The sequence below is a fragment of the Ochotona curzoniae genome, unplaced genomic scaffold, assembly GCF_017591425.1.
Source record: "Ochotona curzoniae isolate NIBS_2020 unplaced genomic scaffold, NIBS_Ocur_1.0 contig_2294, whole genome shotgun sequence".
In the NCBI taxonomy this organism is placed as follows: domain Eukaryota; kingdom Metazoa; phylum Chordata; class Mammalia; order Lagomorpha; family Ochotonidae; genus Ochotona; species Ochotona curzoniae.
In genome coordinates this window covers 4,963,404-5,239,272 of record NW_024465405.1, presented here as the reverse complement: position 1 = coordinate 5,239,272, position 275,869 = coordinate 4,963,404, and the positions used below count along the sequence as shown (strand labels likewise).

The 275,869-nt window shown below is 59.1% G+C and overlaps 10 protein-coding genes and 1 long non-coding RNA gene across 20 annotated transcripts in view; 3 read left to right on the top strand and 8 right to left on the bottom strand.

The window, feature by feature from the left end:
• Positions 1 to 10,041, bottom strand: part of ASB1 (ankyrin repeat and SOCS box containing 1) — an 11,421-nt gene extending 1,380 nt beyond the window's left edge. Inside the window, exons 1-4 of one of the 3 annotated variants that reach the window (XM_040972370.1) lie at positions 9,870 to 10,041; positions 8,341 to 8,487; positions 6,774 to 7,076; positions 154 to 539 (exon numbers count right to left, since the gene is read on the bottom strand). In XM_040972370.1, coding sequence (XP_040828304.1) covers positions 154 to 539; positions 6,774 to 7,076; positions 8,341 to 8,487; positions 9,870 to 9,910 — 877 coding nt within the window. In that variant the 5' untranslated portion in view covers positions 9,911 to 10,041. The remainder of the gene's footprint in view (positions 1 to 153; positions 540 to 6,773; positions 7,077 to 8,340; positions 8,488 to 9,869) is intronic. The other 2 variants (XM_040972369.1, XM_040972371.1) reach the window with 2 other exon arrangements.
• A 6,933-nt stretch (positions 10,042 to 16,974) lies between these two features.
• Positions 16,975 to 55,310, bottom strand: TRAF3IP1 (TRAF3 interacting protein 1). 2 transcript variants are annotated; one of them, XM_040972367.1, is made up of 17 exons: positions 55,183 to 55,310; positions 53,356 to 53,424; positions 52,877 to 53,038; positions 48,984 to 49,127; positions 48,606 to 48,902; positions 45,975 to 46,046; positions 45,033 to 45,108; positions 42,576 to 42,671; positions 37,265 to 37,366; positions 34,235 to 34,255; positions 33,792 to 33,876; positions 33,454 to 33,537; positions 32,014 to 32,137; positions 31,866 to 31,902; positions 30,391 to 30,467; positions 18,493 to 18,716; positions 16,975 to 17,436 (listed from the first exon to the last, which is right to left on the bottom strand). In XM_040972367.1, exons 1-17 carry the CDS (start codon positions 55,303 to 55,305, stop codon positions 17,262 to 17,264), a joined length of 1,968 nt encoding a protein of 655 aa, XP_040828301.1. In that variant the 5' UTR covers positions 55,306 to 55,310; the 3' UTR covers positions 16,975 to 17,261. The 2 variants fall into 2 exon arrangements, with proteins under 2 accessions (XP_040828301.1, XP_040828302.1); XM_040972368.1 differs by lacking the exons at positions 37,265 to 37,366; positions 42,576 to 42,671.
• A 15,428-nt stretch (positions 55,311 to 70,738) lies between these two features.
• On the top strand, positions 70,739 to 108,699 carry PER2 (period circadian regulator 2). The gene is made up of 26 exons (XM_040972437.1): positions 70,739 to 70,817; positions 77,743 to 77,976; positions 78,196 to 78,258; positions 79,424 to 79,578; positions 81,689 to 81,810; positions 82,339 to 82,540; positions 87,674 to 87,725; positions 88,197 to 88,339; positions 89,756 to 89,834; positions 91,384 to 91,490; positions 91,854 to 92,007; positions 92,168 to 92,276; positions 92,766 to 92,891; positions 93,195 to 93,248; positions 95,529 to 95,728; positions 95,839 to 95,945; positions 96,443 to 96,607; positions 97,308 to 97,490; positions 98,228 to 98,245; positions 98,786 to 99,519; positions 100,330 to 100,505; positions 101,228 to 101,392; positions 102,076 to 102,226; positions 104,040 to 104,163; positions 104,751 to 104,821; positions 108,472 to 108,699. Exons 2-26 carry the CDS (start codon positions 77,762 to 77,764, stop codon positions 108,697 to 108,699), a joined length of 3,903 nt encoding a protein of 1,300 aa, XP_040828371.1. The 5' UTR covers positions 70,739 to 70,817; positions 77,743 to 77,761.
• A 49-nt stretch (positions 108,700 to 108,748) lies between these two features.
• HES6 (hes family bHLH transcription factor 6) lies at positions 108,749 to 110,057 on the top strand. 3 transcript variants are annotated; one of them, XM_040972365.1, is made up of 4 exons: positions 108,749 to 108,848; positions 108,929 to 109,015; positions 109,104 to 109,179; positions 109,255 to 110,057. In XM_040972365.1, exons 1-4 carry the CDS (start codon positions 108,765 to 108,767, stop codon positions 109,662 to 109,664), a joined length of 657 nt encoding a protein of 218 aa, XP_040828299.1. In that variant the 5' UTR covers positions 108,749 to 108,764; the 3' UTR covers positions 109,665 to 110,057. The 3 variants fall into 3 exon arrangements, with proteins under 3 accessions (XP_040828299.1, XP_040828298.1, XP_040828300.1); XM_040972364.1 differs by having other exon boundaries at positions 109,098 to 109,179; XM_040972366.1 differs by having other exon boundaries at positions 109,098 to 109,139; positions 109,255 to 109,470.
• Positions 110,058 to 120,538: 10,481 nt separating this feature from the next.
• On the top strand, positions 120,539 to 147,945 carry LOC121151135 (ILK associated serine/threonine phosphatase). Its single transcript, XM_040972362.1, has 12 exons — positions 120,539 to 120,622; positions 130,984 to 131,046; positions 131,451 to 131,507; positions 134,098 to 134,229; positions 135,364 to 135,490; positions 139,750 to 139,856; positions 140,162 to 140,255; positions 140,429 to 140,516; positions 141,370 to 141,491; positions 146,453 to 146,572; positions 147,447 to 147,528; positions 147,726 to 147,945. The coding sequence occupies exons 1-12, from the start codon at positions 120,568 to 120,570 to the stop codon at positions 147,864 to 147,866; spliced, it is 1,188 nt and encodes a 395-aa protein (XP_040828296.1). The 5' UTR covers positions 120,539 to 120,567; the 3' UTR covers positions 147,867 to 147,945.
• A 2,021-nt stretch (positions 147,946 to 149,966) lies between these two features.
• Positions 149,967 to 155,018, bottom strand: ERFE (erythroferrone). Its single transcript, XM_040972436.1, has 8 exons — positions 154,845 to 155,018; positions 153,227 to 153,331; positions 152,370 to 152,490; positions 151,583 to 151,770; positions 151,376 to 151,484; positions 151,206 to 151,290; positions 150,971 to 151,049; positions 149,967 to 150,065 (listed from the first exon to the last, which is right to left on the bottom strand). Exons 1-8 carry the CDS (start codon positions 155,016 to 155,018, stop codon positions 149,967 to 149,969), a joined length of 960 nt encoding a protein of 319 aa, XP_040828370.1.
• Positions 155,019 to 160,072: 5,054 nt separating this feature from the next.
• KLHL30 (kelch like family member 30) lies at positions 160,073 to 165,203 on the bottom strand. The gene is made up of 7 exons (XM_040972361.1): positions 164,430 to 165,203; positions 163,419 to 163,554; positions 162,620 to 162,706; positions 161,857 to 162,012; positions 161,322 to 161,510; positions 161,058 to 161,203; positions 160,073 to 160,324 (listed from the first exon to the last, which is right to left on the bottom strand). Exons 1-7 carry the CDS (start codon positions 165,201 to 165,203, stop codon positions 160,073 to 160,075), a joined length of 1,740 nt encoding a protein of 579 aa, XP_040828295.1.
• Positions 165,204 to 170,922: 5,719 nt separating this feature from the next.
• Positions 170,923 to 192,583, bottom strand: ESPNL (espin like). The gene is made up of 9 exons (XM_040972360.1): positions 192,290 to 192,583; positions 191,150 to 191,340; positions 189,021 to 189,207; positions 188,608 to 188,790; positions 179,513 to 179,644; positions 174,361 to 174,475; positions 174,019 to 174,122; positions 173,286 to 173,480; positions 170,923 to 172,539 (listed from the first exon to the last, which is right to left on the bottom strand). The coding sequence occupies exons 1-9, from the start codon at positions 192,581 to 192,583 to the stop codon at positions 170,923 to 170,925; spliced, it is 3,018 nt and encodes a 1,005-aa protein (XP_040828294.1).
• An 813-nt stretch (positions 192,584 to 193,396) lies between these two features.
• Positions 193,397 to 220,868, bottom strand: SCLY (selenocysteine lyase). Its single transcript, XM_040972435.1, has 15 exons — positions 220,814 to 220,868; positions 219,758 to 219,818; positions 219,649 to 219,661; positions 218,608 to 218,876; positions 217,916 to 218,028; positions 213,857 to 213,957; positions 210,940 to 211,120; positions 205,184 to 205,311; positions 204,168 to 204,332; positions 202,475 to 202,581; positions 198,158 to 198,194; positions 197,293 to 197,376; positions 196,875 to 196,977; positions 195,818 to 195,893; positions 193,397 to 194,283 (listed from the first exon to the last, which is right to left on the bottom strand). The coding sequence occupies exons 1-15, from the start codon at positions 220,866 to 220,868 to the stop codon at positions 194,130 to 194,132; spliced, it is 1,647 nt and encodes a 548-aa protein (XP_040828369.1). The 3' UTR covers positions 193,397 to 194,129.
• LOC121151137 lies at positions 198,945 to 200,262 on the bottom strand. The gene is made up of 2 exons (XR_005883127.1): positions 200,202 to 200,262; positions 198,945 to 200,160 (listed from the first exon to the last, which is right to left on the bottom strand). It is a non-coding gene; the product is annotated as an uncharacterized LOC121151137 (long non-coding RNA).
• A 12,836-nt stretch (positions 220,869 to 233,704) lies between the features above and the next one.
• Positions 233,705 to 271,601, bottom strand: UBE2F (ubiquitin conjugating enzyme E2 F (putative)). Of its 5 annotated transcripts, XR_005883124.1 has the most exons (11): positions 271,315 to 271,446; positions 268,739 to 268,872; positions 261,468 to 261,497; positions 256,656 to 256,721; positions 248,242 to 248,309; positions 243,054 to 243,124; positions 240,101 to 240,158; positions 239,073 to 239,105; positions 236,208 to 236,270; positions 234,022 to 234,249; positions 233,705 to 233,806 (listed from the first exon to the last, which is right to left on the bottom strand). XR_005883124.1 is itself a non-coding variant. In XM_040972356.1 (10 exons), the coding sequence occupies exons 2-10, from the start codon at positions 268,854 to 268,856 to the stop codon at positions 234,199 to 234,201; spliced, it is 558 nt and encodes a 185-aa protein (XP_040828290.1). In that variant the 5' UTR covers positions 268,857 to 268,872; positions 271,315 to 271,446; the 3' UTR covers positions 233,705 to 234,198. The 5 variants fall into 5 exon arrangements, 4 of the variants coding, with proteins under 4 accessions (XP_040828290.1, XP_040828292.1, XP_040828293.1 ...); XM_040972356.1 differs by having other exon boundaries at positions 233,705 to 234,249; XM_040972358.1 differs by lacking the exon at positions 239,073 to 239,105 and having other exon boundaries at positions 233,705 to 234,249; positions 271,315 to 271,601.
• Between the last annotated feature and the right edge of the window lie 4,268 nt (positions 271,602 to 275,869).

The window sequence follows — 275,869 nt, the reverse complement described above, 5'->3', positions numbered from 1 at the left end:
TGCTTGGTACCCGGAAAGAGAGTACCCCAATGACCATCTGGAAACCCGCTACTCCTTCCGCAGATTCTGGCCCAGTGCTGGCCTTACCAATCAGTGAGTGCAGCCCGCGAGCTGGAGGGTTGAAGGAGGAAGGGAGGGGCTCAGGGCACTCACTTCTGGCCTCTCTGAAGACCTGCAAGGCCTCGGGGTCCACCTTCCTCCTGCTTCTCGCCTCTGGGCCCAAGGGCTCCCACTTCACCAGGTTCAGGTTGGCCCCGAACTCCACTAGCAGGCTCACGAAGGCCGCCTCACAGCCGTGGCGCAGGACGGCGTCCATGACACACCCGGGGGAGCCCCTGTAGAATTCCTGGGTGTTGACGGGCCCATTGCAGTTGAAGTCGGGGTTGGCCCCAGCCTGCAGGAGCAGCTTGAAACACTGGAGGTTGTGGTAGGCTGCGCTGATGTAGAGGGGACAGACCACGAGGGAGGTGAGGCGCCGGGAGAAGGAGGGCCGCGTGTCAGCGGTCAGGTGGTGGTTGATGTCCACGTCGGCCCCGTACCTGCGGGGAAAGAGGGAGTCACAGGACTGAGCTCTGTGCACAGACCCACAGCTCCCCTGCAGGGATGGGGGAGCCCCTGGGGCCTCTGGAGCACAGGGAGAGCGGGCAGCAGGGATCCGCCAGCCACGGGGTGAAACGACGCAGGGACAAACCCAGCGCACTGAGAACAACGCTCTGCATTCTGCCACGTTCCCATCCACTGCAGTGTGCCATGCAGGTACGTAAACCAGAACCCCAGACAGAGCTGTGTGACCACAACATTCATCTGAAGGTTAACCACAGCAGAAAGCAGAGCAGCAGGAGACAGTGAAAGAAGGCAGGAGGACTCCATGTGACAGTGCGGGAGCAGGGGAGACGGGACCGGCTGAGCACCCAATGCCCGCAACACGGGAACGCCACCCGGCTGTGAAGGAAGGCTGACAAGGAGGGAGGTGAAGGCAGACAGTGTCCCACAGGGGTCCAGGAAGAGGCACAGCAGTGAGAGAGAGAGAGAAAATGTGAGAGAGAGTGTGTGAGTGTGTGTGAGAGAGAGAGTGTGAGTGTGTGTGAGAGAGAGAGTGTGAGTGTGTGAGAGAGAGAGTGTGTGTGTGTGTGAGAGAGAGAGTGTGAGTGTGTGTGAGAGAGTGTGTGAGAGAGAGTGTGAGTGTGTGAGAGAGAGAGTGTGTGTGGAGAGAGGTGTGAGTGTGTGAGAGAGAGAGTGTGTGTGTGTGTGAGAGAGAGTGTGAGTGTGTGTGAGAGAGAGAGTGTGTGTGAGAGAGAGAGTGTGAGTGTGTGAGAGAGAGAGTGTGTGAGTGTGTGTGAGAGAGAGAGTGTGAGTGTGTGTGAGAGAGAGAGTGTGAGTGTGTGAGAGAGAGAGTGTGTGAGTGTGTGTGAGAGAGAGAGTGTGAGTGTGTGTGAGAGAGAGAGTGTGTGTGAGAGAGAGAGTGTGAGTGTGTGAGAGAGAGAGTGTGTGAGTGTGTGTGAGAGAGAGTGTGTGAGTGTGTGTGAGAGAGAGAGTGTGAGTGTGTGTGAGAGAGAGAGTGTGTGTGAGAGAGAGAGTGTGAGTGTGTGTGAGAGAGAGAGTGTACAGTCATAGATTCACTTTTTTTAAAAAAGATTTTTAAATTTTTATTGGAAAGTCAGACATACAGAGAGGAAGATCTTCCATCCGATGACTCACTCCCCAAGTGGCCATAATGGCTGGAGCTCAACCAATCCGAACCAGGAGCCAGGAGGTTCTTCCGGTCTCCCATGTGGGTGCAGGGTCCCAAGGCTTTGCGCCGTCCTTGACTGCTTTCCCAGGCCACAGCAGGGAGCTGGATGGGAAGCAGGGCCTCCAAGATTAAAATGGACACCCATACGGGATGCCGGCAAGGACTTTAACCATTAGGCTACCATGCCGGGCCCAGATTTGCTCATCTTTAACAATGGAGAGAGATAGAATAGAACGAGGGAGATGGGGTAGAACCTAGACCTTTTTTTCATGATCTTGCCTATTAGATTATATATATAACATTATTATATATATAATATGTTTTACATTTCCACAATGTAAAACATAATTAAGTCAAAAAGCAGTTCCTAAAAACTGAAAGCAAAAAAACAACCAGTGAGCACAGGTGCAGCCAGCTAGCATCGCCACATCCGGTCAGCCCCCGGAAGCTCCTCGTCCCAGCAGGTTCACCCAGAGGGGCCTGGCACAGGAGGCAACTGCCAGCAGGGTCATCACACAGCCCTGCCAGGGGGTCAGGTCCTCCCAGGGACAGCCAGGGTGGGAGTCCAGAAGTCTCGACGGGGCAAAGGCAAGAGCCAGCTGACCGGGAAATGTCCCTCCCCACAGCCAATGCATGGGCAGAGCTTGTCCCTGCCTGTCACTGCCTTCAGAGACCCGCAACCAGACAGGCCCACGGCAAACTCCCAACCATCATTACCTGCCACAGGGGCACCCCAAGGCCGGCTGCCGGGCGGGGAGTCGCGAGGTGGGTCACAGCCCAGCAGGGGACAGGCTCTGGGGGCTTGGCAACAGCCAGGGGCTGGAATCACCCATGAACCTATTCTAAGGACAGAGCTCCAGGCTTCGCTCACTGCAAAGGAGTAAGAGAAAGACACACCCAGGAGCCTACACAAACGTGTGACAAGTGTGAAATGAAGAGGCCAGGCCTGTGGCACAGCGGGCTAACCTGGTATTTGGGACGCTGCTTCAGATCCCGGCTGCTCCACTTCCAACCCACTCCCTCGAATGCACCTGGGAAAGCAATGGAGGGCAACTCAAGTGTGAGGGTCCCTGCACCCACAGGGGGACCCAGAGTAAGTGCCCGGCTCCAGCTAAGCCTGTCCTGGCTGTGGCCATCTGGTGAGTTGAACCAGTGGATGGAAGACATCTCTCCCCCGAATCTCTAACCCTGCCTACCTTCTGAATAAATAAATCAAGCTTCTTTTAAAAGGTGCCAAGAACAGGATCCACTCATGCCTGCAGAGTCCCTTTCCACAGCAGGCTCCCTAGCCATAGGAGAGCAGACACCTCACGGAGCACACACCTTGCACTTGGCCGAGAGGTCAGCAGGCAACCTGAGCCGAGGCACCTAGAAGGCCGCCTGGCCCTAGCCAATGTCACACAGCCAGCACCTGATTTCTGCAGTGCCCACAAGCCCCCAAAGAGGCCCGTGCCACCCTCTAAGTGCCAACAGCAAGCAGCTCCCTGCGCAGCGCTGACGACGGGCCCTACGGGCAGTGACAGGGCACCTCCACCTGCTTCCACCACAGCCTCCTGTCCCCAATCCTCATCCTTGGGGTGCAGCCCTGCCGCCTCCAGGCTGGGCCGCCAGAGGCACACTGCCAGCAGCGCACTGCCAGCAAGGCGTCCCCACCTCCCAGCCTCCTTGGGTGACAGGGACAACATGCAAGAACACGAGAAGCCACTCGGCAACTGACCTTCCCCCACACAACTGATCATCATGAGATCACAGGCCCGCACGTGGCCTTCCTCCTCCTCACGCACAGGCAGTCCGTCCCCTGGGCAAAGGGACAGTCCAGCAGCAGCAGGGCAGGGGGCCTTCACACACTCACGCAAACACGCCGCGTGCGGCCCAGTTCATTTCAACCCTGAGCGCTCTCCAAACTCCCCTGCTGCTGTTAACAGTGCTGCAAGGAACTCTGGGACAGTTCAAAACTTCATCTTGGGCCCGGCGGCGTGGTCTAGTCCTAAAGTCCTCACCTTGAACGTGCCAGGATCCCATATGGGCGCTGGTTCTAATCCCGGCAGGGTCCAAGGCTTTGGGACCCTGCACCCGCGTGGGAGACCCAGAGGAAGTTCCCGGCTTCGGATCGGCGCAAGCACCAGCCGTTGCGCTCACTTGGGGAGTGAATCATCGGACAGAAGATCTTCCTTTCTATTTCTCCTCCTCTCTGTATATCTGACTTTGTAATAAAAATAAATAAATCTTTAAAAAAGAAATTCATCTAACTTCTGCAGACACAAACTCCACCACTTACTCCGCTCTCAGCCTCGGAAATACCCACCAAGGAAACTGACAACAAAACTGAGCAGCAAAAACTGTGGGGAGGGGGCAGGGGCGGGGAGGTGGGAGGAGCCGGCGGAGGTGGGAGGAGCTGGCCAGAGGTGGGAGGAGCCGGCCAGAGGTGGGAGGAGCCGGCCGGAGGTGGGAGGAGCCGGTGACAGCCTAGTAGACAGTACTCTATGTTCATAACAACCTCGTCGGCCACTCTGCCTCCCCGGAGTTGAGCACAGTAACCACAGCCACAGAGCGATGGAGAGACAGCACCTGTCGCCATGGCAACGTGCGGTGCTCTTAGCAATGTCAGGCCTGCAGGCCCACAGAGCAGCAGTGCCTGCGAGCTGGCCCCAAGGCCCATGGGGACTCGGGCAGCCCAGAGGGGGGCTCTAGGACCAATCCTGCTCAAGCAACCCTGAGTCCATGACATACTCTCTGCAGAACACAGAAGTGTCTCAGTGGCCAGGCTGCACAGCCTCAGCACCTGCCAGGCCTAGCTTCCCAGCGCTGCGGCTCCCTCAGCGGATGCAGGCGCCACTCCCTGCAGGATCCTCTGCTGGGGGCTGTGTGTTCCAGGGACCCCCCGAGCAGGCGAAGGCAGCACCCTCCGAGCAGCCCTGGAGCAGCACCCGCCACATCCTGCTCGCCACAAGTCCCTGCACTGTGAACGGCTCCTCAGCTACACCACCCGACGGCGTGGCTTCCAGAGTCAGGGACAAGAGAAGGCACACCAAACAGCAAAGGGGGACACATCTGGCTCAAACAAAATACGGAAATAAATGTAACACTGGCATGATTCAAATAAGGCTCATGAGCTCACTAAAATAATAGAAGGGGAAAGAAAACAGATCATGGACCAAGATACCAAATATGCCTACAGCAAATAACTAAGAAATACAAAGATAGCGGAAATAGTATCTGCTGGCAGTAACTGTAATTGCAAGAAAAAAAAGGAATCCAGGCAGACAGCACACAGAACTCTAACAGCCCAAAGGTGCAAACTACTGAACGGCACTGTAACAATGAGCCTGCATGACACAGAGCCCCGCTCTGCCAACGGGCACAGCCGTGCGTGAGCCCCGCTCTGCCAATGGGCACGGCCATGCGTGAGCCCCGCTCTGCCAACGGGCACAGCCATGCGTGAGCCTCGCTCTGCCAACGGGCACGGCCGCGTGTGTGTGCCTTGCTCTGCCAACGGGCAAAGCCGTGCGTGAGCCCCGCTCTGCCAACGGGCACAGCCATGTGCGAGCCCCTCTCTGCCAACGGGCACAGCCGCGTGTGTGTGCCTTGCTCTGCCAACGGGCACAGCCGTGCATGAGCCCCGCTCTGCCAACGGGCACAGCCATGCGTGAGCCCCTCTCTGCCAACGGGCACAGCCGCGTGTGTGAGCCCCGCTCTGCCAACGGGCACAGCCGTGCGTGAGCCTCGCTCTGCCGATGGGCACAGCCGCGTGTGTGAGCCTCGCTTTGCCAACGGGCACAGCCGTGCATGAGCCTCGCTCTGCCAACGGGCACAGCCATGCGTGAGCCCCTCTCTGCCGACAGACACAGCCGCGTGCCTGAGCTCTGCTTCAAGGCCTTCAAAGCAACAATTATGCAAAATATGTTGCTGAAGACAGACAAGTGAGACAGAGGGCGCTGCAGAGGCAACACCAGACACACCATCACAGACCCCACCCCTGGAGGTGACAACAGCACGGTGTGGCTGCCCCCTTCCCCTCCTCTTCCTCACCATTAACCAACAAAGCCCCAAAATGAATAAATAATAAAACTAGCACTTCATAAATGCCTTTAAAACTTTCTGCTGGGACTGACGCCATGGCCTGTAGGTTAAGCCTCTCTTTGCCTGGGTGCCAACAACCCATCTGGAGCTCCACTTCTGATCCAGCTCCCCGCTAACGTACCTGGGAAGGCAGTGGGAGACAGCCCAAGTCCTGGGCCCCTGCACCCACATGGGAGACCCAAGAAAAGCTCCAGGCTCCCGTGCTCAGAGCGCACAGCTCAGCACTGCAGCCATCTGGGGAACGCACCAATGAGTGCAAGATCTCCGTCTGCCCCTCTCTCTGCAAATGCGCCTTTCAAATAAAAACACACCGTTTTAAAAGTCTTTCTCCTCCATAACTCTAACAAAGAAGAAGAGATGAACCTCAATCATGCTTACTAAGGAAAAAGCTAAGAGGATATGAAATCTTAAATGTTCACATCATTAATCTAAAAAAAAAATGTTCTGGACCCAATGCAATAGCTCAGTGGCTAAATCTGCACCTTGTACATGCCAGGATCCCGACAGAGTTCCGACTGTGTCCCGGCTGCTCGGTTCCCATCCAGCTCCCTGCCTGTGGCCTGGGAAAGCAGTCGAGGACGGCCCAAAGTCCGGGACCCTGCACCCGCGTGGGAGACCGGGAAGAAGCTCCTGGCTCAGCTCCAGCCATGACGGCCACCTGGGGAGTGAATCAGCAGACGGAAGATCTTCCTCTCTGCATCTCCTTCTCTCTGTAAATTTGACTTTCCAATAAAAATAAATCTTTAAAAAAATTTTAATGAGAACAGAATAAGGACAACAACAGATTAAATTCTTAAAGGTGAAAAGAAATAAGTAATTCTTTAAAAACACTAGCAAAGCAGACAGCCCTGTAAGCCTTGCAGTGCTAGAGGAGAAAGCAAACAGCACACAGGAACGCGGGAGCCTGCAGGCCCAGGGTGTGCCCAGCGGTGTCCAGCCCAGGCGGGGGGCAGGCACTGACCTGATGAGGGCCTGCAGAATGTCGGCCCGCCCCACTCGGGAAGCATGGTAGACGGGTGTGCTGCGATGGTGTCGGCTTCCGTTGGGGTCAGCGCCCGCTTCCAGGAGGATCTGGGCACTTTCCAGGTGCCCGTTCACCACAGCCACATACAGGGCCGTCTGTCCCTTCACGTCCACCAGGTCCACCTCGGCGCCCTTGCGGATGAGGAAGTCCACACAGTTCCCATGGCCCGCGGTGGCGGCGATCCGCAGCGGCGTGCAGGGCAGCCAGCCACAGCACCAGACGGACTTCTCATTGATACGACTGCAGGAAACACAGCCGTAGGCAGCTGGTGAGCGGGTGCTCTGGGCCTCGCTCAACACCACACCCACAGGCCCGGGAGCAGGCATCTGCACCCAGGGGCGGCCCTCAGGTCTGAGGCACCCCACCTCATCTGCCTTCAGACAAGCCCACTCGTGAAATGTGGGTATCCCAGCTCACCCAGGCACCTCACTGCAGGGCATGGGCGTCCCAGCTCACCCAACACCACACTGCAGGGCACGGGCGTCCCAGCTCACCCAGGCACCTCACTGCAGGGCACGGGCATCCCAGCTCACCCCGCACCTCACTGCAGGGCACGGGCGTCCCAGCTCACCCAACACCACACTGCAGGGCACGGGCGTCCCAGCTCACCCAGGCACCTCACTGCAGGGCACGGGCATCCCAGCTCACCCAACACCACACTGCAGGGCACGGGCGTCCCAGCTCACCCAGGCACCTCACTGCAGGGCACGGCGTCCAGCTCACCCAGGCACCTCACTGCAGGGCACGGGCGTCCCAGCTCACCCAGGCACCTCACTGCAGGGCACGGGCGTCCCAGCTCACCCAGGCACCTCACTGCAGGGGACGGGCATCCCAGCTAAGCCTAAACATGTGCACTGCAAAACCCTCTGAGCAGGTTTTGTTGGACACCAGTACCTGCTCTGACACGCGCTGAGGCACTTGAAGGAGAAGCAGAGAGAAGCCCCACTACACTTATTAGGGGCCTTCTGGGGACAATCCACAACACACGGGCACAGCAGCCCTCTGCCCGGACATGGAGGCACTTCCTCATGAGGTACTGCCACCCCCAACCTAAAGGGAAAGCACCCACAGACAAGAGCAGGGAGCTTGTGGGGACCAGCCTCAGGCCCACAGGACCCCAACACCACCAGAGAAGCAGCCCAGAGCTCCCCAGGGGCCTGCGGGGAGTGTGCCAGGGGCAGGACTGGCAGGATCAGACCAGGAGACTGTGGCCAACAAGAGGAGCACCACCGATCCCAGGGCCACAGGACAGCTGGCCTGCACCAGACCCAAGCAACGGTGGGAGACAGAGGTGGGTGGACAGAACCATGTGGGACAAGGCCAAAGGAGATGGCAAAGGGCAGACCAGAGCAGAGGCTGTCAGTGCACACTCCAGAGATGAGGAGTCGTAAGTCGCCAGGCCACAGAGGTCAACCACAGAGGCCTGCCCACAGTCCCTGCCCGCCCACAGCCCCTGCTGCCCACCAGGAGCCCCTGGCATTCCCTCAGCCCCCTGCCTGCTCACCTGCGGTAGCTCTCCTCCTGCAGCAGGCTCCTGAGGGTCGGCAGGTCACCCACGTAGGCCGCGTCGTGGAGCCGCGTGTCCTCACAGTGCTCCAGCGGATGGTCACAGAACTGTTCCCGGAGCCACTCCTTCAGATTAGGACCTGCACTGGAGAGGCGCCACTGTCGGCTGGGGGACACGAGCCCGGGAGCCCCCCTCACTCGGCGCCTGGACACCCAACTCCACAAGAAGGGCAGAAAGCTGCCCACATGAAACCACACATTCTTGCCCCACACCCAAGAACACTAAAGGCCGGCGTGGATGGGGTTCAGGGAGCCAGGACTGCGGAGAGGCGCACCAGGGCGTCCCGGATTAAACGCCCGCAAACTGAACAAACGCGCAGGGTCACTCTCCTCCAGGGACCGGGAAGACAGGGGAAGACGGGGGAAGACGAGGGAAGACGGGGGAAGACGGGGGAAGACGGGGGCAGACGGGGAAGACGGGGGCAGACGGGGGCAGACGGGGGCAGACGGGGGCAGACGGGGGCAGACGGGGGCATGCTCAGCCCACCCACCGCAGCCCTGCGGGGTCACTCCCACGCCGCTGCAGGGCCGGCCACATCCACGGCACGGAGGGCACCCAGCACAGGAAAGGCCAACGTACCCGGACTGACAGACACCCGGTGCCGGCCTGCAAATAATGAGGCCCCGAAGCAGTGGCCAGACGACCACACAGCTGGGGGAGGAGACCCAAGCCCAGGACGGCCAGAGCCTCACCAAGCTCTCGGAGCTCTGCTGGGAGGTGTGGACACCAAAGCCTACTTGGAAACATCAGTAAGGGAGAGCTGTACTTTCCGCACAAGTAATGGGAGAAGCGGCCTTGGGCGCTGGGCGCTGGGCGCTGGGCGCTGGGCGCTGGGGCAGTGAAGCAGGCGGTGCAAGGTCTGTCTGTGAATCAGCGTGGGTGGACAGCATACTGGGCAAGCGGCACCTCCCCGGACACGGAGGCCCCGTCCATCCAACACCCGCACCGCAGGACACACCCCGCAGGCCTAGCACTCAGACACAGGGGCCCCAGGCTGGCAGGCTGGCATGGCGAGGAGGGCTCCCGGGGAGGCACCCCTTCCCAGCAGCCCTCGGGGGTTACCCCAGCTGTAATTACTGTCGTGGAAAAGCTTCAGCTCCAGGACCCCACACTGCTCTCTCTGAGCCACAACACGAGCACCCTATGTGTACCTGGGGACCTGCGGGCACCCTGAGGTGTACCTGGGCACCTGCCGTCCAGCGCTCAGGGCCCGGGCAGCACGTGGCCGGCAAAGACCCTGGCGAGGCGCTGCCCGCCCTTCTCCCCGGGCCCCCTCAGTCCCTCCCGCTGTCCCTCTTGCTCAGCAGCAGGGATCAGCGCCCTGGGAGAGGCGGCGTCCCAAGACGCTCGGAGCAGCAGGTGCACCACCCCCGCACCCCGGGCCTGCTGGAGGCCCGGCAGCTCCCCGGGACGACCCCCGCCCCGCTGCCCAGCTGGGGTCCCCGCGGGCTGAGGGGGCGGCGCACACGTTACCTGCAGGCCCGGGGCGGCTGCCGCCCTCAGCCATGGCGGCTTCGCCCCGACCCTCGAGCCGGACCCTTGCAGCCGGCGCACACTTCCGGCGCCGCGGGAAGACGGACAGCCCCGGGGCACGGCTTCCGGCGCCGCTCGACCCCGCAACGACCCGGCGGCGGCGTCTCCACGGAGGCAGCAGAGCGGTCTGGGAAAACAGGGGCGGGGGCAGGGCCTACAGGGCGCCCGAGGAACTCTGATTGGCCGGGCCCGACCCCGCCTCCGAGGGGCGTGTCCTCCTGGCGGGGGTGTGGGCGGCTCCCGACGCAGGTTCGAATCCAAGGAGAGGGGTGACTCTGTGTGGGGCGTCTGTTGCCGAATGCTGCTTCCGGAGCGAGGCCCCTCCAAGCCCAGCTGTAGGATGTGCGCAGCACCCAGGGAGGGCGGCTTTGAAGATGCGGGGAAAGGGCACCGCGGGGCTAAGCATGGATGAACGGGCATCCGACGGCAGCCCCGTGCGTGCCACAGGTGCATTCGTGGGCAGATAACAGAGGACGCCTTCCCACTTTCCCCCGTTCTTGAGCACGGGTTCCCTGGGCCTGCGTGGGAAGACTGTGTGTCTTCAGAGGACAGCACCCCTGCCTGAGGCAGCAGGGTGAACCCAGGGCCAGGCTGCACGGCTGCATAGGGCCGAGTGTCCATGGACAGCTGAGCAGAAGGCCACATGGAGGACATGGGGTCTCAGCCACACTGGATGAGACAGGCCAGTCCTGAGGGCAGGTGCCAGGACTGCCCGGAAGACCCCTGTGGCCGAGTCAGGTGCCTGAAGCCCGGCTAGGAAAGGGGAGCGGGGTGGAAGAGTTTGCCAGCAGTGGTAAAGCTTCGTGCCACGCGCATCTTACCAAAATGTTCCAACATTGCTTAAAAAGAGATTAAGTGCACTTGGTCTGGGGCGGGCCGGGTGCCCCTCAGGTGGCTCTGATGGGTCTTGGGGCCTCAGACTCACCACCCCCATCAACACTCACTCCCACACCTCACCTGCCCCTGAGGTGGCCCTGGGCAGAGCTGAGCCACCCTGGGGGCCCTGGCTGCAAGCTGGCCCTGCACCCACCCACCCACACCCACTTCCAGCTGCACACTCCACCCCAGCACATGGCGGGGCCAGGGAAGGAGTCAGCCTTGCTGCTGCCAGCGCCAAGGCTGCCAGCTGTCCGCAAGTGGAGGTCAGGCACCCCTGGGCACAGCAGCGTCCAGGATCACACAGCTCCCACACAGCCAGGCCCCTCCCTCCATGTCCAGGTCCCACTGCAGCCAAGTGCTTTGAGCCCAAAACTCACCAACAAAGGGTCACTCAGTGAATGCCCAATCTTCCTGGTGGGGGAGGGGAAGGGCAGTCTACATAGGATGTTATTGGGGTTCAGACACATTTATTCTAAGGAAATAGATGATCGCACACAGACTGATTCCATTTATTGAAAGGCAGAGTGACAAGGCAAGGAGGGGGAAGCCTGCTGCTGGCTGACTCTCCACCTGGCTGCAGCCTGGTACGACTGGAGCCAGGAGCCCAGGGTGTCCTCCAGGCCTCCAACGTGGGTGCGGGGCCCAAGCTCTCGGTCCGTCCTCTGCGGCTTCCCCAAGCCATTAGCAGGGAGCTGAATCAGAGGCACAGCAGCCGGGATGCCAACCAACTCTCTAATATGGGATGCTGGCATCCCAGGCAGTTGGCTCAACGTGCTAACGTGCTATGCCACAGCACTGAGCCCCAGACACATTAAAAAAAAGAGAGAGAGAGATATCCAGCAATGGGTTTTCTAGCTCAGGAGGCCTGGGAAGGGGTCAGAACTCCCACAATGAAGGAGCCCCTTGTCCCTGCCCTGCAGCCAGAAGCAGGGCCCCACAGAGTCTGGAAGGCCAGGTGGTGAGGTCCAGCTACTGGCTGAGCTGGGCTGGCCTCTGGAGGCCCGGCCACTCCAAGGCCCAGGCAGGGACACCTCCTGGTCCAGCTCTCTCTCCTCTCAGTCCAGGTCTCCTGACCTCCAGGGGACTCTTCCAGTCACCAGGTGAAGCTAGAGCTGTTGCAGTCTGCTCAGGGCAGGGTCCAGCTACTACACTGCCACTCCCTTCCTCCAGGCCAGCTCGCGTGCCACTTCTGCAGAGCACAGCGTCCCGACAGCCCCAGCCCAGGGCAGGGAGGAAGCGAAGGACTACGAGGGTCCTTGGACTCTTTCCTGCCAACGGGGAGACTGGCACCTGGGAGAGGCTCTCTTGAGCAGCAGAGGGGTGGCCAGGGCAGCGTCCCCACCGGGGTGGCCAGGGCAGCGTCCCCACCGGGGTGGCCAGGACAGTGTCCCTACCGGGGGTGGCCAGGGCAGCGTCCCCACCGGGGTGGCCAGGGCAGCGTCCCCACCAGGGGTGGCCAGGACAGTGTCCCCACCGGGGTGGCCAGGGCAGCGTCCCCACCGGGGTGGCCAGGGCAGCGTCCCCAGCAGGGTATTTTTTCTGGTTTCTGTGGCGATCCCCCAGAGGTCTCGGTGGCTGCTCCTGGGCTGAGGTCCCACACAAGAGGCACTCCCAGCTCAGGCTGGACCCTGCAGCGATACCCAGCCCTTCCCTGGACACACCCTGTGCCACAGACACCTCCTCCCCCAGCTCCCCAAGGCACCTGTAACCTCACCCCGCCCTCAGGCCTGCCTCTCAAGCAGCAGCATTTATCTCAGCACAGCCGCCAAAAGCCAGCCTATCTCTCCCAGCAGACACAAGTTCCTGGAAAGTGGTCTTGGCTGACCACCTGGTCCGTTGGCTGCCTATCAGCCCTGTGCTGAGAGCTTGCCTGGGCCACAGGACTCAACTGACGACACAAACTGCCACATCAGGTACTGGGGACCTGGCTAGACAGACAGACCAGAACCTGAGGCAGGTGTCCCTAGAGCTGAGCAAGTCACAGCCGGGGTCTGGCTGGATATGGCTGGTGTGAGTCCCCAGGGGCTCGTGCGCCGAGGTGGGGTCTGTGGCATAGTAAAGTTGGGAGGAAGTGAACTTCTCAGAGTGGGACTGGTGGGGGCAGGCAGGTCTGTACGACGGATTCCTGCTGCCAGGCAATGCTCTGTATTGCTCAGAACCGCTGGCAAGAACGGCCTCCCCAGTGGCCAGACCACCGGTGTCCGCCAGACCCTGAGCTGCCACGGGGATTGCTCTGTGGTGACACACACAGGAGCTCCTGGAGCCACCACCCAGCCAGGGGATAGGCAGCAGAGCCTGTCGCCCACCTGCCTGGGCAAACACCAGGACACGGTTCATACTCTGACAGGGCTAAACTCGGGGGCACTGGGAAGGGATCCTGAATGGCTTGGATCCTGAATGGCTTGCCTGGTCACAGACCCACCCTGGGCCACACTGAAACCCATAGCCGAGATCTTCCAGAGAACTGAGAGAGTTGGGGCTGGAGGGCGGGGAGGACACTGGCCAAGAGGCTAGAAACTCATGCACAAGCAGATGGGCCATCCTGAAGCCTGGCCAGGCTCAGTCTCGCTTACAAGTCCTTCAAACGGGAGACCCAGGCCTTTCTCTAGGGGTCCTTGAGAGACCTGCAGAGACCACTGCTGGGAGCCCAGCCTGGGGGCTATCCTGCGAGCTTCTATTTTTTTTTTTTTTAAGATTTATTTAATTTTGGGCCTGGCGCGATGCCACAGTGGTTAAGGTCCTCGCCTTGCACACTTGGGATCCCATATGGGCGGCGGTTCTAATCCCGGCAGCTCCACTTCCCATCCAGCTCCCTGCCTGTGGCCTGGGAAAGCAGTAGAGGACAGCCCAAAGCTTTGGGACACTGCACCCACTTGGGAGACCCGGAAGAGGCTCCTGGCTTCGGATCGGCATAGCATCGGCTGTTGCGCTCACTTGGGGAGTGAGTCATCGGATGGAAGATCTTCCTCTCTGTCTCTCCTCTCTGTATATCTGCCTTTCCAATAAAAATAAAAAATAAATCTTTAAAAAAAAAGAGATTTATTTAATTTTAATGCAAAGCCAGATGTACAGAGAGGAGGAGAGACAGAGAGGAATATCTTCTGTCTGATGGTTCACTCCTCAAGTGGCTGCAATGGCCACAGCTGAGCTGATCCGAAGCCAGGAGCCAGGAGCTTCTTCCAGGTTTCTCGTATGGGTGCAGGGTCCCAAGGCTCGGGGCCATCCTTGACTGCTCTCCCAGGCCATCAGCAGTGAGCTGGATGGGAAGTGGGGCCACCAGGATTAGAACCGCCGCCCATATGGGATCCCATCACATACAAGGCGAGGACCTTAGCCACTAGGCCACTGCGCCGGGTCCTTTCCTGGGGGATTCTAAGGAGAAGTCCCTGTGGAGAGCCTAAAGAGGCATGGAAACACGACACTGAGGTGACAGGGCCACAGATGAGACCACCAGCAGAAGCATGCACATTTCCTGCTGGAGTGCTGCTGCACGTCAGGGCTGCTGCACGTCAGGGCTGCCGCACGTCAGGGCTGCTCGCCTGCCGACACTCCTGCAGGCAGCACACGATGGCTCAAGTATCTGGGCTTCCTGCCACCACCCATGTAGGAAGCCTGGAGAACGCTCCTGGCTCCTGGCCTCACCCTGACCCAACCACGTAGGGAGTGAACAATGTGTCTCAACCCTAACTCTTCCTTTCAAACAAACCAGGAGATCCTGGCTCCTGGCTCCAGCCTGGCCCAGCCCTGGCTGCTGCAGCTGCCGAGGGAGAGAACCAGGGAGGGCTGGTCTCTGCCCATCCTCCAGCTCTACCTTTCAAATAAATCAACACAGCTTCCTTAGAAATGGCCAATGAAGACGAGGGACCTGTATGTCCCTGCCACGGTGCTCCCATCCCCACTCTACAGGTAAATCCCCTGGAGCCTCAGGGACAGCACTCCACGCACCCATGGAGCAGCTCATCAGAAGACACTGGTGCTGGCGAGGCTGTGGAGGCAGCGCAGCCCACGTGCTGTCGATGGGAACATACAGGATGCAGCCACAGCGGAAGGCGTGACCTGCCCTCAAACGCGTGGATGCTGCGTCAGCCCAAGATGCAGCAGCTTGCACACTCGCATCGGAGTGTGTGTGCCAAAGGACTGCCCAGCACACTTTGTGACGCTCAGTGTTGTGAGCGGACCACCAGGTGGGCTTCCAGGTAACCCGCCAGTTGCTCCAGGCAGACCAACCGGGAGCCGTCGGGCAGAGGGGGTGGGATACCAGCGGACAGGCACTGCGCGATTCCACTCAGCCACGGCACCTCCAGGGCCCCAATTCCGAGCGCGAGCCGAGCAGGGCGTCCGAGCGTGGATGGGCGGGAGCCGGGGTGCGGGATTCAGCGGGCCGGCGTGCTGGGCTGTAGCTGAGCACACCCACAAGGTCACGATGCACTGGCTTCTCCTACCCGCATTTTAACACAAGTCCATTCCTTTGTTATTTGAAAGGGAGAGACTGAAAAACGCTCCACCCACTGACTCGCTCCCCAAGCGGCGGCCATGGCTGAGCTAGGGCCAGGCCGACGCCCTGAGCTTCAGCACCCCCACGTGGATTCAGAGGCCAGCGCGCTTGGGCTATCTGCTGCTGCCTTCCAGGCACGTGAGAAGGGAGCTGGGTGGAAGTGGAGCGATGCCCTTACAGGACACTGGCACTGCAGCTGGCACGCCAACCTGTTTCTTTGAAAGGAAGAGCAAGGTTGAGACAGACTGCTCACTCCCTACGTGGCTGGGTCAGGACCACTCTCCAGGCTTCCTGCACAGGTGCTGGGCCCGAGGCTCTGGGCCGTCCTCAACTGCTTGCCCAGGACACAGCAGAGAGCTGGATGGGAAGCAGGGCCACCAGGACTAGAACCGGTGGCCATACGGGACATAAGGAGAGGACTTTAGCCACTAGTCCATCACAGCAGGCCCAGAAGATCTTTCTCTCTGTCTCTCCCATTCTGTTACTCTGCCTTTCAAACAAATCTATCTTTAAACAAACACATTGAGTAGGAATCTCAATGTAGAAAGCTTGAATTATTTTTCCCGAAAGTTTACAGAGTTCCTTGAAACAGAAATTAGCATTCGCTCAATGTTTAAGTTCAAGTCCCTGACATCACAGCTCACACCCTCCTTGAGAAACCGGAGCCCAAAACAAGCACCCATTTCAGACCGAGCCTCGGTTTCCTCTGACACCCACAGAAGGGAGGGAGCACGGGCCGAGCCCCCCGGAAGCGGGCAATGACCCTGAGACTGTGTCTTACACAGCTTCAGTTCACCGCCACGGCGTGTCACCAAAACCACCTGTACAGAAACGCCCTCAAGGGAACACCACGCTCGCGTGCTGGGAAATGACAAGTCCAAATGCTGAAGTTTTTCCATACTTATGGGAAAAAATACGATTATTTTTAATGATTTGGGTATAAAAAGAAAATACACCTTATGATACAATTTGACAGGATACATACAAAATTTTATTCACAATGTATGTTTGGTTTTTTTCCACAACACATAAACGCGGTCATACGCACACACTCAAGGAGGAAGGACGGGCCAGCGCGGGGTCGTGAATCGGCCATCTGGTCCAGCAGAGGGGAGCTGTGCCCAGATAAGGACGAGGCAGCCACTCCGGTCCCCATATCAGTGCGCCCAGCACCTGCTCCTGCTGTGCCTGGCACAGGAAGTCACGTGACCCTAGTGAGGGTTTACTGCCAAACGGCACCACTGGAGCTATCCTTGAAGAATTCACACTGTGACACGGAGGGGCTGCGCCAACTCCTCTGGGACCCAGAGCTCACACACTGAGCTCACACACAGAGCTCACACACACGGAGCTCACACACACACACGGAGCTCACACACACACACAGCTCACACACACACACACACGGAGCTCACACACACACACAGCTCACACACACACACACAAACAGAGCTCACACACACACACGGAGCTCACACACACACGGAGCTCACACACACACACACACACGGAGCTCACACACACACACACACGGAGCTCACACACACACACACACACAGAGCTCACACACACGGAGCTCACACACACACACACAGCTCACACACACACACGGAGCTCACACACACAGCTCACACACACACACACAGCTCACACACACACACACAAACAGAGCTCACACACACACATGCAGCATGCTGACACATACCTTCTGAGGACACAGGCTGAAATTCAATTTGAAAAGGAAGACGAACTGAAAGGTCATTTATTCCTCAAGCCACACCATTTGCATCCGCTGCTCAGGCGTGGCAGGCCACTCCCTTGGAGAAGCTGGCCAAGGCAGAGGGCCTTGCCGACCCCTTGCACGGCGTCTGAGGAGCTGTGTGCCGTGGCAGGGGGCGGAACGCAGGAAGGACACGAGCCGACAGGGTCCCCCCGGCCGCCGGCCGCTGTGCTAGGTGTCCACCTTCTGGGCCGTGAGGTTGATGCTGTGGATCATTTTCTGGATTTTCTCCTCGTTTCTAAGGACGCTGGCCTTCACGGCGCAGATCTTGTCTTGCTGGTCCTTGATCAGCTGCTCCAGCTCGGCCAGCTCGGCCTTCAGGGGCTCCACGGCCGCGTCGGTGACGCTGCCAGGGACAACACGTCGGCAGTGACGAGCGCCACAGGAGCGCCCTGGGCACCGCCGCCCGCCCTCCCAGCTCCCGCTGCTGTCGGGGCCACCGGGTCAGCTCTGCTGCCTCACTACCCCGAAGAACCAGGACCGTGACAAGCAGGATCCACAGCCACCTCTCACGGCCGCCACAACCCAAAGTGAGGTGCCACGCGAGATTCTCCACCCTGGGCTGGCAGCCCTGGCAACAGACACTCAGACGGGAGGCGGGTGCCCGAGCCCACGGCCCAGCGGGGCCCTCAGCAGGCACGGCTGCTCTGCTCAACACCCTGACAGGATCGCAGCTGTTGCGCTAGGCTCTGGGGAAAGTCTAGGTCAAACTGAACCACCCTAAATAACAAAATAAAACCTCCACCCTGTATAGACAGACTGGCTTTGATGAGGAAGAAAGGTCTGCAGACTGGCTAACTCCCTTCATCAAAGGGGAGATGCAGGGGCCGGGCAGGCCACCCACAAGCTCGGCGACTTGCTAATTTCCTTGATGCTGTCGTGTAAAATGTTAGGGCACACGTAGGCAGCAGCCAACTAAAGACAAAGAGGACAACTTGACTACAGCCTCCACGCCAAGCGCATGCGCCGAGCACTGCCCAGCAGCTCCTGCAGGCACTGGACGCAGACGCACCGTCCACGGGGGTGCAGCAAACACTTCCCGGGGGGCCTCACTTCAGTCGTTACACTTCTTCTTATTACTATTTACAGACTTGGGCCGGGGTGACAGCCTAGTGGCTAAATCTTTGCCTTGCACACACTGGGATCCCATATGGGCACCAGTTCTAATCCCGGCAGCCCCGCTTCCCTTCCAGCTCCCCGCTTGTGGCCTGGGAAAGCAGTCGAGGACGACCCACAGCCCTGGGACCCTGGGCCTGGGGCTGGGGGGACACACAGAAGGAGGGATGAGAGGTGGCCACTTGAGGACCATGTCTGCCTGGGCTCCTGGCGGATCCAGCAGGCCCCCAGATGGCTGTCCCCTTGGCCACCTCCTCCCCCGCCATTCCCACCCCTCTCCCCTCACCTCTGCTCCTCCTGCAGGGCCTGTGCGTGCTGCCTGTTCTCCCCGTGCCACAGCTGCAGTTCATTCTGCATGGCGTCCACGTCCTCCTGGATGTAGTCCATGATCTTGCCCAGCGGCAGCGCGCTCTTGCACAGGGTCTGGATGGACACACGAAGCCTCTCCATCTCCTTGGAGACAACGTCCTTCTCTTTCTTCCACGCCGACTCAAAGACGAGTGACTTCTCCTGCGGTCAGGCACAAGGAGAGGAGCAGGCTCAGTCCCCAGCCACGACGGCTGTGAGGGCACGCGCTGCAGTGCGGGCAGTGGGGTGGGTGGGCGGCGGCGTGGGAGACACAGGCCGCGGCAGCCAGGCCTTCCTTGCCGAGGGCACAGGGCTCTCTGCTCGGACATCCGCCTGAGCCTACACCCCGTCTGCATGCTTCAATCTCACCCTGCAGGTGAGCAGAAAGCGTCAGCCGTCCCAGAGCACAGCCAGAAGGACGGCCTCCACTGCGCAGCGAAGAGGGCCGGACCCTGGAGCCAAGTGGGAGCAGGAGGATGCACAAGAAACGGGATGTGGACGGGAAGGATGGAGTCAGTGGAAGGCAAGGCCGTTAGCCCCGTGAGGACAAGGCTCAGGCCGCACGGGCTGGATGGCTGGCCTGGGGGTGACGGAGGCTACAAGGCTGGTCTGGGAGGTGGGGATGGGTGGGCTGCACAGCTGGCCCGGGAGGTGACCGAGGGAGCAGGCAGGGGAAGGACGGAGGACACAGAGGCCAGTGGAGAGCTGCACGGTGTGTGGGCCAGGAGGCCTGGAACTCGGCGACAAGCCCCGCTCAGCGTCCTGTCACGCGTGACTCTGAATCTGAGGGAAGCTGGGACAGTCTCCTCGGGGCGCCCTCCGTGGCCCGTCCAGCCTAACCACTGGAGAGCTCGTGCCTCACCCATGTCCAGCTTGAGTGCACACGCCAGTTAACTTCCTGACAGAGCCACGCGAGGCCAGTATTACTTCTGCCTTGGGCTTGACCGTGTGCTGTGTCTGGATCAGCTGTGAGTCTGTGGATTCACCTCCCGGGGTCCCAGTCCACCACTCATGGCAACACACACAGAGATCCGTGAGATACACACACACACACACACACACACACACACACACAGATCCATCACACACACACACACAATCTGTCACACACACACACACACAGATCCACGGAACACGCACAGATCTGTGATACACACACACAGATCCATCACACACACACACACACACAGATCCATCACACACACAGATCCGTGGCACACACACGGATCCATCACACACACACACAGATCCATCACACACACACACAGATCCGTAACACACACACACACACACACAGATCCGCGGAACACACACAGGTCTGTGATACACACACACAGATCCATCACACACACACACACACACACACACACACACACACAGATCCGTGGCACACACACGGATCCATCACACACACACACAGATCCATCACACACACACACAGATCCGTAACACACACACACACACACACACACACACACAGATCCATCACACACACACACACAGATCCATCACACACACACAGATCCGTGGCACAAACCAGAAATGCCAAACTGGCTCCCTGCAACTACATCCAACCAAGGCTCCCGCCCTCCACTCCCGGAGTGCATCCACAGGCAGAAACAAAGCAAAGAGCTTTCCAGACCCGCCAATGCTAAGCAGTGCTAAGATGCCCACTGCCACATCAGAGACCCTGGGAGACACGGTGACGGCTCAGGACTCGGGGACCCTGCCCATGTTCCGGTTCCTGGCCCTGGCCAGCCCCCGCTGCTGTGGTGTGTAGGGAGGGCTGGATCAGAGGTCTCGCTTTCTCTAACACAGTGTGGATTTAACCGCAGGCCACATCTTTTTAGGAGCACAAACACACGAGGACAAAGTCTTCAGGATCCAAGCACTAGTCGCAAACGAGGCACCGAAAGCAGGAGCCACAGGCGACCTGGACAAGACCCTGCTGGGAGGCCAGCAAGCAGCCGCCAGCTGCAGTCTAATCCCAGAGCAGGTCAGGGCCCTGAGCAGCCATCTGGGGACAAGGAACCAAGGACAGACGGCTGCATCACCGGAGGGAAGAGGGGACAGCCATCCACAGCGGCCGGCTTGGCAGGAAAAGCCAACCAAAGCTCGGCGAGCTTCAGCCACACACCGCCAGAATAGTTCAAGCCAGATGCTGGGCAGGGCGGCTCGCCCCACACAGTGCCCGAGGAAACGGCGTGGCAGCTTCTGGAACACACGTGTGGCAGCCACAAGCAGGCAGCTGCTCTCCTGGACATGTACCCAGTGACGGACATGACTTCACACACCTGTACGCCGCGCTGCGGCAGCCACAGCCCCCAGTGGGCGCCCTCCCCACGAGCCCACCAGCAGGCAAGGGGGACACACCACGACGCGGGGTACCCCTCAGAAAACCACCGAGTGAGAGGACAGAGTTCCACAGAGTGGCCTCACGTCATGTCCTCGGGGAGACGACAGGAGGATGTAGTGACAGCTCCCCACACGTGAGTTCTAGCTCCTGGCCACAGGTGTCGGCGTCCGTCTGGGATGGTGTGTGACAGCACCACAGCTACTGCGGCGTCCGTCTGGATGGCGTGTGATGGCACCACGGCTACTGCAGAGAGCGGCCAGGGGCACGGGGCTTCTCTCCAGCGTCTCTCACAACACACGAATTTACAATGGCTTCCGAGTTCAGCGCTTATGTGAGGGAAGGTGATGGCTGTGCCAATGATGCCCAGCCGGGAGCTCAGGGCCTGAGCACAGTGCCGGACCCGTTACGAGAACAAAGCCTGCCTCCAGCGGACAGAACCATCGCGTGGCTGTCGTGGCTGAGAAGCGTGGACTCGCCCAGGACCAGGTCACCTTCTCCCCCATGTGCTGGCCTCACACCTACGCTCACACCAGCACCCTCCAAGATGCAGAACTGTAACATGCAGGAGCCCAGAAGGATGCTGTGGTCACCTGACCCCACAGCCTCCTGAAGCAGCCACCCGCCACGCCCCTGCCCAGCCACCCGCCACGCCCCTGCCCAGCCACCCCGCCACGCTCCCGCCCGGCTCCGTGGCTCAGACCCAGCCACCCCGCCACGCTCCCGCCCGGCTCCGTGGCTCAGACCCAGCCACCCCGCCACGCTCCCGCCCGGCTCCGTGGCTCCCGCCCAGCCACCCCGCCACGCTCCCGCCCGGCTCCGTGGCTCAGACCCAGCCACCCCACCACGCTCCCGCCCAGCTCCATGGCTCCCGCCCAGCCACGCCGCCACGCTCCCGCCCGGCTCCGTGGCTCCCGCCCAGCCACCCCGCCATGCTCCCGCCCAGCTCCGCGGCTCAGACCCAGCCACCTCGACACACTCCTGTGCAGGTCTGTAGCTCAGCCAGAATGTGGGACTGTCAGCTTCACATTTATAGTTTTGTTTTTATAAGGGGAGGATTTATTTTTAAGGTTTATTTATTTTTACCTGAAGAGAAGGGGAGAAGGAGCATGCACCCACTTGCCCCCCCGATGAGCACAGACACCAGAGCAGAGCTGTGCCAACGCGGGGCAGCAGCGTCTTCCGGGTCTCACATGGGGCTGCTCTCGCAGGCCACAGCAGGGAGCTGGATGGGGGGCAGCCGGGACACATGCGGCAGTGTCCACGTGGGACGCCAGAGCCGCTCCTTCTGCCTGTCCTGACACGGCAGCCTGCTGGAGCTTGCCACTGACTCAGTGTTCCCCACCCCGCACCCCTGGGCCAGCCCCTCTTCTCCCCAGCATCCCCCTTGGCTCCCCTGCTTCCTGGGGCATTCTCTCTAATCCTGGCACACTGTGAACACACTCACCAGGCATCCCATCCCGCAGCCAGCTCCCTTCCAACGCGCATATGTAGTGCAGCCCGCATCAGCTCTGCTGACACAGGGCATGAGGGGTGCCCGCACATGCGGCAGGCTGAGGCTGCGGTGCAGGAGGTGGCCCTCGCCCACAGGGCAGCACCTGAGGCAGGGGGCCCCTGTGCCCTGTCCCCAGCCTGGCGTAGGCTCCTCAGGACCCACCGGGGACAAGCTTTCCACGAGCAGGCCGTCCCCAGTGCAGCCAGCCCTGATCTCCCAGAGCCCACAGGCTTCTCCCAGCCCGCCCTGCGCGCACACTCAGCCCCTTCCCAGGCGTCACAGGCTTAGGACCCATCATTTTTAAGGGAAGGGGGACAGGCAGGGAGCTGAGCGGGAAGATGGCGCGTTGGAGCCCAAGCTGCCTGGGACCCGAGAGTGCTGGGGGAACAGAATGTGAAACCGCAGTAACGTCCACCCAGCTGTGACCACACAGGAAGAGCGGCGTCCTGGGACACCGGGCAGGCACGCAGGGCTCTGTGAAGGCCAGCGCTGAGCCCTCTCAGAACCCAGGGCCAGACACGAGTGGCTCAGAGGGAGCCCATCCTGTGTTCACGCTGTCCGCAACAGGGAGCACCCTGACCCGGTGTCACACACGGCACCCTGACCCGATGTCACACACGGCACCCTGACCCGGTGTCACACACAGCACCCTGACCCGGTGTCACACACGGCACCCTGACCCGGTGTCACACACGGCACCCTGACCCGGTGTCGCACACAGCACCCTGACCCGGGTGTCACAGGGAGCACCCTGACCCGGGTGTCACAGGGAGCACCCTGACCCGGTGTCACACACAGCACCCTGACCCCGGGTGTCGCACACAGCACCCTGACCCGGTGTCACAGGGAGCACCCTGACCCGGTGTCACACACAGCACCCTGACCCGGTGTCACACACAGCACCCTGACCCGGTGTCACACACAGCACCCTGACCCGGTGTCACAGGGAGCACCCTGACCCGGTGTCACACACAGCACCCTGACCCGGTGTCACACACAGCACCCTGACCCGGTGTCACAGGGAGCACCCTGACCCGGGTGTCACACACAGCACCCTGACCCGGGTGTCACACACGGCACCCTGACCCGGTGTCACACACAGCACCCTGACCCGGGTGTCACACACAGCACCCTGACCCGGGTGTCACACACGGCACCCTGACCCGGTGTCACAGGGAGCACCCTGACCCGGTGTCACACACAGCACCCTGACCCGGTGTCACACACAGCACCCTGACCCGGTGTCGCACACAGCACCCTGACTCGGGTGTCACAGGGAGCACCCTGACCCGGTGTCGCACACAGCACCCTGACCCGGTGTCGCACACAGCACCCTGACCCGGTGTCACACACGGCACCCTGACCCGGTGTCACACGCACCTGACCGGGTCACACACAGCACCCTGACCCGGTGTCACACACAGCACCCTGACCCGGTGTCACACACAGCACCCTGACCCGATGTCACACACGGCACCCTGACCCTGGGTGTCACACACGGCACCCTGACCCGGTGTCACACACAGCCGAACTCCCTCACGAGCCTGCATCTCACGTCTTCTTGCAGTTTCATGTCCCATCATGGGCTGTTCCCACCGTCTGGACAGCTCTCCGGACCACGGCAAGCTGCTGCCACGGGGGTCCCTGACACAGCCTCATTTCCCATGCGAGACATTCCAATAAAAATAAATAAATATGTATTATTTATTATGTAAATATTTTATTTTATTTATATTACTTAATTACTTATTTATATCCCTTATTAATATGCGTATTTATTTTCATTGGAAAGGCAGATTTACAGAGAGAAGGATAAAGATCTTGCATTCACTGATTCCCTCCCCAAGTGACCGCAACGGCCGGTGCTGAGTCAATCCGGAGCCGGAAGCCAGGAGCTTCTTCCAGGTCTCCCACGTGGGTGCAGGGCCCGTGCTATGGGCCGTCCTCTACTGCCTTCCCAGGCCACAGCAGGGAGCTGGGTGGGAAGTGGAGCAGCCAGGACACGAACCGGCGCCCTGACGGGATGCTGGCGCTGGCACAGTGAGGACTTAGCCCTGAGCCACAGCACCCGCCCTTTCGCAGACATTTGTGACACCATCAGTGGTTGATTTTCATAAGATCTTGTGGTTTCAATTTAGTTTTCATTCAAAGCTTAAGTGCCCGAGCCTGCCTAGAGAACGCCACGCGCAGGGGCCCACGAGGCGGCAGCAGGCCGCTTCTCCACCGGCGGCACCGGCGTCCCACACGGCTGCTGGTTCACGGCCCAGATGCTTCCCACCAGGCTCGCTGCTCAGGACCCAGGACAGCACTGGAGGACGGCCCACTCCAGGAAGGAGGCGGAGAAGGAGCTCCCGGCCTAAACTCAGCTCAGCCCTGGCCACTACAGCAATCTAAATCAAAACTAATAATCGTTTCTCGGCCTCTTGGCTAAGATCAAGTATCAATAAAAACAAAAACGGCATCACACGCAGGGATCTGGCTTGGGAGTGTGAAGTTACTGGTGCTGTGGAGCAGCTGGTTAAGTCGCCAGCAGGAAGGCTCACACCCACACGGGAGGGCCAGCCGGGCCTCCGCTCCCCTACTCTGACCCAGCGTCCTGCTGACACGCCCAGACGACGGACCCCACCCGCAGGGGCAGGCCCCCGGCTGCAGCGCATCCGGTCCTGGCTGCTGCGAGCCCGGGCTGGAGGAGGGGCGGGCATCACCCCTCTGTTCCAATCATAAGCATTTAAAATAACAAAATCAATTTCAGGAAGGCCAAATCTACCTACAAATGTATTCCCGATAAAGAATTCCTATATCCCATGTTCCTTTCATAAGAATTTCAATGTAAACGGTATTGCTAACAAAAGGAACGCCCATAACGCAGGGAACACAAACAAGAGACAAAGAACGTCACTCTGGCGCTGTTACCACGTTTATAGTTTATGAGGAAACGTCGCCACCTCGTGGCCGCAGCGAGAACTTCTGGATGACTCACTGAAATCCCAGACCCTCACTGCAGCTTTTAGCAAGTTACTTAAAATAAAATGTCACATGCCTGCTACATTTGTCATTTCATCCAGGGGGAACCATTCCAAGGCATTCCAGCTTCTTGTACCCCCACTCATCCACCGCTCCGTGAGTCCGGCAGTAAATCAGATGTGTGTCCAGTGATCCCGGGACCCCCTCGTGAGACCCAGTGGAGGAGAAAGCGCACAGGGACCAGAGCTGCGGCGTGGCCTTCCAGGTGCAGGGTCCCGGGGGGCCGTCAGAGAGGCACCCCAGAAGGGACGGTGCACAAGGACCAAACCGGCCCGCAAGGTGGGTGACCTCGATAAGGCAGGACAAGGACCCGGACAGAGCGAGCCGGACACCCACACGTACAGGAAACACAGCAGAAGGAACAGACGCGAACAAAACAGATGTGGCTATCTACAAAACTGGAAGCTGGTTTTTCCTAGAAAGTGTCCATTTCTTTAAAAAGATTTATTTTATTTTTATTGGAAAGGCAGATATACAGAGAGGAGAGACAGAGAGGAAGACCTTCCGTCCGATGATTCACTCCCCAGGCGTCTGCAACGGCCGATACTATGCTGATCCGAAGCCAGGAGCCTCTTCCGGGTCTCCCAGGTGGGTGCAGGGTCCCAAAGCTTTGGGCCGTCCTCGACTGCTTTCCCAGGCCACAGGCAGGGAGCTGGATGGGAAGCGGGGCTGCCAGAATAGAACCGGCGCCCATATGGGATCCCGGGTGTGCAAGGTGAGGACCTTAGCCACTGTGCCACCGAGCCGGGCCCGAAAGTGTCCATTTTAACAGCTTTTCCTCAAAGACCCACTGGGAGAATTATAAGACAAAATTTTTAGAGAAAAGGGGAAAGTAACTTCCGCTGGCGTGTTCATTAAATCTTACAAAGGTCCTTGGGACGCCTGCAGGACACCGGGCAGAAAGCAGGTGGAACGGCCAGATGGGCAGCTGGTCAGCCCCCCAGCCAGGCTTCCTGCTGCCACGGGCATCCCACGGGCAGGCCACGGTCACGCCACCTCCAGTGGAGCCTGTGAGAAGTCACCGGGCCAAGGCGGAAGCTCCAAGGAAGGCTGCCTCCTGGACTCGGCTGCGTCTCCAGCGGTCTCGGCGTTCCTGCCTGTCCTCTCTTTGTTCTTGTCTTTATGGCTGGAATGATACTGTTCACGTGCGGCCAAGGCCCGAGGTTCCTTTACAGTTCTATGAAGCCTCTGACCGGAGACTGGACAAGGACAGCAAGCAGTCTGAGATAAAAACTATCAAGTCACTAGCTTTAACAAACCCACCTGGAACTATTTTTGAGAATTCCTAAAAAGAAGATTATAGTAGAAATCTATAGCTTAAAAAGCCATACAGGAAGAAAAACTAAGAAATATAGACAAGTTAATATTAAAACCCATGTAAGGCACAAAACACAATGAGAGCTAAGTGCTTAATGATTAAAACTGCAGCTGCTGCCACACCACGTCCACAAGAAATAGCAACTGCAGTCTGTCACCAGGCTGTTCGAGAACAATCTTTTCTCAGCAGCCCCGCTTACCTCCCTGGAATAATTGTTTGTAGAAATGTAACCACATGAATAAACAAAGAGAATGTCCCTTTGCAATCATCTATTGTATATTATCTTATGCCTTGCTTTCAGAAAATGCACTCAGAGACAAGTGGCTTCAGTTGTCGTGTCTGTCACTCGCTGAATCCTTGCCCACCGTCCCGGGGTCCTGTCCCCCTCGCACTGACTGCTCCCGGCCAGCCCGGCCAGCCCTGCACTCGCCCCGGGCGGCTCTAACCGGCCCAGCACTGAGAGCACATGGCAAGACCTCTGAGCAGCGGCCTGACTCGGGCTCCCTCCCTGGTCTCTCCTGACAAAGTTCTGGCTGACAGGAGGCCAGGGCAGCACTCGGCACCGTTCCTAGCAGCCCGAGAGGGGGCGGCCTTGTCCCAAGGCCCACGACTGGCCATGCAGAACTGGGTGACTGCCACCTCGGCGGTCACCTGCAGACTGCCAGGGTCAAACACTGTGAGCACCAAAGCCCAGCCAGCATGAGGTTTACCACCAACACGGACCCGAAGCAGAGAAACGCAACCGCCCAAATGCACACTACTTCACGGCCTAAGAGCAGAGCCTAACGACGCCAGACTCCAGTGTGGACCAACGGACAGCAGAGGAAGCCAGCACGAGGCTAGCGGGAGGCAGCGGGAGGCCAGGGTGAGGCAACGGGAGGCCAGGGTGAGGCTAGGGTGAGGCCAGCATGAGGGCAGTGGGAGGCCAGGGTGAGGCAACGGGAGGCCAGCAGGAGGGCAGTGGGAGGCCAGGGTGAAGCCAACGGGGAAACCAGCAGGGAAGCAGCAGGAGGGCAGTGGGAGGCCAGGGTGAAGCCAGCATGCGGCCAGCGGGGAGGCCAGGGTGAGGCCAGCATGAGGTCAGCGGGGAGGCCAGCAGGAGGCTAGCGGGGAGGCCAGCAAGAGGCGAGGGTAAGGCCAGGGTAAGGCCAGCGGGGAGGCCAGGGTGAGGCCAGCGGGGAGGCCAGGGTGAGGCCAGTGGGAGGCCAGAGTGAGGCCAGCAGGAGGTCAGCGGGGAGGCCAGCAGGAGGCTAGCGGGGAGGCCAGCAAGAGGCGAGGGTAAGGCCAGCGAGGAGGCCAGGGTGAAGCCAGGGTAAGGCCAGCAGGAGGCCAGGATGAGGCCAGCAGGGTGGAGGGGTACCTTGGGGCATGAACTGGAGTCACCCCGAGCCAGGGAACTACAGCCACCTGCAGTGGGGTGAGGGCTGGGAGTGGAAGGCACCTGCTCACAGGGCTACATTCACCAGGGGAGGTCTGGGGAAGGAACTGCCTCCTCTGTGGAGGGGGCTTACAAAGTCAAGGAGAGGCAGCTTGCAGGCCAGGCGTTAGGGGAGCTTTGTGCCAACGGGACAGCACAGACACAGGTCCTCGGTTCAAGGCCAGGGAAGATGACAGCCGAGTCGGTCTCAGTAGGACTCCTCAAGGAGCCGTGCCATCTGACTCCAATTCACATGAAATCCAACGTACACTGCCAGCCGAGGCATCCTGGGCGGCTGTGGGGCACAGGGACCTTGCCCAGCTCTCGGGGCAGCCCGACCAGGCTGGCCAATAGACTCCTTGTGGCCTGAGGCTCCACTGACCCAACGGACAGAGGGAGGGAAGGCACCAGCCAGACGGCCTGCGTGACCCACAGGGACAGACCAAAGCACATACAGAAACCCTACATCTAAACACCGAAGCTGGTAAATCAAAAGCTGTAATGTCACACAGCAGCCTGGGAGGCATCGGGCCTGTGAGAAGCAGGGCCCAGAATCCTCCATCCCGTGACACCCACGTTCACCTCAGGAACCACACACGGGCCTAACCGTGACAGAGCCACATTCACCCCATTTCCACACGGGCCTAACCGTGACAGAGCCACATTCACCCCATTTCCACATGGGCCTAACCACGACAGAGCCACGTTCACCTCATGAACCACACACACACACACACACACACACACACACACACACACACACACGAGCAGCATGCCGGAAACAGTGAACAAGCTACACGGACAACGGCAGCCACGGGGCGAGAGCCCGACAAAGCAGGGATCCATCGCTCACACACGAACTTGGCACCCAAGGGCCCGAGGCTGTCACCAGCGTTCTGCCCAGCTGGGGTGTTGTGGGCAGCACTGTGCAGCCCTTTCTGACCCCCAGGGAAGGCCAGCCCAGCCCCCTCCATCTGGAGGTGCCAGCTCGGAGGGCTGCGACCTGCCTGCTCCCCGGCAGTGAGGGAGGCACAGCCCTGCTGCCACGCAGAGCCACACGCTGGCTCCCCTCAGGACGCTGGCTCCCCTCAGACGCTCCCCAAGTGTCGCACTGCTAGGCTCACACCTGGGGCTACTTTGTTGCAGCACGTGGGGTTCAGCCGGTGTTCCTTTACTCTGAAACCAGGGGACCTGGTGCTCTGGCACGCCGCGGCGAGCTGTCGAACCTGACGGGTGTGCGGATTCAGGCGACCTGATGGACACCCACACCCCACTCTTCCATGTTCTTACATTATCAGGAGCAACGGGACATGGACAGCTGCTTGAGGATGGTCACCCACACCGCCCCCAACCCCCCAGCCGTCACTTGCCCACCCTGACTCCCGCCAGCATCACTCATGCCTCCCGACTCCTAAGCACGTGCCAGCTGCTCTGCCCCAAAGCACTGATGTACATCAGGCCAGGAGACCCTCCCGAGCAGCTGAGCTGAGGCTGACTCGCCCTGGGACCCTCGGGCAGCCCCAGGTCAGCCGTCCTGAAGAGCTCCCACTGAGATACCAGGAGGGACCCACCCAGGTCCGCACTGGGGTCCTGCACCTCGCTGGGGCCACCAGGACAGGTACACACACACACACGAATGGGCTAAGATGGTCATGGCTCCACAGACCCGGAAATGCCAACTGTGTGCCCGCAACAGTCTGTGGATGACGGGCAGGGCGCCCTCTAGTGTTCATCTCGACTCGGCCGCCCTCGCCCACTTGGCCCTGTTTCAGACGCATCTTCTCAAGGAGACACCCTGATGCGCCTGGGCACCAGCGCAGGGCAACACGCACACCCGGATGAGACTTCTCATACACAAAGCTCTTTGCAATTACTCACTGACACTGCAAACCATCAAAACCAGGTTCGAGAGCTGCCCTCACCTCTCACCGCAGGCAGCCAGGGCCAGAAGCCCAGTGCTCCGCCCAGCAGGCTGCGAAAGGCTGCCCAAGCCAGCCCTGCCCTGGGACGGGGCCAGGTGCCAGGCCAGTGGGCCCCACATCTCCACTTTAGGGAGGCTGCAAGTGGCCACGAGGCCACAACTGAGCGTCACGGCCCCAATGGTCATGTTCAGCCGGCTGCGACCAATCCGTCGTCACAACCCAAGTGTGCAGCCGGCTGCGACCAGTCAGGACCCCAGTGGCCGTGTGCAGCCGGCTGCGACCAACGGCCCGGAAGCCCGCGTCCCACCTTCTCTCCCGGCCGGGACGGCTGCTGCCCCTTCTCGTAGTCCTTCTTGGTCTCCAGGATTTTCTTCACGAGTCCACCTGCCAGAAAGCGGGCATGTTACACCTCGCTCAGCAAGAAGCTGTCAGTGCGGTCAGGGAGAAACACTCAACTCTCACTTTTGCTCTATGCTGAAAGAGTTTCAAAAAATCTTTTTATTTGACAGGAAGCCTAAGGCAGAGCAGCAGAACATGCAACGCTGGGGGTGGGAAGCAACTCAGAGCTTCAAGACGCTTCAAGGAGAAAAGCTTTTTGTAAATGTTCCCCAAAAGCAGGAATACAGATGAGCACCCACAAACAGGACAGGAACACCGCCTCTATGTGGGGGCAAGCAACAGAGCCAAAATCATTTTGCTCAAAATACTGCTTCACCCAAACACGCCCCGACACGGGACCATGTGACCAAGGTCAGGCCACGCACAGGGACCGCACGGCCAGGGAGACAGCCCTGCCACACTGCGGAGGAAAGACACACACACCATTTCATGAGTGTCTCTAAGGAATGGGAGGGAGGCCGTGCCACGGGCCACGTGGGCACGCTCCTTGTGGTGCTCCTAAGACCACAAAACTGTGTGAACATGTCACTCGCACATCCAGCAAAAGCCACAGCGGCCAGAAACCGGAAGCAGAGTAAGCTTAAGCATCACACTGGCTGGCTCGCAGTAAGACCGTTCCTTCCTGAGTTTAAAGCGGGGAGACACCTGTTGTCACACTGGAGGGGAGGACAATGAGGAGGGAACTGGGGAGGGAGCGTCATGAAACAAAGCAAAAAAGAGGGACACGTACATCCCCAGGACAGATGCACCATAACAACAAAAGCACAAGTCCCCCAGGGCCGCTGGAAGCTGGCGGCCACAGCGCGGGCGGGGAGGCCTGCGCACCCACAGGCCAGCACAAGATCAGGAAGGCCAGGCCACTCCCACGTGCACCCAACCATGGCACTTAACCGTGCACACTTGTCTGCACCATTTCTTTTCAATAAAAATGTAACTTTGTTGTACTAAAGAAAAATATCAGGAAGTAAAACCCTGCCCCTCCAGGCTGGACAAGCTCAGGGGCGTCTCCGTGCGTGTTTAACCCCAGCCTTGTGCAGCCAAAGCATCTACAAGTGACGACCAACCAGGAGGACGCAGGACAGGGCAGCCGACACGGGAGGGAGCCCGAGCAGGCAGGACGCTACCCAGAGGTGGCACCGGCGGGCTCCCCACCAGGCAGTTACAACACGAAGACGGAAGGCAACATGTGAGACACAAACACCCAACAGAACAAGGCAGCAGCCAAAAGGCCCAGGAGCCGCCGTGAGGGGCCACGAGGCAGGCACAGGAGAGGGTGATGAAGGAGTGACAGCCCGCATTCAGCAACAGCCACATGCACGTGTGCACACATGTGTACACACTACACACGTGTGCGCACACGCTTGCACACGCACCAGAACTCACCGTGCTTCTCGTCCTCCTCCAGCTCTGCTGCTGGGACCTGAGCACAAAAACAGGGCAGAGGCGATGAGCGTGAGGTCTGCCGAGGTGCCAGGCGGGCACAGCCAACGGCAGGCCAGAGGGCAGCCCTGTCTGGGGCTGCAGCACTGACCGTCTCCAGCGGGGACATCTCCAAGAGCTGAGGCGCGGCGTCCACCACGAACTGGTCGTCCTCCCCGCTGTCGCCGTTCTGTGAGTCGATGATCACGGAGGACACTGCTTTCCCACTCCCTGCCCTGCGCGAGGACGAGACCACGTGAGACGCTGTCTGTCGCCACCTTGGCCTGCACCTGCGCCAGGGCTCTCCCCGAGGGCCGGCAGGAGCAGAGGTGGTGACAGTGTCCCCACAGAGTCCCCAGGCTGGTGGCAGTGTCCCGCTTTCAGCTCCCCCCACACGGCCCGCGGTCCAGCTCGTCCTCGCAGCCTCCTCTGCCCGGCATGGCCGTGGCCCTCCACCTGCGGTGGGCTGCTCTCCCACATCTCAACAGTCGTGGCAAGGGTCACCCCGGGGGCCGGGGTCTCCCCCATATCTATCCCCCTCAAACAGCAACTCCTCGGGACCCTCACACAGCTTCCAGGAGCTGGTGCTGCCCAACACTCCACTCAGGCACTTACTGTCCACCCTGGTTGCTGTCACATCCAGCAAATGAACTCCTGCAGCCTGGCCCAGGGGCACTTCCCTTCTGTGCCCCCAGGAGCACCCACTGCCCGCTATAGCTCACTGCCAGCCTCCCTGGGCACCCAACCCTCTGCACCAGCACCCACTGCCCGCTATAGCTCACTGCCAGCCTCCCTGGGCGCCCGACCCTCTGCACCAGCACCCACTGCCCGCTATAGCTCACTGCCAGCCTCCCTGGGCGCCCGACCCTCTGCACCAGCACCCACTGCCCGCTATAGCTCACTGCCAGCCTCCCTGGGCACCCAACCCTCTGCACCAGCACCCACTATGGCTCACTGCCAGCCTCCCTGGGCACCCAACCCTCTGCACCAGCACCCACTACAGCTCACTGCCAGCCTCCCTGGGCGCCCGACCCTCTGCACCAGCACCCACTATAGCTCACTGCCAGCCTCCCTGGGTGCCCGACCCTCTGCACCAGCACCCACTGAGGCACACTGCCAGCATGCCTGGGTGCCCGATCCTCTGCACCAGCACCCACTATAGCTCACTGCCAGCCTCCCTGGGTGCCCGACCCCCTGTATCTGGCCAGCAGCTCGCGAGCCCCACATGCTGCAGGCTGCTGGTCAGCTCCTGCCTCACCCACCCTCGATGTATGCATGAGCATCTACTCCTGCAAGGGCTGGCCTCTGCTGCTGTCATCCCACTGGAAGCAGCCTGGTGACCCTGCGACCTCTGGTTTGTGCGTGTGACCTCACCCCAGGGCCGGGACTCGGGCCGGGGCTCCTGACCCAGGCTGGTACATTCTCCCTGTCTCGTTAGGGCCTGCCGTCATCAAGCCACTTCTCCCAGCATCCTCTGCTGCCTCCTGGACCCCACCTCCCAGCACAGGCCTGAGGCTCAGCGCCCGAGCCCTGGCTTAGCTGAAAGGCTCACCTGTCGGTAGCTAACACCTCCACACTTTCTTGCCGCCTGACCCGGGGAGGCGCTGGCCTTGCACTCCCAGGGCGAGGAATTCTTCTAAACCCGAAGAAAAAGAACAAGTGAGAAGCACGTTGGCACCTCAAGGAGGGGCGAAGCGAACAGAGGCTGACAGGAGTGGGCAGCGCCGCCGTGCAGGCGAGCACCCCCTGCAGCGGGGGCGTCCCTCGAGCCCACCCTCCCAAGGAGTGGTCCCTTCCAGGCGCCACAAAGCCAAGAGTTCTCACTCGCCCAGGCCCCACACACTCGGGGCCGCACGGCAGTGTCCTCCGAGGGCCGCCAGCCCCACACACCTGACGCTGGACGCAGGCTCGTTAGGGACTTCCGAGCTCTCCGACACCTCAGACTTCTCTCGGCCGGCAGGTCCAGCTTCTCCCTCTAAGAAAGAAACAGAGGCCGTGAATGCCTGTCTGAGTCAATATCACTTCAAATACTCAACTCCAATATCAACACTGGGGCATCAGTTATGCATGTTTGATCTGCATATAAACAGTAGTTATTTATCTGCTTAATTCAAATACTTGAAAAAACAGCAAACAATTACAGATATGAGATAATTTGCAACCACCCTTCAGATTTTTTAAATTGGACAGACAGACACGGACAGACAGACAGGGAGACCCAGGACCAGCACACAGGGTGCACAGACACCCCGACATCACATTGGCACAGCTGGGACACACTTCCTAGTGGCTGGGTCGCACACAGGGTTCCCCAAACACACGTGCAGGCTTACCTGCATCGCTGGCAGAGTCACCTGAGAGAAACAGACACACACATCAGAAAGGCGGCTGTGCTTCCCGGACACCGCCCGCCTCGTGAGTCACCCGGGACACTATTCCACGCTCCACTGCACTCGGGCAGCACGCACACGCGACCAAGCTTCTCTCCGGGGTCAGTTAAACATGGCAGACAGAGACCCCGCCCAGCGTGAGGGGACGGCCGAAGGCTCCCAACCCCACGGGAGCAGGCCTGGCCCGTGTGACCCGCCCAGCAGCTCCTCCACACGGGCCACACAGCTCCGCCCACCCACCTGCACACTGTCCTTTCCCTCCAGGTGCTGAGCTCAGAGCACAAAGGTGACCCAAGCAGCCACAGCACAGCAGGCCTAAGGGCATGGAGCCCTTACCATGTGTGACTGCAAGTGCAGGGCAGCCAGCTGATAGCAGGGACACCACAGAGGAGTAATGCAACACCCCATTCCAGACGGTCCCTCCAGCCGGGGTCCCACATGCCCCCTGAAGTCACCTGCACTCCACACAGACACCCCGAGTGCGTCCATACAGGACTTGGCACCAACACCACAGGCACAACTCCCAGAATAGCCTGCTGAGAGGGCAAATCCAGGTTCTGGACGGGCACTGGCTCCCATGGGCCCATGGAAACTAGGGGGCTCTCTGGGACCCTATGGGGAATGCCCAGCAGGCTCAGAGGTCACAGGCCACAAAGGGACTGCACAGGACTGTCTGGCCCTGACCAGTGCTGGAGGACTTGTGGGGCAGTAGTCGGGTTACAGCTGGCAGCTCCAGACAGAAGGCTGGGTGCAGAGTGACCAGTGGCCACTGCAGCCCAGATCCCCAGGACGGGGGCCAGCTCAGCCCTGGGCAGCCACACAGAGGGACAGGGCACCAGACTCTGGCTTCTCTCCTCTGCACCATGCACACCCAGCAACAGCGGCAGACAGGGGGCCAGGCACTGGGCTGATTGTGGAAGCACCGGCTGACGCTGGAACCCTGACTCACTCCTGCCTCCAGCGTCCTGCCAAGAGGCACTGGGAGGCACCCGGTGATGGCACCAAGTCCCCAGTTCTCTGGCTTCGGCCCCGTCTCCCTCAGCCATCGCAGACAGGAACTGCCTCTTCAATGAATGCAGAACAAAACAGAACTGAGACCCCAGGCCACACAGCAGGCATTCAGAAGGGTCCCTAACCCGATGGGTCCCTCCAGTCCCTAAACCCGATCCCTAAGTATCCCCCATGTAGCCACCAGGAGACCCAGGGGCCACTGCCCACCTGCTCCCACCACACCTGGGATGGCAGGCCTGGCAGCCCTCCTCCCAGAGTCAGGCCCAGCCACCAGGAGGCCAAGAGGACCCAGAGGCCTCCGTCCCCAGAGCCTGGGCTGCTCCGGCTGCGCGTGGGCCGCCTAGGTGGACAGAGACTCCATGTGCATTCCACACCGTCCTGCCACTCGGGAGCAGCACTGGCCTCCGCTGCCCTGACCATGAGGCCGGACCAGGAGCGCGTACAGTCCTCAAATGAACACCTGTCCCTCAGAGCTACGTGCGTGCAACTCCTCCTGCCTCACATGTCCTTCCAGGAACCCTGTGCCCGAGCCACCCAGGCCCCCAATCCACATCCAGGTCACCCAGGCCCTCCCACCCTGCACCCACATCATCCAGGCCCTCCCACTCTGCACCCACGTCGCCCAGGCCCTCCCACCCTGCACCCACGTCGCCCAGGCCCTCCCACCCTGCACCCACGTCGCCCAGGCCCTCCCACCCTGCACCCAGGTCACCCGGGCCCTCCCACCCTGCACCCACGTCGCCCAGGCCCTCCCACCCTGCACCCACGTCGCCCAGGCCCTCCCACCCTGCACCCACGTCGCCCAGGCCCTCCCACCCTGCACCCACGTCGCCCAGGCCCTCCCACCCTGCACCCACGTCGCCCAGACCCTCCCACCCTGCACCCACGTCATCCAGGCCCTCCCACCCTGCACCCACGTCGCCCAGGCCCTCCCACCCTGCACCCACGTCGCCCACCCTCCCACCCTGCACCCACGTCGCCCAGGCCCTCCCACCCTGCACCCACGTCGCCCACCCTCCCACGCTGCACCCACATCGCCCACCCTCCCACCCTGCACCCACGTCGCCCAGGCCCTCCCACCCTGCACCCACGTCGCCCAGGCCCTCCCACGCTGCACCCACGTCGCCCAGGCCCTCGCTGCCACATTCCCTGAGGCCCCTCTGCCTACATAGTTCCACGTGATCTCTGCAGCTTCAGCTCATTTGCCAAGCTCAGGAGACCAGTGGGACTCCGCTCAGGGGATGCCAGGCCTGACCCAGCCCCTGCCCAGCCAACACTGTGACCCTATCCACAGTTCCGAGGGAAATCAAACGACACGTCTACTTCACTGCGTTTCTAAATGCTGGCAAGATCACGTGACAATCTCAGGAGGGACAACTGAAGGCCTGGCGATCATTACAGACTGCAGCTTAGGGCCAGCGCAGCACTGTAGCTTCCACAGAAGGTCCTGACCCCGAAGCACACAGGGTGGTGGGAATGTGGTCTGGCAGCTAGACTGTCTGAGCCCCATCCGAAAGTTCCTGGGAGGTAGTGGGGATGCCTACGGAGCCAAGTCCATGCCACGCACGGAGTTCCAGCTCCAGCCCCGGAGCAGCCCGCCATGGCCACTGCTGCACGTGGACAGAATCTCGGACCTGCAGCAAGCCATTGCCTGCACATTCCTCTTCCCAAGCTCTCTGGCTCTCAAGTACGTTCTTTAAAAATTTGGAAGTAAAAAACAAAACACCACATGGGTATCAGAGGTAGACCCTGTGAGGAGCAAGCCTGCTCGGCCCCAGCTCACGCCAACAGACAGCTGGGAGCACTGGCAATGCCCACTCGGCCCCGGCTCACACCAACGGGCAGCCGGGGGCACTGGCTCATGCCAACGGGCAGCCGGGAGCACTGGCGATGCCACCCTGGGGCCCGCGGGGCGTGCACCTGCCCCCTGCAGGGGCCTAGGGCAGGCCTGCCCTTGCTTACCTCGCTGCCTCGCGGCTGGCTCTGGCTCAGCAGTCTCCCGCCACAGACGAGGCGAGTTACCATCTGAAACACTAGCTGAGTTAGTGCTGGCTCCTTCTGTTCCTGACATGAAACAGTTCAAAATTGGTCGTTAAAGACTGTCTGCTGAGGGCTGGAGACCAGCACAGCATCTCACATGTTTCCCACTCCATGTTGATGCAGGGCTAGCCAAAGACAGCTTCTGACAGCACACATCTAGAATATTCTTTCAGTGGGGCTCAGGTGGGAGGACAGGGACATCACTGAGAAGCACCAGGATCCACCAGCCCGGGGAGAAGCGAGGGTCTCCCCGGCAGAGGCCGACGGGCCCACCTCGCACTCCCCGGCAGAGGCCGGCGGGGCCCACCTCGCACTCCCTGGCAGAGGCCGACAGGGCCCACCTCGCACTCCCCACAGAGGCCAACAGGCCCACCTCGCACTCCCCACAGAGGCCGACGGGGCCCACCTCGCACTCCCCGGCAGAGGCCAGCGGGGCCCACCTCGCACTCCCCGGCAGAGGCCGACGGGGCCCACCTCGCACTCCCTGGCAGAGGCCGGCGGGCCCACCTCGCAGTCCTACAGCTAGCCCAGGGCCCCAGGGCCAGGCAGGAGCTAAGAGGAAAGCAGGAGGCAGACAGAATGCCCAGGACACGGAGCATGAGCCTCAGCATTGGAGACCTGCACCCTGCCTGTCCGCTGACTACTGGCTGGTGTCTCAAGGCTGATGAAAATAGAAAAAAAAATCAAACACCTGGGAAAAGAACCATTTTCCCATCAAATATAGGAGAAATAAAATTTTCCTTATCAAACAACTGAGAAAAAGTGGTTTTCCCTGGTGAAAATAAGAAGGGCTGGAAGGCACTGGAGGAGGGGGAGCGTGGTGGCACGCAGGGCTGGTGGGCCCTGGAGGAGGGGGAGCGTGGGGGCACGCGGGGCTGGCGGGCACTGGAGGAGGGGAGCGTGGTGGGACGCAGGGCTGGTGGGCACTGGAGGAGGGGGATCGTAGGGCACGCAGGGCTGGTGGGCCCTGGAGGAGGGGGAGCGTGGGGGCACGCAGGGCTGGCAGGCACTGGAGGAAGGGGATTGTGGTGGGATGCATGGCTGGCAGCCCAAGGCCCCAGCAGGTGCAATACGGCAGTGCTCCCCTCTTGGAAACAGCCTTGCAATTACTAGAAACTATTCAAAAATACTTAGAATCAACCTGTCATTAACTATCAAATAACTGTTTACTTAGGTAACAGAACTATACAAAACAGACCATATATAATTTTTAAGGAAGCTTTTTATAACCATAAAAACAATGCTAACATAAATATTCTGATACTAACAGTTAGCTATTGGTATTTTGCAGAGGGGAACCAAACAATAAAGATGAAATAACCTAACAGTGAATATAATCTTAGCATTTATTAGTCTTTCAATTATCAATCTTAGATTATCAATTTGAAAGATTATCAACTGAAACACCTTAACAATTTGACACTGTCAGAAGCTCCGGCAGTGTTGACTGTTGCCCAGCATGCCATACGCACACTGCAAAAGCATCACCCCCACGCCCGGGGCCTCTGCACACCGCCCTCTGCACACCGCTCTCTGCGCACCGCTCTCTGCACACCGCCCTCTGCACACCGCTCTCTGCGCACCGCTCTCTGCACAGCGCTCTCTGCGCACCGCTCTCTGCGCACCGCTCTCTGCACAGCGCTCTCTGCGCACCGCTCTCTGCACAGCGCCCTCTGCACAGCGCTCTCTGCGCACCGCCCTCTGCACACCGCTCTCTGCACAGCGCCCTCTGCACACCGCCCTCTGCGCACCGCTCTCTGCGCACCGCTCTCTGCGCACCGCCCTCTGCGCACCGCTCTCTGCGCAGCGCCCTCTGCGCACCGCTCTCTGCGCACCGCTCTCTGCACACCGCCCTCTGCGCAGCGCTCTCTGCGCACCGCTCTCTGCGCACCGCTCTCTGCACAGCGCCCTCTGCACAGCGCCCTCTGCACACCGCCCTCTGCACAGCGCCCTCTGCGCACCGCTCTCTGCGCACCGCTCTCTGCGCACCGCTCTCTGCGCAGCGCTCTCTGCGCAGCGCTCTCTGCACACCGCTCTCTGCGCACCGCCCTCTGTGCACCGCTCTCTGCACACCGCTCTCTGCACACCGCTCTCTGCACAGCGCTCTCTGCACAGCGCTCTCTGCGCAGCGCTCTCTGCGCACCGCTCTCTGCGCACCGCTCTCTGCAAAGCGCTGGGTGATATTCTAGGTCAGCTCTCCTGAACTCCAAGTTCACACAGAGAGGAAGGAAGCCACACAATTCTCTCACGAACGTCACCACCATCGACTCACAATCACAGCAGGCAGATGAACCAGCTCATCAAATAACCGCTTTTAAAAAATAAATAATGCATCTATTTAAAAACAAAAATTATGAATTAACAGCAAAACAAAGGCAACCGCTCCTGTCATCAGCTGTCTGGCCCTCGTGCCACCACGAACCCCGCAGGTGGCCAGTGCTCCATGCTGGCTCCTCCCACATGCCTCACGCGGCCCTCACTCTAGCGTATGAAGCCCAGGGCCCGAGCCTGGGCCTCTCCTCCACCCACCAGGGACCCCTCCTCCACCCACCAGGGACCCCTCCTCCGCCCGCCAGGGACCCCTCCTCCGCCCGCCAGGGACCCCTCCTCCGCCCACCAGGGACCCCTTCTCCACCCACCTCCTGTGGACGCTAACACACGGTGCCCTGAAAGCAGGTAGCTGCTGCCAGGGAACCCACCCCAGTTCAAATGGCATCAAGTACCCAGTGATTTTAAACAACAAACAACAGCACAGAACTCGTGGGACGATGGGGACACAGCCCGGGGCTCAAGGGCTCTCAGGAAGTTTTGCTTAGGGCCAGCATCACGGCATAGCAGGCTAAACCTCCACCTCCAAGCACTGGCATTCCACACAGGCACCGCTTCCTGCTCCAGCTGCCTCACTGCTGATCCCACTCTGCCTGTGGCTTGAAAAAGCAGTGAAGGAAGTCTCACCCTCTTGGGACCCTGCTCCCACGTGGGAGACTCAGAAGAGGCTCCTGACTTCAGACTGGCTCAGCTCCAGCTGTTGCAACTGTTTGGGGAGTGAACCAGCAGACGGAAGATCTTTCCCTCTCTGCCTTTCCTCTCTAAATCTGCCTTTCAAATAAAAATAAGTTGAAAACACACAACCCTCTGCTCAGTGGGCCAGAACCACGTGGCCTGTGTGCTGCCACATGCCAGAGACAGGATGTCAGATGTGTCCAAGCTCGGGGGAGGCCCACAGCCGGACGCCAGACCTCCTCCGCCCGGGGTGGGCAGACGGGGGTCAGTCCACTGGCCTCGACCTTCCCATGCTGTGCAGCGCGGTTAATAATGCAAGAATTTAAATGGTAAAACAAACATGGAATGAAACTAAGCCCAGCTAAGATACGGACGAATGTTCCAGACACAGTGGGAACTGTCAAACAACTGCAGCAAGAAGAGGGGGACCCCCTGGCCCCTCACCCCAAAACACAGGGTGAGGGAGGACCCCCTGGCCCCTCACCCCAAAAACAGCAAAAACGATGACAGCAAAGCTCACGCTTTCTCTCACATCGGCCTTGACACACAGCCCGGGCAGTGGACATGGAGCCAGCACGACAGAGGCCACGAGCCTGGAGAACAGGGCCAGCACGACAGAGGCCACGAGCCTGGAGAACAGGGCCAGCACGACAGAGGCCACGAGCCTGGAGAACAAGGCCAGCACGACAGAGGCCACGAGCCTGGAGAACGGGGCCAGCACGACAGAGGCCACGAGCCTGGAGAACGGGGCCAGCACGACAGAGGGGCCAGCACGACAGAGGCCGCGAGCTTGGAGAACGGGACTTTGACCTGCAGCGCCAAGAACCCAAAGTGACTCTAAGGGAGGGCTCCTGACCAGCCCTATGGCAGCAGACCGGAAGTCACACGCATGTCAGACATCCACTCAGGGACCACCACCCACACTGGCACCCTGGGTCCCAAAGTGCAGGCTGGCGTTGTGACTGCAAGCCCCTGCTCCTGGGCACGGCCAGGTCCCAACGAGAGCCACAGGCGGGCAGGTCCTGTGCACCCCGCCTGCTGATGTCGGGTGTCATTCCCATCTCTGCCAAAGGGACAAGCATTTAGCCCAGTGGTTAAAGAAAAAGAAAAACACCCTAGTTTGTTTTAAATGCACATACCACTGGCCATGAGCCTGTCCCTCCAGTTTTGGGCTGCCAGAGAGCCCACAGGCTGCCTGGGCCAAGCAGCCAGTCCGTCACAGGCAGCATCTTAACCCATGTCCCGTACGTGGTGTTAGCCACTGAGGACGCAGAGGCTGAGGCTTACGCCGGGTCCCAGCTCCAAGCCAGGCTGCCCATCAGCACCTGAGTGGAAGGCTCCCCTCGGGCTGGCATCACCACACACCCTGTCCGTGCCCCTGCTCCGGGAGCTACAGCCCACCAGACGTCTCCGTGGTAGGCAGGGGAGAGGTCCGACGGAGACAAGCCCCGCTGGCCTGCACCCTGCTCCAAGCTGGCAGTCCTGGAAGGCAGGGGAGAGGTCCGACGGAGGCAAGCCCCGCTGGCCTGCACCCTGCTCCAGGCTGGCAGCCCTGGAAGGCAGGGGAGAGGTCCGACGGAGGCAAGCCCCGCTGGCCTGCACCCTGCTCCAGGCTGGCAGCCCTGGAAGGCAGGGGAGAGGTCCGACGGAGACAAGCCCCAGCTGGCCTGCACCCTGCTCCAGGCTGGCAGCCTCTCCCTCTGGCCTCCCACGCTCACTAAGATCCAGCACAACCACAGAGTTGTCTCACCTGGAATAAAACACGCCACACTCGCCTCAGCAGTGTGCGCCGCACGGGCCGGGCGGGACACGGCCGGAAAGCCTGTGCTTTGTCCAGCTACGGCCACAGCCGTGGAGCTCGCTGAGCCGAGACAAAGGTTAACCTCCCTCAGACCAAAACGCACGCTCCAGATACTAACACTCCTGAGACAGACTGCGACACGGGACCCAGGAGTCCCACGTCACTCCATCACTGCCAACAGCAAGATTAAGAAAGCATTCTGATTTAAAGCTTATCAATTCTGCAGGAAAAAAAGTATGTACAGATTAATTTAAAGCCGAGTTCATGAAGCTATCAAGTAACTTAGCAAAACCAAGCAAATAAATCATCAAAGAACTCTCTCTGGTGCGGGAACAACCTGGCGTTACAGCGACACGAAGTAGCAAGATAACCTGAAGGTGACACCACATACCTGAGCCGAGGGAGGGGCCGGCAGCGCAGTCTGCTTACCTAGCTCTGCAGCGGCAGCTTCCCGCTTTGGTTCACTGTTTAATCCAGACACTATGGGGTCTAAAGCTTTAGCTGAGACATTATCTTCCTTCCTTCCTAACATAAAATAGTAGTGAGAGATTAGAACAGTGCAAGGCCTTGCGGGGTTAGGACAAGCTAACTCTCAGCCTCCGCGTGAGCCCTGTCGGGGGTCCCATGGGATGCCCGTCACCTCCCCGGTGCTCCCCAGCCCCTCCAGCTCGCTGGCCTGTGGTTCTCCTGTCCTCTCCAGCCGACTGCACAGCAGGCCAGCCCCCCATCCTCCTGGGCCCGCAGGTCCACGGCCGCCAGCGCCAGCTGCACACTGGGAACCGTAGGGCTGCTGCTTCTCCAACTCTCCCTGCTGTCAGCACGCCCACCTCCCCTCAACCAGACTTCACACCCGCACACCAGCCAGCCTCTCCCAGCCCTCACAATCCAGTGCCCTGCACCACGCGGTGCCCCTACCCCCTCACGGTGCCCCTCACCCTCTCACGGTGCCCCTTACCTCCTCACGGTGCCCCTACCCCCTCACAGTGCCCCTCACCACCTCACGGTGCCCCTCATCCCCTCATGGTGCCCTGCACCATGCAGTGCCCCTACCCCTTCATGGTGCCCTGCACCACGCGATACCCCTCACCCTCTCATGGTGAGCCCAGCTTGGGCTCCACACCTGTCCTGAAATAGATCCTGAACCCCAAGAACTGCGCTCACACTTCCCAGAAGACACGGCCCCGCGAAGCACCATGATTCTGCCACAATTCCGCCACACACACAACGAAGCTGCCGAGCTCAGGGTCTCTGCACGCCGCCAGGTCCTCCTCCACGTCAGTCGGCCCTCCGTCCAGACACGCCCCTCAGCAGGAGCCCCCTCAGCAGACCCCTTAGCCCTGCAGCTCCTGACCCCCCGGAGCCTTAACGCTCCTGGGCTCTGCTGTTATGAACATCTGGACCACAGCAAGGCAGGTGCACCGCGCTCAGCGCAGGCCGCACTGGGGCAGCCCTGAGCCTCTGTCTGTCCGGAGGGGCCACGTGTCCTGTCCCTGCTCAGCTCTGGCCAGGCGACAGCACTCCAGAGCTCAAGGGGGCCCACACCTGGCAGGCCACACTGTGGGTTCCACCAGGACGCACAGAAGCAGAGACCAGGAGAGAAGACACAACGCGTGCCAGCCTGCCTCACCAGGCAGTCCCATGCCAGCTGCACCGAGCGGAGAGCTCGTCTTTTCAAGAAGTCTTAGCATCCTTTCTTCCCGACACCGAATCGCACAACAAAAACACCTTAACAATCTGCAACACTAAAATGCACCATGAGGGGCGGCTGCTGCGCCCTCCCACGTCATGTTCTGGCTGCCAACTTCCCTTCCAGCACCCTGCTCGAGTCCTGCGAAAGCAGTAGGGGACGGCTCAGAACCTGGGGACCCTGCACCCGCAGGGGGAGACCCAGAGGGAGCTCCTGGCTCTGGGCTTCAGACCAGCCCAGCTCCAGTTGTTGCAGCCATTTGGGGAGTAGGCCAGCAGAAGGGGGCTCTCTCTCTCTCTCTAACTCTGCCTTTCAAATAAAAATAAGTATATCTTAAAACACATACACAACTATACATGTCCCAAATTCCTGGACGAATCACCACAGGAACAGCAGCTTTGAGTACATAAAGTTAAACATGCAGACAATGCACAGACCAACCCGCATCAGCTGAGATGAGCCTCGCGTGAACACAGCCGCAGCGTGCGGGGGTGTGCACGTGAAGGACAGCCACCAAAACCAGGAGCACACACGCCAGCAGCGTCACTGTGCACCTGTCCCTTATCACCCGCTGCCAGTCACTGCAGGAGGCGCGAGGAAGCAGGGGTACAGCCCGCGGCTGCAGGCGCACAGGACCCTGCCCTGGGCCCCGGCAGGCACTGCTCCCCAGCCTGTCAGGGGAGGGCCAAAGCACGGCCAGCCAAGGGGGAACTCGCTGCACGGAAACCATACTGACCGGCTACGCGCACACAAGACGGGTGGGGGCTTCCCAGGACCACCACCTCTCACTCCAGGCCAGCGCCCACTGCATCAGAAGTCAGGGACCACCCCAGTGGCTACACGGTCGACACACTCAGGCTGAGCCCTCACGAGACCCCAGTCGTGACCTCCTGTCAGCCTGCACGGGGGACTGCAGACCACCACTGTGGAAGACAGGCGCCCAGGAACCTGCCGACTGCTCGGCGTTTGCTCAGACTGACAACCGAATCACACGTCTCCATCCCAAACCACGTCTCCGCTGCACTGCCTACTGTTGTGAGTGGGCACACACGTGCCACGTGTGCGACGATCCCACTCGCAGACACACCAGACATGCTGCCCAGCCATGGGGCGTCTTCCCAGCCAGATTCAGTGATGCAGGCCTAGACGCCGAGACCCGCGTGTTAGCTCCGTGCTGGAGAGGACAAGTTGTGCAGTACCTTCCACAGAATTTTTGGATCGCCGTTTCGATGATTTTGATGTCACTGACTTGGGTGCTCCCCTGGAAATCTCAGTCTTCAAGAGAAAACAAGGGAGGAAAATTAGCCGGCACAGTGAGCCCGGAAGCTGCTCCCCGAGCCTGCTGACCCATGTACGAGCCAGCAGCGTCACACAGCAGCCGCCTGCCCCGACGGGACACAGGCCCACGGCCCAGCCACGCTTCACGCACGGCGCAAGACTCCATTCCTCTGTGCAGTGCTGCATGGACTGGCGCCCTGCTGCCCCGCCTCGAGAAACGCAGTCACCCTGCGCCCATCAGAGCCACTCTGAGACCAGCATCACCAGGGTGTCATGACGAGAACCACGGCTATGATACCACCGGAGACAGCCTTGCAGGAGGACCACTGCGGGGTGGGCAAAGTGTGCCCAGTCTTAGAAGGGCTTACACAGCATGTCTACACATGGCACTGCAGTGGGTCACCCCAGGGCTCCCTCCGGTGGCCCAGCTCTTCTCTAGGGTCACCTCCACGCGCCCCAAGAAAAGTCACCGTGGTTTAACAACCCGCCAGCCTCCCTTCTCCACCATCCTGCTATCAGGGCCTGAGCTACACAGTCCGGGGGTGGCTCGGTGGAAGTGGTGGGCCATGATGGAGACACCTAGGGGCTCATCCCCCTTCCCCCAGGGACCCCCACCCCTGGGGCCCTGTACATCATGCTTGAAAAAGAAACACACTAGAACACCAGGAGTGTCAGGCGTCCACCAGCCACCCCTGTGCTTCTGCAGGTGCACCTGCCATCACCTTCACAATGACATCCAAGTCACCTGTGAGTGCAGGTGCAAGCCACGCTCTCCAGGCCTCCACGGCCAAGCCAGAGCTCGGCCTCTGCTACCCCAGCACAGCGGCACCTTCTCGCCTCTGGCCACCACCTTGAACACTTACCTCCATGTCCGCTCTGGAGTCCTTAAAAGACCCTTCGGACAACTTTTTAGGTATCTCCCCCAAACTCGTTGACTGCAAAAAAAAAAAAAAAAAAGTCAGATTTTAGAGTTGTCTCGCCGTAACACATGAGACATTGTCCCATGTGACACACCTCAGGACAAGTTACACACGGCTCACAGCAGGAGGTCCTCCCGTGATCCCGCCTCCCAGCTCTAACTCCACCGCCCCAGCCGGGGGCTGACACACCAACGGCAAGTCTCACCCCACGCAGGCAGGACAGCCAGGCAGGGACACCAGACACCCCCGTCTCTCAGGAAACCACCTGGAACCCCAAACCCAACACTAGGCCAGACGGCTCAGGACAACATCCCAGGAGACCGTGAGGGACAGAGGTGAGGCACAGAGTGATGGCAATGGCACAGCCAACACTGCGGTGGTCACTGGGCCACGGGGGACGGACTGTCCCCGCGCCCTGGGGTCACTGGGCCACGGGGGACGGACTGTGCCCCCGCCCTGTGGTCACTGGGCCACGGGGGACAGACTGTGCCCCCGCCCTGGGGTCACTGGGCCACGGGGGACGGACTGTGCCCCCCGCCCTGGGGTCACTGGGCCACGGGGGACGGACTGTGCCCCCCGCCCTGGGGTCACTGGGCCACGGGGGACGGACTGTGCCCCCCGCCCTGGGGTCACTGGGCCACGGGGGACGGACTGTGCCCCCACCCTGTGGTCACTGGGCCACGGGGGACGGACTGTGCCCCCACCCTGTGGTCACTGGGCCACGCTGAGGCCATGTCTTAGGACTGGCTGATTGTTTTTAAGCAAACACGCAGGTGCTCAGTCAGGAAAGGACTCACACCATGAGGCCTGGGACACCATCTCACACCGTAAACCACGTGGGTCACCATCTCACACTGCAAACCACGTGGATCACCATCTCACACCGTAAACCACGTGGGTCACCATCTCACACCATAAACCACGTGGATTACCATCTCACACCACAAACCACGTGGATCACCATCTCACACCACAAACCACGTGGATCACCATCTCACACCACAAACCACGTGGATCACCATCTCACACCACAAACCACGTGGATCACCATCTCACACCGTAAACCACGTGGGTCACCATCTCACACCATAAACCACGTGGATCACCATCTCACACCACAAACCACGTGGATCACCATCTCACACCGTAAACCACGTGGATCACCATCTCACACCACAAACCACGTGGGTCCTGACTGTACAATACAGAACAGCACCCGCACCTCCCCCCTCAAAGACTGGAAAGCAAAAACTGCCTGTTCAGTGCCTCGACAAGCCAGCGTCCTGAGCACTGACAAGGGACCAGCTGAGTGTGCGGGAATTACTGACTACAGGCCGGCACCGCGTCCCTGTCACCCTCAGGCTGCCTCTGCTGCTGGCCACTGTACCTGACACCTGCAGCTCGGCTCTGGGTGCACGGCCACACGCACATCACACAAGCCCACACGGCCACCAGAGGGCAGAAGAAGACGGGGACCAAGCAAGGGTCATGACAATGGCTGGCAAGTCATGGGTCGGCTGTCCTTCCAGGAGCTGACCCTCCCAGCTGCTGGGACGGGGGGCTCCGAGAGCGGCTTACAGCAGCTCACAACTGCACAGCGCTCACTCCCCGCTGGGAGGGTTGCTGCCCCAGGGGCACACGGATGGGCAGGGGCCACTTCCTCCAGTCCCACCTGCTCTAACACACAGCCACGAGTGACGTATTGCCACCAGCCAGCCTCCTGGGGAGTTGCCACCAGCCTCAGCAGCTGCAGCGAAGGTGGCACAGACCCCATCAGGGGATGGAGGAGACAGATCCTGAGCCCTCCCTCATCTCCGCGACAAATAGCACTGGGGCCATTTGCGACACCTCACAATACCACGTCCCTGCAAGAGCAGGTACCTGAGAGCCAACACACAAGTTACCGCTAAACATTCATGGAAATGGGCTTAAAAATACATTTCTGGGCCCAGCGCAGTGGCCTAGCAGCTAAAGTCCTCGCCTTGAATACACCGGAATCCCATATGGGTGCCGGTTCTAATCCCAGCAGCTCCACTTCCCTGCTTGTGGCCTGGGAAAGCAGTTGAGGACAGGCCAAGGCCTTGGGACCCTGCACCCACATGGGAGACCTGGAAGAAGTTCCTGGCTCCTGGCTTCAGATTGGCTCAGCTCCAGCCGTTGCAGCCACTTGGGGAGTGAATCATCGGACGGAAGACCTTCCTCTCTGTCTCTCCTTCTCTCTGTATATCTGACTTCGCAACAAAAATAAATAAATCTTAAAAACACACTTCCTTGGGGATACAAACTTCTGAAATTATCTTTTAACTGCATTTTTCCACGTCCCATATTGTCAAGTAGCTTCCATTGCCACAGGATTCCTCGTGTGTATGAAGCGAAGTGCAAGGTCGACTGACAGACGCCGCCAGCAAGGGTGGTAAGACGCGAGCAGCTGCGCCTGTCCAGGGGCAGCCTGGCACCGGCAGCCTGGCGCTGGTGAGTCGGGCAGCCTGGCACCGGCAGCCTGGCGCTGGTGAGTCGGGCAGCCTGGCACCGGCAGCCTGGCGCTGGCGAGTCCCCAGAGCGCTCGGAAAGCACAGCCTCGTTCCCACGACTCACCTTCCTGTCTGCCTTCTCACGGTCGGGGTCCCTGGCGTGCTCCCCATTCCTCACCCTCCGCCGGTCCTTCCCTTTGTCTCGCAGCTTGTCCTTGTCTCTGCCCGCCTCGCCCCTCCGCTCCTCTCTGTCCCTCTCCCTGTCCGCCCTGGCCCTGGGCTTGGCCCGCTCCGAGTCCCGGGGGCCGTCTCTGTCCTCCTCCTTGTCCCGCGGCTTGCTCTCTTCTCTCTGCTTCCCGTCTCTGCTTCTTCTGTCTTTTATCTCAGAGCTTCTTTTGTCCTAAAAAAGAACATGTGCTGTCACCACGAGAGCCTGATCTGAGCGACAAGATGGCTTCATTTTCAAGCCTAGGGAACTCACCTCTTTCTCCTTCCGACTCTGGGGTTCCTCTTCTCTCACGTTCTTGTTGTCCGGCTCCTGAGACCCGGAGGCCAGCGAGGCCCGGCCCTTCACGTCCCCCTTCTCGCCAGCCAGGACTCTCTTCACGGCTTCCTCGCTGGAGAGCTGCTCATCGACGGGCCGGAGGACAGAGGGGACAGCGCACGCACATCAGAGAGCCCACTGAGCATGCTCGGCCCCGACCACACGGCCACAAAACAGACTTCCGCGGGCAGCACAGCGCCTCGCAGTCCGACGGCACAGCCCGCCCCAGGTTTAACTCCAGGAAGGGAAAGCCGACCGAGTCCAGAGCGGCCTCACCCGCTACTGCAGCAGAGCCCGAGACAGACAAAACAGAGCGGCTAGGGTGCACAGGAGCCGGGAAGTCAGACCCGGGGCAGCTCTCCGCGTTCTGCCACTCCTCCTCAGGCCTCCAGCCAAAACAAGGGAAATGGTCTCAGAGAAGCAGAAGTGCATGCACGTCAGAACATACAGTGCGTCATCACAGGAACTAAACATGGAAGCCATCATGTGTCCAAGAGAGGGCGCTGTGAGGTCGGTGCCGGGGGGCCCCAACCCTGCAGGCCCTGCATCGCGACCAGCTGCTCGCCTCTGACCCACCAGAACGCATAAGCACCGGGGAACGACAGAGAGCACGCGCACCTGCACGCAGCAAGCTGCTGCCTCCCAATTCAGACCAGACAGCTCAGGCTGAGCCAGGGATGGAGGGACCCAGCCCCTCCGTAAACCTGCCTCTGGGACAAAATCAAATAAATCCTTAAAAAGTTCAAATAAACAGATAAAAAAATATAGTACATACATGCAAATGCCACACTGGAATACACACACCTTGTACACACAGCAGTGTGCACACACACCGTGTACACATCAGCAATGTGCACACACCGTGTACACACATCAGCAGTGCACGCACACACACCGTGTACACACATCAGCAGTGCGCACATACCATGTACACACATCAGCAGTGCGCACACACACCGTGTACACACATCAGCAGTGCACACACACCGTGTACACACATCAGCAGTGCGCACACACACCGTGTACACACATCAGCAGTGCGCACACCAACCATGTACACACATCAGCAGCGCACACACACCGTGTACACACATCAGCAGTGCACACACACCGTGTACACACATCAGCAGTGCACACACACACCGTGTACACACATCAGCAGTGCGCACACACACCGTGTACACACATCAGCAGTGCGCACACACACCGTGTACACACATCAGCAGTGCACACACACCGTGTACACACATCAGCAGTGCGCACACACACCGTGTACACACATCAGCAGTGCACACACACACACCGTGTACACACATCAGCAGTGTGCACACACACACCGTGTACACACATCAGCAGTGCGCACACACACCGTGTACACACATCAGCAGTGCGCACACACACCGTGTACACACATCAGCAGTGCACACACCAACCATGTACACACATCAGCAGTGCGCACACACCGTGTACACACATCAGCAGTGCACACACACACCGTGTACACACATCAGCAGTGCGCACACACGGTGTACACACATCAGCAGACAGTGCACACACACCGTGTACACACACTGACACATCAGCAGAGTGTGCACACACACACACCGTGTACACACACAGTATGCACAAACATTCCAGGACACACAGTATACACACACACCAGCACACATTGTGCCCGCACACACACCAGCACACACTGTGCCCACACACCACTGCCATACCACTTCAAAGCTGAGAATGCCACATTCTGAAAATGAATGCACCTGCCCCTTGCGGTAACGGCACACACTCAAGGACATTATGCTACGACAGTCAAGTCCATGTTAGAGGACAAAATCTACGATCCCAGAGTCCCAGGATTAGTCACATTCACAGACAGAAACAGGAGGTGGGTGCCCGGCGCTGGTGGGGCTGGGGGTCCAGCTCGGCCGTCGGGGAGCCTGGGGGATGCTGCAGCTGGCAGCAGGCACGTCTACGTCCCAAGTACTGCACTCCCCACTTCACGGTATCTGAATTCAACACAGCTGGGGGTCTCACTCTGAACACAGCCTCATCCAAATGGCTGGACTCAATCCCATCTCTGCCCCAGACTGAGCCCCCTGTTTGGGTGCACCAGGGAGGCAGCGGCTCACGCCCCCGGGCTGCGGCCACTCCCGTGGGAGACCTGGACTGGCCCAGCCTGCAGCCACCCGGGGGTATGAATGTTCTTTGTCTCTGTAATTCTTTCTAAATAAGAGACACAGATCTGCTTTTCAGAAGAGGAGCAACACGGAATCCACCAGGGAACGGGGAGCACAGCCAGTGTTTGAGCAGTATCCGCGATCGAGTCCTCAAGCCTGACGGTGGACCTGGGCCAGAGCCAGGTTTGCCTGAGGTTCCAAAGCAATGGCCTCCCTCCCCACGGCTGCCACACAGGAAAAGGAGCACAGTCCTGAGGTGACCTCCTGCAATGCCAAGGCTACAGGGCCCGGGCTGACCCGCCCAGAGGCCCGAGGCCTGGCACCCAGCGCTCCAGCCCAGTGAGTCCTACAGCGCCCAGGCTGACCCACCCAGAGGCCCAAGGCCTGGCACCCAGCGCTCCAGCCCAGTGAGTCCTACAGCGCCCAGGCTGATCCGCAGGAGAACCAAGGCCTGACACTCAGCGCTCCAGCCCAGTGAGTCCTACAGGGCCCGGGCTGACCCACCCAGAGGCCCGAGGCCTGGCACTCAGCGCTCCAGCCCAGTGAGTCCTACAGCGCCCGGGCTGACCCGCCCAGAGGCCCGAGGCCTGGCACCTGGTGAGTGCTGCACAACCATGCGGGAACCCTCTGAGGTGACTACGAGGGGAAGGGGAGCAGAAACTGGGGGTTACAAACAGGAAAGGACAGGCCTCCCACGCGCCCTGAGGAAAAGCAGATGCAGGCGTGCAGCCCAGCCACAGCCCAAAGGCAGAGGGCCTGGGGGTGACCAGCAACACCGAGGGCTGCAGACCTGTGCTGACAATCCCTGCTTGTTCTGTCACAAGACAGGTGAGGACAGGTTCAAAGCCCAGCATCAACAGCTGCCACTACACACCTTCCCACCAGGTGCCACCATCCCGGAACCTTGCCCTGCACTTCCTCCACCTAGGAAACCGAGGCCTGCCCTGCACTGGCTCCGCCTGGGACACACCTGAGCCCTGCCCTGCAATGGCTCCGCCTGGGACACACCTGAGCCCTGCCCTGCAATGGCTCCGCCTGGGACACACCTGAGCCCTGCCCTGCACTGGCTCCACCTGGGACACACCTGAGCCCTGCCCTGCACTGGCTCCACCTGGGACACACCTGAGCCCTGCCCTGCAATGGCTCCGCCTGGGACACACCTGAGCCCTGCCCTGCACTGGCTCCACCTGGAACACACCTGAGCCCTGCCCTGCACTTCCTCCACCTGGAACACACCTGAGCCCTGCCCTGCACTTCCTCCACCTGGAACACACCTGAGGCCTGCCCTGCACTTCCTCCACCTGGGACACACCTGAGGCCTGCCCTGCACTTCCTCCACCTGGAACACACCTGAGGCCTGCCCTGCACTTCCTCCACCTGGAACACACCTGAGCCCTGCCCTGTACTTCCTGTACAAACGACACACCTGAGCCCTGCCTTTCCTGCACCTGGGACACACCTGAGCCCTGCACCTCCTGTACCTGGGACACACCTGAGGCCTGCCCTGCACTTCCTCCACCTGGGACACACCTGAGCCCTGCCCTGCACCTGGGGCACCTGGGACACACCTGAGCCCTGCCCTGCACTTCCTCCACCTGGGACACACCTGAGCCCTGCCCTGCACCACCTGAGTCTAGGAAGTCACCTTACCTTGCTGAGGCAGCACTTCCCGATGGCCTGAAGCAGCTCGTTGGTTCTCTCAGGCTCATGCCCGGCCACGATCCGGGCTGGCTTCACCAACAACGGTTCTCCAGAAACCATCACAACCACATCTATGGCTTTCTGCAGGAAGCTAATTTTGGCATCTTTATCCTGCAATGTTATGTTTAAAACACGGACATGAAAACACTTCCAAGAGTCTGCATAATGCCAGTTCATTCAATGTATGTGAGGCAGTCCCTCTGTCCCCAAGAAGCTGTTTTGAGGTCACAAATTTAGAGAAACTAACATCTCAAAACAAAACTGTTCATCAATTTATTTAGGGGGCTTACATCAACCTTTGAAATAATAAACTCCATCCTTCAGTGGGTGAAACCAGCATGACTCACAACTGTCACAAACAAGAAAACGCAGCAGGGCGCGCTGCGGCTGGCGGGGTGCATGCAGGAGGCGCCCGCTCCCAGACCCACCTTAACATTGTCAGACTTCAACTCGGCGTCCGTGTAGAGGCCCTTCATAAAACCAGTCACTCTGATCACCTTCAAGAGACAAAGAGCCATCAGAAGCTGTCCTGGGACAGCCCACCCCTGGGCACCACACTGAGACCTGCTCCACCTCGCAGGCCAACCTCTGCTGGCCCTCAGGGGACAGACCACAGGCAACACACAGCACAGGCACCCAGTCCCCAGGGAAGGCTGAACTGAGACCAGGGCAGCTGGAGGACAGGCCAGGGGACACTGGCTTGACCCTGAGGCAGAACACTTAAAAATCAATCCAACGAATAGCTACTACAAGCTTTTGTTTTTAGTGAAACCAGAGAAGACCAGGTGGCACGGGGGCCGAGCAGCACAACGTATGTGTCCACCGTGCGTGTCCCAGGCCCGCAATGACACCAGTGCCAGCCTCCTTCTCAGCACCAGGCTGCAACAACTTGAGTTGCATCATTAGCTATCAACAAAGCTAGCTTCAGGCACACCAAGGTACCTCAGAGCTGGGCGGCCTGTTGCAGTGCAGGCAGAGCGACTGTGCTCACCTCTGGCTCCCTGCCCTGCACGGCGTCCCTGCTGAGGCTCTTCAGCGCCCACACTCGGTCCCACTATGGTGGCAGCACCCACACCCGGACCGGGGTCAGCACTCCGGGCCCAGAGGGAGCCAGGGCACACTCTGGCCTTTGGGCATGCTCACCGCCTTCACCACGTGGCCAGCCACCCATCCTCATAGCGGCAGAGAGAAACTCCAGAAATACATCAGAACAAGTTTGTGGGAGAGAAGGAGCCCCTAACATGCCCACAGACCCTGTTTCCTTGGGTGCAGGTGGTGTAGCCCACCGATCCACACCCATGGCACACACACACACACACAGCTGGTCCCTTCTCCAAATGCGGTCTCAGCTGGGCGTAAGTGCCCACTAGCTGAGGGGCTGCCAGACATTGCTTTGTGGTGGAGGAGAACTCAGGAGTTTCCCAGCAGGGTTTGAAACACACGGAAACGTGGCACAAGCTGAGGGCAGGAGGGATCAAAAAGTTTGTGCAGGGACAAGAGGACTGGCCCGAGGAGCAGGGCCTGGGCAGCTGGTGCGCCTCAGGGGCCGTCTGTACACGCAACCTGCGCCCTAATCCCACACAGCATGGCAGCTCCCAGGAGTCGGCAGGTGCCCAGGGAAACGGCCGGCCACACCCGGCGGCTGCCAGGAGTCCCTCCCTACCGCAGGTCTGAGCCAGCTGCGTCCTCGGGCGGGGGGCGGCCACACAGACAGTGCACATTCAGCTCCCCAGCAGTCACCCACCAAACAACCACACAGTGTCCAAGGGGCAAGGACGGGGACCGCACATCAACACCCCCCCCCATGCCCAGGACCAAGAGGGCGCCTTCCATGTGCCCAGCGAGGCAGGGGAGCCCAGCGGAGGCCAGGAGAGCCCAGGGAGGCCAGCGGAGGCCAGGGGAGCCCAGGGGAGCCCAGGGAGGCCAGGGGAAGCCAGGGGAGGCCAGGGGAGCCCAGCGGAGCCCAGAGGGGCCAGGGGAGTGCAGGGGAAGCCAGGGGAAGCCAGGGAAGGCCAGGGGAGCCCAATGGAGCCCAGGGGGGCCAGGGGGGCCAGGGGAGCCCAATGGAGCCCAGGGGGGCCGCCATCCCGCGGGCAGCTGCGCTCTCCAGACAGCCGGGTGTCCAGGCAGGCGCGGGGCTCGCTCGGGGGCCGGGCGGGCAGCCGGGAGCGCAGAGGGCGCAGAGGGCGAGTGCTCGGGGCCGGACCCAGGCCGCCGGTCCCTCCCCGCGGCCAGCCCGGCCGCTCGGCGCCCACCTCGGTGACGATGTCGTGCAGGTAGCGGAACGGGGGCTTGGTGAGCAGCTTCTCCGTCAGCGGCGGTCTGCGGATCACCTTCCCCAGCGCCTCCTGCGTCCGCCGCACCACCGCGGCGTTCATGGCGGCGCCCGGCCGCCCGCGCCCCTCAGGCGGCCCGGCAGAGCCTCAGCCCGGGTCCCCGACCCCGCCGGCCCCGCCGCCCCGTCCCGCCGCGACGCCCCGCTCCGGCTCCCATCCCACAGTGCACCGGAGCCCCACACGGCGCCTGCGCGGCGGCCGCGAGACGGCCGGTCGCTAGGGCGGCGCGGCCTTGGCAACGAGCGCGCCCCGCCCACCGCCGCCGCCCTCCGCACGGCGCCTGCGCGGGGGCTGAAGGACGGCCGGTCGCTAGGGCGGCGCGGCCTTGGCAACGAGCGCGCCCCGCCCACCGCCGCTGCCCTCCGCACGGCGCCTGCGCAGTGGCTGAGGGACGGCCGGTCGCTAGGGCGGCGCAGCCTTGGCAACGAGCGCGCCCCGCCCACCGCCGCCGCCCTCCGCACGGCGCCTGCGCGGCGACCCCGAGAGGAGATCTTGTATTTGTTAGGTTACCGACCACCCCTGAAACACGTACTAACAGGCTTTATTAAGCAGACGAGTCCGTACGTGGGCCTTTCCCCTCGCAGCAGAGGAATGAACAGGAGAGGAGGGAACCACAAGTTGGAAGGACAAGCTGGGTAGTGGAGACAAAAGTTGTATACCCTCTCTGACGAGGGTGCTGGCATTGGCCCTGCTCGGGCCTGATGGGGCAAGGAGTGCCGGCCTATGTCCATTATTGGCCCACTCGTGGCCTTGGCTGCCTTCGGAACGGGCCAGGTATCTGGCTGAGGTCTCTGTGGTGTGCACCCACTTCCTGTACCCGCGGTTACCATCACCACTCACTGGTTCACGACGGCTGGAGCTGGGTCATCTAGAACCAGGAGCCTCCTCCAGGCCTCCCATGGGGGTGCAGAGGCCCAGGCAGGCACTTGGGGTCATCCTCTGCCATTAGCAGGGAGCTAGATTAAAAATAAAGCAACCAGGACATTGTTAGAGTCCGGGAACTCAAGTCCTCAAAGGTCCGTGCTACCAGAGCCAGGAGCCAGCCCCAGCTGCCCCGCGAGGGTCATGGGCATCACGGCCAGTAGGCTGAAGATCCACTCCCTATCTGTTTCCAAAGTGACCACGCCTGACCTCAGTGTGTGAAATGTCCAGTTGCAGGGCCAGCACTGAGGCCTAGCTGCAAAGTCACCTGCCATACTGCCATCTGTCTGTGTCCCGCTGCTCTGCCTCCGCTGCAGCTCCCTGCACCCTTGGGGGAGACGGGGGGCTCTCTGCCTGCCCCCGGTCTTTGACCTGGTTCAGTGCTGGCCATGGCAGCTGTCCGGGGAATGAAAGAATCCATGCAAGAGTGCTCTCTCTCCCTCTGTACCTTTCTCCTCTCTCTATAACCCTTTTAAAATAAATCCTAAGGTCAAAATGTCCAGTTGTTGAATCCCTGCTAACATCCGATTGGTCTGCTTTAGATGGTACAGTGAGTGTGTAGTGGATTCTTATGACTTAGTTGGTGACCAGTGGTGTTTTGGTCATAGTTGAAAAGCTACTGGTGTTGTGAGTCTCACACAGACACTTCCGTTGACACATGTTCTTGACATGCATACCAAAAACAGAAGAAGCCTTGAGCTGTTGGTGTTGATCTCATCCCAGTGCATCGCCAGCTTTGGATTTAGCGTGACTCTTCCTTCAGCACTGTCAAGTGCCAGTGTATCAAACATGAATAAACTTACATAAACCCTGCCAGTTAAAATGTAAAATTACAAGCATGGCACACTCAGATTCTCAGCTTTCCGCAACACATTGAGAAAACATCCTGCAGTGCGCACGGCTCTGGGAAAAGGAGGGACAATGAAAAACCTGGGAGAAGCGACTGGAAATGTGCAAGGCATTCCACGCACGGCTGTGAGCCCAGCCCTATGAAGACCACCCTGCCCGTGTGTGAAGGTTGAAGCTGACACTCAAGACAGTCAAAGCCCCCTGTCCCACAGCTTTAAAGTTATTCCGAAAACAGACAGGAAATTATTCACACTTCACAAACGGTCTGAAGTGGGATCTCTCATTCTTAAAAATGTTTCTACTCAGACAGCCCCCCTGGCTCCCCTGGAAGGAAGTGGGGGACCGCACCAAGGTGGCCGGGGGAGAAGCTGGGGTGCATGTTTGAGCATCCACAGCCTGTGGTCACGTTTCTGCAGTATTACCTCGACGGGGATGGAGGACGCCGCTGTACACTCAAGACGTTTAACCCTGCGGGATAGCAGACCTGCTCAGCCCATCCTGCTCGCTTCTCCCCAGATGGCAAGTACTCACGCCACTGCGTCAAGACATCAGGAGGCACAGGAGGTGCTCTGACCCAGCAGCCCATCCTGTGAAGAGCTCCCCAAGGCCGTGTGTCCTCCTCCTCCCGGCCTCCGCACAAAATAAATCAAATGAAACCAATGCCCCCATGAAAATGTTTCTACAGCTACCAAAAACTTGGGTTTACAAAGTGGTTAAAAAGGGAGGGGGGAGCAGGGCCCGGCGCGGTGGCGCAAGTGGTTGAGGTCCTTACCTTGCACGCCCGGGATCCCATATGGGCGCCAGTTCTAACCCAGCTCCCTGCCTGTGGCCCGGGAAAGCAGTCGAGGACGGCCCAAAGCTTTGGGAACCTGCACCCGCGTGGGAGACCTGGAAGAGGCTCCTGGCTTCGGATCAGCATAGCACCGGCCCTTGCGCTCACTTGGGGAGTGAATCATCGGACGGAAGATCTTCCTCTCTGTCTCTCCTCTTTGTATATCCGGCTTTCCAATAAAAAAATAATAAAAATAAATCTTTTTAAAAAGGGGGGGACAGCGTTGTGGCATGGCAAATAAAGTCGCCATGTGCAGTCCCAGCATCCCACATGGGCGCTGGTTCATGCCCCGGCTGCTCAGCTTCTAACCCAGCTCCCTGCTAACAGCCTAACAAAAGCAGCAGAGGATGGTCCAGGCTTTTCCTGGCTTGAGCCTGGCCCAGTCCTGACCTTTGCGGCCCCATGTGGGAGATGGACCAACAGACGACTTACACGTAAACAAACAGATCTTTGGGCTTCCCCACTTCCCCACTGGTGGAACTCACCCTCCTCTTGGGCTTCCTGGCAGCAGGGAGGGCACACAGCGGGTGAACGCAGGCCGTGGCTGTGCCCCTCAAGCTGCTGGGGTGCTCAGCGACCTGGAACATCTTGTCCGTACCTCCTGGATCGTGCCAGTGTCACACGCGCTTTGGCCAGATCCCAGTACTTGTGGGTGCTGGGGATTGAATGGGGAGCCGCGCACCTCTGAGAAGGCAGCTCCTCGTGCTGCCTGCCCACAACCGGGACCCTGTGAGCTTTGCCTGCTGAGGTGGAGGGCAGGTGAGCTAGGGCCAGGGCTCGTCTCCCTGAGGCCCTTCAGCAGCCCTTCTCTCTGTACTTTCCGAGGCAGGGGCCCTGGGGAGTGACTCTTGACTGAGAAACCTAAAGGCAGGCATTCCTGGAGAGGGGAAGTCACCCACAGTCCATGGAGGAGCTGCACGTCTGAGGGCCTGGCCTGGCCGACTCCAGCACTCACCTGCCCCACACTCACTCACCCTGGGGCGCTGCAGTCTTTGAACCCCGCTTAGCCCTCTGGGAACTGCAGTCCCCTCCCCTCATGCCCCAGGGTTGGGGGTCTTCATGGGACAGGCCATCAGTACCATCCAGGGTGACAGGGGACCCCAAGAGCCAGGCTTCACTCACCCATGTTCTGCCTCCCAAGAAGGAAGACCAGGGTTCCAGCAGTCCGTCAGCCCCCAGAAGGGAGAACAACACAGCTTCCCGAGTGTCCCCTCCTGCCCAGACTCCCCCCGCACCCCATGAAGTTATGCCTCATTCAGCGTGGAGGACAGTGCTAGCCCCACAGTTCCATCCCCGTGGACAGGGAGAGGTCTGGGGATGAAGCACCGACAGGAGACCAGTGATGGTGGAAGTCTGCGAAGTCTCGCTTCATTGCTCCTTCACCTCTCCTTGTATATTCTTCCCCCACGTCCTAACTTAGCAGGATACTGGGTAAAGATGAGTCCAATTGGTCTAGGTGTTTTTAGCCACAAGCCCAGTTCCTGTTCCTGCCCAGGCTAACAAGCACTAATCAACTCCTTAGCCCACAACAGGAAGAGGCATAATGAGGCAGTGGACTTCTGCAGTGGTCACAGTCCTCAGCGCCTGTTCAAAGCCCAGGATGAGGACCCTGAGCCCCCCAGCCTGCCGGGTGCCAGAGGGCACTCCACTGGCAGACAGGCCTCAGAGCCGCTGCAGCAAAGCAGGAGACGCCGTGCACTCCGGAGCTGCGGGGTCTGCAAGCGGAGGACACTGGCCGGACATCTGTGACCTGTCTGTCATGGCCCATACTTCGGTGTGAGCCCATCCAGCTGTGAGCCCTGCGGCCAGCCCTGCCTGGGGCCAGCCCACATGGGGTTAGGGGAACTCAGTTCCCCCTTGTCCTATCTTTTAAGCCCCCCCAACCCTGTCCCCACCACCTGCCGCAGATCGCTCTCGCTGGGCAGGCCTGTGGGAGAGCTGTGGCTACTCAGAGCATGGGGAGGTGGGCAGGGACTTCAGAGCTCCCTGGGTCCAGTGACTGCACCAAGGCCCCTACAGCCTGGGAGCCCCAGGGAGGCCGTCCAGCCAGCGTGGGAGCCCATCCGGCCAGCGTGGGAGCCCCAGGGAGGCCGTCCAGCCAGCGTGGGAGCCCCTCCGGCCAGCGTGGGAGCCCCTCCGGCCAGCGTGGGAGCACCAGGGAGGCCCTCCAGCCAGCGTGGGAGCCCCTCCGGCCAGCGTGGGAGCCCCAGGGAGGCCGTCCAGCCAGCGTGGGAGGCCCTTCAGCCAGCATGGGAGCCCCAGGGAGGCCCCCCGGCCAGCGTGGGAGCCCCTCCGGCCAGCGTGGGAGCACCAGGGAGGCCCCCCGGCCAGCGTGGGAGCCCCTCCGGCCAGCGTGGGAGCACCAGGGAGGCCCCCCGGCCAGCGTGGGAGCCCCTCCGGCCAGCGTGGGAGCCCCAGGGAGGCCGTCCAGCCAGCGTGGGAGCCCCTCCAGCCAGCATGGGAGCCCCAGGGAGGCCCTCCAGCCAGCATGGGAGCCCCAGGGAGGCCCTTCAGCCAGCGTGGGAGCCCCAGGGAGGCCCCCCAGCCAGCGTGGGAGCCCCTCCGGCCAGCGTGGGAGCCCCAGGGAGGCCCCCCGGCCAGCGTGGGAGCCCCTCCGGCCAGCGTGGGAGCCCCAGGGAGGCCCTTCAGCCAGCGTGGGAGCCCCAGGGAGGCCGTCCAGCCAGCGTGGGAGGCCCCCCGGCCAGCGTGGGAGCCCCTCCGGCCAGCGTAGGAGCCCCAGGGAGGCCGTCCAGCCAGCGTGGGAGCCCCAGGGAGGCCCTCCAGCCAGCGTGGGCACTGGGATTTCTGAGAAGATGAGGCCAAGGGTTCCAGCCAAGGCAGAAACCTGGAACCAGGACCTCTCAGAGGTGCGAGTGTGTGAATGGTATGCACGGCCGTGTTACCTGTGTGAGTAAGTGCGTGTGTGGATCTGCATACAGAGTGTGTTATGTGCGTGTTGTGGGCACGTGTGTGTAACGTGTGTGTTATGTGACGTGTGTGTATTTGTGTGTACTTTGCGTATACACATGCACAGAGGAGTCCGGAGCCTGCGGACTCCAGGGCCAGGTGTGGGCAGTGGTCAGAGCCAACAGCACCCTGCAGGCCTCAGAATCCTGCAAACCTTGGAGGGAAAGGCAGAGAACACGCCCAGGGTCATTCCCCCGCAAGAGGGGGCTGCATGAGGCAGCTGGAGAGGCTTTTGAAACGAGCAGCCAAGGCCCTGAGTCACCGCAGGATAGCGACAACACAAGTGCCACACTGCTCTCTCCCCGTCAACATTTCCCGAGACAAAGGCCTGGTCTGCGGGAGCCGGGATGTGGGTCAGGCTTTGCGGGGTGCAGGGGGAGTGCCCAGGGCCCAGGAGGATGGGGGAGGGGGGCAAGGCACAGACACCCACCTCCAGCCCAACCCCAGGGTTGAGATGAACATTCATTTTAGTATAAATGCATTCCAAGCAGTACTTGGGCACACTTGCACTGATTTTTAATTTTTTTTTTCTTTAGTTTAGGATTAAGTGTAGCTCAATGTGCTGCATTTTCAGTCTCAGACTGGCAAGGCGTGGCAGAACACGCCAGGCAGCCTGCCGGGAGCATCATTGTCCCCCGTGGGCTGTTTGCCTCAGCTGCTCCCTGAGAGTGATGCAAAATCAGCCCCCTCAGCATCTCCCCATCACCGAATCTCCATTTCTGTCCTGTGCTCACTGTGGGGGCGGGAGGAGAGGCACGGATGGTACCACTCCTTGGGGCTCTGCCCTGGCTGCAGCCCCGGGGCCTTCACTACCCCACACCAGGCCCCTAACTCAGGTTCCCCTGACATGCTGAAATCTGCATCCCACCACGCCGGAGGCTCCCCCAAGGCCTAACCTCTGCCTGTACCCGCTTGCCCCATCAGGGCATCAGGCTCTGCAGGGGGCGCCCTACGGTGGCTATAACAGGACTGGGGACCTGCACACGCAGGCCCACCCCATCACACTTCTCACCCACATCATATCTCAGTGCTTGTTCTGCTACTTTCCGGAATTTGAGGAGGGTTTTTTTTTTCCATGTGACTTGCTTTTCACTATGCTTCTTCAGGCATAATTAATCAAACTTGTATGTGTGTGTGTGTGTGTGTGTGTATATAGTGTACCCATAATGTCTTGATACATTCATGTATTGTGGAATGAGTACAGCCAACACCTCCCACATTTGCCCTTCTTATGTTTGATCAGAATGTTTAAGATCTATTCTTTTATATTTCTTATATTTTTTAAGGATTGATTGATTAACTTGAAAGGTAGAGTTATGCCGGGGAGGGTCCATCTGCTGGTTCACTCCCCCAAATGGCCACAGCAAGCAGGAGCCGAGAGCTTCTTCTTCCACATGGTGCAGGGGCCCGGGCATTTGGGCCGCGTGCCACTGCTCTGGCAGGCATGTTAGCAAGGGGCTGGGTGGGAATTGGCCTAGACGATGGCAGTGCTAGCGTATCACAGTGTCCCGGATGCCTCTAGCGAGGTCCTCTGTGGAGCACAGGTTGAGCACAGCTGTTGCCAGTGCAATCTTTTTGTTTCTTACTGTATTTTTAAAAATTAAAATATTGTCTCCATAGTTGAGAGGAGTCCGAGCAGTGTGGAGGTCAAGGCGTGAGGAAGCTCAGACGGACGGTTCAGTTCTCCGCAGGGAAAAGAGGGGACTGCTCCCTGCAGTCAAAGCACATCAGCACTTGGGGATGGGGAGGCCATCGGAGGTCATCGGATGACGCCTTAGAGACCCTGACATGGGGAGGAATGTTCCAAAGATGCAACTTGGTGCTTTTGATAGTTCTGAGACATTTGCTGGCTTTGTTGCTCCAGGGCTAAGAAAATCCCTCACGGTCTCTTGGTTGACCAGGTCAAGTCTAGTGCATCCGCAGACCCAGGGACACGCTGCAAAGCTTGGCCAGGAGAACGGTCCATCCTGCTCTGCCTTCTATCCTCTGACAGGCAGTCCATGTCGCCCTAGGTGATCAGCTGTCATGTCCCCGTGTCATATGGGCATGCTGTCCACTGCACGGGCAGCAGCAACTGAGGATGCCCAGCCCTGACACACACTCCAACACCATGTATTTTGTGATTTCCCTGTGGCCAGGGTTTAATCCAGTCCTCCAAGAAACCTCGTCGGCGTGACCTCCTGGCTCGGTACGACAGCTAGTGCCGAGTCAAGCTCAGTCTGTCAGCTGCACCAGCCGAACAGCCTTTATCTTCACACAGCCCTGCGGCTTGCGGCCGTTCTGCCCCTCTGCGTCCTGGCATCTTCCCCAGCAAGTGAGGGGTTGGTGCCATGGCGGTTCCGGGGTTTCTTCTGCTCACCACAGTAAGAGCAAGTGCTCAGTGTGGCAGCCCCTGCCCCTTCCACCTACAGCCTGGAGATAGATGCTCCAGGACCTGGGGACCCAAGGGAGGCCCTGGGCCGTCGGCTAGAGGCAGGGACCACGCCTGCACGGTGGGGTGGGCTTGTTCCCAAGAAGCAGGAAGCATGAGCTGCTCAAGTCCAAAGCCATAGTCCTCTGCTCTCTCCAGTAACAAACAGGGACAAGGCCCCCAAGGTCAGCAGGGTCAGGGACCCCAGATGCTTTCTGGTCCCAGTGCCACGGTGTAGGGCACCGACAGGGGGCACCACCTCTACCACGGGCAGAGAGGCAGAGCTCTCATCTGCTGCTTGCCTCCCATAGGTCCCCAAGAGCTGGGCTAAGCCAAGGCCAAAGCTGGGGCAGAGAGCTGCTTCCAGGTGTGCCAGGCAGGCGCTGAGAACCCAGCTACCTGCACCATCACCATCACCTGCTCGCATCAGCCTTTACCGACAGAAGCACAGGCCAGAGCTGCCAGGGGACACGGCGATCTCAATGCACAAGTTAACCTCTGCTCCAAGCCCCTGCCACTACCTCCGGCTGTGGAATCTGATGCCAGCCCTGGGGTGGGGGGTGGAGGGCCCCACCTAGGGGAACGCTTGCTGAGTTGCACCCAAAATGTAAGACCAGCTGGCAGAGCTCCAGAGAAGCTTCGGTTCTCAACCCCAGGAAGCCAACGAGGCCCAGGGCAGGTGCCCCGCTGGGGAGGAAACGGGTCATGAGATTGGGACCAGCAGGGCTGTCTGGACAGGTTCCCAGATTGCCTGGAATCTTCTGGGCTCTTCCTGCTAGAGGTTAGGCCCACGCCTTTCTGGCCTATAACCCAGCGGCCTCTTTCAGGACCCAGCCCCATCCCCACCTCCAGACATGACCCCACGGGGGCCCACTGGGCCTTCTCAGCTCTCCCCGAGCAGCAAGGCCCAGGACCAGCCAGACAAGCGTCCGGGGCACCAGGTCCAGGGCAGCAGGTGAACCACACGAGTCCACACTGAGGGCTGCCCACACAGAATCCGTGGACTAGCAGGGACCCAAGTGGTGGGCAGAGTCCCCCCAGGGTCAGCTGTCTGTCACCAGCTACAACTCACGGCAGGGTTTGGTCTTGCTTTCCCAGAAAGGGGCTTGGTTTGCCTAGCCGGTAGCCACCGAGGGAGTGGGCAGAGTCCCTCCTCTCCTCTGCCACCCGTGTCTCTGAGGTGCTTATTTCTAGAGGCCAAACCAGGTGACAGGAGGAGGGGAAGAGGGAGGCAAGGAACGGCTGAGGGCACCTTGGCGGCCTGGGCGGGGCTCCCGGGCGTGCTGTCTGCATTCTGATTGAGCAAAGCCGCGGTCTGAAAGTGTCAAAGGAGAGCAGAAGAGTCCTGCTGGCCACGGCTGAGCTCCCTCCGCCCGCTAAGACTCTGTGAACACAAACCTCGTCTCCAGGGATGCATTGTAGGTCTCCCATACAAACCGAACAAAAGCCTTAACGGCCCCAAAACCGTGGTCATTGGAAATGGGTCAGCCTTTGATTCAAGTGAAGATGGATGCTGGTCCCTAGTGCTAGGCACATGGGCACACTTATACACTCACATACACACATCAACAATGCACACACACTCTCACATACCCACACATGTGTTCTGTCCTGCTGCTGGAATCCCAGAGCCACCAGGGACTGCATAGCCCTCTGGGCATCAGGTGGCCCTGGCTCCAGCCCCCTCCCGGCCCTGGAGGGACAGTAGCAGAGATGGCTGGTGCTGAGTTTGTGCCTGGCGGTGTCCTGAGGGACGGTGCAGCTCTGCAGCCATGCCTTGGGATGACCCGGGACCCCCAGACCGAAGCGGGAGCCAAGCACACAGAGAAGAGGATGTGCAAAGCAGCCTGTGTGGGTGGGCGGAGGTTAGAGGGGAAGGTCGGGAGCTGCTCCTTGCTGTGGGGGGGGGGGATTCTGCTGCCTGTCTGCCACGAGGTGACTCCGTTGGAGGGCATGAGCCTTGCGAGGGGCAGGTGTGAGCTGCAGAGTGCCCATGGCTAGCTCTGGACCCAGAAGTTTATGGGTGCCTATGTGGAAGAGCCCAGCCCAAACCTCTGCTCCCAGCACACATGGTATGGGAACAGGCTCCTGAGAAGGTGTGCAGAATCAGACCTCGGGCCCAGCCTGTGGTGCCGTGAGTGAAGTTTCCATCTGCAGTGCCAGCATCCCACAGTGTACACCGGGCTACTCACGTCCCGTCCAGCTCCCTGCTAATGGCAGTGGAATGTGACCCAAGTCCTTGGTGCGCCCTGCACCCACATGGGAGACCTAACAGAGGCTCCTGGCTCCAGCCTGGCCCACCCTGCCCATTGCTGAGGAGTGAATCGTCAGATGGAGAATCTCTCAATCTTTGTAACCCTGCCTTTGATATAAATAAAGTAAGCTGTTAAAAAAAAAAAAAGAGGAGGGTCCAGCGAGGTAACCTGGTGGCTAAATCCTCTTCTTGCACGTGCCCGGATCCTGTAAGGGTGTCGCTTTGTGTCCTGGCTGCTCCACTTCCCTTTCAGCTCCCTGTTTGTGGCCTGGGAATGCAGTCGAGGATGGCCCAAAGCTTTGGGAGCCTACACCCATGTGGGAGGCCTGGAAGAAGCTCCTGGTTGCTGGCTTCAGATCGGCTCAGTTCAAGCCATTGTGGCTGAGCTGCTTGGGGAGTAAAGCAGCCGATGGAAGATCTTTCTCTCTGTCCCTCCTTCTCTCCATAATTTTGACTTTCCAATAAAAAAAAAAAAAACACTCAAACTCAAGGGAGACAGAAAGCACCAGAATTAGTACCCATGGGCCTAGGCTGTCTCAGGGTTCCTCTGGCCCAAAAGGGCGGGTTGCTGAACCCTGCTCACAGTGTTGCAATTCCACAGTACTTGGTCCAGCCCGCTACTCTGTGGCTCCCAGGAGGACGGCATACACAGCTTGCATATGCTGGACAAGTGAGTGAGACACACACAGATGCGTGGCTTTCCTCCTGCTGCTCAGAATGACAGGCAATTTCTTCTTTAAAAAAAAGGGGGGGGGGGCGGCAGAATTACAGAGAGAAAAGAAGACAGAGACAGAGAATCTGCCGTCTGCTGCTTCACCCCAAGATGGCCACCATGGCTGGAGCTGCGCTCAACCTAAGCCAGGAGTTTCCTGTCCCACGTGGGTGCAGGGGCCCCCGCCCTCGGACCAGCCTCGCTGCTTTCCCAGGCGCATGAGCAAGGGTCTGGGTCAGAAGCCGAGCAGCCGGGACTTTAACAGGTACCCCATGGGATGTTGGTGGTTTCACCTGCTGGGGTATGGTGCCAGCCCCAGAGTGGCAGCAATTTAGAACTGAATGTTTCTGGAGTTTTGCTTTGAATATTTTCAGGCCACCTCTGAGTGAAGCTGAAGACACACACACACAGCCAAACACGAAAAACAGTGCAGATAACCAAGAAGATTCCTGGAGAAGCCTAGAAAACTATTCCCCGACAGAAGCACCCACTTTTAGATGCCTCCAACATCTATGCTGGCACACGGTGGCTCTGCTAGCGCATGGCGGCAGCTCTGCTGGCACACGTGTTTGACCGGGTTGTACAGATCTGCCGTGTACCGGCAGGCACACAGAACCTGCCTCCTAGCTCGCGACCTTGCTGCCTCCTCTCCTCCCCCAGATAAGGCAGCTCCCGCCACTTAAGGGTTTTTTGGCAGCATTCCTGTTTGAGGGTTCTCGCTCGGGAGAGGTGCAGCTAAGGAGTGGCTCCTTGGTATTCACACGAGGTTTTCCCAGCCACCAGCAACAGGAGTCACTTCGCATCCCATGCCAGTCGAGGGCACAGGAGGAACCACCCCAAATCCCAAACTGTTGCTTCTGTGCCCACCTGCAGCACAGTCTGGCCCTCGTGTGACAGCTCAGGAAAGCAGGAGCCCTGGAGAGGGACCACGTGGCCATTGCCACCCCGAGTAGAGTTTTCTAAACCAGGCTTGGGAAGACAACCTTGTGGCTGTGTGCTGGGGGAGGCAGCTTTGCCTTGTAACTGGAACACACCTACACCGTTTCCAAGGAACAGCAGAGGCCGTGTGGGCTGGCCTGAGCCCGGGAGAGGAGGGGTGGACAGGGGCCTCTGCACTTCACGTACATGGCCTTGGCTGGCAATGCCACTCTCCTAAGCAGGGCAGGGGGCATGTTGGCAGCTTGAAGCTGGCCCATCTTGGTGGCATTTACACCACAGAAATCGGCACATGAGGCAGAAACATCCTCCCTCCCTTTCTCATGTTTTTTTTTTTTTTTTCCCAGTCGGTTCTAAACTTCTCTCCTACTGCCCTCATCCCAGTCCTCAAAGGGGACTTGCCTTCCTCCTGCAGCCCGCCAGCACTTGCCAGCCAGCTCTGCAAGGCCTCTCACCAGCACAGGTCAGGTCCTCGGCTCCAGGAGCTCCTGGAGAGTGCTCCCCATCTCCACCCTCCCTTCAGGCCTGGGACCAAGGGGAGTGCTGAGGGCAGGGCTGGAGGGCAAGCAGAGCTTGCAGGGACCTGGCCCAGGTGAGGGGGCAGGCAAGGGCAGCGTGCAGCGTATTCTCCAGTCAGGGGGTGGTGACGGGAACGGGGTACCTGGGACCCCAGTTTAGCCACCGGTTATCCACTGCGCGGGGCTTGGGGTGCCTCCCCGCTGGCTCTGCAGCCCTCACCTTCACTTTCTGCCTTGGTTGGCCACACTCCGCTGGAGAGCCGCTGTGTCTCCTGCACACCTAGCAGGCCCTCGGGCTTTCACAACTTCTTGTAGCTGGGCAAGCAATTTTCTGAAGCCTCTCATTTCCTCCCCTCCAGGTCTCCAGGTCCTACACAAGGAACCGCCCTCCCCCTGGCCGGAGAGTCCCCAGGGATCGCCTCAAACAGCCTCGCTGAATCCCTGGAGCATTCGCCCCAAGTCGGTGACGGGTTGTGTGCTTGTCCAAGCCCATCAGTGCATGCTGCTGACCATGGCAGAACCCGGGGACAGACAGGCCCCCAGCACCCGCCTGCACCTCACTTGGCAGTCTAGCTGTCATCCTTCACTGGCACAGCGTCCCCAGGGCAGCGGCTGACAGTGTAAAATCCATGTGTGTCTTGTATGTGTTGTATGTGTCACGTATGTTTCCCCTTTAAAGCACAGCAGTGCCATAGGACAAGGCTACAGTGACAGAGACAGAACAAAGCCCTTTCACGTAACCTGCCACCGTGAGCTGCTACACTCAGGACAGCCCATTTTGTAGGAGAACCTACTGTGCGCATTCAGAGTGAAGCAGAGGGTGGCACTCTCTCTCCGTGTGTTTCTGCCTTTCAGATAACATGAAAAAAAAAAAATCCATCGGCTAATTGTGAATCTGAAAGCGGGATTAGATTCACCTAACAGAAATATTTTTAAAGCAATAATTTCCAAAGATTAAAATTCCACTGCACTCATGTACAATAAAAACAAATGTCTTAGTAAGTGATGACAGACTGGGAGGTTGAGTGCTGAGCTGCCTGCCTGGCTGAGTATACGAGTGACAATGAGAGCAGGTGACACACGAGAGCTGTGCAGGGGTGCTGGCCAGGGAAGGGGGGGCTCCCTGTGGCCAGCCCCAGTGCTGGAAGCCGGGTGGGGGGGGGCGGCCCCTCCTACCAGGCCAGCCTGCCTTCTGTTCCAGCAGGATTGGGCGCTCTGTCTTTCCGTAGGATTTGCTGGTAGGGAGGGAACAGGGACGCCATGCTTCAGGCTGAGCGTGGAGCTGGCCGGGCCAGGGCTGGGCAGGAAGGAGGCTCCCCTGGAGGGAGGTGTACTCCTGCTGGCAGAACCACGTGGCCACCTGAAGGGCCTTGGGGTGTGTGCAGGGAGCAGCACTCTGGCACCCAATTGGCAAAGTCAGAGGTCAGTGGGGCCGGAGGAGGGGTCGTCCTGCCAGCTAGTCCCCCGGCCTTGCTGTGTGGGAAAAACTGCTCCATGGAACCCAGGCCCTGAGCTGGCTTGGCCCTGACACTGCACGTGTACCTTGTTATTAAAAAAAATTCTTTTAAATTAGAAAGGCAGATATACAGAGAAAAGGAGAGAGAGAGAAGAAGATCTTCTGTCCACTGGTTCACTCCCCAAGTGGCCACAACGGCCAGAGCTGAGCCAATATGAAGCCAGGAGCCGCCTCCAGGTCTCCTACATGGGTCCCAAGACTTTGGACCATCCCCACTGTTTTCCCAGGGCACAAGCAGGAAGCTGGATGGGAGGTGGAGCAGCCAGGAGATGAACCAGCAGATGGGATTCAGGCAGATGCAAGGCAAGGATTTTAACCACTAGGCTACCATGCTGGGTTCTGCACAAGCACCATGTAAAGCAGAGGCAAAGAATAGGTCTGACCCAGGGATCCCTAGATGCGGCAGGGGCGGAGGGATTCCAAGACACAGGCTGCCAGCTCACCACTTCTCATTCCCAAGTACCCCCAGTCCAGGAGGGACCAGCAGAAAGGGGGACTGCAGGGGAGAGGCTCCCCGCCCCTCAGTGCTTCTGAGGCCTGGGAGCCTGCAAGAGAAGCACCAGGCTTCTGCACCACACTAGGCCGGCCTCTCCAGCTGGGCTGGTAGGGCTGCTGCTCCCCGGGGACACTTGGATGGAAGTGGGCGGCTTGTCAGGCTCCAGTCAGCAGGGCTGCTTCCCCAGAGCCCGGCCCTGGCTTCCGTTTCTCTGTGACTGTCCCTCGGGCAGCCCCTCCTGCTACAAAGCCTGTCCCATCACGCCCACACTCCAGGGAACCTCGGATCGGTTCTGGCCTTGGCTGATTTGTAATCCCCATCAACCAGTTCGTGTTCCACGAAGATGCCCCTTTTCCTTGGTGGCGTGTTTAGGGACAGGGACGTCGTCACCTTATTTTGAAATGGTCCATAGTAGCACAGACTGTTTTCTGAAGCAAAAGAGGGACATTTGATTTACTAAATAAATAAATAAGCATCACTTGGAAGCTGACTGTGCTGACCAATCGAGAACCAGTAGCGGCCACGGGCACCTATGCGTAGCTTGGCTCAGTCCCCTGGGCATAGCGATGAATGAAGGAACGAACGGATAGCTGAATGCAGATGAATGAGTGAACGCGGACGCCGACAGGAAGCGGAGCTTGTCCCGGCCGCTGCGGGAGCGCCTCGGGCCAGGGGCCTGCGGTGGCAGCCGGGCTGCGGCCGGCAGCAGGTGCGCAGCAGCGGGGCCCGCGCCCGCCACCCCCGCCCCGCAGTGGTACGCGCCACTCCGCGCGCCGGGAGCCGCTCGACGCGAGCTGTCTTGAATGGAAGGCGCCGGGGCCGGAAGTGGAAGGGACCACTCGGCACAGTGAGGAGGGGAAACGCGAGCGCGCCGCCTCTTCATTGAGGAGCACAAGCGGTGAACATGGAGTTCCATGTGCGTCTTATGTAAAAAGAGTGACGGGTGCTTCCACCAATGGATGCGTGGCACACGCTGGTCCGGCCCCTTCAATATGCAGATGAGGTGGAGCCGCGACCAATGGGGCGCCGCGAGGGCGGGCACAGCGCGTTTGGTCACGTTTTCCACTATGTGAGAGCGACTAAGGCAGCCGGTGACCGGCTGACGGACCGCGGCTGAGGTGACTGAGGCGGCTGAGGGCTGAGGTGACTGAGGGCTGAGGGCCGCGGGCTGAGAGGGCTGAGGGCTGAGAGGGCTGAGAGGGCCGAGGGCTGAGAGGGCTGAGGTGACTGAGGGCTGAGAGGGCTGAGGGCTGAGGGTCGAGGGCTGAGAGGGCTGAGGGCTGAGAGGGCTGAGGTGACTGAGGGCCGAGGGCTGAGAGGGCCGCGGGCTGAGAGGGCTGAGAGGGCTGAGAGGGCTGAGGGCTGAGAGGGCTGAGGGCTGAGGCGGCCGGTCATGGACTTGGCAGTGAGTGGCACGGTGCCCGGGCGGCGGGGACGCGGGCGCTGTCGGCAGCCGCTGGCCTCTTACGTAACGGACTTGGGGGACCCCGACCGGCCTCGGCTTCGCGTCTGGGAGGGAGAGTCTGTGAGGTGGGCGGCGGTGTGCCCACTTGGCGGATTGGCAAACTGAGGTCCTCCCAAGAGGCTCGACCACCCCGGGTTGGGAGCTTGGCGGAGCCTCTTGGGGGCTTCGTCCTGACACCCCAGCCGTTCCTCCCCGAGCCCCCCGCCCCAGGTGGCCAGCCGATCACCTTGTGTGTATCCCCTGTGCCCACGTGGGGTGGGCACGGTCACTGCACGGCCGGCCGCCTCCTCCAGGGAGGCCAGGCTTTGCGTCAGTTACACAAAAGGAACCTGCGTGGCCATCTCACTGACACGCAGAGGCATGGGCACCCTGGGGCACGGAGCCCGCTGCTGGCGGGCACACCAGGGCAGGGCCTGGGCAGAGGCCCCTGAGGGCCTGCAGTTGGACGGGCACAGGGAAGAGGGCGGATCCCTGCCACCTGCGGGTCCCGCCCTGTGCTCAGAGGGCACCTGGGCTGGGTCCTGGCCCCGGGCAAGGACGGGTCTGCACGCGTGGTCAGAGGGGAATGCACGCATGCTCAGAGGGGTCTGCACGTGTGATCAGAGGGGTCTGCACGCGTGCTCAGAGGGGTCTGCACGCGTGGTCAGGGTCACCTGGGCTGGGTCCTGGCCCCGGGCGAGGACGGGTCTCCATGCGTGCTCAGAGGGGTCTGCACGTGTGGTCAGAGGGGTCTGCACGTGTGGTCAGAGGGTTCTCCACGCGTGCTCAGAGGGGTCTGCACGTGTGGTCAGAGGGGTCTGCACGCGTGATCAGAGGGGTCTGCACGCGTGGTCAGGGTCACCTGGGCTGGGTCCTGGCCCCGGGCGAGGACGGGTCTGCACGCGAAGGCTCTCCCCGAGCAGCGGGCGCAGTGCTGTGTGAGTCATCTCCCCACTTGGTGTAACTATCAGGAAGAAAGGGCCCCCCTGCTTCCAGAGAGAGCTGAGTGCTGGGCCGGCGGGGATGTGTCACTGTCGTCTCCGTGTGATTCAGCACAGCCCTGGCTGGTGCCAGCCGGCAGTGGGCACAGCACAGCCAGGCTCCTGGTGCTCTGCTTGGGGCCCCTGTGGCTTGCAGAGGAGTTCCCCCCTCGACGGGAGGCAGGGACGGGTGAGCGTCCCCTGGGGAGGCCCAGCTGCACACATGGACGTGTCCTGGAGGCCGCCCCTGTTTTGGTGCTTCCGTCACCGTCGCAGGCTCCGCTGGGCAGGGATGGCTGCCCGGGCCTCTTGGCGCTTAGTCACAAGGAAGCGTCAGGCCTGATGCTGATAACTGACCTGCGTGCCCAACCCTGGGGTCCTGTGGAAAGGTGCCCACCTGCCCACTCAGGGCAGCACCGGGGCAGGGGCCTCTGCTGGCCTTGCCTCCACGCCTGAGGGCTTTCCTTGGGACATGGCCTCATTTCAGGTGCGTGTTCATTGTGTGCGTGTTTAGCGCCAGCCGTGGCAGGGGCCTCTGGCGCAGTGGGAACGAGGTGCCCGGGGCTGCCATCCATACCTGAGCCGCTGACATCAAGGCCTGGCTCCACACCCGACCCCGCCGGCTGCCCGTGCTCGGCTGCCTGGCTCCAGCCCTGCCTGGCCCTGGCTGTGTCGGGCGCTGGGAGAGTGGAATAGCAGGTGGACACCTCTGCCTCTGCTCTCTCTCTCTACCTTTCAGAAAATTAAGACCTGAGTTAGAAATTTGCTGCCGTGGTTCTGAGTGCAGAGCAGAAGGGGCACAGGGAGGGAGTGCATGCTGGGGCCAGGGCCGCGCGTGGCAGTCTGCAATTCCCCAGCAGAGGGGGTTGCCGTGTGCCCTTGAAGGGCTCTGTCCTCCTGAGAGGGACCGAGCTCTGAGTGCCCGAGGGAGCAGTGCTCGGTGCAGGAGAAGCCGCTTCCTGCAGAGCCGCCCCAGCACCCAGACCTGGCGCAGCCGAGCCCCCTGCAGCTGGACAAGGACTGGCCTCGCGGCCCGCTGCTGCTCCGCGCTGGGGGCCCTGCTCACATTTTCCTGCGGTCCAGCCGTCGCCATGGAGAGCACGGCTGTTTATTCAGCAGGACAAACATTTTCTCCAGATTACAGCAGGCTGGCCTCCAGGAGTTGGCTCCTACCAGGAAGCAGGAAACGTGGTTAACATTTGGGTTGTAAAACACCGCCCTGCCAGCTGTGATCCCTGTTACGTAAAGTTACAAAACAGGGAGGATAGGCCAGGCTGGGGGACTTGGAGGGTGTGCAGTGTCCTGCTGTTCATGTGGGTGCGGGTCCCATGAGCCGACAGCAGGCCTGGACCTTCCAGGGAGAGCTTCCTGGGCCCTTCTAGGCCTTTCCCTTTGGCTGCCTTTTGGTCAGTTTTCCACAGGAGACACGCTGCTCTGTGGGGCAAGGCCGTTGGGTCCCACAGTGCCATGAAGCTGTGCTTTCCGTGCCCTGGTTGTGTTCTGAGTGTCTGTGGATAGGGAGAAGGTGCTGGAATGCCCCTCCCCGCCAGCCATTTCCTCCCTGTGGGCCCAGGCTCCAGGAGGTCGTGTTTTCTGAATGTCCTTGTGTCTGCCAGCCACGTAGCAGGGGGGTGTCCAAGAGCCCACTCGGGGATTTGAGCATAACCCCTGTTTAAGTCCAGCTGTTCTCACAGGCAGAGCCCAAGGACGCAGGTGCACGGGGAGGGCGGGGCTGCAGGGGCGGCCCCAGCTTCCCACAGCCCCTCACAGCCAGGCTGCCCTGGCCCCTGTGGGCTTGTGCTAAGTGCTTCTCCCTCTAAATACAAGCGAGGATTCCCTGTCTCTCTGTGAGACTTGTGCTGCCCCATCTGCCCCTGCGGTGACACATGGTGGGCAGTCCGTGCTTGCCACCTCACTGTGCCACCTCAGCCAGCGGGAGACAGGCACTGTCATGGGTTAGGTGCTCCCTAAGATGGGTGAGGTGCTTCCCACTGTGAGTGAGATGCGTGCCGTGGGTGAGGTACTCCCTGTCTTGGAGGATGCTCCTTGCTGTGGGTGAGGCGCTCCCCACCATGGGTGAGGTGCTCCCTATCTTGGAGGAGCTCCCCGCGTGAGTGAGACCCTTCCTGTCATGAGGGCAGGGAGAGTGAGTTGCAGAGAGACTGAGGAGTCTGGCTGAGGTCACACAGCTGGACAAGCCTGGACCCAGGCGAGATGCCCGCCCCCAGCGCTCTGCTGCTGCCTCCAGTGGGCATGCTGACCCGCTCAGAGCAGGAAGGCCTGGCTGCTTGTCGGGGGTGGGAAGGTGGGGCCCCCAGGGCGGGAGGGGAGGCAGACGAGGGAGGCCCTTGGCTCCCGAGAGGGCTCCCTGTCCCTGGCCACCCTGCCCAGATGTTGGGCCTAGTGTGTGTCAGGGCCACACGCGCACACACACAAGCTGCCAGTGGCTCCCTTCACTTGGGGCAAAGCCAGCCGTGCCTCTGCCCTGCCAGGCACTTGGTGATCCGGCCGGCTCTGCTGCAGCCTCGTGCACGCAGGCCTACTCCCAGTAGGACCCTGGTTCCCACTGTCCCCTCCCTGCCTCGGGTCTGTCTGGGTTTGAGTTCTCACCACAGCAGTGTGAAGCAAGGTGTGAATGCCGGTGTCATCCTGGCGTAGCAGAAGGGAGGAGCGGAAGGGAGGCAGCAAGCCCCAGACGCGCACACACCGGAGGGCCTCACTGGCCATGCTGGAGGACCCGCTGGCCGTCTGCCTCTTGGGGTCCTGTCAGGAAGGGAGGGAGTGCCCCCACACAGCCGGTACCCAGAGCACTGGGAGCGGAGTGACTCCCAGCTTCCCCCATCTCCTGGGGTCAGAGTTCACCCCGGAGAGCAGGCTCTTCCCGTCACGGGGGAAGCGAGGGCCCATGCGCTGACAGTGCTGCTGCCTCTGGTGTGCAGCCAGGGGCAAGCGTGAGGAAGGAGCAGCTGGCCGCCGGCATGGGGGACTGAAGTCCACGGGCTTTGTCCAGCACCTGCGGTACCTGAGCCTTCCCTGGGCACCCGCTTCCCCATAGCGCCTACGTGATTTCCCTGCTCTGTCTGCTCTTGCATCGCACGCGCCTTGTGTCTTCCCCTTAAGGCAGGAATGTGTTTGTCCTACCGTCTGCAGGAGGCAGTGAGCAGGTGAGCGGAGACCGGATGTTGGGGAGCAGCACCAGCCGTGTGAAGGGCCCTCTTACTGCTCTGGCACCTAGTCCATGGTTGTCCTATAGTCCCTGAGCAGGGTACTCGGTGCCCTGCAGCGTGATGGCCTCAGTGGCCTTGACTCACTCCTCCCTCAGGAGTGGAGTAGACCATGCCAGTGCTGAGGGGAGGCAGGGAGGTGACATCTTATCAGGGTGCCTGCAGTGAGGGTGCCGGACACGAAGGGCACCGAGTGCAAGGTCTCTGGAGGCCACAAGGCCAGGGCAGGTACAGGACACTGCCGGCCGGTGGGACCCAGGCTGTGTGTGCCAGGGCCGTGCTCCGGGCATCGGCCTAGTGAGGATGGCTTTACCTTGCCAGACCCCCTCACTGCTCTGCTGAGCACAGCCAGGCCAGGTGGAGGCAGAGGCCCCAGGTGGGGCTGAGGCTGCGCCTCCCCAGGTGGTGGTCACACTGTGACCAGCCTCCTGCCAGAGGGCTTTCCAGGGCTCTGCCATTGCACGCCCACTTGTTGGGTACACGTTTCTCTGCCTTCAAGTCAATATAGCGAGACTATATTTATTTATTTTTAAAGATTCATTTTATTTATTTGAGAGAGTTACAGAGAAAGGGAGAGACAGAGAGCTCAGATGGTCGCAAGGTCCTGGGCTGGGCCAGGCTGAAGCCACGAGGTAGGAGCTTCCTCCATGGCTCCCACATGGATGCAGGGACCCAAACACTTGGGCCATATTCTCCTTTCTCAGGCACTAGGAGCTGGGTTGGAAATGGAGTAGCAGGGACTTGAACCGGTACCCGTATGAGATGTTGGCACTGCAGCCAGTAGCTTAACTGACTAAACCACAGCAGTCTGGGAGACTGTTATTACACCGGCCTGCAGCAGAGGCCTCTGTTCTCGACCAGCAGTCAGTCCTGTGACACTTGGTAGCCTGCAGAAATAACCTTGTCCTTCGCTCTTGGCTGATACCAGGGTTGGTCCTTCCACGTGTCCCTTTGCCCTGCTTTGTCCTTGGCTCCAGCTGTGTCCCTCTGTCGCAAGGGTGGCAGGGGTCTGCCACATTGGCTGGCATCCTCGGGAGCAGTTAGGTGCTGGCGCCGCCCTCAGCTTCCCTTACATACACATTACAGCCACAGGCAGTGCTGTATGCTGCCAGGCACTATGGGGACCCTTCGGGCTTTCCGCAGCTGTGGACATGTGGCATGACCGCTCCCCTGTCAGTACTCCAGTCTCCAGCCATTTCATGGGGACTGGAGGAAGAAGAGGCGAGAAATGTGTCTCCCCGCATTCTGCCTTGGGGGTGGGGAGGGAGACCGAGCTACCCCCACATAAGAGGAACAGTGCCACGCCAGCCTGTCAGTGCACGGCATGAACGGGGCGTGGAATCGGGGTCCTTCCTGTGAGGGCTGGGCTGGAGACCAGCACACCTGCTGGCACAAGTTGTACAAGGCTGTGCTGCCTGTGGCCTGTGCAGTGGTCATGCACTGGTGCCAGCCAGGTCTGGCTGCACCCTCCCAGCCATCCCAGCCCCACCTCTGCCAGCCCCAGTCTGTTCAAGGAGCGTGTAGAAGCCACAGAGCCCCTTCTGTGTTCTGGGGACCTAGCCAGAGACAGCAGGCCGTGGCCTCCCAGGGGGTGGGCAGACTGCAGGGCAGGAGGATAAGCAGAGGCTATATTCTGGGGCCTTGGGTCCCTCCATCACTCACCCCTTTGCCAGCCACTGCAGTCCCCACAGCCACACCTGCTGGAACCTTGCTGGGGACATTGCCCAGGTCCTCCTTATTTGACCTAGTGGCATGTAACAATCCCTGGGTCTCTTGATGGGCCCATGTCCCATGCCCAACCCAGCTTTCCCACTGTGCCTTCCAGGGTCAACTGTGGAGACCTTTCCTTTGTCAGCCTGTCCCCAAAGCACTAACATTCAAGCTCCCAGCTAATTTGTACAAGGGCAATGTTGGGGACCTGGTCCCCAGGGTACCTCAATGGTTGCCAGCCATTTTCTGGGCACGCTAACGCTGCCTTGCCACTGTGCTATTCCATTGTGCACACCTTCTAATGCATGAGCCCCCAGCGCTGGACCATGCCTCATGGAACCTCATTGTCCAGGCTCCCTGTGGCTGTCGCTGTGCTGCAGTACCCAAGACCTCCCTCCCTGGGGGGGCCATAGATGTACCCTACGTCCTGCCACTTTTCTGGGGGACTCAGTATTCCTCCCAAAGCTCCCTGTGCTTGGGGAGTACCATTCATACTCTGGGGTGCCCTCTTTCAGGCTGAGGCCACCTTGTCCTCCGGTGTCCTGTTATGCTGTCACAGGCAGCTGGGTCAGCAGGGACAGGCCCGTGTCCTCTGCGTGACCAGTCCCAGCGGCCCTGCTCTGTTGGGTAACTGCACTGCTCTTCCTGGTGGCTCTGGGGGCCTGTGCATGCTTGTTTCAGTGCTGGACAACTTTGCTCCCATTTTCCAGGTTGATTCGGGAGCCCAACATGAATGGCTACATGGAATTCCGTCCCAGCCCTGGTCACCCCCACCTGGAGCCCCTGGAGCCCCAGCCTGCCCAGGCTCCTCTCCAGGAAGACATGGACATGAGCAGCGGCTGCAGTGGAAACGCAGCCCATGAGAACTGCTCCACGGGGCAAGGCTTGCGTGGCAGCAGCAAGGAACTGGGCATGGTGCTGCAACAGCCGGACGCCTGTCACGGGTAGGTTCAGCTCTGGTCACCCCAAGGGTGGCTGTAGGCCTCCTGTGTGTCATTTCCATGGGGGAGATGGACTCTCCTGTGTTGCGGGTCTGCATTTCCCAATACTTGGCTCTCAGGAAACTAAGGGTTTTGTGTGTTCCTGTGCTCCCTGCCTGGCCCAGGCAGTGCAGGATGGACCTCTAGTCGCCTGAGCTGTGCTTTCTCTGCTTGTTGTCACAGTCCCGCTGCCTTCAGCCTCATGATGGCAGAGTCTGAGCACAACCCCTACAGCAGCGGCTGCAGGTAAGCCCCACCTCCCTGAGCCTTCCACGTGTGGGGAGACCTGCAGTTGTGGGTTTGCTTTCTCAGAGTGATATGACTTTTGAATCTCTGTGCAAGCCCATTAGCCTGCACACTTTATCCACGGGTGTCCATCCAAGTGTCCCTATAGCCTGTGCACTGTGTCTGTTGGTGACCAGCTGAGTGTCCCTGTAGCCTACACTCTGTCCGTGGGCATCCAGTTGAGTGTCCCTGTAGCCTGCACACTGTGTCCCTGGTGTCCAGCTGAGTGTCCCTGTAGGTGACTCCTGGGGCTCCTGCCAGCTTGACACCTTGCCTGAGTCTTGGACATATTTGTCTGGAACATTTTTTGCCCATCTTAGTAGTTAGTGACCACTATACCATTTCCATGTCACCTCTGAGGCAGATCCAGCTCATAGTCCTGAGTCCTCTCTGCTACCTGCACCCATCAGCAAGTGCCAGCTGCCCTGTCTTCCCCCCAGACATGTCCTTATGCTTGAAGACCCTTCTCAGAAAGCCCCTAGCTCTCCCCTGAGCTCATGGTCCACCTGTGTGTCCCAGGGAGTTGCTATCCTGGGGTTACCTATGCCTCCAATCCTTTTCTTGATGATGCAGTTTTTCGACCAGGGTGTGTAGACCAGAATCTCTTCATGGGTGTAGTTTTAAAAACAAAAAAACACTATTTATTTGGATAATACTTATTAATTTGAAAGGTATAGTTACAGAGAAAGAGGGGGAGAGATTGTGCATCTGCTAGTTCACCCCAGATGTCCACTGCAGCTGGACTAGACTGAGAACGCCAGGAGCCTACAACTCCATTCAGGTCTCCCCCAAAGGTGACAGGGCCACCTTCCCCTGCTGTCCCAGGTGCATTTGCAGGGAGCTGGATCAGAAGCAGAGCAGCTGGGACTTAAACTGTTGCCTGCGTGGGATGCTGACACTGCAGGTGGTGGCTTAACCCTCTGTGTTGCACAGTGACTGCAAAGTCGCCTGGCAGTGCCTGCAGCCTGTGTTGACTGCTGTAGCTGGTGAGGGAGCTCCTGCCTGCAAAGGCTGAGACTGATATAGACCTGCTGAGAGCCCCCCAGACACACTGCCCGGCACGTCTCCTCAGGAGGGGAAAGCAGGGAGCAGCGTTTCATGTCTCTCTCTGTCTTGCATTCCACAGTAGTGAGCAGTCTGCCAAAGCAGACACACACCAGGAGCTGATCAGAACACTGAAGGAGCTCAAGGTCCACTTGCCAGCGGACAAGAAGGCCAAGGGCAGGGCCAGCACCCTGGCCACCCTGAAGTACGCCCTTCGGAGTGTGAAGCAGGTGAAAGGTGCGGTCCCCGCGCAGCTGTGCAGACCCCCGCAGCACACTCTACCCCGCGCCCCCAAACTGCAGCTCACTCATTCCTCAGTCAGTAGGAGGAGGTGCCACAGTCTGACAAGGCCACGGGGGCTGAAAGTCTCTCAAGGTAGACAACGAGGGGCACAAGGTGTCTACAGCACAGACCTGCCATAAAGCTGGTGGGCTCTGGCCAGAGCCTGTTCAGGAGTTCTGGGCTCGGGCAGGAGTTGGGCAAAAACAGAGCACTGTGCTAGCCCTGTCAGCATGCAGGCACAGTGAGGGGGGCATGCCCCAGCCCACACCTCCAGGCACTGAGCCCCCATGGAGCCTCACACGGCCCTGCTCACACTGTCCTGACCCGTGGTCGCTTCAGCCAGGCGGGAATTGCCACCCCCTCACATGCACAGCTGGGAGCTTAGACACTGCATCCCATTGGCTGTGTGCTTGGTGGCAGGGTAGGAAGGAGCTGTTGGTGCTGGTCAGTGGTGAGCTGGACCAGTACTTCATGTGAGGGGCACGTGCAGAAGCCCTGGACCATATACAGCAGTTGGTAGGCATGCACTGCTGGCCCCACGTGCCACCACACCACCCAGCTCAGCTGCTGCCCTAGCCCACAGAGCACAAGTCCTGTTAAATCCCTCCTGAGCCTGGGTCACCCTCCTGCTGCTGCTCTTCCTCCAGGCAGAGCCCATGCCTGCGGATCTCGGGTCCATGACAGGTGGAGCCTGCTGCCCTCCTGAGTTCCTCACAGTGCCATGTGCATCCTCTCTACAGCTTATGACCCCCCCAGGCACCTGCTCCGTCCTCCCTACAGCCCACGGCCCCCATGCTCCTGCCACGTCCTTCCTATGGCTCATGGCCCCCATGCTCCTGCCCCGTCCTTCCTATGGCTCACGGCCCCCAAACATCAACTCCTCAGTGGAGTTGATCCTTGGGCATCTTGTTGGAACAAGAAGGGGTGCCTGGTAGCAGAGTCAGTGCCCCCCCCCCAACTGTTGGCAGCTGTGTGAGCACTCCCTCTTTGGACTAGTGCCCTTGTTCCTGCGTTCCTCACACTCATGTGCTGGGGCCTGCTTGATCCTGCACATAAAATCGGAATGAAAGTAGATAAAAGGCTGAGATGAAGGCAGGTGCATGAGAGGGGCTGTGCAGACACTGGATCAAAACATCTCCATATTGTTCGATGTTGGAAAGACTTGTTTTGCAGGAAGCAGTGCTCCGTCCCTGGCCCTGCGTACCCTCGGATGTAGTGGGAGGGTAGCCTTACTGTGCCCCCAGTGGGTGTCCTTTGCAGCTCATTTCTCTGCATGTTTCTCCCTGAGCCACTTGTCCATCGGTGGCAGTTAGGACTGGTGGAGCAGTCCTACGTGGCAGGAAGCCACAGAGGAACACAGGGCCCCTACATAGAAGGCCAGCTTGGGGCTGCATGCCTGTGTGGCTGGAAGGAGTCGCCAGGCCACTCTGCTCTCTGATGCCTGGCTGTGGCATCTGGAAGCTGCCAACTTGAGGCAACACAGCAGTTGTGTCTTGATGGGGGGTTGGGGGTGGCAGACAGGAAGCGGGAAGGTGCAGCTGTGGCCTGAGGGCCTCCCTGGCATGGCCTGGCACGTCTTATGTCTCTGAGGGCCTGCCTCCTGGTGCTCAGAGCCCAGTGTGGGTAGCCCAGAGCCCCAGAGGCTGAACCAGGGATGAATGGGCAGGTAGCTAGCATGGCTTGCCCTTTGGCTCTCTGCCTTGTGCTTTCTGGGTGCACTCTCTCCTGATAGAGAGAGCAGGTGGGAGGGCACAAGGCTCAGGTGTGGAGCCAGCCACTGTGGTCCCATGCAGAGCTGTCTGGGGGGCACTCCAAGGCCAGGCCCTGTGCACAGAGGGCTCTGGAGAGCTGTGGGCTGTTGGAGGAGCACGTCTGTCATCTGAGGACACTTTGCCATCAGAGGCTTTCTGTCAGGAGAGAGGGTGGCTCCCGTCTGTGGGCTTTGCCCTCACCTGCTGAGCATCTGGATCCCAGAAAGACTCTCCATGACTGTTGGAGAATTGAGCCCCGGCCTGTGAGGTCCCCCTGGGCTGTTCCTGCTGAGTGCAAGCCCCTTTCTCCACAGCCAGCGAGGAGTACTACCAGCTACTGATGTCCAGTGAGAACCAGCCGTGCGGGCTGGACCTGGCTTCCTACAGCGTGGCCGAGGTGGAGAGCGTCACTTCTGAGTTCATCGGGAAGAACGGGGTGAGTTGCTTGGAGGAGACGCATTCTCCATGTGGGCAAAGCACAAGGCTGCAAGGATGAAGTGTCAGAGAAGGGGCGTCAGGGTCCAACGTGTGCGGCTGTGGCCCACTTCTGCCTCCACTGGGAGTGTGGGGTTATCGCCCAGCTGACTGCAAACCCAGCTGAGACTGAGCAGGGGTTGGGCTTGGGGCAGAGACACACTTGGCCATGACTGTGAGGAAGGGGCTGGGATCAGATTCAGAGACTGTGTTTGAGTATCTCCCGACATGCCAGAGTGCTGACCATGTCGCAGAAGGAGCCCCAGCGTTCCCCTGCTGACTCCTGCAGCTCTGCCCAGGGAGGCCCTGACCCAAGCCTGAAGGGGGCGAGCCTGTGTTGGGCCGGGGGCGCTAGGCAGAGGCAGCCTGATGTTACTGAGGAGCCCTGCAGGTTGTCTGATGCTATGTTTAATGGAGCAGGGAGAGTGGCTTCGTGCTGGGCGTGGCCCAGGTGTCGCCTTCCTCCATTGGGCACGCTCTTTTTCCCTAGGACATGTTCACTGTGGCTGTGTCCCTGGTCACTGGGAAGGTCCTGTACATCTCCAGCCAGGTGGCATCCCTGTTCCACTGTAAGAGGGACACCTTTCACGATGCCAAGTTTGTGGAGTTCCTGGCCCCGCATGATGTCAGCGTGTTCCACAGCTCCACCACCCCTTACAAGCTGCCGGCTTGGAGTACATGCAGCCTTGGAGGTGAGGTCCCTGCAGTCAGGCCTACTCCACAGAAGGGGGTTGCAGGTGCTTCTGCTGGGTGAACCTGGGCTGTGGGGCGTGGGAGGGAAACTGCCAGCCCTTCCCATGTCAAAGGTACTAGGGAAAGAGGTGTCAGTCTCCTCAGAGAGAATGCAGAGAAGGGAAGACTGTTAGTTTCAAAGTGGGAAAGATTTCCGGAAACATTGGGTGCCTGAAATACAGTTGCTGTCAGGTTGGTGTCTTGGTGGGGGATGGGCAAGAGTGGGAGTGAGGTGCACAGGTGCCACAGGTGAGCAGCTCTTCAGCCCGCAGCCACAGTGAGCAGAGACAGCCCTTGCCAGGCTGGTGTCCCCAGAACCCTGGGCCTTAGCCAGAAGTAGCAGAGTGAGGTTCTCTGGGCTTACATCACTCACTACCCAGGCTGCCCTACCCCGTGTCCTGCAGTCCAGCCCCTCTGCTAGGCCAGCGCACTACAGTCCCGGGAGCCAGTGTATGGCGTGGCTGCCCCAAACCTCTACCTGCGCCCACTGCCCACTAGCTCTGCAACTCCCCCTTCCCTCAGCTTGGAATTTGCTGTTGGGGGGGGGGGGGTTGGGAGGCCGGCCTTCGGGCGGGGGAAGTGAGTGCTGAGCGAGATGAATGACTTTGCTGGAAAGATGAGGTCTCCCCTCATGAGGCTGGGTGAGTGCCCGGAGAGCAGGTGCCCTCTTCAGCTGCCTCATTCACGCACATGCATGCCCCACTGCTTGCTGCTGTGTGCTGGGGCAGCCAGAGGAGCCCGGCACAGCCCCCTGGCATGTGTCAGGCTGCCCAGCCCTGGAATCTTGTTTTTCTAAGTCACCCAGCCACGGGAACCTCGTTACAGGATGGGACGGGACCAAAGAGGGCACCAATAAATGGGCATATGCCTGGAACTTTGGGGGCAGCTTTGGCATTGGACAAGGGGCAGCGGCCAGAGCAGCTGTGAAGTGAAGGAGGGGAGAGACCTGAGCATGAAGGGCAATTCTAGGGGGCTCAGAACGTGCCCCTAGGGTGAAGCTGCTTCGTGGGTACCAGCCCCTTCTATCCGAGAGCAGTGACGTGAGTCCCAGCTGCTCCCCTTCTGGTCCAGCTCCCACTCATGCACCTGGAGGTGAAGAGCCAGATGGCGTTCCCAGCCTGGCCCATTCCCACGCCTGGCTGTTGCTGATGTTAAGGGAGTGAACCAGCGCTTGGAAGATCTCTTTATTCCTTTGTCTCTGTCACTCTCCCTTTCAAATACATAAATAAATATGTTTTTAAATAAGAGAATACAAGGAAACGGGTCAGTGATGATGGGGGCTTCTCCAAGACCATGTGTGTAGTCATGCCTAGAATGCTGGTCAGATGGGGCCAGAGGGACACGCCAGTGGCGCGTCAGGAGGAACTGTGGGGCGCCTGATTTGGAGCTGGGACGAGGGCTGGTGGGTCCCTGTGCAAGCCCTGGGGTTTAGGGGTGAGTGACCCGTGAGATTCCTGCAGGGAAGGGTGCCTGGACGCCCTGTGGCCCACGGTAGTTTGATGCACAGCGAGGTGAGGACAGAACGTGTTGTGTTGACTTCAAGCTTCCAGCTAAGAGGGGGAGCTTGAGCAGGAACGTTGGGAGGTTTGTGGCTGTGAGAGCTGGGAGGATTACAGCTGGCAGAGAGCAGGGGCCTGTTCACCAGGCTGGGGAGGCATTTCTGAAACCTCCTGCTGTCCCTGCCAGCGCAGTGCCCACATGAGAGCCCAGGGACAAGAAGGACTGCTGCCCACAGTGCCCTGAGCTGCTGCCCACGGTACAGCTCTGCTGCCCACAGTGCCCCAAGCTGCTGCTCACAGTGCCCTGAGCCGCTGCCCACAGTATAGCTCTGCTGCCCACAGTGCCCAAGCTGCTGCTCACAGTGCCCTGAGCTGCTGCCCACGGTACAGCTCTGCTGCCCACAGTGCCCGAAGCTGCTCCTCACAGTGCCCTGAGCTGCTGCCCACAGTACAGCTCTGCTGCCCACAGTGCCCCAAGCTGCTGCCCACGGTACAGCTCTGCTGCCCATGGTGCCCTGACCTGCTGCCCACAGTGTCCCAGGTACTGTCCCCCTCCGTGTGAGGTCACAGCCTTGGCAGGGGCTGTGCAGTACTAATGCTGCTGGCAAGGCAGGCAGGAGGCAAGCAGTTTGGAGGCGTGGCTTCACCCATTTCGATGTCCTCAATGTCCAAGGAAACCTACCACAGAGACGGACTGCTTGGAGTCCCCACGAACACCCCACAGGGCCCTGGAAGTAAGACCCCTGCTGAGGAACCCAAAGCAGCAGAGCATCTGGCGGAATGCATCACATCTGGGGAAGCTGCAGGCATGTGTGTGCAAGTCCCCTGCTGAGCGTCTGGAAAGACTCAGCCCAGCCCCAGGGTGCTCGGGGGCGGAGTGGGCAGTGAGCCGTCCTGCTCTAGCCAGAAGACCTACCCTCTGGGCTCTGTGATGCTGCTTCTGTCTGGTTCTCCACTAATGCACCTTGGAAACCAGCAGAGGATGGCATAAGTACTTGGGTTCCTGTCCCACGCGGGAAACCTCAGTGAAGCTCCTGGCTTCTGGCTTCATCGTGGCCCAACCACGAGCACTGGCCATTTGGGGTGTGAGCCAGCAGATGGTAGAGAGAAGAGACTGGGTGTAGTTGGGTTTCACACTTGTTCGAGGCTTGTCACTTTTTCCTTCCTGCTTCCTGGAAGGATAGTTGGTTTTGTAGGCCTGCTGCTGGACTCTGCACTTTCCAGTGGTGCTGGCACCAGGCCTAACTTTGGGGCTGAGCAGAAGGGAGCTTGCCGTTGGCACAGTGAAAGGGCAAGCAGCCTGGACCAGGGCGGAGTGTGAGGCCTGAACGTGGCTCCTGCTCCACTGAACATACTCGCATTTGCTTGCCAGGGTGGCCACGCGGGAAGGTGGTTGGGTCAGTTCATGGGTTTAGTGCCTTTCCCAGAATATTTCAGGAACTGCCTCTTTGTTCTCTGTCTTCCTTGTAGCCCCTTACCCTCTGCTTCTCTCCCTTCTACCACCCTGGCTCCCCTCTGAGCTTTCCCACGCCTTTGAACTTCCAGCGTCTGTTCTCTGCTGCTCATGCGGTCTCTGGGACTTTGTCATAGCTCAGAACACAGACACCTCCACACTGAGGGGCATTCAGCACGCCCATCTCCATCCCAAACAGCCCCAGCCACCCTCCTGCTCATCTGGCCTCAGGCTCTTGAGCTTAACGTTAGTGTGTGTTGGGCCCAGGCAGCCAGCAAAAATTCCCTTTGAGGCCCCTCCTGGGCCCTGGCTGCTCAGAGCTGACGTGGAGCTGAACAGGCTGCGAGGAGCCAGGGGAGGAATCCAGGACACGGACAGGGCTGGGAGTCACCACATGGCTTGACCTCAGGATCTCGACTTGGCACCATGGTGGGCTGCCTTGCCGAGCTCCCCAGCACTCATCCTGTCCAGCCTGGGTTGGGCTCTAGCAATAGGCCCTGCACCCTGTTCCCATCCAGTTGGCAGCAGACGCGAGGAAGGACTTGGGCTGCTTGTGCGCACAACGTGTTATAGGCTCACCGGAGAAGTAGAGCCTTGCTTTTCATTGCAGATGGGAACACCTGCTTGCTGCAGAAGTTCCAAGCCAAGAAGTGTCTGGTCAGCGGCTAGTGCCTGTGGGCCTGACCGTGCTGGGCTGCTGCGTGGAAGGGACGTGGCCATGCAGGAACGTGTGCAGCCAGCACGCTGTTCCCATCTCCCCCAGTCAGTGCCGAGTGAACATCTGCATGAAGAGAGTCAGTGTGTCACTAGAGACATTCCCAGGCTGCTGTTTCAGGTCACTGCACTGCCGCTTGTTTCTGTGCAATAGAGGAAGCCTTTTGTGAGAGGTCAGGGTATAGGATTTTCTTCTAGGGCCTAGCACAACGGCTCAGTGGCTAAATCCTCACCTGGCAAGTGCCAGGATCCCATATGGGCTCCACTTCTGATCCAGCTCCCTGCTGTGTCCTGGGAAAGCAGTAAAGGATGGCCCAAAGCTTTGGGACTCTGTCTCGGGAGTTTCCTGGCCAGCAGGCGCCGAAACCACCACAGGGGTGAGGTGACGCATTTCTCAGCAGCACAGACCACCAGAGACAGACTGCTTGAGCATGTCTGTTTATTGTAAAGCAGGCAGAAGCTTATCTAGACTAAGGGGAAAGGCAGAAGGGTGTCTCCTGACAGTCCTCCCACCCAACAGTGACACTGTTATTGGCTAGAGGGCATGTCTATCTCTCTGAACCCTTCAGTCAAGTCACAGGTCACATAAAACACACACGGCCAGCAGGTATGTCTCAGGTCACATTCATGTGTGCCTGGCAGGTACACTGTGGATTACACTTGACTTCTCAGAGCTGCTTGTCAAGGAAGTCTCAGCACAGCTTGTCTAAGGATAGAGAAGAGAAGCTGGGGTGCATCCCACTGCTCTTGCCTGTATAATCAGTAATGAGGTCAGGTTGAGGTCTCGGTGAGCCAAGACCACTGCCAGGGGGTTCCCCTGGGGACACAGTGTGCCATGGCTTCATGACCTCCTACATAGGCCAAGCAGACAGAGATCCAGGGGTGATCTCCCACACCCTGCCACCTGCATGGCGGACCTGGAAGAAGCTATAGATCAGCTAAGCTCTGGCTATTGCGGGCACTTGGGGAGTGAGCCAGTGACCTTTCTGTCTCTCCTTACTCTGTAAATTTGCCTTGCCAATAAAATAACTATTTTTTTAAAATGAAGATTTTCTTCTAGAAACATTTCTTTCAACACTTGGGCCCTCCTTCCCGAGGGTTGGCCGGTGGACCTCAAGTTTTTAGGAGACACTGGACGCTCTGAGTGGCTTGATGTCTCACCCGAGGATTGGTGTGGCATTTGGAATGACTGAGTATCCCCAAGTCTGCAGCTTCACGTGTTGGTCTATACCCGGTGGCTGGTCATCTTCCAGCATGCAGCTGGCAGCGTCACGCTCCTGGCCGAGAGGACATGCGCAAAGTAACGAGAGACTCTGAGCCATGGCCTTCCCTGTGTCCAGTGCCACTGTCTCTGTCCCCTCACCGGTCTGTGCAAGCTGAGGGTGCTGGCTAGGAGGCTGACCTTGACCCCGGCCTTTCTCTCCTAGATGCCTTCACTCAGGAGTGCTCCGCAGAGAAGTCTTTCTTCTGCCGGGTCAGGTAAGCCCACCTTCAGGTGGGAGCAGGGCAACAGACACTGGCTCTGAGATGTCACCATGCCCCGTTCGTGGGAGGGACCCAACTCCACTTGTCTCAGGCCCTTAGGGCAGACTGGCACATGGGTGCCTGCACAGTCATGAGTTGCTCAGGGTGCTGAGAGGGGCACCCGTGGCGGTGACTCAGGATGGCACCCAGGTTTCCTGGATGTGCAGGTGCCTTCTTCCAGAGTCCCACAGCTCTCCTGACTGTGTTACAGGGCCAGGCCACGAGTCCCTCAGGAGCAGAGGCCCAGGACCCCCATGGGAGAGGCATCTCGTCCCCCCCAGCTGTGCCCGGAGCAGAATACAAACTGCCCAGAGGTGGGCAGGCTGGGCCCCGCTGGTCAGGCCATGGGCCCCACAGCGTGAGGAACAGCGTGGCTGACAGCCAAGCTGGGTGCAGCAAATGATTGCTTCTGTCGTGACCCCACAGTGTCGGGAAGAACCACGAGAACGAGATCCGCTACCACCCCTTCCGCATGACGCCCTACCTGGCCAAGGTGCAGGAGCAGCCTGGTGCCGAGAGCCAGCTCAGCTGCCTGCTGCTGGCGGAGAGGGTCCACTCTGGCTACGAAGGTACCAGGCCAATGCCAGGCAGGGCATCTCCCCTGCTCCCTCCAGGGCGTTCTGACCGACCAGGGTCTGTGCTGCAGCCTCCTGGCCCCTCTGGGTGAGGGTGGTGACTGCCGGGCCTGCACCAGAACCAAAAGGTCCCTCAGTGTTGCACACCCGCCAGCCAACCCCCCAACCTGGCTTACTCTCCTTCCCATCACCTCTCCTCCAGGAGCCTGAGCTCCTGCCTCTGCACAAATGCTGCCACAGCACCCCATCCACCCAGGGACCCCAGCATGGCACCTTCTGCATGGCAACCTCACGCCTCATGGGTCCTGCAAGGCCTGTAATTCCATGCTGTCCACACTCGCTGGGAGCAGGGGCTGCCACTGCCTCCTAGCCCGTGGGGCACCGCTCTGGGCCATGTGCATTGGGTTTTTCAACCATGTAGCTTTTTAAGGTTCGCATTGTGTACGATCACACCTGTATCTTGTGCTGGGGTGCCCTGGTGGTGGCAGGCGATGGCGCAGGTTGCTGGGTCCCTGAGTGAGTCTTTGCTTCCGGCTCCAGCCTGGCATTCGGGAAGTGAACCAGCAGTAGAACAGCTCTGTCTGCCTTTCAAATAAAATTAAAGAAGATTTGAAAACTTGACCTTAAAAAGTACTTCTTAAAATAATACAGCAATTGTTTTCAATATGTGGTTCATTCTCTAATGGTGAATGTGGAATGCCCCCTCCCCGAGGGTTATGTGAGAGCACTTAAAACTCAACAGGCGAGCCCCCCATGTTATCCGAATCGCCTCAGGAGTGAAAGCTTGCGGAATTTGAGTGTGTGCTCCATGATTTAATTAAATAAATCTGTGGATGTGTGACTTCCTTCATCTAAATTTCTCTGTTACCTTTGCCTGTCTCAGTGACAAAAGTTCTCCAAACAATGATTTCTTCTGAGAATCTTGTTGAGATTTATAGAGGGGAGAGAGAGATCTTCCATCACCCCCCAAGTGATCACAAGGGCCTAGGCTAAGGCCAGGCTGCAGCCAGAAACTGCAAACTTCCTCCCGGCTCCCGCATGGGCATTCGTTCTCTGCTACCTTCCCAGGCCGTTGACAGGGAGCTGGGTCATAAGCAGAACAGCCAAGACTCACTCCAGTGCCCACAGAGGGTGCCGTGGTCACAGGCAACGGCCTGAGCCTCTGCCAAGAATGTTGGCTCCTGAAACCAGTTTGTAGAAAACTGTTTTTGTCCCATGCTAAGAAGCATGGAGAAGGCCTCTAGGCTTGCCTTTGCTGAGAGGAGCCTGCCTGTGGTCCTGTAGTCACGTGCTGGTGGCAGCCACCCAGGGCGGGCTCCAAGTGTTAGCTGTCTGGGAAGTTTCCCAGTGGTTATGACTACCTGAGCATTCCTCCTAACCGGAAATGTGCACCCGATTCTATTCTTTCAGCACCTCGAATTCCTCCTGAAAAGAGAATTTTTACAACCACGCATACACCGAATTGTCTGTTCCAGGACGTGGATGAGAGGTGAGTGGCCTCCAGAACCGCTGCATATGCGGCCCTGGTTGTGGCATGCTTGGGATCCACAGGCAGTCTGCACTCCCCGATTCCCTCCAAAGCTGTGTGGCCTTTTGTCATCAGCGTGGCTGTCACGTAGCTCAGTAAGCCTCAGTAAGCTTTTGCACTGTGACGTTAAAGCTCCTTGGCCATAGCCAAAGGTCCGTGTTGGTTTTCCTTAGGAGGTAATTGCCTCTGTGTAGGCAAAGAGGGGATCACGGGACACACTTAGACGTTTCCTCAGATGTGATCTGTGTGCTGGGCTCGCTGTGCTGTTTGAACTCCTTCTGGGGAGTTGGGGCACAGCAGGGGTGTGCCAGGGGCCAGGGTTGGCATGGATGCTGGGGATGCCATTGGCAGGGTTGCCATAGGAGGACTAGCAGGTGCATGTCCCCATCAGGTTCTGAGTGGGATCTGCCCCAGGAGTGCCTTCCCCCAGTTCCTGCACACAGAAGGGTGTAGAGGGGAGGTTGAGTCCTCGGAGAACGTCATGGGAGCTGGGCAGGGAGCACCCACGGATGGGGCTTCCTGAGAATGGACCAGGTCATCCCCTAGACACTGTGAACGTCAGGTCCTCCACCAGTTACCCCAGCCCTGGAGTCAGGCCGCGCAGTCTCCTGGGGACTCAATGTCCATGCTACTCAGGTGTGCTCTGCCGCCCCTCTGGGGCAGAGGCTCAGGACAGAGTTGCAGGAAGCGGGTTCCTGGGTTCTGCCCTCTCCTGTGGAACATGGACAGTGGAGAGTGGGGCCCAGGAGCTCCGTATGTAAACCCACCCAGGAGAGTCTGGGTTTGTGGAGGTCTAAGAATTCCGCAGCGCCCCCCGCGTGGAGGTGGCCTGAGTGTGGAGGTTGATGAGAGGTGCTCACCACAGCTTCTTTAGCAAGGTCCAGGGCTGCTGCTGCTCCTCCCCATCCTGCTCACCCCTAGCCCAGCCACAGCCAGGGACAGCACCGGCAGCACCACGTACCGTCCGTACAGAGCGAGCCTAAGGCCTGGAGAGTGTGCCTCACATAGGAGAATTGGGGAGTGGGGAGCCCCATGAAGCCTCAGTGGGAGGAAGCTGAGAAAATATGGACCAGGGGACACTGGTGACCAGAGCAGAACAGGTGCAGAGCAAAGGTGCAACCATGGCAGTGACATCTGGAGGAGCCTCGGGAAGCCAGCCTGAGCACCATGGCAAAGCAGTGAGAAGCAGAGAGGCCACGAGCTGGTCAGGAGGCGGGAGTCCACACCCAGCCCGGCCCAGCCCTGATGTGAGCAAGGAAGACATCTTAAGGAAAGGGAATGCATTGCCGTGATTCTCGCTGAGCACGTGTCCGTGGTGGACAGAGCCCCCTCCATGTCCCGGGCTCCAGGCTGCTGGCATCTCCATGTGCAGGAGAGCTGGCGCCCCACAGGCCCCATGTCAGCCCTGTACCTGTGCCGTGAGTCCTGAGACGCACGCGTCTGCTCTCTTGCCAGCAATGAGATGCCAGAGAGATGGCTGCATGGGCTAACATGCATTTCCCCCTCGCAGGGCTGTCCCCCTCCTGGGTTATTTGCCTCAGGACCTCCTCGACACCCCGGTGCTGCTGCAGCTGCACCCCAGTGACCGGCCCCTGATGCTCGCCATTCATAAGAAGAGTACGTCCCCACCTGGTCCCCACGTGGGGACAGTGTGCATGCTCTCTGGGCCCTGTCCCCAAAAGGCGGTGGGTGCCGCCCTGCCCAGCCCAGCCCGCCTGGGGGTGGCTGACTGGGGGGTGCCACATGTCCCTCAGTGTGTGATTCTGTCCTGGGTGTCCCAATAACCATGTCCAGGGGAGTTGCATGATGTGACGTGTACTCCACCAAGCCCAGCCCTTGCAGACCCAGGTACCCCACAGACCGTGCCCTTTGTGGGGGTGGGTGTGCAGCACAGCCCCGCCTTTCAGAGCAGGCCCGGTTTTCTGTGTGTGCCTGGGCATGTCTGCATGCCCACTGCGCCCCGACGGCTGCCCTTCTCAGTTGTGCAGGCTGGCGGGCAGCCCTTCGACTCTTCCCCCATCCGGTTCCGTGCCCGGAATGGCGAATACATCACGCTGGACTCAAGCTGGTCCAGCTTCATCAACCCTTGGAGCAGGAGGATTTCCTTCATCATTGGGCGGCACAAAGTCAGAGTGTAAGTGCTCCCAGGACCCACGGGCTGGTGGACAGCTTGGGGGGGCCTGGTCAGGCGTGGGGGGCTGACAGGAGGAGGGGGAGGACCTGACATGCAGTTACCCACTGCCATCAGAGAGGTCTCCCTCAGGACCTTGAACAAGCGCATTGTAACCACACAGGGGTCCCTTGAATGAGGATGTGTTTGCAGCCCACCCCTGTGCCGAGGAGAAGGCGCCACACCCTGGGATTCAGGAGCTCACGGAACAGATCCATCGGCTGCTGCTGCAGGTGGCACACCTGTCCTCCTGCACCTGACCATCACCATTCATCCCATCACCCCAGTGCTGGCCTGGACAGTCCCTGACACCTCGGCTGCCCCCACCTTGCCCCCGGCTTCTGCATCTGAACCACAACCCAGAGCAATCCCCCCACCAGGACTTGGCCCCGCCTTGCCCGCCTGAACTTCTTTGGTGCCTGTCCTAGGGACCTGGGGCAGCCTGCTCTGTGACTCTGTGTCCATCGCTGTGGCACACAGCCAGGGCACTTAGCTCTGACTCTGAAGTTATCCAGGGCCTGTTGCTGAGTGATGCTGTGTTAAGGACAAGGCCTGCCCATCAGCCAGGGGTTCATCTGTGGAGCCCCCAGGCCTTAGGCCCCACGCTGTCCTCTCCTTGGGCAGTCACTCTGCCATGCTACACTCTGTCAGGGAGCCAGCATGAGCCTCTGGGCGTGACACCAACCCCTCGGTAGCCATAGCTCTGCTTGCTGTCTCCACAGCCAGTTCCGCACAGTGGCTCCAGTGGGTACGGGAGCCTGGGCAGCAACGGGTCGCAAGAGCAGCCCCTGAGCCACACCTCCTCCAGCGACAGCAATGGCCACGAAGACTCTGGCTGCAGGAGACCTGTATGTCCCCCTCTCCCCAAGACAGGTCCGGGTGGGCAGAATGCGGGTCCAGAGCCGCCCTGCCAGTGAGCCCCAGCCTTGCATGCTGGTTGTGAATGTACTCGTGTGGGGGCTTTGTGCACCTATGGGAGCGGACGCAGGCAACATCCAGGTTCGGCTGGGGATGGGGAGGGGTGGTCTGCAGACCTGCTCTTTCCTGCTCCCCAGGATGCCGAGGCGGGGTAGTCTGTGGCTCTGTCAGCACTCTGTCTTGGTGAAGGGACAGGCTGAGGAGTGAACCATGTGTTTGTTTTGTTCTTCAAGGATGTCCCTAAAAGTGACAAGCCCAAAGCCAGAAGTCCTCACTCTCACGAGTCTGTTCCAGGTAAGGTGCATCGGGTTTCTCAGGTGTGAGTGTGGCACAGCGTAGCTGGGCAGACTGGGGACAGGACAAGTGTCTGAGCTGTGGGTCACAGCCTGCAGGTGCGGGCAGCAGGGCCTCCCCTCAGCACGTGTTGACCCCCCGTCTCTCTGTCCTGCCACACGCTGGCCACCTGTGCATCCTGGGTTTGCCCCAGGACCCTGCCTCAGCCCAGAGGCTAATCTCTGTGCACTGTGTAGAGACTGCGTGGATCTGCACCCGTGGGCAGTGGGCAGTGCTGGCTTGGACCTCGCTCACCCCCCAGCCTGGCCCTTCCTCACCACACTGTCACATCTGGGCTCCACAGTCCCCTGCCATTTCTGTTGTGTGCATGCACACACACTGACATACACATAGGTGTGCACACATACCCGAGTATACACAGCTATGCACCTCCATGTACACATACCCGAGTATACACAGCTATGCACATCCATGTACATGTGTACACATACCCGTGTGTACACAGCTATACACATCCATGTACACATGTACACATATCCGAGTATACACAGCTATGCACATCCATGTACACATGTACACATACCTGAGTATACACAGCTATGTACATCCATGTACACATGTACACATACCTGAGTATACACAGCTATACACATCCATGTACACATGTACACATACCTGAGTATACACAGCTATGCACATCCATGTACACATGTACACATACCTGAGTATACACAGCTATACACATCCATGTACAGATGTACACATACCTGAGTATACACAGCTATGCACATCCATGTACATGTGTACACATACCCGTGTGTACACAGCTATACACATCCATGTACACATGTACACATACCTGAGTATACACAGCTATACACATCCATGTACACATGTACACATACCTGAGTATACACAGCTATGCACATCCATGTACACATGTACACATACCTGAGTATACACAGCTATGCACACACCTCCATGTACACATGTACACATACCTGAGTATACACAGCTATACACATCCATGTACACATGTACACATACCCGAGTATACACAGCTATGCACATCCATGTACACATGTACACATACCCATGTATACACAGCTATGCACATCCATGTACACATACCCGTTTATACACAGCTATGCACACACCTCCATGTACACATGTACACATACCTGAGTATACACAGCTATACACATCCATGTACAGATGTACACATACCTGAGTATACACAGCTATGCACATCCATGTACATGTGTACACATACCTGAGTATACACAGCTATACACACACCTCCATGTATACATATACACATACCCGAGTATACACAGCTATGCACATCCATGTACACATGTACACATACCTGAGTATACACAGCTATACACACACCTCCATGTATACATATACACATACCCGAGTATACACAGCTATACACATCCATGTACACATGTACACATACCTGAGTATACACAGCTATACACACACCTCCATGTATACATATACACATACCCGAGTATACACAGCTATGCACATCCATGTACACATGTACACATACCCGTGTGTACACAGCTATACACATCCATGTACACATGTACACATACCTGAGTATACACAGCTATGCATACACCTCCATGTATACATATACACATACCCGAGTATACACAGCTATGCACCTCCATGTACACATGTACACATACCTGAGTATACACAGCTATGTACATCCATGTACACATACCTAAGTATACATAGCTATACACACACTCATGTACACACGTACACCTATGTATACACAGCTATGCACGCACATCCATGTACACGTGTACACCTGTGTATACACAGCTATGCACACATCCATGTACACACAGCTATACACAATCATGGACACATATGCATACCCTTATAATACCACTGTACACATTCATACACATACATTCACGTACACACATACCCATGTATACACAGCTATACATGCACATTCACATACACGGCCTGCACACACATGCGTGCCCAGTCCTCTGAGTTAGGGCTCTCACTGTTGTGCTCGTTTCCCCTCTTGCCACAAAGAGGACAGGGACCCAGAGGACACTGGCCTGCCCTCGGTTTTCCCTTGGCCACACATCACCAGGATTCTTGGCCTGTGGAATGTGCTGGGGCTCCACTGAGTGTGGTGACATGCAGGACCAGGCCAGGACAGCCCCTTAGCCTGTGTCCTGGTGGTTGGTCATCAGCTCCATGGGCCCCAGGAAAGCTGAGAAGCCTTGGGGAAGGAGGACAGAAAGGAGGGTAGATTTGTCCTCCTTCCAGACCTGCAGAGCAGTCGCCTGGCTCAAATGAAAGCTGCCCCTGCCGCCGAGAAGGACAGCTCTGGGGACAGCTCTTCCAAGGCCGACTTCCCCGAGGAGCTGGCCTGCAAGCCCCTGCCCGCCTGCTCCTACCAGCAGATGAGCTGCCTGGACAGTGTCATCAGGTCTGTGTGTCCGTCTTCCCCTGGCGGGTGCCCCGCTAGCACCCTGCCTGGCCAGCGCCCTGCTTGCACCCCGCAGGCTGCCTGGCGTCGCTGACGCTCCCTCCACACAGGTACTTGGAGAGCTGCACTGAGGCCGCCACTCTGAAGAGGAAGTGCGAGTTCCCAGCAAACATCCCCTCGCGGAAGACCCCCGGCGGCCCTGGGCTGCCTCTTGAAGGTATCTTGATTGCCCAGAGCTGCCACGGGGCAGAGGGACTGGCTCCTGGCCGGGTGCTAGGCATGTCACATCCCACATGGATCTTGGCGACCTCCGGGCACAAGTGTTAAGGGAGTAGGTGGCTTCCCAGATCATCTGGATGGAGGTCACTTGGTTCTGGGCTGTGGGAGAGGACTAGCTGCCTATGGATACCTGCTGCCCAGAGTCCTCGCCAGCACCCATCGTAGGAAACCTAACAGCCGCGGGGAGTACCAGGGATTGGCCTGGGGTGGTGCTGCTATGGTCTCTGCCCTAACCCATGGCAAGGCAGCTGGTGATGGCACTGCCCAGTCAACATTCAGAGCTGTGCCGTGGAGAAGCCTCTCCCTGGAACCTGCCCAGAGAAGTGTGTTGGGTGGGGTCTGTGGCTCGCGCGCAGTGGCAGGGTGGCTGTCCTGGGGCCGCTGACCAGGGTCACTCTGACATACTCCATGTTTGCCCCGTTTTCCCTTGCAAAGAGGCTGCAGCACCTGCCGAGGTCAGCAGCCATGCCGAGGTCAGTGCTCACCTGAGCTCGCTGACGCTGCCCAGCAAGGCGGAGAGCGTGGTCTCCCTCACCAGCCAGTGCAGCTACAGCAGCACCATCGTCCACGTGGGCGACAAAAAGCCTCAGCCCGAGCTAGGTGAGCCCAGGGTTACTTGGTGAATTAAGAGCAATCCGATTCTCAGCATAAAAGCCCAAGTTTGACTGCTGTCTTCAACGTTTCTTTAAGTGCAAAAGAACTCTACCGTAGCCCCGTGAGGTAAGAGGGGTGCAAGAAGTCCAGGTGCGTAAATTGTAGGGGTGGGGGGCTGCCAGCCAGGGCCCACCGGCCACGCCCGTCTGGAGTGCCCTGTCGTCCTCTAGCGCCACCTGGTGGCGGCTACTTGCTCAGGCCGAAAAGCACAAGTGTGGGAGGGTGAGGGGACCTAGGCTGCAGCAGGGCTTACTGAGGCCAGGCCTGGCTGTCTGCCTGTCCCGGGATGACTGAAGGTGTTCTTCACGAGGAAGAGGGATATGAAGGGGGAGTGTCCCTCCGTCCCTTTTCAGCCAGTGCCTCACACACACACACACACACACACACACACCCGTCACTAATCAGGGACCCAGAAAGTCACAGGCACTGCAGTCTGTTTTGTTCTGGAAGCTAAGGGCAGCCTGGGAGCACTTCAGCTGCAGGCGGGGCTCTGGGCTCCCCCAGCCCCCGGGACACCCGGTAGCCCTAGGTCCAGCACACAGGGCAGATGCTGAGGGCGACCTGGCATCCCCCTCTACATTCACAAGAACGGTGTGTGTAGACCTGCAGGGGCACGTGTGGACCTAGGCCTGGGTCTTTGTTACAGAGCTGGTGGAAGACACCACGGGCGGACCCGAGTCCCTGGACCTGCCCTGTGGCCTCACCAAGGAGGTGCTGGCCGCGCACACCCAGAAGGAGGAGCAGAGCTTCCTGCACAAGTTCAGGGATGTGGGAAGGCTGGCCATCTTCCCCTCGCACTGGCGGTCGTATCCGCAGTCGAGTGAGCCAGGTGAGTGAGGACATCCCAATGAAGAACCTTACAGCTGGGTTTCTTTAAAAGGAAGAGTTCAACATCTTCCATCTGCTGCTTCACTCTCTGATAGTGAGGGCTGGACCAGGCTGAAGCCAGGAGCCTGGAGCTCCATCCTGGTCTCCCATGTGAGCAGGGAGCCATCCTCTGCTGCCTTCCCAGGCCCATTGTCAGGGAGCCGGATTAGTTTGCGTGGGCCCACAGGCAGTGGCTTAACCTACCACGCTGCATGCCAGCCCCAGGGCAGCTTTCAGTGAGCTGTCTCCTGTCAGAAGTGCGCTTTTGGGAGCTGCTGGCCACATGGTCTGTTCTGTGGCTTTGCTGCCTGGGCCAGCACTGGGGCCAGGGTGCTGTGAAGAGGACCTCAGCCTCGGGGTACCCAAACAGCTCCCTGCTGAAAGGGCTGCTGGGCCCTGAGTGAGGCCCTGCCTCCCTGAGCAGCCTGGCCGAGGCGTGATGAGCTGCAGCCCATCCTCCACCATGGGGCAGTGTCTGTGGCACGGGAAGCCAGCTGCTGCACATCCTTTCCTGGTCCAGAGGCCCCCTCATGACCCCAGTCCCCTCCCAAGACCATAGCTAGCACTGGTTCTGGACTGTCGCCCAGGGCACACGTCCCACCAGGACCCACCAAGAATGCCCAAGAGGCTGTGTCAGCCTCAGATACAGGGTCACCGCGCCCACCTGTGGGGCAGTTAAGAGTCCCTCGGCGTGCATAGAGCAGCCCTCCAGTCGCAGCCGCTGCTTGAAGCTACCTTTGGGGGCCAGCCCCAGGTCTGCCCCAAGCTGCCTTTGGGGGCCAGCCCCAGGACTGCCCCAGCAGGTGCTGGAGTAGCTGACTCCCACCCACTCAGGAGCAGGAAGTGGCTGCGTTCATAGGACAGCCGCAGTGCCATTGGAGAGGTTCCGTGAGGCATAGGTGGTCCTGCCTCTCCCACTGCAGACTGGGGCCTGCCCACTGCTGAGGAGTGCCGGACTCACTGGGCTGTCGGTACAGACGGAACTGTCACCAGCAGCCAGTCCTTGCCACGGGAGATGGCGGCAGCCCCCAGCCACGGGTGGGCCTGCGCACAGGTGCGAGCCACTCCCAGGAAAGGCACGTTATCCTGATTTTTCTCGCTTCACCAAGGGTCAGGAGACACAGGATGGAACAGATAGCCCTGGTTGGCACGAGAGCCCCTGGACTGTGGGCCTTGGGGGTGCGGGGGTGGTCTCCAGGAGCCAGTGGCATGGGCGTCAGGTTGTGGGATCCTAACTGGGAGTACCTCACATTTCAGCTTCCCCCGGACTAAGAAACGTTTCTGGAATGGACTCATCTTGGAAAAAAACTGGAAAGAACAGAAAGCTAAAGTGCAAGCGAGTCAAGCCCCGAGACTCCTCGGCTAGCACAGTGTCGGGGGGGCCCATGCCCCAGCGCCCGCCGCTCACAGGCCTCAGTGCTACAGCCTGGGCACCCTTGGCCGCGTCCCAGTCCAGCTGCTCTGTGGTGCCCTTCCCCGCCCCCATGCCTGCCTACTCCCTGCCTGTGTTTCCGGCACCAGGAACGGTGGCGGCCATGCCCGTGGCTCCGTCTCCTGGCTTCGTCATGCCGGGGCAGCCGGAGCTCGCCGTGCAGGCCCCGCTGTTCCCTGCTCCCTTGGCCCCAGTTGTGGCCTTCATGCTTCCCAGCAGCTACCCCTTTTCACCGGGACCCCCCAGCCCGCCCCAGGCCTCGCCCAGCCAGCCTGGCCTCGAGGCCCCAGTGACCTCAGCCTCGCCGCCTGAGCTTCCCAGCCAGAGCTCACTGCCCAGACCTCCGAGCGCCTTCTGCCCGGCCGCCGGGACCAGGGGCAGCACATCCCCACCCCTGTTCCAGTCCCGCGGCAGCTCACCCCTGCAACTTAACCTGCTGCAGCTGGAGGAGGTCCCTGAGGGCGGCATGGGGGCCGCTGGGACCTCCGGGACAGCAGCCACAGGGCCGGACCACAAGCCCGGGACTGTTCCAGACCGTTTGCCAAAGGCACCTCCAGCTGTAAGTGATGCTCTCTGTGCCCAGGCTGGTGGCAGGTGTGACTGCTTTGTGCCTAGACTCCCAGCCTGCCAGGCTTGGGATGAGCAGATGTGCCAGAAGGGAGCCTGTGCCGTTCCAGAGCTGTCAGAGGGGCGTTGGACTTTGTACTGTCCTAGTATTGTATTGCAGAGTTCACACGGCCACGGGGGCTTCTGTCTGTCAGTCCTGGGCATCATCAGGCTGGGTGGCAGGCCCCCTGGGCAGTGGCTAGGCCTGCCCAGGTGTCCACACAGAGCAGGAGGGAGGGGGCAGTGTGCTACCTGTTTCCATCCAGGGCTTACAGGTGTAGCTGGCGTGTCCTGCTCAACCCCTGGGCTCACAGGTGCGAGTTGTCCCAGGGGATCCCCTTGCTGGGGGCCTGAGTTAGGGTCATGGGCCCAGAGGTATGCCCGGTGAGCCCTATTTCTCCTCCCACATCCCCCGCTCCTGAGCCTGTACTCTGAGCCAACAGCCTGGGAGTCCAAAGACTTGAGGCTCAGGGTTTCTCGCCATGCCAAGCCCCTCCCTCTGACCAAGGCAGCCCCCCACTCGCCGTGAGGAGGGGCCTTCAGGGGAGGGAAAGAGTGGCATGGAAGCTGTTTTCCAGATTCCATGGTCACTATGACCACAAACAACATAAGGCTGCCCCCGGATTGCAGAAGGCCAGCCTTGTCAGCCCAGGTTCAGCCGAGCGGACCCCTTCACTGCTCACAGCCAGACCCCAGCACTGTGCCTTCAGCGACAGCCCACACACCTAAGTGTCCTGTCCCATTCTCCCTGTCCCCCCTGTAGTCTGAGGAGCCTGCAGACACGCAGAACAGTGACGCCCTCTCGACATCCAGTGACCTGCTCAACCTGCTCCTGAACGATGACCTTGGCTCTGCCACAGGCTCCGCCCTGTCTGGGAGCAGTGCCTCGGCCACCTCAGACTTCCTGGGCTCAGGCGCCACACGCAGTGGAACAGGTGTGTGCTGCTGGGGGTGGCAGGGCCATGGGGCAGAGCCTGCAAGGCCATGGGACAGCAATGCTGGGATGGGATGGCATGGGATGGGATGGCATGGGATGGGGCAGAGCCTACAGGACCATAGACCAGCACTGTGCTAGGATGGGGTGGGGCAGAGCCTGTGGAACACAAGGTAGCACTGGGATGGCATGGGATGGGGCAGAGCCTGCGGGACCACAGACCAGCACTGTGCTGGGATGGGGAGGGCAGAGCCTGCAGGACCATGAGCTGTGTCAGGATACTGTCCCGGGCTTCCAGGTGGCCACTCTGCCCACAGCAGTTCCCAGGTATTGTTCAATGGAATCCCCCGTCCCTACTGCCCACTCCCCACATCAGTCCCGGCCCAGCCAGCCCTCAGCCTCCCCAGGCAATGTGCCACCTTCCTCACTTACACTCATGAGTGTGCATGTGGCTGTGAACGCCTGTGGCCTCTACTGACCAGCAGCTTCCACATAGGCCCTGGGGACTGCTCACCGTCCTCCCGGGTAGCTCTACTGTAGACGGAGTATGCCTGGGAAAGACCTTGATTTTGACACAGGGCCTCAGGAAGAGCCCCTCCAAGGACTTGTGGAGGGCGCCGGAAGGAGGGGCCATGCATGCTGAGAGCCTCCCGGGTCACCGGCAGATGAGGCAGCAGGGACTCCCTGGGACAGGGGTTGACCTGGCACGTTGTCTGTTTCCAGATAGCAGTGACACAGGTCACCTGAGCAGATGCTTGGGAAGCACAGACTCCTCAGAGAATAGCCGCAAGGTGATGCGGGCTCTGGCTCTGGAGGGCAGTGCGGACCCCGGCCGGCTGCTGATGGCCAACACGGATGACCGTGCCATGCTCACCTACCATCTGCCTTCTCGGTAACTGCTCTGCCTCTTCCTGGGAACACGGGGAGGGACGGCCAGCAGGGCCGCCTTGGTGACCCTGCCAGTATGGCCCCACCCTGTTAGCCAGAGCCCAGCAGTAGCTGCCTGCTGCTCGTGAGGATGACTGGCTCCTGGCACCAACTCTGGGGGCTCACCTGCAACTGCTCTCAGGTGTCTGCCAACATCCTGTGCACCTGCTGCTGGGAAGCTGGGGGTGAGCTGTGGAGGGATCCCAGTAGGGGATGGCCCATGGCCATTGGTCTATGCCCAGGCTGAGTCCACAGCAGGCCACCACATAGAGCAACTCCTTGGAAGGGGAGCTACAAGGGAAGGAGCAGGTGGCAGCAGAGAGGGAGGAGGGAGGGAAAGTCAGGCCTCCACTCTCAGGGTGAGCCTGGAGCCGTGTCCAGACCCCCTCAAGAGGAACAATGCTGCACCTGCCCGGCCTGGATCTTCCACTAGAGTTTCACATAAACTGAAATCTTGACTTGGGTTAGCATTTTGACATCTGCCAGGGGACTGGTTTCCTGCCAGGGGATAGTGGGTCTTGAATGATCAACTAGCATTAGCAAAATCATCCGAAACCACAGCATCCCTGTTGGGAAAGTTGCAGAAGGTGAGCGTGTTTGGGAAACAGAATCCCTCCAGACCCTAAGCACCTGCCTCACCCCGTGCAGGGACGTGGAGACAGTGCTGAAGGAGGACAGGGAGAAGCTACAGCTGTTGCACAAGTCCCAGCCCCGGCTCTCTGAGGGCCAGTGGCAGGAGCTGCGTGAGGTCCACCCCTGGGTGCAGATGGGCAGCCTGCCTGCAGCGCTGGACGTGGCGGTAAGCTCACTGTGGCCCTGCAGATAAGGGCTCCCAGTACCAGCCTTGCACCTTTCCTCTGAGGCTGAGGAGACCAGAGGGAGAAAGGTCTGTCACGCCAGGACCACTGCAGAGAGCTCTCCTCCAGCGTCATTTCCAAAAGGTTAAATGTCTGACATCGGCCACTCATTGCAATTGGAATTGTCTTCCCTTTATCAATTCTGGTTTCTCTTTCAAAAACTAAAATGAAAGCAAAAGTTCCAGTCCGCAGCAGTCACGTGCCCACTGCATTGTCGGTGGGCACGGCAGTGGGCACCCTGCAGCCCCGTTCCTGAGAGGCCAGGCTGGAGGTGTTCAGCCCTTCTCCTTGCCGGACCCATAGCCCCTCCCTGCCCACTCGGGCACCCTGACCCCACTGCACTGGGGACACTGCTCCCCTGGCACCCCAGGCCCCTGCAGCTGAGTTCCACGTACCTTCACTGTCCTCTCCTGTGCCAGTGCCGCTCTCCTGTGAGCCCTTCTCCCCGGGGCCTGGCTCTGCCCCACTCCTCACCTGCTGGCTGGAAACTGCAGGCAGTTCCCCGAGGGGCCCTGAAATCCAGTCCTCTTCTCCCTGGGTCCAAACTTGAGCTCCCATCGTCCTCAGAACCCACCCAATCCCACTCCCTGTAGCTGGGAGTAGCTTCCTCCTGCCTGGGGCTCGGCTGCTTCTCTCTGCACCATCCAGGCTGTCAGCAAGTCCGTGGGCTTGACCTTCAAGGTGCAAGACTGGCTGCTGCCATCATCTGGCACCGCCCCCTGCTCGCCATGCAGTCATTCCCTGTTGGCAACGCCCGCATCGCCATGTACCCCGAGCCGAGCGGAGGGACTAGGGTTATGAGACAGACAAGACAGACAACACACACAACACACCGAGGCTCATTCTTATGAAGTGAAGCCCTTTATTCAAAGTTGAACTGCTCTTACATAGTCTGCTTGGCCCCCCTCCAGGATCCTCCAAATGCTCAAGCAACACCTAAGCTCCCCCGAGGACGTGCAAAAAGGGGAAGCAGGAAGGAGGGAAATTGCAGTCAAACCACAGGGGCTAAATGTATCAGGCCATGATTGCCCTTCCTGTTACACCTTTGAGAAACAAGCTATGCTGTGGAGTTAACCCTTGGGAGACTGGGGCCTACAATTCCCAGCTGCACCACCACTTGATTAGTGGTGGCAAAGCCACACACATCTGTCCCTCTCCTGTCACTTCCCACTTGAGGAGCCGCTCAAGCCACTGGCTGCACCCTGGCTGGCCGGGCAGGTGCATGCTGTGCTGACACCCTCTGCCCCCCGGGCAGGTGCGTGCTGTGCTGACACCCTCCGCCCCTGGGGACCCAAGCTCCATCTTTTCCACAGTCCCCATGCATTCTCTCTTGCTGTGGCGCATGTGACCCCAAAACTCGGGCACTTCCATCCGTGTGGAGTCATGGTTTCTCAGGGTCAGGAACTGGAGAGCCTCCCAGCCCAGGCTACTTTCACCTGGAGCCAGAGGGTCCCTGTCTGGACCTGCCTGCAGTGCCACTTGGAGTTCCCCAGAGAGAGGAAGGGGGTGGGGAGTCGGGGGGAGGGCCTGCCCTCTTAGAGGTGCTCACGCTGGGCAAGTAGCAGGGCCAAGTTCTAGAGCCCTGCCTAGCCCCTGGCGCCTCATTGCATCCTGGTGCTCTGTGGGCCCTGCTATGTCCTCGCCCTGCCCGACCATGAGCACCCCCTGGGCTGGGGTGGCCTTGCAGGGAAGTGGAGCCGGATCTTCCTGCATCTGAGCCACGTTTTCCAAGGAAAGCTCACGTTTGTCTTCCAGGAATGTGTGTACTGTGAGGACCGGGACCAGGGCGGCCTCTGCGCACCCTACAAGGAGGACGACAGTGACTCTCTGGGACTCAGCGAGGGGTCGGACGCCAAGGAGGAGGGCAGGCCCACCCTGAGTCAGGCAGAGGCAGGACACACGTAGCCGCCCTGGCAGCCCCTGGGGATGGGCAAGCCCTGCATCGCTTCTGTCACTTGCTTTGTTTTGTTAAAAAAAAAAAAATGTCATGTTCTGAAGGGGCAGCCCCAGGCAGGGTGGTCTGGTGGCCAGGGAAAGCTGCAGGACAGTCCGAGGAAATCTGACAGCTACAAGGATGAGGCCCAAGTCCTGAGACTTCGTGCCAGGGTATGGCTTCCAGAACTTTCTGAAGTGTGCTTGCTCACACCCTCTGCCTTCTCTTGAGGCTGTTTTGTAGTTGGATGCTTTTTTCCCCACACCAAGGGGAGTATCGCCCCTTGTAACGTGCTTTCAGGGCAGCTCCCCTTCAGCCGTGGGCACAGCTGGCAACCCTGGCAGCCGCTGCTGCAGTGGGACAGCTGAGTCGGCCCTTTGCTTGTAGTGAGAACGACCCTCAGGGAGTCTGTGGCTGCTGGCCAGCCTCAGCAGCATCCACTCCCCGACTCTCCGGATGCTTCCATGTCCTCCAGACCATTCTGGACAAAGTGTAAAGTGTTCCCATTCAGCTACCTGGGTGCCCTCTTACAGACCAGGCCTTGGCTATGCTTCCTGGGGCCCATCTGGGTCTGCTGGAGCCCCCAGAAGCCAGCCCGGCCAATGTGAGCCACACCTGAGAGCATGAGTACAGGGCTCCATGGAGATGGGGAAGGGGGTTCCTGCCACAGGCGCTGTCAGCCCAGCAGGGCTCCATGGAGATGGGGGGGGTCCTGTTGCATCGTGTACCCCAGAGGTGGCTGGGAGAATGTCTTACTGGTCCCTTGTGAGTGACAAGTGCTCACTGACCTACAGTTGGACCAAGCCCACAAAACGAAGAAGGAAGCAGGTCTCTCCTTGCTTGTAGATGGAGACGTGGCCACAGGAAGGGCAACGTCTCCTTGTGTTCCATGCGGTTCGCAAAACTGCCTCACGCCTGAATGTGAAAAAGAACAGCAAAGGAACCCAGCAGTGTCCCTTGAGGGTGGCCAGGGGCAGCCTGGGTCCTCGGGGTGAGGGAGGGCCCCTCTCATGTCCCCTACAGCTGGCAGAATGTGCTGGGGGATGTCTGCTTGCCCACGGCCCCGTGGCCACGTGGACTTTGCGTGCTCACGTGCTGTAAGTGTCCTGTTCTCTGTGTGTGTGCCTAGCCGGGGTTAGCCCTTCTCTGCTGTGAGCCGAGCCTTTTGAAAATCTTCCTAAGAGTCCGTGAGTGCCCCGAGCTCCCAGGGCGGCCGGCGAGCCTCGCGCACAGTCTGTTCCTGTGCAAATGGACGTGTGTCTCCCAGTGCGGTCCATTGGTGTGACTGCTTGTCTTTTTAAGACTTGTTTTGTCTTTTAGAACATTGGTAAATAAAGCAAGCATATTTTTATTTTGTCTGTGAGTGTCTGGAGGCATAGACGAAAAATTGGGATAGAGATCAAAGGTTGCTGCCGGGTTGTTTCTTGAAACTGTTTCCAGAAACTGAGCTGTGCCTCAGAGACCTGTGGGGGCAGAGGGGATTCTCCCCGCGGCTGGCCGCTGGCCCGACCAGCTCCAGTGCCGTGGACCCTGTGTGATGCAAATGTGATTCTGGGGCCTGCCTGCTCGCTCATGTTCACTTACAGATGCAGGGTGTAGCTCCTGGCTCCCCATCCCCAGCTGCTCTCCCCTGGCCTGGGACCCCAGGCGCCCACTCTGGCCCGGCAGTGTGGCGGCCACAGGGCTGAAGGCAGAGGCCACAAGGTGGCCAAGTCAGCATTCCCCCTGCTCTGCTTCTCCCACCCCAGCCCTGCTTTCTGCGGGCTCAGCCCCAGGAAGCCTGCCCCACTGCGTCTGCCCTGGCTCCCTCTCGCTGCACCCTGAAGGTTGGGGGCCTGGAGGGCACGAGGACTGCAGAGTGCCCGAGGCCGTCGGCATGATCCCATTTACCCTACAACCCCGAAGGCACCCGTGCCCTTCCAAACCAGAAGGAGCAGCTCAGCCTCCGGGCAGCCTGCCCGCTGGGCTGGACCCCACACTGCTATTGTTCCCCGGCATTCACAGCCCATCGTGCCATCCTTCCTGGCTGTGGAAGGCACCCAAGGGTTCCAGGGCCCAGGAAGTGGGTTGCAGTGGAGGAGGAGTCTGAGGGACTGCATGGTGGTCCCCAGACGGGGACAGCACAGCAGCCTGGCAAGCACACACTGCTGATAGAAGCGCAGTTCCCAGCGTGTGGACTCAAGCTGCCACCGCTACCGTGTTGCCCCTTGCTCTCAGGCCGCACCCTGAGGCACCTGCCAAGCCCCAATGTAGCTTTTTCCTCAACACCTGCCTTCCAGCCCCCCTCCTCACCCACACCTGTCACCCGTCCTTGTGTGTACAAATGTGGCTTTTGCTAACACCTGTAACCAGAACCCAGCTTCCTTGCCTTCTCTGGGATTGATCCCAAATGCGACTCCCTCCAGACACCGTTGGCATGCGGGGTGTGTCGGCACTGGTGACTGCAGAGCCAGGCAAGACGCTAATACCACATTTCTTGGGTGGCCTTTTGCTTTTTATTTTCCTAGAACAAGAGGTCCAGATGAAATCCGAGGCTGCCTGCAGCCACTGTAGACACTCTGGGAGTGAGTGAACCAGCAGATGGAAACACTCTATCTCTGGCTGGTGCTGTGGCATAGTGGGTTAAGCTGCCAACTGCACCAGCATCTTTCCATATGAGCGCCAGTTCAAGTCCCAGCTGCTGCACTTCAAATCCAGCTCCCTACTGACGTACCTGAGAAAGAAATGGGGCATGGGCCAAGTTCCTGGTCCCCCTGGGAGACCCAGAAGCAGCTCCTAGCCCTTGCGGCCTTTGGGGAGTGGGCCAGCATACAAGATCTCTCTCCCTGCGTCTCCACCCATCTCTGTCTTCCAAGCTCTCTTCTTTGTATCTCTTCCTTTGTAACTCTGCCTTTCAAATACAATTTAAAAGGGTGGCGGTGGCCTGTGCTGAGCAGAGTAAGCTTTGGCCTTCAGTGCCAGCATTCCATACGGGCGCTGGTTCAAATCCCAGCTGCTTCACTTCCAACCCAGCTCCCTGCCAACGCTCCTGGGAGAGCGGCAGAGGATGGTCCAAGTCCTCGGGTTCCTGCACCCATGTGGGAAATCTGTTAGACGCCCCTGCTCAGTCCAGCTCTGCCCACTGCAACCATTTAGGGAGTGAACCAGTAGATGGAAAAGCTTTCTCTGTCTCCCCTCTGTAAATCTACCTTTTAAATAAAAACAAACCTTTTAAACAATACATTTAAAAGTCGCCCTGTTTATTTTCCTATTTCACTTCGGGGGCCTCCTTCAGGTGGGAAGATGAGTATGGACACAACCTCCCTGGGGCCCCCCACGGAGAAGGGGACACGTGTACATGCGTGCGTGCCTCAGGTGTGTCCTGAACGTGTTCCGTCCACGAGCCAGTGGGGGGCCGAGTGGACAGCGGGTTCAGGACCCTCCAGCTCTCCTGCGCTCCTCTGGCCTGCCCCCTGCTGTGGAGAGGCCCCCAGCAGGCTCTTCAGCTCCACCTTCGGGCACAATCACGGGCGCCCCCCACCGTCCTCCCCTTAAGGCCTCCAACTGGCCAGGGGACCCCCTTCTCTTCCGAGGGACAGGCGGGGACGCGGAGAACGTCCCGAGGGCTCAGCGGGCTGTGAGGCAGAGGACGTGCTGCCAGCCCAGGGCCCACCCAGCGGAGGGCGAAGGCCCGGAGCCGCTGCGGGGTCCTGCGCCTTAGGCTGAAGCCTCGGGTGCGGGGCGCAGGAGGCACCGCGACGTCCCGGCAGGCCGGCAGATGGGCGGCCGCGGTGGGGGTCGCGGGCGTCCGGCCGCCCCGAGCGCCCGCCCGCCCGCCTGGCGCACAAAGCCGGCGGAGACAAAGACGCGGCCGACACCTGCCGCTCTTGGCGCGGCTGCAGCTGCCAACTGTCACGGGCATCAAGTTACTGCGCCAGACGGCGACGGGGAGGGGGCGGACGGGGGGCGGAGGGGACACAAAGGGGGGCGGGGAAACACGCCGAGGAAGGGCTCGGCGGCTTGGGGGTCGCCATGGGAAGGGCTGAGAGGCGAGAGGTAGCATGGGGGGTGTCTCACGGTGAAGAGGGGCACCAGAGCCCCGAGGGGGGAGGCGAAGGTCCCGGGAAGGAAAGGGAAAGGTCAGGGGTACGCGGGCCAGGGACCACCAGGAGGTGGGGGGCGCTCAAGAGGGGCGGGGTCGTCCCGGCTGGGGTAGGGGAGCTCCCGGGAGCAACAGGCGGATGGACCCCGCCCTGACGGCTTTCCGGGGGTGAGCGTCGGGGACGGCGCGCGGCTGCCCAGGCGGTGCCCACCTCCCCGGCGGCCAAGCCGGACGCGACGCGGACGCGCCCGCTCCCCCGCCGGGCCCCCGTCCGCTCCGAGGCCGCACGGCCCGGGCCCGCCCCGCCAGCTGCCCGCCGCGCCCCGGGCCGCACAAAGCGCGCGCCTGCCATTGGCCTGGGCGCGCCGGGCGGCGGGCAGCTCCGCCAGTCGGAGCATTGAGACGCAAATGATCCGCTATAAAAGCGGGCGGGGCGGTCGCAGGCCGGAAGACGCGCGGGGCGGCCATGGCCCCGTCCCTGGCGTCGGGCCGGGACCGCACGGGCCGGGAGGACGAGGACAGCTGCGGGGAGGCGCGTGGGGACCGCAAGGTGCGGGCGCGGCGGGGCGGCGGGTGAGGCGAGGACGGCGGGGCGCTTGCGGCCGGGGCTCAAACACTCGCTTCCCGCAGGCCCGGAAGCCGCTGGTGGAGAAGAAGCGGCGCGCTCGGATCAACGAGAGTCTGCAGGAACTGCGGCTGCTGCTGGCGGGTGCCGAGGTGCGGCTGGGGACGGGCGCGTGGGCTGCGGGCTCGTGGGCTGCGGGGCGCGTCCGCTGCTCACGCTCTCCCGGCGCCGCAGGTGCAGGCCAAGCTGGAGAACGCCGAGGTGCTGGAGCTGACAGTGCGCCGCGTGCAGGGCGCGCTGCGGGGCCGGGCGCGCGGTGAGTGTGGTTCCCGGAGGCGGGGTGGGGGGCCCGGGGCGGTCCCCCCCTCACCCTTCCCATCCTCGGTCGCAGAGTGCGAGCAGCTGCAGGCAGAAGCCAGCGAGCGCTTCGCCGCCGGCTACATCCAGTGCATGCATGAGGTGCACACCTTCGTGTCCACGTGCCAAGCCATCGACGCCACCGTCGCCGCCGAGCTCCTGAACCACCTGCTGGAGTCCATGCCACTGCGCGAGGGCAGCAGCTTTCGAGACCTACTGGGGGACGCCCTGGTCGCGCCGCCAGCAGCCCCTGGGTGCCTTGGCTGGCCCACAGGAGGCACACCTGGGTCCCCATTGCCCAGCCCCCCAGGTGCCGGGGATGACTTGGGTTCCGACATGGAAGAGGCCCCCGAAGCACCTGCCGAGGGGCTGGACTTGGTGCCCGCGGCCTTGGGCAGCCTCACGACGGCCCGGAGATCCCAGAGTGTCTGGAGGCCTTGGTGATCAAAGCCAGCCCTGATCCGGCTGGGCCCGGGGGCGGGGAGGGCAGTAGTCAGCTCTGGTTGGATGGCTGGTGGGGCAGCCCAGCCAGGCTCCAGCCTGATTTTGGTGGGGAGGGTTCCCCACCCCGAGCTTCACCTTTGCCAGGGGTCTCTTGTGCAGGGATAACCCCCAGTGGGGTGGAGCCTCTCCTGGGGGCTGGGCACCCGTGCCAGGCAGGGAGCACAGAGCCTGCTAGTCCTGGCCTGCACCTAAGCTTGCGTTTGTGGCCTTGGAGCCAAGGGCTGACAGTGGTGTCCCTCAGAACTGCGGGAAAGGGCTGAGGTTTTCCGGAGGCCTGGCTGGCGGCACATCGGCTGTGTGTTCCATTGTGTTAAATAAAGGTATGCAGGAAGGCCCGCGTGAAGAGACACTGAGGGCTGTGGCGTGGTTGATGCTGTCACGGCAGATGCGTGCAGCCAAGCGTGGCTCTGGGGACTGGAGCAGCATGTTAAGCTGTGATCCCGCCGTCAGTCATGAATGCTGGTTCGAGTGCCAGCTGCTCCACTTCGCGTGCAGCTCCCTGCTAACCAGCCTGGGAAGGCAGCAAAAACAGCCCCACGCCTGGAGGAATTTGCCCAGCCCTGGCCGTTGCAGCCACCTGGGGGTGGCTCACCTTGTATTCTCACCTTATGTCACAAAGGGTGGGCACTGCTGCTTGCCCCTGCAGCTTGCTCTCCGCACCACTGCGTGATGCCACTGTTCTGGGGCTCCTGGGCTGCCCGGAGACCCCTGGTATTAGGGTGTCCCTTCCCTAATGGGGGCAGCCTGAACCCAGGAGCTCTGAAGCCCCAGGGAGCACAGGCAACAGAACAGGCAGTCGGGGTGTCAGAGTCCCTAAGGTGCTGAGGTGTGACCACTGGGACTGGCATGTGGTCTGCCTGGCTAGAGGCCACTGCTCTAACAGACCATTGCCCCCAGGCGGGCCTGGCTACAGCAGGTGTTGCTCTGGCCTCATGAGACCGGATGTTAGCAAAGGTGTGGGGGTGTTGGTCCTCTGGAGAGGAATGTCGTTCCAGATGGCCTCAGGGGTGTGGCCAGGTCAAGGTCAGCAGCTCCCCCTAGACCCCCACAGTGAGCCCCAGGCTTTCTGGGCAGCGTTAGCCAGGTGGGCTGCTTAAAAGGAGTGACTCCATTTGCCCAGTAGTGCTGTAGGCTCAGGCCAGGACCCCCCTGCCCACCCAGAACCCTGGGCCTGCCCCTCGCACCCAGATGCCCCCTGGGGGAGCTGCTCCACCTCGCTGCAGCCCCAGGCCCCTGCAGGCTTCACCTCCACCTTCCCTGCTGGCACCTCCCAGCCCCAGGCCCTCGCCCGCGCTCAGTGGCGCCCACTGCAGGCGAGCCAGGTCCACGGCCTGAAAACACGCGGTTATCATCTGGCGGTTAGTCTGGCTAAGTCGGGGTGTCAGCAGGCAGGGCTGTGATCCTGGCCCTACGAACAGCCCTCACCGACTCCTCCATCTCCAGAGCTAGCAGCTGTCTCCTCTGCCTCTTCTCCCATCCTCACGTCTGCTTTGTCACATGTGTAAACACCTGCTTGTGTGTTTACACACTTACTTAAGAGGGAGGTCAGTTGATGTGAACCCAGTCCGGGTCTCGCCCACGGGAGGCAGGAACCCAAGGACTTGAGGGACCCCGTGCTGCCTCCTCGGGTGTGCGTGGGTGGGAAGCCAGGATCCGGATGCTCTGCTGAGGGTGCAGGTGTCCTGACCCTACGCCAGGTGCAAGCACCCTTCGACACTGACCCTGCTCGCCTGCCCCTCCCTCTGGCTCTTAAGGGCTAACACTGGCACACCTGCGCGACTCGTCCCTTTGCGATGAAAGCTGACAAGTACACAGGTCCTGGCCCCTGGGTGTGGACATGGGGCAGTAGCGGAACCACCTTCTCCCAGGCGCTCCGCCTTCCTTGAGGCCCCAGCCTCCCCGTGGGAGGTACCATTTCTCCTCCCTTCTGGAACATTCTTGCCAGCCTACAGACCCGCAGACGTGTGGGAGGGGATCGGAGCCCTCCTGTGATGCTCCTGTCTGGGGTTCCCACCCCTGTTGCCCCAGTCTGCTCAGTCTGAGCTCACTCGCTCCCCAAGTCCCCCAAGAACCTGCTCTATCCCTGGTGAGAACGGCCTGTCAGTCCATCAGTCATCAGGTCCAGCACGCGCGCAGCACACCAGGGTGTCAGCTGCCAGCACTAGCGGGTAGCTTTGTCACCCTTGGCCATCCTGTCCGCCTAGGAACGGCAGGTGCCAGCCATCCGGCTGTTACCCTAACCGCTGCAGCTAAACATTGCAAATGGGCCGAACGTTGACCCCACGCGACCAGGCACAGGTTGATTCCCCAGGGAGGCAATACTGCTGATTAGGCAATAAATCCGAGAGCTCCCCCTCGATTTTTCTCCCTAATGCTTCTTTTCCAATCAACTAAGTCTGAATGTTCTAGTTCGAGTCCTCTCCCCACCCTCCGTTGCCGCCCACCAGGCCTAGGGCATCCCGTCCCTAGCCGAGCCTCCGCCCCAATCGCACCCCGACTCCCGGCTGTCCCCACGGCCGCTGCCCGGACCCGAGCACCGGCACCCGGCCAGGCTCGCTCAGCCGTCCGGGCCTCGCCCTGGAGCGGCGTCGGGGCTCCGCAGCGCGGGGAGCGGGGTTCGGCCGAGAAGCCGAGAAGCCGAGGCCCAAAACACTCCGTTCCGCGCGCCCGGCCGCACGGCCTGCCGGGACTTGTAGTCCGCGGCCGTCGGACTCGGCCGGGACTCCGCTTCCCAGAGGCCCCTGCGGGCGGGCGGCTCCGCGGGGTGCCGAGGGGGGTGCTGAGTGGGTGCCGAGGGGGCTGAGTGGGTGCCGAGGGAGGGCGGGCGGATGAGTGGGTGCCGAGAGGGGCGGCTGAGTGGGTGCCGAGGGGGCTGAGTGGGTGCCGAGTGGGGTGCCGAGGGGGGCAGCTGAGGGGGTGCTGAGTGGGTGCCGAGGGGGGTGCTGAGTGGGTGCCGAGGGGGCTGAGTGGGTGCCGAGGGGGCGGCTGAGTGGGTGCCGAGTGGGGTGCCGAGGGGGGCAGCTGAGTGGGTGCCGAGGGGGCTGAGTGGGTGCCGAGGGGGCGGCTGAGTGGGTGCCGAGTGGGGTGCCGAGGGGGGCAGCTGAGTGGGTGCCGAGGGGGCTGAGTGGGTGCCGAGGGGGCGGCTGAGTGGGTGCCGAGTGGGGTGCCGAGGGGGGCGGCTGAGTGGGTGCCGAGGGGGGCAGCTGAGTGGGTGCCGAGGGGGGCGGCTGAGTGGGTGCCGGGTGGGGTGCTGAGTGGGTGCCGAGGGGGGTGCTGAGTGGGTGCCGAGGGGGGCGGCTGAGTGGGTGCCGGGTGGGGTGCTGAGTGGGTGCCGAGGGGGATGCTGAGTGGGTGCCGGGTGGGGTGCTGAGTGGGTGCCTGAGTGGGTGCCGAGGGGGCTGAGTGGGTGCTGACGGGGCCGCCCGCGTCCCCCCGGGACTGGCCGAGGTGGCGATGGCCCAGCAGCCTAACCCACGCGTGAGCGTGAGCGGCCGAAGCGCAGAGAGCGGCCGGCCTGACGTGGGTTGGACGCGGCATAAGGGGGTCACCCCCACGTCCTCATGGAAGCTTCCAGGCGTTTTCCGCTCCCCCCACCGGAGCACAGTGAAGACGTGGCGTGGCGGCCACAGCTGTTCTTGTCCCCGTTGCCGTGTGTCCCTCGGCCTGTGCCCTGCGCAAGCGCATCTGTCTCCACACTGTCTTGAATTTATTTAAGATTTCTCGGTTTTTAGAGGTCTTCGACCTGCTGCTTCACTGCGCAGACGGGATGGCTGTGAGCCGGAGGAGCTTCTTGCAGGTCTCCCATGCGCCAGGTCCTCCTCTGCTGCTGTCCCGGGCCGAGGCGGGGAGCTGGATGGGAAGCGGGGCGGCCGGGATGCGACTGGTGCTCTCACGGGGCGCGGCGCCAGGGTTAGAGGTAGCTTTTTCTTCAGTTTGTGGTTTTTGTTTTGTTTTTTTTACCGTTGTTTGCATAGTTGAGGTGTACACCCTGTAGGGCTCTGATTAGCGTGGGAGGAATATGGCTGCACAAGTGTCTTCACGCCTTTTTTCTGGAGGCCACCAGGGTGCCAGGCTCCCGCGTGGGCAGCTGCCCCGGGGAGGCTCTAAATCACGCGGCCTCTGCCGGTAAGTACCATGCATTGGTCCTTAAATCCCCCTGAAGTCACTGCACACCTGTGAAGCACGACCTCAGTGGTCCCCAATCGCACACATTCACAAACGCCTTCCCAGGAGCCCCCAGTGCCCCCGGGGTGGGGTGTTCTGGTGGCCACACGCAGTACCCACTCCCAGGAAAGACTGACCAGCCCACAAGGCGGGTGGTGCGAAGGGCGGGGTCCCTCCCGCCTCCTGTCCCACTGCGATCGGCCGAGGCCAGCAGGCTGACTCCAGGACATGAGGGGGCTGGTACAGGACAGGACCATGTGGGCCCACCGAGTGTGCAGTGCCAGGGAGGAGCCCCTGGCATCCCCCATGGACTTGGCATGGTGACACGTGCCGTGTCAGATTTACCATATGTTAGGCCACAAAACAAGCATCACACATTTTTTTAAAGATTTGTTTATTTTTATCACAAAGTCAGATATACAGAGAGGAGGAGAGACAGAGAGGAAGATCTTCTGTCCAATGATTCACTCCCTAAGTGAGCGCAACGGCTGGTGCTATGCCGATCTGAAGCCAGGATCCAGGAACCTCTTCCAGGTCTCCCACATGGGTACAGGGTCCCAGGGCTTTGGGCCGTCCTCCACTGCTTTCCCAGGCCACAAGCAGAGAACTGAATTGCAAGTGGAGCAGCTAGAGCTTCAACCAGTGCCCACGTGCGATGTCTGTGTTGCAGGCAGGAGATTAGCCTGGGGTCCGGTGCGGTGGCCTAGCGGCTAAAGTTCTCACCTTGAACACCCTAGGATCCCATATGGGCAGCTCCACTTCCCTTCCATCTCCCTGCTTTTAGCCTAGGAAAGCAGTAGAGGATGGTGCAATGCCTTGGGACTTGGCACCCTCGTGGGAGACCCCGAGGAAGCTCCTGGCTTCAGATCAGCATAGCTCTGGCCCTTGTGGCCACTTCGGGAGTGACCCAGCAGGTGGAAGATCTTCCATTCTCTCTTCCTCTCTGTTAATCTGCCTTCCCAATGAAAAATAAATATATTTTTAAAAATTCTTGTGAAGTTACAAAGATATATGTTAAAGTTTAAAATAAAATCAACAAAATGTGGGACCAAAAGTCATAATTATCCCAAAAGATTCAGCTGCAGTGTCGGAGTCCCAGCTGCCCTGCCTGCCGTCCAGCTCCCTGTAACGCGCCTGGGAGGGCGGGGGCTGGCCCGAGTGGCCGGGCCCTGCTTGTCCGTGGCGGTGAGCCACAAGTCCTGGCTTCAGCTTGGTGAGCCAGCAGACGGACGCTCTTTCTCTAACTTTGCCTAACATCACTTCATAAAAACAACAAACAAACAAAAAAACTCAACAAATCTAGAATAGGAAAGCTGTTAGAACTGGTAAATGAATTAAATAGTCAGATAATAATTGATATAATAATCAGTATTTTCATACAACGTTAATGAACTAGCTGAAAAATAAAACAAGAACGCAATCTCACCTACAACAGCTATAAATCAAAAAAAAAAAAAAAAGAAAGAAAGAAAAAACCTAGAAAAAAATGTAGCCAAGGGGATGAAAGAGCTCATCAAAGAAAATAATAAAACAAAACTGAGGGCCCAGTGCAGTGGCCTAGCTGCTAAAGTCCTCGCCTTGGCACCGGTTCTAATCCTGGCAGCCCCACTTCCCATCCAGCTCCCTGCTTGTGGCCTGGGAAAGCAGTCGAGGACGGCCCAAGGTCTTGGGACCCTGCAGCCATGTGGGAGACCTGGAAGAAGTTCCTGGTTCCTGGCTTCAGATCAGCATAGCAGCGGCCATTGCGCTCACTTGGGGAGTGAATCATTGGACGGAAGATCTTCCTCTCTGTCTCTCCTCCTCTTTGTATATCTGACTTTGCAATAAAATATATCTTAAAATACAAGGAAGACACACAAAATATAGAAAGGCATCGCATGTTTTTTAAAAAAAAATTATTGGAAAGTCAGATTTACAGAGAGAAGGAGAGACAAGATCTTCCATCCACTGACTCGCTCCCCAGTGGCCACAACGGCTGGAGCTGAAGTGATCTGGAGCCAGGAGCCAGGAGCTTCTGGGTCTCCCATGGAGGTGCAGGGTTGTTTGGGGTTTCGAACGTCTTCTGCTGTTTTCCCAGGCCAAAAACAGAGTTGGAAAGGAGGTGGAGCATCCAGGGTACGAACTGGCGCCCATATGGGATCCCGGAGCCTGCAAGGCAAGGGCGTTAGCCACGAGGCCACTGTGCCGGGCCCATCTCATGGGCATTGATTGTCAGAATCACTGCTGTTGTTTTTTCATGGTTTTCCAAATGTTGTGGTTGAAAGTGGTGCCTTTCTGTTGCCCTGTGAGTCAGGAATCGGTGTGGCTGTTCTTGTCAGAGGTCCTTCTGTCGTTGTAGCTGCACCTGCACCATTTTCCCTGGAAATATTCTTACCCAGATCCATGTGCCCGTTGCACGTTTTCCGTGTTGTTTTGGTCCATTGCTTTACTAAACTTTCCACATACAGAAAAATTATATTCTCCTCCTTTTCAAGAACATTTCTCCTCATTTTTCTATAAGCCTGCCAGCTTTAGCCTGCTGCCCAGAGCCAAAGATCTGTGAGCTACTGGGATTTCCAGTGTATCAGCACTCCACTCCAAGCACACCGTCTAACCATGAGCCCCAGAATTGTCCGGGTGAGCGTTTTTATCTTGCCGGAGCAGGCGCGGGATGCTGCCTGGGTCACTCAGTGTGTCTGGGCTCTGCTGCCAGTTCAGCTTCCTGCTCCTGTGTGCCCGGGACTTGGCATGACGCGGATGAGTGTTTGGGCAGTGAACCGGCAGACGGAAGAACTGTTTATGTAGGTGCGTGGTTGTGTGTGTTTCTGCCTTTTAAGTGAAATGAAAATTAATTAAAAATGTCTTTTGCCTGGGGTTTTGTGGCTCGAGAATTCCTGCACCCCTCCTGGGCAGTGCTGGCTTGGGGTGCCAGGCAGGGCTGTGGCTGGGGCTGTGAGCAGTGAGAGCTCTGGGCAGTGCTGTCTTGGGGTGCCACACAGGGCTGTGAGCAGTGAGAGCTCGGGGCAGTGCTGGCTTGGGGTGCCAGGCAGGGCTGTGGTCGAGCGCTGGCTGGGCTGTGAGCAGTGAAAGCTCTGCGCTGACGGTGTGCAGGTCCGTGAACATGGCAGCTCCGTGTGGCATCTTCAGGTTGGACTCTCAGGGTGGTTGACCCACTTCCTCCAGAGTCACAACTCCAGAAAACCAGCTAGGAGCTGCACGACCTTTCATGACACCACTTAAAAAAATGATTTTATTTGAAGAGTAGATTTACATAGAAGGAAGGAGAAAGAGAGAGAACTTCCCATTTGATGGATCACTCCCCAAATGGCCCCGATGCCAGAGCTGAGCTGATCCGAACCAGAAGCTTCCTCCTGGTCTCACACGAGGGCACAGGGGCTGCTTTTCCAGCTCATAAACAGGGAGCTGGACTGGGAGTGGAGCAGCCAGAGCACGAGTCAGCTCAGCACCCATATAGGATGCTGGCACTACAAGTGGAGGGTTAGCCTGTTGAGCCACTGGGCTGCCCCCTGCTGACATCACTTTGAGACTGCTAATTGCACTTCATCTAGTCACAACACACTGCAGTCCAAGGGGAGACAGAGGCTCCGGCCCTGCGAGAAGGTGACCGGAAGGCATTCAGAAGAGCACATGGTACCGCAAAGGTTGTCACAGTGACCTTGAGAGACCACCAAGGACGGCCCAAAGCACCAACACTGCTTTCCTGGTTGTAGGCAGGCTGAGGTCTGATCCAGAATCCCACACTGTTTGCACAGCATACAAGGCCCCAGGAATGAATGGCAGGTACCCCGGGGTGAGGGCTGAGGGGACCCCAAGCTGCGTGACCTATGTTGAACAGAGTATAAGACACGGAGAGTATAAAATAAAAGGCGAAGCCTAAGGGACTGAGCGAAGGGAGAGTGCGAGCTCTAAAGGGCGGCTGCGACACAGGGACCCGGCTCGGGAGCGTGCTCCGAGGGCGTGGGGGCAGGGCTGTGGCGTAGGGTGTTGGGCTGCTGCTGGGGTGCTGCATCTCATTGAACCTGGTTCCAGTCCTGGCTCCTCCGATTCCCACCCCAGCTTCTTGCTAATTCGCCAGAGAGGCAGCAAGAGATGCTGACGTGTTCAGGTTCTATCACTTATGGCAAACCGGGTGGAGCCTCTGCCCTCCAGCTCCAACCCGCTCCAGCTGCTGCCGACATGGGCATGTGGGCAGTGAGCCAGAAGGTGCAGGTTCTTGTTTGTGCCTCTGATCTTGTATGTGCCCACACTGGCTTTCAAACAAATATGTAAATAGTAACTCCATCTGTCTCAATCATTTATCACCCCACAGTTTCCACAGGTCGAAATCCAAGCTCCACTGAGTCGTCTGGGAAGTGCAGTCCGGCGTTGGCCATGCCGCACGTCTCAGCCGAGTCCCAGCTGGGCAGCATTGACCTGCAGGCTCACATGGTGTCCTCAGGTCTGCTCCCTCCCCCCAGTCTTAATTTATTCTCATCTGGGAGGCAGAGAGAGATTTTCCATCCCCTGGTTCCCTCCCTAGCTGCTCACCAAATCCAGAGCTGGTCCAGCAGGAAGCCAGGGGCCAGGGACATCATCCCTGTGTCCCACATGCACAAGGACCCAGTCACCCCCAAGGTGTGCGTCAGCAGGCAGCTGAGCCAGAGCAGAGCACCCAGGATTTGGCGGAAGCATTCCCATTTGGAGTGTGGATGTGCCAAGCAGTGACCTCAAGCACTGTGCCACCCACCTATGCCAGCGCCCAATTCCCTGCAGTCAAGGATGGAGGCCTGGGCTCCTTGCTGGCTGACAGCTGGAAGACACTCCCAGTTGCTCTCCGTGTCACAGCCACAACATGGTAGCTTGCTTCTTCTAAACCAACTGAAGACAGAGACGGTGTCTGTCCATCGGGGTGGACCTCACCATCCTGTGTAGGGAATGGCACAGTGCTGTCACTGTTGCCGGATTCCACCGGTCCAAGCGAGTCACAGTTCCTGCTCACACGCGAGAACTGAACGTTAATATTAGTGGACGTGGACAGATGGGGGCCTCTGCGCAACAGACTTGAACTGTGATCGCGTGGTAAGGGTACCAAGGGTTAACAGTATAGCATTGGTCAGAAGGGTGTGGCACCTGCTCAGATGCACCAAGTCGCTGGCCATTCAGAGGAGGCAAGCAAAGTCAGCAGTCGGATGAGAGAAACATGCCTGGTGGCCCAGGTGGGTATCTCCAGAGAGGTGGGCGGCTAGTCTAGGTCCAGACTGGGCTTCCTAAGGGAATGGGATCCAGTTCTTCCTGTTTCCCTCTGCCCTACCCTCTTCCGAGTTGGAAACAGGGAAATGCCTCTTAAGGGTTTATTGCCCCGGGTGGTCAGACTAGGTGGTCCTGGGAGGGGAGCTGACTGGGGGGCAGAAGGCAGCATCGCTTCGGCTGTGGACACGCAGTCTGAGGTCCTTGCGAGCCGTCCTTGAGACCTCACCTCAGAGCCCATTGCAGCCTGTGGGTCTGGAACGGTCATACCCGAGGGTGGCAGTGCAGGCCACGTGGGGCTGAGCACAGGGCACATGGGACTGAGGGGATTCAGAGTCCAGAACTGCACCAGTTACAGTCGGCAGAAGTTGCATTTACTAAAGAGATGCACATGGCGCAGCTGCAAACAGGAACAAAATCCAGAGAGCAATGTGTCCCTCAAACCAGAGGGGCAGTAAGACTGCATCAAAAGCTGTTAGGGTGCATGTCAGGTGCCCACTAAAAAGTCCAATTCCGCTGAGTAAAAGCGGGGCGTCACCGGGGAGCTGAGCACGAGCTTTGACGAGGTGACGGAGGAGCCAGGTAGGGCTGGGGAGCAGGAGGCGAGACAGGTAAGGGATGGGGGCTAGAAACAGATCTGCTTGAGCACGAATCCTATCTGCACAGCGGGCAACACGCTGAACTTGGCCGCGGAGAAGGCACGTCAGTCACTCAGCTTTGGTGTGGGGGTCACTCTGTGGAGCAATATACATGGTTTGGGTTCAGGCTTGGTTAGAATGGCTCCTTTTATTTTAATTAATTTTAAAATATTTATTTTTTATTGGAAAGCCAGTTATATAGAGAGAAAAGAGAAAGATCCTCCATCTGCTGGCTCACTCCCAGGTGGGCACACTGGCCAGAGCTGGGCCGATCTGCAGCCAGGAGCTTCTTCCCCGTCTCCCAGGCGGGTGCAGGGTCCCAGGGCTCTGGGCCGTCCTCCGCTGCCGTCCCAGGCCAAGGCAGGGAGCTGGGTGGGAAGTGGGGCCGCCGGGGTGTCGCACCGCAGGTGGAGGCTTGTCGTGCCCTGAGCTGGTTCTGTCACATTCAAGAGGAGGGCGACCGGTCAGTTCCCGCCATCAGCGCTGCGTTTCTCGCCAGGGGCGGGTACTGCCAGCGCAGGGTTCTCCCCGCCAGCCATCGCACGGGGCCGTGGAAAGGCGAGGGGCGCCCGCTCGCCCTCCCTCTGCTGCCAGGCTCGGCGTGCCGGGCACGCGCAGGGCCGCGGGGCGCGGGGGTCCCCGGCCGAGGGGCGCGGGACACGCGCGCCCGCCCACGCGCGCCCCGGCCCCGCCCCGCCGCGCGCGGAGCTCTGGGGCGGCCCGGCGAGGCGCGCCCATTGGCGGCGTCCGGGCGGCCGCGGGTGAGTGACGGCGCCGCCGGGTGAGGAGCCGGCCGCCGCCGCCCAGCGTCCGCCATGGACCTGTTCGGGGACCTGCCGGAGCCCGAGCGCTCGCCGCGGCCGGCTGCGGGTGAGCGGGCGGGCGGCGGGCGGGCGCGCGGGCGGCGGGGGCGGCGCGGGGCGCGCCGAGCCGGGCCGGGCGCTCGGGAGCGGCGGCCGCGCCTCCGCCATGTTCGCGGCGTGCGGAGCCCGGGCCGGGGCGCGCGCGGGGCTGCGGGCTGCGCGGGGGACCCGCCGGGCCTGCGCCCCCGGCTGCGGGTGCCCGGGCCGCGTGGGAGCCCCGGCGCGGGGCGGCCCGGGAGGAAACCCGCGTACCCCGAGCGCGATGGCTTTCGGCCCGGTCCGCGGACGCAGCCTGCAGGACTCCCGCCGCTCCGCGGAGGCCCCGGGGCTGGCGCGGGCAGGCCGGGCTGCGGGCCGGGGTTCGAGGCCTTTGCTTTCAGAGGGCCACCTTGTGCACGCCGGCCGGTGCTTGTCCTCGCAGCGTGCCTGGGCCGGGGCCGAGGAGTGGGCGCCTGCGTGCCCACGTGTCCCCCGGGCGAGCCCTCCCTTCGGCCCCGGCCCCAGGCCCCCGGTGGCCGTTCCGGGGGCTGCGAGTGCGCCTGGGGGACGCTTACTGCGGGGGCACGTGGGCTTGGTGCAGGCGGAACTCGTGACACAACCCAAGTTTGGGGCAGAGTTTGGGTTCGCAGATGTGCCCGTGTAAGCTAGCATTTTCATTTGGGTTTTAGGGATGTGTCTATTTCAGAGTGACACAGCGCAGGAGAGAGAGAACTTGCATGTGGTTCATCCCCAGGTGCCCGCAGCAGCCAGAGCTGAGCCTGCAGGAGCGGAGGGGCAGGCCGGCGGGCACCCAGTGGGGCGGGAACGCAGGCTTGGCCATCATTCCGTTTGCAGGTGGGCGCCCCTGCCTCTGGCTCCCAGCCTCACCCCCCCCACGCTGGCTGACCCACCGCAAGGGGCTGCGGGTGTGTTGGTGAGCCGCCCTCTGCGGCCTGTGCGAGGCCGTGCACTCTACAAAATAGCTTTAAAATGGGCAGGAGCTCAAGTGATGGCAGGGCGGAGAGCCAGGTCTTCCTCCTGTGTCCTCAACAATCAGTAAGAGGAGATTGGACGAGTTTGAGCAGGGAGAATCTGGCTTCTCATGCTTGCGAGGAGCCTGGCATTTTTAAAGTTGTTCTTTATGATGTGGTGCCCGCCCAGTGTCCACGACCGGCTGGACCAGGCCAGGCTGGAGCCAGGCTGGAGCCAGGGCCACAGCTCCGCCTGGGTCTGCCTGCACCTCATGGGAGGCTGGGCTTGGAGTGGCACGCCAGCTCCCACACGCCTTTGCTGCCCCAGACACACGTCCGTTTTGATTGATTGGATTTTTTTAAATTACAAAGGGAGAGTTACAGCACAGTTAGGGGCAGGCCCAGGTCTTCTGTCCGCTGCTTTGCCTCCCCGCTCGCTTCAGCGGCCGGAGCTGGGCCCCTCTAAAGCCAGGAGATGGAGCCGCTTCTGTCTCCCAGGGGTGCCTCAGCCTCTTCAGGGGTGTGTCCTGGGGGCCCTGTCGCAGCCCACCCACAGGTAGCTGGTTTACGCACCATACGCTACTTCCATGGCCGTGGCCGAAGTGGATGGAAGGATGTGGCTGGAATGTTTTCTGATTCTCACACAGGAGAAGCAGAGGTTCTAAATTTCTGTGCTAATTTAGGGAAGACTGAAAGACCCAGTTGTTTTCCTGGTTCCTGGAGAGATTCAGGAAATAGAATTGGCTGCTGGTTTCCAGTGCAGCCGCTCCGTGACTGACATGCTGCCCACGGTCCCTGGTGGGCACGCGGGGACTGAGAGCCCCGTCTGGAGCAGCTGTGTAAGGGGACCAGCGCGGTCCCGTCTCCCGGAAGTAGAGACCAAATGACGCAGTGACTTCTGGTCCGTTCTTTTGGTTTTAGTATCTCATGTTCCTGCCTTGAAGTTGGGTTTTTAGGATCTGAGAATAGAACGCATTCCATCTTGTCAGGTGCTGTGCTAGAAGTAGCAGTTTACATTCCAGTACTTACAGTTTGATTGCTGAGTGAATCAAGCTTTTTATTTCAAAGGTAGGTGTGTCTGGTTTACCCGAGGGAAGTATCCTGTTCGTATCAAGCAGAAATGGAACTTTCTGGAACTGGTGCTGTGGCCTCACAGGCTAAGCCTCTGCCTCTGGTACTGGCAGTCCGTATGGATACCGGTTCTAATCCCGGCAGCCCACTTCCCATCCAGCTCCCTACCTGTGGCCTGGGAAAGCAGTCAAGGATGGGCCAAAGCCTTGGGACTCTGCACCCATGTGGGAGACCCGGAAGATTCCTGGCTCCTGGCTCCAGATTGGCTCAGCTCTGGCTGTTGTGGTCACTTGGGGAGTGAATCATCAGACAGAAGATCTTCCTTTCTGTCTCTCCTCCTCTTTGTATATCTGACTTATCAATAAAAATACATAGCAAATCTTTAAAAAAAAAAAACTAAGTGACAGACCATCTTTAAAAAGTTTCTTGGACAAAAATTGGATATCTAAGCACAAAATAAAGAAATTAGAAGAAAATAGTGATTATAAAACTAGGGTTAAGCAGAGTAATGACATTAAAGTGAAAATTAATTTGTAAACATATAAACTTTGGGGAGGACAAAGGATACTACAAAGGCAGCATACCGAAAGAAATCGCTGTGGCGTGTGTTCCTAGGAATTGCTGAGACGCCACCAGAATTATAGGACAAAAGCAGGTCACCTGCTAGAAACCGGCCAGAGGAGCCGGAGACGGGGCTCGGCTCGCCTGCAGGCAGGGGAAGCTCGCCCTTCGTGGACACGGCGTTTTCCCAGCCGTCACAGGCACAACAATTGCCAACATGTTGATGAGGGTGGCCACGTTGCGACTTTTGCAGGAGACAGCTTTTCACTTCTGTCAAGTTTAACTCATATTCGTTGGTTTGTAATCTAGCAAGTTAATGATACTGACTTAGAGATTCATTGTGACGTGGTCATGTGGAAGTAGAAACAGCCCGCATGTCAGCAAGGAGCTGTGAGCAGTGCCGTGTCCCGTGTGGGACGGACAGAGCGGCGCTGATGGGCGCCCTGGGTTAGGCGGCAGCCGCCCGCGTGTCAGCAAGGAGCTGTGAGCAGTGCCGTGTCCCGTGTGGGATGGAGTGGCGCTGATGGGCGCCCTGGGTTAGGTGGCAGCCGCCCGCGTGCTGTGTGGAGACGGATGTGAACGTGTGTTGGGAGCTGTGGTGGGGCATAATTTCAGTATCTCTGCCTTTGTACTTGAAAACTCAGGTCCAAAAAACAGCTTAGATGGAACATTTTAAGGTCTTACTACTTTATTTTCCATGGCAACCTTCAGTTTAGATCAAGAGTATTTTTCTCTGCATGGTATATAATTTCTATTATTTTGGAAAAGTTTTATTTATTGATTTGAAAGACAAAGTGACAGAAAAGATTTAGGTCTTGCATTGGCTGGTTCACTTTGCAGCTGGGCCCGTCTGAAGCCAGGAGCTTCTCTGGGTCTCCCACGTGGGGCTGGTACAGGGCAGCTGGCTGGAGCTGGGCCCGTCTGAAGCCAGGAGCTTCTCTGCGTCTCCCACGCAGGGCAGGGGCCTCCCCTTCTGCTCTCCCAGGCACAGCAGCAGGGAGCTGGAGCAGGAGCAGCAGGGAGCTGGAGCAGGAGCAGCAGGGGTTTGAGCTGATCCTGTGTGGGTGCTGGTGCAGCAGGTGGTAGCTGTGCTGGCTACACTGCAGTTACTTTGTTAGACTCAAGTTCAGAACACAGGAAGTGGGGGGGGTCACCTTGATGAAATTAACGAAGATATATAAGTCCTGTTTTTCTTCTTTATTAGGGTTCTCACACTTAGAACTGGGGCTGTCAAGTCTCTCAAGTTCATACTTTCTCCCATGTTTGGAGCCAATATTTTGAATTTCTGTTTGCCTAAGGTGGAAATGTAAGTTTTTGCTGGTGAGAAGTCCCCTCGGTGGCCATGGGCCCAGCGTGTGGCCTGGTGGGTCCCCGGTGGGTCCCTGGTGGGTCCCCGGTGGGCACACTTGTGGCCTGCTGGCCTGCTCTCAGCCTGGGAAAGTGCTTGGGGGAGACAGAATTCGCATAGATGTGGGTTTCTTTTTATTTATTTTTATTTTTAATAAGATTTAGGATTTTTTTTTTAAGTTGAAAGGCAGATATACAGAGAGGCGCAAGTGCAAGCCACTAGGCTGCTACGCCAGGACCTAGATGCAGATTTCTAAGCTTGATCCTTTTAAAAATACGAAAGTTACTCAGGATGCAAAGAGGCCATTGTGAGGGTGGTATAGATGATCTCCGTGGAGTCCCTGGAACGGCCTGTGTGGGAACCAGAGGAGTGCTCACTCAGTAAGCTGGACACCAGCTGTGGGCGTGGGCAGGGGGCTCACTGAGCCAGCTGTGGGCGTGGGCAGGGGAGCACCTTGGTGAGCCAGCTGTGGGCCCGGGGCAGGGGAGCACCTTGGTGAGCCAGCTGTGGGCGTGGCGCAGGGGAGCACCTTGGTGAGCCAGCTGTGGGCCCAGGGCAGGGGAGCACCTTGGTGAGCCAGCTGTGGGCCCGGGGCAGGGGAGCATCTTGGTGAGCCAGCTGTGGGCGTGGGGCAGGGCAGGGGAGCACCTTGGTGAGCCAGCTGTGGGCGTGGGGCAGGGGAGCACCTTGGTGAGCCAGCTGTGGGCGTGGGGCAGGGGAGCACCTTGGTGAGCCAGCTGTGGGCGTGGGGCAGGGGAGCACCTTGGTGAGCCAGCTGTGGGCCCGGGGCAGGGGAGCACCTTGGTGAGCCAGCTGTGGGCGTGGGGCAGGGGAGCACCTTGGTGAGCCAGCTGTGGGCCCGGGGCAGGGGAGCATCTTGGTGAGCCAGCTGTGGGCCCGGGGCAGGGCAGAGGAGCACCTTGGTGAGCCAGCTGTGGGCCCGGGGCAGGGCAGGGGAGCACCTTGGTGAGCCAGCTGTGGGCGTGGGGCAGGGGAGCACCTTGGTGAGCCAGCTGTGGGCGTGGGGCAGGGGAGCACCTTGGTGAGCCAGCTGTGGGCCCGGGGCAGGGGAGCACCTTGGTGAGCCAGCTGTGGGCGTGGGGCAGGGGAGCACCTTGGTGAGCCAGCTGTGGGCCCGGGGCAGGGGAGCACCTTGGTGAGCCAGCTGTGGGCGTGGGGCAGGGGAGCACCTTGGTGAGCCAGCTGTGGGCCCGGGGCAGGGGAGCACCTTGGTGAGCCAGCTGTGGGCCCGGGGCAGGGGAGCACCTTGGTGAGCCAGCTGTGGGCGTGGGGCAGGGGAGGGGAGCACCTTGGTGAGCCAGCTGTGGGCCCGGGGCAGGGGAGCACCTTGGTGAGCCAGCTGTGGGCGTGGGGCAGGGGAGCACCTTGGTGAGCCAGCTGTGGGCCCGGGGCAGGGGAGCACCTTGGTGAGCCAGCTGTGGGCGTGGGGCAGTGGAGGGGAGCACCTTGGTGAGCCAGCTGTGGGCCCGGGGCAGGGGAGCACCTTGGTGAGCCAGCTGTGGGCCCGGGGCAGGGGAGCACCTTGGTGAGCCAGCTGTGGGCGTGGGGCAGGGCAGGGGAGCACCTTGGTGAGCCAGCTGTGGGCCCGGGGCAGGGGAGCACCTTGGTGAGCCAGCTGTGGGCCCGGGGCAGGGGAGCACCTTGGTGAGCCAGCTGTGGGCCCGGGGCAGGGGAGCACCTTGGTGAGCCAGCTGTGGGCGTGGGGCAGGGGAGCACCTTGGTGAGCCAGCTGTGGGCCCGGGGCAGGGGAGCACCTTGGTGAGCCAGCTGTGGGCCCAGGGCAGGGGAGCACCTTGGTGAGCCAGCTGTGGGCCCGGGGCAGGGGAGCACCTTGGTGAGCCAGCTGTGGGCGTGGGGCAGGGCAGGGGAGCACCTTGGTGAGCCAGCTGTGGGCCCGGGGCAGGGGAGCACCTTGGTGAGCCAGCTGTGGGCGTGGGGCAGGGGAGCACCTTGGTGAGCCAGCTGTGGGCCCGGGGCAGGGGAGCACCTTGGTGAGCCAGCTGTGGGCCCGGGGCAGGGGAGCACCTTGGTGAGCCAGCTGTGGGCCCAGGGCAGGGGAGCACCTTGGTGAGCCAGCTGTGGGCCCGGGGCAGGGGAGCACCTTGGTGAGCCAGCTGTGGGCGTGGGGCAGGGGAGGGGAGCACCTTGGTGAGCCAGCTGTGGGCCCGGGGCAGGGGAGCACCTTGGTGAGCCAGCTGTGGGCGTGGGGCAGGGGAGGGGAGCACCTTGGTGAGCCAGCTGTGGGCCCGGGGCAGGGGAGCACCTTGGTGAGCCAGCTGTGGGCGTGGGGCAGGGGAGCACCTTGGTGAGCCAGCTGTGGGCGTGGGCAGGGGATCACCTTGGTGAGCCAGCTGTGGGCGTGGGGCAGGGCAGGGGAGCACCTTGGTGAGCCAGCTGTGGGCGTGGGGCAGGGGAGCACCTTGGTGAGCCAGCTGTGGGCGTGGGGCAGGGCAGGGGAGCACCTTGGTGAGCCAGCTGTGGGCCCGGGGCAGGGGAGCACCTTGGTGAGCCAGCTGTGGGCCCAGGGCAGGGGAGCACCTTGGTGAGCCAGCTGTGGGCCCGGGGCAGGGGAGCACCTTGGTGAGCCAGCTGTGGGCGTGGGGCAGGGCAGGGGAGCACCTTGGTGAGCCAGCTGTGGGCCCGGGGCAGGGGAGCACCTTGGTGAGCCAGCTGTGGGCGTGGGGCAGGGGAGCACCTTGGTGAGCCAGCTGTGGGCCCGGGGCAGGGGAGCACCTTGGTGAGCCAGCTGTGGGCCCGGGGCAGGGGAGCACCTTGGTGAGCCAGCTGTGGGCCCAGGGCAGGGGAGCACCTTGGTGAGCCAGCTGTGGGCCCGGGGCAGGGGAGCACCTTGGTGAGCCAGCTGTGGGCGTGGGGCAGGGGAGGGGAGCACCTTGGTGAGCCAGCTGTGGGCCCGGGGCAGGGGAGCACCTTGGTGAGCCAGCTGTGGGCGTGGGGCAGGGGAGGGGAGCACCTTGGTGAGCCAGCTGTGGGCCCGGGGCAGGGGAGCACCTTGGTGAGCCAGCTGTGGGCCCAGGGCAGGGGAGCACCTTGGTGAGCCAGCTGTGGGCCCGGGGCAGGGGAGCACCTTGGTGAGCCAGCTGTGGGCCCGGGGCAGGGGAGCACCTTGGTGAGCCAGCTGTGGGCCCGGGGCAGGGGAGCACCTCAGTGTCTTGGTTTTCTGGTCTGTCACAGTTGTCACACAGACTCTTCATGGAATGAGCGCTCTGCGTGGTGCCCGCAGTGTGGGCATTCTGTCCTTACAAGCTGTGCCCAGTAGCAGCCGAGCCGACATAGGATGGCTTGAAGTACCTTGAGGAGTATTGTAGAGCCCCCAGACCTGGCCTGCTCACCCACGCACCCCCAGCCAGGCCCTGGCTTCTGTGGGGAGACAGCACTTGTTGGCAGACAGCAGGAAAGAGGGCTGGTGCCCTGGTGGCGTGCCCAGCTCTGCCAGGGTTGAAGGTCAGCACTGCCCGGGTGCTGGTGGGCGTGGGAGGTGACCCGCTGCCACAGCGGTGGTCCTCCGTTGATGGGTCAGTGATGGGATGGCTGTTACGTGGGGGGGGGGAGGTTTTTTTTTTTTAAGATTTATTTATTTTTGTAAGAAAGTCAGATATATAGAGAGGAGGAGAGACAGAGAGGAAGATCTTTAGTCTGATGATTCACTCTCCAAGCAGCCACAGCAGCTGGAGCTGTCCCTGTGCCTGGCAGGGAGCTGGATGGGAAGCAGAGCAGCTGGGATGAGAACTGCCCTTCCTGTGTGGGAGGTAGCATTGCAAGCGGCAGCTTGGCTTCAACACCTGCTCCAAGTGCTGGGGACTCTGTACAGGGTTAGTATGTTCAGTCACTGCTTATTCTAAGTTCCCTAGTTTTTAAAAGCTTGTTTTCAGTAATGTGGGTGACAGTGAGCACTCCCAGCAGCTGATGTTCCTTGAATGGCTCCCAGGGCTGGGGGTGATGCTGGCAGGCAGGAACTCTGGCCGGCTGTGTGGGTGGCAGGAGCCTCCCAGGGTGCAGGTTCAGGAGAAGCTGGTGTCAGAGCCTGATACAGGATGCGAGCTCCGTGCTGTGCCCTGAGCTCCGTGTCCTGAGCTCCGTGTCCTGAGCTCCATGCCGTGTCCTGAGCTCCGTGTCCTGAGCTCCGTGTCCTGAGCTCCATGCCGTGTCCTGAGCTCCGTGTCCTGAGCTCCATGCCGTGTCCTGAGCTCCGTGTCCTGAGCTCCGTGTCCTGAGCTCCATGCCGTGTCCTGAGCTCCGTGTCCTGAGCTCCATGCCGTGTCCTGAGCTCCGTGTCCTGAGCTCCGTGTCCTGAGCTCCATGCCGTGTCCTGAGCTCCGTGTCCTGAGCTCCGTGTCCTGAGCTCCATGCCATGTCCTGAGCTCCGTGTCCTGAGCTCCATGTCCTGAGCTCCGTGTCCTGAGCTCCGTGCTGTGCCCTGAGCTCCGTGTCCTGAGCTCCGTGTCCTGAGCTCTGTGCCGTGTCCTGAGCTCTGTGCCGTGTCCTGAGCTCCGTGTCCTGAACTCCGCGTCCTGAGCTCCGTGTCCTGAGCTCCGTGCTGTGCCCTGAGCTCCGTGTTCTGAGCTCCGTGTCCTGAGCTCCGTGCTGTGCCCTGAGCTCCATGTCCTGAGCTCCGTGTCCTGAGCTCCGTGCTGTGCCCTGAGCTCCGTGTCCTGAGCTCTGTGCCGTGTCCTGAGCTCCGTGTCCTGAGCTCTGTGTCCTGAGCTCCGTGTCCTGAACTCCGCGTCCTGAGCTCCGTGTCCTGAGCTCCGTGCCGTGTCCTGAGCTCCGTGCTGGATGCCCACCTCTCCTACCATCAGCCTTTAGTGTCCTGCTGCTCCTTAAATACTCCCCATGCAGCTTTTAAAAATATATATATTTATTTATTTTTATTGGAAAGTCAGATATACAGAGAGGAGGAGAGATAGTGAGAAAGATCTTCCGTCCGATGATTCACTCCCCAAGTGAGCGCAACAGCCGGTGCTATGCTGATCTGAAGCTGGGACCCAGGAACTTCTTCCAGGTCTCCCACGCGGGTGCAGAGTCCCAAAGCTCTGGGCCGTCCTTGACTGCTTTCCTAGGCCACAAGCAGGGAGCTGGATGGGAAGTGGAGCTGCCAGGATTAGAACCAGCACCCATATGGGATCCCGGCGTGTTCAAGGCGAGGACTTTAGCCACTAGGCCACGTCGCCGGGCCCTGTTTATTAGATTTTTTTTTTAAGTTTTTTTTTTTTTTTTTTTTTTAATCTGAAAGGTAGATTTACAGAGAGAGGAGGAGAGACTGAGAGAACTTGTAGTTGCTGGTTCACTCTGCAGCGGCTGGAGCTGGGCTGGTCCCAAGGCAGGAGCCTGGCGGTGCTGCTTCCAGGGCTCGCCTGTGGGCACTGGCAGGGGCGCTGGGTGGGCTGGTGGTGCTGCAGGTGCGGGAGAAGCGGCCGTCTTTAGGGAGACTGTGTGCAGCACCTCGGCCGTGTGCTGGGCCCGGGCTGTCTCCCTAGCGGCTCCTCCCTGACAGGCAGCTGCTGGGAGGACGTGTGGATCATCAGAGGAGTCCTCTGTTTCTGAAATTCTGTCTCGGCCTACTGAAGTGTCGGGTTTCTTTGGGTCTTGAAGGAGAAGTGTCTTCTCAGGAGTATGTATTTGTCACTTAAGGAAAGGGGACTCCCATCTGCTGGTCCACTGCTGCTTGGGCCAAGCGTGCCACAGCTGGGAGCTGCTGTGGGCGACCGCCGGCAAGGGGCTGAGCACAGGACCATGAGTCGAACACGGGGTACTCTGGTGCTACACAGGAGCAGCCTAACCACCAGACGCTTGCCCTGAAGGATGGGTTTTTTTAATATAAATTTTGTTTATTAATAATGATGACATGGTTGATCACGGTGGGAAGGATCGAGGTTTAGGGAAAATTGGGTGAATTCATTGCTTCCGAATTTGCTATTTCTTGTTCCTGGGAAGGGGAGAGACAAAGGGGGAACCACTCACGACCTTCCACACGGCCCAGAACCCAGGGGTGAGGAACCGCCCCCTCACATCAAGCCAGTCTCCGTGTGTGCATATGCCCAGGGTTCTGTCCAGGTTTGGATAACTCTGAAATGCTGCCGAGTTCACCGACCCCAGGGCGATGTCACCCTGCCAGGGTCCCTGGCCGCGCTCCCCGGGGTTCCCGGGGTCCCCTGGCCGCGCTCCCCGGGTTCCCGGGGTCCCTGGCCGCGCTCCCTGGGGTTCCCGGGGTCCCCTGGCCGCGCTCCCCGGGGTTCCCGGGGTCCCCTGGCCGCGCTCCCCGGGTTCCCAGGGAGCAGGTGACTGTCACGAACATGTCTTCACACACTGGATTTGTCCTAAAGAGCTGAGCAGGTCTGACTGGCAGGCGTGTGCCCGGCCGCCTTGCCGGCCGCTGCTGAGCAGGCTCCTGTGTTGCAGGGAAGGACGCCCAGAGGGGACCCGTCCTCTTCGATGACCTCCCTCCGGCCAGTGCTGACTCAGGTACAGTCTGCAGGCTCTCCCAGGTGTGTGTCAGCGTCTTCTCGTCCCGGGCTGGTAGTTGTCTCAATCTCTCTCCCTCTCCCCCGTTTCCAACACGCAGCTGTTTTAGGTGTGGGACTGTAAGTTTTGAACCCGTGGTGTCAGGTAAGGCAGAACAGCCCCGCAGCCGCCTGCCCCGAGGAGCGCTGCGTCAGCGTGGAGCGGCCTTCTCTGGTTCATTGAGTGTTTTTCTGGCTGAAATGTCTTCAGCTCCCTAAAGTAGATTTTTGTTTCCTTGGGGATGATGCGGCTTAAGTCCTGTTGAAGGCCCTGTCCTGCGGTCTGAGGAGTTTTGAGTTGAGCCGCTCTCCCGAGTTGGTGCACCCGTGCCTGGCGGGCTCACCAGCTGTCCTGCTGTGTTTCAGGGCCAGGGGGACCTTTGCTGTTTGATGACCTCCCACCTGCTGGCAGCGGCGACTCAGGTGAGACGGGCAGCCTTTCCGCGGGCGGGGGTGATGTTCTGTGTTGTCCTCTGACGCTTCGTGAGGCGACAGGGCTGGGCAGTGTTGAATCCTGGCACAGCGAGAGGGTTCTTGAACCTAACCGGTTGCTGTACGCTGGAAGCACACAGCTGCCTGGCACTGCGTCACTGCTTAGTGACTGATGCTGTGGAACTAAGAATTCAGTGACATGCTTTGATCTGTGTCATTGTCTTACGCTGTGGACAGAACCAATCATCAAACCTGGCAGCATGGACTTCACCTGCTCCTGAAAATGCGTAGCTTTTCTGTGTGTGTCCCAGTTACGAGGGAGGGGATGATGGAGCTGACACTTCCTGACTGTCACAGCGGCCCCTCTGGTGGGGCTGTGGAAATGCAGCAGGTCCTACTTCATGTGCGGTTTTGTTAAACAACTAAATTTGCCTTTTGTTGTTGTTGCCTTTTGTTGCTTTTCCAAGTAGTTTTAAAAATTAATTACCATAAACTCGTTGGAACTAGTCTAGATAGTATAGATTAAATTGATTTACTTCCTGTATTTTGAAAGTAGTGTTACAACCACTTGTTCCAGACGCTTCCAGCATTCTCAGATTTTATCTTGAAATCTTCCAGAACAGGGAGGGGTCTAGGGGACAAGCATTGTAACACTGATGATGCCACTTCCTGGGACGCCCTCAGCCTGTGCTGGTGCTGCGTGCTCACTTCCTCAGCCTGTGCTGGCGCTGCGTGCTCACTTCCTCAGCCTGTGCTGGTGCTGCGTGCTCACTTCCTCAGCCTGTGCTGGCGCTGCGTGCTCACTTCCTCAGCCTGTGCTGGTGCTGCGTGCTGACTTCCTCAGCCTGTGCTGGCGCTGCGTGCTCACTTCCTCAGCCTGTGTTGGCACTGCGTGCTCACTTCCTCAGCCTGTGCTGGCGCTGCGTGCTCACTTCCTCAGCCTGTGCTGGCGCTGCGTGCTCACTTCCTCAGCCTGTGCTGGCGCTGCGTGCTGACTTCCTCAGCCTGTGCTGGCGCTGCATGCTGGCTTCCTCAGCCTGTGTTGGCACTGCATGCTCACTTCCTCAGGCTGTGCTGGTGCTGCGTGCTCACTTCCTCAGCCTGTGCTGGTGCTGCGTGCTCACTTCCTCAACCTGTGCTGGCGCTGCGTGCTCACTTCCTCAGCCTGTGTTGGCGCTGCGTGCTGGCTTCCTCAGCCTGTGCTGGTGCTGCGTGCTCACTTCCTCAGCCTGTGCTGGCGCTGCGTGCTCACTTCCTCAGCCTGTGCTGGCGCTGCGTGCTCACTTCCTCAGCCTGTGCTGGCGCTGCGTGCTCACTTCCTCAGCCTGTGCTGGCGCTGCATGCTGGCTTCCTCAGCCTGTGTTGGCACTGCATGCTGGCTTCCTCAGCCTGTGTTGGCGCTGCGTGCTCACTTCCTCAGCCTGTGCTGGCAATGCGTGCTCGCTTCCTCAGCCTGTGTTGGCGCTGCGTGCTGGCTTCCTCAGCCTGTGTTGGCGCTGCGTGCTCACTTCCTCAGCCTGTGCTGGCACTGCATGCTGGCTTCCTCAGCCTGTGCTGGCACTGCATGCTGGCTTCCTCAGGCTGTGCTGGCACTGCATGCTCGCTTCCTCAGCCTGTGCTGGCACTGCGTGCTCACTTCCTCAGCCTGTGCTGGCACTGCGTGCTCACTTCCTCAGCCTGTGCTGGCGCTGCGTGCTCACTTCCTCAGCCTGTGTTGGCACTGCATGCTGGCTTCCTCAGCCTGTGCTGGCGCTGCATGCTGGCTCCGTTCTGGCCTCTGCCAACGTGCCGGGGTTGGGGAGGCAGTAGCTGGTGGCCCACGTGCCTGGGTCCCTGCACTTGTGTGGGAGGTGCAGAAGGAGCCCCAGGCTCCTGTCCTGAGGTTCTGCAGTGCTAGCTGCTGTGGCCATTTGGGAAGTGAACCAGCACATGGAACATCTCTCTGTCCCGCTGGTCTTACAAAGACTGTTCTTTGTTCTATGAAACATGGTATGTGCAGACAGCATTAGTAGGTTTCTGTAAAAAGTAAAGGTTGAGCCCAGCCACCTCTCAGTCACGCGAAGGCAGAAGGGGTGGGCTGTAATTTAGATTTACACCTGCTACAAACGAGCGTGATTTTGATGGGATATACATAGAGAACCTTGGATTCGGTGTTTTGGGTTTTTTGAGAACATTACACAATCTCAAATGGGCAAGCACCACACACACGTCACTGTGTCCCAATAAGGAGCTGTGTCATACCCAGCTCGTCTCTGAATGCAGTGTCTTTGCTTAGAAGTCGAGCAACAGAGCCCTAAGCTTTCTGTTTGGGGATTTGAGAGGAGGACAGCTGCCTGAGCCTTGGGTCAGCTGGACTCTGCGAGAGACTGTGACCCTTCCTGTTAGCCTGCCTCCTGCGTGTCCCACAGTTGCCAGAATGTGCCCTCTGCTAGCCAGCAGGGTGCTGCTTGCTGAGGGATGTCCTCAGGTCCCCGGCGGGGGACGTGGAGGGCTGTGAGGACCGTCACAGAGCTGGTCCTTGTGTGTCTCAGAGCTCGTCGGCGGTGACTGTCCTCAGCTGTGTGTCTGGCCTTTGTTCCAGGGTCCCTGGCCGTGTCCACCGCGTCCACCCTGTGCGTGCCCCAGGCGGGAGAGAGCGGCGAGAAGGGAGCCAAGCGGAAGGCCACCGAGGAGAACGGCAGTGAGGAGCTGGTGGAAAAGAAAGTTTGTAAAGGTTTTCAGACAGTTTGAAAACAAACATATTAGACTTCATAGTTTCCAACACCCAGAGCTTTCCGAGTAGACGACCCGCTTCCTTTTTATTCTCGGTTGAAGGAACGGGTTCCCTTTTTGCAAACAGATTTCTTTGTCCTGTTAGGCTCTCTTGCGCATGCCTCGTCCTGTCTGGCCAGCCGCCTTTGTTCCTCAGGAGTTAGAGAGGGCAGGAGTTGGCCGCCGACCCCGGCCTCCGGTCCCCGTTCACAGTCTGGGTGGTGTGGTTAGCTCAGGAGGCAGGCTCGGGAAGGCAGGGGAGTTTGTGACCCGTTTTGCCATGTGAGTCTTAGGAAGACGGACAGACACTAGTTGTGGGCTTCCATTCCTGGCGCCGGGCTGCGTTGGCCTTCGCCACGGTGAGCTCGCGGGGTGCCCTGCGGCCGGCTCGCTGCGGGGAGCACAGCTCTGCAGAGGCCTTCCTCCAGGGCTCACTGGGTGCTCGGTGTGGACGTCAGCCGGCAGCTGTGGGCACAGTGGACTCCCCTGCCCTTCCGTTCCCAGTGGCAGCCCACTGACTGTCGTGTGCCCCCTTCTCTAGCCCTGGGCACCGTGTGTCCGGAAGAGCATGTGGGCATGCTGAAATGGCTCACAGGGACTCAGGACCTTCCTGTCGGTGTTAAATTCTCACGACACTAGACCCCTGTCTGGGATGCCCTGGTGCTTTGCGCCAGCTCACAGGCGGCTGTTGCCCGGTGCCCTCCTGGTGGCCCTGGACCAGCTGTACTCAGCTTGGTGGTGAAGGCTTGCGGCTTAGACTGTTGTACGTGCTGGCTGCAGTCCTCTGACGCTCGGGCCGCGCTCGCCATGGCCAGGGCACCGGCTGCATTCCCCTCTGACGCTTGGGCTGGGCTCGCTGTGGCCAGGGCACCGGCTGCATTCCTCTGACGCTCAGGCCGGGCTCGCCCAGGGCACCGGCTGCATTCCTCTGATGCTCGGGCCGGGCTCGCTGAGGCCAGGGCACTGGCTGCAGTCCCCTCTGACGCTCGGGCCGGGCTCGCTGAGGCCAGGGCACCGGCTGCAGTCCCCTCTGACGCTCGGGCCGGGCTCGCTGAGGCCAGGGCACAGTTTGTGCTGCTTTGTTGTTGTTTCGCAGCCTCTTCGGTGATCTTCGGTCTGAAAGGCTACGTGGCCGAGCGGAAGGGTGAGCGGGAGGAGATGCAGGATGCCCACGTCATCCTGAATGACATCACCGAGGAGTGCCAGCCTCCGGCCTCGCTCATGTGAGTCCCTGCATCTGTGCTTCGGTGCGGGAGGCCCTTGGTGCTGCCAGCCTCCCGAGGGTCTGCTTAGTGTCCTGGCAGCACGGGCTGGCCGCACGAGACACGTCGGTGTGACTGCAGTCAGGACCCCCGAGGCCACACTGTGGGTCTTGGGGTGGCATGCTTCGTCGTCACCGAGCAGCTGTGCCAGGAACTGTTCTTACCCTGTGACTTGGAGGCCCCCAGTGCAGGGGAGTGGTGGTCGCCAGAGTTGGTGTTAGCACTCAGGGCTGAGGAGAGAGGCCGGGGACCTTCGCTGGCAGCCACACAGACAGAGGCCACTAGTAGGACAGGTGGAGCTGGGAACGTGTGTGGTGTGTGCCCCACGTGCCTGAGTGACACCAGGTGCCCTGGGCATACAGTGTGCTGCTGGCCGGCCCTGGTAGGGCTCCTGGCTAGTGCAGGCTGCCCTTGTTCGCCAGGCGTGCTGTCCCTTGGAGGTGTTACAGAGCTGGGAAAGGGATGCGGGCACCCTGGGGTGCAGATCCTCCTGGGGTGCAGATCCTCCTGGGATGCAGATCCTCCTGGGATGCAGATCCTCCCGGTGCCTCTGAGCTCCTCTGAGAATGCCTGGCTGTACCGTCCCTAGCAGTGACAAGTACAGGACGTTGGTGGGAAAACAGCTGGAAGTGTGAGTTCACACTGGAGCAGAGAGATTCGTTTTCCATAATAGAAAGAATTGGGGGGAAACTACGTAGGTTTCAGTTGGGGTGCATTAAAATCAACTGCGTGTACTTATAATTTTTGTCTTACTTTTAACATTATTTGCGTAGTTGAGGGATGCACACCCACGTGGGCCTCTGGTTAGGGAGCGTCAGGTATGGTGGCAGGTGGGTGGGGCAAGTGGCAAGTGTTTCCATTTTTTATGATTGATTTTTTTATTGGAAGATCAGATTTATAGAGAGCAGGGACAGAGAGAATCTTCCATTTGCTGGATCACTCCCCAGGTGGCCACGGTGGCCAGAGCTGAGCCATTCTGGAGCCAGGAGCCTGGAGCCTCTTCCAGGTCTCCCACATGGGTGCAGGACCCCAAGGTTTTGTGTTGTCCTTGACTGCTTTCCCAGGCCACAAACAGGGACCTGGATGGGAAGTGGAGCAGCTGGAACATGAACTGGTGCCCACATGGGATCCTAGTGCTTGCAGGATGAGGACTGGAGCCACTAGACTACGGCCCCAGGCCCTGTGTCTTGGGTGGGGATGAGGGACGGTCGTCTGATGATGCCGACGGGGAGAATGTTCCAGGTCTCGAGTGCTGACAGTTCAGAGGCATCATTGGCCTTGCTGGACTGGGGTTGTTGGCTGACCAGGCCACCTCAGTGTGCGTCCAGTCTCAGACACTGGTGTAAAGCTGAACCCAAACTGTCTGACTGTTCTGCTTTCCATCCTGACGAGGTATTCGACATCCCCTCCTGGCCTCCGTGAGCTGAGTGTGCACCCTGGCACCTGGGCATGCTGGCTCCTGCACGGGCATCAGCAGCTGAGACTCCAGACCGAATACATTCACTCTAAGGTCGGACCACACACTTTGTGGATTTCGTGTGCCAGAGTTTGAGTCCAGCCATCTAGCTGGGCAGTCCCCCCAGGAACCCTCACACTTGATCCTTGTGTGCGCCGGCTAGTTCAGGGTTAGGTTTGGTCCATCACCTGCTCCAACAAACGTACATACTAGATGCAACTGCCAGCTCAGTCTGATTCAGCCCCGTCTCACGTCTGCTGACAGGTGCTGCAGCCTCACCCAGCCCTGCCTACCTCAGTCCTGGCCCTCACGCGTGCTGGTGGAACTGCAGCCTCATCAGAGTGACTCCCCAAACCCCACCAGGCCTGCTACCAGCTCTGACCTCTGTGTGTGCTGGCACGTGCTGTGGCCTAGCCCAGCGTGACCTCATCCCACGTGGCTCTCTGCACACCCGTGGGTGCTGTGGCCTAGCCCAGCGTGACCTCATCCCACGTGGCTCTCTGCACACCCGTGGGTGCTGTGGCCTAGCCCAGCCTGACCTCATCCCACATGGCTCTGTACACCCGTGGGTGCTGTGGCCTAGCCCAGCGTGACCTCATCCCACGTGGCTCTCTGCACACCCGTGGGTGCTGTGGCCTAGCCTAGCCTGACCTCATCCCATGTGGCTCTCTGCACACCCGTGGGTACTGTGGCCTAGACCAGCGTGACCTCATCCCACGTGGCTCTCTGCACACCCGTGGGTGCTGTGGCCTAGCCCAGCGTGACCTCATCCCACGTGGCTCTCTGCACACCCGTGGGTGCTGTGGCCTAGCCCAGCCTGACCTGCCCCCAGACCAGGCCCACATGGATGCTGACAGGAGCCACCAGCTTTTCCAGTCCTGGCTCTCGCTCACCAGCAGGCCCTGCAGAGGAGTGCCGGGGGAGTGCCCCACAGTTCTCCTGCTAGACCCACTCCAGCCCTGGATCTTTCCCATGCCAAGCGGTATTGCAGTCCAGCCTGACATGATTCACTCCCAGTCCCATCACTTGCTAGTGGGTGCTATGGTCTAGCCTGGCCAGCCCACACCCAGTCTGGCTCATCCGCAGACCCTTCCCACACGTGAGCTGATAGGTGCTGCGCCCTTTCCAGCCCAGCCTGCCACCAGCGTCACTATCACACAAGCCAGCAGGTGCTCCATCCCTACAGAGGCGAGCCCCCAAGTCCCCTACACAGTCTGCCCCCATGTCCAGTTCTCTCGCATTCTAGTGAGTGCCGTGACCCAGCCTGATGTGACCTACTCCCTGCCCTGGTGCTGCTGCAGGTACTGTGTCCAGCCGGCCAGGCATGCCTCGAGCCCCATGCGTTGGCAGGCAGCGGGCAGTCTGTGAAGCACAAACCTGGTGTTTTACACGGACTAGTTCCTTGGCCTGCACGAGACATGGCCTCTGGGTCCCCCAACACACCTACCTGAAGTGCAGTGACCTGGTCCATGGAAGCCTCCAGAAGTCACTCCCCCCCTGTTAAAATTGCCCTCAGTGGTCCCGACTCCCAGCACCTCTCCAAACCCCCTTACCCAGGTGATCTGCAGTCCCACCACCCCACAGTGTTGGGGGCCAGTGTGGCGTGTCCTTCTCCCATGCTGTGCCATGCAGAGTTCCCTGCCTATTTTTAAAGAAAATTTAAAAGAAAAAAAAAGAACAAAACAGGCAACTAGGCTGGCACACTGGTATAGTTAACACAGACATTAACCATGCCCAGGTTGCCAGTCAACTGTTGACTGCTTTTCTCCCAGCAGTGTAACACTTGCTTAGGTACAAGACAACTCGGGCTTTTAGCCACAGCTGGGGAACTCCTAGCTTTAGTTCCACTTTTGAAGTTGTATTGTACGGAACTGTAAAGTGACTCTCAGGAGTTGGACACCACATTTCTTCCTCCATGGCTCACGATATACCCCAAGAGGACTGTGGGAAAGTTGCAAGAACAAACCCAGAGCCCGGCATCACGCCCTGTGGGTGTATCCTCACCTTGCGCGTGTCGGAATCCCACGGTTCATATCCCAGCTGCTCCACTTCCCACCCTGCTCCCTGCCTGTGGCCTGGGACAGCAGTTGAGGACGGCCCAAAGCCTCGGGACCCTGCACCTGCCGTGGGCGACCCGGGAGGAAGCGCCTGGCTGCAGATCTTCTAAGCTCCAGTCTTTGTGGCCATCTGGGGCGGGGGGGACCCAGCAGACGGAAGATCTTTCCGTCTCCTCTCTGTAAATCTGATCTGCCTTTCCAATAAAAACAAATGAAATCTTAAACAAGAGTAGCTCTGTAGAAAATATGTCATTTGTAATTGGTATTCTTACTCATTCGTTAAAACTGTTCAGTGCCTCTTCCGTATCTGAAGGTTTTGGCAAACCTCGGAAGGGGCGTAGAACTGGTAAGACAGGCTTCCAGAAACAACTGTTAGCCCAAGTCTGAGCGTAATTTTTTAGTAGTAATTATTTCCTCTGCTCTTGTGGTTTTTATTGACAGTCCGTGGCTGTACACTTGTTTAAAGCTGTATATTGGAGCTTTAAAACTTGCCCCAGTAGGGAAGAGGTTCTGTATGTCAGCTTCGTTGTCAGTTATCTTGAATTTTGAAACATTTGAACATTTAATTTAAAATGCCGAGGTTACTCAGACCTTGGCTCGGTGAGCACCCTGTGCTGTTTCCGCGAGCAGCAGCGCGGCTGCTCTGGGTCACTGCAGGTGGAAGAGCTGTGGCCGGTGTGTCTGCTAACTCTGAATCCCTTTTCCAGCACCCGGGTTTCGTATTTTGCTGTTTTTGATGGACACGGAGGAATTCGAGCCTCAAAATTTGCTGCACAGAATTTGCATCAAAACCTGATCAGGAAATTCCCTAGAGGTGAGACTGACAATTAAATCAGCTAATTCTGAACGTCGGTGTGGGGTACTGGGGTAACTGAATCACCCAGATACGTCGCTTGGTCCTTGGCCAAGAATCACCGCTCCGCCCCAGGAGCCTCGAGCGGAGGAGCGGCCGAGGCCGGTGCGCGGCTGCGGTGTGGCCCAGGAGGGTGTCTCGGGCCTCTGAGTGAGTGGTGGCCACGGTGTAGTGGGGCTGCTCAGGCGTCAGCTGCCACACGGGGACAGTGGAGGGAGGACCCTCTGCCTTCCTGAGAGGTGGTCGTCCCTTGCTCCCCGCCACAGGGGAAGGGATCAGCGTGGAGAAGACCGTGAAGAGGTGCCTCCTGGACACGTTCAAACACACAGACGAAGAGTTCCTGAGACAAGCCTCGAGCCAGTGAGTAGGACTGCGCGGGAGGCCTGGAGGGGGTGGGGCTCGCCAGGCGCTCCCAGGTGGTCGGCGGGCACACCTGGCACCTCGGCGTTAGGATGCTGTGTTCCGATGCTTTGCATCTGGCTTTGCCAATTGGTCTGCACCTCTCGGTGACCCCGTTTCTCATGTTTTTCCAGGAAGCCTGCCTGGAAAGATGGGTCCACGGCCACATGTGTCCTTGCTGTGGACAACACCCTCTATATCGCCAACCTCGGAGACAGTCGGGTAAGCGGCTCAGCCACTCGGAGGCATGCCTCCCCGGGACATGTTACAAGGCATGGCTGGGGAGAGCCGTGCTGTTGGCCCACGGCGCCTGTAACTGCTGGGGGACGGAGGTGTGCCGGGCAGAGTGAGTTCTGCCAGGGACCACGGGACGGCTGCCCTCTGCAGCCCTCTGCCCACAGCACAAGGCCATCCTTCTTTGTTTTCCTCGTGTGTGTGTGTGTGTGCGTGCGTGCACATGTGCCAGCGTGGTGCTGTGGTCAGGTTCAGTCAGTATGCAGAGTGCTTTAACTTATTTCTCTGCCTTATGTGGTAATGAATGCATACTCACACCCCCGCCCCCTCAGAATCACGACAATTTCTGCTGGAAAGCTCCCGCTAGGACAGGACTGGGGCAGGGGCTGCTTCCATGGGCTGGCCCCGGCGAAGGGACAGAGGAGTGGCAGAGAGCCTCGGTGGTGGCTGTCTTACATTTGGCTCTAGCCCCACTTCCCCATGTCAGCGTCCCGTGTTCATTGCCCCTCTGGTGCCAGCCTGCCCGCTTCCGCAGGCGTGGGGACAAAGTGGCTCGGCCCGTCCCGGCTTCAGAATCACTCAGACGCGAGCTCTGTAAAGCAGCGCCCTGGTGGGGTGCGGCCTCCGGGACGCCCGCCTGCACCTTGTCTCGGGGACTCCTGGCAAGAGAGGCCTTGGCCTTGCCGTGTTCCAACCGTGCCCGTCTCCGGGGGCAGCAGCCGAGCGCCCCGCAGCTGAGGCCCCCGCTGGAGTGTGCCCTCCCTGCTCTGACCCGAGGCCCTCCGGTGACTGCGGGTGCTGGGCTCAGCGCCTCAGGCCGCTGTGGTGTGCCCCTTCCCAGGCCATCCTGTGTCGCTACAACGAGGAGAGCCAGAAGCATGCCGCCCTAAGCCTCAGCAAGGAGCACAACCCGACCCAGTACGAAGAGCGGATGAGAATACAGAAGGCCGGAGGGAATGTCAGGTACCCGGGCTCTGGGGGGCTCTGGGGGCAGTGCCCAGGGGGCTCTGAGGGGACTCTGGGGGCAGTGTCAGGTACCCGGGCTCTGAGGGGGCTCTGGGGGCAGTGTCAGGTACCCGGGCTCTGAGGGGGCTCTGGGGGCAGTGTCAGGTACCCGGGCTCTGAGGGGGCTCTGGGGGCAGTGTCAGGTACCCGGGCTCTGAGGGGGCTCTGGGGGGCAGTGCCCGGGGAGCTCTGAGGGGCAGCACCAGGAGGGCTCTGGGGGGCAGTGTCTGGGGGGCTCTGAGGGGGCCCTGGGGGGCAGTGCCTGTGGGGTTCTGAGGGGCAGCACCAGGAGGGCTCTGAGGGGCACTGCCCAGGGGGCTCTGGGGCAGTGCCAGGCGGGGCCCTTGGCGTGTTAATGCATGGGCTGCACCTGCAAGAGATGCTGGTTTATGAGCCGCGGTCACAGGACGAGAGGCACGCCTCAGTTCTCTGTGCCGTTCTTGTCACATTCAGGCGGCCGAGGCGGGGCTGCCCTGTGGGAAGCATGTTTGCAGTGCCCAGGAACGGCCCCCTGGCCCCGAGGCCCGTGTCTCCCCGGCTCTGTCCACAGCCGTTCCGTCCCTCTCCCTTCCCTCTCTCCTCTCCCCACTCTGTCCTCCCCTCTCCCTTCTTGGGAGACTGCGTCCACGTGGCTGTCACCTGCTGTGCAGCACAGGGCTCCTGTCTCTCAGTGCGTGTCACCCTGCGGCCACAAGTGCCTCACTGGGCTCCCGTGTAGGCTGGAGCTGTGTGCTAGCTGTGTTACCACGTGCAACCCTCCCATGTGGCTCGTTTTTTTGTCTTTTTTTTTTTTTCAGATAAAGATTTATTTTTATTGGACAGCTAGATATGCAGAGAGGAGCAAAGACAGAGAGGAATATCTTCCATCTGATGGTTTACTCCCCAAGTGGCCACAGTGGCCGGAGCCAAGCCAATCCGAAGCCAGGAGCCTGGAGCTTCTTCTGGATCTCCCATGCGGATCCCGGGTCCTTGGGCCGTCCTCAACTGCTTTCCCGGGCCACAGGCAGGGAGCTGGATGGGAAGCGGGGCCACCAGGATTAGAACCGGCGCCCATATGGGATCCCGACACATGCAAGGCGAGGATCTTAGCGGCTAGGCGACTGTGCCAGGACCTCGGGGTGTTTGTTCCTGTCCAGGACGAGTCCAGCTGCTGGGGCCAGGAGGCCTCTGGAGAGATGGGGGACCCCAAGGGTTGTTCTGGAGCTCCAGGGGTGGAGGTGGGGAGGTCTTGGTTACTGGCGCTGCCCGTGAGTGGTGGCAGAGCTGGCCCAGTGTGGTCCACAGGGAGTGCTTGCCACTGGGGAAGGTTGTGCCTGAACACGAGCCTGGCACCTCTTCTGTCTGGGCAGACCTCGGTGTGGGGAGTTGGCTGAGCCGGGCTGTGCTCCTCAGTCTGCACTTCAGAGGGCGTCAGCAGAGACGCCAGCCGCCAGTTGGCTTTGGGGGTGCGTGTGTTGGGCTGGACTGCTTGCACGCTGGTAGCAGACTGGTGAGCAACACCCCCAGGCCACAGAGGACATTGGCAGCACGGGCAGTGACCTCCTAGACCCCGGTTGTCTGTGTGCTGTGTGCAGCCCTGCTGCCCCGCTTGTCCCAGGGCTGTCTTCGTTCCAAGCCAAGGCCTGCTGGCCGTCGTGCCTTCCCTGGGCACATGCTGGTCTTGGCCAGCAGTTGTAATCCCTCGAGTTTGTTCCTGGTGCATTTTCCCTGGAAATGGAGGCTGAAGGTGTTCTGTAGGTTCAGCTGACATCGTTTTGTTTACTTTTTAAATATCGATGTGTTTTACTTGAAAGTCAAAAGTGCAGAGCGGGGGCGGGGTGAGATGGATGTTCACTGCATTAGACTGTTCCCCAAGTGCTACAGCCAGAGCTGCGCATGTGCAGCTGGGAGTCAGGAGCTTCCTCTGGGTCTCCCTGTGGCTAGAAGAATTCGGAGCATCCTCCACGGTCTCCCCAGCTGTCGGGGGGGACCTGGGCTGGAACTGGCACCGCCGATGGAGCATCGGCCAGCTGTGGCACCACGCGGCCCTTCTGCTTCCCGGAGGATGCTGTACACGGCTCGGTCCTTGAGTGGATGTGGATGATGTCACTGGAGGGTCCCAGCACTTAGCTAGCCCACGCTTCCCTGGCGAGAGCAGGTCCCAGGCGAGGTGTACTTGGTTCCGTTCCCTTGGTCGGCATGATGAACTTGACTCATCTGTGGTTACCCCTTGTCAGTAGGGGCAGGTTGACGTGTTGGTGAAGTAAGACTTCGCAGTGTGGCGGAGGTCATTGCTGCTGGCTGACCCCGCTGCCGGCCCTTCACAGTGTGTGAGCTGCTGCTCACCCCAGCACGCCGCTGCCTGCCGCTGACCCGTGACCCCGGCCTGGCCAGGGCAGGTTCCCTCGGCCTGTGCCCGCGTTGATCCATGCTGACCCGTGACCCCGGCGTGGCCAGGGCAGGTTCCCTCGGCCTGTGCCCGCGTTGGTCCATGCTGACCCGTGACCCCGGCCTGGCCAGGGCAGGTTCCCTCGGCCTGTGCCCGCATTGTGGTCATAGGTTTGGCTTGGTGTTGTGTGTGTGAATTTTCTTTTTGACGGGCAAAGAGGGCGTGCAAGCTCTCCTTTGAATGGCGTGCAAGCTCTCCTTTGCTGCGTCATTCCCAGAATGACTGCCGTGTCTGGGGGCTGCTGTCCTGGTCCCCCAAGTGGGTGGCCGGAAGCCAGGTACCTGAGCCATGGTCGCCTATTCCCCCCAGTGTGCACGTGAGCAGGGAGCTGGAGCCAGGATGCCTTGGCTCCAGACCAAGTGCCTGCTCCTGGTGTTGAGTCTGATTCTTCTATGAGAGCGTTGAGTCACGACTGGAGCTGCATGACCTAGCTGGCTGCTTCTTTTCCAGCCAGGGCTGGCCGAGGGAGCCCCAGCCGGGCTGTCACTGCCGCCCCCCGAGGGAAGAGGCGCCAGGACCTGAAGCCGCGCTGGGTGTGGCATGCACTGCCCCAGACGCACCCAGAGGGCGGTATCTTCAATGGAACTAGCATGATAGGGTTTTCTCAGAATTTCTCTGATTTAATATTTTTGTCTTTTATGATAAAAATCTTGATTCCTAACAGTGTCAATGTATTTGTCAAAGTGGTTTCCGAATTACCGCTATTAATGGTTAGAATGTCCCTTCGTGTTCTCTGGCCTTGGACTGTCCCCCACCAGGGACGGCATCTGGCAGAGCAGCTCTCACCTGCCGTGCCAGCGCCGGGGCCAGCTTTCTCTGATGACCCCTGCCGTCCACGTGGGAAGGTGGGCTTCTGGGCTCCAGCCGTGGCCGGCCCTGGCGCTGTGGGCGTCTGAGTGAGCAGACAGGAAGATCTGTCTCTGTGCCTTTGAAATAAGATGGAAAAACTTGGGGTGCGCTGCCAGCACTGTGTGCAGAGCCTGGGTCCTTGCTTTCATCTTGGTGTTACTCCGGTTACTGCTAGTTTCAGTTTGTTGTAGGGGTTTTCCTGTGTCAGTCCTGTGGAGAGTGGGGTTTGTGCATTACTAACGGGGGTGTGGAGTGGAGCCGCTGCCATGGGGAATAGGCGCGTCCCTCAGCAGCCTGGCACACCAGAACGCGTGAGGGGTGGCATGCGGCCGAGCAGTGTGGTCCAGGCTAGCACGCCTGAGTCATGCACTCTAGCTCCTGGAGTCAGTTCTTGCCTCTGGCTTCCGGGTGCTACACAGCTTGCAAGCCAGTAGTGACCACAGCGCCAGGCCACACCCCACAAGGTGAACTTGCAAGCACTTGGCCTTGTCTTTCTATCTGAAAGTTCCTCAGCGGTTCCGGCAGGCAGGTTAAGAATAGCTGGAGGGCCTGGTGTGATAGCCTAGTGACTAAATCCTTGCTTGCATGTGACAGGATCCCATGTGGGTGCTGGTTCATATTCTAGCTGCTCCACTTCCCATCCAGCTCCCTGCCTGTGGCCTGGGAAAGCAGTCGAGGACGGCCCAAAGCCTTGGGACCCTACACATGCGTGGGAGACCTGGAGGGAGCTCCTGGCTTCAGATCAGCTCAGCTCTGGCCATTGCGCTCACTTGGGGAGTGAACCAGTGGACAGAAGATCTTTGTCTCTCTCTGTAAATCTGCTTTTCCAATAAAATAAATCTTTAAAAAGAAATAAGTAGGTGAAACAGAGCCCAGGGCCGCTGTGTGTGGGGTTGAGCTGCCATTGGCAATGCCTGCGTCCCATATTGGAGCGCTGCTCACGTCCTGGCTGTCCTGCGTCTGATCGCAGTAACGTGTCTGAGAAGGCAGCGGAAGGCAGCCAGGTGCCTGCCCCACGGGGGAGCAGCATGCAGTTCTGGCTGCTGGCTTCTGCGTGGCCCGAGCGTGGAGTGAACCAGTGGGTGGAAGACCAAGATTAGCCTCTCTCTCCCTCTGTCTCTGTGCCATTCAAAATAAGGAGCACCTGGCACACTGGGCTGTGTGGTACTCCACGCTGGGCAGCTGGCACGCAGGGCTGTGTGGTACTCCACGCTGGGCAGCTGGCACGCAGGGCTGCACCGTACTCCACGCTGGGCAGCTGGCATGCAGGGCTGTGTGGTACTCCACGCTGGGCAGCTGGCACGCAGGGCTGTGTGGTACTCCACGCTGGGCAGCTGGCACGCAGGGCTGCACCGTACTCCACGCTGGGCAGCTGGCACACAGGGCTGCACCGTACTCCACTCTCCCTGGATCGGGTGTGGCAGGAGCTGCTGTGGGGGGCTGTTGAGCTGGGCGTTCCATCAAGCACTTCCTGCAGGAGGGTTGGTTACAAGCCAGCCCTCACCTGAGGTGCAGGCAGGTGGGTGCTGGCCACTGTGGGCCCACAGCGCATCCCTGCCGCTCTTATTTCCTACTGTTGGGTTAGATGAGCGCTGTGGCCCCGTGGTTGGTCTGTCGGCGTCTCATTGTCCTCCCGTTTTAGGGACGGGCGAGTCTTGGGCGTGTTGGAGGTATCTCGTTCCATCGGAGACGGACAGTACAAGCGCTGTGGGGTCACATCCGTGCCAGATATCAGACGCTGCCAGCTGACTCCCAACGACAGGTAAAGCCACCCTCCGGGCACAGGTGTGCGCCTCACTTCTCCACGCAGGGATGTGTGAAGGGAACTCCATGTCTTGGGCCCTAGAGATGCAGAGAGCAATGGATGCGGCCTCTCCTCCAGGGAGGGCCATGGTGGCGCAGATCACCAGGGGACAGGCGGTGGCCGTCGGGGTGCTGGGAGTGTGGGCTGCCCTGGTGCAGGACTGCCCTGAGCAGGCAGTGGCCAGCTGACACAGGAAGGCCGCCGGAGCCTTGGAGGATGAGTGAGAGTGTGATGCTGGCTCAGGGAACCACACCCTGACACCTGTCGCTGCCGGTGACGCTCCAGCTTGTCTGGGATCTGACAGCACCCAGTGTTGGAGAGTCCGGATTCTGCGTAGGGAGAGCAGGCGCTCTGGGTCTTCATGTAGAATCCACAGGTGGTTTCAATACTTGTAACTTTTGAATCATGGAGGTGGTTTTATTTTTTAATCTTAGCCATGCAGTAATTGGACAAATGTTCATTTTAATTTTACCTCTAGGCCAATTTTTAAAAGGATTTATTTATTTTTATTGTAAAGACAGATTTATAGAGAGAAGGAGAGACAGAGCAAGATTCCATCCACTGGTTTACTCCCCAAATGGCCACAGAGGCCAGAACTGAGCTGATCCCAAACCAGGAGCCAGGAACTTCTTCCAGGTCTCCCAGGCTTTGGGCCCTTGTCCACCGCTTTCCCAGGCCACAAGCAGGAAGCTGGATGGGAAGTGGAGCTGCCGGGATTAGAACCAGCGCCCCCGTATAGGACCCCGGTGTTTGTAGGTGAATTGGCCAGCTCTGCGGCCATCTTGCTTTTAGAATGTGCTGGAACTCCTTCCGTCTCCTCTTGGTGTTGCAGATTCATCTTGCTGGCCTGTGACGGGCTCTTCAAGGTCTTCACCCCAGAAGAGGCTGTGAACTTCATTCTGTCCTGCCTTGAGGTGAGGGGTCTGAGGGGTGCCCGCTGTCCCAAGTGCACCCTGACTTCCGGAGAGGCCTCTGCCCCGAGGCCCGAGTGCTCCCGTGGGCGGCCCTTGTGCTGTGTGTGCCCCCCATCCCGGGTCAGCGTGTCCTGCGTCGTCAGAGGCGGAGCAGGTCTCCCCCGGCTGCGGGGTCAGGCCCCTTTCCCGTGTGACAGGACGACAAGCTGCAGAGCCGTGAGGGAAGGCCAGCCGTGGACGTCCGCTACGAGGCCGCGTGCAACCGGCTGGCCAGCAAGGCGGTGCAGCGGGGCTCGGCGGACAACGTCACGGTGCTGCTGGTGCGGATCGGGCCCTGAGGGCGCGGCCCGCACGCGGCTCGCGTGTGTCGTGCTCCCGTGGGACTCCCACGGTTGTAAATAAAGGCTGCTTTCGTTTTCCTCCCTTTCTCCCCTCGTGGTCTCATCCCTCTCACGCGTCCGGCGCCGTGGGCCTGTCGGAAGGCAGCTCCGTCTCCTCCTGAGCCCGCGCTGGCCTTGCCGGGCTGGCAGGCCGTCCGGGCAGCCTGGGCTGCACCTGCTCACTGCTACAGCGGCTCACTGGTGAACAGGCTGTGCGTGTTCATAGCCCTGGGTGACCCTGGCTGGGGAAGTGACCCATGGGCTGTGGTACAGAGATCAGGGGACGGAGTCATTAGGGACAAAGCGGGGCCACAGGGGGCGCTGGGGGCGTCCTGGCTCCTTTGTGGTTTCTTCAGGCAGTGCCTGGCACGCTGCACAGCAGGGCCCCCGCTTGCCTGGGGGGCAGCTGGGCCCTCCCTGAGCGCAAGCCGGGGTGCCTTCTCAGAGCCTCACACAGGCTCCGTGCCGTCGGAGCCCAGGAGGCGGGCTCGGGGGACAGGCTCAGGCTGTCAGGTCTGGGTGATGCAGCCCCCTCCCCTGTTCCGGCATCTGGGGGGCTGACCAGGTGGCCCCCGCGGGGCAGCTGCCGGCTTCCTGCTGGTTTTCCGGGTCACACCTCAGGGGACCCTTCTGGGGACAGTGCCAGAGGACAGGATGCACTGCGGGCCTGTCAGGGGCACTGGCATCTCTGCCGCTGTCACCGTGTCTCCTCGGGATGACGGGTCCTGAGCTCGCCCTCACGTACCCGTTCTGCAGTGTGGTCTCACAGCCGCTCCTCTCGGCGGCACTGGGTGCCCGAGCTGCCAGCCCGAGTGGTGAACACGCACGCTCTGGCTCTGTCGTGGGCAGCTGCCAGGAGCGCTGGGCTGTGTTCAGTACCACCCGTGCCCCCAAGTGCCACTCCCTGGTCCCAGGCAAGGGCCTCCTGTCCCCTCCACATCCTGCCCACGCAGTCTGGGCTGTGGAGTTGGGACCTGCTCCCTCAGGGTGTGCCCTGGGCGAGTGCCATTTTACAAAGTCACACAGCACAGTTCCACTCTGAAATCAGCTACATAAATATATTTCATCTGCAATATTACATAATAAATAGCTCTGAACTGCATATCCGTTCACATTGAGGAAGAGGCAGGAAGTGCATGTGGCTCCTCCAGAGGGCAAGATAACTTCTCCAAGTGTCTGCCCGCCGTGGACGAGGCGAGACAGGAAGGGGTGGCCGCCCAGGCCCTATCTCCGCGTGCGGGGAGCCAGGCCTTGGGCTCGCCGTCTGCTTCCAGGCAGGGTGGGTACCAGTTCTGAGAACTGGCCAGGCCTGCCAACGGTCAGCTGATGGAGGCCGTGGCGACCCTGGGGCTTGGGGCATGGTCCGGAGCAGGCTGGCATGTCCTGGCAGGGCAGGGTGGCGCTTCCTCAGAAGGCACAGGGTCTTGTGGGTAGCTGCTCAGGGCCTTGTGCTCACTGCTGGCTGCTCTGGGCCAGGCCTGCACTTTGGGGGGGGGGGGCGGGAACGTGGAAGCGGACTGATGAGAAATGTGGCCTTGTGTGGGCAGGCCTGGCCAGAAGCTGGACTCGAGGGGCTCCGATGGCCGTGCTGAGGGCAGAGAAGTGTGGGGGAGCTAGGTCCAGACTCGGGTGCTGCATGTCCAGGGCCCCTGTGACTCCTGCAGCTGCCGGGTTCACACGGAGGGTGTCAGGCTTGCCTGGGCGCACCTGCAGCTGGACAGACAGGGAGGGAGGCCAGGCCAGGGGCGCCGGCTGGTGTTCCCTGAGCTCGGAGAATAGAACTGAAGAACTGAGGCCCTCGGGACTGTCCCCAGGCGGGCCAGGGGCCACTTTGTCTTCTCAGAGATGGCATCCATTCTCCTGGGTCTCAGGGCTGCCGAATGGCACGGCTGTCCCGCGAGCCCTCCTGTAGTGGCCGGCGCCGACTGAGCTGCAGTGGCCAGCGAGGACAGTTGCGTATGGGTTTGCTCCTGCTGAGTGTGGCCTGTGGCACTTCCTAGACTTCCTGTGGGTCCCCACTCCCTTTGCTGGACAAGAGGCAGGGCCTGTGATGGCCGCTTACACCCCCAGGAGGATGGCACTGAACTGGGAGCCGCTGCGCACCGTGAGGGAGGAGCCACTGGCGTTGTCCAGGAACACGGAGGCGTACTGGCCTGTCTGCAGGGAAGGGTACTGTCAGCCAGGTCGCCTGCCCACGCTGTCCCACCGAGGAGGGCCAGGGCCCAGGCTACAGTGCCCTCTGGTTCCCATGCGTGGGAGTGAGCCTGCCCAGGACTTCTCTGGGTGGTCTGAGACTGTGGCCCAGCAGCCTGACCCCAGCCCTGGCAGATTCTGGCTGGCACTGCACTCATTGTCCCTGCCCCAGCGGCCCATCCCCCAGGGACAGCTGAGCTGTCTGGGCAGCATCCCCACAGGGCCACAGCAGCCTCACACTGCCTTCCAAGCAGCCTGGAGCCAGCCCTGGGGCAGACAGCCTCGCCCCCAGAGCTGTCGGGGGAGCTTGGGCCCCAGGTGGGCATGACTGACCAGGGTGCTTGGGCTTACCCTGGAACTGTGGCTGCGTGCAGCTCCCCTGGCTGTCTGCACTGGTGACAGCCATCTTTCCGTTAGCCCCCTGTGCCTTGTCTGAGTGCCCAACACAGGGGCTTGTCACAGGTGGGAGAGAATGTCCACTCCCTGCAATCGCAGTGGACAGCTGCCCTCCACTGCCTCACTGCCTGGGGTGGCCAGGAGCAGCATCCTCAGGAGTGAAATGTGGGCAGTGGCAGGACTGGGCGTCCTTGGCAGAGTGGGAACTGCAGCCCAGCTCCACGGGAGTCAGGCTGTGTCCTACAGCCAGAAGGGCCCCCACGGCCGTGCCCTGCAGCCAGAGGGGACTGGGGCCCCCACGCAGTGGCCCGGAGCACCTGTCCCCACAGCAGTGCCCTGCAGCCAGAGGGGGACCCCCATGCAGTAGCCCGCAGGTCTGCCCCCACAGCCACCCGTGCCCTGCAGCCAGAGGGGCCCCACGCAGTGGCCCGGAGCGCCTGTCCCCTGGCTGTGCCCAGGCCTGCACCACGTACCTTTAGATAGAGGATGCCATTGACCGAGATGGTGAAGAGCTCACCGCTGCTGTCTAAACCCACGACAGCTTCCAGTGCTCTGCCAAGACAGAAAGGGGTCAGCTCACCCCACTCCCAGCCCCCCAACACTATGCCAGGCAGAGGGCTGGGGCTTGGGATGCAGGGGGTGGCTGAGCGGGCCCGGGTGGGCGTCTCTAGCGATGGGCTGGGGTGCAGGCGGGCGGGGGGCACTCACGTGTTGCTCTGACACCGGGACTGAATGCAGATGAGCAGGCGCAGGCGGTCCCGGGGCCGTGGCGACCCCCGCCTCGGAGGCAGCGCTGCGGGGCAGGCGGGATGGCGTCACGCGGGGCTGAGGGGCGAGCGAGGAGGCGGCCCCGCACCCCCCAACGCTCCGGGTCTTACCCACGTGCAGCGTGGCGGCGAGCCCGTAGAAGCCAGCCAGGGGCGCCGTGTACTGGCCGCTGGTCAAGTTGAGGCCGGAACCGCGGTGGAAGGAGCCCTCGACTTCGGGCTGTGAGGTGCAGGACCGTGACCCCCAGCCGGGCCCCGCGTCCCCCGCGCCCCCCAGCCGGCCCCGCGCCCCGGCCCTGCGTCCACACCCCGCCTCACCAGGGAGTAGACACCCAGCTCGTGCAGCGCGCGCCGCTCCACCGAAGCGTCCCGGCGCAGGCGGCAGTGGAAGGCGGCTTCCACGCGCGGACGGGCGGCCAGCAGCGCCAGTATGTCCCCTGCCGCCACCTCCTTCTCCTCCCCAGCGGTGCTCGAGCTGGGGCTGCGCGTGGAAGGCTCGGAGACGCCTGGCACAGAGCGAACGGTGGCTGCGTGGGGACACCCTGCCCGCCTGGAGCAGGTTCTAGACTCTACAGGCGACACCCCCTCTGCCTGCGGGACCTGGGAGGCTGCAGCTGCTCCTTCCCCTCACACGTTGGCTACCAGGAAGCTCAGTGCCCCAAGTGCATCCAACACCCAATGCTCTAGTCCCCAGCCTCATCCCTCCATGGTATCCGCGGACTGAGAGACCAGTCGGAAGGGCAGCTAAGCTGGGCATGGCGGCGCTTCTTCCCCCAGGGGAAGGGGAGGAGGGAGCCATGTTGGACAGAGGCAGGGAGCTCGGCGGGGCTCCACTGGACACGATCTGAACTGGCCGCTGAGCCGGGGCAGGGCAGGGCAGGGCAGGGCACTGGCCTGCAGTCCTCGCTCAGGCTGCCCCAGCCTGGCTGGGGGATGCTGGGGGCTGCAGCCTGACCGCCCATGGGACTCACCTGACTCCAGGCCACGTGGGTGCTGGTCCGAGCACACAGGGCTGCCAAGCCTGCCCTCTTTCCCTCCCCCAAGCCTTCTCTCCAGGCTCCGACCGCCCTGGGGCCTGGCCCCCCACTCAGGGGTCATGACCCACCTCTCAGCAGTAGCCGTAACTCCTTCAGCAGGACGTCTGCAGAGGTGATGGGGCCTGGGGGGCCACGGGGGCCAGGAGGCCCAGGAGGCCCAGGAGGCCCAGGAGGCCCTGGCACGCCGGGCTGGAGCGAAAGTATAGCAGTGAGGGCCTCTCCGAGGTAGGCTGGTGGCCAGGGCGTGCCCTCCACAGTGATGAGGACAAGGCACTGCACCTGCCCAGGGGCGCAGCGGCAGCTGGGGTGGGTGGCATGGGGTGGGGCCTGGGACAGAGCGGGACTCCGAGGGGGAGGAGCCTGCAGCCCACCCTTGTCCTGGGCTTGCTGGAGGGAGGGACACTCTGGGTTGATTCTAGGGAGGTGCCCTGAGCCCCAGTCACTAAGTCCCCGCGCTGCACTTGGCTGGGTTGTAGAAGCTGCGAGAATCAGGGAGAGGCTTGAGGCAGGGCCAGTGCTGAGATGTGGGCAAGGTCACTGGGACAGCCTGGCCAGCTCAGCTGCTCTCAGGTATACACAGAGGCCAGACACCCAGGATGGGCTGCACAGCCTGGCGCCATGGCTCTTTGCCTCGGGGACGCGGGCAAGAGTTAGCACCAAGTGTCTGCTCCTTGCCCAGGACAGGTCCCAGACTGACAGTGGAAACCAGCCCACCTGGGCACCAATGGCCAGGCAAGGCCCCTTCTCAAGGCAGCCAGGGCCTTCTGGGCTGCAGGGCACACAGTGTGGGGACAGGGGGCTGTGTGACCTCCAGGGCTACAGGACAGGCAGGTGCACCCAGGCTCCCTGCCCCAGCCCTCTGTGGTCTCCAGGTGTGGCCAGGGGCTCCCACATGCCCACAGCTGCTGGCAGGGCCTCAGCTCACCTCCAGGTTCTTGGCCCTGTCCCTGCTCCTCTTCCTGTCATTAACGGTCTTCTCGTTCTGCTTCAGCAACAGCACCCAGGCAGCCCAGGGATCGATGCTGTGAGCCTGGAACACAGGCAGCCTGTCCCAGCATCTGCCAAGTGCGCAAACCCTGCCTCGGCACTCGGTGTGGACCCTGGGTGGACAGGGTGCCCCTGTCGCCACATCTCCCCTGGTGAAGCTGGAGTGGCACCAGAGGGACCCCACCCTGCACCCAGCAGTCTTCAGGAACAGGGGACATGACCCCAGCCGCCAGGATGGTGACCTTACTTGGTCCCTAGGCACCTGTGCCGTACCTGGGGTGGGGGGCAGAGGGAGCATGCAGAGACGCCCTCTGGTTCACTGAACAGTGTGTGCCTCAGGAAGCCTGGGCTGCAGGCGGGGCTGCCAGCTGGGCAGGAAAGCAGCCCAGGAAGGCCTAAATGAGGACCCTGGCACCCCATGTAGGCCCACGGCCAGCCTGACTGCCACAAGGACACAGCCAGGCCCAAGAGGACCTCCCCTGCCAGGAGGCTCTGTCTTCATCCTGTGTTGTGCAGGGCAGCAAGGGCACTGGGGACTCCGTGTGACTGCCTCGCAGTGCCCCTCAGGGCCCGAGGAGTGTCCTGGCCTCGACTTCAACCGCAGTGGCTGCTGTGGCAGACCCCAGGGAGGGGTTGAGGGGGTGTGGATGGGCACCAGGCGGCTGCCGTGGCCAACCACATCTTCCAAGAGGAGAGTTGAGGGCAGCTGTCACGGTGCACTGGGCTAAGCAGCCTTCCAAGTGCCAGCTGCTCCACTTCTGGGTCAGCTCCCTGCGTGTGCAGGCTGGGTGGCAGCGGGGCATGGCCCACGTGCTGGCGTTCCTGCCACTCGGGTGGGAGTCCTGGGAGCTTTATCCCGGCCCTGGCTACTGCAGTTACTGGAGGAGCGAACGAGAGGATGGAAGCTTTCTCTTCTCACCTCTCCCTGTTACTCTGCTTATCCAATAAGTAACTATTTGGGGCTGGCACTGAGGCCTAGTAGGCTAAACGGCCACCTCTGGAAGTGCCAGCATCCCATAGGAGTGCCAGTCCGAGTCCGAGTCCGGGCTGCTCCACTTCCCATCCAGCTCCCTGCTTGTGGCCTGAGGTCTCCCAGCACTTGGGCCATCAGTCCTGCCTCCCCAGGAGCATTGTGGGGGTGCCACATCTGCCCCACGGCCTGACCCACGCAGGACCCTCGAGGGATGCAGGGGTCCCTCCCTGCCCTCCACTCCAGCCCACAGCCTGGAGAGCAAGGGCCCAGAATAGTCACCTCAGCTCTGGCTGGCCACCAAAGGAGAAACCCGTTGCCCTAAGCCGGCAGGAGGGCCGCGGCACCGGGTCTGGCTCGCTCTCCCATGCAAGGGCGCCTCCCGACTCCGCGGCATCCGCCCCATCAGGGGAAGATCTGGCTCCCAGCCTGGGTGCAGGCTGCCCGGGCAGCGGCATCTGTGCGCAGCTGCGTCTGTCACGGGTGGAACCGCGTGGCCCGGCCCCGAGGGCCGCCAGCGCACTCTGGCCGCGGTGGGCTCCTGGGGCTCGGGGAGCTGGACGCGGGGCGCAGGGCGGGCGCTTACCAGGACGCGGGAGGGCGGCTCGGTCCCCGGCGGCGGCTCCTCCAGGGCGCGGCTCTCTGCAGGTGCGCCAGGCTCCTGGGACGGGGACGCGGAGCCCGCTGTGGCGACGGCGGCCAGCAGCCCCACGTAGACCAACAGCAGGCGGGTCCCGGGCGAGCGACGGGCTGGGGCCATGTGGGCTGCGGCTCGGGGCGCGGCGTGCCGAAACTGCCCGCTTGGGCGCCTTATAACGCGCTTGAATCGCCCGCCGCGCCCGGCGGCCGCGCGTCACCGGCCGCGCCCTCGGGCCGAGCGCCCCGCCCCCGGTGTCCCCTCCCGGTGGGGGCGGCTGGCAGGCAGGTGGGCTGGACCTGGCAGCCCGCAGCCCCTCTGGGCCAGCGCAGGAAACCCGGCCAGGACAGAGCTGCGGGTCAGGCCCCGAGGCCCCTCACCCCAAGCGCTGTGTGGCACCCTAGCAGGAAGCTGGCAGCTGGCGTGGAGCTGGAACCTGAAGCTGGCTGGAAGACTGTTGCCAGCACCGAGGCCTGAGCCCTGAGTTGAGTTTAAAACTGCCAACGGAGTGGACCCGTTTTGATTACGACAGAGATGGGGCTCCCCTCTGGCCGACGGTGCTCTTGGGTCACCAGGCCCTGCCCCTCGCCAGTGCTTAAGCTGTGTCCAACAGCCTTATTCCCAGAGTTCCTGAGACGCCAGGACTCCGAGCAGCTCGACACCCCCAGGGTGAGGGGCGCAGCACCCAGGCTGGCCAGGCGCTGCCTGCCGTGGCACGTGGCTGAAGGTGAGGCACAAGCCTGGGAGGAGCAGGTGCCAGGGTCAGGAAGCACGAAGGGGCAGAGCCACCTGGGAAGGTGAGGCTCCGTGTTCACGCCCTTGGCAGCAGCGGGGGGGCTTGAGGACTGCGACCCCACGTGGTTCCCGAAGCCAGCTCCCAGGATGGGGACCGTTGCCATGGGAAAAGCTGTTGTTTTTCCAAACAGTGATGTCACAGCCTGCCTCCAAGGGTCCAGATCAAATCGGTTCTGGTGCTGGTGCAGCTTCCTGTAACAGGACCCGCTGCTGATGTAACAGCCTGTCCCCATGCAGTGGGGGCCCCCAGGGGCTTCTGGAGTTTCCTTTGGGAGAAGAGCAGAGCTTAGCAGGAACCGCACTGCGGTGGAGGGTGCTCTGCAGTCCCCTCCTGGCTGTGGGAAGCCCGGGCGGGTCAGTGCCTGCAGCATGCCGGCATTCTCGGGCCCTTGTGTCACGACCTTGCTGGAGTTCCCAACCTCAGGGGAGGCCCTCTCGCTGTCCCCGGTAGCTGATGAGGTTATGGGAATAAAAAAGTTTCCTGAAACGGAAGGATACTGGAGCCAACTTGTTTGCCAGCTGCAGCCAGGCTGCTGCCCCGGGCATGGCGAGCCTGCGGTGCCATAGGAGCCTGAGCGTGGTCATGTATGCCCATCGAGCGGATGAGGAAGGCTGCTGGTGCTGTGGAGCTGCCCAGCCCGGCCCGGCTGCCTCAGCTGTGGGAGCGTTCCCGGCTGCGCTCTGGGTCGGCCCAGCTCGGAATGGCGCCTGAGCCCCGCGGCCCCGGCGGTCTGAGCCCCGCGGCCCCGGCGGTCTGAGCAGTATGCTGAGGCCGCCTCCCTCCTGCTGGTTGTCTCTGCCTTTGCAATGATTCATTCAAACAGGAGTCTGTCTCACCTCTCAGTTTGACACAGCGTGTGGCTCTGCGTTTTTGGTGAGAATAACATTCTTCTTTCCACTTATTTATTTGAAAATGAGCGTTCCAGCGCGCGGGGCAGAGAGCTCATCCACTCTGACATGGCTGCAACAGCCGGCCCCGGGCCAGTCCAAACCAGGGGCTTCCTCCGGCTCTCCCAGCTGGGCGCAGGGGCATCTGGGCTCTGCTTTCCCAGTACACCAGCAGGGAGCTGGACGGGAAGTGGAGCAGCCGGGCACAAAGTGATGCCTGTGGGAATGTTGGCACCACTGCTGGTGGGCTAACCTGCTGCACCACATGGCCACTCTGGAAACCGCCTTCTAAACTGTGTCTGTGGTCATATGTCCCCAGCCCGTGACCCGGGGCATCTCCAGTGTGCACTGCAGTGCTGGCCCGTCAGGACCCTGTCGTCAGCCCCGCCTGCCAGCCTGCTGGCCCCCATGGACAGGCGACAGTGGTGACGCTAAGGAGCAGGGTCCCACATGGCACGGGCCCTGGAGCCATTGTCACGGTGGCCCTGTCCCTGCCTTGTGGGCGGATTCCAGCCCAGGGGGCTTCAAGAAGCTCCCAGGGAGTAAAGTCAGGGCTGGGCCTCTCCCGCAGCGGGGCTAGGTGCCAGGCACTGGTCCCCGGCCCAGCTTCCCGCTAAGCGACTTCCTGGGAGGTGTGCACTGCTCCCAGCCCAGGGCACCGTGGCCATCTGCCGATGAACCAGCCGGTGGGTGTCCTCTGAGTCTCTCACTGCCTCTCACGTTGATTGTTTAAAAAAAAAGAGTTATTAATTTGAAATAGAAAAGTTAAAAAAAAAAACATAGGGTTACTCTCCATTGTCCCAGCTTTGTTCCTTTTTGTACTGTTCACCCTAGATTTGTATCTGGGAATCCACACAGAGCAGACTGTAGGCCAAAGTGACCGGCAGTGCTTGGACCTGGTGGCTGGGTCTGGGATGAGCAGCACCTGCGTGAGAGGTAGCATGGAATTTTCTTGGGAATGTTGCAAGAGAGGCTTTCCCTTCTCTGACATCCAGTTTGAAAGCCTGTGGGGAGATGATTCAGCCACTTTGCTACCACAGTGGAAATTCCTGAAACTTCTTAAGTCGTATTGTTGAGCCTCAGAATGAAAACAAAACAGTAGACCCCGGCATGGTGGCGCAGTGGTTAAGGTCCTCGCCTTGCACACCCGGGATCCATATAGACGCCGGTTCTAATCCTGGCGGCCCCGCTTCCCATCCAGCTCCCTGCCTGTGGCCCGGGAAAGCAGTTGAGCCTGCACCCGCGTGGGAGACCCGGAAGAGGCTCCTGGCTTCGAATCGGCATAGCATCGGCCTGTTGCGCTCACTTGGGGAGTGACTCATCGGACGGAAGATCTTCCTCTCTGTCTCTCCTCCTCTCTGTATATCCGCCTTTCCAATAAAAATTTAAAAAATAAAAATCTAAAAAAAACCAAACAAACAAAGCAGTAACAGGAAGATCTGATGGATGAAGAAAAATTAGGTCTTGACAACATTTGAGCCCAAAATTTATCTCTGTTGGCATCTTTGTGTTGGAATGTTTCTGAAACTAATAAATACATTTGACCTTTTAAAAAAAAGTTATTTATTTATTTTATTTGAAAGGCAAATTTGTAGACAAAAGGAGAGGCAGAAAGATCTTCCATCTGCTGGTTCATTGGAACTGAGTCAATCTGAAGCCAGGAGCCAGGAGCCTTTTCTGGGTCTCTCACGTAGGGGCAGGGTCCCCAGCACTCGAGCCGTCTGCTGCTTTCCCAGGCCCCAAGCGGGGCTGGATCGGGAGAGGACGTGAGCTGGCGTCCATACGGCATCCTGATGCTTGCAAGTGTAGGGTCAGCCTGTTGAGCCATAGCACAGGCCCCTCTCAAGTTAACTTTTAAAAAATGTCTTAAAATTAAGTTTGTTAAGCTACACTCGGGGCTGGTGTTGGAGTGTGATGGGCTTAGCTGATGCCTGCGGTGCTGGTGTGGGTCCCGGCCCAGCTCCCTGCCAGTGCGCCTGGGAGAGCAGAGGACCCAGTCTCGGGTCCCTGTGCCTGTGGAGACCCAGCTTAAGTCCAGTCATTTGGACGCTTTGGAAGGGAGTCGATGTATGACTTCTCGGTCACTTTTTAAAACAGATACAAATAATTCTTAAAAATAATCATGGATTTTAAAATACTCTGTACCAGAGTAAACCTAGCTGTAAGTCTCATGGGCCTTTCCTGGTGCTGTTGTACTTTCAGCTGGGTCAGCTGGTCGACCTCCAGCGGGGTCAGTCTACGTAGATGGTAGGGAACAGCCTGCCCAGCTGCCCATGGTGACAGCCACACGAGGGCCTGGCCCCACCAGGCCTGTATGGGGAGGGTGCTCAGCCACGAGGAGTCCTGCTGAGAGAAGCGGCTGGCAGCATCGCTGCACGGGGGACCTACTCCTGGGGCTCTGGTGCTTGGTGAATGTGGGGTGTGCCCAGGGTGCCCTGGCCCCCCTCATGGGAGTGACGCTGTGCACCCATGTGGCCTGCTGAGCCCCCAGTCCCATCTGTGACTTGACAGCTAGGGCTCCTGCTGTGTCCCGAGGCTGCCCACCCCACTTGCTGGAACCCTGTGTCAGTACCAAGCCCAGTGGCCAAGGCTGGGCTGGCCTAGAGCCAGGAGCTTCTTCCAGGTCTCCCATGTGGGCACAGGGACCCAAGCACTTGGGCCAGCCTCTGCTGCTTTCCCAGGCCACAGACAGGGAACTGGGTGGGAAGTGAAGCTGCTGGGAATTCAAATGGTTGCCCACATGAGATGCTGGCACCACAGGCAGAGACTTAACATGATATGCCACTATGCCTGGAGGCAGAGACAGAGGAAGCCCTGGGCTGTCTGTGGCTGGTGTAACCCTGGGCATGGGTGCCTACCAGCCCCGGGACACGAAGGTGTGAGCTGGAGCCCTTCGGGGAGCCCTGCGGGGGGCTGGGCATCTAGGTGTGGCCCCTGCCTTGGGGACTGGCCCTGCACCCACCCACCCCAGGGCATAGATGGGCCCTCCCCACGCTTGGCGGAGCTCTCCCCTGCCGCTAGAAGCCCTGACTCCTTCCTGGGAGCTCCATGACCCCTCAGGTCTCCCCAGGAAACGGCGTGTGAAGAGTGGGCAGGGTGAGGCTGGCGGGAGGGCGCCAGGGCTCCAGGGCCGCCGGGCCTTTGCTGACTGGCCACCCGATGCTGGAGCAGAAGCAGCGGGAGCGGCTTGCAGTATTCCCTCTGAAAAAATGTTTATTTGAGAGGAAGATGAGAGCGTGGACATGCTGGGGGCTCCATCCGGGTCTCTGGCAACAGGGCAGCAGGGCGGCCGCAGCCATGCTGGTCACGCTGCACAGCACCCTGGACGCTGTCTTCTCTCAGGAGGCTGCTGGGGGTGCCTGTCGCTGGGGGAGACTCGTCTGTGTCCTGATCCAGGCCTGCTGGTGTCCCCTGCTGCCCAGAGCCCAGTGGTGCCCTGGAGGGGCATTGGCTGCAGGAGGCCCAGGACGGCAGGGGCCACCCGGGACACCCTGCTAGTGCTCCTGGGCGGGCCTGAAGGGCTGCGTCCACTTGGCGACATCCAGGAAGACGGCCGAGGCCCCGTGGTAGAGCCAGAGGCGGGGCAGGGCGCCGTGGCGGGTCCAGGAGTCACGCACGGTGTCGTAGGCTTCCATCTCCACGTGGTACTCTCCGTCCATGCCCTGCCAGCGGCCGCCGGTCACGTACAGCGCGTCGCCCAGCGGCACCAGTGCGCCGTTCTCGTGCAGGCTGTGCTGAGACTGCACCTGGACGTGGTCAGTGGTCAGCGACCCCAGCAGGCAGGGGCAGGGGGACAGCCTGACCCCACGTCCTGGCCAGGGTACCCCCAGGAGCCTTCCCGAGAGTCTCCCTTCAGTGCCCAGACCCAGGATGCACCTATAGTTCCTGGAGTCAGCGGACGCAAGGCAATATCCACTGAGCCTGGGCTAACCCTCAGCCTCAGCAGGGATGGAGGGTAGGACCCCCAAGGACACTTGGGGGGACCCTCGCTGTACCCATGCCCCCTGGAGAGTCCGGGCAGGGGTGAGAGCATGTGGGGCCTGCCGGGGTGTCCAACCAGGGACAGCAAAGGCAGCTGCCCCCCAGGCCCGGAGGGGGCTCCCGGGGAGTCCCACGCCACAGCTGGCAGAGCCCAGCCTGCACCTGCTCCCCGATGTAATGGGGCCTTTGGGTCAGCCAAGTGCTGACGTCAGGGGACAGCTGCCTTCAGCAGTGCTCGGCGGGGGACCCTAGGGCGCCTCCCCCTTCCCTGGGGCGGAGACAGGCGGGGTGACCATGCGCCAGGCTGGCCTCTCTGCCCTTCGCCAGCCTGATGGCCAGAATGGGGGGTCAGTGGGAGTGGGCTGCGGGGTGCCCTCTCTCTGCCTCCTGGCCAGTTGAGGCACCCACTGGGGCACCTGAGCCCAGCTGTGCCACACCCTCCCCCGAGGACAGGCCAGGAAGCTGGCCTCGGGGGGGGGGCAGGCGGAGGGGCCTCACCTTCTGCCACAGGTTAGCCCCCGGGTCGTACGCGTACACCTTCTTGGTGTTGTCCCCGATGAGGTACAGCGCCCCGTGCAGGGCGGCGCAGCGAGGTGACGACAAGTACTTGGGCAGAAAGGGGGAGGCGATCACACTCCAGGCGTCTGCAGGGTCGCCGGGCACAGGGTCACCTTCAGCACCAGGCCAGGGGTATCCCCTCCCGTCCCTATCCTGCGACCCCCATCTGAGACCTCCCCCACCCGCCTGGGACCTCCCGCCCACCTGTGACTGGGTTGTAGCACTGCAGGGCCAGCGCGTTGTACTTGCAGGCGCTGGAGCCCACCAGGTACAGACGGCCACGGCAGCCGGCGGCGGAGAAGTTGCTGACATACTTGAGGGCTGGGCTGACTGGCGTCCAGCTGTCCGTGAAGGGGTCATAGCTCTCCACCTCCACCACGTCCAGCGTGGTGCCTGTGGGGAGTCCAGGGCCTCAGCATGGTGGGGGCTGAGCTGGGGGAGGGGTTGCTCTGGAAACACAGGGTCCAGAACCTCACGGGCAGCGAGAGGACAGGGTGCTCCCGAGGTGGTGCCTGCTCCAGAAGGGTGTAGGGGCTGGGCACCTTGGGAGGGACACCGGCTCCAGGGCGGAGTCAGGGTCTGGAGGTGCCAGGGACAGGCACCCGTCCCCGGGGCTAGGGTCACGACGGAGCCACGTCCTGTGACGGCGTGCCCTGAGTCAGGTGCAGCCTCTGAGGGGGCACAGCCGTCCTTGCCAGCCTGCTTGGGGTGGGGTGCAGTGGTGGGGAGCGGGCCTCACCTCCAATGGCGTAGATCTCCCCGTTGAGCGCGGCGCTGGCATGGTTGGTGCGCGCCTTCTGCATGGGCGCCACGGCCTTCCAGGCCGCCTCCTTCAGTGGGAAGCACCAGGCCTGGGTGGTCGACCAGGTGTCCGTCTTGGTGCCCCGTGAGCCACCTGTGGGAGCGGGTCTGTCCATGGGGCTGTGCCCAGCGCATGCAGACTCCACGCCCTCCCTCCTGGCCAGGCCACTGGGTGGGAAGTGGGGACGGGGATGGTCCCTAGGGGGAGAGATGCCAGACCCCTCATCCACAAACAGGGCCATGGCAGTGCGGGTGTGAGCCAGCCCTCTTCCAGGCCCTGACAGCTCCCAGGGCTTTCTTAAAAATATATTTATTTATATTGGACAATCAGATATACAGAGAGGAAGATCTTTTGTCTGCTGATTCAGTTCCCAAGTGGCCACAACGGCCGGAGCTGAGCTGATCTGAAGCCAGGAACCCGAAATCTCTTCCAGGTCTCCTACGTGGGTGCAGGGTTCCAGGGCTTTGGCCCGTCCTTGGCTGCTTTCCCAGGCCACAGACAGGGAGCTAGATGGGAAATGGAGCAGCTGGGACTCGAACCAGCGCACATATGGGATCGTGGGGGCGTTCACAGTGAAGGCTTTAGTCTCTAGGCTACCGTGCCGGGCCCAGCTCCCTGGGTTTAAATGCCCTCCCGTGCATGGACTCTGTGGAGCCGGGGTGCTCGGCCTCCCCACCACCCCCACGCCTGCCGTGCGCACCTGTGACATAGATGTGGTTGTGCAGAGCTGCCAGCGAGAAGCCCCACTTGTGGTAGTCAGGGAAGTCGGGCAGCGCCATCCAGCGGCCTGACATGAGAGAGCGGGGCTCAGGGCTCTGCACAGGCTGGGCCTGAACAACCCCAGCGGGGATCTCACAGGGACCCCAAGAGCGTGGATGCCATCCTCGCTGCTCAGGGATGACGTGTGTCCCACACAGGCACGGCTCAGTGGCTTGGGGCTGTGCCATCACAGGGACCAGCCAGGCTCACCTTCGTGTGGGGTAAACTGAGGCAAGAGAGGAAGTGCTGAAGCCGATGAGGCCTGGGTGTGGGAACCAAGCATGGCAGCACTGGCGGGCTGTGACCGAGGGGCCTGGGCTGGCACCAGGTGTCCCCGTGACTCATGTGTGTGTCACCCCAGATCAGAGGTACAGCTGTCACTGCTGACGTCAGCCCCTGCTCCGGGATGCAGGCCAGACAGCACAGCGCCCCAACCCTGGGAGCGACCCCGGGGCTCCCTCCTCTCACCGGGGCTGCCCTGGTCCCCACACCCCCTCGGCTCCCAGCTGTGCTGGTGGCACCAGGAGCCGCTTCCACCGAGAGCAAGGGAGTGACCCTCCGAGACACAGGCTCAGCACACACTGAGTTGCCTGCACCTCACTCCCCAAGCAGTGCCACCTGCCACAGAACACAAAGCAGGCCAAGGGCTCTCTCGTCTTGTGCACCTGCCAGCTGGGCCCCAAGGAGGGACAGCGGGAGGAAGGCAGCAGGGTGTGCTGGGGCTGGGGAGGGCTACTCACGGGCTTTGGTGTCGTAAAAGGCGAAGTTCCCAGAGCGGGGAGCGGGCTCCTCCCCGCCCTCCTCGTCCTCCTCCAAAGCCCGTCCACCGACCACCACCAGCACCTCCTCTAGTCTCTGTGGAAGGACGGCCAGTGCCTGGGGACAGGAGGACAGGTCAGTGTGGCCAGAGACTGTCCCCCCAGCAGAGGGTCTGTGTGTGTCCTCGTGCGTCGGGCCCCCAGATGGGGTGGGTGTGCACCTGTGCATGCCAGCCTTGCCACACAGCAGGAGGCCATGCAGGGAGAAGCCCCCAGCCAGCTCCAGCCCTCACCTGGCTGGGCCTGGGCTTCTGTCCGCCATGGAGGCCACTCCCAGCCTGAGCTAGGGAGCCCCGAGAGGCTGCCTGCAGACGGGCCCGCAGTCCCTGGCACAGCCTCAGCCTGCCGAGTCTCGGATGGCTTCCTCTTCCTTCTTCCTGGATTCTCTTCTCTCCTCCATCCCTCCCCAGGGGGCCCAACACAGAGACCACCCCCTCCAGGCTGCTCCCACAGAGACCGCCCTGCCCAGGGGGCCCAACACAGAGGCTGCCCCCTCCAGGCTGCTCCCACAGAGACCGCCCCCTCCAGGCTGCTCACACAGAGACCGCCTCCTCCAGGCTGCTCACACAGAGACCGCCCCCTCCAGGCTGCTCCCACAGAGGCCGCCCCCTCCAGGCTGCTCACACAGAGGCCGCCCTGCCCAGGGGGCCCAGCACAGAGACCGCTCCGTCCAGGCTGGCCAGCACAGAGGCCACCCCATTCAGAGGTCCCACACAGAGGCTGCCCCGTCCAGGCTGGCCATTTTGCACAGCCTTGGTTGGCTTGCAGACTGCAGGGGTGACTGGCATACCTCACAGGTGATGGGCTGCTGTGGTAGGGGGTGCTGTGAGGTCAGGGGTCACCTCCAGGATGCCATGTGTTACCCCTGACTCCTATGCAGGCAGGGCTCTGGGCTTCTCTGCCTGCCTCACACGGCCGGGGCCCCTGACTCACCTCCCCATGGGCTCGGGTCAGCACGGCGCGGCATGCCTCCGACCCCTGGATCAGTGGCTCTGTGGCCAGCAGGTGCTGCACGCAGGACCTGGGCACAGTGTCCAGGTCCACGAGGCTGAGCAGCTCGGGCAGGTGAGTGGCACGGGCCTGAGGGTCGTGGCGCACCCAGCGCAGCAGGGCCTCAAGGCGGCTCTGCTCAGGCTGTGCTTGCAGCAGATCGCTGGCCAGGCAGGTGGTCAGCCGGTCACGGGACAGCTGCAGGAACTCGTCCTCACGGGCCACAGCCTCAAAGTTCTCTCGCAGGAAGGCCCAGGCCTTGGCGGCCACGCCCAGCAGCCCCTGCTGCTCCCCGAACTCACAGATGCCCAGGCAGTTGGTGGCATCCAGCTGTTGCTGCAGGTAGCGGCCACACGCCTGCTGCACAGCCGGGAAGTGGAGGCGTGCGGCCGTGCGGGTCAGCACCTCCACGTTGGCCTGCGTGATGGTCAGCCGGCCTGTGTACACAAAGTCCACCAGCTGCCCCACCACAGCCGGCTCCACGTCCCGCAGCTCCACGCGGGCTGAGAAGCTCTCTGCAAAGTCGCCTGCGAACATGGCATGGAAGTAGGGACTGCTGAGGGCCAGCAGGCCGCGGTGGCAGGGCAGCTCCCGGCCGCCCACCAGCAGCGTGACATCTGCCAGCTTGGGCTGCGAGCGCAGCCGCTGGAGGCCGGCCAGCATATCCTGTGCATGTGAGGGCAGCTGGAAGTCCAGGTCGTCCACGTGGCGCACCATGGGGCTGCTGCCAGGGGCGCCCGGCTCCTTGGAGAAAAGAGGGCAGCGTCGGCCTGCGGCCCGTCCACCTCCCACCCCCCCCAGGGCCCTCTGTGAGGTCCGGCTGCCCCGTCCCCTGAGAAGGTATGAGACCTGCTCCCAGCCGGCCGGAGGTCTGGGCAGGGCCCCACAGCCGAGGCCCTGGGCAGGGGACCCGGGGCTCCCCACACAGAGAGGCCTCTTTTGTCTCATATGCCACTTGCTCTGGCTTTTCTAATTGACTAAATGCCATTTCCCTAACCCTACTGTGACCTTGCTGGGTGACCCTGGGGAGCCACCCACCCCTATCCCAAGGTTCCCCATTTCCTCATCTGCTGATGGCTGGGGTATTGGGGGCTAAGTGTTGGTCACACAGGTGTCATTGTCATTCCTGTTACAGGGAAGCTGGACACTGAACCCAGAGCCAGGCTTGGAGGGGGCAGCTGTGCACGCCTGTTAGGGATGCAGCTTAAGGCAACTTCCAGAGGGAGAGGCCACCTCACCTCCCTTCATGTTGGGCACCCATGGGCCTGTCTGGCTATGCGTGTGCGTGCGTGCCCCACTCTGTGCTGCCCTGGAAATCACCCCAGATCCTGACAGCAGATAAAGCTGCCTGCGGAGAGGTGGCCTGCTCACCAGGGGGCGCCGTGGAGCCCACAGAGGGTAGGGAGAGAGTGGCAGCAAAATGGCCTCAGTCCATGTCAGAGCCGGGGGACCCTGCGGCAGGGCAGGGGTGGCGCTCGAAGCCCTTCCACTTCCCCACCCATCCCACACGGGCACCCGAGGCACCCATTCGAGGCGCCCACTCGAGCTTGGGCAGTGCCACAGCCAGAGTGTCCACCACGTCTGGCGGGAGAGCTCGGCTTGCACCTGTCAGGCCAGGCCAGTGGCTGTCCCCAGCCACCACCCGCCTGCCTCACATTCCTGGCATTCCTGCTTTTCTGGGAGGCAACAGTGGCAGGTCCAGCCAGACCTCCTACCCTAGGGCCCCTACATAGGAGAGGAGGGGGCTTCCGCGGGTCTCACGTGCCCACCCCACCCCCACCTGGGTCCTGCTTAGCTGGAAGTGAGGGGGAGCGAGGCCCAGACCCTGACCCTGCTCAGACCAGGACTGGCCAGTGCGGCCTTCGCTGCTGACTGAGGCCTGGGCTGGCTGAACCAGAGGGAACCCCAGAGCAAACATGCCTGCTGATCCCCCGTCCCTTCCAGAGCTGGGCTGGGCCTGGGTGCTCTCTCCGACAGGTTCAGGCCAGATCCCCAAGCCCCTCGGCGCAGCCCACCCTCTCTCGTGCCCTCGTCCTTGACCCCCCACCCCCTCTGGTGTCCTCGGACAGTACCTCTCCTGGGGCTTGGAGAGCTTGTTGCTGAGAGCAGACCCTTGGGTTGGCTGGCCAGCGAGAACTGCGAGCTGAGCGCAGGGCCTGTGGGCTGGGCAGCCACGTGGGGCACCAGGGGCTATTTTTAACCGCTGCGTGCTTTGGGGAGGCAAGGGGAGGAGAGAGGTGAGGCTCCACCCAGGCTGCCTGCCTTGAAGGCTCTCTGCCCACTGGCGTCCTAACCGGGGGTGGCCAGAGGCCTTCTGGTGTCCTCAGGTTGGACAGTTGGGTCTGTGCTGGGGTGCCTTGGCAGTGCAGGTGCCAGTGGCGTGGTTGGTATCGGGGTTCTTGGGTCGAGTGGGGAGTGGCTGCAGCACTGGATGACCATGGTCTCTGGAAGCTGGGGGTCGTGGTCATGGGGCACAGCTGGGCACATGGGGTGCCCAGGGCAGTGAGGAGGCTCCCTGGCTTCCACTTTCAGTCTGGAGAAGGGGGTGCCATCCCTAGCCATTTGGCCCCACTGCTGCCCAGAGTCCGCGTGGGACGGACGTGTCAGCCGGCGAGGAAATGGGGTCATCTATAAATACGGCCGCCAGCTCTGAATGCGGCTGGCGGGCGCCTCTGGGCACAGAGGCCTCTCCCACTGTGCCCACTGCTAGGTGAAGGAGGCTGGGAGTGTCCTGTCCTGCTGTGGCCTCCCAATGCCTCCGAGAGCTGCTTGTATTCCCGGTAGAGTTGGGTCGTTTTTCTGGTGTGTGGATCTGTCTCACAGGGCTGCTGTCCCTACTTGCCCTGCCAGCCTAGGGGCCCCCTCCCAGGTGGTGCTGTCCTCATGTGTGTGCCCCTGGCCAGTTGCTGCCTGCCTCCCAGCCTAGCACTGCCCCTTCCCCTGCTGCTAAGCTCAGGCCGTCCCCCAGCCCCAACCTCTGAGACACTCGTGCCCCCCTCCCAGGACCATTACGGGCAGGACGCTGCAACGGGGCCTGCAGGTGATTGGCTTCCTCAGTGTCCTTGGTGCTGGCAAGACACAAAGGGTTAATGCATGTGTGGGCCAAGGGGACATGCAGAAGGGGACCCTGGTGACAGGCTGGGCGCTGGCCCAGCGCTGTGCCAAGCATGCGCACCTGGCGCCAGCCCTCGGAGACAGGAGGCCCAGCGCTTTGGGTGACTGGCGGCTGGGAAACCCAATCCCCGGGCCTCAGATGGGCTCCTCGCCCACAGCGGCTCCCAAGCAGGGCGAGTTTTGAAAATACCTTGGCAAATCAAATGCAGAAATCACCAGAGAGCGGCAAGGGCCGTGACCCTGCCAGGGCCTCTGTGTCCTTCACTCTGCTCAGAATTAGAACTGCTCTGTGTGCTTGTGTGTGTGGGGGTTCCCGTGTGTGTGCACGCCCACGTGTGTGCGCAAGCAGGTCCCCCTTGGTCAAGTGACCGCGTGCTGTGGCCAGCGTGTGAAACCCGCTCCTGCGCTTCGCCCAGGGTGGGTGTGGCTCAGTGGACAAAGCCGACGCTCCGCCAGCCGCCTCAAAGACGGCCTTCTGTTGTGAGAGAGGTGGCGTCTTCTCGGCAGTCATTGTCCCAGACCTGTCCGGCTGTGACATCCCACTGTGTGGGCCTGGAGGACTCCTGGCTAGGGACATCAGTCCTAGGCCGGCCTGAGCTGGCAGGTACGAGGATGGCCTGGGGTGCAGTTGGGGACCGTGGTGAGCAGACTGGCGGCACGCCCTGGCCTCAGCCTGCCCTGGCCTCACCCCTCCCTGGCCGCAGCCCGCCCTGGCCTCAGCCTGTCCTGGCCGCAGGGTCTCCTCCTGCCCCTGAGAGGCTTGTGGGGTGCAGGGAGCCACAGGCTGTCTTTCTCTCCGTGGAAAGGTGGAGCAGTTTCAAAGGTTTATGGAAATACGCGAGTAGGAATCAGTTTACTTTGGTGCAAACAGTTGAAATCCAGGCACAGCTTTCGCTTGCACAGTACCCACCCTGGCCCACCCCTCCACTCTCACTGCCTCATCCCGACTCTCTGGAAGCTGCAGCTCCTCTGTGTGGACGGGGAGGGCTCAGCACCCGCAGCTCAGCGCACCCCAGGGGGAGGTCCTGCTGCCCGTCACGAGTCCTTCCACTGCAGGCGGGCCCGTCTTCAGCCTCCTGAGCAGGTGGCCGAGGGCCAAGTCACCCCCAGACCCAGAGTCTTGGTGTGACAATCTCAGTGTGACCCCCGCTGCCCACCCTGGCACCCAGTGGTTTGCACCGAGGGTTGCTCTGCAGGACAGTCACTGCAAGGCTGCGCTGGGCAGCGTCCTGTGTGCCTCCTAAACGTGTCTTCCAAGGGCTGCCCTGAGCGTGGGTCTGTGGCTGTGACCTCTCACCTGTGTCCCCCCCAGGCAGTGCGGTGGCGTCCACAGGCGGGCGTGTAGTCGAGTGGGGCAGCCCGGGTGAACTTCAGTCACTTCTTGGAGATGCTGTGTGCTCGGGCCCGTGGCACACTCGTGCTGGGCTGGGTAGGGCTCTTCATTAGGAGCTGGTGGCCCTTAGCCCATGTGTGTCCTGTCGGCCCTCGCTGGGGGCTGTAGCCTGCAGGGGGCACACAGTGCCCAGGGCACTGAGGGCACCCTGAGCTGGTAGGTCCCTTGAAGCAGGAACATACCCTTGTAGACTAGCCCTGTCTGCCCACAGCTGCCCCAGGATGCTTCCACAGGCCTAGCTTGAGCCCTACCTCACCCCTGCCTGGCAGCCCTCTTTTAGGGGCTGGCCCCTGAGCTGGGGAACAGAGGTCAGGGGGTGTGCAGGCCATGCCAGGGCTGGCATATGGGGTCCCTGCTCAGAAGTGACGGGGGACTGGACCCTGTGCCCACTGCCAACCCCGGCCGCTCACCTGCTATTCCTTGGGACCACAGTACCCAGCAGGAGGCCAGGAAGATCCCAGAGGATCCACCCGCTGATGCTCCACCCAGGGGTCTCCAGATGCCCTCCACCTGCCTGGCAGGGCTCAACCCAGTGGGTCCCTGTGGTCTACCTCCCCTGGTTGCTTGTTCCAGCCAAGCACCATGAGTGAGAGAGGCCGCCTGGGTGCTGTTGAGGGCACCTCCTCCCGGTGTGTGAGATCACCATGACTCCCAGTACAGTCGCACTGATCTGCTGTGGCCAGGTGACGAACCACGGGCTCCAGGGGCAGGGCCAGAGCCGAAGGAGGCAGAGCCCTCTGTGGGTGCCAAAATGGGGCCCTTGCTTAGCAGCTGCAGGCGCCATCTCCGCCCCACGGAATGTGCCCCAGTAGGGAGGGCTCTAAGGGAGCTGGCTCGGGGGGGGGGGGCAGTGTGAGGCCCCCGATTTCACATCTTCCTGGTTGGGGGCACAGTGGTCCTCTTCGCTGGGCCCAACAAGGACCAGGAACTGAGGCGTCTCGCTGCCCAGGGGAGACAGGGGACACAGCGGGGACTTGGAGGAGGGCCTGTCTGGTCCCCACACCTCTGGATCCTGGGGTCAGGAGAGGGTTTTGAGTCCTGCTCCCCAGCCAGTGGAGCCAGCTCTGTCACAGCTCCCACAACAGCATTCCCTTGATTCCCCTGTCCCACTGGGTCACCCCAGGAGCTGGGACAAGTCACACAGCACGGCCAGCGCCCAATTGGAGGCCAGAATTCCTGTCCCTGCGGCAGCCTTTGCTTGGCGCTCAGGCCCATGGGCCGTCCACAAGCTGGACCTAGTGGCCACAGCTCATCAAGGGGCTGCCTGTGTGCTACGCAGCTGGGCCAGGAAACTGACCTATCCTGGGACCCCGCCCACTCCCTTCCTCCCATGGATGCTGCTGTTAAGGGCTCTGGAAGGGTTACAGGACAGGGGCCCCGCAAGGAGGCTTCCCCCTGGAACAGAGTCCCCTCCCTATGGCCAAAGCTGCACAGGGGATGCTCTCCCAGCCTGAGGAAAATGGCAGCCCCTTCTTCTCTGGCCCATTGAATCCAGCCTCCAGCCATTACTGCAGTCCATGAATGGGGAAGAGAGGGGCCATGGCCTGGCAGAGGGAGCAGGGGAGGGAGGGCGGGCCGGATATGCCAGCCCCAGCTCAGTGGAAGGATGGGGGCTCAGGGCCTGTGGCACAGGACACCGGGTCACACAGGACACCAGAGGGAGGGAGAGGGGGAGGGAGGCTGGGAGGAAGCTGCATCAGGGGCCCGGGGATGACTGTGGAGGGCCCAGGCTGGCACAGGGGCCGCCAGCTTCAGCGTGGACTGAGAGAGCAGGCGCTCCTGGGTATGGGCTGTGAGGGGAGAAGTGGGCAGTGGCCAGGTTGGTGAGGGCCCTCAGGATGTGCCTGCCAGCTTCATGCTGGCTGCCAGGTGGCAAGAGGGAGCAGAAAAGAGAACCCCAAAGGCCCCGGGAGCCGGCTGCCCCCCCCATCACTCCCCAGAGCTGAACATCTCAGCCTCCTTCTCCTTCCAGAAGGCGAAGCTCCGGTCGATGTAGCCACAGATGTCCTCGCTGTTGAAGCTGCCCTGGGGTGTGTCAGATGCTGGCCACTGTGCCGGCTCGGGGCCCTGGCCGGGCACGGCCGAGGAGGGCCGCGGCCCCGGGGCCTTGAGGCCTGACTTGTGGCCGGGATCCGTGTTGTCCCAGCCCGGCCCCCGGCTGGAGCCAAAGAAGCGGGCTTTGATGTCCTCAAAGCCATCGGCCCAGGCCCTGCGGCCAGCAGCCACCTCATCCGTCACCGCCTTATGGAAGGCCCGCACCGCCTCCCAGCCGTGGGCGCCCAGGTGCTCGAAGACCTCGAAGCACAGCAGGTGGCGCGTCCTGCGCTCCGCGGCTGGCAGGTCGCACTCCAGCAGCTGGAAGTAGCCGAGCATGAAGAGGTCCAGCGAGAGGCTGCCGTAGGGCACGGGCGCCCCGTCCACGTGGGGCAGGAACTGCTCCGGGGACAGGAGCCCAAGGGGCCGTCGGCTCAGCCGCCGCAGCTGCCGGGCCGGCACACGCGCCAAGATGGCCTTCCAGGTGCCCAGCAAGTGTGCGATGATGCCCCGCTGCTGCCACAGGTGCCCCAGCCGGGGACCCTCGCCAGGGGGCGGGGGCTCTGGCAGGTTTCCGGCCACCTGTGGACCCCGCGGCCCGGCGCGGCGGGCTTCCAGGGTCCTGCAGGCCGCCGTCTTGAGGGCCGGCGTGTAGGCCGAGCTCTTCCAGTGGCTCAGGAAGAGCGTGACGATGCGTTCCTTGCGCAGACTGGCCGTGTTGGGGCCCGACCCAGCGCCTGCCTCCCACGGGGCCTCCTCGCAGCTGATGCCCGAGTCGCTGGCCTCCTCCGCATCCCCTGCCCGTGGCTCTGCTCGCATGGGCCCACCGTGAGGCTGCGGAGGGGCCGCCCAGCAGCCTCCCGGGCATTGCCTGGGCTGGGCCCCCCGCTCGCAGGCACCTGGGCTGCAGGTGTGCAGTGGGCCGAGCGGCACCAACTCAAAGTTGCCACGCAGCGTCTGCACTGACACGCCCCACTCCCGGATCTCACGCTGGGCCTCGCTGCGAGGGGCGCTGGCTGACCCCTCCCTGCTGGGGTGCGGTGGGGCCCCCGGGTCTGGCTTCTCCTCACCCTGCACTAGCCCATTCACACCCTTCAGCAGCAGGGACAGGCTGCGTACAAGGCGGCTGATGTGGCTGCACCAGACGGGAAGGGGCTGCCCACCCGGTGTGGCTTCGGCGGCCTCCGCAGGGCCCTGGGACACAGGGGCCGGGGTTGTGGCCTCCTCCCCCTCCAGGCCTGGCGCCCGGGGCAGGAAGTGGCTGTTGACGGTGATGCTGACCAGGGGCTCCGGCAGCAGGGCCTGCAGCTCGGCCGCCAGCCGGCCCAGCTCGCTCTCGTATTCCTGACAGCGGCGCCGCAGCTGCAGGTCGGCGATCTGCTTCTCCAGGTAGACCAGGTCGTCCTCTGTTAACAGCTCCCCGAAGGGGCCCAGGATGGCCTGGTGCGTCTGCGAGTACCGCCAGGTGGCCCGCGCTGTGGGGCCTGGGCTCCCGTCCATGCTGCCATTGTCCTGAGCGCGGGAGGGGATCGGTCAGCGTCACGCCAGGTGCTGGCCTGCTGACCCGCGTCTCTCGCTGCTCTGCCCTGCCCTCCTTCCCCACACCTCCCAGCTCCGAAGGCGGTGGCGCCCGCCCAGCCCCCTCCCGCCCAATTCTGCAGCCCTGCAGGCTGGGTGGCCTCAGCCTCCCCGTCCCCTCTTGCCCTGCCCGACACCTGCTCTCCGGGGCAGTGTCAGTCAGCTGGGTCGTGCCCGTGTCAATGCCCGCCTCCCTTCATTTCCCCAAGAGCCTGGGATCTCTGCAGGTCCTTGACTCCCACACCCCTGCTCTTCCTGGGTGCTCGGGGCTCATTTCCACAGGCTCCTCACCTCTGCTGGCCTTCCTGCCCTGCCCCCTCCTGCCACCCGGGACCAGTCAGCCCTGCCCCAGCATACCCACATTGCCGCCCCCTGCATAGCCCAGGCAGGCCCTGTGTGCTGCCCCTTCCCGCCCAGTGCCTGTCCTCTGCCCCCTACTTACAGGACAGGACCAACATCTCCCCACCCCTGCCACCTGTGTGCACCTGACAACTGTCTTGCTGGCCCAGGGGGCAGCCACATTACCCTGTGTGTGGACGAAGAGTGGAGCTCCCTTGCTAAACTCAGAGCACCCACCAGAGGCCCTGGAGGGGAGGGAGCGCGAGGGGCTCAGCTGGGGATCTCCCCCTCAACCTGCTACTTGCACCCATGGGGACACGGTCTCCACCGCCTGGCCCCACCTGGGCCTGGGGCTCCAGGTCGGCTCCCAGGCGGGCCTGCAGCTTCCGCACCATCACCTGCCGTTTCCACTCGGGGATGGGCTGGCCACGCTCGTCCTGTGTGGGCACCAGCCCGTCCAGGTCGCCTGGGGGCAGCTCGCCCAGCTGCAGCAGGGCCAGGCCTTCAGGGACTTCCGGTGTTGGTATCTCAGGCCCCTGCACAGGAGGGGTCGGGTCACGTGGTCTCCGAGGGAGGGGAGGAGGGGTGCAGGGAGCATGGTCTAGCCTAAGTGTGGGGCTCTGAGGACATGGAGCTCTTGTGCAAGATGGGGTGTGCTGAGGGGCAGGGGACAATGCCTGAGAGAAGCCCCTCTCCCACACTTAGCCAGAAAGGAAGTCCAGGGCCCCTGGAATCTCACTTCCCCCGCAGGGCCTAGAGAGCTTTCCTTGACTCCCCAGGAAGGCTGGCAGGCTCCCCAGGCTCCCACCACACACTCCAGGGGCTCCAAATTCCCAGGACACACTCAGGGCCTGGTGGGGGGCACTTGGGCTGGCTGGGAGCCCCCTGAGCCCCTCCTCAGATGGCACCTGTCTCCTCTGATAGTGGATTTCACAAGGTCAGGGAGAGGCACTTGGGCAGCCAGACTCCTGGATGAAGGACAAGGGCCTGCGTCCACCCAGAACTCAGGGTGTCAGGAGCTGGCCTGGCTGCCCGGCAGAGACAAGTCCATGCCCACCCAGCCCAAGGACGCACCATGCAGGAAGCTGGGCTGCTGGTGGCGACCCTCGGCGGGGCCAGGCAGGTGGGCTGTTCCCTCGGCAGGGGCTGAGCAGGCCAGGTCGGGCTGAGAGATGCTGCTGCTGGCAGGAGGGGAGCTGTGGCTGGTAGGTAGAGGGGGCCAAGGTGACAGGGTCCCAGGGCAGAAGCAGTCCCCTGGGGCTCAGAGCCAAAAGTCTAACCAACCCTGCCCAGGGGGCCCAGCCCTACCAACATCTTCACCCTGAGCCTCCCACCTGCAGGGACATCAAGGACCCTGCACCCTCCCCCTTGTCCTCCTCGTCCCCTGCCCCCGCCCCAGCAAGGTCATGTACTCACGGGTGGGGCTCCCGACCCTTGTACCTCCTCTTCTCTCATCCTCCAGGGAATGCCTCGCAGCAGACAGTGGAGGAGGGGGGAATGGTGGGGGTGGCGGTGCCATCAGCAGGGGCACCTGGGGATGGGCAGCTTGGTCAGTGGGAAGCTCTGCCCAGCTCTGCCAGGCATGAGTGAGGCACCCAGTGGATGGGCCAGGGACCTGTGAGGCTCAGAGAAGGTCAGGGGCAGGTGAGGGTGCAGGGGACAGGTGAGGGTGAGGGTGCAGGAGATATGGTGAGGGTACAGTGGTCTGGATGAGGGTACCAGGCTGAGGGAGTCCCCTCCCGGTCTCCTGGGGCACCTGAGGTCAGGGCTCTGTACCGGCCACCCTGACTGCCCCTCTCGCCTGCAGCGGGACATGCCTACCCCAACACTGGCTTGCCTCTGGACCCAGGCTGGGGTCTGACTCAGGTGAAGACACTGGTGCGGGCATCCCCCACACTGCTTCTGGCTCTCATGCTGGGGTCTCAGGGGAGCTGGTGCTAGGAGGGGTTCCCCAGGCATAGCAGAGTCTCCCCGTCTCTTGGCCTGTGGCCCAGCTGTCCAGAACAGGGGATTGTCATGGCCCCTGGGGATGGTGGGGGCCTCCCTACCTGACTCTGGGGTGACAACAGGTCAGCCAGGACACAGAATAGAGCCCCAGGCACCTGAGAACCTCCCCACCCCGTCAGGAGTCCATGAGGCTGGGACACACCTTGGAGGGGCATTGTGCCCAGCACCTGCCACACACTGTGCACACTGGGAGGAACTAGGACTGGCACCTGGCAGGGACATATGAAAATGGGGACCACCAAGAGGTACCATGTCCTGGCTCCACCGGCTGCTTGTCCTCAAACTCGGATCCCGAGTTCATGTCTGACCCTGGGGAGCCATGGTCCCTGTTGGGGCTGGTCCTGGCCGTGGAGGCCTGGGAGGCAGCAGGTGCTCTGAGCTGTGATGTGGTCGGCAGCAGTCTGTGCTTGCCTCCCCACCTGCCCATGGCCTGAGCTATCCTCTGGGAGCTGGGCTTCAACAGCAGAGTCAGATGGCGCCTTGGGCCAGCGACTTGGTGCACACGGGGCTCCTGGGCGTGACCCCTCCACCGCACACACATTTCCTTTGGAGGCACCCCCCACCGCCCAGCAGGCCTCAGCTCCTCCCCCACCCTGCAGGCCAGCAGAGCTGGTCTCTCCTGAAAGCCACAGAAGTCCTGGCTCCCCTAGGCTTGACCCTGCACGCGTGGCCAGGGTCCACGTCACGTGTGCGGGATCCGTGCCGCCGCTCAGCTTGATACCCCACAGTCTGCAAGTTCTCACTCCTTCCCTGACTTCCCTCACCCACCCTCCCACCCAACCGCACCACATGGGCTGGCCAGGACCCTCTGCCCACCCTGCCCAGGCCACAGGTTTAGGCAGTCTGAACCCTGCAGGCTCAACCCATGCACCTCACTTCTGGAATCTGTGTTGCAGCCCAGCAGCCCTGGTCGCACGCAGTTGGGAGCCCGGGAGGCCCTTGCCAGCACCAGCCAGTGCAGTGGCAGTTGTCCCAGGCTGCCCGCTGTCCTGTGCTGCTAGGGGCTGTGAAAGGGGCCGCCCCCCAGCACAGTGGGAGGTGTTGCATGAATATTTAAAAGCCTCAGTGTCAGGTGGCCAGGCGGGCTGGGGTAGGTTGTGGGATCCCTTACCGCCTGCCTTAAGTCTAGGTGGGGCTGGGCAGGGGGCCAGGCTGGGGGCTGGGACAGAGGGGGCTCTGGTGGACTGAGGTTGCATTCCTTGGGCAGGGAGACCACCCAGAGGGCAGGGAGACCACCCTGCCCCACCACACAATAGCTTCCTAGGGGCAGAAGGGGAACAGGCTCAGAGAGAGCAAGGAACTCCGCAGGCCCCCACCCCTCCCAGCCTGAGTGCCTGCCTGTCCTCAGGGCTCCAGTGCATGGCTGAAACAGGAGCTCACGGTAGGCAGGGAAGGCGTGTGGGTCCATGTTGCAGCCCTGAGGCTTGGGGAGCAAAGGACCTCCATCCCTGCTGTGCCCCCAGGTCACTCTGGTCTCCGTAAGGGTGGACTCTTCAAGGGAGCAGTGACTGGCCAAGAAGGACCAGCTCAAACCCCAGGCCAGAAACAGCTGTCCTGTCCCTTTGGGATGGAGCCGGGGCCTGGCGGCCTTACTGGGGCCCTCAGTCCATCTCGCAGCTGAATGGGAGTCACCCTCTCAGATGTAGCAGGGGCCCCCAGGGCCGACTTCCTGCACTGGGGAAAGGTCACAGGCCCCACTGCGGCACCTGCTGGCCACTCGGTGAGTCCCTGCAGTGTCCCCAGTGGCAATCCCTGACCCTTGAACACCTGGGAAGACAAGATGTTGGGGTGTGCTCGGGCCCGGCCCAGGCTCCCCAGCAGGTCCCCAGGGTCAGCACTGGCATTGCCTGGACAGGTCTGAGCAGTGGGGACCAGCACCGGCTGTACTGGCTCCCACACGATCAGTGCTGTTGCCAGGCAGGTCCACCAGGGGCTCCTCCCAGTGTTGTATCAGCCGGATGTGGCTGTTGGCCTCTGCCTGGGCTTCTGGCGAGATTGGAGTGGTGCTGTCCTGGCCATGCATTATGCATCGAGGGCGGCCATGGGCAGCCGGGCTGCGGGCCTGTAATGCACCCGGCCGAGAAAATCATGACCCAGAGGCAAGAGCTGGACAGCAGCCGCTGGCTGAGATTCTGTTACTGGCCCAGCAGCCCGGGCCCCAGGGCACCTGAGCTCTGCCTCCTGTCAGGGTAGTAAAGGGGTCTAGGGGCCCTCATGGGGCTAAGAAGAAGGATGAGCCTGTACCAAAGGCCCACTTGAGGCAGGCACCTCCTGGGGACAACACGGCCATCTCATCTACCCTCAGAACCTTTTTATAGTCAGGAAGCCCATTTTACAGTCGGGAAGACTGAGGCTGAGAGATGCACAGAATTAGTGGTGACCCAAGTGAGCACAGGCTCAGAGACAAGGGTGGGGGCGGGCAGGAGGGCACAAGTCACCATGGGAGGTGCTGGGGGCTCAGTTCCCATCGGTGGGGGCTTCACTGTGGCCCAGGCAGAGCCTCTAGGGCGTGGCTGGCACCGGGCAGAGTGGGCACTGGGCTTGGGCAATGCGAGGCCTGGCCTTTCTGGGTGCCGAGTGCTGGTCCACAAGCCAGATTTGCAGAGAGGCACTCCCACGGGGCAGTGTCCACTTCCAGTCCCCACTGCCTCTCTTGGTACCCAGGAGTCTGCAGGGCTCAGTGTCTGGGGACAATGACAGATTCTGAGGCCAACGTGGCCAACTCCATCCACACTGTATCAGGCGGCCCGCCTGCCCACTCGCCCATCAGCACAGGTATGTGACCTCATCACCTCGGGAAGAGGGGACGTCACGGACAGCCAGCCAGGGCAGGACAGCAGTGAAGGACACAGCAAGGGCAGGCTGGCCCTGCAGGCTGGGGTAGGGCACAGGGACCGGGGACCTGCATGCGTCCACAGCTGTGGGCTTCTGTCCCCTACAGCAGTCAGGTTCTTGAGCCCAGGGCAGGGGGCGGCCTTGCCCTCTGCAACCACAGGGTCCAGGACAGGGAGTGCTCCTGCAGGGGCAGAGTCTGATTTCTGAGGTCACAGCACCAGGCCAGGCCAGACTTCTCCCCACACTGCCCCAAGTCTCAGCAGGCTTTGTGTGGGTGTCAGCTGGTGGCCCGTGAGGATGGCCGGCAGTCCCAGGGAAGACTCAGTGGGTCCTGGACCCCCAAGAGATGCCTCAAGGGCAGGGGAGGCACAGCGGCCCACAGTGAAAGCTCGGGCTGGGGACCTCGCCTGAGAACTGGGGGAGGGGCCGGTGAGCCCAGGGCTCCTTGGGATGGGTGGGAACTGAGTGGCCAGAGCTGGGGCAGGCAGGTGGATTATTCATCCAGGGCTCAGGCAGAGAGGGAGGGCCAGTGGGGGCCCTGGCTCCACCACATCAGCCACTGCGTGCAGCACCCGAGATCATCACGCCCCATCCCCACCTGTGTCCACCCGCCTCCTCTGCCCCGCTGCCCATTCAGCAAACACCCAAGGAGCCCAGGGGCTGGCGCTAGAGGACAAGACTTCTGTGCTTACATGGTCACGGGAGGAGATGGGGGTCCCGGAGAGCTAGGGCCAGCACCCGGGGTTTTGGTGAGGCTGCCGGCCGCCTCAGGTCCCCTCAGCTTGGCTCTGAGCCCTGGAGCCATGGTTTCCCTGGCCTGAGTGGTGAGCATGGCTTGGTCAAATCCAGCCATGAACCAGGCCCCGATCCTGGTCATGGCATGCTCACAGCCCCATCACAGTTCCTGTCACAACACTTACAGCCCTGTCACAGCCTCCATGACCAGTCAGACATTCTGTCATGTCCCCCCATCAAGTGGGCTAGGGTTGAAACTATGGCTAAGGTTACATTCAGAGTTAGGGCTAGGGTTAGGGTTAGGATTAGGGCCATGATTAGGCTCAGGCTGGGGTCAAGTCTAGGATTAGGGTTAGGTTGGGCTACCTTTAGGGTTAGTGCTAGAGCTGTTGTCAGAGTTGGGGTTTTTGGTTAGGGCTAAGATTAGGAACTCTGGAGTTAGAGTCATGATGAGGGCCAGGGTTAGGGTTAGTGTCAGCTCGTGGGTGAGTACCAGGGTTAGGGTTAGTGTCAGCTTTTGAGTGAGCACCAGGGTTAGGGTTAGGGTTAGGGTTAGTCTCAGCTCATGGGTGAGTACCAGGGTTAGGGTTAGTGTCAGCTTGTGGGTTAGTACCAGGGTTAGGGTTAGGGTCAGCTAGTGGGTTAGTACCAGGGTTAGTGTTAGTGTCAGCTTTGGGTTAGTACCAGGGTTAGGGTTAGTGCCAGCTTGTAAGTGAGCACCAGGGTTAGGGTTAGGGTTAGTGTCATCTTGTGGGTGAGTACCAGGGTTAGGGTTAGGGTTAGTGTCAGCTCGTGGGTGAGTACCAGGGTTGGCCTACAGCCCTCATAGTCCCCACCCCAGTGTATTTCAGGGCCCAGTCCAGGAACCTGCCCCTGCGATGTCATCATGTGTACCCCGTGGGGTTGGGGCCCACTGCCCTGTGGGCTCGGCTGTAGGCTCTGTCCACGTCCCGGCCCTCCTTGAGTTGTCTGGGATGGAAGGGACCCTTACCGGCCGGGCCATCTCCCACAGGAACTGGGCACAGTCCCGGTGACCGTGGTACTCTGCCAGGTCGGCCGCCGTGTAGCCGTCTTCATCCCGCAGGGAAGGGTCCACGTGATGGGACACCAGGGTCTGGCAGGACTGTGTGGAGGACACAGGTGGCTCATTAGGACTCTTTGGAGAGTGCCCTGGCATAGGTGGGACGGGGGCTGCCATGGGCAATCACAGCACGGTCAGGACTCAAGTCAGGGCAGCTTCCCTCCGCAGCCATGTGAAGGCAGTGTTGGTGGCCCAGTAACCCATGCGACCCTGTGGGGACATGCTGAGCACCTATGCATCAGGAACCACACTCCTGCTGTCCCTACAGAGGCTGGCTCGTGGTGGGTCCAGCTGCCAGCAGCCTGATCCTGACCTTGTCTGAGCACCGAGCCAGGCTTCCTCTCAGCCACCCTCAGAGCTGTGTGTTGTGCCCAGCGATGCCATGGCAGCTTAGGGGGCTCAGCCCTGACCCTGCTCACCTTATGCCCTGGCCTGATCCTCTGCTTCCTTGTCCTTGGGCCCCAGTGAGAGAAAGAAGTTTGCGTGCAGATGCCTCAGGTACTGAGGTGTAGCCCCGTTTTTCAGCTCCCTGCTAGCACACCCCGGGAGGTGACGGGGTGGTCCTGTCACCCACAATATGGGGAACCTGGCTGGACTAACATGGCCCTGGCAATTGGAGAGAGAGAATGAAGCAGCAGAAAGAAGGCCTCTCTCTGATGCTTTCAAGCAAGTATAGGTCTATTTTTTAATGAGGGAAAGCAAATCTCTAAATACCATCAACTCCACACACCGCACATGGACTCAGCGCACCAACGGGGGAGAAGTGACCAGCCTGGGCTGTGCTGTGGGTTAGCCTGTAAAGCTGTTGCTGCAGTGCTGCCATCCCATATGGGTGCTGGTTCGAGTCCCAGCAGCTCCACTGCTGATCCCGCCCCCTGCTAAGGCACCTGGAAAGCAGCAGAGGACGGCCCAAGTGCTTGGGCCCCTGCACCCATGGGAGAACTCGAGGAAGCTCCGGGCTCCTGGTTTCTGACCGGGTTAGCCATCTGGAGTGAACCAGTGGGTAGACTCTCTTTCTCTCTGTGAAACTCTGCCTTTTAAGTAAATAAAACAATCATAAGCAAAAATGGAATACAACCACACACTGCTAACTAGAGCCCCGGCCAGACCTGAGGGTCCCTAGGACTGCTCGGCCACATGTGTGTCTGATGGACAGTTACAGGGCAGGCACAGTGGATGGACAGTCTGGGGGTGTCAAAGGGAGACACAGAAAGCCCAGGGTCGGAATGGAGGTTACACAGCTCCCCTGACAATGTTTGGCTCAGCTGACTCAAGTTTCTAACTTCAGATGCAAAGAACTCACTCTATAGGCATCACAGGCCGGCCCGCCTGGCCTTTGCAAGCTGAGCTGGTAAGGAAGTTAGGAAGAGGACGAAGAACGAGGCACTCAGGGGGCAGCTCCAGCCGCCGTGTCTGAAATCAGCACAGACAAGGACACCTGAGACCTCCACGTTGGCGCTGAGACCCACTCCCTCCCGGGCAGGGCGAGTCAGGGGTGTGGAAGCGCTCTGATCACGGCTGCCATCGTCATCGTGAAAGGGTGGGTGACGAAATCGGTCTGCCACCGACTCCCCAAAGGCCGAGAGTACCCAGGGGCACCTGACATCAGGAGCCTGGGACTCCACGTGTCACAGGGACCCGAGCATGTGAGCCGCCTCCTGGGACACGTCAGCAGGGAGCTGACTCAGAAGCGGAGGTGCCAGGACTGAAAGCAGTGGTCTGACATGCAGCGCAGCTGTAGGAGCCGGCAGCCCAGCCATGTGCCCTCATCAGGGAGCCGGGCTACTTCTTTATCTATCTATTTCCAATAAAAATAAATAGGCCTTATAGAAACACTTCTCTTAAGAATAAATTCAGATTTCTTTCTTTTTTTTTTTATTGGAAAGCTGGTGTGCCAGCAGTGGAAAGCCACTAGGCTATCATGCTGGGCCCTAAAAATAATTTTTAAAAACTCTGACATCTTTTTCTTCTTTTCTGTCCTACTCCTTTTTTAAAAGATTAATTTTTAAAAAGATTTATTTATTTTGGAAAGGCAAATATGCAGAGAAAAGGAGAGACAGAAATATCTTCCATCCGATGATTCACTCCCCAAGTGGCCATAATAGCCAGAGCTGAGCCAATCAGAAGCCAGGGACCTGGAGTTTCTTCCGGGTCTCCCACGTGGCTGCAGCATCCCAAGGCATTGGGCTGTCTTCTACTGCTTTCCCAGACCACAAGCAGACCCCTCCCTGAACTAATCTTAAAAATAAATAAATAGGGTCCAGCACAGTAGCCCAGTAGCTAAAGTCTTCACCTTGCATGCACTGGGATCCTGGCAGCCCAGCTTCCCATCCAGCTCCCTGCTTGTGGCCTGGGAAAGCAGCTGAGGACGGCCAGAAGCCTTGGGAACCTGTACCCATGTGGGAGACCTGCAAGAGGCTCCAGGCTCCTGGCTTCAGATCAACTCAGCTTCAATTGTTGTGGCCACTTGGGGAGTGAATCAACAGACAGAAGAGCTTCTCTCTGTCCTCCTCTCTGTGTATTTGCAATAAAAATAGATAAATCTCTAAAAAATAAATAGAGTAAGATTTCATCTATTTGTATGAGGGAAGGCAGTTGTGACTTCACCACATAACGTTCACCTGAGACAAGATGACACCGGCGTGTCCCAGACCACGTAGCATGCGGGCACACGCTGCAGTGTTCTGGACTGGAAACAGTGAAAGACCAAGAAAATATAGTGAAAGAAAATAGCAAGAAAATTCAAACTGGCATAAAGGACTTTAGGGTACAGAATTACTAAAAACCAGTTATAAACACCCAAACTAAAACACTCAGCTTCGGTGGCTTTGGGGGATCTGGAGGCTCGGGGCCTCTGGGGCCGGAGGAGTGGAACGGGCCTGGGAACACACATGTCTGGGTACCAGGCAGGTGTTAGGGGACAGGGTTAGGGCCCACATGCCAGCATGTTGTGGACTCCCAAACCTGCTTGAGTCCCAGCTGGGTGGAGTGGTGGGGTCGCAGCCCAGCACGCACGCCAGAGGACTTGCTCTGGGGTTCCGAGCGGGTGGGCAGGGCCCCAGGCCAGCACCCCACCCCACCAGTGACAGGGCTGGGGGTCCATGTACTTGCAGGTGTGGGGACTGTGGATTGGTCAGGAAAGGGGGTACAGGGCGTCTGGGAGGGAGGACTGCTGAGGGAGTACGTTCCACAGAAGGAATGACTTCTGCCAACGAGGCACTGCGCTTGCAGGTCAGTGAGATTGATGAGGCTGAGCAGCTGGCAGGAGGGAAGCTGGAGGAACTTTCTTGCCCATATGGGAGCCTGAGCTGGGCCAATTAACATCGACCACCACCCACTGGCACATACCAAAGGTAGGGCTGATGGCCCACTTGGCAGGGCTAGATCACAGTACCCACCAGCGAGTGTTGGAACAGGGGGCCAGCAATGTTAGGCTGGACCACGACACTAGCCAGCTCAGGAGAGAACCAGGCCTGGGAGCAGACTTTGTGGGGGACATGTGGACTCAGGCCTGTGGAACTACAATATCCGCTGGTCTGCTCAAGGGCTGGGGTGGGGGACGGGCTGAGCTTGGCATGACCATGGAAGCCCCCAACACTCATGGGTACTGGGGTTGGGAACAGGCCGGGCTGGTCCAGGCTGTAGCACCCACAGACGCACACAAGAATAGGATGTGGGGTGGGCTGCAACATCTACCAGCACACACAGCTCGGGACGGCGGGGGGATGTCAGGTAAGGGCCTAGCACCTGCCAGCAATGTGAGATCTGGGCCCGGGAGTGGGTCTGGGAGTGGGTCTGGGAGTGGGCCTGGGAGTGGGTCCGGGAGTGGGCCTGGGAGTGGGTCCGGGAGTGGGTCCGGGAGTGGGTCCGGGAGTGGGCCTGGGAGTGGGCCCGGGAGTGGGTCTGGGAGTGGGTCCGGGAGTGGGTCTGGGAGTGGGTCTGGGAGTGGGCCTGGGAGAGGGTCTGGGAGTGGGTCCGAGAGTGGGTCCGGGAGTGGGTCCGGGAGTGGGTCCGGGAGTGGGCCCGGGAGTGGGTCTGGGAGTGGGTCCGGGAGTGGGTCCGGGAGTGGGTCCGGGAGTGGGTCCGGGAGTGGGTCCGGGAGTGGGTCTGGGAGTGGGCCTGGGAGTGGGTCCGGGAGTGGGTCCGGGAGTGGGTCCGGGAGTGGGTCCGGGAGTGGGCCTGGGAGTGGGCCTGGGAGTGGGTCTGGGAGTGGGTCCGGGAGTGGGTCTGGGAGTGGGTCCGGGAGTGGGCCTGGGAGTGGGTCCGGAAGTGGGTCCGGGAGTGGGCCTGGGAGTGGGTCCGGGAGTGGGTCCAGGAGTGGGTCCGGGAGTGGGTCCGGAAGTGGGTCTGGGAGTGGGTCCGGGACTGGGTCCGGGAGTGGGTCCGGGAGTGGGCCTGGGAGTGGGTCTGGGAGTGGGTCCGGGAGTGGGCCTGGGAGTGGGTCCGGAAGTGGGTCCGGAAGTAGGTCCGGGAGTGGGTCTGGGAGTGGGTCCGGGAGTGGGCCTGGGAGTGGGTCCGGGAGTGGGTCCGGGAGTGGGTCCGGGAGTGGGTCCGGGAGTGGGCCTGGGAGTGGGTCTGGGAGTGGGGTCTGGGAGTGGGCCTGGGAGTGGGCCTGGGAGTGGGTCTGGGAGTGGGTCTGGGACTGGGTCCGGGAGTGGGTCCGGGAGTGGGTCCGGGAGTGGGTCCGGGAGTGGGCCTGGGAGTGGGTCCGGGAGTGGGCCTGGGAGTGGGTCTGGGAGTGGGCCTGGGAGTGGGCCTGGGAGTGGTTCCGGGAGTGGGCCTGGGAGTGGGTCTGGGAGTGGGCCTGGGAGTGGGCCTGGGAGTGGGCCTGGGAGTGGGTCTGGGAGTGGGCCTGGGAGTGGGCCTGGGAGTGGGTCCGGGAGTGGGTCCGAGAGTGGGCCTGGGAGTGGGTCTGGGAGTGGGGTCTGGGAGTGGGCCTGGGAGTGGGCCTGGGAGTGGGCCTGGGAGTGGGTCTGGGAGTGGGCCTGGGAGTGGGCCTGGGAGTGGGTCTGGGAATGGGCCTGGGAGTGGGTCTGGGAGTGGGTCCGGGAGTGGGCCTGGGAGCGGGCCTTAGAGTGGGCCCGGTGGGGAACCTGAGGAACTCCCCTGGTGGGCTGTATTTCCTGCTGGTAGGCTCATGAGTCTGGGCTGGGTGTTGATCAGGCCAGGGGAGGGTGCTCCACTTACCAGCAAGTGCGTGGGCTGGTGCAGTTGGGGGTAGTGTTTTGGACCAGGGAGGACCGAGCCAAACTTTAGCACGCTGGCATGTGCAGGAGCCAGGATGGAGTGTGGGCCATGCCAGGCTAGGCTATCACACCTAGAAGTTTGCATGAAAGCCAGGGATGGGAGCAGACTGGGCAGGGATAGGCTGCAGCACCCACCAGTGAGTTGGGTCTGGGGGCAGGGCGGGACAGGCCAGGCTACAGCATCCAATGGCAAAGGCCAAGACAGGGGATGGGCTATGCTGGGCTGGGTCAGAGCAACCACTAGTACACACAAAATCCTGGGAATCTAGCTGGGCGCAGGCCTGGCTGGGGAACTAAGGGAACGCCTGGTTGGACTATGGTTCCACTGTAAGAGCTGGAGTAGGGGCTGCGATCTGGGCTGGACATGGCTACAGTATCCCTTGGCACAGGTGTGGGCTGGGTCTGGGATGTGCCAGACTGGACTAGGCACCAGCACTGGTCTGGGCTAGGTCTCGGCACCTGTTGAATATCACAAGAGCTGGGTCTGGGGGTAGGCCAGGCAGGGCTGGGCTGTAGCACCCAACAGTAAGAGCCAGAATGGTCAGGCAAGGTTGCTGTTCCTGCCAGGACAGGAGGTAGGCCAAATCAGGCTGGACAAAGGATCCACTTGTGCATGTGAGATCTGGAAGGTGGCACGATAGAGGCGCTTGGGGAACTCTGTCAGGACACAGTCCCTGCAGATGAGTGCAGGAACCGAGGCTGGGAGCAGCCCAGACCAAGCTAGGTTACAGCACCTGTTGGCATACATGTGGGCCAGGTCTGGGGGCAGGCCAGGCTGGTCCAGCTCAAGGCACCCACTGGCAGATATGAGAGCCAGGACGGGTTATAGGACAGGCCAGACTGGGCCACAGCATCGGCCAGTTCACATTAGTACCAGGACTGGGGGCAGACCAGGCTGGGCTAGGCTGTACCACATGCCAGCATGGGACTAGCAGCTTAGTTTGGCCTCTGCCACTTTTATTTTGCCAAAGCAGATAAAACTATAGTGCCCTCAGATGACGCCCTGGGGCAAGCTGGCACAGGACTGCAGCCAATGGGGCTGCCCTACGCTAGCCTGGCTGTCCTTGGTGACCTGTTCCAGAGGGGATGTTCATGGGACCTTAGGCTTTACCAAAAAGGCAAAAATAAATTATATATACATATATATATATATATATAACCCACAGCCAAATTTCTGAAGCTTCTTTCCTTAAAAAACTATTATGGGAAACAAACAAACAATTATGGGGGCTGGTGTGATGGTACACAGGCTAATCCTCACCCTCTAGTGCTGGCATCCCATATGGGCACCATTTCATATCCTGGCTGCTCCATTTCCCATCCAGCTCCCTGCTTGTGGCCTATGGAGGCAGGAGAACAGGCCTAAAGCCTTGGGACCCTGCACCCATGTGGGAGACCCAGAAGAAGCTCCTGGCTTCGGATTAGCTCAGCTCCAGCTGTTGCAGCCACTTCTGAAGTGAACCAGTGGACAGAAGATCTTCTCCATATCTCCTCTCTGTATATCTAATTTTCCAATAAATTTAATAAATTTTAAAAAAATTGTGCAAGTGTTTACAGTAGGTATCTGGACGAAGGAAGACTGAGGTGGACCATGTCAGCCAATGGACCTTGGAAGGATTCCCCCAACCTTGGACCGGCGAGATACACCATGTTTCAGAATTATCGAACCACTTGCGCAGAACCCTCAGAGCATGCTCCACACTGGGGACTCCGGGATGGCATGGGTGGCTGTCCCCCATCCCTAGGTCCTGAGGTGACTGGGAGGCTGGGTGCGGCTTCTTTCCTGTTCTGTGTTCTTCTCCCAGTTACAGGAATAAGAAAAAGAAAATTGGAAACAATGGTCTCACCCATTTTCCTCTTTCCTCAACACTTCTCGCCTTAGTCAGGGGCCCACATGGGCATACACCCTCCTCAACTGCAAACATCATCAAAAATAAAATTTAAAAATTCAGGTGAACGTGCACACTGAAGTTGCATGAGACCTGGAATAAAGAGGCTGAGGACAGTGGGAAGTGTAAATGCATTACTGGGTTAGGCACAGCTTCCCCCTCGGCGCCCAGCGCTGGGGTGCCAAGCCTCTGGGGGCTTTGCTGGCCACGCTCTCCACAGACTCACTCTCTCTAACTGTCCTCAGAGCCCCCGAAGCCTGTGAATTGATGAGTGGTAAAGAGGGGGTGTGCATCTCCCACACAGGGGAGGGGCATCGGCCCCCCGCCCCCGCACCATCCCTCAGACGAGGCTGTCTTGGGTGACAGAGGCACAGAGCATGGCTGAGGTGTGACAGGGGGAGGCGGCAGAGCACGCTGCCACAGCAAATGCCCAGGACCCTGAAACGGTATGCTGCAGTCATGGGAGCAATGGGACAAGCAGGTGATGATTCAGTAGAAAAAGCAGGGTAACACACACCCCTCAGACCAGAAACTGCGACGCACTGGAGCACGAGGGGCCCACGCAGGCTCTGCTGCCTCTGGGGCGAGAGGGCCCCCCACACCGCTATCTGGAAATCTACTGGGAGTTTTCAGTGATTTAAAAGGCAGAGCCAGGAAGCCCAGTATCTCCCACCCACTGGCTCACTCCTCAAAGGTCTGCAATGGCCAGGGCTGGAACTCAAGCTGGTTCCCCCAAGTGGGAGGTAGGGACCCCCAGATACTCGGGACACCCCTGTCGCTTCCCAGGCTGTGCTCTGCCAGAAGCTGGGGTGGACAATGGGGAGGTGACAGGGACCCAGGTGCTGACGTGGGGTGCCAACTGTCAGATGCCCACCCATGATTTTAAGACGGAGGAGGCTAAAGTGACATGGTAACTAAATGTTGGCAGGACCCAGGGGCTGGGGCTGGCTGCAGGGAGGGTGGGCTGTGGTCGGGGGGCAGATGCACCGTGCAAGCACCACCAATGGGGGAAATGGGTGTGCAGGTGTGGGGGTCATTTTCTCAATTCTTTTTACTTCTGAAACCATTGTTTTTTTCTCTCTCTCTCCCAAAAAAGAAGTTTACTTATTTTCATCTACTTGGAAGGGAGAGAGCAAGAGTGAGAATGTTCTATCTGCTGGTTTGTTTCCCAAATGTCCCTAAAAAGCAGGGCCAGGTCACGCACTGGAAGCCCCCTGGATTTCCCCCGTGTGACACTAACCGTACAGAGCACATCCTGCCTGCGTTAGGGCCTGGGAGCTCTTTACGGGGACCAGGCCATGGGACCTCCCTGAATGAGGTGGACAGAAGCAGAGGGGCTAACACCCTCTGTGCAGGGTCCAGCCAGCAGCCGAGGCCAGTGGGGGTGGTACCCAAGCCCAAGGCCTGAGCGGGCAGCAGACTTGTGCATGAGACTGTCCCTCTGCCCTCCAGCCTGCCCATGCCCAGCTCTGCTGGGATGACTCTAGGGCTCAACGTCATGTTTACCAGTGCCCAGCCATGAGCAACACCACCTTCTCCTAGCCTCCAGCTCCCAGCCTCCCACTCCTAGCCTCCAGCTCCAAGCCTCCAGCTCCTAGCCTCCAGCTCCCAGACTCCTGCTCCTAGCCTCCAGCTCCCAGACTCCTGCTCCAAGCCTCCAGCTCCCAGCCTCCAGCTCCCAGACTCCTGCTCCTAGCCTCCAGCTCCCAGCCTCCAGCTCCAAGCCTCCAGCTCCTAGCCTCCAGCTCCCAGACTCCTGCTCCTAGCCTCCAGCTCCCAGACTCCTGCTCCAAGCCTCCAGCTCCCAGACTCCTGCTCCAAGCCTCCAGCTCCCAGCCTCCAGCTCCCAGACTCTGCTGTGCCCTCCTACCTCCAGGTGCCCGTTCTCGGCGGCGTCGTGGAGGGGTGTCCCACCCCAGCAGTCTCTCAGGATGGGAGCACCCATGAGCAGCAGCCGGTCCAGAATGGGCGTGTGGCCACCACGAGCGGCAAAATGCAGGGCGGTGGCCCCCTCGTTGTCCCGTGCCATCAGGCCGCTGTCAGTGAATGTCACCTGGGGAGGCAGGTGCCAAGAGGCTGAGATGAAGTGGCCACCCTCAGGGAGGGGTGCGGAGCTGAGCAAGGATGTCTCTTGGGAGCAGCCTTGGGGTGGGGGTAGAGTGGGCTCATGGTGTCCTTGCACCTGGGACAGCAGTTTGGAGACCATGTGTCCCAGAGGGAAGCTGGACACAGTGGGAGTGTCAGCCTTGGCTGACCCCACACACAAACGCAATGCTCCCTTACCAGCCAGACGACGAGTGAGTAGTGGCCGTGGGCGGCTGCGGCATGCAGTGGGCTCATGCCGTCGAGGGCCCGCAGGTGCACGTCAGCCCCGCAGTCCTTCACCAGGAACTGAGCCAGGTGCAGGTGGCCCTCCTGGCAGGCCAGGTAGAGCGGTGAGGCGCCACTGCGGGTCTGCCGGTTCACACCACTGCAGGGGAGGGGGTTCAAAGTGGGCCTGCGGTCTCCTGAGGAGGGGGCTGGAGGCGGCCCAGCCCCTTGCCCACCTTTTCATGCGCCCTCTCCTCCACAACCTGTAAAGTTGCACAAGTCGCACGCTACCTGAGGACCCATACAGTGAGGCTTGGGGTGCCCTGAAAGCAGCACCCCTCCCCATTAAGCTGGGGCCCCTTGAGGGCCAGGAGCATAGCAGGGCTTGGAGCGGCCAGGAACCCAGCCCGGCCTTGGTGAGCTGCGCTCTGCCCTCATCGGGTGTGAGGCCCAGGTGAATGCTGCTGCCTCAGGAGCAGCTGTGGCTGCACTGGCCACTTGCACAGGCTGACTCGGCTCCCGGCTCCCGGCTCTGTAAATGGGCTTTCCCAAATCCGCCAGGCTTTTGGTCCCTCCCAGAGCTGGGGCTCGGGCCATCCTGCACTATCTTTTCCCCTTTTCTTTCCTGGATCTGGGTTGTAAACATCTGCCTTTTCAGAGCCTAGATGGTCCCAGTGTCCAATAGACGCTGACCTCTTTGCTGTCCCCAGTGACCATGGCTGACCTTGACTCCAGGGGAGCTGGGGTCAGAGCCCTGACTTGGATATAGACCCTGGGAGCCTCCCAGCTTACTCCCCACTTCCCTTACCCAAAGCCCAGTGACTTGGAGCTGGCAGTGACAGGGGATGACATTGGTCACTCAGTCCTGGATGGTCACAGCCTCAGGTGGCACAAAGCTGCGTGATTGGCCCTGCACTACCACCACCATGGTCAGGATCTGTGCGTGCTCTTGTTTGTTGCTAGCCAGGGCACCCGGTGGGCAGTGCCTGGCCTTGAGCTACGCTGTTGGGCTCCTTGTCTGTTCCCGGAACACACCCCAACGGGAAGGGCGCATGGCTGCACAGCGGTGCCCTTCCTGAGGGGAGTCTGTGCTCTCGTCTGACCCGCTGCCTCCCGGGCTGCATCTGGGGTTAGGACAAGCAGGTGTCCAGGGCAGCAGCAGGTGATGTGGCCCGTGGAGGGTCAGGGATGCACTCATGCCGGACAGCAGGTGGGGTGCAGATCAGAGCCTAGGCTTCCCCTTAGGGCTGTACATGTGTGTGCTTGCACATGTGCACACGTGTGTACACATGTTCAGTTAGGTCTAGGGGCAGTGTGGCGCCCTGGGGAAGGGCAGCAAACAAATCCCAAAGGCCCTCTGGGCTGGAACAGGGAGAGTGGATATAGGAACCCTGCCTATCACTGAGCTGGAACAAGTGCAGGGACACCAAGCTGACCAGACACCAGACTGGGAGAGCATAGTCGGAGTGGGGGAAGACTGTTGGGGGACGTGGCATCACCTCTTGAGCTAGCATAAAGCCTGGGTGAACCCATGGGTGTCATCCACTGTGGTGGGGAAGGGCCATTCCCTGCAGGGCAAGGACCAAGCACCGCCCATGGTGGGCAAGGGGGGTACTGCTGCATTTTCCCTGGCAGCTGGCCCCTCCCCTGCTCCTCTCCTGTGTCATCAATCCTAGATGACCGAGCCAGTCCCCAGCCCGAGGACAGAACAGTGGGAGGAGGAATCAGGGCTGCTGGGTGGCGTTGGTGCCTCCGAGCCCACTAGACCACATCTGGTCCTGAGCTGAGAAATGGGCATCCACAGTGCCCAGGCTGTGCCCACCATAGCCCTAGTGCCCAGGCTGTGCCCACCACAGCCTTACTGTCCAGGCTGTGCCCCCTGCACCAATACCCACAGCACTTGGATGTACCCATCACCCCCAATGTCCACAGTGCTTTGGATGTGCCCACTGCCCCCAGCCATGCCCCTGGCATGTGGCTAACAGTTAAGCCGTGAGTCCTCTGGACCGGGACAAGGCTCACCCCGGCTCGGCCGACAGCACATTTGCCAGCTGGTTCCTGGAGGTTGCCCCTCCCCCCCCGGAGGGTCTCTGAGCTCTCACCTGCTGTGGGCAGCCACCAGGAGCTTCAGGCAGGTCAGGTTCCCACTGGCAGCTGCATGGTGCAGTGGCAAGGCACCCTCCCGAGTCTCCAGCGTGGCTGAATGGCCCTCCTGCAGTAGCCACTCCACTAGCGTGGGGTGTGCGAAGCGGGCGGCCAGGTGCAGTGGGGAGACGCCTGAGTCATCCTGGTCCTACTGAGGCACAGGCAGAGCTTGAGCCGGGGCAGATCGCAGCCGGCTTGTGCCGGAGACACTGGCATGGCCAGGGTAGGCTGTCTGAGGCTGGGCTGAGTGGGGCCACCTGCTCCAGGTGACAAGCACAAGGATTCAAGCCCAGGTCCTGGGGACTCTGCCCCATCCAGACCTCCCCACTCCTACCATCCGTGTCCGAACCCCTCCCACTCTGCTCATGGTCAGAAAGCACCCCTTGCCTACATAGTCCCACAATGCCCACCTCTGGGGTTCACCTCCCCATCCCCTGACAGGTGCCTGGGGCCCCAAGCATCACCACATGGCTACTTAGTGCCTGCTAGATGCGGCCTTTCTCCAAACGCTCTCGCCTCCGATCCCAATGAGCAGAGGAGTGGGGACAGCTCTCCCTGCTGTCTTTGGGGTTGTCACAGGGCCAGCAGGGGCAGGGTGCTGAGTTGGCACACTGAGGTGCCAATGGGCAGGGTGTTGGTGAGCCTAGGTCCTCCTGGGCTGCCTCCACCGGGAACACAGCAGGCTGACCCACAGCATGAAGGTCCTTGGCCTGCTCCAAGGGGGACTGGACAGAAAGGGGCCCAGGTGGACAGGCTCTGGACAGGATGGTCCTGTGACCCGAGGGCTCCCTCCTTCTCCTCCCACCCCACAGCCTGGCCAGGCCCTCTGTGCCAGCTTTTCCTGCCCTCACTCTGCCACGTGCTCCGGCAGCGGGGAGGAAGCAACGCAATGGTGTACAGCTGGCTGGTGCAGAGGGGCCTGGACTTCCAAGGGTCTCGCACTGGCCTTGGGGACGGGGACGGGTAGGGACAGACAACGCAACCAAGTCCCTGAGAGAACCCAGGGGCAAGGCTGTGCCAGCCAGCCTCCTGGCCCAGCTTCTCTGCCCCACTCCAGCAAGATGGACAGAGGCTGCCAGGCCGCCCCTTCTGCTCACCTGCAGACCGCAGCCCCCATCACGGACGAGCCAGCACAGCTCTGCCAGACCGCCCGTGGCAGCTGCATCATGCACTGGCGTGGCCCCATTGTGGGCCCGCTGGGTGCCGGGCAGTTTGGCCCGCTGCACCAGGAACTTAACGCAGTCCAGGTGGCCGGCCCGAGAGGCATGGTGCACCAGGCCGGCCCCCAGGGTGTCCGTGATGCCTGGGCCGAGGGCTCCAGCCTCCAGCAGCAGCTCTAAGGTGGCCAGGTCCCCTTCCCGGGCGGCCTCTAGGGCCCGCTGCCCCTCCATCCTCCGGCCCCGGGCTCTCGGCGATGGCTCATGTCCGAGCCCAGCCGGGCTTCCTGTTTCAGGCGTGGACGCAGCTGCCGGCTCTGGTTACCTGATAAGCAGGCGCAGGGCAGATGGGAGGCGGCAGCAGGAGGGGCAAGCCCTGGGGACCAGCCCTCGCAGCCTTGCCCACGCTGCTCCTGGCGCTCATGGGCCCGGTGCCCAGAGCACATCACAGGGGAGGGGCCTGCACCCAGGTAGGCCAGCAGAGGAGGGAGGTGGGTCCAGCGGCCAGGACACACAGGGGGAGAGCGGAGGAGGCTCCGTCAAGCTCTCAGCCTGGGAGGGGCTTCCAGCAGGGCAGACAGACACCCCCCCACTTTCTTCGTTCCAGAACGTAGCCCGCTCCCCGCAGCAACATCAGCTCCCAGTTCTTGGGGAGACAGACACACCCACTGTGTTTGTGACTCCTCGTGCCCCTGGCAAGGGCTGACCATTTGGCTGTGTCCCCCCAGGGAACCCGATGGCCCTTGCTCTTGGGGAAGCTACATGTGTATCCTGGTCCCAACTGGCCCTCAGTTCTGCAGGCCTGTAACAGAGGTGGCCGCAGCCCCGAGCTCTGGGGTGGCCGGGAGTCCAGCCTGCTCTCTGGGGGCCAGGGAGCTTTTCTGGGGAGCTCAGGGCCAGCATGGCCTCGAGTTTGCAGACACAGGAAGCTGCAGAGCAGGGATCATCTTTCTGGGGGCTCCTGGTGGCTGCACACCACCCCCTACTCAGACGTGGGGGACCCAGGGAAGCACACCTCATACCCACCAAGAACCTGGGTACTACATGCCAAGCGTGGAAATCCTTTATCAGCTCTGGGTAGCACCTTTGAGACCCCCCCATTCCTATGCAGATGAATGCTCCTGCAGCCAGGGCCCTGTGAGGGCTGCAGGAGGGTCTAAGTCCTTCAGCTTGAGTGGGAGGGGAGATCTGCTCCTGGCCTCAGGACACTGGCTGTCTGCAGCAATGAGCAGAGGATTGGGAAATGAGATGGGAGCTAGCAGCTTGGGCAGTGCCCGGGATGGCAGCAGTGGAAGGCACCTGGCTGCCACAGGCACATCCTGCCTTGGATGAGGCTGAGGCTGGACAGCGGCCAGAGCAGGGCCCACTGATGCAGCATGTAGAGTTCCTGGGAGCTGGCATGTGTAGGAGTCACAGCCGAGTCAACATCCAGGTTCCTATGTTTCTGACGAAGGCCCTTGGGTTTTACCTTCCGGGAAAGACCACCACTTCCAGGAAGGGCACTCGGGTGTGCTCCGTGATGACTGGAGAGGTGTTGGGCGCGGCTGTAACCTGTCCACTCTGCCATCACCCTAGGCAGCAGGAGGCAGGGTGGTCCAGTGTGGCACGATAGGAGGCACGTGTACCAGATGGCCCAGTCTGGGGAGGAGCAACTCACACAGATGCCCCCATGTTCTGACACGCAGGGGCGGAGTGAGACAAGAAGGGACAGGGTGGTCCTGGGTGGCCCACTGTGAGGAGGGTTCCTATGCAAGGCAGTGGTAGTGGGCCCTGTCCGGGGCTAGGTCTGGCCCTCCAGCCGGGCCACGGCTTGCTTCAGATCCTGCACGACGAGCTCTACCTCGGCCCTGGTGGTGCCACGGCCCACGCTGAGGCGCAGTGCGTTCCTGGCCACGGCGAAGGGGATGCCACAGCTCAGCAGCACGGGCGATGGCCTGGGGGCGGGAAGGGCAGTCAGTCAAGGCTGCTTCCAAGGCTCTCGGCCAGGTCCCCAGCAGGGGGCTGTGGCAGCCCTGTGTCCACCTGCTGGCCTGGCTGTGTGTGCCCATGACCCCCTCCACCTGCCAGCCTGGCCGTGTCCCCACGATCCCCTCCACCTGCCAGCCTGGCCGTGTCCGCACGAACACGGACCCTCCACCTGCCAGCCTGGCCATGTCCGCACGAACACGGACCCTCCACCTGCCAGCCTGGCTCTCTTCTCCTTTCCGCGTCCCTCACCTCTCTCCTCTCCTGCCTCACTCCACCCTTCACCTTCTCCCTCACCTCACCCTTCATTCCCACAAGGTGTGCCCAGCCAGCTCTGGGCCAGCAGAGTCCATCCAGCAGAGGGCGGGCTGTGCAGGGCTTTCAGGGTGGCACCCAGAGGCCGAGCATTGTCCACCCAGCCCGCCCTGCCCATGCACTCATCACAGGTCCACACACACGTAGCCAGGCCAGAGGGGGCAGCCACCACCGCAGCCCCTAAGTGCTTGTCCAGGGGGAGGATGTTAGCCCTTCTCTCCTCTCAGCCTCCTGTCAGGCCCCGGGAACAGCAGGCCCTTCCCTGCTCCTTCCCCTCCTGCCTTCTCAGCACCTTGTTGGTTGGGCCTCCTACACTGGCAGCTCTCATTTCTGAGGTCAAGTGCCTCAGTTTCCTCATCTGAGAAATGGACAACTCACCATGGAGGATGCCCTGAGCAGCAGCCACCTTGGAGACATCAGGGTCAGCCCCTGTGCCCGTGGCAGGGCCTACACCTCTCAGCTCCCCTGGTACCCCTGGCCCCTGGCCTCAGCTGCCTTCCAGGAAGCCCCTTGATGCCCTGCCCACCGGGAACGGGGTTGCTCCTCAGAGCCAAGCTCCCTGCACAATCCCACCAGACGGGGGTGATGGCTGCTGCTCCCCAGGCACCTCGCCCTGCAGCTCCCCAGGCACCTCACCCTGCAACTCCCCAGGCACCTCGCCCTGTAGCTCCCCAGGCACCTCGCCCTGCAGCTCCCCAGGCACCTCGCCCTGTAGCTCCCCAGGCACCTCACCCTGCAACTCCCCAGGCACCTCGCCCTGCAGCTCCCCAGGCACCTCGCCCTGTAGCTCCCCAGGCACCTCGCCCTGCAGCTCCCCAGGCACCTCGCCCTGTAGCTCCCCAGGCACCTCGCCCTGCAGCTCCCCAGGCACCTCGCCCTGTAGCTCCCCAGGCACCTCGCCCTGCAACTCCCCAGGCACCTCGCCCTGCAGCTCCCCAGGCACCTCGCCCTGCAGCTCCCCAGGCACCTCGCCCTGTAGCATGCCAGGCACCTCGCCCTGTAGCATGCCAGGCACCTCGCCCTGCAGCATGCCAGGCACCTTGCCCTGCAGCTCCCCAGGCACCTCGCCCTGCAGCATGCCAGGCACAAACCTTATGTCTTGCAGGTTGTTCTCTTTGGTAGCCATCCCCACCCCCCATCGTCCTGTCCCTGTATCCTCCAGCACTGGGTGTGGCAGAGGGCACTTACTGGTCCCCATGGTCCGAGTGGCAAGCAGCCCCCACACTGGCCAGCAGCGTCCGGCACTGTGCGAGCACCAAGCGGCCTGTGGAGACAGCACGGGGCCTGCTGAAGCGGGCAGGAGCAGACCCTGGGGCGTGCCCTGCTCCAGCCCAAGTGCTCCCTCCTTTCTGCAAAAACTCAGTGACTGCTGAGGAGAATCTATCTCCTTTAAATGAATCCAGGTGGCCACTGGGCAGGCTTGGCTGTGATGGGCCAGGGAACCCGCAGGGTCCCACGGGACAGCCAGGCTAGCAGGGTGAGTGCACTCCTGAGGCCTGGATGAAGCCAAGTGTGCTTGACGCTGGTGTCCTTGAGGGGCCCCAGCTGGCCTTGTGCCTTTGGGGAGCCCGAACTGCTCCCGGGCTGGGAGGAGACCCCTCCCAGGGGACTGTTTGTAACAGGTGCACACAGCACTGACGGTTCTGGCTCAATGTGGACTGGGGTGCTGAGTGTACGCTGCGCACGCACAGAGCCCAGTGCAGAGCTCAAAGACAGGGAGGACACACGCAGGAGGGGGTCCTGGCCAAGCACAAACAGCGACCAGCGCCAAGGCAGCTCTTCGCTGGGTGTGCTGGGCCAGTGGGACCTCAGCCTGCCCTTGGGTGAGTTCTGGGCATGCTGGGCCAGTGGGACCTCAGCCTGCCCTTGGGTGAGTTCTGGGCATGCTGGGCCAGCGGGACCTCAGTCTGCCTGCAGGGGGAGCTCTGGGCGTGCTGGGCCAGCGGGACCTCAGTCTGCCTGCAGGGTGAGCTCTGGGCGTGCTGGGCCAGCGGGACCTCAGCATGCCTGCAGGGTGAGCTCTGGGCATGCTGGGCCAGCCAGCGGGACCTCAGCCTGCCCCTGGGGTGAGCTCTGGGCATGCTGGGCCAGCGGGACCTCAGCCTGCCCCTGGGGTGAGCTCTGGGCATGCTGGGCCAGTGGACCTCAGCTTGCCCCCAGGTGAGCTCTAGCTCAGACTCAAGAGTGCAACCCACAGCACCGAAGCAGCACACACTGGAAGGACGGGGGGGACACGGGCGGTCACCTTGCAGCTGAGGACCCCGGATGGAAAAGTTACAGGTGTTGGGCAGCCGCTCGGTGCCTGGAAACCGGCTGTTCAGATGGATTCTCTTCTTGCCAAATTCAGCCTGGGGAGAACAATGCCATCACGTGACAGTTTCAAAGACCTCTCCACTTACTTGAGCTTCTTCTAGGAAACGAAACCTCAACAAGCAAACACTCCTCTTCTCAGCTGGCTCCGGTCTGTGGCGGTAACGGCAACAGACCTACTATGCACACCAATCCACACGGACCTCCTGCACTAGGCCATCAAACACGTCATCTCTGGCACATTTGGCCAGGATTTGGGACCTGGGCTCGGGAGCCTCTCTGCCTGACTCCTGGCGACCAGGATGCAATCCTACCTCCCACTTCCTCCCAGGCAGCCCAGCCTTCCCGCTCACCTCCAGCCGCTCCTCCAGGTAGTCCCGAACATCTCTCATGTGAGCCTCGTACGCCTCGCAGTTCTGGATCACCAGCTCAGCGGCCTGGGGACAAACGTGGCGGGGTGGGGAGCCCATCCAGCTAGGCAGCATGGTGGGTGGAAAGACGGCGTGGCCTCGGACAGCACAGTGCCACCTCGGGAAGCAGCACAGGTGCATCACAGTATTCAGGTAGGGACAGCACCAGGGGTGTGACAAGTGCCAGAGGGGTCACCTGCCCTTCCTGACAGCTCTAGGTCCTGGGGACCCTGGGAAGGAACAGTGAGGCCTCAGGTGACAGGTTCCTGGCGCCCAGCTTTGGTCCTGGCCCAGTCCTGGCTGCTGTGGGCATTTGGGAGGAATGAGCCAGGAGCCCTGTCTCTCTGTGTCACCTCAATACCAACCCAGAGGGAGCAAAGCAGCAGGGGAGGGGTCAGGGGCAGCAAGGCTACTCTGCCACAAAGCAGAGCCTAGCAAGCATGGGGGGGCACCCCTGCTTCCTGCCACAAAACCCCATCTGCCTCAGACTCCACTGCAGCCTGGGTACTTCCTGGGCAGGCAGGGAGCAACAGAGAACAGACCCCAGGCAGAGTCGGCAGCAAGAGTCGCACTCAAGAAGGCCTCGCAGCCCACAGGTCACTGGGGGAGGGCTAGTTGGAGGGGTCACACCTGCAGGCGGGCAGGCTGTCCCCCAGAAAAGACAGAGCCAACAGCTTTTTCCTGGCAGGTGCCACATGCATGCATTCTGTGCTGTAGATTCCAACACATGCCCTTCTCCAGGCAATAAACACGACGCCAGGGGGCTCCTGGGTGCCCGCTGCAGCCACCAAAGGGCCCCACGGCTTACCTTCCCAAGGCCAGCAATCATTGGGGTGTTCTCTGTCCTGTGGGAAACAAGGATGGAGTGAGAGTGAACAAGGGTGTCAGCAAGGAGTCCTGGGGACCAAACATGACCGTATCAAACAGGGACAGTCACCCTGTCCCTCTGACGTGCGCCACACAGGTGCCTCGATGGTGCCCCAAATCCACACCGTCTGTGCCTAGCTTCTCCTCCTGGCCCGATGTTCCACATGCTAGCAGGTCTTTCCGAACGTCCCCCACCTGTCATGCACCCGGGGAACTCCTCTGGATGGTCCCTAGAATGTCACACAGGAGGGAGCGAGGGTCCCTCCTGCCATGGGCTGGGTGGGTATTAGCCACTCTTATGAGCCATACAAGATCGCCCTGACTTCAGCACCGGCCTGCGCTTACTGAACTCAAGTCCTGCCTGCAGCTGGCTCGGCAGGGTCAGACCCAAGGAGCCGGCAGGCCTGGCAGGCCTGCACTCACTGGCTAGCCTCGGAGCGTCCCCGTACGTCCATCCCTTGCAAGTTTGCACAGAGACAACCACATGGATGACTGGGGGCAGTTTTGTCTTTTCTTCTCACCCGAGTTCCTAGCTTTTCCTTCTCTTGCCTTACCAAGTTGACTAGGAGACCCCAGCACCACACTGAGGTGGACCCCCTTCTCTTGTTCCGTAGAGTTAAGACTGCAGTGTGCAGTCTTGGCCTATTCCTCCGAGAATTTCACAGGAAATGCTGGCTTTTCCTTAGGAAATACGTGCCACTTGTTACTCATCAGCCTTCTAATGTGGAAGGACATAAAATGACCTCTACAAAACAGATTTACGTCAGGGCGACAGAGATCTTCCACCCGCCGGTGCACTCCCCAGATGGCCGTGTCAACCAGGGAGCTCCATCCAGGTCGTCCAGCGGGCGGCCACCTTCAGCTGCCCTCTGACATCTGGGGTGGGAGGCTGCTGGCATCATGGGAAGCAGGCTTCACCCACTGTCCCAGAAAGCCTGTGCCTGACTTTTCACTGGAATATGTTCCACTAGACCATGCCACAGTTCTTTTTCTGGATTCTGAGTCTTGCCAAAGGTTTCTGCATCCAAACTCAAGGGATGGTGTCCTTGGCTTTGGTCTTGGGCACCGTCAGCTTCCTTCCTCCTGCATTTGCTGAAAGGGTGCGTCCAGAATGCTGCTAACTCCCCTGTCAGTCTTGCCAGTGGTCCGTCATGTCAGTTATCAGAGGCCCAGCTCTCACGGTTTTTTTTTCTCCCCTTGAGTCTGTGTTGAAGTTCACCGAGTTCTGCTCTTTCTTCCTGTTTCCATGGAGGTCGCTCGGTGCCTTCCCAGGTCCTGCAGGTGGAGGCCTGGCTGACTGCCAGCACCCAGCATCCTAACCCTGCTGCGGGAGCGCTGCCCGTGGCTGCTGCTGCGCTCTGTGGTCAGCTCGGTGCACTGGACCCATACTACTTAGAAGTGAGCCGCTTCTTTCCAAGTGCCTGGAAATTTTCCTATTCTTTTCCTATTACTCTTATGTCCATTCTATGGTGGCCAAAGAAAGCATACTATATGATTTCAATTTAAAAATTTTAAATAAATTTTATTCAGCTGAAAGGCACAGGGGCCGGGCTGGAGATGTCTTCATGATGACTGCAGCAGGCAGGGCTTGGCCAAGTCAAAGCCAGGGGCAGAACAACCCCGGCCTCTCACATGGCAGGTGGGTTCTAGGCACTGCAGCTGACGCCTGCTGCCTCCCAGGGTGGCCATTAGCAGGAAACCAAGGCAGACGCCAAGGGCGGGGACTCAAACCTGCAGGTAACCCAAGCAGTGATGTCACTACCAAGCCACAACTACCCCTGCAAACCTTCAAAACTGCCTCATATAATGAGTTTGATCTTTGATGTTCCTGTTACATGCCATCCTTCATTCACCTCTAGAACCACATCAGATACCGTGAGAAAGTCAAGAGGTGAGCCAGTGTTGTCACCTAGTAAGCCAAGGTGCCATTTTCCACAGCACAGGCTGGCTAAGATGCCGTTTGCCATGGGGGCATTCCACAGCACAGGCTGGCCAAGGTGCCGTTTTCCAGGGGGCATTCCACAGCACAGGCTGGCTAAGATGCCGTTTTCCACAGGGCATTCCACAGCAGAGGCTGGCCAAGGTGCCATTTGCCATGGGGGCATTCCACAGCAGAGGCTGGCCAAGGTGCCGTTTTCCAGGGGGCATTCCACAGCAGAGGCTGGCCAAGGTGCCATTTGCCGTGGGGGCATTCCACAGCAGAGGCTGGCCAAGGTGCCATTTGCCGTGGGGGCATTCCACAGCAGAGGCTGGCCAAGGTGCCATTTGCCGTGGGGGCATTCCACAGCAGAGGCTGGCCAAGGTGCCATTTGCCGTGGGGGCATTCCACAGCACAGGCTGGCTAAGATGCCGTTTTCCACAGGGCATTCCACAGCACAGGCTGGCCAAGGTGCCATTTGCCGTGGGGGCATTCCACAGCAGAGGCTGGCCAAGGTGCCGTTTTCCATGGGGGCATTCCACAGCAGAGGCTGGCCAAGGTGCCGTTTTCTACAGGGCATTCCACAGCAGAGGCTGGCCAAGGTGCCGTTTTCCACAGGGCATTCCACAGCAGAGGCTGGCCAAGGTGCCGTTTTCCAGGGGGCATTCCACAGCAGAGGCTCCCTCAGACCCCAATGCTCTGCCTCTGCTCCAGCACTGCTGGGAGGGCAGCGAAAGGCAGCCCACGTGGGCCTTACCACTTGCTGGGCAATGGTGTCACAGTCCCAGGCCATCTGGGCTGAACTGTCAGAGGGTGGAAGATCTGCCTCCCTCTCCCTTTGTCTCTTTCCACCACTCTTCCTTTCAAATAAATAAATATTTTTTAAAAAATGAAGAGAAGGAATGCATATTATCTTTGGTAGAAAATTTGGTTTTCCCCTCATCTAAGAATATCTTGACTTGCCCTTCATGCCCAAGGGCTACATTTGCTGGGCATGGGACTCTGGCTGGACAATTTTCTTCTGGTCTCTGATTTCTGATGAGCTCACTGTCACTCAAACTGCTTCCCCAGTGACGTGGCATCTCTTCCTATTGTTCATTATTAGAAGCTTAGTTCTACGTCTTCGGCAAGGCTTTTGCCGGGGAGGCGGGGTTGTGTTTTGGGGTTTGCTCAGCCCTGTCCTCGGTATTCTCCCCTCCCCTCCGCGGCTGCCGGGAGCTGCACCCTTCTGCCTCAGCCTTCCTCTCCCTGACTCAGTCCTCCTGCTGTGCTGACTGAGTTGTTTGTTTTGTTACTGTACTTTTTAGTTCGAACATTTCCATTCGGTTCTTTACATGTTACCTCTAACCTGCCTGCAGTGTGTTCCTGATTCACCACTTGAGTGTTTTTAGTCTCTTGTAACGTGTTTGTCACACAGCTCTGACACCTTTAATATCTCAGTGCAGTCGCGTTTTGCTTTCTTCACTCCACTTGCCATCTTCACAGCCTTTGGTCTAAGCTTCGTGTTTGGGGTTTTCTGATGCTGTGGTGGCGTGGGGTGTGAGCCTCCTCACCACTGCCCAGTGAGAGAACCAGCACAGGTGCCTTCCTTGCCGCTTAGGCCCGGGCAAGGGCGTGTCTGCATGGGGCTCCCAGCAGCACCGGCTGGCAGGGGTGACATGGCCCTACTCTGCCCCGACACCTGCTGGGCTGTGCGGCTGCTGGTTACAGCACAGGAGTCGGGAGTTCCTACTTGGCCTGTGCTGCCGTGGAGGGGCCATGGTGTGGCTTCCTCTGGGGCCGCAAAGAGCACAGCAGGTTGGCCTCTACCTGGCCCCGCTCGCCAAGCTGTTCCTTTGCTGGCCTGCTGCAGTGGAGAGCAGCCGTGAGAGGGGCCGGCTTCCTCAGCGCTAAGTGTGGGACACAAGGTACGAGAGACTTCAGGGAGCTGCCCGCTGATCTTACTTCTGCTCCTTACTGTGAAGTTTCTGGCAAACACTGGCATGCGTGCTCAGTTCCTGGTGGACACAGGAGCAGCAGGAAGCCAGGGCGCTCCTCCGTGGCTCCACTGCTCCCCGCAGCACAGCTTATCCAGCCCTGAAAGGTCCAGCAGCGTCTAGTCAGCAGGCTGGGCCAAAACGACCAGTGGAGCCAAGTGCTTTGAAGCCGCTTCAAGCGTCAGCCTGCCCACACTGCTCTGCACTGTCCTAGGCGGCCCAGGTGTAGGGGTCCGTCAGCCAAGCCTGAGGGGTCACAGTGCTTCCGGGAGGTGGCAGGGACAGCACAGGTTGTGTTCAGATGTTGCTGCTCTATGGGCAAAGGGCACGGCCAGCACGTCAGAGACCGTGAACTTTACGTTACCCTGGCCTGAAATTCCGCTCTTGTCCACCTCCGAACAGCATCGGGTACAGAGGGGTGAGGTCACCGAGCCCTCGAACATACAGTGCACCAATCCTGGGGCCATAGAACTGGAAGGGAAAGTCAGGCATTTACTCCAAGGAAGCTTGCAGCAAGCTGGTCTGCACACGAGCCAAGTGCCCAGAGTGCAGATAGCTGAGGCCAGCATATGGTCCTGGGGTGGCATGGGACCCCAGGCCATGCTGTCCGTCACTGCTCCTGACATCCCACGTGCACGGCAGAGCCCTGGCCCGAGACAGGGACAGCTGCTGGGCTCAGTCCCCAGCTCTGTAGTGAGCACAGGCCCCAGCACAGGATGCAGTGGACTGCGTAAATGGGGAGGAGTTCAAAGCGAGGCGTTTCTCACAGGTGGGTCTGAGGTTCAGCTGCCGGGGTGTGAACTTTGAACTGCGCCAGGAGTGGCCACACAGGCTCCTCGGGCAGCCAGCTGGCATCGGCTCCTCGGACAGGGTACTAATGACAGGGTGCTCATGACAGCTGCTGCCAGGGTCAGTGCAGCAGCACTCCCGCCATGGGCCTCCATGGCTTTCCCCGGCTCCCCTGTGCCCCGAGAGGACATGCTCCCCAGGCCTGTACCCCGAGAGCACATGCTCCTCTAGCCTGTACCCCGAGAGCACATGCTCCCCAGGCCTGTACCCTGAGAGGACATGCTCCCCAGGCCTGTACCCCGAGAGGACATGCTCCCCAGGCCTGTACCCCGAGAGCACATGCTCCTCTAGCCTGTACCCCGAGAGCACATGCTCCCCAGGCCTGTACCCTGAGAGGACATGCTCCTCTAGCCTGTACCCCGAGAGGACATGCTCCCCAGGCCTGTACCCTGAGAGCACATGCTCCTCTAGCCTGTACCCCGAGAGGACATGCTCCCCAGGCCTGTACCCCGAGAGCACATGCTCCCCAGGCCTGTACCCCGAGAGGACATGCTCCCCAGGCCTGTACCCCGAGAGGACATGCTCCCCAGGCCTGTACCCCGAGAGGACATGCTCCCCAGGCCTGTACCCCGAGAGGACATGCTCCTCTAGCCTGTACCCCGAGAGGACATGCTCCCCTGTACCCCGAGAGGACATGCTCCTCTAGCCTGTACCCTGAGAGGACATGCTCCCCTGTACCCCGAGAGCACATGCTCCCCCAGGCCTGTACCCCGAGAGCACATGCTCCCCCAGGCCTGTACCCCGAGAGCACATGCTCCCCCAGGCCTGTACCCTGAGAGGACATGCTCCCCAGGCCTGTACCCCGAGAGCACATGCTCCTCTAGCCTGTACCCAAGAAGGCATGCTCACCATGTATAGGGAAGCCACATTTTCCTGGGCTGCACATGTGCCCTGGGTCTTGGCACACATCCCCTGACTCACTACTGCCTGCATGGCCATGCCCTCCGGCCCTGCGGCCCCCATGGCCCTCCATACCCCCTAATCTATCCTGTCTGGGTCGGGTTGCCCCCACTGTGCCATCGAGCCACTCATTATGTGGCACTGAGCCACTGCTGGCTCCTGCTTGTGAAGCCCAGGAGTGGGGCCTGTGGTTGGGGGTGGCAGCCGGCACCCGGGCCCTGGATCCATGGGAGAAGCAGAGGCTCAGCGGGCTCTGCTCGAGGGGCCAGGCGTCTCCCTGTGGGCAGAAGTGACCTCTGCAGACCTACCTTGTGGCCCACGATGGTCAGGAAGTCCACTCCCAGCTCGTCCACATCCACACGCCTCTTCCCCAGCGCCTGGGCAGCATCCGTATGCAGGAGGACACGGAGCAGCCCTGAGGCAGTCCGCTTCTGGTTCAGGGCCCGGACACGCTGGCTGATCTCAGGGACGGGCTGAAGAGAGAGGAAACATGGCTGACCACTGCACTGTGATCCGACAGACAGCAGGAAGCGCTGGGGAGGGAGGAGAAGGGGCAGGGACCCTCCAACCTGGACAGGTATGTGGGTGGGTGGGCGGGGCAGGGACCCCCAGCATGGACAGGGGTATGTGTGGGGGGCGGGGCAGGGACCCTCCAGCCTGGACAGGGGTGTGTGGGGAGTGGGGCAGGGACCCCCCAGTCTGGACAGGGGTGTGTGTGTGTGTAGGCGGGGCAGGGAACCCCCCAGCATGGACAGGGGTGTGTGTGTGTGGGCGGGGCAGGGACCCCCTCCAGCATGGACAGGGGTGTGTGTGTGTGGGGGCGGGGAAGGGACCCCCCAGCATGGATGGTGTGTGTGTGTGTGTAGGCGGGGCAGGGACCCCCCCAGCCTGGACAAGGGTGTGTGTGGGGGGCGGGATAGGGACCCCCCCAGCATGGACAGGGGTGTGTGTGGGCGGGGCAGGGAACCCCCCAGCATGGACGGGGGGGGTGTGTGTGTGGGCAGGGCAGGGAACCCCCCAGCATGGACAGGGGTGTGTGTGGGGAGCGGGGCAGGGACCCCCTCCAGCCTGGACAGGTATGTCGGTGGGGGGGCGGGGCAGGGACCCCCAGCATGGACAGGGGTGTGTGTGTGTGGGCGGGGCAGGGAACCCTCCAGCCTGGACAGGTATGTCGGTGGGTGGGCGGGGCGGGGACCCCCAGCATGGACAGGGGTGTGTGTGTGTGTAGGCGTGGCAGGGACCCTCCCAGCCTGGACAGGTATGTGGGTGGGTAGGGCAGGGACCCCTCAGCACCTGCGCACTTGACAGCCCGGCAGGTACTCACCATGATGACTCCGGTCTCGTTGTTGGCCAGCATGATGGTCACAAGGCATGTGGTGGGGCGGACAGCCGCCAGGACATCATCTACGTCCACCCGCCCATTCACCTTGGACACCGGGACAAAGGTGACCTCTGAGACACAGAAGACAGTACTAGGTCAACGCCCAAGGCTCACTCAGCCATTGCTTGCTGGCAAAGCGGCAGCGCCTACTCGGCCTGTGGTGGGTCGGGAGCGCCTGGGCTCAGTACCCTGCTAGTCCGCTCCTGCTAGTCGCCACAGGTGGTCCTCCCACCCATGCGGGAGACAGGGGCTGAGCTCTCAGCTGCAGGCTTTGGGCTGGTGAGCGGCCACTGTGCGCATGCAGCCAATCAGCAGACAGGAGCAGTCTCTGATGATTACTCAATTAAAAAAATTATGTTCAAAGTTGAGAGAACTGTAAAGGGGAAGGAACTGCCCTCACATCACCCCGGAAGTACTCTGTCAGCTGCTCCCACGCGGTGCTTGCTCAGAGCAGCTGCGGGTGGTGAGTTTGCCCTTCTGTGCTCAGGAACCCACTGGGAAGTGACAGACCAGGGAGCACCACGTGGGTCCACTGGGAGCTGGGCACCAAGCTGACGTGGGCACCAAGCTGACCTATCACATGCCTGGTGTGGAACAGGCACTTGTGGACAGGTGAAGTTCAAGGTCCCACCTTCCCTCCAGGTAAGAAGGAAGCTGTTGTTTGGGGTCGGCAGGGTGACCGTGCTTCGAGAAGCTGCAGAAAGCACGAGGGCAATGTGTCAGCCACGTGGCACCCCTGGGACTGAAAGGCCACCAGAGTTCTTCATGAGGGCCATAGAAGTGAGGGACACTCAGGCCAAGCTTAGGACACCCACAGTGCCCAGGGACAGGGTGGTTGGCTTGCTCCAAAGGGGCACTCAGAGGCAGCTGAGGACTGTAGCAGCTGGGTTCCTCCAGCTCCGGCCTGGCCCTGCTGCTGTGGGAACGGAAGAAGTGGACCCATTGAGGGGAGCTCTTCCCTCTCTTCCTATTGCTCTAACAAATAAAAATAGATGTATACACGTATACATAAGTTTACAAAGGTTAAAACTGAAAATCTACACACTTTCCAAGAAGTGCACAATGACCAATAGGAAGACTTCACTGCAGGAGGGCAATGGATCAGAACTCAAGAAGCTTCAGACATACTGACGGAGATCTAATCCCAATATCAGGGAAACAGGAGGAAAGTCAAAGACCCACAGAGAAATGTGGGACTAAATGAAGTACCAGCACACACAATGGGCACAGTGGAAGCAGAGGCTAGAGCGAGAGCAGGCGGAAGGGCTTCCACACTTGATGGGACTCACAAATGGACACATGCAAGAGTTGAACAGCCTCTAGGTAAGAAAACATAGACATACTTCACACACATAACAGCAGAAATGTTGAAATATAAAGTACCTTTTCTAAAAGAAAGAAAAAAGATGTATCTATTTTTATTGGAAAGGCGGATCTACAGAGAGAAACAGAGACAGAAAGATCTTCTGTCCGCTGGTTCACTCCCCAACTGGTCACAATGGTTGGAGCTGAGCTGATCTGAAGCCAGGAGCCAGGAGCCTCTTCCTGGTCTCCTTGTGGGTGCAGGGTCCCAAGGCTTTGGGCCGTCCTCTACTGCTCTCCTAGGCCACAAGCAGGGAGCCGGATGGGATGTGGAGTATCTGGGACATGAACCAGCACGCATATGCGATCCCAGTGCATGCAAGGTAAGGATTTAGCCACTGAACCATCACGCAAGACCCAAGAGAAGTATCCTAAAAGCGAGAAAAATGACTTGGCTGTGCAGAGAGCCCTGATGAGATTAACAGTTGACTTCTTATCAAAACAATCGGGGCTAGAAGGCAAAATGATGAAAAAGCCAAGCAATAACTGCTTTAAATTAACTTAAAAATCTGTGTGTGTATGTGTGTGTGTGATGGTGTGTGGGTGCATGTGTGCCAGAGAGAGAGAGAGAGATTCTTACTCCCACTGTTGGTCCCCTCCTCAGATATCCACAACAGATGAAGCCAGGCTTGGGAGCTAGAAGCTCAATGCAGCACTCCCACGTGGCTTCCGGAAGCCACCACTGCTGCCCTGGGCCGCAGCAGGGCCAAGTGGCGGCCAGGACCTCGGGCCAGGGATGGACCCAGGGGTTTGGAGGTGGCGATGGGTACTTTCCCTGACAACTCAGCACCAGGCTGGATGTCACTCCCCAAGCAACAACTTCACAGCCAACCAAGTTATCTTTCAAAACCAAAGGCAAAAAAGAGACGTGGCATGTCTTACAAGAAACACAAAAGCAGGTCCTTCAGGTTGACAAGCAAGTGAGCCCAGGCATAAAACACCTGCCTGCGTAGACTCCTTCAGAGAACTGAAACTAAGTAGTAACGGTGACAATGGACAGTTGGGTGTGTGACACGCAAGAATGCGATATGCACAACACAACCACAAACACAACGAAGGCCAGGAAACAGAGTGTGTGGGAGGAAAGCTGACGTAAATCTGCAGGGGGTACTGAAAAGGTGACACGTATTTAACGTCCTGGAGCACCCACTGAGCAAATGGCTAAAACTGACACAGTGAAAAGACCACTCACAGAACTGAACGGAAACATGAGCGGCAAAGCAGAAACGGGAAGCAACACCCAGGAGCACGGAGCGTGGGATCTGTGAGACACAGGGTAGGTGTGAACACAGCTTTGGCAGTAGCACCACTGAGGGTGAAGGAAGGATACAGTGCAGAGGGGTTAAGCAGACCAGACCATCACTAACCGGCTGTCTGCTGTCCACAGGAGACACATGCCATGTTCTGGCTAACTAGCTCCCCCTTTGGTCCAGCTGGCAGCAAGCATGAGCCTTAGACCCCACTTGATGTTCAAGCACGTATTCAGCAGTGTCTCATGGGCAGGTCATGCTATAGCCCAGATACGACCAGGTCAGACGACCAGCTACCAGGACGGGCACCCAGAGGCCAGGCTTCCCCGAGGTTACACTGTGTCGTCTGGTGTCGGACAGTTCAGGACAGCTGTGCCTGTGCAGGGGGAGGGGCGTCTCCTGTGAATCCACAGGCATTCTGGCTGTCCTGAGTGGGCCTTGTGACTGTCGTGCCCTGTACAGCCACATTATGTCTCCCAGAAGATGCAACAGACACCACAGTTCAAAGTGGAAGCCGGGCATCAGCACGACCCCTCCAGCAGCAACCCCTGGATGACCAGAACAGCAACACCAATATCAGACAGGATGGACTTATGACACGTGCTACCAGAAAGAGGAACACGCTCCAAAGACAACGGCCAGTCATCCAGGTCACAGAACAAACACAAACATGCGTGCACCCCGGACTGAGCTCCACAATGGAAGAAGCAAACACCGACAGATGCGCACACAGGAGAAACCAGCCAAGCCGGATGATGCAAAGCCTCACTTTGCAACACGACTGCAACACTGCACAGAACGCTAACAGTGGGACAGAAGGCTTGGACAGCTGTATCAAACGACTGCACCTAACAGTGTTGAGAAACTCCACTCAGGGTCAGCGTGGTGGCCCAGGTGGCTAGTCCTCTAGCAGCCTGTTTGCTGCTCCGCTTGCCATCCAGCTCCCTGCCTGTGGCCTGGGAAAGCAGCTGAGGCCGGTCCAAAGCCTTGGGACCCTGCTCTCATGTGGGAGACCTGAAAGAGGCTCAGCTGGGAGGAGGCTCCTGGAAGAGGCTCAGCTGGGAGGAGTGTGACAACCACAGCTAACATCATGCCCACCAATCACGGGACAAGCACCCTGAGGGAGGGAGCAGGGCCAGGGCAGACCCAGCCAGGCCACCAGGAAACCAAGTTACAGGAACACAAACCAAGACACCATCTCTCATAGACAGACTCCCGGGGAGCCCACCAGAAAGCCATCAGAACTCAGTGAGGTCAGCGAGGCCGCAACGCTTCACTCAGCAACTGGCCGGCATTTCTGTACGTTAGCAGCAAGCAACTCAGAAGAGAAATTCCACCTACAATATCATCCAGAGAATTAAATACAGGCGACACATTTAATGAGTACAAAATTTCAGCTGGAAGAGCACACAGAACATGGGAGAAATTACAGTAAATTCAAAGTGTCACATGTCACGGGAGGAAAGACCCGACGTGGTTACGACGACCAGGGAGGCCAGATTAGGTCAGACTCAACGTAATCCTTATCAAATTCCTAGCGGGAGTTTTTGGGCTTTGATTTGCTTTCTGGCACTAACAAGTAAATCCTATAATTCCTTTGGGAATTCAAGGAGACCTAGAACAGCCAAAACAATTTTGAAAACAGAGAACAAATTTAGAGGATTTGCATTTTCTGATTTCAAAACTCACTACAAAGCTCCTATCAAAAGATAGCTTAGTGTGAACGTAAGGACACGACAGAATTAGGGGTGCAGAAATGAACCATCTCCTCCATCACCACTGGTCTTTCACGCAGGTGCAAGGCCACTCGCGGGGGTGCTGGGACCCCTGGATGCCCACATGCCCATGGCCATTCACACAGGTGCAAGGCCACTCGCGGGGGTGCTGGGACCCCTGGATGCCCACATGTTCATGGCTGTTCACACAGGTGCAAGGCCACGCATGGGGGTGCTGGGACCCCACATGCCCAAGATAAACCTGGGCTCCTGCCTCCTAGCATAGGGTACAGAAAACTAACTCCAAGCATGCCAGAGAGCTAAGACTGAAAGAGAGTCTAACAAGAAAACACACAAATAAATCTTCATGGCCTGCAGTAGGCCAAGTTTCCTACAAACAATGCAAAGAACTAGAAAAACTAACAATATGCTTCATCAGAAATTTGTTCATCAAGGCATGCTACAGAGAAAGAAAACTCACGGAATGGGAGAAAGTATTTGTAAATGACGCATCTGGTGTGTCAAGCACACACAAAAGGAACTCTCAGAACTGAAAAATAACAGAGGAGTAACACCATTTTCATATACAAGGGTGTTAGAACAGACATTCCTACAAAGACAACGCATGAGTAATTGGTCAATAAGTATGTGAAAAGACGCCTGATGCTATTAGAAAGAAAATGAAAACTAAAATGATGAGATATCATTTTATACCCATGAGAAGGGTTATAATAATAATAATAAAAACAGATAAAAAAACATTGGTGAGGGGCTGGTGTGGTGGCAAGCTGCCTCCTGTGACGCTGGCATCCCATTTGGGCACCGGTTCACGCCCTGGCCACTCCATTTAGGATCCTATTCCCTGCTTGTGTATCTGGGAAAGCAGTGGATGTTCCCTTCCGGGAGACCCAGGAGAAGCTCCTGGCTGCTACCGCGGCCCAGTGCCAGGCGTTGCAACCATCTGGGGACGGAACCAGTGGATGAAGGGTCTCTCCCTCTCAATGTTTCTCCCTCTACCCTTGTAATTTTGCGTTTAAAATAAATAAATCTTAAAAAATGAGGTTGAAACCACTGAGAACATGTAACGGCTCAGCCTGCAGAACAAGGCCTGGGCCCAGCACAGCCACCTCACACGTCATCAAACCAAGTTCCACGGCCCTGCTGCTCCAACCCCGGACTTCAGCTGCAGCCAAATGAAAACTCATGGTAACACCAGCAACGCAGTGCTCACAACCAGCCAGTCCTGCCATCCAGGGCACGGGAGCCAGCTAAGCTCCCACGGACAAACGTGACGGGTACACACCGTGAGGGAGGTCCCCCACGAGCGAGACCTGGGTCAACAGCTGCCCACAGGGCCCCTGCGGCCACTCACCGGCCATTTGCTCCTCCGCCAGGTGCCGCAGGGGCAGACAGATGGAGTCATGCTCCACCGTGCACGTGATCAGGTGGGGCCTGGCTCCCTCTGCTGGGCTGGGCCGCTCCGCCGAGTCTCCTGGGGAGGCTGCGTTTTCATGGAAGGTTTTTACGGCAGAATGGATCACTAAATTATTTGACTGCAAGGAAATAACAAAAAAAGCAGTTCTAATGGCTGCAAGGGAACCTTTTTTCCTTTTGTAGCCCACAATAACTGAACAAGCAAACAAAACCTCCAAGAAATTCAACTGCTTGAGTTGCACCTTTGGAAAAGCGGAGCTATAAAAACTTCGAGGCACTCACACTTTCTGAGGGCTGAGAATTCATGCCCAGGCCATGACGTCTGCTTTGTCACAAAGCAGCAGTATAATGTTTCAAATGCTATAAATCTATCAAAATAGAGTAGTTCACTCAGTCCCCCGTGGCCGGGGGTGCCCAATGTCCAGGAGGGGCTCCTGGGGCGTCCACCACAAGAGCCTGGGACTCCGTCACGGTGTCCTAAGTCTGGCTTTTCACTGCTACTTCCTATGTAAGCAGTCCTGACTCCACACCCTCTGACCTCCAAGAGAACAGAACTAAACGGAACACACCCTGCAGTGGAGCTCTGTTGGGTGCTGTGTGTCCCAGGCTGGGTCATGCACAGTCATGGCTGGGCCCCCAGGCTGGGTGACGCACACACAGTCAGGCCCCTGGGCTGGGTGACAGATGCGAACAGCCAGGCACCGCCCAAAGACTCTACAAGCAGCCGCCAGTCCCCGCGCCCCCAGGGCACCTGGGCAAGCTCAGGAGTTTCTTCCAGATCTGCAAGGCATGAACTCAAACGAGAAAGATGGCCAGTGACAGACCCTGCACACTCCATCTAAAATGGAACCATGTCCCCCCCAGGCCACAAGACTCCGGTGCCTGGCTCCAGACCACAACAGGGACTGGATAGCAGGCTGGCTTTAACTGGAGGGCCACCGGGAGGTGACGCAGTCCTGGAGCCAAGGTCACATCGCACCAAGCACCGTGGCCCTGCCTGGCACACCTCCAGCGTGTGTGTGTGCACAAACAGCAGCCGTTGATCCTGCAGCACTGGAGACCGGAAGCACTGTGCCCACCTCGGAGGGTGCTCTCTCTTTGAAAGTAGAAACAGCTGCTTCTTCCTAACTCCTGGTGCTGCCCAGCAGCCCTCGGCTCCGCCCTGTGCTCCCTTGGCCCTCCCTGTGCCATAGCTCGTCATCCTGAGCCGAGACCTTCACTTGGGGAGCAGAGGTTTGTCCGTGTTGTGCACAGCACCATGTGGCAGCACAGTGCACGACTCGCCACCTGGAATCTAGGAGGAACACCTGAGCTGCCTTGGTAGCTTGCCAGTTGCCAATGACATTGCCGCCCCCACGCCCTGGACACTGTCTTGTCCTCCAGGGAGCTGTGGCTTCAGCCCTGGGACTGGGCCCGCTGTTTCAGAGTCTGGCCCGGTTTGCCCCCACAGCTGTGTCAACAGCAGTTAGCGCCTGGCGGCCTGGATTCCCCTTTCCCACTGTGACGGCCGTGCCCGGGGACCTGCTGCTCCCAGCCCAGGGCCCCGGAGTAGGCTGAGGCACTTGGCTTTTCTCCCGAAGCATGCATTCGGTTTCCCGTCCGTATCTCGGGCAGGCTGTCCGCTTTGGGAAGAGCCGTGGGAGCTGTCAGCAGCTGCCTCTCCCCAGCACAGGTCCCTGGGGCCCAGGGTGTTGCAGCATCTTCGGCTGCCCTCCTGCCGGTCAGCTTTCTTCTTAAGCTCTTGTGACAGAACCCGTCATTGTGTCCTTCCTGGCTCCACTCCGTTCTCACAGAGCCACCACTCCAACACGAGAGGACCACCCTGCTGCCGAAAAGCCTGAAGCCCACCCTCCACAGCGCGGCTTCCTCTACCCGAGCCACCGCCGTGAGCTCTGAGGCACCCGGCTGGCCCCTTCTCCTCAGGACCACTCGGCTGTCCCCACACCACCCGAGGAGACCCCGCCCCCTGTGCCACATGAGGACCTTACGGTCGCCAAAGGCAGGGAAAGTGACAGCCTTGCCCAACCCCAGGTTCATGTCCCAGCACCCTCAGCACAGGACAAGGGTCCAGACAGGCATGGCCCCTGTCCCCCCAGCCCAGAGCCCCCGCTGAAGTAGCAGGACTTCCTGCAGACTTGACTGTGCAGTCAAGTCCCCCCACTAGGTGCAGCTTCATTGAGCTCTGGCCTTCTGCATTTCCACAGAAGTTACTTGGGAGCCTCCACAGGTGCTGCGACTCATGTTAGGTTTCCACACGAAGCTCAGCTGATGTGGGCACAAGAATCGTGGTGCCCACTGAGCAGAAAGTTGGCTGCACTCCAGTTTTCCAGTCAGAACTGGGTAAGCCGAGCCTACTAAGATGCCCAGGTGCTGGCTGCTGTTGCTGCTGGCAGTCTCAGGGCACGAGCGAGACTCGTTCTTTCCTGGCAAATCGCTGCTGCAGGCTCCCACCTCGGCATCGTCTCCTGTGTCACTGACGGGTTCTCTGGAGTGCACGCCCCGTGAACTTTCCGTAAAGCACCAACGCCTTCTCACTCTTTCCGTCGAGCGTCCCCACAACTCCGAGGCTTGTTCCTATTTCAACTCTCATGGAACCAGGTCACTTTGTCAGAGGCTCCTCTCTCACCAAAGCCTCCTCCGTCAGATCCTGTTCAGACGTGCCTACAAGTTCGCATGAGTTTATTTTGGAGCAAAAAGACCTCAAAATCCATGCATTTTTCACATTTTGAATACAACTCATAATGGCTAATTATCAAGCCAGTTTACAACACAGCAGGACCAAGAACTAGTATTTTAAAAAGAAAGAAAGTTCCAGCACACGACCCTCCACACACACGATTCCGACTGAGCCTTACCTCGGTTCCCCCGGAGGTGAAGATCAGCTCCTGAGGCTTCCCTCCGATCATCTTGGCCAGGTTCTCTCGTGCTGCACTGATAATCTCCTTGGCCTTCCTGCCTTGAGGACCAAGGTGGAAATTCGTTACTGTGGCTGCGAGTGAGACCACTGCAACAAGCAAACGGAGCACGCGGAGCAGGAGGGCCGAGCGGGCACTTTGATACAAACGTAACAGAATGTTACGGCCTCCAGTCGCCCTCACAGGGCAGGAAGAGGTGGTAACCAGCGGACTGTGAGACCTGCTGGGAACCAGAAACAAGTTTGGAGGGGTGCCTGGGGACCCCAAGTTCCCTAAGCCGTGGCTTATTCTTACCCGTGCCAGGAGAGGGGGAAGCTGTGGCCATCTGCCTGGCTTCCCGTTCAGCAAGGCGGGAGAAGGAAGGGGTGGGGCATATGCTTAAGAGCAAGCTGCAAGACAACAGAAACAAGCAAAGGTGGGCACCAAGTCCAGCTCCGCACTGCGCACAAGCACTGAGCCCCAGGGGCTCCCGCGGGGCGGTGGGGCACAGCAGCCCACGGGCACCACGCTGTGTGAGGCGGGTTCACAGCTCAGCAGTGCTGCTTACCTATACCATAAAGGCCATTACAAAGAGCAGGCTAGGGCTGGTTCAGGGCATGGCAGTTAAGCAAGGAGCTGGACAGCATGCAGTTCAAGTCCTGGCCACTCTAGTTCCAGTCCAGCTCCCTGCTGGTGCATCTGGGAACGCAGTGTTGACTGACTAAGGGTCTGGACACGCGTGGGAGACCCAGGTAGAGTTACAGACCCTAGCTTCAGTCTAGCCAAGTCCCAACATTACAGAGTTGAGGGTGAACCGGCACACAGATCTAACTCTGCCTTTCACTTTAATAACACTTTGCTTTTAAAGAGTACGGTAGGAGCTGGTGCAGTGGCATAGTGTGTGAAGCCACCGCCTGCAGGCGCTGTGTCCCACATGAGCGCTGACTGGAGTTCCAGCTCCCTGCCAATGCGCCTGAAAATGCAGCTGGGAATTCAGACCCGAAGGTTCAGACCTGCATCCATGGGGGAGACCAGAAACAAGCTTCTGGCTCCTGGCTTCTGCAGGCCCAGCTCCAGCCAATGCATCCATTTGGGGAGTGAACCAGTGGATGGAAGATCTTTCTCTGTTTCTCTCTATAAATGCTGCCTTTCAAATAAACCAATAAATCATTTGACAGATATAAAAATCGGATGTACAGTAGTTCACGCAGCCGTTAGCACCTGCACTGTGCAGGAGAGGCTAAGCCGCCTTCACTAAGACACGTGTCAAGTGCTGGGACAACTTTGGATAAATGGGCAATGGCTCCAGCGGGCACAGATGCCCGCCCCATTTGGGATGTGACCCACAGCTGGCCCACCAGATGCAGCTCTGGGCCTCCAAGAGTCCACTGCGAAGCCATCCCGACCCCCACCAAGACATCTGTGGGTCTCCTCACAAGACAGAAAATATTCACAAGTTCCCACAGTCCCCTGCTCAGAGGCAAGTGTGGTGCTGTGTCCTCGCTGGGCTGGAGCTGCCGGTCATCCCCTCACCCAGCCTCCTTCCAGGGCCTCAGACCATTTCTAGCTGGCTCATCACTGCCTGGAATTAATTTTTTAAAAAAGATTTATTTTGGGCCCGGCGCAATGGTGCAGTGTTTAAAGGTCCTCGCCTTGCACCCCCAGGATCCCATATGGGCGCCGGTTCTAGGCCCGGCAGCCCCACTTCCCATCCAGCTCCCTGCCTGTGGCCTGGGAAAGCAGTCGAGGACGGCCCAAAGCTTTGGGAACCTGCACCTGCGTGGGAGACCTGGAAGAGGCTCCTGGCTTCGGATCGGCATAGCATCGGCCATTGCGCTCACTTGGGGAGTGAATCATCGGACGGAAGATCTTCCTCTCTGTCTCTCCTCCTCTCTGTATAACTGACTTTCCAATAAAAATAAAATAAATCTTTTTTTAAAAAAAATTTAAAAATAAATAAATAAATAAATAAATAAGTAAGTAAATAAAATAAATCTTTTTTTAAAAGATTTTTTTCCAATAAAAATAAAATAAATCTTAAAAAAAAGGATTTATTTTATTTTTATTGCAAAGTCAGTTATACAGAGAGGAGGAGAGACAGAGAGGAAGATCTTCCGTCCGATGATTCACTCCCCAAGTGAGCACAACAGCCGGTTCTGAGCCAATCTGGAGCCAGGAGCCAGGAACTTCTTCCTGGTCTCCCACACAGGTACAGGGTCCCAAGGCTTTGGGCAGTCCTCGACTGCTTTCTCAGGCCACAAGCAAGGAGCTGGATGGGAAATGGGGCTGCAGGGATTAGAACCAGTGCCATATGGGATCCCGGCATGTTCAAGGTGAGGACTTTAGCTGCTAGGCCACGGCACCGGGCCCACTGCCTGGAATTAAGACTGCATTTCCCAACTTACATTGCAATCAGGCACGGCTATGGGGCCAAGTGGCTGGGCCCCATACTGGGCCCAGTGGCTTTGTGAAGCTTCCAGAAGTATCCTTGAACGACTTGGGAGTCCCTTTCTCCCTGCCATGGGTGACTGCTGACTTGATGGCCTGGGCTGCAGCAGCCATGCTGCCCGCAGGGGAAGGAGGGGCGTGCAGTGGCTGACCACAAGGACCCTGGACCACCAGAAACAGACAAGGGGGCGCTCGGGTTTCCTGTGTTTCAGAACAACACTATGCAGTACTGTTGCTGTATCTGCTCACACACAACTTGGGGGCAACGACAGGTGTCCACAGTCGCACACAGCGCGCCTCTCCGAGAGCCATCTTCCCAGGCCACGGACAGACTCCACTGCGGGCTTCTGTCCTCCCGGACAGCACTGTCAGCTGCAGTCCTTCGCTCTCGTGGGCAGGCCACGGTCAATGCCGTGGACACCTAAAATCTTCCCACACATCCTCAATGTTTTTCCCCTCAAGGACTTCAAGCCGTAATATTGAGAAAATACCAAATTGTCCCGTCATCAAGTGATTTTCTTTCACTTCTACCTGAGTAGCAACAGAAAGTGAACCATAACTCACTTTTTACATTTTTTGTTACTGTTTGCTTTTTAAAGATCTGTTCATCTACTTGGAAGGACAGAGGGAGAGGCAGAGATCTCCCTGTGCAGGGCTGCTCCGCGTGGCTGCAGCAGCGGGGGCTGCACCAGGCCCACTCCGTCTCCACAGCACCGCAGGGTCGAGCCATGCTGCCCTGGCACACTGGGCAAAGGCGGCCAGGCAGCCCTCGGTCGCTGTCCACCCCACACAGGCCCGCCGTGTCCCTCCCCACGCGTGATTGCCCTCTACCTTCTCAGCTTTAACGGGAGGAGTTCCCATTCCCCAGGCAGGGGAGTTAGCCACAAGGCAGAGTCCAGACACTTGTCAACACAGAAGTTAATGATTGATTAGTGCAGGACCTTGCTTTTAATTATCAAGTTGTTGTGAAACTTCTAATAAGCAAACAGCTGCCCATGCGTCCTCAAACCTACACAGGCACCTAGCAATCCGGGAGCTCCTTAGCCATATTCCATCCGCAAGTTATGCTAGCTCCCCAAGACCCACAATTAGGATAGTTTATCTTACATCAAAGGAGAAAGTTGAGGCCTCAGTGTACCCTTGTCTGAGAACATGCTGGAACCTGCCAGGGGACCGCCAGCTGCAGCCAAGCACCACCCACCCAGTGCTCCACCAGCGCTAATGGACTGACAGAAACTCGGGCTGGAGCGGCACCGCAAAAGGTCATCCTCATTTTGTAACAAGGCCGAGATTACACAGGATCAAAGGTGATTTCAAAGCCTTCCTTTGCACACTGCACACGGTGTAAGGCTCCGCTGTGCTGGCGACAGGCTCTGTTGTCAAATACCCTGCCTGCAAGCCAGGGCGTTAAACATTAAGGCACAGACGGGCCCCCCACAGGCTCGGCTTAGAAACGCCAGGTGCACAGATTAAAGGAATGACCAGCAGTTCCGGTTCCGCATTTACAGCTAACCCCGGGAGGCACTTTCCCTAGGAGTCCTCGGGTCCCTGAATCCGGGCTCCCAGCCATACCTGCAGGGTAGGAGCTGCTGGGGTTGCCCCAGGCCTCCGTCATGGCCTCCGTCATGGCCTGGATGACCGCGGGGTCCAGAGGCGTGGTCGCGTTGTAATCCATGTAGACCTTCCTGCGGGTGACAACAGCAGCAGGCCGTGTGGCAGCAGGGGCGGGGACGGCGGGTGTGCACGCTGCAAGCCAGCATCGGGCTGGCAACCCAGGGTGGCAGGCCGATCCCCTGGCTGTCCGCTGCAGCGTCACCCGCAGGCGACAAGGCTCTTGGGGGATCGGACCAGTCTAGTCTGGCAGCAGTAGTGACGGTGGCACCTGAAGCTTGCATCCTGTCCTGCTTTGCTCTCCGTATGGGACAGCAAAGCTGAACTGGCCCGACGCATGCAGCGCGCCTGGGCGCGCACACGCACGGTCACCCCACTTCCCGCCCAACCCAGTGGCCGCAGTCCCGCGTGGCGCGACCACACCACCCGTCCTCTGAGCAGGTGACAGCCAAGGAACCCCGCGGGCTGGGAGCCGCCACTGAGGGTTTCTCCCCGGGAAACAAACTGCGAGCGCACCGCGCTCCCCCTGCTCCAACTCCGGCGTCCCGGGGACTCCGGCGCCTCTCCGGGCGGACCCCTAGCCCCGCCGCGCCGGAGGGCTCCCCGAGGCACCGCCGCCGGCCTGCCCCGTCCCGCCCCGCCGAGGGGCGCACCTCTCCCGCGGGCTGTCGTCGTCCGGGCGGCCGCCGGGTGGCCCCGTGGCCCCGCCGCTCCGCGTCGCGGCCGCCTCCATGGCCGCCGCCGGCCGGTCCGACCCGCGGGTGCACCGAGCGCGCGGCGGCAGCGGGCCGCGGCAGTGTCGGCGTTGCTGGGCGGCGCGCCCCGACCAATCCGCGCGCTCCGGGGAGGCGCTGGGCGAGGCGCGCAGGCTGACTGGCCGCGCGGGGGTCAGGTGACGGGCCGGGGCCGGCGGGCCTGGGGCCTGCCGATCGGGGACGGGGAAATGTGACGCTAACGGGAGCAGGCCGCGCCCGCGGGGCCTGGCACCGGGATGGCAGAGACTCCTGGGGCGCCGGGATGAACGCGAGCCTGGGGAGATGCCAGGGCCGCTGTGTGGGCCTGGCACCGGGGGTCTTCCCTCGCCCTTCCGGCGTGGCGCGCCCCAGCTCTGAGCGGTGTGTGAGGGGTTAGGCACGGCCCAGCCGCTCACCCCACACAGCTCTTACCCCAGATTTCCATATGGACAAACTGGCTTGTTGTTGTTGTTAAGATTTACTTAACATTCAAAAAGTCAGTTAGCAAGAGAGGCAGATCTTCTGTCCCCTGGTTCCCTCCCCAGATGGCGACAAGGGTCAGGGCTGATGCTGGCGGCTGCCCCTTAGCTGGCTCTCCATGGAGATGCTCTGACGCCTTGTCCTGTTGAGGTGGACTTCCAGACTAATCCCGACCGCTGCTTCTGGCTCTAAGAGAATGGAGGCACGGGGGCTGCAGCTGGCCAGGTGGGGAAAAGAGAATTTACAAGTGTTGTCAAAGAGGTCAGGGTGCAGGAGGCAGCTGAGTCCCACGGATTAATTTGGGGGCCCTGACAAATTTACAGGAGAATCATTGGGGCGTCAGGGGGCACAGGGGTGGGCATTAGAGCTGAGGCAGGAAGACAGGAAGAAGTAGAGAAAAGGCCCACGAAGTGGGAGCGGCACTGGGCACAACACTCCAGGAAAACAGAGTCACCATGTGCGCTGGCCGGAAGGGGGTACCTGACAGTGCCAACTACAGGCCGGAGAAGAAGCTGGAGGTGAGAGCACAGGTGGGTGCTGGAGGTCACACAAGGGTGCGAACAGTGGCCAGGGGAGACAGGGTGTTTACCTCCAGATGGACACAATCTGCACGGTGCTGGGGTCACACAATGTCGCGTCCCCCGAGGCTGCTGAAGGAGAAGGAACAGAGGTCAGCCCCAGGACCGTCCTGCACATACCTACCTCTCTCTCTTACAGGAGCAGGATCTGGGGATGTCTGCGTTCCACAGAGTGCCCAAGTTTCAAGTGCCAACGTGGCGACTGATTCCAGCTCCCAGTATTGCACATGCTGGAAGGTGGTGTGTGATGGCTTAAGTAGTGGGGTCCCTGAAGCTCCTGAGGGAGATTCCATCCTGAGGGAATGAATTCCAGGCTCCTGGCTTCAGCCCGGCCCTCCTGCGGCTCTCACGGGCTCCTGGCTTCAGCCCGGCCCTCCTGCGGCTCTCACGGGCTCCTGGCTTCAGCCCGGCCCTCCTGCGGCTCTCACGGGTTCTTGGGGCATAAATCACAGTCGAGGAATCACTCCGTCTTTTGAAATAAACACAACTCGCAGAGCCCTTGGGGTAATCCTCCAGTAGACAGAGATCTGTAGGGAGAGCAGCAGGTGCAGTATCAAAGATGTTGAAGGTGAGGCATGGATGAAACAAGAAAGAAAAGAAAACTATGACAAGGAGATGTTCTCCCAGCTGTAGGCAACTGCGTAGGTTGTCTTGTACCTAGGCAAGTGTTCCACTGCTGGGAGAAAAGCAGCCAATAGCTGGCGGGCATCTGGGCCTGCTTAATGCCAAATCTGTGTTAACTATACCAGAGGGCCAGCACAATTGCCTAGTCCTTTTTTCTTTTTTTTGATATGTGGGGGCAGATGCTGGCGCACCGGCAGACAGCATCTCGGGACCTCTTCACAAGAGTGTGTGGCTCCTGGGTAAACAGGCAGGACCCCAGGCTGGCACGGCACACTGTTGGGGACCCAGCTTAGGGATCTGCAAGCTTAGGGGGACTGTAGGGCAGACAAGGGGCAGACACCAGGTGGTTTACAGGAAGGAAACTGGAAGACTTTGGGGGCCAAAACAATACACCCACCCATGTGGGAGATCTGAGCTGTCTGTTGGTACCAACCACCACCTACCTGAGTACACTAAAGCTGCAGCTGGGCGCGAGAGGGGAGCTGCCTGGCAGGGCATGACCACAGTACCCACCAGCGAGTGTTGGGGCAGGGTGTGGTCTATGTTAGCCTGGGCTGTGGCACCAACCAGCATGAGAGAAAACGGGCCTAGAGCAGATTCTGTGGGGGATATGTGGGCTCCCCCTGTGGGACTGCCATGTCTGCTAGCTTACTGAGGAGCTGGGGTGGTGACAGGCTGACCTAGGCATGACCATGGAACCCTCAAGCACTCGTGGGTACTGGGGTGGGGAACAGGCTGGGCTGGTCCAGGCTGTAGCACCCAAGGTCGGGTGTGGGGTGGGCCAGGCCACAACATTAAGCAGCACATACAAAGGTCAAGACAGAGGGGACAGACTGTGCCAGGTAAGGGCCTACCATCTGCTGGCATGTGTGGGGTCTGGATCTAGGAGTGGGCCTGGTGGGGAAACTTGGGGAACCCCCTGGTGAGCTGAAGGTCCTACTATGTGTACATGAGTCAGGGCCGGAGGTTGGTCAGGTTAGGCAGGGCTGCTTCACTTATCAGCAGGTTTGTGGGTTGGCTCTGGGTGGGGGGCAGACCAGGTAGGGCCAGGCCAAACTAGTACACTAGCATGTGCAGGAGCCAGGATGGGGGTGGGCCATGCCAGGCTAGGTAGGCTAGGCTATCAAACCTACTGGTTTATATGGAAGTCAGGGATTGGGGCAGGCTGAGCAGGGATAGGCTGCAGCACCCACCAGTGAGTTGGGTCTGGGGGCAGCGGGGGACAGGCCAGGCTGCAGCATCCAATGGCAAAGGCCAAGACAGGGGATGGGCTATGCTGGGCTGGGTCAGAGCAACCACTAGTACACACAAAATCCTAGGAATCTAGCTGGGCGCAGGCCTGGCTGGGGAACTAAGGGAACGCCTGGCTGGACTATGGTTCCACTGTAAGAGCTGGAGTAGGGGCTGTGCTCTGGGCTGGACATGGCTACAGTATCCCTTGGCACAGGTGTGGGCTGGGTCTGGGATGTGCCAGACTGGACTAGGCACCAGCACTGGTCTGGGCTAGGTCTCGGCACCTGTTGAATATCACAAGAGCTGGGTCTGGGGGTAGGCCAGGCAGGGCTGGGCTGTAGCACCCAACAGTAAGAGCCAGAATGGTCAGGCAAGGTTGCTGTTCCTGCCAGGACAGGAGGTAGGCCAAATCAGGCTGGACAAAGGATCCACTTGTGCATGTGAGATCTGGAAGGTGGCACGATAGAGGCGCTTGGGGAACTCCGTCAGGACACAGTCCCTGCAGATGAGTGCAGGAACCGAGGCTGGGAGCAGCCCAGACCAAGCTAGGTTACAGCACCTGTTGGCATACATGTGGGCCAGGTCTGGGGGCGGGCCAGGCTGGTCCAGCTCAAGCCACCCACTGGCAGATATGAGGGCCAGGACGGGGTACAGGACAGGCCAGACTGGGCCACAGCATCAGCCAGTTCACATTAGTACCAGGACTGGGGGCAGACCAGGCTGGGCTAGGCTGTACCACATGCCAGCATGGGCCAATTCAGGCTGCAGCAGCTACTGGTGAATGCTGAGGTAAGAGAGGCCATGCCAGATTGTGCTGCAGCATCCACCAGCACATGTAAGACATGAGGGGAAGGGAGTGAACCCAGTAGGAGGACAGCAAGGACTCCCCTGCTGAGTCACTGTCCCTGCGGTGGGCATGAGAACTGGACCGGGGGCAGTACTCATCGGCCTGAATGTGAGCTGGGTTAGTGGGAGAGTCAGGCTGGTCCCACTGTCACATGTGCAGGAGCCAGAGTAAGTGCAGGATGATTGGGCTTTGCTGTAGTATCAGCTGGCAAGCGCTAGGACTGTGGGCAAGTCCTACATGGCTAGACTGTAGAACCACCTGGACAGTGCAAGATCTGGGGCTGAAAGTGGACCATAAAGGGAAATTGTAAGCACCTTTTTGCTATGCTGCAGCTCCCACTGGTGAAAATGAGAAACCAGGCCTGGGTAATCCGGCCTAGTCAAGCTGCGGCACCTGCCAGCATGACTGTGTTCTGGATAGTGGGGTTGGTTGGGCTGAGCTAGTCTGCAGCACCCACTGACGTGTGCAAGAACTGAACGGGGTGCAGGCTGGACTAGAGCAAATGGCTGCATACATCAGCATGTGCAGCAATCAGGCTTGGGGTAGCCTAGCCCAGTCTGCTCCAATCCCTGACTCATGCAAACTGCTAAGTTTGATAGCCTCGTCTGGCACGACCCACACCACAGCCTGGCTCCTGCATATGCCCGTGAGCTAAGGTTAGCCTGGGCCCTCCCTGGTCTGCCCCCACTCCAGAACCAACCCTGCCAGGCTTGACTAGAACCCAAGGCTGAATCACATGCTTGCCAGCAGAAGTTACAGCCCATAGGGGAATTTCCCAAGCTCCCCGACCAGGCCCACTCCCAGGTGCAGATCTTGCCCTCACCTGTCTGCCCTCTCCATCCTGGCCTTTGTATGTATTGGTGGATGTTGCGGCTTGGTCCACCCCCATCCTATTCTTGAGAGCACCGGGCTACAGCCTGGACCAGCCTGCCCTGTTTCCAACCCCAGTACCTATGAGTGTCAGAGGGTTCCATGGTTATGCCTAAGTCAGTCTGTCCCCACCCCAGCTCTTAAGCAAACCAGTGCAAATTGCAGTTCTACAGTGTGGGCCCACATACCCCCCACAGAATCTGCCCCCGACCGGGCTCTCCTGTGCTGGTTAGTGTTGTGGCCCAGCCTAACATTGCCTGTCCCCTGTTCTAGCACTCGCTGGTGGGTACTGTGCTCTAGCCCTACCAGTAGGCTCCCCCAGTCCTAGCTTTAGTGTACACAGGTGGGTGGTGGTGATCAATGCTAACCAGCCCAGCTCAGGTCTCTGATAGGAACAGTCTGACTATAAGTACTTCACATTTACATTGCTCCAGCAAAACATGACCATAAATAAAAATGGAGCTTTGGGAAATATGGGTTGGAGTACTATTAATAATCTTAATTGTATCCTCAATATTGTTATAGTTTTATCAGAAATTGATGACCCAGAAATAGCTGCAATAATAGACCTCCTTTGCAAGTTATGCTGTGACTTAATAATGGATATAGTGTGTATGTTAGAGTCTTTTAACAAAGGTGACTCCATCCTCCTAAACTACTGGTGAAATGGGGCCTCCTCTCCTACCGCTCCTGTCAAGAGACTCCTAGGCGCACAAGCCCTCCCCTTATCACCTTTGTCAAGAAGCCACCATGTACGTAAGCATGTCATGGTAAAAATGATAAAGAAGAAACAATTGTATACTAATGAATATGTATGTTTTGAGAATGAATATGCATGTTTGTTAGAATTGAGAGAAAGCAAGTGTTACTGATAGATAACATGTAATAACCAATCAAAACATTGTAAACAACCGCCTGCCTTGCCCCTGGATTTGTATATAAACCCATGCATTTGTCCCAGTTACTGAAGCCAACAGGCTCCCACTAGACTGGAGCCAAAGCCCCTGGGCTTCCACTCGAACTTGCAGGCTCCCACGAGGCCGGAGCCAGAGAAGCCAGCAGGCTCCCACGAGACCGGAGCCAAAGGCCCAGCAGACTTCCACGAGACTGAAGTCAAGAGGCACTCTCGGTGGCTTCCCCCATCCTGTTTGGTGTGTGCTTGCCTGAATAAATGCTTGAATGCTTGATTGCAAAGCATCCACTCTCGACTCTTGGCATTTGTTCTGGTGACCGGGCTCGGTGTCCACGACAGTCTCTCACTTGGGCAGGTGTGTCAGTCTGACCCACAAGTTCTCCAGCTCTCCCCCTTCAAACGGCTCAGTGTCATCCCCCCTGCTTACCAGCAATTCCTTACCTACAACATGCTCCCTCAGTGGTCCTGCCTTCCTCCCATCTCCGAACCCCCTTCCCTGGGCAGTCCATAGTTCCTGTTCCCAGGAGACATGGGCTCCCCAGGCCAGTTTCCCCAAGCCCAGTCTTCCAGTGGAGTGGCATGCTGGTCTGGATCTCTGCCTGCCCACCAGAGACCCAAGATCATGGACAGCTTCCCAGACCCAGTCCTTTGGCACACGTGCAGGTCTAGAACCCTCCTTCTCCACTTGCCTGGGACACAAGTGCGGTGCCTGCACTAAACCCCAGGCATGGCCCACGGGCACACCATGCTAGCCTGGGGCTTTTTCCTCCCCTCTCCCTACCTGCCGCTGGGGCTGTAACACCTGTGTGATATCAGGCCTGTTCTGACAGCCCCCCTCGCGAGTCCCAGACCCTGAGCTCATGGAAGAGAGCTAAGCCTCCAGCAGCTCCGGCTCTGCAAGGATATGCCTTGTAAATTTTATTGAATGCTAGTCATTAAATTTGACCATGTTGAATGTTAGGTATAATTAAATTTTTTTATTGAGATCACTGTAAATTTATAGGCTGATGTAACAGATGTGAAAATGAAGATAGTGATATTGATGCAACTTATTGTAGTAATCTAAATTTCCAGGATTTCCCTTGCATTCATTTGTGTATTTGCACATGTGCCAGTTTTTGGCATGTGTAGGTTCATGTATCCATGGACACAATCAAGACAAAATAGTTGTACTGTGACGAGGACTCAGCCTTATTCCAGTAAGACTCCCATACTGTCTGCTCCTCTAGTCCTCAACTCCTAGAAGCCATTGAGCTTCATTGTTGAGTTGTAAGATTTATGAACTCTGCATGGTGGATCCTTTTCAGATATCATTTGCAATGTTTCTCCCATTTTGTAGGTGGTCTTCACCTTTTCCATTTTAAATATTTATTGTTGGAAAGGCAGACTTCACAGAGAGAGAGAGAGAGAGAAGTCTCTGCCTGCTGATTCATTCCCCAAATGGCCACAACAGCCAGAGCTGAGCTGCTGGGACGCTGGGAGCCACATCTTCCCGGTCTCATGGATGCAGAGTCCCAAGGACTTGGGCCATCCTTCACTGCTTTCTCAGGCCATAAGCAAGAGCTGGCTGGGAGGTGCAGCAGCTGGGACAGGAACTGGTGCCCATGTGGGATGCTGATGCTAGCAGCCAGAGGATTAGCCTGCTGCTACCATACCGACTCCAGTCTTCACTTTCTTGGTGGTGTCCTTTGAAGCATACATTTTAAAATTTTAATCAAATCTGTTACTCATTTTTCCCAAAAAAAAAAAAAAAAAAAGACTTGTTTGAAGACAGGGTTACAGGAAGAGAGAGAGATCTTCATCTGCTTGTCTACTCCCCAAATGGTGGCAACAACTGGAGCTGGGCCAATCCACATCCAGGAGCCTGTTCCAGGTTTCCCATATGGATTCAGAGGACCTTTCTCCACTGCTTCGCCAGGGGCAGCGGGGTGGTGCATTGGAAGTGGAGCAGTCAGGACTTGAAGCAGTGCTCACATGGCATGCCAGAACCACAGGTGGTGGCTTTACCTGATAAGCTACAATGCCAGCCTCTGTTGTTAACTTTTTTTTGGTCTGTTTTGTTTTACATAACTCAAGCTCACATGGTTCTGCCCATGTTTTCCTCTAATAGTTTTACATGTTTAGCTCTGTAATTCATCTTGCTAAATGTAAGTTTACACCCTATACAAAAGTATATGCTGATAGGAATACAAGATCCCAGCTTTCACAGCAACATTCTTTCCCTGTTTGTATTGATATGCAGCCAACATGAATTGGCTGTTGGCGTACGGATGCACTTCAGGACCCCATCCGACTGGTCTTCATATCTTTGCATGTGGCACTGCCATGACGTCTTGCTCGTGGCTTTTAGTTTTGAAAGCCCAAAGTGTGATTTCCCCAAATGTGTTGCCTGGTCAGTATCCCCTAGTTGTTGATTTGCTTGATAAGTCTGCACTGAGCCTGTGTCAGCGGGGGCTGCACTGAGCCTGTATGTCAGCTTGGGCTGCCTGCTGTCTTCCTGTTATCCTCGCCAATGTGTGCAGGCTGCTTTCCATCTACTTAGGCCTTACTTGCTATGCTGTTCAGTAGTTTTATGAAGCTTATGCTAATGCAAATAGAATAGTTAAAATTTCACTTTTGAGTGGCTCACTGCTAGTGTGTCTGAACTCGATCTCATTTCTGTGTCTTGATTTTGTGTTTTTCAATCTGGGAAGTGTTTTTGCCTCAGCAAACTTCCACTAAGATCGCCTAGTGTCGTGCAGTCATGTGGCTCCCTCTGGTGCCCCAGGCTGCTCGTTCCAAGGGAATGGAGTTAGTGTATAGGCTCCAGTGCCACAGACCTGGGGTGGCACTGTGTTGCAGCACATGGTGAGCTGTGGCGTGCCATGCTGGCATCCCATGTCACATCCCCAGCTGCTTCCTTCTGCTGCACGTCCACCCACGTGCCTGCAAGGCAGCAGACGCCCTATGCGTGGGCCCTGACATCCTGCCTCCTGACTTAGCCTGGCTGTCGTGGCCACTGCGGAGGGAGTCAGCAGGTGGGATGTCTGCTGCACTTCCTTTCACAGACCTCTCTCTTCTTACCAAGATTTAGACGCTTTTCCCGTGGAATCACTCTGGTTGCTGAGAGCCTTTGGTTAATTTCCAAGGTTCTGAAAAAGGTGACCTGGGAGCGTATCTTCAGAAATTCCTTGCCAACTTCAATGGAAATATTCTTATTCACACTTTGCATCTCTTTGTTTAGTTTCTTTAGCTCTGCTGGGAAATGTGTTATCCTTTGGAATCTGAGGGAGTTGGTCCTGGAACCCTCTGGGGATGCCAGTCTTCTGGTACTTGAGACCTTCACGCAAGTGCCATGGCATCTACATGTAACTGCACACCCTCCGGCACAACGTGCGCGCTTGTGAACAGCCGTGTAGGGAAGAAAACAGCCTGGTATGTTCTCTCCTCTGCCGTTGGTAAGATCCGTGAATGGGACACCCCGATGTGGGAGGAGCCCGCGGGCGCAGAGGGTCACGCGTGACTTATGAGTCTATTAGTAGCATGTCTTACCACCTCAGATGACATCTCGCTTTATCTTAGTGCCGTTTTATTTCTAATTCTTCTTCAAGATTGTTCTGTCTGACTTTAAAAGTCAGCATTACAGAGACAGATCTCTCATCTGCTGGTTCACCCCCGAATGGCCTCAATGGCCAGAGCTGGGCTGGGCTGAAGTCAGGAGCCAGGAGGGTCTGGGTGACCCAGGTGGGTGCAGGGGCCAAGGACGTGGACCACCCTGCACTGTTTCCCAGGCCATAAGCAGAGAGCTGGATTGAAAGTGGAGCAACTGGGATTAGAACCAGCATACTTGTGCCGCATGTGGAGCAATGGCCTGAGATCCCATACTGCCGGCACCCACTTCTTTCAATATCATTGTATGGAGCACCAGACAGTAAAATTTATTTAATCACCATGTGTGATTTCTAAATGTTCCATCTTCATGTGATTCCCTCTGTGAGAATTCTCATTAGCCAATCTCTCTTTTTTTAAACATTAATTTATTGGAAAGGTGGATGTACAGAGGAGGACAGAGAGGAAGATCTTCTGTCTGATGATTCACTCCCCAGGTGGCCACAATGGCCAGTGCAATGATGCGCTCAAGGCAAGGACCTTAACCATTATGCTATTGCGTTGGGCCCTCGTTAGCCAATCTTAACAAGGATGTGTGCCAGTGACATTCTTGTGCTGTGGCCATCCCGTGTCTTGATTTGGCTTTCACTCCTGACAAATGTTTGCTGCTGGAGTCACTTCCATCATGTCATGGTGCTTCCTTCTGGCCCTCACTCCCCCAGGGGAACGTCTCATAAGCTGGTGTCCCCTTCTAGGTTTTGTGGCTTTCCACTCTGCTTTCAATTTTCCCTTCAGTTTTCAGGTTAATTTATGATATTTCTTGCTGTTTCTTCCTTCTCTTGCTTGTGGTTAGTCCAGATTTGTGAATCTTACCAGTTTGAATGTTTTCAGCCTTATTTCTTCAACTACTCCCTGGCCCGCCCCTTCCCTTTTGGGACTCAGTTGCTATAGATGTTGGGTCTTTGATGATTGTCCCATAGGCCCCTGAGGCTGTTGTCTATTGTGCTGCTCAGATTGAGCAAATTCTATTCATGTTACTCATCTTTTCTCACTTTTACTACTACTGAGCCAAAATAGGAAGCTTGTTCAGTTCTGTCTTTGCATATTCAAATTTTAAAAACTATTTACCAGAGTCTCTCTCCTAAGAAAGAGGCAGACGGCATCGGTGGCCCACTTGCCCAGCAGCTGCCGTGGCTGGGGCTGGGCCAGACTGCATCCAGGAGCCTGGACTCCACCCAGGCCTCCTACTTGGGTGGCAAGATCCCAGAGCACCCACTGCTTTCTCGGGTGCAGCAGCTGGAAATTGAGCCAGCTTTGCAAGCAGTGGCTTAACTCATGCGCCACACTACCTGTCCCTTCTCTTTTGCTTCATCATTACTGGGTTTCCTATACATCGAATATTGAGCTAGAGACTTCCTTTTTGTTCACTTGTCTCAGGGTGCTGGTTTCGGGTTGAGAGTACACCCACTCCCTGTCACTCCAGCTGCAAGCAGACTCCCTCTGTCCGTCCTCCCTCTGAGGGCACGCATGCTTGTCCTCTGCATTCTAGAAGTCCTCACACGTGCCTCCACATCACTGCCCCATGCCTCAGCACCAGCTGGTCCTGCTCTCAGCAGCTGTGGAGTTTCCATGCAGCTCCTTCTCAGAGCTACATTTGTTGCCATCGACTTTAAAGATTTATTTTTTTATTATTTTTTCATTGGAAAGGCGGATATACAGAGAGGAGAGACAGAGAGGAAGATCTTCCGTCCCATGATTCACTCCCCAAGTGAGCGCAACGGGCCGATACTATGCCGATCCGAAGCCAGGAGCCTCTTCCGGGTCTCCCACGCGGGTGCAGGTTCCCAAAGCTTTGGGCCGTCCTCGACTGCTTTCCCAGGCCACAAGCAGGGAGCTGGAAGGGAAGCGGGGCTGCCGGGATTAGAACCGGCGCCCATATGGGATCCCGGGGGTGCAAGGCGAGGACCTTCAACCACTTGCGCCACCGCGCCGGGCCCGTTGCCATCGACTTTAGCCATCTACTTGAGACTGTGTTAAGTCCAAGGGGCACTCACTGCATTTCCCCAAACACATGGCTTTCTGTCACCAGTTAGAATCATCCTGTCTCCTGGATGCTGTTTCATCCATTCCCCCACAGCAAACTGCTCAGACCTGAACCTGACAGTGATGACGGCTGGGGTACCTAGCAGCTTGCATTGGCATTTCTCTGCAGTCAGCTATGCGGGCACTGTGGAAGGCCAAAGCAGCCCTGGACTCCCAGGAGAGGCAGGACTGCTCACGGCAGCGAGAGCGGTGCTCACCCTGGAGGCGTGGAGCTGGTGGCATCTCCTTCATCGCAGCAGCACTTGAGCTGTGGACTTAGACGAGTGGACTTTGTGTCAGGATGTCCCACCACTGCTCGGGGGCCAGGGTCCTCAAGGCAGCAGTTGGTTTGGGTGAACCCAGCAGGGTGTACCAGTGGCTGTGTTAAGAAACCTCTCTGGCGGTGGGTGAGTTTTGGTCCCCCCCTAGGTATGGAGCCAGCTCTTCTCCCACACCTACCGTGGTTTCTGTCAGCACTGTTACTGGACTGGCAGTGGGAGCCACGGAGTCCCTGTGTGTCTCCTGCTCCACTGTTCCCAGGAGTCAGATTAGGAATAAGAAGGGAGAAGCCTTTAGAAGTGAGAAATGAGGCTCTTTACCCGTGGCACCACACCCAACCTCAGCATGGTGAGAGGCCAGGACACGGTTACTAACAAGTGGCTCAGGACAACCTAACCTTGCACTGTGCGCCTTGTGCATCCCTTAGGCTGATGAGAGGCTAAGGGCCATGAGGTTGCACACTGGGTTATGTAATGCAGTAGGAAAGTACAGGGTGGTACCTGAAGCTCCACGACAAGCAGGTAACTCAAGTCAGCTGCCCACAGCTCTCTCCTGCTCCAGCACTGGAACTCAAGCAGCACGCTCTGTCACATCCAACAGGCCCTGCTATAAGCTGAAAATATCTAGGGATTTGGCAATAAAAACAAATTAGCCCCAAGCTGGGATTTTTTTGTATGACTCAATGTAAGAAGTAATCCTCAACAATGCCTGGTCACCACATGCTTCCACTGCTGTTTGTTTCTTAAAGATTTATTTATTTTACTGGAAAGGCAGATGTACAGAGAGGAGGAGAGACAGAGAAGATCCTCCATCCGATGATTCACTCCCCAAGTGGCTGCAATGGCTGGAGCTGAGCCAATCTCAAGCCAGGAGCCAGGAACTTCTGCTGGGTCTCCCACGCGGGTGCAGGGTCCCAAGGCCTTGGGTCATCCTTGACTGCTTTCCCAGGCCACAAGCAGGGAGCTGGATGGGAAGTGGAGCTGCCGGGATTAGAACTGGCACCCATATGGGATCTCAGCATTTAAGGCGAGGACCTTAGCCATTACACTATTGTGCTGGGCCCAGCTGTTTTTTTTTTTTTTTTTAAACTCTTTTCCAAGCTAAAGTTCTTTAAAAACAAACAACAAAAAGGATCAATTTTGGTGACAGATGGAAGCCAGGGCAAGCCACGAGGTGTAGGTGCTGGGGAGGGCCACAGGAGGAGTGGGATGTGCCCCATCCGCCACCTAAGCTCTAAGGCAAGAGTGAACTTAGAGCACTTGTGTACACACACTGTGTTCTATGAAGTCAGGATGTAGCAAACCAGGAGAGCACCCAGGTCTAAGTGGATGACGGAGACTCAGTGGAAGGAGCATCTGCAGAAGCTGCAGCCGGGGACAAGCCTGCTCCATTTGGTGGTCACTGGAACTGTGTGTAAGGCATCCGACGCCGCGAGGAGGCTGCTGCTTCGTACAGGCGAGGCCAGGGGCCCACAGCTGATCAACTTCCAGAGGGATGGTGGTCCGGGCAGAGCGGCGTCCCTCACTGCACAGGCCGCTGTGTGGTGGCCATCACTGCCTGGGAGTCTGGCCGGTTGGTGATTTCGACCTCCAGAGCTTAGCAGGAGGCTCATCAGTCTTTCTGACCCAGAACCCGGTGAACAGCCTCCTGTTCACATCAGACAAGTGAGTGAACCCTAGGGACATTGAGGCCAGGGGGAAACGGACATGGGTTTTGGAAAGTTTAACCTTCCAAGTGTGTCAGGTACAAGAGGCAGCTTTCCACAAGTGTCTGCATGAACTTCCCTACTGCAGCGACACGTTCTCTGAGGAGAACAAGCAACTGACAGTTGTTGCTGTTTGAGGAAGATGCAAGCTGCTCATTTAGGGGTCTACCTAGCAACTGAAACACAGGTGACTCACCAGCAAATCCTGAGCACTGAGTCACCAACTATCTGGAATACGGCCAAGAGCCAAGCAAGCAGCAGGAAGCGCTGGGCATTCACCTGGTGTCTGAGCTCCACTCCCTTTGGCCTGCCCGTGCTCAGCCACATCCAGGCCTGGCCGATCTGGCGGCGCTCCAGGCAGATCAGAAGGTAGCTGGTATCAGGCAGCAGGCTGGAGCATTGGGACCAGAGCCAGAGACGCTGCTCTGAGAAGAGGGCGAGAGCACAAATAACACCAAGGGCTTCCACTGGGCAGGAGAGGACCGATCCCTGGAAATGCCGTTTGTAGAGCATCTATTCTCAGGGTTGGCACGGCGAGTCCACAGCTAACCCTCTGGTGGCACTAGCATCCCATGTGGGAGCTGGTTTGAGTCCTGGATGCTCCACTTCCCATGCAGCTCTTCAGTATGGCCTGGAAAGGTAGTGGAGAATGGCCCAAAGCTCTGGGCCCTTGCATCCATCCACATGGGGATCTAGAAGAAGTCCTGGCTGACGTGGCTGTGTGGGGAGTGAACCAGTGGATGGGAGATCTTTTTCTCCTTCTCTCTGTAATATCTGCTTTTCAAGTAAAATCACATGTCTCTTTCTTCTTTTTTTAATAATACTTATTATCTGATCATTATCAAAACATCCTCTACTCTGCAGTGCTTGGAGCCAGAATTCACAGCTGCTTCAACTGCCCTCAGTGGGGCCCAGGCAGCGCCCTTTCCTGGCCTGCATAAACGCTTCCCCTGGACAGGGCTGCAGGCACTGCTCCAGGGAGGTGCTGGTGAGAAAGCCCCCGCAGCACCTGCCACTCCACAGCCAGGCAGCTGCAATGTGCTGCCACTCCATCCTGGGGGTAGGACGGCTGCTGGCCTCTGACCCACTGGGCAGAGGACCCCTGAGTGCATGTCAGGGGCAGCGCCCATCCCAGCCCTTGTGAGGTACAGCCCACTTCATCTGCACCAGCCCAGTAGCCCATCAGCAGGGGACCACTCTCCCATCTAATGGGTGTAACTGCTTGTTGTCAATGGAAAGCAGAGCTAGATCTGCACGACCCTGACCCACAGTGAGGCAGAATGTCAGTGAAGAGAAGGCGCAGGTGGGAGAGCCCAGGGGTTGAAGGTGGCTGGAAACCAGAGTGGAGCATGAGAGGCGGGAAGCAAAGGAAAGCACATGTTATCGGCCCTTGACTTCCTGGCTCGGCTAGCTCTGGAGTAAAGCAGTGGCTCCTCCTCTGCCGTGAATGAAGCTGAGCGTGGCAAGAGGCCACTGCCGACTCCTGGATCCCACGGCCCCCTCCGGCCAGCCCAACCCCCCGCCACAGGAACCAATCTGGCCAGGTTCCTTCGGACAGCATGTGAGAATGGGGCCTTTTTTGTCTTTATTTTTATCATCCAGATGTAGCTTCGGAGAGCTCTGGACTCTGGTTGTGCTGAGAATGAACAGTGTGTCTGCCACAGTCTACACTTGATCTCACCCAAAAGGCCGAGAATCGATGTCTGCCACTTTCCTTATATTTCCCCCTAACAGGTGTTCGACTCAGCATCTTTGTTTCTGCTCTACACAATGGAAATAGAAAGTAAATGAGGAAAAAAAAAAATACAAATTACGAATCTGTTCCAAAATATACTTACATTAAATAAAATATGCATTTCAGTAAGAGATCTACAGTGAAGGGCTGCACTCTGGGACAGGGCCAGCATCCGAGGCAGCAGCTACAAGAACGGGATCCAGTCAGTCTGTGGCCGGCTCTCCCTGCCCGTCTGCAGCTCCACTGAGCACTCGGCCAGCGTCACTCGGGCAGGACATCTCCACTCCCCCACAGCCTACACAGCAGTGTCTCAACAGTGAACATGTTAAGGGAAGCAGACAACGCCTTAGAAGCCCAAACACATTTTCTTGCTGTATTTATGTTGCATTCTCCACCTACAATGGGCAGTCATGAAGATGGTCTTCTCAGGACCACACAGCCACAGGACAGGGACAGTCCAGGGGCCTGAGAGGGAGCGTGAGGACGGGGGAGGAGGGGCTGCCATGGGCTGCTTCACGTTCGAGACACATTGTCGATCAAACGGCAGCACATGGTCTGCGCCTGTACTCCTCTTCATCATCTGGCGTAACGCTTGATGTAGTCGTCCACTTTGTTCCGGAAGTCCTCCTGTGCAGACAGGGCAGAGGAGCGTGAGTGGAGAGAAGGGGCCTGAGACAGGTCAGACCCAAGTGAAGGCCCTGTGTGGACAGTCTGGCCTTGGGCACCATGTGGCCAAATGACTGACAACCTGGCATTCTGAGCACCCTCCCCCCAAGTTGCTGTCTGCTGTTTGAGAGACACTGGGCTGGGGCACACACATGAGCAGCAGGCATTACGGGAGGGCACTTGGTCCATCCACTCTCTACAGATGGGCCAACATCACAGGCCAACACTCTCTAAACCACAAACAGGGACTCACTGCCCGCCCTTCACAGACACATAAGCCTGCCTCGGGGGGATCCACAGTGAGCAGAGCAGGTGGGCGTGCCATGGGCGCCAACCCCTGGCATCAAGCAGCCTCCGGCGATGACAAGCTCTGTGGACCCAGGATCACTCAGGCCACGGGGCAGGAATGCCCTCTCAGAGGTGGTGGTCACCTCAAGCTTGTCCTGGGTCTCTTGTCCCCGAGGGGCCAGAGCGTCCCCGAACTCTCCACCCTCCTGTGCCTACGCACAGTCGCTGGGTCCCTGTCCTCACTGCTCTACTGCTCTGGCCCATCAATGCTGCGCAGCTGCTCGAGGTGGGGGGCAAACCCGAGTGCCATGGTCCTTAGAGGGCACGTGCTCCAATTCTGCCACCCTTTCCACTGGGCAGCATGTGGGAGCAGCCTATGGGCAGCAGCCAGGTGGTGGGCTGGGCACCATGCTACCGCCTCTCCTGTGAGCTGTGCTGGGACCAAGATAAAGGAACCATCACCTATACTGGGTTCCCATCCTGAACTCTACTAGGAAATCACAGCAAGAACCTCCTCTCTGACCTTTGTTGGGGTTCATGCAGTGTGAAGAGTATTGTTCCACTGCAGGCAGAGCCACCTGAATGCAGCTCCACCTTCTTTTGCATGGACACTGGACCACCTGCCGGGGAATTCTAATCCATCCAGGCATTGTTTGCTACTGTGGGGCTGGCCTTTTGCTCAGTGTGAGCTTGGAGGTTAATGTTGGTGATAGCGTCTTGCAAAAGGACCTTCTGTTCCTACTGTCTTGGCTGTCCCCATTGACCTTATGCTAATCAAGGCACCTATATTTAGGCTTTCATTCTTTCCTTGATCTTTAAATTCTCTTTTTCTTTGTGATACAAGATTAAATTGTAGGGCCCAGTGGCTTGGCCTAGTGGCTTAAGTCCTCGCCTTGAACGCGCCCAGGATCCCATATGGGTGCCGGTTCTTATCCCGGCAGCTCCACTTCCCATCCAGCTCCCTGCTTGTGGCCTGGGAAAGTAGTTGAGGACGGCCCAAGGCTTTGGGACCTTGCACCTGCATGGGAGACCCGGAAGAAGTTCCTGGATCCTGGCTTCGGATCAGCATAGCATTGGCCTTTGCGCTCACTTGGGGAGTGAATCATCAGACGGAAGATCTTCCTCTCTATCTCTCCTCCTCTCTGTATATCTGACTTTCCAATAAATAAAAGTAAATCTTAAAAAAAAAAAAAGAAGTAGAGTGGCCTGGGCTTAACCTGGTGCTCTTATATTTAAAAAAAAAAAAAAAAACAAGATTAAGTTGTAGGATAAGAATTGTAGTAGGAACTTGAATTGTTTTTAGGTAAAACAAATGGCAGAATTATCCTTAGAAACACCCACTTGACCATGATGTAAACAGTCTGAACCAGAGTTTGACTGGTTCTGTATAACCAAAGCGGACAGCTTTTGTGCATTGTCCATTATGATCATGAAATCCTAGTGGTCCGTCTTTCTTTCCTCTTTGCGCCTCATCCACGCACCCTTCGCGGGTTCCGAACTCAGCTGGAGCTGGACTCCGGCAGACCTTGGGTTACACACCCATTTATTCCAACTCCTCATTTATAAATTGCTATGGATTCCAGACTCGCACCCCACCCCAACCCAGGAGCACCTGGAATAGCTCAACTCACCTTGTCTCGTAAGTGGTGTTCAGCTGCTTCAATATTCAGTGGATCATCAAAATTCAGAAGATCCTTAGAGAGAGAAACTCAAGGTAAACGGGTAAGAATCTGGTTTTCTGCTCAGAGCTCTTTGCTTGGCATATCAAACTGTGGGAGGCTTTCCCTTAGGCTGACGTGGGGGTCTCTCCCTGAGAACTCGGGGGCCTGTGGTGGGAGGGTGACATGGGGGTCTCTCCCTGAGAACTCGGGGGCCTGTGGTGGGAGGGTGACATGGGGGTCTCTCCCCAGGATGCTGAATGAAAGCTGGCTGCTTTAGGTTTGCTGGGGACAGAAAACAGCCACGACATTTATTTCTGATTTCCTGTTCTCAATCTGAAAGACACAGGGAGATCCCCCAGGCCTTAGTTTACTGCCCTGTCAGAGCCAGGGCTGGGCTAAGCCAGGAGCCTGGCACCCAAGCACTACACAATCACCTGAGACTTCCATGGTCCCCAGCAGCGGGAAGCTGGAACTGTGAGGAGTAGGGACTCGAGCACAGGCATTCCATACGGGAAGCGAGTGTCCCAGGCAGCTTAACTGGCATCAAACGCTTGCCCCTACAATGTTTTTGATCATTGGAGGACAAACATGAGGATTTTGAACTAAAAATTCCTTTTTTGTAAAATGTTTCTTCGTTTAGCTCATTGCATGATTGGCAGTTGTTCTGGGAGTCTGGCTGTCACTCTGACCTTCCAGGGTTTTTCTGTGTCTGTGGCCACCCTCACAGGCTGCCCACCCAGTCCAGCAGGGACAGTCATGGGGCCTGGGCACAGCTGAACAGACCCTGACTTCACCCTCCCCAGAAGGGCTGCCCATGCCTCTCAGCAGGGCCTGCACGGGCAGAGCCGCGGCTCCCAGCAATCCCCAGCTGACAGACCACTACAACCACAGTTCTCTCCAGATAGCTTCTATTGGCGACAATATTCCTGACTGGGAAATAGACATGGGAAATGACCAATAATGCATCATAAATAAAGCAAACTGTAAATCTGTGCGTGGATTCCTCCAGAAGAAGATGGCCACACAGCCAGGATTGATCCTACCACCTTCTCTATACCAGGTCACCAGTCAGAACCTGTTTCTGGCTGAGGCCCTGGGGCAGACAGCACAGGATCCAGAGGGGCCCAGTCAGGCAGGCAGCTGAGGCCAGTAACGGCAGCAGATCCTGTCAGGGCCTGCGACCAGCTCTGTGGCTTTCTCCGTCAAACAGAAGATGCAAGGCAGGTTTTAAGCAAAATTTTTCTTACTTCAATTAAAAAAATAAAGAAAAAGGAGCCACACTGACAGGACTAAGAGAAGACTAAAGGAGAATCCCTGGATGCCAGGAGGGTCAGCTTGGGTCCCTGGTGTTACCCTCCAGGGTCGGGGGATCCTGGGTACGAGGAGGGTCAGCTCAGGTCCCTGGTGCTCCCCTCCAGGGCCGGGGGACCCAGGGGCTCCCCTGCGTTATGGTGTCCACTCAGTATTGTCAGATGAGAGGGTAGAACTAGACAAGGACTGGCAGCTTAGTTTGGCCTCTGCCACTTTTTATTTTGCCAAAGCAGATAAAACAATACAGTACCCTCAGATGACGCCCTGGGGCAAGCAGGCACAGGACTGTGACTGCCCTACGCTAGCCTGGCTGTCATTGGTGACCTGTTCCAGAGGGGCTATTCATGGGACCTTAGGCTTTACCAAAAATGGCAAAAATAAATAAATAAATAAATAAATAAATAAATAAATATATATATATATATATTTTACCCATATGTTACCCACAGCCAGACTTCTGAAGATTCTTTCCTTAAAAACTATTATGGGAAACAAACAAACAATTATGGGAGCTAATGTGGTGGTACACAGGCTAATCCTCACCCTCTAGTGCTGGCATCCCATATGGGCACCATTTCATATCCTGGCTGCTCCATTTCCCATCCAGCTCCCTGTTTGTGGCAGGAGGACAGGCCAAAGCCCTGGGACCCTGCACCCACGTGGGAGACCCAGAAGAAGCTCCTGGCTCCTGGCTCTGGATTAGTTCAGTTCTGGTCCACTGCAGCCATCTGGGGAGTAAATCAGCAGAGGGAAGACCTTTCTCTTTCTCTCACGCTGTAAAAATCCGCCTTTCAAAATAAAGGTTAAAAATAAGTAAATTTTTTTTTAATCAAGGGTGTCCATCAGCCTGGAGCCTGATGCGGAACCCACTGCTGGCCACAATGCCAAGGTCAGAGTGCACGGGAAGCTCTAAGGCTGGATGGCCACGCCACACCACACAAACCAGGACACCGAGGAGACTGGCTGGTGAGAAACAGGCCAGTGCAATGCTTATTTCACCAAAGAGGCTAAAGCAGTGGACCCTGCCTGGGACCTGCGGTAGAGGCAGCCACCCCTCAACACTGCTCTGAAGCCCCCAGTCCCTGCCCTGCTATCCTTCTTCTCTTATTTATTTGGATGACACAGTTAGAGACAATTTTCCACTCACTGTTCACTCCCCAAATGGCCACAAAGGCCAAGGCTGGGCCAACACAAAGCCAGGAGCCTATTCTGAGTCTCCCACATGGGTTCAGGGGCTCCAGGTGGCGGGCCACCCTCCCCTGCTTTCACAAGCCACACGCAGGAGGCTGGATCAGAAGGGACAATCAGGACTCACACCAGTGTCCACACGGGGTGCTGGCAGCATAGGCGGTGGGTTTAACTTGCTCCGCCACAATGCCTGCCCCTCACTGTTTTGACCAAAGTGACAACCCAGTGAGGTAATCACATGTGTGTGCTCTGTGTTTAAATTCTTCTGAAGGTGATGTGTAAAATCTGCAGGATTCTGTAAAAGTAAACACTTAGGATTCTGACCAATATACTCACAGTAAATAAAGAGTTTAATCCCCAAACAACATCCTGAAATAAGAAAAAACAAAATTGTGTCAGGCTCCTGTGCACAAGTGTTTCAAGCAAGCACCACAGCATGTGAAACCCCTTCTTGCGGAGGTGCCGACTGCTCTGTGAGTGCAATCGCCAGCTCGGGAAGTACAGGGACAGGCAGTGGGTGTAGGGCGGGAGAGAACAGCTATTGCCCTCCCAGTGTGGGTGAGGCCTGGGTGGGCAGGGCTCCACCTGCTGTCACCATGTCACCCCAGGGTTCAAAGTCACCTTGAATCTATGACCCACAGCTCCACAGAATCTACATATTGCCGTCGCAGCTTCCTTAGGAATGAAGCGGCAGATGTCCATGACATACACCTGAGCATCTTCCTGTGCTGACCCGCCAGCTGTGCCTCAACCACAGGCTCTTCCTCATCAACCACGCTCGGGCCCACTCCGTGCTCCCTTTCAGCCACCACCCTCAGCCCCATCCCACACCCAGGGCTAGCACTCATGGTGTGGATGAGTGGCGGGCTGGGTATGTCTACGAGCCATGTCTCGGTAGCAGTGGCACCTCCAAGGGGAAGGACACCAAGGAGGCTGAGGCCTGAGAGGGCAGGATGGCGGGAGGGCTGGAGAGCGGACCAGGCCCCATGTCCATGGTGGCAGGGGAAGGTAGGCCACGGCCGCATGACGTGTGCACACTGCCCAACATGGCCCAGTGCCAACAGCTCCCTCCAAGATGTCCAACACTGGACATCCTCACCGGCCACGGGGGTAGACGTGCCCGTCTGCAACCACCTTTCCAATGTCCAGGACGGCTTAAAGCATCGCAGCTGAACAAAGACCCTGAGGCTTCCTGCATGGCGGAAGCTGAGCCACTGTGGCTCCGGAAGGTACCTGGCGATAACCAGGACTCTCACCCAAACAGAACCAACCAGGGTCACAGCTTGGCCCAGCAGCACTGGGAAGGGGCAGGGCGCTCAAGGGAGACGCCTGGGTCAGGGACTCACCAAATGCGCTGAGCCTACCTTTAATGTTCTCGTGGGAGCCCAGCCAGTGCCGTCAATCGAGTGTTCTCTCAGTAAACTGCAACAGACACAAGCAGAGCTCTCAGCATCAAAGGTGTACCTAGACCCGATGTGGACAGGTTGGCGGGGCTGTCATCCTCCCTGTGACCATAGGAGAGCCACTTGTCCATGACCGCCCTGCCATGGCACCTCAGTGCCCTGACTCCACCTTCAAGCTTACACACACACACCCTCCTTCCTGGCATCTAGTTACTGCACACAGAGCTCTTAGCCCTGCATGCAGGAGCTTTGTGTGTGTGTGACAACATGCTTAAAACAACACACAGAGTTTCTGTCATTAAAATGTTCAGAAAACAATGACAAGAGAACAGAGGCTTAGCACTCAGTGCGTGGGCCAGGCACGGTCCTCCGTGCTGCCAACACTGCCCCCAGCCGCCAGGAAGGCAGCACTATCAGCTCCCTGCCGAGCGACAGGCCTGCACTGGATCCTGGACTGGATGAGTTCCTGACACTGAAGCAAACTCCTAACAGGTGACATCTGTAGAAACTCAGCTTAAGGATCAAAGCAGATTAAGGCAGAGTTCTGCACAGCCATGCCAAGGCGGGCGGGTAGGAGGAGACCGCACGCAGGGCAGCTCCTGGGCTGCAGCTCCTGGGCTGCGGGCCGCGCTGGGGCTGTCCTGGCTGCCAACTGACTGCACCGCTCCCATGACAGTTCTAGCAACCATAAATGCACACTGTACTCCCGCACGCTTTCAAAACTGACGGCTTCCTTCTGGACATAAATATAGACTTTTACATATTATATTGTGGCTTCTATCTGTGGACACGTGAATATTGGGTATTATACGCCACAAGAATTGCTACCTGTGGCAAAGTTTTTCTGTAAGTTCAAATCCATGTCAATTTAGATATAGAATTTGATCAAAACTAATTCTAATTAATTGCCTATAGAAATCAACCAGAAAAAATACAACCATCCCTAAGCTTTTCTGAAAACAGAAAAGAAAACCGAAGCCATGCATCTCACTGAGTGGGCCTCCTCCTCCCCTACAAGTATCAGTGGCTTCTGATCTGCCAGTTCCACAGCTCCATGAGCTGCAGTGGGAGCCGTCTGTCCAGCCTGGCAGCTCCGAGGAGCCGGGCAACCTGCTTCTAGGATGGGGACATTTCTGCCCTGGCACACCCTCCTCATCCTGACAGCGCCAACTGTAGTTGGATACCTGCTTGCTGACTTGCCTGCTGCCCTTCTCACCTCCAGGATCCACTCTGCAGCAGCAGGGAGCATGTCCCGATGGACCAGGAGAATCAAGCAAGCTCAGGGGAGCCGACCTGTCCCTATGTCGGGTCAGCTGCTGTAGACGGAACAGCCAGAGCAGGGGGCTCTGCATCCTGAGGCAGGTGAGGGGGGCAAACATGGCCTGCCAGCAAAGTGGCCAGCAGGGGTGCCAAAATTGCAGCCTGGCCTCAACAGCAGGCAGTCAGAGGGAGTTCAGCTAACCACTGGCCACCAGATTACCAGGCAGGAGGCAGAGGGTCCGCCAGCATCAGCAGGCTGCAGAACAAGTGCTCAGTGCTGTGCCCACTCAGAAGGGACCAGGCAGCCCCCGAGGGATGACAAGCCAGAGCAAGCCTCTTCAAGAGGGAAGGGCTCCCGGGCACTGGGGATGGCCTGTACTTCCTGTGGAGCCCTGCGCCATTCAGTGCTGCCTGGCAGTCACCTCGCACGGCACAAGAGGCCAGCCAGGGACACAATGGACCAGCCGCACGGGAAGGCTCTGCCAGTCTGGCCAGTGTAAGTCAGACCTTGGGGTCTGGCCTCCTCGACTTCTCACTTACCTGAAGGAATTGTCCATCTTCTCCGTAACAGTTGGTGACTACTATTTACGGACCAAAGGTGCTAATTTCATTGATTCTTTCTTAGTTTTGTGGTTCCGTTTTTAAACTTTTAATTGGGACTTATCTGACACTATTTTCCTCTAAGGTTTCAAGCTTTTGCAGCAGGCTCTAATCTACGACTTCCTGTCTTCCTTTGCTAATAGTTTGATTGTTAAGATGGCAGCAAGATGACAACAGCAGTTCCTGCTCTGGGCCTACTTTTACCTGCAGGAGGGGTGGAGCAAGGAACAAGCCGAGGCAAGCTCCCCAGATGAGTCAGCCCAGCCTTGGGGGCACCAGCCACGCAAGCTCCCCAGAGGGGCCAGCCCAGCCTCGGGGGCACCAGGCAGGAGCGCTCAAGCCTGCAGATGAAGATGCAGTTTCACACCCCAGCACCAAGGAGACGCCTGTTAAGAGGTGGGGTCCAGCGAGGCTGGTCAGGACACCCACATCGCACACTGAAGTGCTCTGGGTCCAGCCCCCGACTGACGTAGGCCTGAGGAGGTAGCAGGCACGGCTCACGCGGCTGAGTCCCTGCCGCCCAGGAGGGAGACCTGACTCGGTTCTCAGCTCCCAGGTACAGCCCTGACGTACAGCAGATGGGCTCTCAAATGAACCAAGTACTTTCCAAAAAGATGACCCGATCCACTCGTAACTGAATGAGGTGACATGAAGGAGAGGAGCAACACTTGTAACACAGGTACTAACACACTACAAAAGGGGATCTCAATCTAGAATTTTGTTCTTATTTACTTATATTTTTGGAAGGCAGAGTGACAAAGAAACAGAGAGCTGGATGAAAACCAGCAGGGCCCAGCCCCTACAGGGGCCAGAGGACGCTCACTGCCTGGCCTGGAGAGGGCTAGGGGGTAAGCAGCAGGGCCCTGGCAGTAAGCAGCAGGGCCCTGGCAGCTGCTGAGTTCAGCCCCAACCCTTCCTCATGCTGGCCACATTTCTCAGTCTTCTTTGAGCAGCCTGTGCGAGGGTATGCAGGTCTCTCTCTCTCTCTCTCTCTCTCTCACACACACACACACACACACACACACACACACACACACACACACACAGAGCTCACCTGAGGCATATTTCCCCTGTTTCTGTGATGTTAGGGTGCCAGATCTTAGTCAAGCATTTCACTTTGGGAGGCTGCAACAGAAAGAGACAAGAGTCATGACAACAGTGCCTACAGCTCACACTGCACCCGCAGCCTCCCTGGACCCCTCCACAGTGTCTGCTGGGCCGTGATTACTGGGCCAGGCTCTGGTCTGCACACTGCACCCGCAACCTCCCCGGACCCCTCCACAGTGTCTGCTGGGCCGTGATTACTGGACCGTGCTCTAGTCTGCACGCTGCTTCCATCAGTTACTCAGCTCCACAGGCCTGTGTGTGCCCACATGGGATGGGGCAAGGCTGTCCATGAGCCGGCCTGCAAGTGCTGCAGCTGATGGTGCCTGGGCCCCCACCACCAGCCCAGCTGTAGGCTTAGTGTGAGTGCACAGTGCAACTGCATCCTCAGGTCCCACAGTCCAGCCAAGGCAACCACGTACACTGAACTGTGGCTGTGAGTTCCTGGCCATGGGCTGGATGCCGCTGTTACAGATACTGATGGGATGGAGAATGCAAACAAGAACACAGCAAAGTACAGCAACATCCTGTGTGAGTATACTCGTCTGGGTAAAGTTCTATTAGCATTCTCTATTGAAGCAACCCATATCCATCTGTGAGGAGACAATAAATAAATGGATATGTGCGGTGCACACATTAAATATGCACCTACACTACACAACAGATTTGATTATGTGTGAGCTGGGCAGCTATGCCTCCCCTCTCCCACTTCCCTTGTCTCGACAGGCACACATGGCGTGAGGCCCCTGGCCTGTGCCTGCATGTCTGTCTCTCTCTGCAGCAGAATGAGCCACTGTCTCCTGTTGATCTGTGACAGGCCTGCCCTCACTCTGCAGCACTGGCAACAGCAGCGACAGCCACTCCTCGCTGCTGGACCCTCTGCCAGTCACACGCCCTGCCACACTGTCCACTCTGACAGTCACACTCCCCGAATGCTGTCCACTGCGTTTAGCCCTGGGAGAGGGAGCCGCTGTCAGAACTCTGGCTTGGCTGACAAGGCCTGCCGGACTGAAGATGAACTGGCAGATGTTTACAGCCTCACAGGGATGAACCATCAGACGGGGGCAGCCTGTCAGTCGGCTGAGACTGAATCCTGTTTACATTTTCTGAGATCTAGATGATTTTTTTAAAAAACTTTGTAATAAAAATTTTTCTTTGACATCACACTTAAATGTCTCACCATGCAAACATTGCCAATACTTTTTCTAGTATTCTGCCATGTCATGTTTTAGCTGCTATGAAGACAGCACACTTAACACTCCAGTTTTCTTCCTGATTTCAAACCACCACAAAGTCCAATCTCCAGAGCTGCGCCTGCTGTGCCCTTGAAGACTGAACATCACCTGCAGGATCTCACGTGCTTTTCTGTAGACAAATGGCAATGTACTGGACAGAAGACCCAAGGCTGTGACCTTCACTCCAGTGCAGAGCCTGTGGGCACCGCCAGGAACCGTGGCCCCAACACCTCCACCGAGACAGCTGCGCCCCTCCCACGTCACCTCCATCACGGATTCATTACTTGTCAGTGGTACCAGAACACAGGCCAACGTGCCCACAAGCACAGGCTCAGAGTCAGGCCTGTACCTTCCTAAATCCCCCTGGGGTCCTGGTGCGCCCAACCACTCAACCTTGAAGCTTAGAGTTCAACAGCCTGCAACTGGGGCATGGGAGCCCAGGGCCTATTCAGTGGACCACAGGCTGCTTGCTGCGAGAACACAGATCTCCACACACAGCTCTGCCCAGACCAATACTGCTGACAGACAAGCCAAAGAGGCCTGGCGGGCGTGTGAAGACCCTGCTTTAAGCATTTTCCTCACATGAAAGGCATACTTAAAAAAAAAAAAAAAGGTTTGACTATAGCACTGAAAAAAAAAATTGGAGAACAACAAATAAGGCAAAATTCAAAACAAGGAAAATACAACATGGCTAAGAGCCTTTTGAGAAAAAAATTCATATGCTTTTAAAGAAAAATAACACACCCCAATGAGAAAAAGGGCAAAGGACACACTACACATAGCTAACAGGTAGGAACTATTTTTACTCCCACTTATTAAAGAAATGGAATTCCAAATAACACCCCACGGCTCACTTGGCCAGTGTACCCCCAGGGCGGAGGCCCACGCCCTTGCTGGCTGTCCTCATCATCCCCAGGAACCATCACCACTGACGTCACTGCCCTGGCCACCCCTGCAGCATCAGGTTCAAGGCTGGCATCCCACAGCTCACTGAAGGTCACTCAATACTTCAGCCTCCAGGACTCAGGAGAAAACATGAAGGAGGCTTCACTGAGAGCTGAAGCTCAGGAAGGGGAAGAACAAACCAAAAAAAAAAAGGGAAGTTTGGGATGGGAGCGTTACACAGTGGTGGGGGGCCATCAAAGACGTGTTTTCCTTTTAAAAGCTTGCTTGAAGAGAATGACCTACACTCCCGGTGTGCAGGTGTTCCTAGGCAGGCGTCTAGCAGTTAGGACGCCCACGCCCTGTACTGGAGGGCTTGGGTAGGACTCCTCATTCCAGCTTCCTGCCACCCAGCGAGACACGCGGGCTGTGTCTGCCTCCTGGCTTTAGGTCAGCCAAGTCCCAGCCCTGCAGGCATCCCGGGGCTGAGCCGGTGCTCGGGCTCTGGACAAATTAACAGAACGATTTTCAGACCCACAGTGTTCCTCAGAGAGCAGCACTGCAAACAGAGCGACTGTGACTCACAGGCATCACCACTCCGACGCGGCCCTGGCCAGCGCGGAGGGAAGCACGCACCCTCCACACTTGCTCCTGCAGCCTGTGTGTGCCCATGTGTGTGTTGAATTCCCCGCTCACCCTTCTGCACTGCCACTCTGCACACTGTTGTGAGCCACGCCCTGGAAACCCGACTCCTGCACAGCACCCTCCCAATCTGGGGAAAAGACGTGATGGGGGATTCTATCAGCAAAGACCGATGTCACACGGAAGTGCAAACAGTCGGTATGCAGCTAAGTCTGACATCCAACAAGCTCCCAGAGACTGCTTGCGTGGGCCACTCTGACACACGTGGGCCTGTCCCTAGCAAAGCTGCCTCCCATCCAAGGGCTAAGGGCCAACAGCATGGGGAGGGGGAGAAATGAGGACCTTTTAAAAACTGACTATTAGCAGAGGGCAGGAGACACAGATTATGAAGATGCCGACACAGACAGATGCCTGTACTAGCTGGGTCAAGGCTGGAAGCCGAGAACTCAGGCCGTGTCGCCCACGGGCTGGCAGGAAACCACCACTCTGAGGTGTCAGCTGCTGTCCACCAGCATCTGAATGGCAGGAAGCTGAAACTGAGCCAAGCTGGAACACGGAAGGGACACGAGGGGACAGAAGGGGACACGAGGGGACAGAAGGGGACAGAAGGGACATGAGGGGACAGAAGGGGACACGAGGGGACAGAAGGGGACACGAGGGGACAGAAGGGGACAGAAGGGACATGAGGGGACAGAAGGGGACAGAAGGGACATGAGGGGACATGAGGGGACACGAGGGGACAGAAGGGGACATGAGGGGACACGAGGGGACAGAAGGGGACAGAAGGGGACACGAGGGGACAGAAGGGGACACGAGGGGACACGAGGGGACAGAAGGGGACACGAGGGGACAGAAGGGGACAGAAGGGACACGAGGGGACAGAAGGGGACAGAAGGGGCATGAGGGGACATGAGGGGACACGAGGGGACAGAAGGGGACACGAGGGAACAGAAGGGGACAGAAGGGACACGAGGGGACAGAAGGGGACAGAAGGGGCATGAGGGGACATGAGGGGACACGAGGGGACAGAAGGGGCACGAGGGGACATGAGGGGACACGAGGGGACAGAAGGGGACAGAAGGGGACACGATGGGACAGAAGGGGACACGATGGGACAGAAGGGGACAGAAGGGGACATGAAGGGACAGAAGGGGACACCAGGGGACACGAGGGGACACGAGGGGACAGAAGGGACACGAGGGGACAGAAGGGGACACGAGGGGACAGAAGGGGACACGAGGGGACATGAGGGGACACGAGGGGACAGAAGGGGACAGAAGGGGACAGAGCAGGGTAGGAATGAGGTCCAACCTAGAGACACCACCCACACGTCTGCATGTGGCACCAACTGGCACCAGCAATTCACCACTCGGGTGCGTTTCTACCTTCAGCCTCTGAACGCTGACACCGAGGGAGGACGAGGACATCGCGGAGGTGCCAGCACCCGCGCCCGCCCTGGCTGTGCTCTCTGCCCGTCGTGAACCAGCCTCACGCCGGCCAGCTCACACCTCAGTGGGTCCTCGCCCTTCGCTGCTAACATGCCACTCCCTGAGCCGGGGAGATGCAGGATGACAGACCCCGGACGCCAGCTCCGCAGGCCCTCCCGCATCGCGCCCTGCGTCCGGCAGCAGGCAGCGTTCCGACCTCAGTTCTCCCCGTCCGTCAGCCGACACACGTGGGCAGACTGAAATGTCTATTTCTTGCCTTTGCTTAAGAGCTGAACTTCTTCTTGGGTCACTAACTCTTCCCCACCACATAAATTACATTTCAGAAGCAACTGGTAACGTGAGGCTCATAGTTAAAGGTCTGCCTTCGTACCAAGTCCAGGTGCAGACACGCAGCGTGCCTGTGTGCTGTGGGGACACAGCCCCAGCAAGGTGCCCAGGCCTGGCCACACGCTTTCCTGAGGCACAGCCACAGTCCAAACAGCCCACTCACGTGAGTGGAGTGGTTGACTCCTCCTTGGCTTCTCACTGCCCAGCAGGACCCCCACCTGACCCCACTTTTCACTCATCACCCTGGTCTGTGCCTCCCACAGGTCGCAAGTTCTCACCTCCACACCAGAAGCATAGTTCCACCCCTCTCTCGTCCCATCTCCTAGAACACCCCTGGTTCTGGGCCAAAATAAAGCAAAACCAGGCGTGCCGGGCGCTGACCTGGCCCCGTCACCTCCCGGCAGTGACCGCCTCTGCCCTGGCCTTGCCGTGTTGGTTTCCTGTCATTACGTTACTTCCCTACCAAAACGACATATGCTGCCAAGAATGACATCGATATAGGAGTACTAGGCACATGGGCGGCCACCGGGTTCTGTGGCAGCAGCATGGCCAGTCCCGGGCACCCGTCGAGGAGGGTCATGAGGTGCCAATGCAGGCTACTCACCACCATGTTGTACGCATCAGGAACTTCAGTTTCAAACTGGAATTTTCCACCCTGGTAGTAACCCTCATCTATCAAAAACACAAAACAAAGCAAAAATAATTCTTTAAATAAATTTTAAAAAAGAAAACAAAAGCAAATACTATGTTAGGGTATAGCAAAGACACTCCCTTGGCACACTAGAGAGTCCCACGCCCACCACAGACAGAATGGCTTCAGTCTTGTCCCCGCCTGTCGCCTGCCATCAGGGAGGGGCTCAGGCCCATGGGAAGGCCGGCTAGCTCCCTCCAGGGCACGGGAACCAAGAGCCCACTCTGCTGGGCACATCAGCACTCCCTCCTAATGCAGCTCAGGCCTTGATGATCGCTGCTGCTCTCCGTGAGGCAGTCACCACAGAGGAGGGACTTCTAGTGACAGAGCTGCCAGGCATGGCTCCACGCCCTGGAGACATCGCAGACAACACCACAGACACCATCGCCAACGGAAATGGGGCATGCCGCCCCAAGGGCCCTGCCTGCACAGCCTGGCCTCAGGAACGCGGTTACTGTGGCTGCCAGCAGGGGGCACTCCAGCAAGAAGGAACCAACTTACTGCAGAATTGTAAATTCGATAGGTAGCAATCTTGAAGTTACCATTTGATTCCTCCGCCCCTACTTACTGCTCTAAACAAATCAGAAATATTAACTATAACTCCCCTCAACTCTACATAAAATGGGAAATATCAAGTCCGCCTTAAAGAGATCATTACTAAACAAGCTGTATTTCTACTATAGGATTCTTGAGACTACACCATCATTTGCGTTTCACTCAGTAATTAAAGTTGGGATTACCTGGACCATAATACTGTGTTCATTTCCAATTTAACAGTATAGAAATATCATTTATTTTCAACACGAAAACAAACTTTTAAAAAAGCCCTGGAGGCCCCCAACAGCCAGGTCTCCCACAGGGGCAGCAGACACTAGTTCCTGGACCCTGCCCAACGCCCCTTCGTCTGCACCCACATGAGTGCAGGGTCCCCAAGGCTTTGAGCCATCCTTTACTGCTTTCCCAGGCCGCAAGCAGGGAGCTGCATGGGAAGTGGAGCAGCTGGGACAGGACCCGGGGCCCATAGAGAATGTTGGACATGCAAGGCAAGGACTTCAGCCACGAGGTTACCGTATCAGGCTCCAGAAAAAAAAATTTAAATAACAGTTAAGTGGACCAGGCGCGGTGGGCTGGTCTACAGGGAAGTTCATCAGCAAGCTGCAAAACAGCTACTAGGCCTGAAGGCAGGACGCAAGCCGCCATCCCGACACCAACGAGAGTTCCACTGCTGGAAAACGGAATATCAGCCACACTCACCCACCACAAGATGCAAAATTTAAGACCACAATTCTCGCAAAATTCATCCGCATGGCTTCAGTGCAATGCTGTCAAACGCTCAGCAGGCTTGGGGCAGAGGGTGTATAGGCTGATTCTAAAACACGTAGGGAAAGGCAGAGGATCAAGAGTAGCCAAAGTAGTTTTTGAAAAGGTAGAACAAAGTTGAAGGAGTCAGAAGTCCTCTAATAGGATTTCACGGTTTACTAAGGTGCCACACGGACCAAGACAGTGTCATCTGAGTAAGCACAGACATAAACCACAGCAAGGGTCCAGAAACAGACCTTCCCACACAGAGTCAGGCAGAGTCCCAAAGGGCCAAGGTCAGCCAATGGGAAAAGACAACCAAATACAGGGAGAGACCAGACCCACTTCACACGCAACGTCAGCTCAAAATGTACCACAGACCTAACTGCAGACCTAAAGCTACGGGACGGAACTTTGCATTTCTTTTTTCTTTTTTTTTTTTTTTAAGATTTATTTATTTTTACTGCAAAGTCAGACATGTACATTGAGGAGGAGAGACAGAGAGAAATATCTTCCGTCCAATGATTCACGCCCCAAGTGACCCCAACAGCTGGTGCTGCGCTGATGCAAAGCCAGGAGCTCAGATCCTCCAGGTCTCCCATGCAGGTGCAGGGTCCAAGGCTTTGGGCCGTTCTCGACTGCTGTCCCAAGCCACAGGCAGGGAGCTGGATGGAAAGTGGGGCTGCCAGGATTAGAACTGGCACCCATATGGGATCCTGGCATGTTCAAGGGGAGGACTTGAGCTGCTAGGCCACCACGCCACATCCCTCCCTTTTTTAAAGATGTATTTATTTGTATTGCAAAGTCAGATATGCAGAGAAGAGGAGAGGAGCCAGGAGCTTCCTCCAGGTCTCCCACATGGGTGCAGGGTCCCAAGGCTGCTGCTTTCCCAGGCCACAAGCAGTGAGCTGGATGGGAAGTGGAGCAGCTGGGACACGACCCAGGGCCCACCTAGGATGCTGCTGCTTGCAAGGTGAGGATTTGGCCACTGAGGCATCACGCGGCTCAGTTTCCTCTCGGTTCACAGACCAGAAGGCTCAGGCTGTTGTCATTTGTCATTTCTCCCCCCGGAGACACCTGGGGGGTCAACACAGCGTCAGTCAGACCCCAACAGCCCCTTTCATAGAATGTTATGGGAGTCAATGAGCCTGGAGTGTCGGAAACAACTTTTAACATGGGAATTCTTTGGTTACACATCCCAAGTACACGCCTTAAAAGCCACAACAATTAACTTTGGCACAAGAGTAAACAGAAATCCCTCTAACAGCGCAGAGTCCAGACAGCTCTACTTGCCTGCACACACAGCAACGCATTTCTGACCAAGGTTCAAGGTAGTTCAGTGAAGAAAGGTTTTTTTTTTTCTTTAAACAAATTTTGGAACAGCTGAGTATTACCCCATAGATCAGAGAAAACTCAACCTGTGGGGTGACCGCTGCCATTCCTGTGCCAGGCCGGTCGAGGAGTGAGGTGTGGCACGTGGGGACCTGACAGCTCACCTCTCGGCAGGTGCAGCGAACCCAGGGATTTCCTCATGTGCTTGGTTCTGGGTGAGGGGAAGGTTTCAGGTCAGCATGTTGCCTGGTGTGCTGGTGCACCAGGCCCCGAGATCCGGAGGGTGTGCAGGGATAAAGCACCAGGCCAGCACATGCCAGGAACCTGGGACTCTGGTGGGCAGGCAGAGCTCCGGACTGGCACACCATCCGCTGGGCTTTCAAAGACTGGGCTGAAGAACCCATGTGCTCCCGGGCACAAGGACTGTCCACTTATTAGGGAAAGGGGCAATGGGATACGGGGGAGGGAGGACCACCATGGGAGTGTGCTGCCGGTGAGCAACAACTCCTGACAGGGCTGCTGTCCCTGAGGTAAGCAAGGGATGAGACCTGGTGGTTTGGAGGGTCAGACAAATGCACCAGCCCACAGAGGAGTTCTGAGCTGGGCTTGTTAGCGTGGAATACTGCTGACTACCACACGCCAGCCCACGGGAAACTAGCGCTGGGGGACATAGGAACAGGGAATGGGTCACATTAGGCTGGACCATGACAGTAACCAGCACACAAGAGAACCAAGTTTGGGTGTAGATTCTGTGGGGATATGTGGGCCTAACCCTGTGGAATCACAAGTCCCGCTGGTTAGCTTAAGAGTTGGGGTGGCCAGGGCCCGGCGCGGTGGCGCAAGTGGTTAAAGGTCCTCGCCTTGCACGCCCGGGATCCCATATGGGCGCCGGTTCTAATCCCGGCAGCCCCGCTTCCCTTCCAGCTCCCTGCCTGTGGCCTGGGAAAGCAGTCGAGGACGGCCCAAGGCTTTGGGAACCTGCACCCGCGTGGGAGACCCGGAAGAGGCTCCTGGCTTCGGATCGGCATAGTATCGGCCCGTTGCGCTCACTTGGGGAGTGAATCATGGGACGGAAGATCTTCCTCTCTGTCTCTCCTCTCTGTATATCCGCCTTTCCAATGAAAAAATAATAAAAATAAATCTTTAAAAAAAAAAAAGAGTTGGGGTGGTGGGCCCAACGCATTGGCCTAGCAGCTAAAATCCTTGCCTTGAACACACGAGGATCCCATATGGGCACTGGCTCTAATCCCGGCAGCTCCGCTTCCCCTCCAGCTCCCTGCTTGTGGCCTGGGAGAGCAGGTGAGGACGGCCCAAAGCCCTGGGACCCTGCACCTATATGGGAGACCTGGCGGAAGTTCCTGGCTCCTGGCTTTAGATCGGCACATCACCGGCCCTTGTCGTCATTTGAGGAGTGAATCATTGGATGGAAGATATTCCCCGTCTCTCTTCCTCAACGTACATGCCCGACTTTGCAATAAAAATAAATAAATCTAAAAAAAAAAAAAGAAAAGAGAAAAAAAAAGAAAAAAGAGTTGGGCTGCTGATGCGCTGAGCCAGGCATGACCATGGAACCCTTCAACAGTCATAGGTGCTGGGGCTGGAAACAGCTGGGCAGGTCCAGGCTGCAGCACCTGCATGGGCACCCTAAAACAAGGCATGGGGAAGGCCAAGCCACAACATCCACCGGGGCATACAAAGGCCAGGACGGAGGGTGCAGGTTATGCCAAGTAGGGGCCCAGCACCCGCTGGCATACGTGAGATTTGCGTCTGGGAGTGGGCTTGGTGGGAGAACTTGGGAAACTCCCCTAGTGGGTCATAGCTCCCACTGGTGAGCATGTGGTTCAGGCCTAGGTGTTGGGCAAATGAGCAAGGTAGCTCCACCCACTGGAAAGTGTGTGTATTGGTTTTGGAAGGGGGCAGACCTGGCAGGGCTGAACCTTAGCCCGTTGGCAAGCACACAAGTCAGGCTAGAGTGCGGGTCATGCCAGACTAGGCTGCCACACCTGCTGGTGTACATGAGCCAGGGATGGGAGAAGACTGAGCAGGGCTAGGTTGTAGCACCTGCCAGTGAAGAGTTGGAACTAGGGGTTGGCCGGGGCAGGCCAGCTATAGCATGAAGTTGAAGGCCACAGGTGAGGGGCTATGTCAAGCTGGGTCAGAGCAACCACTGGCACATGTGAGATCTGCGGCTGGGAACAGACCTGGTTGGGGAGCTAAGGGGACGTCCTGGTTGGGTTGTGGCTCCACTGGTGAGTGCGAGGGCTGGAGTGAGTACAGCAATCTGATCTGGACACAGCTGCAGTGTTCCTCAGCCCAGGTGTGGACTGGGTCTGGGGTGTGCAGGACTGGACTAGACTTCAGTACCCACTGGTGCCTGTGAGAACCAGGGTAGATGTACTATGGGATAGGCTAGGTCTCTGCCCCTGCTGAGCCAAGTGTGAGCTGTGTCTGGGTGGGACCAGGATAGGCTGGGCTGTAACACTCAACAGTGTGAACTAGAATGGGTGAGGGCTAGTCAGGAAAAGCCCGTGTTCCTGCTAGGACAGGAGGTGGACTAAGTCGGGCTGGGCCACTGGCCAACATGCACAAGATCTGGCATCGGAGAGGTTCTGATGCAGGAGCCTGGGCAACTCCTCTGGGATCACTTCAGATGCGGTTTCTTTGAGGATCCCTCCAACTGAACCATTGAACTCAGAACTCCAACCATAAAGAGAAATGCAGGTTCCCTGGTTTAACGTGGAGTGCATGTGTCAGAGCCGGGCCTCCTCAGTGGTTGAGACGGAGCACTGGGCAGCTTATCCAGGTGCACATGGGCGATATGGCAGTACAATGGAGTCTGCAGAGGACACCTGGCAACACAACAGAGGATGCAGGACAGAACATATGGGTCAACTACCCCGGCCTAGTGTTGGCATTGAATACCTGGGCAAATGGAGACTCTAAGGTGGACTAGAGACTAATCAACCAGTGGATTCTGGAGAGATTTCATCATACTTGGAGTGGTGACATTGGCAGTAATTCAGAATTGTTGAACTATCAAAACCACTTGAGCAGGACCCTCGGAGCATGCCCCATGTTGGGGACCCTGGGGTGGCGTTGGGTGGCTGTCCCCCAATCCAGGGTACAGAGGCGGTTGTGAGGCTGTGTGTAGCTTCTCCCCTTATAAACACAGCTGAAAATCTCCTAAAAGTTACCGTCTTTCCTGACTTAGGAACTCCACACTTGAGGAAAGGGAAATAATATGGCATAAAACCGTTGTGTGTGAATATGCAAACCCAGCAAGAATCCAAATGTCACCAAGAGGAAAATAAACTATAGCATATTTATGCAAAGAATAAAAGGGGTAGAAAACCATGATACAAATTAACAGATGTGAATTAAAAACTTGTAAAAGAAAGAGGTAGACTAATGGATGTCTATATAATCTTTCAATTCTGTTTCCGTGGACTTCCTGAAATATCTTTGTAATATTCTACTTACACGAGATTCAATCATGAATAGAACTAATTTATAGCAATCGAGGAGAAATGAGTTTTGGGTGAGGTGAGAGTGGCAGAGGAGCTGGCTCTAAGAGGCAGGAGACACTGCTGGCTGGTGGAGCGAGCAGTGGTCACCCAAGGGCACAGCTTTTCAAAACACCTGTAGCCGTTCTAACTGGTGCAGTAAAACACCTCACTGTATTTTAAAAGATTTAAGTCTGTTCTGCTCCCCATCACCAAATTACTTTCCCAAGCATGAAGGATCATCAAACACCATCGGGACCATCACTCAGTGCAGGTGGCAACCAGAATGAGCTCTGAGCCACAAACACGGATGCAGCTTCCCCACGCCGCACCCCAATGCCAGCACGCTTGGACTAAGGCTTCAGAGCAAGTCCAGTTGGGCTGCAGGCAAGGCAGGAAGCACCCCAGCTTTCCCCTCACAGGCCCCACAAATCAGGCTGAGCTAGCTACCTTTTCATGACAATAATGTTCCCAAGTTCACTTACTACAAATACAAACACTTGGTTATTAAGTAGTACCAACACAACAAACACAAGTTACTTTTTAATCTGAAGAAGAGTGAATACTTAAATTGTAACAAGTATGCTCCATTTCCAAGAAGGATGTGAAAGACGTGGCATATACAACCGTAGCAGCTATAACATTATGTGATGTATCATTTATCAGGGAGTGGACTGGACAGTAAGAGGCCTGGAAGCCAAGGTCTGTGAGTGCCAAGGTTCCCAGAGTTCATGCTGGACACTGGGTGGAGCGACAGAAGCCCTGGCCCTGGGGAATGCTCTCAGCAGGTGCAGTGACTTGGCACACTGAACCGCTCTTGATTCACGCAAGTAGCAGCCAGTACAGGATGGATCACCAAGGAGACATGCCAGCGTGCCCAGAACCTGCTGCGGGTTCTGGTCAGCGGTCAGGACATGCATCACCTTCCCTCACCGCCCTGACTTCACAGGACAGGCCTCTTCCCAAGAGGCCGAGTGTAACCACCTTCCTGTCCTCTCTTCATCTCAGAAGGATTGGTACCCAACTGAGTTCATATTGTGTCCTTGACTCCGTGACAAATTTTTATTTTAAGTTTTTAAGCACATCTAACAGTGGGCTTTCCCTTGATTTCTTTTTAACACATTTTCCTCAGAAAAACACACCTTACCCCAGGACGGGCAGGCCAGGACTCAGCCACTGTCTCAGTGTCCCTGACCAAATGTCTGCATTCTTTATTTCTCAGGTAGCTGTGACAAGGCTCTCAGTGTCTCACTCATGACGCTCCCTCCTGGTTCATCTCACCACCCATCTCCCTCCCTACCATGCCACCCAGCACTCACTTTGCAGGATCAGCGCCAGTGGGCTGGCAGTGTGCCCGTGAGTCACTCTCAGAGCTGCAGCATTAGGAAGGGGTACCTCCATGCCTCTTGCTGCCCAGCCTAACCCAGAACGTGCAGTGATCTGCAGATGGCACTCTGGAGTACCAAGGACAGCCGGCAACAAGACCATAGGCTAAGTACTAAGTACTGACTCCATCCTTGCCACTCTCCCGAGGGGGCTGGGCACCAGCTCCACTGTGTGCAGGCAGGCTGCTGCTGAGAGGTCTGGCAATCTGACCAAGGGCACACAGGGGGCATTCGTCACGGTACGTGCATGGTTTCAGCTTCTGTTTCTATGTGCTTACTGACATACACACCGCTGGGAGGTCCGTCTCTATGTGTTACTGACATGTACACGCCGGGAGGTCCGTCTCTATGTGTTACTGACATGTACACGCCGGGAGGTCCGTCTCTGTGTGTTACTCACATGTACACGCCGGGAGGTCCGTCTCTATGTGTTACTGACATGTACACGCCGGGAGGTCCGTCTCTGTGTGTTACTCACATGTACAAGCTGCGAGGTCCGTCTCTATGTGTTACTGACATGTACACGCCGGGAGGTCCGTCTCTATGTGTTACTGACATGTACACGCTGGGAGGTCCGTCTCTATGTGTTACTCACATGTCCACGCTGGGAGGTCCGTCTCTATGTGCTTACTGACATATAAACCGAAGGCCTTAAGATTACCTTACTCTGTTTTCCTAAAGCTACAGAGCTTTACATGGAGTGATTACTCATATTAATGTCCAACTTTTTTAAAAGCTAGAGAACAAATCAAGCAGAAGATCACAGTTTTGGGTAGCCTTTAGAGTTGGTGTGAAGTCAGCGTATTACCTGGGGTGACAGTGAGCTGGAAGCAGTGCAGCTTGTTCGGGTCAGGAAAATGCACTTTACACGTACCTACAAAAGAGACAGCACATCAGGAGGGCAGGGCCCTGCCAGCGGTCCCCACGAGGAGCTCACCCCGGCCCACACACAAAGGACTCAGATGGCCCATGGACTCAGGCAGCTGATGACAACCTGCTAAGCGGCCACTATGTGCTTTCCTCATTCTCTTCCACACTGAGCTGTCTCTAGCTCACTCCACATGCACATGCTTTCCTTCAATAGTCACCACAAAGATCTTTCGTTAACTCAACCACTGAGCTACTTAACCATGCCTGCACAGCTCAAGACTGGTGTATGTGGACAGGCTGACTGAACACAGGGAGCCCAGGACGACTCCCCGTCTGTCCTCCGAGCATGGAGACACAGCCTAACCCGTGCCCACCATGGCAAAGGGGAGGCGCCCACCTGGAGCTCCCTGGAATTCAACATCGCCACACCTTCCTGGCACCTCAACGTGCCCTGCTGGTGCTCACAGACTGCAGGGCACACAGCTCAGAGCCTCTGGCAGCCAGTGTGTGCAGGAAGGCTGCTTCCTTTACGCAAATGGCACCAAGAGTGGGAACCACTCAGGGAACAAGGAATCTGAGTGGAAATGCATGCAACTCCTCTGCATTGACCTATAATCTCGGACAATAAGCAGAGCACCTCGGTTACCTAGTGATGTAATGCCTTTCACACTTGCTTTATAATTCTGTAACATGAACTTGCACACTTAGATTCAGAAGTCGCCTTAAGACCATGTGGCCAGGGCCCGGCGCTGTGGCGCAAGTGGTTAAAGGTCCTCGCCTTGCACGCCTGGGATCCCATATGGGCGCCGGTTCTAATCCTGGCAGCCCCGTTTCCCTTCCAGCTCCCTGCCTGTGGCCTGGGAAAACAGTCGAGGACGGCCCAAAGCTTTGGGAACCTGCACCCGCGTGGGAGACCCGGAAGAGGCTCCTGGCTTCGGATCGGCATAGTATCGGCCCGTTGCGCTCACTTGGGGAGTGAATCATCGGACGGAAGATCTTCCTCTCTGTCTCTCCTCTCTGTATATCCGCCTTTCCAATGAAAAAATAATAAAAATAAATCTTAAAAAAAAAAAAAAAAAAAGACCATGTGGCCCAACACTCTCAGCCAGGACAACAGAAAGGTCCAGGGAGGCTTGATGGCCAGCTCAAGGTCACAAACCAACACAAGGAACATTTCCAAAGAAGGAACTACATCACAACCCCTTCCACTGCTGAGGTCTCATTTCCTTCTCAGTGCTTGTGGGCCCCTGAGAATGACACCCCAAGACAAAGGCCGCTCACTCTGTGTATGAGATCCTGCATGATTGCTGTTAGTGACACCCAGAGTTCAGGCCCGCTTCACCCCAGAAATACTGATGAGACTGTTTAAACAATTTTCCTTGACCTGTTAAAATAATTGACTAAATTATTAAATTATTAATAATTATTATTAATAGCTATTAATAATTATTAAATTATTATTATGGTTAAATATGCATCTTATTTAAGAGGAGGAAGGGTTTTTTTTTTGGTAATTTGGTCAGTGATATCTTGTGTATGTTAATGTTTAAAAGAACTGGTCACTTTCTTTGAAAGGCACAGCAACGAGGGTAGGGGTGGGATGTAGACAGAATGAGAGGTCTTCCATCCGCTGCATCACTCCCTAAACTGGGGCCGGGGTCAGGACTCGCCCAGCCCAAAGCCAGAAGGAGGAGCCCCAGTGGGGTCCCCCATGGGGCCAAGCTTTAGCTGCTTCCCAGCTATAGGGGGCTGGACTACAAGTGGAGCTCGAAGCAGAGCTCCACAGAGCCCCCTGCAGTGTTTACTTGTTAATAGTGAGCGAGAGCTCAGGCTACAGGTGGTTCCACACCTGCGGGATGCCCAAGGGAAGCCCTTGGCCCTGCTTGGCCCAGTCCCAAGCACTGCAGCTAGGGAGTCAACTGGCAGTCTTTCCTTTCACCTTCTGACTTTCAAATAAATAAACAAACAAACTTTGGCAGGGGGCGGGGAAAAGTGGCCATAGTCCTTACTCAAAAAAAAAATATATATATATATGGCTAAGGGACCTGCGTCCTGTGTTGGTCTGCCTGGACTCAGTGGAATGCAGACCCTAAGAGGCAGCGGTCACAGCACAGCTGGCCATGCTCCCAAGGGAGAGCCAGCAGGTAAAGGCTCAGGCTCGCTTCCTCTCCAACTGATCAATGCAGAGGAGAAAGCTGGTACCAGAGTCCAAGCCCCTCCCCCAAGTCACACATTCAGAACCGCACAGGGGACACCTAGAACACGCCTCATTTGGGGCCCGTTATGGAACAGCTGGTCAAGCTCAGTCCCACGGCTCTTCCCCTGATCCAGCTCCCTACTAATGCGCCAGGGAAAGCAGCAGAAGATGGCTCCGTTCCCCACAGGGGAGACCCAGCTGGAACTCTGGCTCTGCCTGGCCCGGCCCTGGTTGGTGTGGCCATCTGGGGGCTGAACCAACAAATGGAAGATCTCTGTCTCTTCTATCATCCTGTCTTTCAAATATATATGTGCGCGTATACACACGATTTTTAAAATCTTTTCCCCTATCTTAACCTGAAAGGATAAAAGCATCTGAAATGTAAGTAACAAGAGCATCTAACTAGGGTTAGGTAAATGGTTTAGGTATCGGCTGAGGTGTGAACCCACCATCAACAGCACAGACATAGAAACCATCTCCTCTAATCAGGAATGAAGAAATCACCAAGGTGGATTCAGAACTGTAAAACTACTAAAGAAAATAAAAATTGTAAAGCTCAAGACAAGGTTAAGCTTCAAAAAGGCAAAAGGTTAAAAGTGAGATTTGTTTTAGCTTCATTAAAACTCAAGAATAAGGTTTTTCTCTGTACAAGGTAGGCCAGGACTCAGGAGAATCAGCGCTCCAGCTGTGAGCACGCAGGCAGTGTTTCAGACCACCCACCACGCACAGTGAAGGTCTGCCCGGGCGTCGCCTGCCTCCTCTCCAGAATACTGCACTTCATCCTTGCTGGGTGGGGTGGACGGGAGCCGTGTATGCGCCATGCAGGAATGTGCAGGGGGCAGCGGGAAGGAAGGACGCAGGCAGCACACACTGCTTCTAACTAACACCTTGGCTATCAGGTTCAAGGTGAACCATCCTGGTCTGAAAGCCAATCATGAGATGTCTGCATCTAAACTAGGCTCTAGGAGTTAAACCCAACCGTCTGATAGGGTTCATCTTTAAAAACATCGCGAATGGGGCTCAAGCAGGGGCATAGCAAGTCACTCCTCGGCCTCCGGTGTCTGCATCCTATATGGACACTGGCTCTGGTCCCGATACTCCACTTCTGATTCCTCTCCCTGCTGATACTCCTGGGAAAGCAGTGGAGGATGGCTCAGGTCCTCGGGCTCCTGCACCAACATAGTAGATCCTAAGAGGCTCCAGGCTCCCAGCTTCAGACCTACCTAGGTCTGACTTGGGGTGTGAGCCAGCAGATGAAAGATCTCTCTCTCTTTTGCTCTCTCTCAGTAAATCTGATTTTCAAGTAACATAAATATTTTTAAAAAGAACAGAATGAATCATTTGTTGGGGGAATTTATCTGTGGCTTGCAGGTGAACACACATTCAACGCAGAGGCCCACGGTGAGGTCCCAGGGAGCGGGAGGTAGAAGTTTACTTCTGTTTCCTAAGAGCAGAGCATCTTAGCACACATGGACGCAGGTGGATGCAGGCAGACCAAGGGGACAAGCATCACACAGCAGTGCGTCCACCCTGCCTCACCTCCGTTTCCCTTGAGCATTTTGAAACAAATCACTTCATCTATAAATACTTCAGCACATCAAGACAATCTTTAAATAGAGTCCCAAGGCATCACACTTAGTTTTGAGTTGAAGAAAACTGAGGTCAAACCATCCATGTTTTAACTGAGACTCAGAGTAAGAAATGTACTCTCTGTCATAAATGCACACTACATGGTGGACCACATACAGCTGATTCCACTATGAGGGTTGGGAACGCAGGCTTAGGGGGCCACGGGCAAAGTCAGCTGGGCCTCCAAGACAGCCAGTCCTCTGGGACATCCACCCAAAGGGGCCACAGGCAGGGTCCCTCTCAGCCCTGTCCTCTGGAGTGTCCCCCCAAGAGCAGGAGACTCGGCAGGCGCCCCCTGCCAACAGGGCCTGGAACCTCCGACCAGTTTCAGATCCAGCATAGGGGTAACAAAGCTGACATGAGAACGAATTAGAATGGCCACAACTTTCAGATTGTTATGGTCCTAAGAAATATAAAGGACTTGGAAAGAAAGAATGATTCACAAATAAGAAAATGCATCATATCCCACACGCATGTGCAGCCTGGTAATCTGCATCGGTGTGTCAGGCCCAAGCACAGCGCTGCCTGCTGACGTCAAGGCCGCGCGGCCAGCCCACCTCCAACACAAATGACAGAAAACACCTTCTAGAGCAAAAACGTAGCACCACTAACAGAAACAGGACTGCCCACTACCACGTCCTAGCCTGGCACTCCAGGAGGACGTGGCACGGGACCCATGTGGACAACACACAAGATCGAGCTGGGTGGGTCTCGGCTACCCGGGGAGGGTGTCCTGCATACGCTGCACACACCATGGCTTCAGCCCCTTAAGTGCCCTGGACTGCGCCCCTAGCACACACAACAACAGGGATGTTCCTTCTTTCCCTTGCCTTTTTTTTTTTTTGCCACACAAGGTGATTAAAACAAGTTTCTTTGTGTAATTCTTCCATAGTACTTGGCGTTCAATTGGGATGCTATACTTACAGGGTAAATTAGCTTCAAGTTCTGCAACCTCTGTAGAAACAAAGAGATTATTGTTAATATTAATCAATTACTCCATATAAAGTCACTAGCTCTAACTTAGCAATTTTCTCTAGAACACAGAAGAAAGAAAATAAACTGTTTGAACTGCAACTTGGTCTACATTTTAAACACTTGGCCAATTTAGTAGACTTCACGTACAAAAAGTGACTTACACCAAGCCAGCCAATTCAGGCAAAGGTCCTCGAGTGTTCCCTTCCATGTCACCACAATCATTCAAGTCAACACAGAAACTACTCATAGGTGAAGTCTTCTCATGCCGCTGGCATCCCGGTCACTGCCCTTCCCACGCACCTGCCACAGCACCAGGGGACGGCCCACGCACTGGGAGCCCTCCACTCACGTGGGAGCCCAGAAGAAGCTCCTGGCTTCTGGCTTTGCCTGGTGCAGCCCAGACTACTGCAGCCCTGCGGGGAGTGGATCAGTGAGCGGGACATCTGTTTCTATCTCTCGTTTTCTCTTTGTAACTCAGACTTCTGAATAAGTAAATCTTCCTTTAAAAAATAAAATATTTCAGAATAAATTTAACTAATTTAACACTGAAAATGAAAAAGCACTGATTATAAAAAATTGAAGATGACACAAATAAATACAAACAAACCCTGTATTCTGCAGGGATTAGAAGAATTAACGTTAGGATGCCCACACGACACAAAGTGATGTATAGATTCAATGCAATGTCTTCCAGAATGCCAATGCAGTTTCACAGAATGACACGTGTCCGACACCACAAAGATTCTGACGAGCCAGTGCCTCGGGAATACACCTGGAAGTCGCACGCTGGTTTCAATCACAGTAATTGAAAATAGGATGACACGGACATAAAAACAGGCTCACAGACCAATGAAACAGAATAGGAAGCCAGAAATCAATCCAAACGTTATCAATGAGATGTGGAGACAGCCTCTCAGAGATGAGCTGGGCAAGGTGGACACCCACACAGCATGAGACAGATCCAACACCGTATCTACAACCAAGTCCAAATGGGCTTGACACAAAACATAAATCCTGAAACTAACGCTTCTGAGGAAAGTACAGGGAATACTTTGCCTGACAGATATGGGGTTTGTTTGTCTGTTTGTTTTTGGATATCATACAAAAGCTCAGGGAGCAAAAGCAAAACTAAACAAGTGAGCTAAACAATTCCTGCACAGCAGCAGAGGTTTTCAACAAAATGAAAAAGGCGGCCAACTGCTTGGGAGGAAATGTTGGTAAGTCATTATCTGGTGAGGTGTTACTATCTAAACAGTTAAAAAGCAAAACACAAATAGCATGAATAAAAATGGAGTGACCAACAGGATGTGTCTTCAAAGACGACATAAAAATGCCCACCAGGCATATGAAAATGTGCTCAACATCACGAGGCATCAAGAAGGCAAGTCAGGAAGCCGACGAGCCACGACCTCTCAGTACCTGGAACCGGAGCAGAGGGACCTGGCGCTCAAGGCTGGGCCAGGGAGTGGGGGGTGGAGGGCAGCAACGAGGCTGACCGCCTCTCCTGCAGGGGGCACGCGGGGCCCCTCACGCACAGTAGGGACTCAGTTGCAGACTGGACGTTTCACAACAGCTTTGTTGAGAGACAACTGATACAGGACAGACCCGTCTTCCGGGACCTGCCCTTAAGTGCTGATTCCCCGGGCCATCTGCCTTGGCCCACTTACACCAGACGCCTGGCAGACCCACGCCTCTTAAGGCCCTCGGCCTTCAGGCCCTGCTACAACAAAGCCTATCTTTACCTGCGTGGCTTTTCCTTTTTCCATTCTTTTTTTCAAGATTTATTTACTTTACTTAAGGGCTGATATTCAGAGAGGAGAGACAGAGAGAAAAAGATCTTCCATCTGCTGGTTCACCCCCACAGACCACAATGGCTGGAGCAGAGCTGATCCGAAGCCAGGAGCCAGGAGCTTCCTCCAGGTCTCCACATGGGTGCAGGGTCCCAGGCTTTGAGGCATCCTTTATTGCTTCCCCAGCAGGGAGCTGGATGGGAAGTGGAGCAGCCAGGACCTGAACACCCCCCTCTGCCAAGGACACCAGCCCTGGCAGTAAAGGTACAGAACCTACAGATATCCTCTTCCAGGTCATGGACACCTCTCCTGCCGAGCAGCCCAGCATTTCTGGGAGGCGCTGGCATCTTGCACAACTCCACAGCTGCAAAACTTCCTTCTGAGAAATGAAACTCTTCCTTTTCAAAGTTCAAACCGCAGGGCCCCCTGCAAGCACGACTACCGTGAAACAGCAGAGCCCGCTGAGCCCCCACTCGGCACACACTCCCACATTCCACTTGGGCCGCACACAGCAGGCTCACTGCTGCTTCCCCAGCCTCCTGTCACCTCCTCATGGGTGGGACCATGCAGCCTGCCCCTGCCCCTGCTCAGTCCCTCGCACTGGGCGGGGCAAATGCTGTGCTTGGGTAACAGGGTGAGGGCTCACGCTGTGAGCTCCTGTGGGGCTGGGAGCCATTCTACCCACAGGCGAATCTGCAGAGAACACCCCCGCCCTTGGATGTGAAAGCCCTAAGCCCCTAGTGAGCTGACACCTGGAGTGGGGCTTCAGCAGATGCTAACACAAGGTTAATTCACAATCCAAGAAGCCGCCAGAAGATAACCATCAGGTCAGAGGAGGTGAGGAGGGCGGGGCTAACCAGAGAAAACAGTGCTGGCCCTCTCTCCCCAACAGGACACAGTGCAGAGGCAGCCAGGTGAGCCAGAGAACCTCACCCACCCAGGAGCCAGATCTGCCAGTGCCCTCTGTGAACTCGGTCCTGGCCTCCAGCCGGCAGATCCGTGAGAAACCAATGCCTGAGACCATCTGGCCCGCAGGCCAGTCACAGACGCCAGCCCTAGTCCTCACCCCATCAGACAATTCCAGGCTGAGCAGCCAGGACCTTCTGCCTGGGCAGCAACCCAGCAACTTCCCACAAGGCCTGGCTGCTTCCTCCCACGTGACCCTGGCCTCCAGAGATGTCCTTGCAGGCCAAAACTAAAACAACACCACTCTTCACCGGTGTCAGGCATTCAAATTCAGTCGCACCTCTTTTGCACTCCTGGAGCCCCTCATCTAGGACATATGTGGGTCACAGGACATCAGCCCCTCCAGAAAGCGTGGTGGCACGCCGTTCCCTCTGCACTCCAAGGCTTCCCAGCCCCACACTCTGGGACGCGGCTGTAGCTCCGCAGCAGAGCGCAGCGTCACTGAGCATGGACCCCAGGGCTCGTGCCGCCTGCTTCCAGCATGCACACAGCAGAGGCCACCCCGACCCCTCACCCATGGCGTGCACAAGTCCTCCCTGCCCTGCTGGGCGATCAGAGCACAAGAAGGAACTGCCGAGGCTGCCAGGCCTGCCCCACTGGCACTGAGCCTCAGCCAAAGCAAGGAAAGGCCAGCCCGTGGCTAACTGCTCAACCCCATGTCAGTCACTGCTATAACCCTCAACCCAGAGTGGACTAACTTAAAAGGCAGAGTTACAAGGTGACAGTGAGTAAGTGAAAGAAAGCATCTCCCATCCGCCAGCTCACTCCCTAAATGGCCGCAATCGCTGGAGCTGGGCTGGTCTCAACAACAGGGGCTTCCTCCAGGCCTCTCAAGGACTTGGGCCATCTTCTGCTATTTTCCTAGGCCATAAGCAAGAAGCTGGATGGGAACTGGGGCAGCCGGGACTTGAAGTGATGCCCAAATAGGGTATGGGCACTAAGGACAGCAGTTTTATCCACTATGCCACAGAGCCGGTCCTGCTGGAGTTTTTAAACCTGTTTTACAGCACATTACTCCCCCAGCCTCACGCTGTTGAGTGCTGCAATGAATGCCAGGGCCAGCACTGTCCACTCGCCAGGGTCCTGGGCGAAGGCAGCAGGAGAAAGCAGCTCTGGGGAACAGGTGGTTCTTTCTCCTTCCAGAAACAGCACGGGCCTGGGGGTATATGACAGGCCTGTTACAAAGGAACGAAAGGCCCACAAACAGCATTGCTCCTCAGAACCAGCAGCCCACATGGAGGGAACGCTGCAAGTCTGGTGGGCGGGTGGCCCAGCCCCTGCCCCGAGGGGCGAGCCCAGAGCATGGAGGGTACACACAACACCCGTCCCCTCCGGCCAAAGCCAGAGAATGTTGTCAGGAGTCACCTGGGCCACAGGCGACATTCCCTGACCCCAGAGCTGACCGTGAACAAGCTCCACCTCAAATCTGAACATGAACAAGGACCCTGCCAGCCCAGCAGAGTCCCAGGAGGCCTCCCAGGGCCCCTGACAATGCACTGGTGTTAAAGGGAACAAGTGAGAGATCAGGGGGACAAGTGGACATTCAGCCGGCACAGGAAGAAGTGCCAACCTTGGAGATACAGACAGCAGTGAATCCTGCCCAGCAGGGTGTTCCTAGGGGTGGGGAGCACCACTGGACTCTGACCTTGACAGACTCAGGCAGGACACACACCCACCAGTCACACAGACGGCTCTGGCAAGGACTGCCCGGCCAGGCCTCCAGGAAACACATAGATCCAACACCCTGCTTCCTCAGTGACCCGCACGTTCCTAGAACTGCTTCTCCCAGCACCCACCCAGTTCTGGCCCGGAAGGCACCCCAGGAAACACCTGTGTGGCCACTGCAGGACAGCCCGGGAGCCTCTGGGAGCCTGAGGTCAAACAGGGAGAGCTGACACCAGCCTCCTGTCACCCTTCAGACTTGGGCCCACTATTCCAAGAAAAATAAGACCCCCTGAGCTGTGCAGTGGCTCCGTCGCACGGCCAAAGCCCACATCGCAGGCCAGTAAGGCACCACACCAGCCAACCCCTGGCCTGTCAGTGTTGGTGGTCTGCGATGTGTTGGAAGGTTTGGCCAGCGTGCAAGCTCTACAACTGCTTGGCACAGCTCTACCCACCTCCACCAGGGTTGTTCTGAGGATGCTCTGTAATAGCGGCCCTGCACGACCTCTGTCCCCAACCAGAAACCCAGCCATGGCACTAAGTCCACACAGACTTTTCTACAACATGCTGATCCTCACTCCAGCCCAGGAGAGCAACAATGGCAGCGATCCTGCTGGCCTTAAAAGCTCCATGGAGAGTTCGCAGGGAGAGGACGTCCCCAGAGCACTCCCTGGGATGCCCAGCCAGCTCTGCGGTATTCCCCTCCACAGCACCACTGCCACCAGCACAATCCGCAGGGGGATGCAGGCCACAGCAGCCAGCGGCGAGGCAACAAGACTCCCAAGTGCAAGCCGCACAGCAAACACGCTCAGAGCAGCCCAGGCGACCACGGCTGCCAGAGCACAGCCCACCTCAGCCCACCTACCTCCCCAAAGCCCACTCATCACTCAGCCAGTCCAGTTCAGGCGGCCATGGCCATCAGAGCACAGCCCCACCCCTGTCCACCCTACCTCCCCCGCCAAGCCCATATACCACTTACCACTTAGCAAGCCCAGCAAAGCAGGTGACAAGAGAGGTGGCCACCAAGTCTAGTGCTGCTACCTGTAAGTGTGTTGGGCCCTAGAGCCTCCCTGAGTCCCAGGGAGGAGGGGAAGAGCAGCCCTCAGGGTTGGTCCTGCATCTCTGCTGACAGCTATTGCCTGCTCAGAGATGGGCCATCAACCCAGCCCAGCATCTACCTCACGTTGAGCAGGTGGCCCTGGAGAGACTCGGGGGACCTGAGCTGGCAGGTCCTAGGGTCACTCCCAGCAGGACCCTGTCGAGAGCTCAGAACCCCTATGACCTTGCTTGCCTAGGACTTGCAGTCCCACCGGCACACAGCTGCGGCCTGGGTAGGCTTCCTGACCTCTCTGCGGCTGCAGGATGAATGCCCACCTGCCATGGCTCAGCGAGTCCACAAGGATGACCCTACCAGGACCTGCTACGGTTAAATGTGCACCTCAGGTGTGGTGGTGCTCACAGGCGGGCGGGTCCCCACAGGGGCTCTGTCCTCAGCCAGGGCTGGAGATCCCACCGGGGGCCATCTCACACACCATGAGCCGTTGCTCCCTCTGGAGGACGCAGGCACAGAGCACATCTTGAAGGTGCCACCACACATGCCATCCTGGTGACTTGGGCTACTGCGGCCTTGAGAACTGTGACAAATAACCCTGCCACAAAGAGACTAAGACAGTGCCCAGGAAAGGGCCTGTCTGGGGTGGCCAGTGCACCAAAGCTTCCTAGCCATGGCCATGATGGGTCAAAAGGATGCGCCAATCTAGCTGTCAGCATGTCCCTGCTCTTCCCCGGCTGTTCTGCCCTCACCGTGGCTCCAGACTAACACCGCCAAGCCCCTAGCCCACAGGCCCCAGATGCCTCCGCAGCCAGAAGCCCTGAAGCCAGGATCTGAGGAGACTTGAGGCCCACGAGGCCAAGTGTCCCCCAGTTCTCACCAAGTGAACCTCCAGTGCTGTAGCAACCCAAGCACAATCCAGAGCCATACTTCACAGGGAGAAGCAGGAGGTTCAAAACAGAACCAACAACTGTTCTTAGTCCACCCTAGGTCTGCACAAACCCAGTACCTTCCCAGCTCAGCGAGCATCCGTGTCGGGGAAGTCCACTGCCTCCACCCATGCCAGTCTCCCACCCTGGGAGTGCTTGGGTCACACCAACACCCAGAACTACGTGCCATCGATCACCATGAGGCAGTTCTGACACAGTGCTCTCCAGGTATGGGAAATGTAAACACCTGTTGTAAGTGTCGCAAGCTGTGAGCAGCTCCAGGGCAGCAAGCCTTTCTTCATGAGCTCCGACGTGCTGTGCAAACTAACTTAACAAATGGATGCAGAACTCTTCCTCACTCACTCACTCACTCACACCCCGTCAAGCACTGCAAACTTCTAAACAGTCTCCAAAGTCAGTCTTCCTTTCCCAGCCAAGACGGTGCAGACGGCTGCAGCCCCAGGACACTGCTCCTGGTGACCGAGGCTGCGCGGACTCACTCCGCTGCCGTAGGCTCCCCACAGATGCCCCGGCGCCTCCCTCCACCTCTCAGGGCAGAAACCCCGTGCTGCGCGGTGGGAAGGCGAGGACCAGGGCGGCGCCGAGACGAGCTGCGCACCTGCTACAGCACCTGCCTGAGGGACAACTCAGGTTCTCGTGCCATCTCCTTGAAACTTCCACAAGGCCCTGATTCTACAAGCGATAATAAACACATTATACTTCAAAATCTTTCTCAACAGGTATTACTATTCAGCTACAGTCTGCCCTGTGTTCCAAGAGAGCTTCTGGTAAATTCCATTTGCCCCCAGGGACAGCACTTACCTTTCACAAGCAGCTTGTCTCTCACTGAAACCCTCCGGGTGGAGTCCGGGGCGCTGGCTGCCGTCCGGGACCCCTTGAGACCGTCGTCCCGCTTCAGTTTGCTGGCCAGGGTCAGCATCCCTGCCACCTTCGCCCTGAAAGAGAACAGACATGGGTCGGACGGGAGCGCCACACAGCGACCGGGCACCGCAGAAAACACAGTCTGTGCCCATGCTGATGTGCTGACAAGTTCTGCACACACCAAGGCTGGCCCTTCCATGAAGGCTCTGAGTAATCCTCCTGCCAGGGCCTAGCTCAACCCTAGGCCTGAAGCAAAACTGTAAAAAGACAAAGTTGAGAACTGAACACACACCGCACCCCCTCTGTGCCGAGCCCAGTCAGGGAGCCTCCCCAGTGCCTGCACCGGGCCCTGTACCCCCAGTATGCTGAGCCCAGTCAGGGAGCCTCCCCAGTGCCTGCACAGGGCCCCGTGCACTGGTATGCCCACTAGTACCCACTAGTACATCCACACCTCCGGGCTGAGCCGGGAGGATGAGGGGCACCCCAAGGCTCTGCCCTCCTCACCGAGGAAAGCTGGAGACACTGTAGCTTGTTAATGTAGCTGCCTCTCCTACTTACATTGTAGCTCACTGAACACAGCTACATTTCTATCGCTTCTTGGCCTTTTGGTTAAGATCAAGTGAGCTACCTTTCTTGGTACCAGCCACATCGAGATGAAGTCACAACGAACACCCCAAACCAGATTCTCTTCTCAGGGGAGCCCAGAGAAAGCAATGCCTTCAAGCTTCTCTTACTGACCTTTAAGCTCACACCACAACTGAGAAAGCCCACACTCTGCACCCACGCAGAGCTTTCCCGCCACCCCTGTCCCCAGCGGAGGCCACGCTCTCTGGAACGTTCTCTGGAGCCAGCCCGCCGCGCCTGGCATGGACTCCACCAACTTCTTTTCATTAAAGTTAAGGCGCATTTCCTTCGCACAGCACATTCTCAGGGAAAAGTCTGCCTTAGTCCAGAACTACTCTCAGGTAACAACACTAGAAGTCCAATACAAGGATCCGCCCTCTCCTCGTTGCCATCCCGTCTTCGCGAGCCCCTCAGAGCCATCGCAGGGCGCTGCTGCCCAATCGGGCCCTTGCCCTGCCTGGAACACTCGCGGTCCCCTGCGCAGCAGCACGCCGCGCGTGGACGTGCGGAGCCCCGGCAGCCCGTTCCCGGGCCCAGCGCACTGGAGGCCCGGGGAGCTAGGCCGCTGCCACCCACACACAAAGGCCGTCGCAAGGCCTGGCTCCTGACCGGGGCCGCTGCACGTGCAAGCTTTCCCGCTGCAGCTCTCCTCCGCTCTGCCTTCTCAGTAAATCACAAAGGCAGCGGCACGGATCCAAACGCAGGCGCAACAGGAGGACCCCACCGCGCACCCGTGTGCACCGGGACGGGGGGACCTGCGTGCACCGGGACGGGGGGACCTGCGTGCACCGGGACGGGGGGACCTGCGTGCACCGGGACGGGGGGGACCTGCGTGCACCGGGACGGGGGGACCCGTGTGCACCGGGACGGGGGACCCGTGGGCACCGGGACGGGGGGACCTGCGTGCACCGGGACGGGGGGACCTGCGTGCACCGGGACGGGGGACCTGCGTGCACCGGGACGGGGGGACCTGCGTGCACCGGGACGGGGGGACCTGCGTGCACCGGGACGGGGGACCTGAGGCGGCGTGCCCAGCAGCGCTCCCAGGGCGATCACTTGACCCCGAGTGCGGTCCTGGCTTGAGGTCCTGGTCAATGTCACACTTCACACAGGCAGCTTGGGACAGCTCCGATCATAACTCGGTGAGCTCATCCGCTCCAGCGTCTTCAGCCTCAGCCTGCCATGCCACCTCCCCAAGCAGACCTCCACGTGGCACAACAGTGCACGCACTGTCACCGTGTCACCTCCCAGGCAGCAGCCACCTTGCCCCCTCACAGCCCTGCGATGCCTTAGCAGGTGCTCCCTGACGCACCGCAGCCGGAGAGCGGTGCCGGCGTGTCCCGCGCCCGGACCGGCCGCTCCGCAGGCTGGCACGGCGACGGGCAGGAGCCCAGGAGGCCTGCACGTGCCCAGCGCCGCCCGGGCCCACGCTGGCACCGCTGCTGACGGCTTGGCACCCCAGCCGGGCCCACAGGGAGCTGGTGGCCCTCGGCAGGACGCTGGGTCCCAGCTGCCTCATCGCCCAGCTTCTGAGAAATCACGATGGCACCAGCCGTGGCCGGGAAGGCTTCCGCAGCCGTCACCGTGGGCAGGCGCTGCAGGACCCTCGGGCCCTTCGGCCTCGGCGCCGGCAGCTCCGCCTGCCCCGCGTGCGGGAGGGCAGGCCGCTCCGGCGGGGTCCCCTCGGCGGCTGGGGTGCCACACCTGGCCCCCGAGGCCAGCAGCTCTGCCCCCACCCGCCTCCCCTCCGCACCCCCACTTCCCGACGCGCACCCCAAGGCCTCAGCCTCCGTGCTCCGGGACGCCGGTGACCCGAGCCCCGCTCCCGCGCCACGCCCAGGACCCCGCCGCCGCGACCCGGCCTGGGCCCGGGCCCGTCCTCCGCCTCTCACCTGGGCCCCCGGAGACAGGCGAGGCGCGCCCGGCGCCCAACACCATGCCCGGCCCGAGCGGCGGCGGCGGCGACGAGACGCGGCCCCTCAGGGCTCCTCAGGCCTCCTCCGGGCTCCTCGCGGCTCTCACGGCCCTCAGGTCTCCTCAGGGCTCCTCGCGGCCCTCACGGCCCCTCAGGCCTCCTCAGGCCTCCTCACGGCCCTCACGGCCCTCACGGTTCCTCACGGTTCCTCACGGCCCTCAGGGCCGCGCCGGCTCCGGGCGGGCGGCGGGACCGGAAGTGGCGGGCGGACACTCGATCTTTCCCCGGCAGCGACCGCGAGGGCAGCGGGCGCTTTAAAAAAAAAAAAAAAAATCAACGCGGCCGAGAACTTTATTGGGAGCTCGATTCGAGAACAGCGGGAGGCAGAGCGCGGTGAGAACCTCTCTGATTGGTAGAGCGCGCGGCTGGGGGCGGGGACATGTGGCTTGGCCCTAGCTGATTGGCTATCGGCGACCGGGGGCGGGGCTTCCCGGCCAGGCACCCGAGGCCCTGACCCGGTGGGAGGCCCGGGGGTCGCGGACGGCTCGTGTCGCCTGGTCCGGGCCGGGGTCGGGGAGAACGGGAGGGATGCCGTGAGCGGCCGGACGGTTGGGCAAGAGGATTGGCCGTGTCAGCTTCTCCTTCTGCAGGCTTTAGCTGAGTGAGCTGCACGGAGGGCAGGGCTGCGGCCCCCTGGGTTGGAGGGTGCCGCTCTGGTTGGTGCCCCACGTGGGTGACCGTTCCCCTGAGTCAGCCTGACGCCGCCCACTTGCCGGCTAGAGCCCTGGCGACAGCAGATAAGAGCCCGGAGCCAGGCTGGCGAGGGCGGAGGCACCCCTGGAATGCAGGGAGCAGGCCTGCACCCACTGGGCCTGCTGGCAGCTTGGGTGGGGCCTGCACCCTTGCCGGCCGCTTCAGGCCCTCCCCTGCTCAGAGCTGCCTCATAAAACCGGGGTTGTTACCCCATCTTGTCTGGTGACAGACAGAGGCATGCCGTGTGACACAAGTGGGACTTGAACCCTGCAGCCTGGCACCGGCTCTCAGCGGGCACCATTCCGACCTGCCCTGGCTCTCACCCAGATTTAGAAGGTCGAGGCCGGGAGGGCTGTCCCCGAGCTGCCCCTGTGGAGCTGGTGTCCTGGCCTCACATTCCAGGGCGCTGGCGGCTGGACGAGGCTGCCCCAGCCCACCCGGTCACAATCCAGAGGGGCTGGCAGGACTGCAGGGACAGGCCGCCCAGAGACAGCAGGGGTGGGGCAGGGGGCATGTCCACCGAGTGTCCACCCGGCCGCTTCAGCCCCTTAGCCACAGCTGGGAGAGTTCAATACCAGCAACTCCCAGCTGTCCCTGTTCCCGTCCCCTTGGTAACCCGTGTGGGAAACCGATGCCCAGTGCATGGGTGCTGGGAAGTGGGGCCTCATGGGACGAGGCGTGGGGGGCACTGCCCCTTCCGAGGGGGCGTCCCTTCTGCCCTGGGGGGCTGCCCGCACCTTGGCCGGGGATAGCTCAGCCCGGTCCTTAGCAGTCACCTCATCTGTGGTGTTCTGTCAGAGCAGAGCAGGCGGGAGGGGGCTGTGCAGCCTGGCCCAGGGCCTGGGCGCTGCAGCTAGGAGCCGCCTGCTGCGGGCTCCCTGGCACCAGGGCCCAGCACCTTCTGGGCTAGGGGCTGCCTCTCCGACCTCAGCCCGTGTATTGGCCGGCTCAGGCTGCTGAGCAGCACCACACAGAGCTTTTGCTTTTCTCTGTAAAGCAACTTCCTCATTTATTTATTATTTGAAATAGAAGTAATACAGACAAAGAGACAGGTCTTCCACCTGCTGGTTCACTCCCCAGATGGCCTCACAGGTCAGGATGAATCCAGCCTGAAGTCGGGAGCCAGGAGCTTCATCCCAGTCTCCCGATGGGGAGGGCAGGAGCCCCAACACTTGGGCCATCCTTTGCTGCTTTTCTGAGAGCAGCCAGGACACGAACCAGCGCCCATGTGCGATACTAGAGTCGCAGGTGGCAGTCTGTACGGCCCCAGAGGCTCAAACAGCAGGAGCTCAAACAACAGGTGTCCATTAATCCTCTCCCAGTTGGGAGGCTGAGAAGTCAACTCAAGGCCAGTGAGGTGGAGTCCACTCCGGGGCACGTTCTGTAGTCCCTGGGGCAGCTGCCGCCCAGCCGTGTGCCCAGCGGCCTCCCTGTGCTCAGCAAAGGGCTTCCCTGGGTCCTCTTCTTCTTGCTTTGCTTGGAGAGAGACAGGAAGAGCTGCTTCACTCCCCAGAGCAGAGCATGGAATGTGGGTCTCCCATACGGGTGGAAGTAACCCACCTGCTCATCCTTGCTGCCTCCTAGCCATCCCCACTGGCTGCAGGATGCTGGGATCGAGGTGGAGCCCAGGTTGAATGCAAGCTCTCTGATACAGGGCGGCATCACCAGTGCCAGGGCCTGCCCTCGTGGCACAATGACTCAGGGGTTCCACCTCCAAACACAGCCACTCTTGGGGTTCTGGCTTCCACACTCAGTCTAGGATGGTCAGCTGACGCCCTGGAGGGTCAGGCTTGTCCGGCCAGCTGCTCCCCACCTCCCTGGGACACTCTCCGCCACGTGTCCCTCAGCAGAGCGGGCTGGCCTGACTCTGGGTTGCAGCGGGACATGAACCCTGGAGGTTGACTCTGTGGTCCAGCTGAATCAGCATGGCCCCACCCGGTGGACTCAGGGCTACTCCCTGCAGCACACACTGTCCTTCCTCTGGCAAGGCCTTGTGACGTGCCAAACGCAGGCTCTTGTTCAACAGATCAGGGAACAGCCCCCGAGAGACCAGAGGCAGAAGCGTGTAGGAAGACGGGTTTCCCCTTGGCCCGCATCTGCTACCCCTAGCCCTGTGTTGTTCCAGGCAGGTGCCGGTCCTGGGGGCATGAGGCTCAAGACACAGGTTCAGGGACTCCCAGCCCAAGGGGAGAGCTTGTACAAATGCACAGGCCCACGGGGGGAGACTAGCACTTGGTAAATTGCTGTGGAAGGGAAGGCAGCAGGAGTGGACACAGCTGGAACCCTGAGCTGCGAAGAGTTAGCTAGGGAGAGGCTGGGGTCCCCAAGCTGGCCGCCAGCATCCCCTCAGAGCCCAGCAGGGGGCGCTGCAGCAGGTGCCAAGGATCGGGCTCTCTAAAGCCAGTGCTACACGCTTCTGAAAATGGAGTGCTTTAGCTAGGAGAAAAGTTGATCAGGCCTAGCAAGGCTAAAGGCAGTGTCCTGGGTCTAATCTGGACCAAGATGAAACCGAAAACGTGGCTGGCAGAGGCTGCAGGTGTTGGGAGGCCCTGAGGGGCAGAAGCCAAGAAGCAACACCCAAGGTGTCCCCTGTGGCCTGAGGGGAGGGTGGCCTTGGGGCAGTGCCTCAGCCCGGCTCAATGCCCTTCCCCTCACCAACATTCACGTAAAAGGCCGTCCAGGCGGCAGCACTTTCACCCAGAGTGGGGTGGCTTTAGTGACATGCTGGCATGCTAACTGCCCATTGCGCTTGCAACTGGCTGCTAGGGGGTACATCATCCTTGCTTTTATTTCTAAAAAAAAAAAAAAAAAATCATAAGATGGGCTGTGGAGGAAAAGGACTGAGTCAGAGTGGCATTTTCAATCTCGTTACAGACTAAAGACCCATAATTCAGCCCAAAGCTGTTGGATACATTCTTCATTTTTCTTTAAACATTTTATTTATTTTGGGCTCAAACACATGGCTCAATGGCTAAATCCTTACTTGCAAGCACCAGAATCTCATATGGGTGAATCTCATGTGGGTGCCAGTTCATGTCTCGGCTGCTCCACTTGCCATCCAGCTCCCTGCTTGTGGCCTGGGAAAGCAGTCAAGGATGGCCCAAAGCCTTGGGACCCTGTACCTGCGTGGGAGACCGGAAGAGGCTCCTGGCTCCTGGTAGGCTTGCTTCTGGCTGATGTGGTCCAGAGGATGAAAGGGTTTTGTTTTGTTTCGTTTTTGTCTGTCTCTCCTTCATCAATCTGATCTGCCTTTCCAATAAAAATAAATTCAACTTTTAAAAAATCATTTATTTTCTGTTTGAAAGACAAAGCTATATCTCTAGGGGAGGGGGGATTTTCCATGCTCGTTTATTCCCCAGATGCCCGCATCGGCAGGACTGGGCCTGGCAGAAGCCAGGAGCCAGCAGCTGTATTCAGGCTTCCTATGTGGGTGCCAGTGTGCGGCAGCAGGAGGCAGGGTCAGAGGGTGAGGCAGGATTCCATGCCAGGTACCCCAAATACGGGATGCGGGTTCCCCAGAAGAGGCTTCGCATGCCAGGTACCCCAATATGGATGCGGGTGCCCCAGGGAGAGGCTTCACCTTGCATGTTGTTGCAAGGGCCGCACAGTCTAGCTGGCAGCAGGACCCTGCAGTGGGGGCAGTGCTCCCTGGCGACCCCTGCCCGCTGAGCTGCCTGCCTCCCCCGCCCCATCCCTAACTGCGCTAGAGGAATATTCCTCCGGGAGCTGCCTGCCCTCATCCTCTCCACTTGCGTTTCGCATGACACATTCCTTTGTGT

What these genes read in the sequence shown, in the direction of transcription:
- TRAF3IP1 (XM_040972367.1), bottom strand. Translation starts at nt 55,305, where the DNA reads ATGAACGCCGCGGTGGTGCGGCGGACGCAGGAGGCGCTGGGGAAGGTG. An exon ending in TGACTCTGCCAGCGATGCAG is followed by an intron (nt 33,877 to 34,234) that starts GTAAGCCTGCAC and finishes TTTCTTTCTTAG; the next exon opens with AGGGAGAAGCTGGACCTGCC. An exon ending in CGTCCCGGCCGGGAGAGAAG is followed by an intron (nt 18,717 to 30,390) that starts GTGGGACGCGGG and finishes GCCTGACCGCAG; the next exon opens with GAGAAGTCACTCGTCTTTGA.
- PER2 (XM_040972437.1), top strand. Translation starts at nt 77,762, where the DNA reads ATGAATGGCTACATGGAATTCCGTCCCAGCCCTGGTCACCCCCACCTG. An exon ending in GAGTGTGAAGCAGGTGAAAG is followed by an intron (nt 79,579 to 81,688) that starts GTGCGGTCCCCG and finishes CTTTCTCCACAG; the next exon opens with CCAGCGAGGAGTACTACCAG. An exon ending in GAGTACATGCAGCCTTGGAG is followed by an intron (nt 82,541 to 87,673) that starts GTGAGGTCCCTG and finishes TTTCTCTCCTAG; the next exon opens with ATGCCTTCACTCAGGAGTGC.
- HES6 (XM_040972364.1), top strand. Translation starts at nt 108,765, where the DNA reads ATGGCCCCGTCCCTGGCGTCGGGCCGGGACCGCACGGGCCGGGAGGAC. An exon ending in AGGCGCGTGGGGACCGCAAG is followed by an intron (nt 108,849 to 108,928) that starts GTGCGGGCGCGG and finishes CGCTTCCCGCAG; the next exon opens with GCCCGGAAGCCGCTGGTGGA. An exon ending in GCTGCGGGGCCGGGCGCGCG is followed by an intron (nt 109,180 to 109,254) that starts GTGAGTGTGGTT and finishes CCTCGGTCGCAG; the next exon opens with AGTGCGAGCAGCTGCAGGCA.
- LOC121151135 (XM_040972362.1), top strand. Translation starts at nt 120,568, where the DNA reads ATGGACCTGTTCGGGGACCTGCCGGAGCCCGAGCGCTCGCCGCGGCCG. An exon ending in CAGCCTCCGGCCTCGCTCAT is followed by an intron (nt 135,491 to 139,749) that starts GTGAGTCCCTGC and finishes TCCCTTTTCCAG; the next exon opens with CACCCGGGTTTCGTATTTTG. An exon ending in AAGGCCGGAGGGAATGTCAG is followed by an intron (nt 141,492 to 146,452) that starts GTACCCGGGCTC and finishes CTCCCGTTTTAG; the next exon opens with GGACGGGCGAGTCTTGGGCG.
- ERFE (XM_040972436.1), bottom strand. Translation starts at nt 155,018, where the DNA reads ATGGCCCCAGCCCGTCGCTCGCCCGGGACCCGCCTGCTGTTGGTCTAC. An exon ending in CGCCGCCACGCTGCACGTGG is followed by an intron (nt 151,291 to 151,375) that starts GTAAGACCCGGA and finishes CCTGCCCCGCAG; the next exon opens with CGCTGCCTCCGAGGCGGGGG. An exon ending in TCCCGGTGTCAGAGCAACAC is followed by an intron (nt 151,050 to 151,205) that starts GTGAGTGCCCCC and finishes CTGTCTTGGCAG; the next exon opens with AGCACTGGAAGCTGTCGTGG.
- KLHL30 (XM_040972361.1), bottom strand. Translation starts at nt 165,203, where the DNA reads ATGGTGCGCCACGTGGACGACCTGGACTTCCAGCTGCCCTCACATGCA. An exon ending in TGACCCGAGCCCATGGGGAG is followed by an intron (nt 163,555 to 164,429) that starts GTGAGTCAGGGG and finishes TCCTGTCCCCAG; the next exon opens with GCACTGGCCGTCCTTCCACA. An exon ending in GGAGATCTACGCCATTGGAG is followed by an intron (nt 161,511 to 161,856) that starts GTGAGGCCCGCT and finishes GACTCCCCACAG; the next exon opens with GCACCACGCTGGACGTGGTG.
- ESPNL (XM_040972360.1), bottom strand. Translation starts at nt 192,583, where the DNA reads ATGGAGGGGCAGCGGGCCCTAGAGGCCGCCCGGGAAGGGGACCTGGCC. An exon ending in AAGGGTCGGGAGCCCCACCC is followed by an intron (nt 174,123 to 174,360) that starts GTGAGTACATGA and finishes TCCTGCCAGCAG; the next exon opens with CAGCATCTCTCAGCCCGACC. An exon ending in ACCTGGAGCCCCAGGCCCAG is followed by an intron (nt 172,540 to 173,285) that starts GTGGGGCCAGGC and finishes TCCCGCGCTCAG; the next exon opens with GACAATGGCAGCATGGACGG.
- SCLY (XM_040972435.1), bottom strand. Translation starts at nt 220,868, where the DNA reads ATGCCCTGCCAGGCAGCTCCCCTCTCGCGCCCAGCTGCAGCTTTAGTG. An exon ending in CAGCAGCTCCTACCCTGCAG is followed by an intron (nt 213,958 to 217,915) that starts GTATGGCTGGGA and finishes TTGGTCCTCAAG; the next exon opens with GCAGGAAGGCCAAGGAGATT. An exon ending in TGATTGCTGGCCTTGGGAAG is followed by an intron (nt 197,377 to 198,157) that starts GTAAGCCGTGGG and finishes GTTTGTCCCCAG; the next exon opens with GCCGCTGAGCTGGTGATCCA.
- UBE2F (XM_040972356.1), bottom strand. Translation starts at nt 268,856, where the DNA reads ATGCTGACCCTGGCCAGCAAACTGAAGCGGGACGACGGTCTCAAGGGG. An exon ending in CCAGCTCACTGTCACCCCAG is followed by an intron (nt 248,310 to 256,655) that starts GTAATACGCTGA and finishes TGTTTTTGATAG; the next exon opens with ATGAGGGTTACTACCAGGGT. An exon ending in AACACCACTTACGAGACAAG is followed by an intron (nt 234,250 to 236,207) that starts GTGAGTTGAGCT and finishes CTGTCTGCACAG; the next exon opens with GAGGACTTCCGGAACAAAGT.